This window comes from Eptesicus fuscus, chromosome 22 (genome assembly GCF_027574615.1).
Source record: "Eptesicus fuscus isolate TK198812 chromosome 22, DD_ASM_mEF_20220401, whole genome shotgun sequence".
Lineage (NCBI taxonomy): Eukaryota > Metazoa > Chordata > Mammalia > Chiroptera > Vespertilionidae > Eptesicus > Eptesicus fuscus.
Genome location: NC_072494.1, coordinates 14,534,449 through 14,748,229, shown reverse-complemented (window position 1 = coordinate 14,748,229; position 213,781 = coordinate 14,534,449). Strand labels below are relative to the sequence as shown.

Below are 213,781 nucleotides of genomic sequence, written 5' to 3'. Positions count from 1 at the left end.
TTTTTTTTTTTTTTTTTTTTTTTTAATATATTTTATTGATTTTTTACAGAGAGGAAGAGAGAGGGATAGAGAGTTAGAAACATCGATGAGAGAGGAACATCGATCAGCTGCCTCCTGCACACCCCCTACTGGGGATGTGCCCGCAACCAAGGCACATGCCCCTGACCGGAATCGAACCCGGGACCCTTGAGTCCGCAGGCCGACGCTCTATCCACTGAGCCAAACCGGTTTCGGCGACCTTCTCTTTTTTTTAACCTTTCTTTCCTTGTACTTGTCTCTGTGCCCTCCCGTCCCACTCCCCTGCAGGTTTTCAAAATAATTCCTCACCCAGTCCTGTCGCAGCGGACCCCCAAACCACTGGATAGAAACAAAGCCAATATCTCAGTCTGTTCCCTTCATTTTTGTTTTTTTCACTTTGTATTTTAGTACTTGGTAACCTATCTTTAACCCTTTCATATATGTCCTTTACCAAGAACTTTTCTTACAAAATGTGCCTCGCCCTAGCCAGTTTGGCTCAGTGGATAGAGCATCAGCCTGCGGACTGAAAGGTCCTGGGTTCGATTCCAGTCAAGGGCCATGCCCAGGTTGGGGGCTTGATCCCCAGGGGGAAGGCGTGCAGGAGGCAGCTGATCAATGATTCTCTCATTATTGATGTTTCTATTTCTCCCTCTCCTTTCCTCTCTGATTAAAAAAATATATATAGCATAACCGGTTTGGCTCAGTGGATAGAGCATCGGCCTGCGGACTCAAGGGTCCCTGGTTCGATTCTGGTCAAGGGGCATGTACCTTGGTTGCGGGCACATCCCCAGTAGGGTGTGTGCAAGAGGCAGCTGATCGATGTTTCTCTCTCATCGATGTTTCTAACTCTCTATCCCTCTCTCTTCCTCTCTGTAAAAAATCAATGAAATATATTAAAAAATATATATATATAGTAATAATAAATGTGCCAGTATTTCATTCATTCATCCATCCATCCATTCATTTATTCCTACTTGGGGCCAGACCCTCCTCGGTTTGCCTCTTTTATAAGCTCTAGTTCAGCCCTGAGCTGTCCTGAAATGTCCTGGCCTTGACCAAGGAGGCTGTGTTCTGCGTGGTCAGACTGTTCAGCGGGGTAGAACCTGGACCATATGACAACTTGTCTACCACTGGCTGAACCCCGCCTCATTCCCCGGCATTTTACTGTGAGCCCGCCCGCACACTTGTCTCACTTGATCCTCACTAAAGCCTGTGAGGCAACTGCTTTAATTTCTCCAGTTTGCAGATGAGAAAACCACGTGTCAGAGAGTTTGAGTAATGTGTCCAATGTCAGAGGGACTGGCAGAAATGGGACTCAAACCTGGGTCTTGGAGGTACTGGCCAGCTGACGGCATACCCCTCCTGCCACTGTGGGAAATCCTATCTCCCTGGTGCCTCCCATGGTAAGGCGCACCCCAGGGGAGTGCTTGAGGAGTGACTGGTCAGGGCGTTGGTCCCAGCTCCTGTCCCTGGAGAAGAGCCTGCACTGACCCCAGCTCCTTTCTCAACATTTAGGAAACCCTCGAACCCTCTGTTACTGGTTGATCCTCTGCTCCCAGCAGAGCCTGCTGCTCTTCTCACGTTCCTAAGACTCTGGCCATTCCTTCCCTGCCTCCATGGGCAGCAGGATGGAGGACCATGCCTGCCCAATACCCTGGCATTTGACCAGGAGCACTGAGTATCATGGAAGCCCCCCTGCCCCAGGTGGCTGATTGGGAATGAGAAGTGGGAGGCCATACTGGGACCCCCTCTGCTCTCAGGGAGGAGCCTCTGAGCCCCACTCTCCGCTTTCAGTTTATAAATTGGTTCCAGATTAGGCACACAACAGCTCCCTCCCTTCCCCTTTCAGTCTTCAGTCTAAGTTATACATCTTTTGGCCCTGGCTGGTGTTCCATTCCCGGTCAGGGTACATGCCCGGGTTTTGGGCTCCATCCCCAAAATGGATGGGGGCATTCCTCTCACTGTCTCTTTCTAAAATCAATAAAGACACGTTTTTAAATAAAACTGAGACAGATGTATTATTTCTGGAAGGTCTCACAGTAACTTTTTTTTAAAAAAGTTATACATCCTTTGATGAAATTTTGTCACTGCCAAGGCACTCTGGCGCTTTCCCAAGGTTCCTTGTTATTTCTACTATGGAGCCCCCTAGTGGACGGTTCAGGCACTACTCCCCTCAGCCACCTGCAGCTCCCCCTTCTGGCTGAGGGGTCCAACACACTGGCTCCTGCTTGGTACCAGCTCCTCAGAGGCTCTGCTGTGAGCCTCGCTTTGGGCATAAAACCCTCCCACCCCACGAGGCCTGTATTTGGGGTCACCCTGGGTATTTAATCTCAGTTACAAGCTATTGTTATCGGAACCCCAAGAAGGAAACATGCAAGCACACACAGGTACAAACACAGGCACACCCTCACATGTATATAACATACACAAACACACATGGAACTGCACCCAAGCATCCACTCCCAGCCAAGACACAGGCTGACTCTGAGCCTGCATCCTCTCCTCTCCCCCCAGCCCCCCGGCCCAAAATCCATCAAGGGTTCCCACTGCCTCTGGATCAAGTCCCAACTGCTTTCCACAGTGGGCCTGGCCTACATTGACTGTTACCCCAGACCGGCCACTCTCTTTTCACCCTTGTTGTGCTTTTGCACAAGGAAATGTCAGGAATGCCACCCTCTCCACCTTCCTGACCTGGCTGCTCACTCAACCTCCCTGACCTCTCCACCTTCCTCACTCTTCAACCTTCCTGACCTCTCCACCTTCCTGACCTCACCTCTCCCAACACCCAGCTTGGTAGAACTTACTCCTGAAGCCCCTGACCATCTCCAGCCCAAAGCTGGGTTAAAGGCCCCTAGCCTGGGTTCCTACAGCTCCTCCCTTGGTACCAGGACGTTCTGTCTGCCTCCTGCTGCACTCCCAACACCCAGCAGTGCCTCACAGACCATAGGTGCTCCAAATGTCTGTCTCTACGAAGGATCTGTACCACCTACAACCACATCGGCCATACCTACTCCCAGTGGTGCCAGCTCCCATGCCCTCCTCTCTGCCTGGTGCCCACTCTGATTCCCCTAGTCCTTGCTTACTACTCAGGGTCAGCTGGGCACCCTGGCCGTGCCGGGTATTGGCCACACAGCGGTAGGTGCCCACCTCAGCCTGGTGTACGCTGGTGATGTGGAGCATGCCACCAGGCAGCAGTGTGACCCTAAGGACGCAGAAGTCAGGGTCCATGGCTGTGCCCTGGCCCCCAGCCTGCCACCCCTCCACACTCCCGGCTGGTGCTCACCGGTGGTCAGCAGTACTCAGGGCTGTGCCATTATGTTCCCAGGAAATGGAAGGTTTGGACACCCCCCGGATCAGGCACTGGAAACGGGCAACTCCACCCCGCTCCACCTCAATGGACTCTGGATGTTGGTGGAAACGGGACAGACCAAGGCACAGGGGACCACCTGAATGCCACAGAGCCGGACCTGGGCTTTGCCCCCAGCAACTATGTTCCAGAGCCCTGGCCCCACCTCTGAGCCCACATCAGTCACTCCTGCTGCCCACTTCACTACGCAACCCTGCAATCTGGTGTCTGTGACTTTCATGGGCCATGAGCACTTTGCTTTCCTCCATAAAAAAAAAATTAAAAATTACAATTTACATTAGCATTGGTAAGAGACAAATATAACCCAGGCTGGGATCATTATTATGTGTTATTATTTTTTCCTTATGGTTTTAAAGAAGTTAGAATTAAGACAGTTTTATGGGCTCCTGACAGTAACCCGGGCTCTAGGCCCTGTGATTACCGTGTCTCATGGCTAAGTCGGCACTGCCCGGGCCCACTCTGGGCAACTCTGTGCCCCATGAGTTCCTCCGTGGGTGCCCTGTGCACTCACCCCACCCTAAGAAGCAGCCTGGTCACTTGCCAGCTGTACCTGGTGAAGCAGCTGGTGAAGGTTGAAGAGTGAGGAAGGTGGAGAGGTCAGGGAGGTGAGTGCCCAGCTGACCCAGGTGAAGCAGCCTGGTCACTTGCCAGCTGTACCCGGGCCCACTGGCTCACCAGCTGCCCATAGCGGTTCTGGGCCACGCAGTGTACTCATGGGCCTGGGACAGGAGGCTCCGCTGGCCAGCCAGGGCGGCCAGATGCAGGGAGCCATCCGGCATCCGGGTGGCACCGCTGTCAGCCAAGGCCAGTCCATCCAGGAAATGGACACCGGCGGCTCACCCTCCACCTGACAGGGCAGCACCGGTGGGCGCTCCCACACAGCCACCACGTCTCCGGGCTCTGCACAAAGGCCAGCTCGGAGCCTACAGCACGGCCTGTGGGGACAGCCAGTGAGGCCAGACGTGGCAGCCTCCTGTGCCCACCGCGTCCCTTCAGTTTTGATCCCTTTCCAGCCTGGGTGAGGGGTGAGACCTGGGGTCAGCCAGGGGGGAGCAGGGAGGGGCGCAGGGCGGGCACAATAGAGAGGTCAGGGGCCCAGGCATGGGCATTGTGCTCCCTAGGAGACAATGGGGTCGCCCTCTCCTTCCCCTGCCAGCCCATCTGTCTGTCTGCCCGCAGGGTCAGGTTCCCAGGACTCCTGACTCCCCCTGCACGTCCCCGCCACCAGGACCCCAGCCTCTGAATAGGGAAGGGACACTTAACTCATTGGCAGACACACATTTGGACAAAAAATCCAACCTCACAGACCACCTTCTAGACACAGTTGTATCCCAGACACATTCACAGAGGACACACAGGTGGCACACTGATGCCCTACAGGCTCCAAGTCACAAATATAAGAGCACAGGGCAACAGACACCGATGCCGCAGGCCCAGGGATGCCTGAGCTGAGCTGTGAACCCGCATGCAGCCCTGCCAACCACGCACACCACGTATGATGCCTCTGCCCGCGAGGCTGAGCCAGGCTGCCCAGCAGGTGGGGGTGATGGGTGGGCCTTGGAGGGGCCAGCACCCACAGACCCAGGGCTCATCCAGCCTCAGTCCCTCAGGGACATCTGGGGAAACCTACTGGCCCCTGCTTTTCCAAGACCCTGCCTGACAGCTGCTCCTAACCCTGAGCATGACCCCGGCTTCCTTCAGCTGGCGCAGCCTCACGCTGGAGCAGTCTTGGTTTCCCAGAGGCTGGCCCTCCACATAGTTCTTGCACGCACGCACGTGCATGCACACGCACAAGCACACGACTGTCCCCTCTCTGCATCCTGCAGGGCTTCTGCACCTCTGCTCCTACACTCCTGTCCCTCTCCCATTCTGCTCCCAACGCTCCCACCCCCAGGTCCCCTTATTCTCCCATCTACCTCTCCCATCTGGCCCCCCCTCGTTCCTCCCCCATTGTCCTTTTCTTCCTTCTCCCCTCACACCCTGCAGCCCCATCCCTTTACCCCAGTCTTGGAGCAGCAGCAGCAGCAGCCCAGCCCCATGTCCCCTCAGCCCGGGCTACTCCCCAAGAGCCTTGGTTTGCCTTCAGCCTGGGGGCCCCTGAGCTGTGGGCATTCCCCACCCCACCCTCGGGAGACACAGTGTGGGTGGGGGGCTCTGTCCTTATTTTGGGGAGCCCAGGATCAGGGAGGCGAAGGTCGTGGGTCGAGGCCAGAGGCTGCTGTCCACTCTGTCCTCCCTGGAACTCAGTCTCTCTCTACTTTCAGTCTGAGCCCCTTCCCCACCTCCATCCACTATTCTCTCCTCCCAGGACCCAGCAGACACTGAGACAATTGGGGCGGGGAAAGGGGAGAGGGTGGGGGGGCAGTGAGAGCAGGGAAAAGTTGGGGGTCAAACCCGCCCCGCTTCCAGCCTCCAGAATCCTTTCCCTGCCCATCAGACCCACCCCTTCCTCCTTCTCAAACTTTGAGAATGAAGTGTTAAGGGGAGTTGGGGCATCTGTTCCCCTAAGCTCATCTCTGGGGATTCAGCTCCTGGACAGGGGTGGCTTGGAGTCTGATTTGGGGGTCCCAGAGAGGGGCGCAGAGCCCCCAACCCTCCTAGCAGGGCTGCTGTCCCAGGTGCTGAGGCAGGGCCCAGCATGGGGGAGCTCATTCCATTAGTTTGGCGGTGGCCCTGGCAGCCCCTCACCACTCATAGTGTCACTTTACAAAGCTGTTCTCTCTGTTCTTGTTGGGACAATGGATCGGGGCCTTCAGGGGCCGGAGGCCAGCAGGCGGGAGGTGGGAACCCAGCCTCCACTGCCCCATCCTACAGAGAAGAGGCCCAGACCCCTCCCCTGGCCCCGCTGACCATCTAAAACATGCAAAAACGCCCTGGCCTGTGTGGCTCAGTTGGTTGGAACATCATCGTCCCATGCACCCAAGGATTGCAGGTTCAATTCCCTAATCAGGTCACATACCCAGGTTGTGGGTTCAATCCTGGTCAGGGGCATACAGGAGGCGACTGTTTCTTTTTCTCCCTCCCTCCCTCTCCCTTCCTCTCTTTCAAAACATCAATAAAAACGTATCCTTGGGTGATGATTAAAACATGCAAAAAAGGGGGCCTCCCTTTTGCCAAAGGAGCCTGGGGCCCAAAAAGGCCCTAACTTTGAGCCTTGCTATTCTGTAGGAACCCCTCCCCAAATGGGAGTCCTCCAACAAGGAGAGCTGCTGGGAATGTGAGAGAGGAGGTATGGGGGAGGGTGGGAGAGGAGGAGGAGAAAAGCGGGGAGGAATCTGGTCCGTGTTCTGCCCTGAGGCCACAGGCAGCCAGGCTTCTGCCCCCAGAAGTCCAGCCAGTCTGACTCCTGACCACCCCCCTCCCCCCTCCTGGAGTCCTCCCCTCACCACGTCCCTCAGCTTCTTGTGTCTGGCTTTGCCCTGCACAGCTGAGGTGTGCCCCTGCCTCGTCGGCACAAGCTCTATCCTCAGTCTTCACCCCAACACGCTCAACCTTCTCCTTCCAGACCGGCAGTCCTGGGGTGTGCCTCCTGGGCCACCCCTAAAGGAGACTGCCTTGTGGGGAGAGCTTCCAGCCTCCCCCGGGCCGTCCTGACCCAGCCCTGCATCTCTCGGGCCCACCGTGCCTGGGGCAGCCTCCTGCGTCAGCGCAGCCCGGACAGGAAAGGGACCACAGGCTCTGTGGCCAGGGAGACAGGACCAAGTCACTTGTGAGCCATGCATCCTCTGTAGGCAGTCTGACCTCTCGGAGCCCGCTTCATCTATAAAACGGGGCGGGTGTGTGGCGGAGCAACTTTGCCCCATGACTGGGAGGCCAGCATTAAGTAAGGGCTGAGGACAGAGCCTGCTCGTGCCTCCCCCCCCCCCCCCCCCCCCGCGCCCCTTTTCCCGTCTGGTTTCCCTGCAATGGTGGAACTGCCCCTCACAACACCTGCTGAGAAGATGCCTCCCTAGCTGCAGCACTTGCTTTGTCACCTCCGAATTCACACAACAGAGTGACCCCCAGGGCATAAAACCAACGCAGAAGACCTGGATTCAAGTCCAGGCTCTGTCACTAAGCAGCTATCTTGCCTCGCTCAGGCTGGTACCCCTCACCTCTGAGACTGCCCACCTGTGAAATGGGAGGAAGGAGGACCTTCTAAGGTGTGAGGATCAGGTGAAACGCATGGCCCTTGAAGGACCAAGCACCACCACGTGTCGCGCCCCCCCCCCCCCGCCTTTTGAGAATTGGACTAAGATATTAATTCATACACGATAAGTCCACCTGTTCAAACTGTACAATTCAATGGTTTTAGTGTATTTACAGAGTTGCACAACCATCACCTTAATCTACTTTGGAACATTTTCATTACCCCCAAGAAGCATCGTGCCCGTTAACATTCACTCCTGCTGCCTCCTGGCCAAGCAACCACTAATCTCTCTGTCTCGGCCTGTCTGCCTGCTCTGGGCATCTCATATAAACACGGGCTTTTGTGCCTGGCTTCTTTCAAGTAGCATAATGTGTTCAAGGTTCATTCAGGTGGTGACACGTATCAGTGCCTCATTCCTTTTTTTTAAATCTTTTTATTGATTTCAGAGAGGAAGGGAGAGGGAGAAATATCAATGATGTGAGAGAATCATCAATTGGCTGCCTCCTGCACGCCCCCCACTAAGGATCAAGCCCACAGTCCAGCCCTTGACCAGAATCGAACCTGGGACACACCAGTCCACAGGCTGATGCTCTATCCACTGAGCCAAACTGGCCAGGGCAGTGCCTCATTCCTTTTTGTGGCCTAATACTATCTCTCTCTCTCTTTCTCTCTCAAGTCAATTTAAAGGACAAAAGAACTTTCCTTCATCAACTAGGACCGCTTGATAACCCTGAAATACAATTCACACAAGGAGCAATGCTTGATTCTTTCCTTTGACTACTAATACACATAAAGTCGTTGGTGCTCTATGGAAGCAGTTTTTCTCCGTCTCCCTTTATCCTCACATCCCCTTTAGTATCACTCTGAACTGCTACATGTTGTATAGTCAGTGTTTCAAGTGCATTCATTATTCTTTTCCTTAAATATGTTTTTATTGATTTTTTTTTTTTAGAGAGAGAGGGATACAGAGATAAAAACATTGGGGACACTTTCCCCCTTCCCATGTGGAAGTCTGTACTTGTTCTTCAATAAATCTCCAACTTTGCTATACCAAAAAAAAAACAAAAAAACAACAAAACAAAAAACATCATCGATGAGCCTCCAGCACGCCCCCTACTGGGGATCAAGTTCGAAACCCAGGCATGTGCCCCATCTGGGAATCAACCAGTGAGTGACCTCTTGGTTCCTGGGTCAACCCTCAACCACTGAGCAGGCAGGGCTCATTAATCTTTTTGACATTCAGATTGCCCTATTTATTATTATTATTATTATTATTATTATTATTTTCTTTTAAAATCCTCACCTGAGGACATGCTGTTATTGATTTTTTTAAAATTTTATCTTTATTGTTGAAAGTATTACAGGGTATGTGCCCTAACTGGGAAGTGAACTCACCACTCTTTCTTGTACAGGACGACCCTCCAACCAATTGAGACCAGGGCTGGATTGCCCTATTTTAGGCAGTGGGAGTTCTGTGTCCTTTTGCTGTTATCCAGTTCTTTTGATATTTTTTGCTTTCTGGCACAAGATGCCTCAAGGATCATCCTGTTTCCTATCCCCAATCTGGAATCGGCCCTTCCTCCAGGGAGCTGGGCACCAGATCTCATTGCTGTGTGATTGTTCACTGCTTCAAGGCATTTTCAGTGAAATACAAAATTTTTACTTTACTAACTTTATTTTTAAATATTTTTATTGATTTCAGAGAGGAAGAGACAGAAACATCAATGATGAAAGAGAATCATTGATTTGGCTGCCTCCTGCACGCCCCCTTCTGGGGATTGAGCCTGCAAACCAGGCATGTGCCCTTGACCGGAATCAAACCGGGACCCTTCAGTCCTCAGGCTGACACTCTATCCACTGAGCTAAACCAGCTAGGGCTCTAATTTTATTTTATATGAAACCTTTTGTTTTCTTGCTCTGGAAACAGTGACTCCTAATGTGTGTTAATATACATAAAATAGTTTCAAATAATAACACCACTACTACTAACAAGCACATTCCCAATAAAATGTAACATATCTATTTGTCCTTAGGGAAAAACTAACTTTTGCAATATTCTCCCTGCACAAAAAAATAGATAAACTGTACTTCATAAAAATTTAAAATCTTTTGTTTTTCAAAGGATACTATCAAGTAAATGAAAACCCACAGAATGAGAGAAAATATTTGCAAACTATGTATCTGATAGGGAACTTGAGTTCAGAGTACATTAAAAACAACAACAACCCTCTCCCAACTCAACAGTAAAAAGGCAAACAGCCCAATTTAAAAAAAACAAAAAACACAACAAAACAAGGAAAGCCCTGGCTGGGGTGTCCAGTGGTTAGAGCAGTGGTCGGCAAACTGCGGCTTGCGAGCCACATGCGGCTTGCGAGCCGCGGTTTGCCACTCTGTTGACTAATAAGTTTGCCGACCACTGATCTCGATTCCATTAATTACAGGCTGTTGTTGTTCCTTGTGATTAAGCCCCTAGCATCAGACCATGCAGTGAAGGGTCTCGGGTTCAATTCCTGGTCAAGGGCAGGTCCCTGGGTTGCAGGTTTGATCCCAGCTGGGTTGGGGCATGTGAGGGAGGCCATCAATCAATGTGTTTCTCTCACATTGATGCTTACTCTCTCCCTCCTTCCCTTCCACTCTCTCTAAAAATCAATGGGGAAAAACATATCCTTGGGTAAGGATTAACAACAAACAAACAAAAAACAAGGAAATAATTACAATGGACATTTCTCCAAAGAAAATCTACAAATGGCCAGTAGGCACATGAAAAGATGTTCAACATCACTAGCCATCAGGGAAATGCGAACCAAAACCACAATGAGATACATCACACCCACTAGGATTGACAGTCAAAAGACAAGTAATAACAAGTGTTAGTGAGGAGGTAGAAAACTTGGAACTCAGACTTTGCCGGTGGGAATGTAAAGTCATGCAGCCACTGTGGGAAACAGCTTGGCAGTTCCTCACACAGTTAACAAGTCTCTATAAGACCCAGCAATTCCATGTCTAGCCGGATACCCAAGAGAACTAAAAATACGTGTCCACACAACAACTCGTACATGAACTTTCACAGCGGTGTTATTCAAATAGCCCCGTTTCCATCAACTGATAAACTGTGGCATGTACAGCCAATAGGATATTACTCGGCCGTAAGAAGGAATGAAGTACTGACATTGCCCGTGGAGGTCCCGGGTGTGTCTCTTGCTTCAACAGTGTTTGGACGGAACAGACCCAAAGACGCCCCTTCTTCCAGCCTCTGACCACCGTCTTTCCAGTCGGCACCACCTGAGACCAGCCAACACGCCTTAGCCCCTTATTACCGAACAACACACCTGTTGCTCCTATTGCTGAACAACACACCGTAACTCCCATTGCCGAACAACCATGAGCTCCCAAATTCGTCAGAAATATTCCACCGAGGTGGAGGCTGCGTCCACCGCCTGGCCAGCCTGCACCTGCGGGCGCCCACACCTACCTCTGGACCATGTGGCTCTGGAGGGCGGGGGCCGCTTCTTCCTCGAGTTGGCGGAGAAGCACGAGGGCGCTGAGCGTCTCTTAAAGATGCAAACCCAGCGCGGTGGCCGCCTCCTCCTCCAGGACGAGCAGAAGCCTCCCGAGATGAGTGGGCACAACTCAGGGCGCCATGCCAGCCGCCCTGGCCTGGGAGAGGAGCCTGACCCGGGCCCTCCTGGGCCTGCAGACCTTCAGCTCTGACTCCTGGAGAACCACTTCCGGGTGAGGGGTGAAACTCATCAAGAAGATGGGCCACACCTGCCTGCCCTCCGCAGGCCGCGGCCCCAGGCTGGGCGGGGCGAGTGTCTCTTCCAAAGGCTCCCCCTCAAGCACCACTAGGAGCCCCTGGAGCCCGGAGGCCTTTGAGGGGCCCCTCTGCACCCCCTGGTGTCTGGCTTTTGCCTGAGCCTCTCCCCGAAACCCCAGCCATTCTTTCAACCACCCTGAAGCCCACTCCCATGCATTGGACCAAATGGAACAATAAAGCTTTTTGCAGCAAAAATAAAAATAAAAAGGGATGAAGTACTGATACATGCTGCAATGGGGATTAACCTCGAAAACTGGTTAAGTGAAAGTCACTATACACAGTTCACATATTGTATGATTCCATTCGTAGGAAATACCCAGAATAAATAAATCCATAGAGACACAATATCGATTGGTGGTTGCCAGGAGTTTAGGGGGAGGGGAACTGGAGAGTGACTATGGGTAGGGGTTTCTTTTTATTTTTTAAATATATTTTTTATTTATTCAGAGAGGAGAAGAGAGGAAGAAAGAGAAACATCAATGATGAGAGAGAATCATTGATCGGCTGCCTACAGCACGCCCCACACTGGGGACCGTGCACGCAACACGAGCATGTGCCCTCACCGGGAATTCGAACCATGACCTCCTGGCTCATAGGTAGCCGCTCAACCACTGAGCCACGCAGGCTGAGCTAGAGGTTTCTTTGGGGGGTGATGAAAGTGGTCTAGCCCTAGCTGATTCGCTCGGTGGATAGGGCGTCGGCCTGCAGACTGAATTTGATTGGGTCGTGGGTTCGAGTCCAGTCAAGGGCACGTGCCCGATTGATTGCAGGTTCGATCCCCAGTAGGGGACGTGCCGGAGGCAGCCGATCAATGATTCTCACTATTGGTGTTTCTATCCCTCTCCCTTACTCTCTGAAATCAATAAAAAATATATATATATTTAAAATGTCCTAAATTAGGTAGTGGCCATGGTTGCACAAATTTATGCAGGCATTAAAACCCAAGCTTACATTTTTAAAGAGCGAATTTTATTTTGCGGAATGTGAATTCCATCTCAGATAACTGCTCCCGCAGCTGCCCCCTAGAGGCCCACAGAGAACTCCAGGGACTCGGGCCCGCCCCTCCGCTTTTCTCTTACTTTTAGCGAGAGCGTGGGCCCCCCGCCCCCCGCCCCCCCCTCCGCGCCCCAGTGCGCAGGCGCCCTTCTGGGTCGGAAGACGCGGAGGCCGATCCGGCGCCGGGAGAGGGCTCCTCCCAGCCCCCCGGGGCCGCCCCGCCTTCCTCACGCGGGGACGTGGCCGCCCAGGGCGGGCGGTACCGGGCCCCGAGCCGGGCTGCCCGCGGGGGAATGCCCTTCCCACCCTGCGGTCTCCGGGAGCTTTCCGCCTGGTCCGCCGGGGCCTTCCGCCCGGTGCGCGGGGAGCGGCAGCGGCGCCCGGACGGTGGGCAGCGTGTCTGTTTCGGCCGCGTGGTCGGCAGGTCCCGCTCTGCAGGCCGCGTCCGCCGCCGCTCCGCTCTGCCTGGCAGCACAGAAGCCGCACAGACCACACAGAAGGAATGGCCGTGGCCGGTCCCCGGAAAACTGCTTACAAACACGGAAACCGGAATTCCGTGTCATTCTTACACGCCATGAAATAGCCTTTTGAGTTCCGTAACCCTGAGAAAACATGAAGCCATTCTTAGCCCGCCGGCTGACACAGAACACAACAAACAGGAACGTTTCTCGGCCGCCAGTCCCCCTTTCCTGGCTCCTCTGGTTGTGGAGGGGGGTCCCCTGGGGCCCCGCAGGCACAGCGCTGAGGACGTGGCCATGGTCTGAGGGGCGCAGGCAAGTCCTCCGGTTCCACCGCCCTCCACACCAGCAGCCCAGACGGGATGGCCAGCTTCCCCGAAAGGGACCTGACCACCTGCGGACCAACTTACTCTCCCTTTGCAAACTATCGCATAATCCCATTTCATTTTACTTCAGCGTGCGCGGTTTGCTGTTGTGTGTTTTAGCAGGAAAAGCTAGTTTTTAAATTTTATTTTAATTTTTATTAAATTTTATTCATTATTTTTTAATATTTTTATTGATTTCAGAGAGGAAGGAAGAGGGAGAGGGATAGAAACATCGATGATGAGAGAGAGTCATTGATGGGCTGCCTCCTGCACGCCCCACACTGGGGACCGAGTGGCAGCCCAGGCATGTGGCCTGACCCGCAATCAAACCCTGACCTCTAGGTTTATAGGTCGACGCTCAACCACTGAGCCACACCAGCTGGGCTATTTATTTTTTAAAATAATTCTTTATTGTTGAAGGCATTACATATGTTCCCTTTTTCCCCCATTGGCCCCCTCCAGCCCGCCCCGCCCCCCACCCCAGGCCCTCACTGCCCCATTATCGGTGGCCATGGGCCATGTGTATTTTATTTTTAATTGTGGTAAACGAAAAACCTAATTCTTTTGGATCAAAAGTGTGCTCCCCCGCCCTGGCCGCTGTGGCTCAGTTGATTGAGTGTCGTCCTGTGCACCAAAAGGTGGCTGGTGTGATTCCCCGTCAGGATACATACCCAGGTTTTGGGTTCAATCCCAGGTTGAGGTGCTTACAGGAGGCGACTGGTCAATGTTTCTCTCTCTCTCTCTCTCTCTCTCTCTCTCTCTCCCTCCCTTCATCCCTCCCTATTCCTCTAAAAAAAAATAATAAAAAATGTGCCTTCTTGCAGCTCTCAATTTCTACCACTAACTACAGCCTCTGTGACAAAGCTGGGGCAGAGCAGCTCGGTGGTGAGGACAGAATGCCCACCCGTCACCTGGCTCCGCCCATTGGAACAGACCGCCCTCCTCCCAGCTGTCCTTGCTCCAGAGCAGGAGACATATAGGTACAAGTGACATGTTACATCCGGTATTTGTGGGTTTTGAGAGTGAGGTGCCAGGAGACCTAGGCCAGTGTTGTTCAGTAGAAATACAACATGGTTCATATGTTATTCTAAAGCAGGCGTCCTCACACTACGGCCCGCAGGCCACATGCTGGTGTTTTTGCCGTTTTGTTTTTTTACTTCAAAATAAGGTATGTGCAGTGTGCATAGGAATTTGTTCATAGTTTTTCTTTTAAACTATAGTCCGGCCCTCCAACGGTCTGAGGGACAGTGAACTGGCCCCCTGTTTAAAAAGTTTGAGGACCCCTGTTCTAAAATGTCTAGTAATCACGTTTATAAAGTAAAATAAACAAGTGAAATTCATTTTAATATATGTTATTTAACTCAATACATCCGAAACAGGATTCCAACATGTAGGCAATATAAGAGAATGATGAAAGAAATCTTTCAATTCTCTTTTTGTGGTAAGTCTGAAGCCCAGTGTGTAGTTTACACTTACAGCACGTGGCGCTCGGACCAGCCACACTGTGAGTCCCTGCCAGGAGCGCGTGGCTGGCAGCTACCATATTGGACGGTGCAGATGTAGACAGACTGAGACAGGGGTGGTGGGGAGCACTTGGTGTGCGATGCCACGAGGGAGAGGGCTGCCCGGCTGAGTCCTGGGGAACATGAGCCGAGTTAAGGTTGTGAGGGGGCAGCTGCGCCATGTGCCCTTGCCAGCCAAGTGAAGCAGCTACATCTGGGTTGGACCCCCCCGCCCCCTCCCCCAGGCAGGCCTAGCAGATGAGAGAGGAGAGCAGAACAAGCGGAAGGACTTTCACTGGTCAGTGTGGGAAGATGGCACTTACACCCCAGCGTGCGCCTCCACTAGTCGGTTGGTGACACTGGATTGGGTTTGTTGGTGGAGAGGGGGGCAGCGGATTTTGGAAGGGGGGGCGGGGGTTAGCCAGGGGGCCCCCAGCTTGGTGGTAGGCCCTTCCTCTGGACGCTCATGTTGGGGAGAGGGGCTGGAAGGGGAAAGACGACCCACGGGAAAGTAGCGGGAAATGTCAAGGACCCACAGCTGAAAACAGAGACTTCAGTTCTAGGTCCGTGGTCGGCAAACTGCAGCCCTGGAGCCACATGCGGCTCTTTGGCCCCTTGAGTGCGGCTCTTCCACAAAATACCACGGCCTGGGCAAGTCTGTTTTGAAGAAGCGGCGTTAGAAGTTTAAGTTTAAAAAATTTGGCTCTCAAAAGAAATTTCCATCGTTGTACTGTTGATATTTGGCTCTGTTGACTAATGAGTTTGCCGACCACTGTTCTAGGAGAAGCAGGAGTTTCATCATTTCAAGATTTTAAATGACTTTCTGACACCTCCTTCGGGGCCGTGGGGAGGCCTTCTTCCCTTGATTCCTCCATTCCTCCTGCTGCCACAGGCACACGCGCACTCCGCCCTGCTCCAAGCCGGGTCTTCAAACTCCCAGAGCCTGCGGGGTCCCTACCCAGCCTGCCCCTTAAGGGAACGTATGACCAAGGTTAGGTAAAACTGGGAACATCTGAGCTGGGGAGGCTGCGTGACCCTCTCTTTCCTCCTCGCTGACTGGCTGTGAGGGGAGCTGGACGCCTGGAGTACCCTTTTCCCCCAAATCAAACCTTTGTTTTGCCTGGTGGAGGCCCCGGCCCTCTGCTCTGTGGAGACAGCGAGGGGCAGTGTTTCTGACCACCTCTGCCCCGAGTCAACCCTGGGGGCCTGCAGCTCTGGGGGGGCGGACAGCGGGGCCCTGAACTCAGGGAGTGAGATTGGGACCAGACACCAGGATCACAGAGACATCCGTCACCAGGGTTCTCCAAGAACAGGATCGTCTGGGGTCCCCTGAGAGGGAAAATCCCGAGGCCGCAGGAAGTCAGGGCAGGAGGGCGGGCGCTGTGCCGGGAGCGAACACCCAGGGGAGCAGCAGTGCCACAGCCAAGAGGGAAGACGGACCGGACACGAGAAAGACAGCCGGGCTGGCTCTGGGCGCGTTTATTACAAAATAACGATTACAAACCCGGATAGAAAAGATCCCCACGGCCCCTCCAGCTGGGCCTGGAGGGCGCTCAGATTCGCAGGTCCCCCGCCAGGAGGGCTCTGTGCCGGGCGGGTGTGAGGGGCAGGTAGGCGCCCCCCGCCTGGTCCAGAACGTAGAGCGGGTCGGGCAGGGCGCTCGGGTCGAAGCCCTCCTTGGCCATCCGAACCTTCTGCTGCTTGAAGGTCTCCGTGGTGGCCAGAGACTCCTGGGAAGGGGGCGTCACAGGGGGTTGAAGGGAGGGGTGGCTGCCCAGGTGGCTCAGGTGAGTTGCCTGGATTTTATTAGGGGGCGGGTCTGGGCAAAGGGGGGAAGGAGGGTGGGGTTTGGGGAGGAGGTGACAGGGAAGGGAAGGAGCCGAGTCTAGATACGCAGGGGTGAGGAGCATTTCTGGGAGGAGCTGCTCTTTCTCTTCAGGGTGTGTTGTGGGGTGTCCCTTTGTGGGGTCTGGGAGCCACCGACTGCCGCGCATAGATGGGGTGCACATGTGGGGCGAGAGGCGCAGCAGGAGCGGCGGTTACCTGGAGCCTGAGGAACCGGGGCCAGGCGTAAGGCGGCAAGTGCTCAGACACGTGGGCGTAGAGCTGCACAAGGTCCAGCGAGTGGGGGGGACGCAGAACCAGGGCCGCCATTCCAGCCCGGCCTTCGTGCCCTGGGGGTGGGGGGGCAAGGCTTAGCCTCACGCGAGGTTCCCGGTGCCCAGGTTATACCGACGCAGGGAGGGGGGCCAGGTGCCCCCCCAACTCCCAGGCTGGGGCACCTGGCACGGTGACTCCGTAGACGTTCACCTCCTGGAGAAAATCCAGGGCCTCCAAGGCCTCCGCCACCTCCGTGGTGGCCACGTTCTCCCCCTTCCACCTGCCAGAGAGCAGATTCAAAACGAGGCGGTGGGAGTCAGGGCCTGAGGGCTGGGTGGGGAGGATGTCAGAGAGGGGGTCAGGGTGCCGGAGGCCGGAGGGGAGAGGGGAGATGCGGCGCTGGGTTGGGGTGGGGGGTTACGGCGCTGAGGCTGAGGGGGCCCGGGCCACAGAGGTCCGACGCCTGGACGGAGCCAGGAGGCGGGGACAGGTACCTGAAGGTGTCTCCGGTGCGATCATGGAAGCGAAGAAAGCCTTGGCCATCGCAGACCAACAGGTCCCCGGTGTTGAAGAAAACGTCCCCCGGCCGGAAGACATCCTTGAGCAGCTTCCCCTGGGCCAGCTCCGGCTTCCCAGCGTAGCCCAGGAACGGAGACTGCTGGCTCACGGGGGCCACCAGCAGCCCCGGCTCACCTGGCCGAGGAGCTGGGGTCAGGGGTGACTGCCGGCCTCCCACCCATTCTTCACCACCCCGCCCACCCCACCGGAGCACAAACCTGCAGATGTGGCCACACAGTGCCCCCGGGTGTCCCGAAATGGCTCCCCTGTGGTGACATCATAGCGAATCAAAGAGAAGGGGAAGACATGCTGGGGAGGGGAGCCCCAGGCACTGGGTCATTTCAGTTGCACGAACGCCCTCCCCGCCAACCCCCTGCTGCCCCACGGGGCCTCCCGCCTCCTGCCTCCCCCTCACCTTGTAAAGCCAGGAAGCTCGGCCCACAGCACCCCGCCGCCCGGTGTAGTTGAAAGTGGCCACGTTGCCCTCCGTCAGTCCGTACGTCTCCAGCACCTGCAGGGGCCCGAAGCGCCGCACAAAACGCTCCCAGGTGTCTGGGCGCAGCCCACTGCCCACGGCCAGCCGGACCTTATGTCCGCGTTCTGCCTGGTTCTGAGAAGAGCGCAAAGAGGGGCAGGAGCGTTCACACCACGATGCCAGCTCCCAAAGTGAAGTCCTGTTAGTCATTCCCCGGAAATCCTTCCCCTGGGATGCTCCGCGTCCCTCCACATCAGACGTCCCATCATGCCAGGCTTCCTCCTCTGCCCTGCCGTTTTCCTCCAACCCCCAGACACCTGTCCCGGTGTCTCCTGGCAGCTGCCCATCTCCCCGCCTTGGCGGCTCCCCCCCCCCCCACATCTGAGCCCACGCACCGGGGGCTGGTTGACAAGATATCGGCATAATTCCCCGATGTACTGGAACACCGTCACCCCGTGCTTCTGGCAGTCCTCCCAGAACTGACCAGCTGAGAACTTGGACTTCAGTACCACGGTGGCCCCTGCCAGACGTGGGGAGGAAGGGGCGGGAGGAAAGAGGTAGATTAGGGGCTGTAGGGGGAGCCCTGCCCGCTTCTTCCCAGACACGAGCTTGCAGCGTCCCAGGAGCATTCTCACTTGTGGGCCGGCCAAGCTGGCCCTCTTCCTCTCCCACCTGTGCCTCAGAGGGTATGCCCTTTGCTCTCCCCATCGGGTACCCTGCCCCAAGTCCCACCCCTCTTCTCCATTTGCCTCCTCGCGGGCTGACCCTCCCGGCCCTCCCAGCCCCTGGCCCCCGGAATGCGGAGTTCTGTGAGCACATGGCCCCCCAGACTGCTCAGCCTGCAGGTCTGTGCAGGTGACATTTCCCCGCCGCACCTGGAGCTCCGGGAGGAGGCCCTGCCTGCCTTCCCGCTCCCATCCTCTCCCTGAAGGACTCGGGGCCCCTCAGGTGAGCACCGCAGCAGGTGCTTCCACATGTGAGCTAGAGGACTGCCTGGGGCGGGGTAGGGGAGACTGACCAATGCCCAAGCAGCCCACGATGCCCAACAGGGAGCCGGACATGTGGTAGAGCGGGAGGGCCAGGTAGATCACATCCTCCTGGTGGGCACCACACAGCTGGTAGAACCCCTGGCACTGCAGGACCTTCAGGTGGCTGATCCGAGCGGCCTTGGGGAGGCCTGGGGGGAGACCAGGGGAAGGGGCTCAGCGCCAAGCCCTGCCTCCCTCGGTGCCCCGGCTGGGTTCCCACACCCAGAGGCACAGAGGCAAAACCAAAGCTGAGAAGGGGGGCCAGGCTGGCTTGGAAGTGTGGGAAGATCGGGGAGGTGGAGAAACGACCAGGAAAGAGAGGGTTGGTGAGAGAGGACATGGCCGCTGGGGTCACCCTCTCCTCTGGGGGGTTGGGAGGGGTGGCCTGGGAGGTGAGCGGCCCCAGTTCCTGTCCCCGGACCCTTGTCTTCCTCTGCCTCAGTTTCTGGGAGGTGAGCATGGTGGCCGGCTCTCACCGGTAGTACCCGAGGTGAAGATGTACAGGCACGTGTCCATCATGCTCTGGGGGGCAGATAAGTGTCCCGGCACAGGTGCGTCCCCTTCAGCGGAGGCCTCAGCCAGCAAATCGCGAATCCCAGCGGAATGGGCTCCGGGGCCTGCAGCCCACAGGTGGAGCCCCATGGCTCTCAGGGCCGGCAGGTCAGGCTCCAGGGACTCCAGGAACTCTGGATGCGGTAGGAGAGCACAGCTCCGCGCCTCTCCCCACCGCCACCCGGAAGCCTTTCCCACCCCCGAGCTTATTTGCGTCGCCACTCTCTGCCCTTCCCCCGCCCCGCACTGCTCTCGGGTGAGAGTCGAGTGTGGACGTCCATCCCGGGCTTGACCCAGCTCCATCCCTTCGCAAATCCACAGCCTAATCTCCACCCGTTGGGAACCCCGGGGAAAGTTCTTGGGTACCTTCCGAGCCCATCCCTTCTGCCCCCCCCGACACGCCCCTTTCCTGCGGGCCCCGCCCCGCGGGCGCTCCAGCCTTACCTGGCGCCAGCACCAGTGCGCTCGCGCCGCAGCTGCGGAGGCAGTGCAGCAGGGGTCCCCGGCGCAGGGCGGTGGGCACAAAGGCCGTGCGCAGGCCGGCCTTGGCCAGCCCGAACCAGAGCCACAAGAACTCCGGGCAGGCTGGGAGGAGCAGCGCCACGGTGGCCCCAGGTGCCAGAGGTGCCGCGCCATCCCCTTCCCTCGCAGCCCGCGCCTCACGGCTTCCGGCCGCCCCCTCGCCTTCCCGGGCGCCCCCCACAACGCCGCCGCCGCCGCCGCCGCCGGGGCCCTCTGCCCAGCCCCGCGCGCGCAAGAAGGCGCGCGCCGCCTGGTTGCTCTGGCGCTCGGCCTCCGCATAGCTGAAGCGCCGCGTGCCGTGGACGAGGAAGGTGTGCGCCGGCCGCTGGCGAGCCAGCTGTGCGAGGCGCCAGGCCAGGCTGCAGCCTCCCTCGGGACTCTGCGGGTCGCCTGCGGCCGCGGCCAGGGCGCGTGCTCGGAGCGCGCGTTTGCATCGTAGGGCGCGCACCGCGAAGGCCAAGTCTGCCGCCAGCCAGCGCCACTGTGGCCAGAAGCGCAGCAGCAGCGGCGGCAGCAGCAGCAGGGGCAGCAGCAGGAGAGCAGCCATCGCGCCCGCTTCCTCGGCTCGGCGCTGGCTGGCACCAGCCGCTCGCTTCTGGCTGCTGGTGCCTGGTACTTGCTTCCGAGAAACTGGGGCCTCACTTTCTGGCTCTGAGACCGCTCCTTCCCCGGAGCGCGCGTGCGCTGGCACACGCCCCTTCCCCCAGGAGGAGAGCAGGGGCGGAGGTGGGGGCCGGCCCCCGCATTCCCGGCCTCCCCACCCCTACGCTCCGCCCTGGGCTCGCTCCTTCCAGGCTACTCGCCTGCACCTCACCAGGTCCTGGGCGGTGCTCACGCCTCCCCTCAATCCCAGGGTCATCTCATTTTAGGTCCCTCCTCAAGGGCGGCTTAGGCATCTGGCTGGACTTTGGCGTCCAGGTCTGAGCACCAGGACGTTTGGATCAAAGTCCACCTCTCCCTCTTCTCTCTCATTTGCACCCGTGATGGAAGGGTGCCTCTGTTCTCTCCCAAAAGACTGAAGGACTCGGCCCCTTGCCTGTTGGGTGCTGCAAGTCCCGGCAAGGTAGCCAGACCCATGCCCTCCCTCCAGCTGCCAGCAGCGGCGGCAACCCCAGGGGATGGGTGGGAGCTGAAAGTTAAGTAGGGGAAAGGTGGAGGCCCGGCCCGCCAGATTTCCGGAGGGGCCGTGGCGGAGGCCCCGCCCTTTGGGCAAGGGTACAATAATTGGGGCCAGCCAGCGAATGCTTTCCATCCTGGTTTTAATTGGGGCAGAGAAAACTGGGGAAGGAGAGAGGAAGGAAAAGAGGCCTCTGGCGGTTCAGACTTGCAAAGGAAGGAGTAGCAGCTCTGAGGGAGGGGAGAACCTGGATTCTGAGAGGAGCTTGCAGGCTGAATAGCAACTGTCTGCAGTCAGCCTGAACTTCACTCCTCTCTAGCTGGCCACCCGACCGCCCTGACTGGAGGGGAACACACAGCCAAGGAGCTCTTCCTGCTGCGGGCACACACAGTGTGGAGGGAAGGGAGCCCCCTCCCTGGTAACTGCACTCTCCACGTGTCCGGGATCTGAGCTGGGAGCATTCCTCGTAGTTGGCATTCGGCCTTCCTAAATGGAATATGACAAACACTAGCTTCTGGAAGTCTCTACTTGAGATGGTTAAGGACAGACCTCGGCCTACTGCCTGGCCTTCACTGCCAGTGGCAGCCAGAATGATGGGGGACAAAGCCAAGTCCCCTCTGCTTCAAACAAGAAGAGGGGAGGACAGCCTGACCGGTGTGGCTCAGTGGTTGAGCGTCGACCTATGTATGATCTAGGAGGTCACGGTTCAATTCCTGGTCAGGGCACATGCCCGGGTTTCGGGCTTAATCCCCAGGAGGGGACGTGCAGGAGGCAGCCAAGCAATGATTCTCTCTCATCATTGACATTTCTATCTCCCTCTCTGAAATCAATATATTTAAAAAAAAAGGGGGGGGGGACAGGAAGGGGGAAGGGGGAAATTATGAAGTCACAAGAGGGGTGCCAATTAAACTGAGACTACCTGTACATGCACAGGGTAAATGGGGGCAGCAACTCCAGCACAAAAGAGGTTCTGGCTTGTTTTATTGTCATTTAAAAACAGCTTTTAAAACACGATTATCTCTGCCAAAGAAAACCCCACAAAAAACCCAAAGAAGACAACCAAGGAAATGGGACCTTTGACAGTTCTGGGGAACACGTCTGAGACTCCTTAGGGCTCTGGCCCAGCGTGAGGTGCCTCCAGGGCACGCCAGGTGGGGCTGTGGCCGCCCCCTCAGGTTCCTTCCTGAGCGCTTGTGGCATCTGCCCCATGGAAAGAAACAGGCAGCCGACATTGTCAGATTCAATGCCCATTTCATGCCAGTGTATGGAGAGCGACGAGGAGCTGCCTGTTCAGGGCAAATGAAGATCTGAAGGGGATCATCAGAAAGGACACTCGCACCCTTGAGTCTTTCCTCTCTTCCTCGTCTGGCCAGCTGCCCCTCTGCCATTTCTCCTCTTGATTTAAACAGCTCTTTGGGCTGGGGCGGGGCAGGGGCCTGAGGGCCTCCCCGCAGTCCAGGTTCTGAGCCTCTGGCTTCAGTGGGAACCCAGGTGCCAGTGGAGCAGCAGTGTGATGGGCGGAGGCCCCAGGGAGGGGGAGGAGGGGCGGAGGGCTGCATGGCAGCGGATCAGGCTTCCCGCCAGCTGAGTTCTGGGATGGGGAGAGAGGGTGCTTCCCCTACCATCTCCCCGGCCCCTGTTAAACCTTTGATTCACCGAGGAGGAGAGGGTCGTCCAACTAGGGGTGGGCCGGGAGCAGGGACTCAGTCACTGTCAGACCCCACGGCGGAGGACCCCTTCCGCTTCCGCTTGGTGGGCTTCGGCTTTGTGTCTTCTTCCTCCTGGAGGGGACCGAAGGGGGATCATCAGCCTGACAGCTGCTGCCCAACTCCCCTGCCCCCACGTTCCTGTCCTGCACTGGCGAGGGGTCTCACCGAGGCACTGCTAGAGCCAGACTCTTCTTCGGCATTGGGGGGCTGAGTGGCATTCTTTCGACTCCGGGGGCTGGAGAGAGCTGCTTTTCGCCGGCTCTTGGGGGGTTTGGTGGAAGAGTCCTCGTATTCCTCTGCCAGGGAGAAGAGGTCGCTGAACCTGAGGGACAGGAGAACGAGCTCTCAGAGGGGGGCCTCTGGCCTCCTTCCCATCTTCTCTGCCCCCTGCCCGGGTCTCGGCTTCTCTTCAACCCCACGGTCTTACTGGCCATTAAGTTTGTGTCCCCAGAGGACCCCCTCCCCTTGGCCTTCTCCCACTCCTTCCCAAGGAGCCTCACTTCATCTTGTGGGCTTCGTCGCAGCTCGCCTGGACATGCTGCAGCGCCTGGAGGATGGGGGTCTGGCTAAAGACTAGAGGGAGAAGGAAGGGACAGCAGGGAGGGAAGAACAGTCAGAGGCCTGGGAGCTTAACAAGCGGTACCCAGGGGTGACCTTCTCTGCCCTGCGCCCACCCGGCCCAGGGGCGGTCTGAGCCAGGGTGGCACCGGGCATGCTAGACTCAGGGAGGGCGGCAAGCATACAGTTCTGCTTGGTGTTGGTCAGGTTGAGACGCAGGTTGTCCAAGTGCTCCAGGATCTGCTCCAGAGTCAGCTGGGCCAGCTTGCTGCTGGAGCTCCTCAGGCTGCAAGGAAGTCACGGGGACCAGATCTGAGCTCCCAGTGCGGGCCCCCGGAGTGCAAGGCACTCTCCCCCCCCCCCGCCCCAGGTCCCTCCTGCAGACACACAGCCCGTACAGGGAGGGGACCGAGGGCTGGGAGGGGTGCGATGGGATCGGGGAGGTGAGCTAGAATAGGGACCAGCCACAGGGCACTAGGAAAAGAGGGGAAGGGGCCACAATGGCCCTGCGTGCCGTGTAGCTTCGGACCACTAGGTGTCACCCACAAGCCAGGCAGGGACAGCATGGGCTGCCCTGGGGGCGGCGGGTGGACAGCGGCAGCTCGGCCTGGTGTGTCCTGAAGGGCCCACTCCCACCTCTGCCTCTTGCGTGGGAGGCTGTTGTTCTTGATGAGCAGGGACTTGATGTGCTCGGCCAGCAGTTCATCGTGCTTCATGCACCAGTGTCGCAGGATGCTGGTGGTGAACTGGTCATCGGGGTGGCAGGGCCGGCTCAGCACCATCTTGACCATCTCCTCGCTGGGCCTGGGGGCGTGAGAGGGGCTGTGGGCACCCTGCTCACCCAGCTGGCCTCAGGAACCTCCAGATCTCTCCCATGTACTTATTTCCCAAACCTCAGCCCTCCCCACCCCTGCCCCACCCGAGTCCTGCTGTAGCTTCCTACTCTCACATCCCTCTCCCTCTTCTCGTTAGGCCCAGGAATGCCTGGTTTCATCCTCTGCAGAAGCCAGGAGACAAGAAGTGAGATTCTTTAGTTTTTGTGGTAGGAGAAGGTGCGTGTGGACCTGCGGGGAAGGAACCCCCCCAAGTCCCTCCCTTTCCCCCAAACATTCAGGAAATGGACCAGGGAGGCAAAGGACAACATGTGGTGCGTGAGCATTGCCCCGCCCCTCCCCCACCCTCCCGGATCTGTGAGCCACACTAGCACCCAGCCCAGGGAAGGCGCCGGGTGAGGGCTGGGAAGGCACAGTCCCCACGCAGTCCTCCTGCCTTCCCACTTCCTTTAGGACGCTTTGTTCCACTTCTAGTCTCTCAGGCAAGAGAGGAGAAAAGGGAAGACAGCAAGGTAGGAAGGAAAAGACACAGCTGTTGTGCCATGTATATGGAGCTGTTGCAGGAGTGCCTGTGATGGCCCTGGCTGGTGTTGCTCAGTTGTTAGAGTGCCAGCCTGAAGGGCCTTTGATTCCATCCCTGGCCACAATAGGGGCACACGTGGGAGGCAACCAATGGATGTGTCTGTCTCACATCAATGTTTCTTCTCTCTCTCTCTCTCTCCTCCTCCTCCTCCTCCCTTCTACTCTCTCTAAAAATCAATGGAGCCCTAACCGGTTTGGCTCAGTGGATAGAGCGTCGGCCTGTGGACTGAAAGGTTGCAGGTTCGATTCCGGTCAAGGGCATGTACCTTGGTTGCAGGCACATCCCCAGTAGGAGGTGTGCAGGAGGCAGCTGACTGATGTTTCTCATCGATGTTTCTAACTCTCTATCCCTCTCCCTTCCTCTCTGTAAAAAATCAATAAAATATATATTTTCAAAAATCAATGGAAAAAATGTCCTCGGGTGAGGATTAACAAAACAAACAAAAAGTGTCTGTGATGGGGGCGGGGCCTCTCTGCCTTCTCTCCCTCTCCACCTCACCCCACCCAGCAGGGAACCAGCAGGTTGAGGAAGCGGGTGGTGTGTGACCCCTCTGTTCTGACCCTTGCTCCTCTTGGATTAGCCAGTGGTGGCCTCAAGAGCCTGGGGGAGGGGAGAGAAGCTCCCGGGATTAGAACTGCTGTGGCAGCAGGAAACAGGGATGTCCGGTCCCCACCCCCAGGGCAGCTCCTGGTGGGCAGGGGGGAAAGTCCAGAGGAAGCCCAGATGGCCGGGAGCTGCTGATTTGTCAATCACTTTGGGGAAAGGACAGAATAAGCCCAAGTCAACAATAGGAACAAACACGCCAAAGGGGCAGGACCAAAGCCCTGCATTCAGGAGCATCTCTTGGTATGCTGGACGGGGGCTCTTCAGCTCCAGGGTGGAACTCACTTCTCTCTCCGGAGCTGAAGCAGAAGGCAGGACAGGGCCTCGGGGTGCTCTGTGGAGGAAGGGTAGAGGCCATTCAGAGGAATGCATAATTCCAGGAAGACATCCGGGTACCTCTCCCATCCTCCAACCAACAGCCACTGGGAGGAGCAAAAACAATCTTCAGGAGCCAGGAAGAAGAATCCTACCCGCTTCCTGCACAGCCTGAGCCCAGCCCGGGGCCTGGCTCAGATGGGCGTGCAGGGCTCAGCTAAGAGCAGAAATGGCTGACCTTCTGCAAGAGCTTCGGTGCGAGGGGAGCAGTGGGCCTGGGCTCATCTAGAAGGCCAGAGGCCTCAGCCTTGCCCCAGCCCGACTAGGAGAGTCCCGTCACCACGCTCCCTACCACAACCCTACTCACCCTTGTACTTGAGGTGCTGCAAGATGGGGATGATGGTTTCCAGGGGTATGTTGTGGGCCAGGAAGAGCTGCCAGGCACAGTACTGTTCAAAGGTTTCCCACTCTAGGCTCTGGACTTCGAGACAGTGAGGAGACATTTATTCTGTCTCTTTCTCTCCCTTCCTCCCTCCCTCTCCTCCCCTAACAACCAGCACTCCAATCCTAAGCCTACAGATACTTCCCCTTTCCACAAAAAGCTTATTTCCAAAGCCTTCAGATAGCTTCTGTACCCCATCAGCCCTGAGCTGGAGGGTATCTTTCCATCTTCCAGAGCAAAGAGCAGATCCAGAGACATGACCCCAGACCGCAGAGCAGGGTGGATGCTGTTCTGTCCCTTCTCAGCGCCACAACCAGCTCTCCCGTTTCCATCCACAGGCTGCCACCCCGCTTCTCCCAGGTTCCTAAGGGGTCTGCTCACTTACTGAGTATGTTGAGGACGGAGTCTTTTCGAAACATGACCAGGTTCCCCATCATCACATGGCAGACCAGCTCCTGGAGCTAAGGAGGAGGAGGAGAAGCCATAACCCCCTGGTTCTAAAAGAGGCCGGGAAGCTAGCATGGAAGGAGAACCAAGAGGGCTCAATACGGGGGAAATCAGAGGAAGTGAAAGCCTAGTTTTTAAAGGTTTAGGGAGGAAATGGCACACAATGGGTGCTGGGGTCTCTGAAGGACAAAGGGGCCTGGGAAAGAAGCAATAGGCCGGGGTGGTAACCACAGACCCATTTGGGGCAAGAATAGTTAACGAAGCCACCTCTCACAGCGAGGCAAGAGAATGGCAACTTCTCTACCATAGTCAGGGCCTCGGACCCATCCCAGCCTGCACCGCGGAGGGAAGGGCCATGGGAGACCCAGCTCTGGATTACAGGTGTGGGGAAAGCAAAGCAAAGGACGGACTCTGGAGTATTAAACTTCCTCCTTTATGGATGGAGGAGGAACAGAAATGGGGCCCCAGTTCAGGCCTGAGAATGGACGTAAGCAAAGCTAAAGCCTCTTGGGGACGTATGCATGGTGGAAAGGTCAGACAGAAACGGTGTGACATTCATCCTGAGTCAAGTACGTGGAAGGCCGGTGAGAGCAAAAACCAATCCCTTCGCTTTCCCTGTGGAACAGAAGTGCCCCAAGAATATGGAGAAGGGGAACCCCTGGGGGACTGCCAGCCCAACCTGCCTCTCTGGGGCTGCTCTCCTTCCCAGCCCCCGGCCGGGGTCAAGTGCACACAACAGCAGCCAGGAGCAGCCGGACGCTGTCTGCAGGCCGGGTGGGGAGGCAGAGCCCCGATTTCCAGTCCTGCCTCCCACACTTCTTGGGATGACAACTTGCTCACCTGTGCAGAGTCAATAACGGCCACGATCATGTTCAGTAGCTCCCCACTCCGCAAGGTCTCATCTGGAAACTGGAGCGAAAAAGAGGGGTCCTAGGGCAGGAGTCCAGGGCGCACCCCTTGGCCTTCACCTCACAGCCCATTCCCCTGCCTTAGCACGTGGTCGGGGCGGGGTGGGGGGGCTGGGTGAGCCAGACACAGGGTCCTAATAGAAAACCCTAAACAAAGACCCAACAGCTATGAAGCTGGGAACCTAACCCCTGAGAACCGGGTTGTGTTACGTGTGGGGTAGTGTGTGCGCGCGCACGAGGGAAGGAATGGGAGCTACATAGCGACAAAGCTAGAGCAGAAAGGGATTGGACACGACGGTTCGTTCTGTGTGGTGACAAAATACGCATTTGCATCTCTGGCAGCAAAGAAATCCAATCTATTCTGATCCTCAGCCAAAGAGAAGGTATAGAGAGTGTGTGGGTGTTCAGGGAGTGTTCAGGGTGTGGGGGGTGGGCAGGACCCCTTCTGGAGAAACCAGTTCACCAGTTAGGGAGCAGAGAAGGAAACTGCCATCTGCTGGGCAGCTGCACCCCTCCTCCCTCCAGCTCTGGCTGAGATCACAGTTCCTCCTGTCAGGCCCACACCCGGTGCCCTGCGTTCCCAGTTCCTGCCAACTTTCACCAAAGGAGGAAGAGCTCACACCTCCTGTGTTCCAGTTCCAGGGAAGACTACGCGTGGGCCGGGAAATGAAAGCTGAGTCTCCACCAGAGGCCCTGGTCTTTGGGAACCATTAGAAAGACTCCGAGGGTGAGCCATCTGCTGGCAAGAGGGCTGAGATCTGTGAACGTGGATCTGGATGGGGGCCCGTCCTGGGTCCAGAGGATGGGGCCAAAGCCATGAAGCCAAGTATATAGGCCCAGATCCCAACTCGCAGAGACACTTGGGAGCTTTCAGACCTTTTTAAATCTTTAACAAAGATGTGGACGGAGGGGACAGCTGCGGTGTGGGAAGAAATGGCTCACCAAGGCCAGTGGGGTGGGTAAAGGAGGGTCAGGGTTGTGTGCAATGAGACAGGGCACGCTGCTACCCACCCCCATGGATACGGGTGGAGGCACTGACCTCTGTGTAGATGGAGGGTGTGAGGTGGCACAGCAGTCGCACGTCGTCCTCCTGGCAGGCCTTCATGTCCATCATTAAGCAGGTGTGCAGGTCACCCAGCTGGGTGGCCTGGGCAAACGACTCGTACAGGTTCATCTTCCCTGCGGCGGCTTTGCTGCAAGACCAGTTGAGCCTAAGCCAGCAGCCTGGCCCCAGCACCCAACCTCAAGCATCCCTCAGGTAGGCTGCCACTAGAACCCCTCTGTACCCCAGGTGCCTGGGGCTGATCTATTTCTTGGCTCTCCCCCGCCTCCCCAAGGGTTTGATAACTTATGGGAACCAGGAGACACTGCTCCTTCTCCCCACCTTTCCCCAGGGCTCTGGACAGTAAGCTACTCAATGGGGACAGTCAACAACAGGAGAAGGAGGGCCCGGGTCAGGCTAAAGAAACCTTTCTTTCCTGCTTTCTGGGCTCTGAGCAATGAGGACAATAACTCCTACCTCACAACATATACAAAACTTAACTCAAAATGGGTTTTAGGCCTAACTGTAAAAACTAAATATATACTTCATAGAAAAATACATAAGCATAAATCTTCATGACATCAAAAGCACAAGTGACAAAAAAAAGTAAACTGGACTCATCAAAATGTAAAACTTTTGTGTTTCAAAGGATGCCATAGAGAAAGTAAAAAGATAACCCACAGAATGGGAGAAAATATATACAAACCATATATTTGATAAGGAACTTGTATTCAGAATATATAAAGAACTCTTAAAAATCAACAGTAAAGAGGACAAATAATCCAATTAAAAATAGGAATGAATCTGGACAGCTGGTGTAGCTCAGTGGTTGAGTGTCGACCCAGGAAACAAGAAATCGCCCTTAAATTCCTGGTCAGGGCACATGGCCAGGTTGCAGGCTCGATCCCCACAAGAGGGCGTGCAGGCGGCAGCCAATCAATAATGTTTCTCTCTCTTCAATGCCTTCTATCTCTCTATTCTTCTCCATTCCTCTCTCTAAAAAAATCAATAAAAAACAACCAAAGAAACAAAAAAACCACAGTGAGATACCACTTCACACCCATTACAATGGCCATATTGAAAAAGCCAAACAGTAAGCAGTGTTGGGGGAACATGTAGGAAATTCAGAACTCTCACACATTGCTGGTGGAATGTAAAATGGTTGCAGTCACTTTGGAAAAATAGTTTGGCACTTCCTCACAAACTTAGAGTTACCATCCGACCCATTCCTAGGTATATAACCAGGAAAACCGAAACCATATGCTCACCCACAAATCTGTACATGAATGTTCACAACAGACAAAGAAGTAGAGCCCTAGCCGGTTTGGCTCAGTGGATAGAGCGTTGGCCTGCAAACTGAAAGGTCCCAGGTTCGATTCCGGTCAAGGGCACATGCCCGGGTTGTGGGCTCGATCCCCAGTGAGGGACTTACAGGAGGCAGCCGATCCACCATGATTCTCTCTCATCATGGATGTTTCTATCTCTCTCTCCCTCTTCCTTTCTCTCTGAAATCAATAAAAAATATATTTAAAAAAAAAAAAGAAGTAGAAACAACTGAAATGTCCATCACTGGCCGTGATCATATAGTGGTTGGTACTCTGCGTTGTGAAATGTCCATTACTGAGCAAATGGATATTACAAAATGTGGAGTATTATTCACTCACGAAAAAGGAAGGACTGATACACGCTGGAATGGGGATAGACCTCAAAGACAGTATGCTAAGTGACAAAAGCCAGGCATGGAACGTCACACATTGTATGATCCCATTTATATGAAATACCCAGAATAAATAAATCTATAGACAGAAAACAAATCAGTGGTTGACAGGGAGACAGGGAAAGGGGCTGCCAAAGGGTACGGGTTTCTTTTTAGGGTGATAAAAATGTGCTGAACTGGACTAAAAACTACTGAATTGTACACTTTAAAGCTGTTATTTTAAAAAAAGAGAGAGAGCACACATGGAAGGCCCTGGTGACGACAGACAAGGGGGAGGGGGGATCCGCGTGTAGGAGGAGAGAGGCGCTCCAGGATGCTTCCTGACCCCTTCTTAAATGTGGGGCCCACGCCCACCTGGCCCTCAGGTAGTAGAGCAGGTGGTAGCCGATCTTGGGCTGCCTCTGGTAGAGCTCGGAGAGAAGGTCCAGAAGCAGAGAGAAGCTGCTGTTGTCTTCCTGCATCTGGCACAGGTTCCTGGAGGCGGAGGGGGAGGGAGGGGCGGGGCTTTACCGGGGCACTCCCCTAGGAGCTCCCGGGGAGGCGTGGTCTGCTTGCCCCACTGCATCCCCTTCCTTCCTGGAAAGGGGTCCCATTACCCCGGGACAGAAGCATATGAGTGCTCTAGGGGATGGAGGGCAGGGCAGTGTCTCCTACCGCTGGATGCTTACCTAAATATTAGGTAGAGGGGCTTCCCCACAGATTCCTCCAGGGACCTACGAGAGGAAGGTGATGTGTGAGAGTCCATGTAAGCGGAGAGGGTGGGCTGCAGGCAGATTTTGTGGAGGACCAGCTTGGGGCCAGATGCCAGCCTCCTCCTTTCCTAACTGAAAGTCAACGTCCTGCTGCTCCAGAGGCTTGGTCCCGGAGAACACAGGTTCCTAACACGGGACCACATCTGGGTTGTCATCGTCACTGAAAGGGAGACTCCTGCCCTTCAGGGAGGGTCCAGGCAAGGCCCGATCCCACCTGAAGAGCAAGGATGGGGGCTGCTGGGTACAGCAGCAGGGCAGGCACACAGGGTGGGAGCTAGCCCACCACCCCAGCACGCCTGGCCTTCAGCAGGGAAGAAGAAACCCTCGTTTAAATGAATCAGTACACGGGAATCAGAACAGATGGTTTTTCTCAGCCCTCAGCAAGGTGCCTCTAGGAGCACACGTCTGGCTCCTAAGTCAGAAAGATGAGCCTTACTCCTCCGTAACCTCCTCGGGCAGCACCTCCCCTCGGAAGTGGGCCTTGAAGAGCTCCTGTAGGCAGGACGCAAGGACCGACAGCTGCTCTGAGTCAAAGTCTTCCTGGGTGGTGAGACAAGGAAGGGGATGTCACCATCAGACCCAAGCCTTACTGCCCCCACTACCCAGACTCATCAGCTTCCACCTCCAGGATTAATCAGCCTCTCCCCCCAGAAAAGGGGACCCATTGGGCAAGGGAGGAGGGAGTTAGCTGCTGGGGGGCGGGGGGGGGGGGGGGTTAGGGGGGGGAGAGGGAGGCGCCTGAAGCTGGGCAGGCTGGGCTGCTTCCTCCCTAAGGCGAAGGGTTTCTTCTTACCTCCAGGACCTGGTCCACAATTTCCTGCATGACCTCACACTGGGCCTCTGTATCACTGCAGTGCAGAAGTGAGAGGAAATCTCAGGGACGTAAGTGATAGCAGAGGGCAGGACACACCCCCACAACAGCAGCACGCTCACACGCACAGAGACAAAACAAAGGAGCTCTGTGTGAATCTGCTGTGTGGGGAGGATCGGGGTAGAACTGCTGCTCTCTGGGCAGAGGCCCATACAGAAGCGAAATCCCCACAATCCTGCTTCGAAATTCAGAGCCTCAGAACACATGGGGTGAGGATATACGGAGTGAGAACCCGGGGTGCTGGGAAGTGAGGCTGCCACACCCAGTCCATACATGCCCACAGAAACTGCAGAAGGCATCCCGCATGCAGCTTCAACCACCTCTCCATACACCTACCACGTCCCCCCAACCCCACCATCCTGCCACCCAACTAAGCACCAGGTACAACCCGGGGCTGGATGCCGGGGGGGCTGAGAACAGGGTGCACCTACCTGCCTTTCTGTAGCTGGAGCACTTTGTCCCGTAAGGACTCATCCAACTGGTCAAGGTAAGGGGTGATATCAACTGGCTCCTCCACAACTGTCTCCTTGATAGGGTGGAAACGAAACTCCCTCTTCTTTCCTGAAGGGAGTGATTTGGGAAAGAAGTCACTTTGCCCAGATACCAGCAACGGAGACAGCCCCCCTGAATCATCTGTCCCTCCTCACGCGCACTCAGCACGGTGTGAGTGGCCTGAAGCATTTCCCTGCGTGTGTGCACACCCGAGCCCTGAGGAACAAACCAGGCTGGGGACCACTCCTCCTTTCCCCTCCTGCCTCAGTGCCCAGTGCAGGCTCTGCACCTGGAGTCTCAGCCAGTGCCCGCTGACAACTCACTCACGGAGGCAAAGGCGGCCGAGAAGCCGGCACAGGCTTCTCCTACCCATGGAGCTGACACACCCTGAACTACCCTAGCTTCTGGCCTCACCTTTGCTGTTGAGATCCTCCTCATCATCACTGAAGGCTGCTTCTGCATTGTCATAGCAACTCTCATCCTTGTCTGACATATGGTTGTCCATCTCCATGGAAACTGGCTCCTCAATTTTGACTTGGGAAAGAAAGACAAGGCATTTGATGGCCTCCTGTGTCCTCTAACATGCACCACGCTTGGGAAAGAGGAGACTGAAGGGCAAGTGAGAGAATAAGGAGTTCATGACCTAACTGGAATATGAACCCTGGAAGGATAAAGGTCTTATTCTCCCAACCCTCCAGGACTTGCAGGGGGATCTGCCAGGAATAAAACAGCACAGGCCACGACTCCTCTATGCTCAGCTCCGGATCAGCGAGTAGATAAGACCAAGGACAGTCTTAAGTACTCTTTAATTTAAAGCCAAATTGGGAAATTTTGCTTGGCTTAACCCCTCCCCCTAAACAAAAAGTGTTTGTGTGTCTAAAATTGGGAGCGAGACTTGAGACCCAACATGACAACCTTTCACCAAGGCCAGGGCCCTGGTCTGAAAAAAAAAAAGGTGGACCAAGTTAAAGCAAGGTAAACACAGTCATTCCATGAACATCTCTACCTACTGAAGACAGGTTAATAAGAGGAAAAACAGTTCAGAGAGCAAGCGAGATTAGCGCAAGTTAGATAAAATTAGATGGAAAGACCCTGGTCCGGCAGCTCCGCTGGTTAGAGAACTGTCCCAACACGCCAAGGTTGTGGGTTCAAACCCCAGTCAGGACACACACAAGAATCAACCAATGAATGCATATATAAGTGGAACAACAAATCAATGTCTCTCTCTCTCTAAAGATCAATGAAAAGATTTTTAAAAATTAGACGGAGAAGGAGAACCTAGGAAGACATGAAAATGAGTAAGAGGGAAGTGGGAAAGGAAAAACGAATGGACAATGACGGAGGCAGAGAGCTGCACAGGTGTGTCACCTAAACAGGGGCTCTCGTCTGAGAGCCCTGAATGTCTCCATCCCTCTTCTGAAGCAGGTGACGACATGGGAGGGTCCCCTACCTTCCACAGGAGGGCTGGGTGAACTGCAGAACTCAGGAAACTTCTCCCTCAGCATGGCCCGCAGCTCCTTATCCAATTTAGGGTTGTCAAACAGGGGAGCCAAATGCCTAACAGGGACCATGAATGAAGATCAACATCAGAGCTCCTCCCTCCCAACTCGACACGGAGGTACAGGGGTAGGTCTAAGCCCGACCAGTATACGTGGGCTACAGTCAGACCTTGGAGAGGGTCACCAGGGGACAGGGGACGCATCTGAAGCCCTTTGTAATGTGATGGCAGGAGAGACATTTCTCTGAGGGTCAAGAGAACACAGGCCTAGCCTTCTGAGGTGGAGCCAGTACTCTCTATACCTCTCAAGGTAAAGGGTCAACAGTCGTATGGTAATATCGGACGTGCCTGACCTGGTGAAAATGGGGAAATAACCTTCCCTCTCCCCAGACACAGAAAGTCCTTACGCCAAGACCCGTTTCTCCACAATGTGGTTGAGGGAGGAAAAGACACCCTGCCGCACGTGGCCCTCCAGTGGTGGGTAGAAGTTGGGAATGATCTGGAAGGGAAGAAGGGGAGAGAATGAGCACGGGAGCTAAAAGGCTGCTTAAAAAAAAATATATACATATATACATATATACATATATATATATATATATATATATATCTCTGGAGCCCAGCTGGCATGGCTCAGTGGTTGAGCATTGATCCATGAACCAGGAGGTCAAAGTTCGATTCCCAGTCAGGGCACATGCCAGGTTGCTGGCTCAATCCCCAGTGGGGAGTGTGCAGGAGGAGGCCGCTCAATGTTTTTCTCTCACAGATGTTTCGTTTCTCTCTCTCTCAAATCAATTTTTTAAAATATATTATTTTTTAAATAAATAAAAAAGGACTGTTTCGGGAATTTCCCTGTCATCCTTACACAGGACCTGCTGATCTCTGTATTGTTCCAATTGCAGTGTATGTGCTGCTGAAGAGAGCACAGGACTGGTTTTGACTGGGGCCACTGGAGAGTATGGCTGCAGAAAGGGCTGGATGTTCCTGACCGTCCCAGGCTGCTAAAGTGGGAACCTTACTGGACTGGCTGCTCCTCAAGGAGACCAGAGTCTATGTTAAGTCATCATCCCTGAGGATGAGAAACCTCATGGAAACGTGGGAAGACCCAACTGGAGACGGCGGGAATTCATTAACTTGGGGGATGGGACCTACAACCACTTCTGCTCCCACAGTCAAGGAGCTCTGGGACGACCTAGTCACTGACCTAGAAGGTGAGAGGGGACACACACTTAGCCGCTCAGCCAGGCAAGAGGAGAACAGAGGGCGGTGGCACTTACACGGCACATGAAGTCCAGGAGTGTGGCGGTGATGGCTGGGTGGGGCTTCATGGAGTGATGCATGACCAGGATGGCTGGCTCTGGAGAATGTGGAATTAAAGGGACCCCCATATCAGAGAGTCTGTTCTTGGCTCCATAAGCCGAATGATCAATATATATGAATGGTTCCAGAGAGCTATTCCTGCCCCCTATTCCCACTGAGCAGAGACAAAAGCACACAACCCCCCCAAACAGCTGGTAGACCTCATCTCCCCTCTAGTCCCCAGTACTTAGCTTGGAGGAAGGAGGTAGCAGGAAAGGAAAAGTGGGATGTGGTGTAGCCTTTTCCTCTGCAGAGACACCCCCCCGCCCCCCCTGCTGAAGTCTAAGCATCAGGCTATAGGGAAAAGAGGGTGGAGTACTGCTTGGCCTCATCAAAGCAACTTTCCTTCTAGGTCAAGGGAGCACTGATGAGGAACAACGGAACTGCTCCCAGATAAGCTGCCTCCACTCCACTCGGCCCTGAGATTGATGACTGCTATCACTGAGACCCGGGGCTAGGGGGGTGGGGTGGAGAGTGATGCTGCTTGGGTCTCATTCACGTACCTATGTTCATAATGCTATCCTTGTCTGGGCTAAAGAACAGCCAGTCGTAAAACAAAGCCAGCTTGGCATTAGAGGCAGCGACATTTGACTAGAAGAGAGAGGGGAAAAAGAGGGCTAGTTTCACCAACCAGCTCCCTTCCCTTTAGGAGCCCAAGACAGATTCCAGGGCTCACAATACTGATCCATCTATGAAAATGCAGTTCCTAGTGAGACAGAATGGAACCCCCACAGGGGTGAGGGAGACCCAAGTCTGTATATGTGTGTGAGTCCCTTACAGTCTCACCAACCCAGGGGCTGAGGCTCAGTGTGGGGTCTCACATATCCAGAAGAACACGCCTGACCCCTAAGGGAAGACACCTGGGCTGGGAGTCCCTGGTCACTCGTGAGCTGAGACAGTACGAGTCCGAGCCCTTGCTGGACGCACCAGGCACATTCCTAAAGGAAAGACCCTGGGAATAGCCTGCTGTTATATCTGAATCAGCACATTCCAAGGATACAGTCAGATGGGGGAGCAGGAGCCCTGTCAAAAGAGGTCGGAGGGCAACTAGACGCCAGGGAGCAGAGAGTTTCCCACCCTTGGCATGGGAGGGAAACGCTGGGGAGGAGATGGCTCCACTGTGAATTCACTACTTGTGGAGAAGAGAAGTATCCAAAGCTGATGCCAAAGGCGTGGAAGTAAGTGTGTGAGGATCACAGCTCTGGATCTGAGCAAGAACAGTCATCCGTGGTTTCTGGAAGAAGGAATGCCTAGAAACCCAGGCTTGGGGACTGGCACTAAAGGCCTAGGTAAACCTGTTTAACCCCAAGCCCAGATGGGAAGTAATGATGCAAGTAAATTTCTCGAGACATGAGGGGAGGGGTGCAAAGACTGAGACATTCATGAGAGTAAGAGGGCCTTTAGGGGTCAGGGGGCTCGGAGAGTGAGGAAGAAGCATGGATATATGGGGAATGTGAGGAAGGGGGGACTTTGCCACCCAACAGCCTCCATGGTCCAGCCTCTCACCGTGCATGTTGTCAGCAACCAACCAATGATGGCCCATCGGGGCAAGATATCTGAACTCAGCACTTCATTAGAAGGGTGGACAACCCCACAGATGTAGCGAATGAGGTCACAGCGCAGAGACTGACTGTCTGGGGTTGACAGATACTGGCGCTGGAACCAATCCTGGTATCGCTTTTGTTGACCAAACCGCACCTGGTGGAAGGACATTGGAAAAGAAACGTGGAAGGGGAGGTGAGGTCTCTGGGCAGAGGAAAGTGAGCACCATTCAACTCTAGGCCGGAGCCAGACCTCAATTTCTTCCCACAATTCATTAGTCAACTAACACCGTCTCTCAAGTCTCCCCTCCTTGATTAAAAAAAAAAATGCTGAAAGTCACACACCAGCGGTGCATTCCTTCTTGCCACTGACCTGATGTCACATTACCTACAACTGCATCCGCTTTTGGCTCCTCCTCCTCCTGTGCTGGTTCCTGATTCTTCAGTCATAAGCACAATCTTTTTTTTTTTTCATAAGTATAATCTTTTATTTTCCTGAGCTACTTGTGAACAGCAAGCAATGCCCCTTCAGAACAAGAGCTGAGCCTCTGCACTGCTCAGCACTGACTAAAAGCTTCCAGACACGAAATGACTTAACAGGATAATTATCCAAGGTACATACAACCTCCAAACCTTCTTGCAGGTTAAGTCCTTCCCCCAAACAGGCTATGTGGTTATGAACAGCAACACTAATTAAGAAGAAAGATCTGGTTTTCCTCTTCTATTTCCCAAATTCAACCAAAACAGAGCAGAAGGGTTAAAAGGAAAAAAAAAAAAAAAAAGAACATCTAGACCAACAGTGTCCAATAGAACTGTCTGCAATGGTGGTAGTTATTGAACACTTAAAATGTAGCTACTGCAACCAAGGTCCTGAATGTTAATTTTACTTAGTTTTAACTATTTAAATCACAGCACATGGCTAGTGGCTACCCCATAGGACGGCACAGATCAAGACAGCTCTCCTGGATGACCTGGGAAGCTGAAAGCTGGCACCCTTTCAGCTTTCAGCTTCCCAGTTGTTCCCAGTTGTTCCCTGACACCAGGCTGGCTGCAGAGGAGCGGTTGTCTGGAAATTCTGTTAGAAATACAGATTCTTCAGATTCTCTGGGAGAGTGGGTTCCAGGAAGATGTATTCTTCAGATGCTCCTCAAGCAATTCTGCCATAAGTCAGCCATGTTTGGAAACCAAAAGACCAGGGCTCCCTTCCTGAGAGCTCATGGTTCACCCAGAGGAACAGTGGGTTTTCCAGAACGAACATCCTCACTTGACCCTTTTATAGCACATTTCACACTTATCGGTTACATTATTTGTGTACAATTATTAGTTTAGTGACGCTTTAGATAGACTGGGAGCTACACAAGAGCTAGATTCTCTCTCTTATTCAGCAATGTATCCCAGTTCTTTGTGCCATGCCCAGTGCCAGCTACATCAGGGGCATCCACTTGACCACATCCCACCAGTCAGTGACAGACCGGCAGGCTGAAGAAGGAGTCTCGCTAGTGTCTGCTGCAGGAGGTGAGCTTACCCGGGAGGTCATGAAGAGAAGCTTCGTCTCCATGTCTGGGGTTAGACGGCATGCTAGGAATTTTCGGGATGTCCTTGACTGAAGAAGCTGCAGGATACCTGAACCAAGCGTAGAAGGGAGGAGAAAAAAGAGAAGCTTGAGGACTAGAATGGAAGGCAGGTGGAGAACCTGGACCAAGGACTGCTGGCCAATGGTCTTACTCACAGGGAAATTCTAAGATAAGACCAGAGCAAAGGTGCAAGTGGGGGTTCTAACCAGCATCTGTATATTCCGCTCCAATGAACCACCATCCCCACAACCCAGACATATTCATGCTCTTCTACTGGCCATCCAGAGCCCGCTACTCACATTATTCCAGTTGGCATCATGTGGGACGGTGAGGGGGGAAATATGGGAAACCCTAGCCTCTCTTCCTGCTCTTGACGGTCCCATCACGGGGCCCTGGGATCAGTGTGGTGGTGTGGCATAAGCATGAGCCCTGGAGTCAGACAGACTTGGATCCAAATCCTGCCTCTGACACTTACTAGCTGTGTGGCCTTGAGCAAATTACTTTATCTCCTTGAATCTAATTTTCTTTATCTGTAAATATGGAAAGGACATCCATCTTACAGGATGTCCTAAAGATTAAATGCGTTAATATAGGGTGTCCCCCAAAAATGTGTAAACACTTTAACAGCTGATAGCTCACTTACATTTCACTCCTTTTCAGCGTTAACTGATCTGAAATAATGGGTGAAACCAGACTAAGCTTTGAACAAAGAAAATTTATGCTAACATGCCATGCCACTACACTTTTTTTATGGGGATGCATAAAAGATAAAGTTTACGGTACAAAACCAGCAACAGTCATTGAATTAAAGGCGCACAAATATCAAATGAAATGATTCTTGATGTTTGCGATTCCATTGCTTCAAGTTATCAGCAGTGTCTAGACCAGACGGTCATCAATTTGAAAACAGGCATTGACAAAAAAATTGTTCATTTCTGTAGATTCTTTTAAATTATGAAATTGAACTGTATGTTAATAAACAATGACTTCATACTCAAAGTGTGTATATATTTTTTGAGACACCCTGCATACATGTGCCTAGCACACAGTTGGCACTTAAACAACTTAATACATGTTCAATATAAGAGCTGCACAATACAAGGGAGAACCAGGACTTCCTTCTTTCCTGACTCTCCAGGTCCTAACTGATAGTTTTCATGTTAGGTGTGCATGCATACACGCATGCGTGGTAGAGGTGGGGTGGGGAGCAAAGCCGTACAGTTCTAGTTTAGACCATCAGTAGGAACTCGGGAAAGAGAAGGGACATGGAAAGGACCTTGTCAGAGGAGGTTCTTTCCCTCCCCCAAAGAGGATTCTAACCAGCTGGATCCTTGGAATTCAGAGACAATATTGCTCCTGGGAGGCGCCTTCTCTTACAGGACTAATTCCAGCGCCTCTGCTGACTCAGTCTCACGAGCTGACCTCTGACTCCTCTGCTGGACTCAGGGAAGCTGGAAAGTGGTCATCAGCTCACCCCCTGAGCCAAACAGCTGCCGGGAGAGGGGGAGGAGCAGGGTCCCAGTTCTGTTCCACTTTTCCTAGGAGTAACGACAGCTGGGGCCTGTCGAGCAGGGCTATCTGGGAACCATATGGATTGTTCTGTAGCTCTGCCATTCCCTCATCCAGCTGCACTTGGCAGAGCCTGCTTGGTCCCAAGCTTCCTCTGACTGTCAAAGCCTCTCCCACACACGAAACTCTGCCCTCTTGATTCAAGCAGTACGTACATACTGACCTCCCACCTCTCATGGACAGCATGCCCCAGCCCTTACTTACCTGTGAACTGAGGACTCAGGGCTTGAGGGTTATGGATAATATCTTTCCAAAGAAGTTCAAATTCTGGTATCCTGGCAACATTCTGAAGTAGTCTTACGAGGTCCCGGCCAATCATCAAACATTCCATGAACTTGATGGGGGTGAGGGGTTACAGATAGGAAAAAGAACAAAAACATGGATTGTTTACCTGCTGCAGAGGGGGCAAAGGAACAACATGTTCTAGGGAGGGAATGAAGGTGGGTTGAAGGGATTATGTGATTTCTTCTGGAACGAAGGACTGGCTCCTAGATGCTCAGGGGAAGAGAGCTGGAAGTTGGAGACTGATGTCAAAGATGAGAGGTTACTAGAAACTGCTGGAACCCTTTTGGCTTTCACATTAATCTCTTGCCTTCTCCTCCCAGAATTGTTTCCATCCAGGTCAAGAGAGACTGAAATTCTAAAAGGATAGGACTGGCAATTGAGCCCCATACACCTCACCCCAAAACTCACTTTCTCCAGCAGAACAATGGAATGATCTATATCTGTGCTGCCCAAAAGGATACTCATTAGCCACAATTAGCACTTGAAATGTGGCTAATTCAACTAAGGAATTAATTTAAAATTTTTATCTAATTTTAATTTAAATTGCCACATGTGGCTAGAGGCTACTACATTAGAAAGCATAGCCCTAGAATCATTCAATCTTGGGAGATATGCTAGTGGATAATTCATAATCCCACCTGATCAGGCAATTGCCCAGCTAGGTAGGTGCGGGGGATAGCAGTGAGCACACAAGAACAGCTCATGTCTGTGGTGTACAAGTGTCCATGAAGCTGCCAGGAAAATCCCTAGGATGCCAGAGTAGCAGGCAGCATTTCTAGGAATCAGGGCCATCCCACACTGATTCCCCTACCCTTTCACCTTCATCTGTCTTAGAATGATGAAAAAAAACCCAGCAGACTTTGAACTACCTCCATCACTCCAACATGACATCTCCGGCCCAGGTCACTGTATAAAACCCACAGAGGTGTCCTGTCCTGGGTTTCACTTCCCCATACCGTCTTGTCCTCACCCGTTCCCGAAGCAGTGAGATGCAGAAGTCCACCTCCTTCTGCCGCAGGGCCTGAAGCTGGGCGGTCCCGTGGTGGTCGACAATGAGGCGGAGGTATGTGTAAACGGTCATGGCAATGAGGATGCTGCTCTTTAACACCCACTCCCTGCAGGGAGGGAAGACAATGGCACCTGCACGCTGTCTGCACCTGTCCACCCTCCCAATTCCCCCCATACTTGGCTCCAGGATCTTAGAAATGTTTGATGATTTGGTTCCTTGACTGCTCGCTCATACTGTCCTTATCTAGGACTATCAATTGGCAAAGGTGGGGACAGCTTCCTACTACTCCACCAGGTTTCCAATACAGATAAATGCTGATGAAAGCAGTTTTTCCTTACCATATGACTACCTGGATCCCAATAAAATAATTTTGTTTGTTGACGCTCCCTCCAACATTTACTGAGTGCCTCTCACGTGCCAAGCATGTGTGAGGTACTAGGGACAGAGGTAAGCCATAGCTTCTACCCAACTCAGATACGGGGAAAAACATTTGTAAGTCTCCCTGGGTCAGTGGACCTCTAGGGATTACTAAGACCCTTGGAGAACCCTGGAGGTTTCAGAACACACTGTTTGAGCCCTTCCATCATGCTCCATTAACCACCCCACCATGCCACAAACCCTTCCCTAGTTCGAGCTCCTCTCTCTCTCTCTCTCCACTGATTCCATTCCCAAACAATGAGTCACCTGCCCTAAATCACAAGCTGAAAAGAAGAACTTCATTTTGGATGGCAAAGCCCATTTTCCTAGGAGTTTTAGACTTTCTCTGGGGAAAAGACGGTAATGAAAGAATTGTGTGCTTTACTGCTTTAAAAGGGTTAGAAAAGACGCAGTGGGGAGATTCCAAAAACTCCAATGCCGTCTCAAAGTGCCAAAATTGGGGAGCTGTCTTCTCCAAGCAACTAGTTTGTAATGGCTTTGGCACCCCTGCTGGAAGGAGCGAACCAGAGGAAGACAGGGAGTTTAATTAATCCAACCAGGCAACATCCTGATTCCGGAAAAGTGCTACAGCCGCCTAATTAAGAGACTCTGGCCTTTTCCTTGCACAGAATGAAAGCAGCAGCCAAGGACACTGGGGAGGGTCCCTCTCCCCGTCTGCTACCTTTTAACTCCACAGCCCTAGAAACACTTGGGAGGGAGGGTGAGAGAGAGGGAGGGAGGGAGGGAGGGTGGGAGGGGAAGGGTGTGGAAGAGGACAGTTTTAAACTTCTAGGGACTCGCAACCAAAGGATGTGTTTTGGAGAACAGAAAAGGTAGGACACTTATCTGACACTTGTATACTGAGACTGCACTCTAATTGCCCAAATGAGGGAAACTGAGCTCTTTTTTCTTTCTTTTTTTTAATATGGGTAGTTGTTTGATAACTCTGCTGTCCTTTCTTTATTTTTTTAAATATATATTTTTATTAATTTCAGAGAGAAAGGGAAAGGAAGAGATAGAAACATCAATGATGAAAGAGAATCACTGATTGGCTGCCTCCTGCATGCCCCCTATTGGGGATCGAGCCCACAACCCAGCATGTGCCCTTGACGGAAATCGAACCTGGGACCCTTCAGTTCACAGGCTGATGCTCTATCCATTGAGCCAAACCGGCTAGGGCAGAAACTGAGCTTTAAGGTATGGGAACAGGAGGTATCTTGCATTGGGAACAAAATGAGAAAAATTACTTTTTAGGAAAGTTGCTAACAGAAGTGATGGATGTATCTGTCCAGAAAAAGAAAGAAAGAAAGAAAGAAAGAAAGAAAGAAAGAAAGAAAGAAAGAAAGAAAGAAAGAAAGAAAGGGAATCCCTCTGATCAGGACACAGACATTCTGCAAAGACACCTAAGAGAAGCAGAGGCCTGGTAAGAAACAGCTAGGATCTCCTATGCTGTGCGGTGGTACCAATGATGATGGAGAAGTGACTCCAGTCACAGCTGCGGGTGCACGTCTGTGCCCAGGGCACTAGGTGGCACTGCACAGCTGACCTGGCACAGCTCTCAAGCTTGGGCAGAGCACAGAACACAGCCTTCTCTTTCAGAAGTGTGAGTGAGGGAGGAGGTCTGTGGATACTAGGAAATAGCAGGAAATATGGATACTATGAGCCCTCTCAATTATTTGACTACTATGGTGTCCTCACCCCGAAACAGACACTGAAATCAAGGAGGACTGAGGCCACAGGACCAAGAGGAAGGCCTCAGCTCTGGAATAGCCCTCATAATATTTCTGGTCCTTTCCTTTGGTGGGGAAGGGAAAGAATCAATGAGAAAACACAATATGTCCCCCTTATGCCCGCTCTACCACTCGAGCCTCCGAGCCCTTCATGCAAACTCTAGCGGGTCTCGATGATCTCCTCACTCCCACCTCTCCCATGCTACTTCAACACAAAAAAGAGTATGGGTTGGATGGAAAGTTTTGGAAGGGAGAAAAGGGTACCTGCCAGGCCTGGGTATTTGGCTGGCCCCATTCTGCTGAGCTCATTCTCCCCCGCTCCCCACAAAGATAAACATTCCAAGGAGGTCTGGATCAAAAATAAACCCTTATCAGATGAAACTAGTTTTTCCTGGGCTCTGAGATATTTCAGCAAAGACCTCCTTTCCCACTCCTTCATCCCTTTGGGCATATCATGGCATTAATTCCTTCACTTGCCACCCACAGAATTGCTTCTCCCTCCCCTGCCTTAGTCTCTCTAACCTAAGGTGTTTGGGGTCACCTATCAGTCTTCATATACTCCTTTCACCCCATCTCCCACACTTGCAACCAACAAGGCCATCTCCGGCTCTCTCCCCACCCTTCATGGTAGACTCTACCTCTGCTCCGTCAGGATATCCAGGACACTTTCTGCCAACCAGATATTTTTTGTCGTAATGTCCCCACCTAATCAAAGGGGAAGAAAAAGGAATCAGAATGATTCTAATTAGCTACTCAGATACACAATACATTCCGTCACCCATCCCACTGGTCCATCCATCACTGATGTTCTGAGTCTTGGGAAACTGCCTTTTGTTCTGTCAGGCTTTAAAGTTTCCCCCTTTGCCTCCAGAGAGAAGGGAAGGGAAGGTTCTAGATTTTTCCAGAAACTAGAGCTGCAACTTTTCCAAAGAGTAGAGTTTGGAGTGGGAATACTTTGACCCTTGAAGAGAAATGTCTGGGAAGGAGACCGTGGTTGGAAAGAAAGGAAAACATCTCAGAGAGGGCCTGAGAGGTGCCGGGGGCTGGAACAGCAGCAGTCCAGAGTGCGTCCGTCCCAAATCCTGTGTCAGGCGCATGACAGGCCCAGGGTTTCTTGTTTCCAGGGATCAGTCCGCAGGGCTTGCTAAGGGACTTCTTGGGGCAGAATTAATATGCAGCAGCGCCAGACCAAAGTCTAAGGATGAGAGGTGAGGACTGAGAGTGCCTAACAGGGAAGAAAGTGGCAGGAGCGTGGATAAAAATACCCCGCACAACGCTGTCTTGCCCCAGGTCCCAATTTAAAAATTCCATGTTCACATAGTCACACATCACATAAATTAAGGTTTACAGACATCAAAACAGGAGCATCAGCGTTACGTAAAATCCTAAAGAAAGAAACAAAGAACCAACGGGCAATGGTGAAGGAGAGGCAGGCTCATTTTTAAACAAACACGTGCGATCTTGCAGAAGGGGCAGGAAGCAGCACAGGCAGGCCTTTGGACATTCAGTGGCTCAGACCGATGTCACCAATGCCAAGAAGATAATAAAACCTAAATGTCAGGGTCTGTTCTGTGACATGGTTTGTCCCTCAAACTGGCCCTAATCAGATGTCATGATTATTAGGAAGCAAGTACACAGAACATGGGGGTGGAGCCAAGAAAGATGTCTGTTTCTGAAAGCATAATGTGATGGGAACAAATTATTGGCCCTTACTTCTCTCCCCATTCCTTCTAGATCCTTCCAGGTACAATACACCATAAGCCCCAGTATACATTTCACTGATTATTGATGAGACTGAGCACCTTCTCATGTCTATTGACTATTGGCTTGACTGGCTAAAATAGGTCAACTACTCTATGTCAGGCCTGAGTTTGGCAGGAAGAAAAATGAGGCAAGACTTATTGATTCAAAAGGTGCCCCGTGATTTTTCAATTTCTTCTTCAACAGATGTGGCCAGAAGACGCCTTCTTCAGAAGGAGAGTCTAAATGACCCAGAAATGGAGTCCCTTAGGCACGCAATCATTCTCCACGGCCTGGCGTAGTCTCTGGGCTCCTCTCCTTTCTTCTTTATGCTCTTGCCATCAAACTCACCAGCAATCTGCTTCATGAATGTCATGCATACACCATCAGCTCCCAGAACCCCACTCTTCACTAGTTCCCGTACCAACCACACCAACTAAAGGAGAAAGGAAAAAACAGATGAAGAGAAGGGCCTATGAATTTGAGAAATGGGCTAATCCATTAACATTACAACTTAGGTGTACAAAGATGGGGGTATGTTACCCCCGATTCCTCCTCTGTTCAGTCTTTGAGCTGGATCTCTTTTCTTTCTGGCCTTACCTGAGTTCGGCAGGTGTCCTGCAACTTCAAGTACTTCTCCATAAGGATCTGGTTGATTTTGTTCAAGACAATATTCATGCCGTCACGAGACACCAGAGCCAAGTCCCGGTAACACTGAGAAGAGAGTTTTGTAAGCAGCCAGCAAGCTGAGGATCCACTCCTGACCCCACCCACAGGGGGCCCCCTGGCCTGTTCAACTTAACACCAAGATGAGCAGCAATGAAGGACTTTCCACTCTGGATGCTAACCTATCCCTTGCTCCATCACATGGAGTGGGGTGGAGGGGTGGGGGTAGACTGAGCTATTCTCTAATAAGGCAGAAAAGCCTGCTAAGAAAGGCTCCCTGTCCCCCCACTTCCCTTCGTAGGAAATGTCACACTGTTTGATGCCACAAGCTGAGCAAAACCAGGTGGAGGCCATCTGCTTTTCATCTGCCAGTAAAAGGTCACCACAGAATGGGTTTGGTTGAACAGGCCAGAAAGGATCACAAAGAAGTTTTTAAGCCTGTACTGACCCAGCCAGAAGAAGCAAAGGGATAGGAATATTAAAGGAAGAGGATCCAGGGACCTGGGCCCCAGAAAGAAAGGGCAAAACAAAAGTGAATTTCCTTAACTCAGTGTCTTTCTTTTCTCTGGGCTGCCCTTTGCTTCTGCCCAGTATTGAAAAAGGAGGGGTCCTTATGCAAACCCACCCCTGGGGGAGCTGATGGAGGGCACTCCAATTTCCTCTGAGAGTTCTTGCTTCCCTTTCCCCTAGAGCTTTTCTCACCCGGTCTCTCTGGAGACCAGACTCCTGGAGGAATACCTTAGGGGACCTCATTAGCGACCTTCTTAGCCTGCTGAGTTCTCTGCTGCCAGGGTCTGAGCACAAAGGGTAAAATTAGGTAGGCAGCATTCCACGACCTTGGAAGGCTGGCATCAACCATAATAGCAATTATAACAGCAATTATAATGCATTGGCATTATGTGCCAAGTTTGTATCATATATATATTATCGCATTTGAATTACATAACAACCCTTTGAAATAGTACTATTTATTATCTCTGTGTTTACGGATGAGGAAACAGGCATAGAGATGTTAAAATAATTTGACCCATGTAACATAAGAGATAAGAGGAAGAACCAGGATTCAAGTCTAGACAGTCCAATTGTAGAATCCATGCTCTTGACCACCCCTATACCGCTGTTAGAAATCACTAAAAGAAGAGGCTGCTGGGATGGAAAAAGAATTTACGGTGGTTCTGAGACTGCTAGATTTTTAAACTCTTTCATCCTAAGTAGTCGAAAGAGGAGTACTCAAGACCAGCTGCTCCCTGGCCTTGGAGTGACCGGGGACTCCTAAGAGATTAGCTACTGTTGCTTCCTCTTGTCTCTAGTGTCCTTAAGTCAAACTAATTAATATAATGAAAATACCAACACTTAGGGAATCCCACCATGTGCCACAAACGTTTCATACCCAAAGGAAAACTTGATTATTCTCTGACTCCATCTGAGGTGAAGGCAGGGAGATCAAAAGTATAAGCAAGGGAACAAGGAAGAGATAAAAGGATCCAGTGAACTACTGCCAACGTGAGGTCAGTAAATGTTGGTAGTTTAGCCCGCAGCCTCCCCCAGAGATGTGAGCCACAGAATGCAGAGAGGATGAGGGAGGCAGAGAAAAACCTATGTCAGACCAAAGATAAGGGACAACTAACCAGAGAAGAGCCCTCCTGCCTATTCAAACGAAAGCAGAAATGTAGAATAGACCCAGAACAGGGAAGGAAGGGTCTCTGAGGAGACACAGGGTCAGATGAAGGAAGCAGATACTGTCTACCTCATTTCATGCTCCAGCTGGGACCTTATCAACCACAACTGCTAGTCACACGTGGCAGCTGGGTACCAGGAGTATCATATTTCTGATGCTGCCAGTTTTCTCACCAACCTCTGTACCAGTTTGCTGAATGGCTTGGAAAACAAATAGAGGGGGAAGAGGGAGGACTCAGTAGGGAACAGAGAAGAGAAGGAGAGACTCAAAAGAAAGGAAAGGTGACAGGATGGTGCTGTGGTAGCATATCTGTCCTGGCTCTGTTGAGGTAGATAGTCCATCCAGCCTCGGCCCTCACAGCCCCCAACTTTCTGGAGCTGCCTGCTTAGAGAACTGTATCTAGACCAAGAACGGCCAGGGCCGGAGTCCTTGAGCCCTTGATGAAGAGAGATCTTGGCATTGATGTTAGACCCTTCTTTTTATCTACTGACTACCAGCGCCTACACGGAAGATAAGGCCTCTTGTTTAGCCTCTCTTCTCACCAGAGTCCTTCAGCCAGGCCTGCTCCCAGCTATTCAGTTCAGATATCAAATAGGAAATAAATAAAGTCAAAGAATATAAACATTCCTAAGAGTTGCCAAGAGAGCAGATGTAAATCAAGGAGGTACAACTGGAACAAAATCCACCCCATGCATATTGCACTCTCCACCAATACCTGATCTGTTTTCTCTTTAACTGAGGTCCCTGGTTCAATCCACCCACTTAGAAGTCTTAAGAGAGCTGGCCCTAACTCTTTGAACCTGCCTGCCAGCACTGACACATGCTCCTCACCCCGCGTTCCCAGAGCAAATTTCTCAGGTGTTCAAGACTTAGTTTCTACTACCACCTTCTCCATTATCCCCTGTGAAGATGCTGGGGATAATGGAGAAGGTGGTAGTAGAAACTACCACCTGGAATCCCCAATCCATCCTTAGGTTTCTGTTCCAGAGATAGAATTAACCCAAATAAACCCTTAGAAAACACTCCCCTTGTTTTAAGCTAAAGCTTGAAACAATGCATTAGGATCAGCCCTCATCAGTAATTCCCACCTAAAACTTCTGCAGGACAGAAGGATTTCACAACATAATCGCCCTTTTAGGGAGAAGGATCAAAGCACAATGGGGGATACGTCACTAACTCTTCCACCATAATCTGACCTGGCTCAAGGACTCTGAATGAGTCACTGATGGTTCCTCACTTGCCTAAAACTGTATCCTTCTATTTCCCCATCTTTACCCCCTTTGTCTGAAGAGGCCTGACCTGGGGGTCTGTCTGCCTAGGAAGCTCCCAGGTAAAGGATTTACTTAGAAACCTTTAGCATGTGAACATAATCCTGATGTAGCTGGCAACCAGCAGTGAGACCCAAGGCGAGGGCCTGGGACACCCCCAGAGGGCTATTGTAGGGCACAAAGCAGACAAGGTACTCTAGTCCCTTGCTGTGTCTGGATGGCCAAATTCATAACATAATAAGCATTCATAATGCAGAGTCCTGGGGCCTCTCACTGGCAGGTCAGGCAAAGAACTAGAAATACTCCACACACCCTGCTCTCTTGACTGAGGTTTACTAATATACCCTCACTGATTCAGATCCCATCTGAAACAAAAAAAAACAACACAGCAGGCCCAGCTGGTGTTGCTCAGTGGTTGAGTGTCGACCTATGAACTAAGAGGTCACGGTTCAATTCCTGGTCAAGGCACATGTTTGGGTTTCAGGCTCGATCCCCAGGGTGGGGTGTGCAGGAGGCAGCCAATCAATGATTCTCTGTCATCATTGATGTTTCTATCTCTCTCTCTCCCTTCCACTCTGAAATCAATAAAAATCTTTAAAAAACAAACAACAACAACAAAAAACAGTGGGCAAAATGACTTTGCATTAAGATGATTAAATGAGATTTTAATTGCATTTATGAAACCCACACAAGAAAAAAATTAAACCTCAATCCCAATCCCTACACACCCAACTTTGCCAATAATTTCTTTAAAATAGAAGGGCTGCCTGGCCGGGTTGTTCAGTTGGTTTGAGCGTCATCACTATATGCCAAGGTTGTGTGTTCAGTCCCCAGTAAGAACACACACAATAAACAACCAATGAATGCATAAATAAGTGAAACAACAAATCAATGTTTCTCTCTGTGTTTGTTTCTCTCCCTTCCTCTCTCTCTAGTATTAATCAATCAATACACAATAAAATAAAATAGAGAGGCTAGACTTGATCATATCACTGTTTAACACCACCAATTTGGCAACATTCATTTGTTTTCAAGGATCTTAATGACGAATTCAGTAGGAAAATGAAATGCCAATTTAACTCAACAAGGTCCCAGCCCAGAAATGGCCTGTGAAACCAAGGACTTGTGAATACTTGCCGCCCCACCTTCCCAACAAGCATACCAGACCCTACTCCAGCTGGCACCAGAAGAGTACAAATACACCTGGTTGCCATGCCCATAAACCCTTCTCCTGAGGTTAATTCAAGCAGCTATGCCAGGGGACCAGGGCATCCTGTCTTTGTCCCTAGGCATGATTTTCCTTTGGTTCTCCTTGAACAAACAACAATGTCTCTGACATCCAGTTAACTTATAGATAAACGGGGAGAAGTTTAGGGAGAAGGGACAAAGCCACCAACCTCATATGGCTTTTTGGAAGGATTAAATGAGAACCTGTTTGGATACAGCTTAACACAACTGGGCACAGGGCATTGTTTGCCTTTTTCCACACTCCCCTTGCTCAGGGAAGGGCCGGTGAGAATATTAAATTCTCCCACTATAATTATAGAAAGAACAGAATCCAAAGAGATCATCCTGTCCAGTCCCTCACCTCAAGGAAGGATCCCCCTTAAACCATTCCACATAAAGAAAGCTCTGTGAAAACCCCAGACTAGTTTTCATATAGTATTCCTCAGGAAGTCTAATTCTAGTTAGTCCATTACATTATTACTGTATCAATCATCTAACATTAAGCTGTCTAATTTAAATCCTACCTGCTGCAACCTTAAACCTGCTTTCTATTCACCTGCCAGTGACAGAACCTGAAAACTACAGGTTACCCGCTTCTGGGTAAGAACTCTCCTGGTTACAGTTGTCCTGCTCTCTAGATTACACCCCAAGTCTTTTAGCCTTGACTAGTAAACCTAAAAATTTGAAGCCCTTTATATGCTTTTCACTCTCACAACTGCCTTTTAACTTCAGAATCTAGAGACAGAGAAGGGACTTTAGTCAGAGAATAACAAATTCACGGAGCGTAAAAAACTGTATTTAGAGTCCGAGGTGGCCCAGCTCTGCTCAGAGTGTCTGGCACTATGCCATGAAGCCACATCCATGTTCCACCGTATTCCCAGATCGTATCTGAGAAGCGTCTGTGGATCCAGAGCAGGGTATCTTACCTTCTGGGCTTGAGTAGGTTCAGTGAGGACAAGGGTAAAGAGACCCAGGCAGATTTCCTCATGTTGTGGGGGGCCTTTGCATACCTGGGATCAGAGGAAGAAAAAAATAATAGTTTTTCTCCCAGAAAACTTGGGACTCCTAAGCAACCTGCAAAGGAGCATCATCAACTCTTAAATCTGAAGATTTCTTCTCCTAAAAGTGATGGGGCATCTGTTCTAGGGGAGAGGTGGAGGGAAAGGATACACCTTTATTGCTTTTCTCCAAGCCTTGATGCAGACCAGGGGCAGAAAATTAAGTGTTTAAAATGGAAAAAAAACAAATCCTCCTCCACTTTCTCCTCCAGACATGAACAGCCTTCAGCAGAGCAGGAGCTGCAAACAGTCATGGAGTAACAAGCACAACTACCAAGCCAAGTCCTTGGGCAAATCATTGAACCTCTGACATTTGTAAGGTGAAGACATAATGACAATTAAAAAAATAATAATAACAAAATAATAATAAGTGGGTAATACTTATAGGGCATTCACTATGTGCCATTTTTCTAAGTCCTTCATATGTGCTATTTACAATATTTTCAACACCACAGATTAGAACATGTGAAAGATCACATGGGTAAGAATGGTTTAAAAAGAAAAAAGTCACTATGGAACTCTGAGTTATTATTTAAAGCTGTTATTTAAAGATGCCTAAGGGTCCAGTGTGGCTCAGTGGTTGAGCATCGACCTATGAACCAGGAGGTCATGGTTCAGTCCACGTCAGGGCACAGAACCGGGTTGCTGGCTTGATCCCCAGTAGGGGGTGTGCAGGAGGCAGCCAATCAAGCATGCTCTGTCATCATTGATGTTTCTTTCTCTCCCTCTCCCTTCCTCTCTGAAATCAATAAAAATACATATATATTTTTTTTTTTTTTAAAGATGCCTAAGGCTCCAAGACATTAACTTCAGTTCCCTAATTCCAACCACTTAAGTCTTTCCATCTTTCTGGTCATGTCTTAGAGCTTTCAAATAAGCAAAAATGGATACGGGGAGAGGGCATTATACTCACGTAGGCATTAAGGGCATCATTGGCCTCTCTCTCTGAGACACCAGTAGTCATCGATGTCACAATGCTCATACATCTTTCCAATCTCTGTGAACAAGTGAGAAAAAATTAACAGTGAAATACTTCTGGCCCAAAAAAGTTTTAGAAATTCCAACATCATTATGTCTCTAGAGCTAACTACCATCATTATGGGTATAATCAGCAAAATCCAGAATGTGGAAAACTTGACACGTGACCTGATTTCTTTAACACGTAAACTGCAAGAAGAAAGTCCTGGCTGGGTGGCTCAGTAGGTTGGAGCAAAAAAACGTTGCAGGTTGATTCCTAGTCAGAGGGCACATACCAAGGTTGCAGGTTTGATCCCATTGAGGCGCATACGGGAGGCAACTGATCAATGTTTCTTTCTCTCTAAAAATCATTAAAAACAGGCCTAGCCAGTTTTGCTCAGTGGATAGAGCATTGGCCTGCAGACTGAAAGATTCCAGGTTCAATTCCAGTCACCAGGTTGTGGGCTCAATCCCCAGGGGGGGGGGGGGGGGGGGGGGTGGTGCAGGAGGCAACCGATCAATGATTCTCATCATTGATGTTTCTATCTCTTTCTCCCTCTCCCTTTCTCTCTGAAATCAATAAGATTATATTTTTTTTAAAAAGAAAATTAAAAATAAATAAAAATAATTAAAAACAAATCCTTGGGTGAGGATTAAAAATAGAACACTTTTTAAAAATGCAAGGAAAAAAAGCTAGAAGAGGGATATCTATACATTAAAGGAGACTTAAAATTATAACCCATTGCCCTGGCTGCTTTGGCTCAGTGGTTAGAATGTCAGCCCACAGACTGAAGGGTCGCGGGTTCAATTCCAGTTCAAGGGCATGTACTTCGGTACTTTGGATTTGGTCCACAGAGTGAGTGTAGGAGGCAACCAATTGATGTGCCTCTCTCACATAGATGTCTTTCTCCCTCTCTCTCCCTTCCACTCAGTCTGAGAATCAATGGAAAAAATATCCTCGGGTGAAGATTAAAACAATAAAAGTAAAATTATAAACCACTGAACAAAATAATAACCCAGGAGTCCATGCTGATACATACAAACATAACAAAGAAGGGAAAGCTCTTCTGTACAGTGGAATGCCAACTAATAAATGCAGAAGGAATGACGGGAGCAATAATTAATCCAGGCAAATCATCAATGGATGCTAAAAACAGAAGTACAATTTTCACAAGAAAGGATATTTACATAGGTTCAAAATGCTTATAAATTACAAAGAGAAAACAGTAACTGTAGGAAATCCTGGATGATACCACCTTAACCAAGTGACCAAAGTTAATATTGCCCATAAGGAATATGTACTATAAACTAATACCTGATACTACATGCCTCCAGTGTGATGTACTGAAAAGTTTATAACATGGCTTCTATGGTTTTCTTGCCAAAAATGAATAATCTTAGTCTAATCATGAAGAAACTTCAGACAATCCAAATTGATAAGTCTACAAAATAACGGGCCTGTCAAAGTGTTTAAGATCATGAAAGACAAAGATAGAAAAGTCTCTGTTGCAGATGAAAGAATTAAAGAGACAGCACACCAAAATGCAATGTGTGATCCTGGACTGCTATAATGGACATTACTGGTACAACTGGCAAAATGTGGATATGTACTATAAATTAGATAGGAGTAACACATCATTGTTACATGTTCAGATCGTGGTAGTAGAAGAGTGGTTATGTAACAGATCCTGTTCTTAGGAAATAAACACTGAAGTATTTAAACCCAAAATGGAAGCATGGCTGCAGTGTACTCTCAAAAGGTTAAGATAATATATATATAGAGAGAGAGATAACAACAAAACAAATGTGGCAATTGTTAATTATTGGCAAATCTTAGTGAACAATATATGAGAGTTCTATGTATTATAATTTTTCTCTAAGCTTGAAATTATTTTAAAAGTTATTAAAAAATTTAAAAGACACAGCAAGAGGATGCAAAGTGTGGTCCCTGTCTGATTACTGATATGAACAAACTAATTATAAAAAGAATTTATGAGACAAGAGAACTTTGCGCACTGAATATTTTATTATTATATTAAGGAATTACTGTTAATATTTTAGGTGTTATTGTGGCTATTTTTTCTTAAGTCCTTCCCTATAGATGAAATGATTTGCTTCAAAATAATCCAGATAGACTGGGGGAGATAAAACAAGACTGCCATATGCTAATAAGTACCGAAGCAGTGATGGCTACATGGAAATTATACTATTCTACTTTTTTGTTTGAAATGCGCCCCCCCCCAAAAAAAAAAGTTAAAAACAAAACTTTAAAATGAGTGTGAGGAAAAGAAAGGGACTAATGGAGAACAAAAGGCCAACCTAAAACCTGCTGGGCTCTAGTCAAAGGTGGGGATGGCTGCATTAAAGCCCACTCAGGAGTCACTCTGGGTTCAAAGGGCAACTCTCTTACATGACGTGTGCTCAACATTCTAAGGAGAGCTTAGTCACTGGTCCCTGTTCCAAAGAAGCAGCTAATACTAAATATTGAGAAAATATATCCATGTTAAGTCAGTGGGTCTCTTCATCATCACCACCTAAACTACTTCCTAAGTCTTTTATCTTGATTAACCCAAAAACTTTTTAAGGAAAATCACTTCCCAATCCCCAGTGATGATGATGCTGGGAAAACGGGGACAAAGACTGGCATTTCACTTCCCCGATCCTAGAGGTCATCACAAACCATCTTGCTGAGAACTGGTTGTACTGCAGCATTGTGAGGAACCAGCAAATAAGGACGATGGGAAAGAGGCCTGAAGGCAATCATGTTTCTCCTTTGACAGTCCACCCTAAGAGTGTAGGGTGGCACAGGGTAGAACGGAGTGATAAGGCAAGGAGCTCCCACAGCCACAAAACTTCAATCTAAAATAGGCCCAAAGCCACTCGGGTTTGAAGGTGTTATAACTTCACTATCCATCACCAGGCCTATCCCTCAAATTAGGTCAGATCACTGTGTTCAGCCTTAATCAACAGCACCTGTGTACTTGTGAAAAGGAGCTGTGAGATCACATGAAAGCTGAGCCGTGACTCTCACAACCCACTTCACCCACAAGCTCTGAGATTCATCATTACCTAGTCGAGCTCCTATGTAAGGGGAGGGAAGGAAAAACTTCAGGTTGGATTTTCTCTTCTTAAACCTTATCCCTCTCCACCCAAGGTAGTTATCAATGACCGCAGCATCAGTGCCTCCAGTGGCTAGGCCCAAACTATTTTTGCTGACAGCTGTGGGGGGACCTGTTCACCCAGCCTAGGTTAACCAGCAGAATCAAAGTGGAGGAAGATGAGACACAAGCAGCAGCACAGCATCCTAGAATTCTACATATCGCTTCCTCCTCAAAGGAAAAATCTGTTGAATCAACAGAGATGCAAGTCAAATAGCAGCAGCAAGCTAATGAGCAAACTGACCAGCAAAATCCCACCACCACTTGCTAGCCTTGGGCTAATCTGGGGTGAATTACTTATCCTCTCTAAACCCTGGTTTGCTCATCTGAAAATAGAAACAAAGCCTATATTGCGAAGATACTCTGAGGATTAAACGAGATAATGTACATAACGTGAAAGCACCTAGCATGCAGCCTCAGTTGAATTAGAATCTATTCCCTTTGTGAGGAAGCTCAGCAACGGCACAACTAAATCTACGAGGACCAGACTGACCCCCGCCACTATGGCTAATGGCTCATCCTTAAAGATTCCTGACAACGGAATTCTGCTGCTAGAACATGGGTTAAGTCTCTAGCGAGACTGCAAAGCTTCGTCTCCTACTTACCTTCTGTAAACTTTTGCCTTCTAGGAGAGAAGAAAAAAGCTCAGGGGAGAGGGGAGGAAGCCTACCTGATGGACCCTGCACCAAGATCCTACAGCAAAGACAGATACACAGCCCTACAGCCGTGATAGAACAGAGACCTCGGGCTGAACCAGGTTTCTCCAGGCCCCTTCTCAATATTCTAAACTCCACTCAGAGGCCTGAGGCCATTCTGTGAGTCACTGCCCAGTCCAGAAGAAAAGTGGCCTCTTGGGAAGTAAGGATGTGCGAAGTGGGAGAGTCCAGAATTTGGATGTGTAGATAAAAGCAGTGAGGAAAGAAATGTGAGGGCCAGTCCTTCCAGGCAACAGAAGTATAAAAGATGCTACTCGTTCCGAACTACAGAAATTACTTTTCCAAACACGGATGGGAGAACTAGTTACCAATCATTCAGAATGACAGAAGGACCACATTGCCTCAAAGAGGGCGACAGGAGGCCAAATCTCTATAATCCAGTAGCAGTACCCCTTTTCCAGTCTCTACAGGCCCTTAGTAAAGATGGAATCATACATGCAGTTGCCAACAGCTGGCAGAACAGCTCTGTTCGGAGCAAGCCCTCCACAATAGCAACCTCAGAGAGCTGAGTAATTATTTACCATTTCTAAGAGCTTCTGAATTAATTTTTCTAGTATTCAGAGTACCTGAACATGGATTCCATGATAGCAGCAGTAGGTGGAGTATGGGCAGAGGGGGTGGGAGGTGGCCTTTCAGTTTTCCAGTATATACCTGAAGCTGGAGACTGAAGTCAGAAGGATCCCTTTGACTTCTCAGTTTCCCCTCCCTCAGCCAGGTGAATATACAGTCTGGTAAAAAAAAAAAAGTATCTGAAATACTACCCCCTTATGGAAGTCAGTGAGAGGCCTTGAAGGACTAAATTCTACCATCTTCAGAAAAAGAGGATATGGCCCTGACCCGTTTGGCTCAGTGGACAGAGCGTCGGCCTGTGGACTGAAGGGTCCCAGGTTCAATTCCGGTCAAGGGCATGTACCTTGGCTGCGGGCACATCCCCAGTAGGAGGTATGCAGGAGGCAGCTGATCGATGTTTCTCTCTCATCGATGTTTCTAACTCTCTATCCTTCTCCCTTCCTCTCCGTAAAAAAACAATAAAATATATTTTTTAAAAAAAAGAAAAGAGCCCTGACTGGTTTGGCTCAGTGGATAGAGCGTCGGCCTTCGGACTGAAGGGTCCCAGGTTCGATTCTGGTCAAGGGCATGTACCTTGGTTGCGGGCACATCCCCAGTGGGAGGTGTGCAGGAGGCAGCTGATGGATGTTTCTCTCCCATCGATGTTTCTAACTCTCTATTCCTTCTCCCTTCCTCTCTGTAAAAAATCAATAAAATATATTTTTAAAAAAAGAAAAGAAAAAGAGGATATGATCCAACTTGCAAAATCCCAAGGACCCGCATTATTGAACAAGCTGGGGTTCCAAGTATTCCACAACCAAGAGTCACGTATCTGAGAAATGAGGATTTAAGCCGGGGGCGGGGGGGGGGGGGGGAACAGAGATGACTCAAAGCCCATTCCCTACAGATTCCTCACAGACAAGGTATGAATTATTCCTTGGAGAAAACCCGGAAGGAACATACCTCTAACCAAAGGCAACCCTGACACCTGCCCATAGCTTAAGAGGAAGTTCTGACTTGTTTTGGCCACAGCTCCTGCTTTCAGCCTGACTTCCAAGTGGACAGGGTCCTTCTCAGCAGAGAAAAGACCGGGGTGCGGGGTGCGGGGGGGGGGGCGCTGAGAAAGTTTATGAGACTAGGAGCTACGTGTTCTAAATGCTTCCAATCTGTGGCACTATTTTTATCTCATTCCCAAAAGGGGAGAGGGATCGGCAAGAATTCCCTCTTCAAAGAGAGGAACAGGGCCAAGGAGAAGAAAGGATACAACCAAGGCTCCCTTGGGCCGAAGAGTCCCAGTCCCTGCCTGGAACGCCCCTCACAGTGCTCCATACTCCAGAGCCCTAAGGGGCCCTTCCTCATCCTGCCAGCTCTCAGGACCCGTCTCTTCACTCCCATAACCAGTTTTATTGTTCTTGTTGTTAACCTTCCCATGGTAAGTTAACTCAGTCTTTAGATGATGAGTTCTGGAAAGCAGACCTTGGGTCTCCCTCATTCTATTTCCTATCAGACTCAGCACACAGTAAACATGTATGGTCAGGAAGCTAACTCTGTGTTCCCAGGCAACAGGTAAGCCTGTGTTAGAAGATAACCAAACGAGAACAAGCAGAGATCAGTCAGTCTCCATGAGGTTTTGATAACTTCTGTGTGCAGAGATCTGTGGGGAGACCCACAGGAAGAAGCCAGGAAAAGTCGCCCTGAGAGGCACTCTGATCTAATGGGAACCATACACATGGGGTTAAAAACAAGAGTAGCAAGGAAAAAAAAAAAAAAAAAAAGAGCAACACGAATTGCAAAAAATAACAACAAAACAAAAACAGAGTGGCAAGGCTTGCTGGAAAGTTCAAATGCAAAGGACAAAGGGCAAAGAAAGAAAGGGGGAGCCCAGGACATGCTGGAAACATCGACACCACGAAGGATTTCCGAAACAGAGACCCTTCCTCCCCCTTCTCCCTGGAAACAGTTGAAAGTTCACTTTCAGACAGACCGAAAAAGCAAGGACATAAACGCTTCCTCTCTGTTGTGTTCCCCTCCTGCCATCCCACTTCGTTTACTAGTCAACACGGCACTGCTCAGGACAGGATGCTGATTCTGTGGCACCAACTAGAGCAGAGGCAGGATGACTCTAACCATCATGGCCGTCAATAGATTTTCATCCCACTTTTGGGGACTTCTCCCCTCCACTCAGACTGGGGGAGGGACCAAAGGCAGGCAGTTCTTTTCCCTCTACAAGTCTAGAGCTCCAGGGCTACAACAAAGGGCTCAATAAATACTTGGTCCATGCTAGTGGCCCCTTCTGAAAAAGTGGGTAACAAACTGCCAAACAATCCTGAGGTCATTATTTGTTGGGGAATACTGTGTATGTTCCTAGTTATATCCACTTTAACTGATCGAAACAACGGGAGAAAACTTCGATTTTCCTAAAAGCACAAGGAGTTATGGGGGAGAAGCATGATAGGAAGCCTATCTGTGAGTAGACATGTGCTGGTGGATAATCCGCACAGTTGCTATCCAGCCACCTCTTGATTCACAAAACTCATGTCTGTATATATATCCCACCATCTGAACCCGAACCAACATTTCTTCAAATCTAAATTCTGAATGCCACCTGCCTGCCTGCCCACCCTCTAATAGTTGATAAAGGGCAGTGACAGTTACAAGCAGGGAAATGGCCAGTGAAGAGCCAGAGTCTAGCTTCCTCCTCCTGTCCCTGGATAACCAAGTTGAATGCATTAGATCTTATGGACAGTTCCACAATCATTTCCCAGTCCTGGGTCTCACATTCCTAAGTATGTCTCTTGGTATGTGACAGTGGAAAGAGATGCATGATCCAATCTGGGGGGGCAGGGGAAGAGGAACAAGTGGGGAAAGGGAGGAGAGGTCTACTATCCCTAATCTAAAATCCCGTTACAGTCCACTCCATCACCTCACTCCACCCACGTCCCTGGCATCTTTGTGTGTGCTATCTGGTTCTGAAGGTGCCCCTCACCTCACTGCTGCCAGAGGATGCTGACTAAACACTACCACGTTTCCTTACGTTTTCACTCACTCCAAATGCCCAGCTAAGGGAGCATTTCAGATCTTGCTCCCCGTATCTGCCATCAATTTGGCTCAAGTGAGCGATTACAAAAATTCATAAATAAGTAAATAAAGGCATGCCCCGTTAACATCAACTGGCAATTGACTGTGCCTACATGAAGTCAATACTATCTAACAGAAGGGTTCAAGATCTGCTGCAAGTTCCTATCGACCCCCAGACACGTACACACACACACACACACACACACACACACACACACATTACTTCTCAACATATGACCTAAGTCTGAAACAGGGCAAATATGAATAGCTGTGGCCTGTATGTGGAAAGTTATGTTAAAAAAAAAAATAAAAATCGGTTGATCTGGATGCTGTATCCCTTCCTCAACACCCCCCACCCATTTTCAAACTAGTGGCTTCTGTTGCTATGACAACCTGTCCAGGAAGTTGGCCCACACTTCTTCCTCCAGGAACAGGAAGCGTGGAACAGTGTGTTGCCTTAGGAAAAAAACTTGAAGGCCTCCTCCCCCACCCCCCACCCCATATCCGCTCCGGTATCCCTCCTCAACCCCATTTCTGAACTCCCTTCCCCTCCCCCCACACCTACCTCCTCTAACTCATCCTTGGCATCCAAACTGGTGGAAAGTAGCAGCCTCCCCCCGCCTGGGGCTCCTGCTCCCGCTCCTCCTCCACCTCCCGCTGCTCCTGAAGCAGCAGCTGCTGCTGCCCCCTTCCCCTTCTGTAACTCCATGGCTGCAGCCCGGAGACGGGAAAAGGCCAGGGAGTGGAGGGGTGGGGAGTCCTAGGAACGAGGACCTCGGGGCTGCCAGGGACGGGGGGCAAAAGGGACTAGGGGGGAAGGGAGGGCAAGGGTCCCTGTCCTCTCCACTCCTCCCTCCTCTGCGGAAGGCCGCTCTGGAGGAGGCCGAGGCGGGCGGCCCTCTAGGTCCTGCCGTGGGGTGGCAGCGCCGAGGAGGAGCCGTTGGCGCCCGAGTGTGCCGCAGTCAGGGGCTGCGCCCCTCTGGGGAGGGGAGGAGAGGCCTCCGGCCCTGAGGAAGTGGGAGATAAGCCCCTTCGGGCTTCTGACCCTAAGAGAAGTAGGGGGAACCCTAAGTTTCTGCCTCAGGAGGTGGGTGAAAGAGGAGTCCTGCCCCAAAGTAGGGGGCGGGAAACCTTCCTGGCTGGTGCCTCAAGGGTTAGAGAGCGAGGTTCCTTTGGATCCGTTCCCTGGGGGGGAGGGGGAGGCCATAAGCGCTACAGGAAGGCACCGAGGGCCAGCTTCTCCCTACACCACACAGAGGCGGCCATGGTGGAAGGGCGGGGGGTGGGAAGGCTGAGGGCGACAGCGGGGGAGGGGAGGAATCGTGGAGGCCCGCGCCGGAAGTGAGCCGTCGCGGTCCTCGGCCTCCGCCAATTGCGCTTTCGGCCGTGACTCACGAGTCTCGGAGCGGTAGGCGGAGGCCGGAGGCCGGCCTTTTCCCCAGCTGCCAATGATAGGAAGAAGAGCGGCCGTCCTGATGGACAACCAGGACACCCAATCGCAGTCCTCTTTCGCTCTTGGAGGGCGGGGAAGTGCAAGGTGAGCAGGAAGGAGCGCGGCTGCGCTTGCGCGCGCACGGATGCGCACGCGCAGCGCGGCCTCCGTCCTCAACTCCCTTAACCCTCCTTTCCTCTCTCGGTCCCGAGCTTGGGAAGGTACAGGAATCGGGAAACTGTGGTTGACTTTGGGAAACCCCAATTGTAGCTACGAATTGGCAGTGGGGGAGCGGAGCTGCCACCCCAAGCATTCCGGAGTAAATGCCTTCAGATGCCGTGGAGCCAGCTCCCCGAGCTGAGAATGCATCACACAAGCAAGTGTATGCGTTCACGCAAGTGCAGTTAGCCAGACGTTGCCCGTCCCCCCACCCCCCTAAAAAAGTGCATAGAGCCACTTGTGCAAATCACAGTCGTGCCAGCACTAGATCTCGCAAATTTTTACTAAATTACAGAACCATTTTCTTCAATTTATTTTAATCCTCACCCGAGGACATGCTTTTATTGATTTTAGAGATAGTGGAAGGGAGAGAGAGAAACATCCATGTGAGAGTGAAACATGGATGGATTGCCTTCTGCACGCACCCCAACCAGGGTTGAACCCTCAACCCAGGCATGTGCCCTGACAGGGAATGAAACCGAACCCGTGACCTTTCAGTTTACCAATCAACTGATTTAAAAAAAAAAAAATAGTCTTAAAAGCAAAGAAACAAAAATAGAATACAGACACACTAAGTAATAGTGTGTCATTTCATGTATATGAAGTTTAAAAATACTGAAAGTTATGGCAATAGAAGAATAATGGTTAGCTCCGAGGGGTGAGGGTTGGGGGAGGTATTGCTTGAGAAGGGACATTAAGGAGACTTATGAGGTGCTGGGAACAATCACATCTTTATTTGAGTGATGATTGCGTGGTTTATTAGGGTGACTGCATATGTTTTCGTGTTTGTTTTCCCAAAAAAATACATGGAACACTTCATGAATTTGCACATGAGCCATGCTACGCTTCTCTGTGTCATCCCAGTTTTAGTATGTGTGCTGCTGAAGCGAGCACTGCATCCTTGTGTTAAAATTTGTTGAGTTGTTCATTTTACTAATGTATGTTTTACCTCAATTTTTAAAAATGGAACAAATAAAACTAAGCTGAGCCACCACCTTTCGTCTGTCAAGTTGGCAAAAATCGCAACATTTGAAAACAGTTGTCAAAGTTTTAGGGGATTAGTTACCCTCATGCATTGCTGGTGGGTGTGCAGATTGGTAAGCCCTATAAAGGGGTACTTGAGAATGGATATAAAAACTACAAATATGTATACTCTCTGTCTGGGAAATCCCACTCCTAGGAGTTTATCTTGCAGATATTCTGCATGGGACATGACATTAGGTGTAGGTATCAGATTAAACATGATAGCATTGTATACAATAGCAAGAGTTTGAAAACAGGTAAATGTCCATTAGCTAGATTAATAGATTATGGTATCTGCACAAAATTAATACGATGCAGCTGCAAAAGGAATAAGGAACCTCTTTCTAAATAGATATGGAAAGAGTTCAAGATATTAAGTGAGCTGAGCAAGATGCTACTTTTTGTATAATAAAGGGGAAGACAATATATATTTGTATGTGCTCATATTCATACAAAGAAACCCAGGAAGGACCAAAAAGGCTAAAAAAAAAAAAAAGTGCTTACTTATATGTATGTAGCTATAGATGACAACGGGGCAGATGCAAGAGAAACTTTTCATTGAAATTTTTCATTGCAAGAGAAACTAATCATATATTCAACTGTTTAATTGCTGATTTTAAAATTAAATTAGTTTATTTAAAAAGAGAAATAGATTATCATGTGATTCAACAATTCCACGTCTGAAAACACTAACTTGAAAAGATATGGAGTGCCCCACGTGCACTGCAGCAGATTTTTAACAGAGAACAGGGTGGGGAAAGACTGGATCAGCAGCAGCAACGTGAGAAACGTGATGTGAGATTGCAGGGAGGAGTTGTATGTGCGGCCACAAGTTCCAAATAGCCCATTGTGTGACAGTCACAGGAGGTGACAGTTGCCTGCTCTTTGCACTCCTCAGTCTGCATCCGGACAGATTCTGCTCCAGATAGGGAGGCAGGCGGTTGTCAAAGGGGTAGTGACACACTAGGGTGAACCTATAGGGGCTCATCCAGAATGGATGGTAAAGAGTCTGGGGTCAGATCTTGGGGGAATCTCTAAAGAAATGAGTGATGTTATGTTGCTGAGACTCCAATATGTGGGTGAGGGGGAGGCAGCAGGAACTGTTGAAAGAGAGAGGAGACGTGTGTAGCAAGGAAGGACAGTGCTAGGACCATTGGAAGCACTGTGAAGGCAGATTGGCTTTTCAATAAATATAAAGGGAGTTTATATTAAACTAGTGGCCCAGTGCATGAAATTTGTGCACATTAAAAGGGAATTAGAGGAAATATTTTAATATTGCTATTTGCACTTTCACTATAATAGAAGTGTCAGTGATGAAAGAAAATTAGTAAAATGTATATGAAAATTTCCCTCCTGTCAGAGTCTGGGGCACGCTGTGGGACCCAGAGCCAAGTCCCCGCCCACCTGCGTGTGCCTCAAAATCACGCGAGACCCAGACCTGGCCGGCCCTACCCCCATCAAGCCCTGTCGGGTGGGGGGTGCAGTCTCAGGTCCCCTGTCAAGCCCCACCAGGCAGGCAGCACAGCCTCAGGACCCCCGTTGAGCCCTGCTGGGCAGGGGGCGCAGCCTCAGGTCCCCCGGCCTGGCGCTGGCGGGGGTATGGCCTCAGGTCTCCCAGTGCAGCCTCAGGTCCCCCAGCCCGGCACCAGGATGGGGGGGGGCACAGCCTCAGGTCCCCCGGCCTCAGGTCTCCTGGTCCCAGAGCCAGGGCAGGGGGCACAGCCTCAGGTTCCCTGGCCCCAACTTGAGGGCACGAGGGTGTGACAACCATTTGCATATTAACTCTTTATTATATAGGATACCTAATATCAAACAATTTATAATTTACATTGGAAAGATGTTCATCAAATGTTAACAATAACCTGGCTGCTGTGTCTCAGTGGTTGAGTGTTGACCTATGAACCAGGAGGTCATGGTTTGATTCCTGGTCAGGGCACATGCCTGAGTTGTGGGCTCCATCCCCAGTGTAGGGCATGCAGGAGGCAGCCAATCAATGATTCTCTCTCATTATTGATGTTTTATCTCTCTCCCTCTTTAAAAAATGTTTTTACTTATCTTAGTGAGAGAGGAAGGGACCGGAAGAGATATATAGGAACATCGATTGGCTGATTGGCTGCCTGCCACTGGGGATCGAGCCCACATCCAGGCATGTGACCTAGGTGGGGATTGAACCAGCGACCTCCTGGCAACATTAGTCTAGAGAGGGGAGAGGGCAATGGGGAAAACAAAAAGGGGGTCATATGTAATACTTTCAACCATAAATATTACAAAAAAAATAATAAAAGTCTCTATTAGATATATTTACTCCCCAAAGCCCCAGTTCAGTTACTGAAATACTTCTTACTTGCTTCTTCTCTCAACTATTGCACAAATGAATTTAGTTCATTCTGAGCCTCACAATTTCTATGAAAACTTTTCACGCGCCTTTCTTACATGGCCGTTGAAAGGGCAAGCCCTCGTGTCCATAAACAAAATGATTCCCTCAAAAGGAATTCTAGTGATTGAAATCTCTCCATCTTCTTATGTCAGGAAGAATATTCTAGTTACAGCTGTTCAAAAATAGATCGGTTTGAGTTCCAAGTCCCTGAAAGCTTTCCAGTAGAACATGGAAGAACACACAGATATTTTAAGAAAGATGTTGGGCCTGGATAGGCCGCTGGACTGCACGACTTCTACTTTTTCTCCTAAGATTTTTCGATCTTACCAGCACCTCTCACTGAGGTCTAATTGTGTGCTGCATTTCACTTCCAGCTCTTCTCTGGACAGCAGGGGCTTCTTACATGGAGCACTGTGGTTTGCATGATGTGGACTCAATAAACTAGCGAACACTTATCTAGTTCTCACCACTTGCCAGTCAGCATCCTAAGCTTGTGTTGGGGAGAATTAACTCATGGAATCTTCAAAGCGACCCTATGAGATAGGTCTTCTGATCATTCCCGTGTTACAGAGCAGAAAGCTGAGGCTTAGCAGAGTTGAGAAATTTGCCCAAGATTACATGGATTATGAGGAACAAAGCTGGGATTTGAATCCAGGCAGGCTGTCTCCATAGTTAGCCTCTTCTTAGCCAACATTATACTGCCTCTCACTTCAGAGATGTTTGAAATTGCTCCAATTCCAAACACTGAGATCTATGCGGTATTCTAGCCTGGTTCTGGCCTGCTGGGAGTTTTGTGGGCTGACCTGATCATGGGACATATCAGCAGCCAAAGTATGCCGTGTGCAGTCCACATTTGTTTTTGTTGTTTTTAAAATGTATTTTATTGATTTTTTTACATAGAGGAAGGGAGAGGGATAGAGAGCCAGAAACTTCGATGAGAAAGAAACATCGATCAGCTGCCCCTTGCACACCTCCCACTGGGGATGTGCCCACAACCAAGGCACATGCCCCTGACTGGAACGGAACCTGGGACCTCTCATCCCAGGACGCTCTATCCACTGAGCCAAACCAGTTAGGCCACATTTGTTTTTTGTTGTTTTGTTTTAAATTAGCTTTATTGTTGAAAGTATTACAGATGCCCCCTATTTCCACCCACTGACCCCCTTCACCCTGTATCTGTCTCTCCCCCGTCCCCGCACTATTGTCTGTGTCCATGGATTATGCTTATAGGCATACAAGTTCTTTGGTTAATCTCTTCCACCCCTCTCCCCGTGAAGTCTACATTTGAAAGCCAAAAGCAGAGAATAATAGTGGGATAGTTGCATCAAGTTAAGAGGGGGTGCCACAGTGATTAACAGATGTACTTGATTACGGAATCTTTGCTATGGCAAGGTTCTTAAAGGGCAACCAGCCCAGCCACTCACTCAGTGATGCAATGTATGTGATAGGGAACTGAGTGGGTGGGATTTTTCCTACCTGGACCCCCTCACTAAACCTGGGCCTTGCACTACAGTCAAACGGGTTCCTGCCCACCCCCTCTTGTCTTCCTTGGTCTCCTCCTCCTCCTCCTCCTCCTCCTCAGCATCTTTGCCTCTACTTGATGCATCACCAAATTCATCAGCATCCTAACTCCTTCATCTTGGTGGTAAACACCTCGCCTGTAACCCTGCTTGCCTTCCAACTCAATGAGATTAAGTCTTCCTGGACAGCATTAGGTATATTTTTATGGTTAATTTATTTGTTTTTATATTTTTACAGCTCCTGCAATTTAATTAAAAATGACTTTCAGGCTGCAAAACTGTCCTCCGCTGCTAATTAGATTCCACGGATCTGTCCAGAAAAGTAGAAATCATTTTTTTAATAAATATACACATGTTTTTAAAGTATTACTTGCCCTGGCTGGAGTGGCTCTTGGTTGAGCATCATCCCTTGCTTCGTAAGGTCGCCAGTTTGATTCCTGGTCAGGGCACATACCCAAGACTCGGGTTGGATGGCCAGTCTCGGTACCTACAACAGGCAACTGATCAATGTTTCCCTTTCACATCGATATTGCTCTCTCACTGTCTCCCTTCCTCTTGCTCTCAAATCAATAAAAAACATATTTTTTTTAAAGTTTAAAAATTATTACTTAATGTACTGCTATGATATATTACCCAAGCTCTTTGACATAGAGAAGGAGGAGGTGGGGAAGAGGCTATTTGTCTTGTCAACTCTACTTTTTTCCAGGCCCCAGCCTTGTGCAGAGCTGGTTGGGCTAGGGTTCCCTTTGCACACAGTCTACAGTGGGCCCTCCTACCCCCAGCTGCACGGCCTGCACCCCCCTTCCAAGGGTGTCACGTGGACTGCTGAGCTAAGGTATGTGAAAGCCTTTGTCAACTCCAAGGCACAATTGAATGCCAGTGATTGCTGTTGTTATTCTTATCGTACTCCAGGGAAACCCTGTTGCCCACTCAGCCCTCCCAGACCTGCTCTACGGGCCAGCCGGGCCAGCGGGGAAACTGCCAGGCCAGACTGCCCCTCCCCTGTGGGCGGCGGTTCCTGGCACAGATCTGCCTCCTGGGCTTGGAGGAGAGACGCTAACGTCGGACCCCCCACCTCTCGGTAATGGCTTTCCCAGTTCTTCCTGGCTTCAGGGACCTTCCTCCGGAAGGAAATCTTCTCGGTCCCAGTGAAAGTTCTCGAGCTGCAGAAATCATCCACTCCCAGGGCCTCTCCTGACGCCCACCCCCAGTGCCCTCCCCTCCAGCGTCAGCAGCAGAGCCAGGCTACCCCGGAAGGATCTGACGGGCAGTTTCCTAGAATTGTCTTACCAGAGTTCCTCAGTCATTCGACTCCCCGCTCCCCTCCCCAAAGCCCAGTCTCTAGATACCCAGCCCCCATGCCCAACTTCTCAGGCCCTAGTTCTCCTTAGCATATCCCCTCTGTTCTCCGGTTGTCTACTACCCTTGGGAGGGGGAACTGGGGCATGAGAGTGGAGATGGTCACCAGAGCCCACTAGAAAGTTGAGTATGCTGTGGTTACCAGGGCAACCATCCTTCTGTTAGGCCTTCCCCGGGCTATTCATCCCCAGCAGAGGGTGAGGACTTGACCATGCAAGCTGCCTCTCCCAATAAATCAAAGCTGACTGAGGCCCAAAAGGGTGGGTAGGGAGCACAGAACATCAAGGTCATTGGACAAGAGAACAATTTATCCTTTCTTCATCCCAGACCACCACTTGTGTATCAGGGAGCACTGCCCCGAAGGCAGGCCTCCAAGCTGCCCACCCCTACCTCCAGGTCCCACTGGGTGTGGACTCCAGGAAGAGGCTTGGGGAGGGGAGGTGGGAGGAAGGGCCTGTCTGCACTTGATGGATGGTACTGAAGAAATGTCTGGCACTTTCTTTCCCCTTGGGGGAGGTGAAGCTGTAGCCACCTCTCCCCCCGCATCTGCATTCCTGCCTGCCTGCCGCTCAGGAAGGGGGTGGGGAGAGCTGCTGGAGCTGGGACAGGAGGGCCCTTAGCCCAGCGGAGAGTCATTTTGCAAACTATCACTCACATTTGTCTACACTGGCATGGGAATGGAGGGACATGTGGACAATCCCTAAATCTCAATGGAATTAAAAAGGGGATCCATATGTCCATATGTCCCTCCTCCCCCCCACCCCCCCCCCCCCCACACCCCCGCGTCCCTTTTTCTTTTCTTTGCTCCCAGGCCTCCTGGGGCAAAAGACGGGAGAGCTCTCCATTCAGTCCTCACTCCTTTTCCTGCTTCTGATTTTCATGCTCTTCTTGGTACATGATTTGCCTTATGGACTGTGTTATTTGCACTGAGTGTGAAAAAGCAACGTGTGTGTGTGAGAGAGAGAGAGACAGAGACAGAGAGAAACTGCTGATATCTTAGCATACATCAAGGCAGTAGCACCAAACTAGTCATTGAACTCTTCATTATCACATATTGCCAGTTAAAAAACAGTTTCTCCCGCTCTCTCTTCTTTTTTGTTACTCCTCACCTGAGGATACATGCCCTTGACAAGGACCGCGACCCTTCGGTGCTTGGGCTGACGCTCTAACCACTGAGAAACACCGGCCAGGGCTACCAGTTCCTCTCAGAATGTGCTTGATAAAGCAGTAAAAAGTTACTAACATGTGATGGGTTTATTATAGTTACTTTAAACGAGTTAATAGGGCTTGTTTTCATTTATAGTACAGTATATATCAATAGATAAGCCCACATACACAAAAGCTCTTTGGGGCCCTCAGTAACTCTTAAGGGTGGAAATGGTTCCTTGGATCAAAAGTGATGCATGCACTGCTTGGGTAATTCGCAGGCTGTTCCCAGCTTGAGAAACATGTCTCATCTGACAGAGAGGGTGGAGAACATGGCTGTGTTTTCTGGCAACCCTCTCTCCCTCAAGAAGAGACACTGTCACTAGAATAAAGATTTTAATGGTCTCCACTCACAGTTGAGAAGCAAGGCATACAGGCCGTCAGCCCCTCCATACCTTGCCTCTCCCCTGCACACTGTAACCAGTGTCGGGTGGTGGGAGACAGAGGGGTGTTTGTGGCAGTTGTGGACTCCCTCCCCCCGCCCAGATTCACCTATAAAGCCTTTTCCTATTCCCCCTAAGATGGCTCTTCCCCTTCCCCATAAAAGTCACAGTGTAGCAAGATTGAGGGAGGAGGGCACAGGAGGGGCAGGAGGATCCAGGAATCCACACCCCAGCCTGGCCTGAGTCGGGGTGGATAACAGGTGTGGGTCCCACTGGGCGTGACTGTGGGCTTTGTTCTGGTTCCGAAAGCTCCAAGTTCTCTCCCCTACACCAGTCCTCTTGCAGAGGAAATACGTGGTGTCTCCACCGGAGTGAGCACACCGGCGCTGTTCAAGCCACTTCTCTTGATCCTCTGGCAATAGGGGGGCTGCTGTGGGTGAGGGCGAGGCCTGGACGCTCTCTGTCACTTCTGGCACAGGGAAGGGAGGTGTGGAAGGCCAGGGGGAAAGGCAGGTCAGCCTCGGGTGCTATTCCCCCGCTCCCCCAGGAGCCAGTAGGTCCGAACTTTGCCTTTGCCCTGGAGGGAAACAGAAGGGGAGGTTGGGATGGGGAGTGGCAAGCCCATTTGCCAAATGATGGGAGTGGAAGTGGCTGCTTGAGAAGGGGCTTGAGGGAGGGTAGCCCCCTCTGGGACCCCAAGGGATGGTGACACTAGGGGCTTCCTTCTCTACCTTCATTTCTACATCCCCTCGAAGCTCCAGCTCGAACCCACCAAACTCCTCCAGGACAGCCTTGGTCTCCGAAGACAAGTGGATCTTCAGGGCTGAGGAGGATAAGGAGAAGAAGGGAAGTGAGGGATGCAAGAGAAGGGAACGGGAAACCAGGGACTGGGGGGTAGAAAGATGCTCTCTCCTTCTTTCTGGTCCACGAAGCTTCCTAACCAGAGTCCCACCCTCTCCATGTGGTGTCTGACCATACTGGCCTCTCTGCTGGAACCTGAGAGCTGTGTGATCTATCCCTCCAGGTAGCGAAGAGTCACATGTAGCTATTTATTTTATTTATTTTTTTTAAAGATATATTTTATTGATTTTTTACAGAGAGGAAGGGAGAGGGATAGAGAGTTAGAAACATCGATGAGAGAGAAACATCAATCAGCCGCCTCCTGCACACCTCCCACTGGGGATGTGCCCGCAACCAAGGCACATGCCCCTGACCGGAATCGAACCTGGGACCCTTGAGTCCACAGGCCGAAGCTCTATCCACTGAGCCAAACCGGTTAGGGCCACATGTAGCTATTTAAATTTAAATTAATTAAAATGAAATAAATTAATTAAAAATGCAATGCCCCTGTTGCAAGACCACATTTCCCTGTGACAAAGGCCCCCATATCGGACAGCTCAGATTAGAGAACAATTTCATCACTGCAGAAAGTTCTATTGGACAGAACCCTCGCGCATCACCAGGCTCTACACAGTCAGTGTGTAGCACAGTGGTCAGGACCTCAGACTTTGGATCCTGCTCTGCCTAGTATGAAGGCCAGAGTGAATGCTTGCTTGGGGAAGACACATGAACTCTCTGGGCTTCATCTTCCTAATCCATGGAGTGCTGACAAGGGCCAGTGCCCATCATGAAGCCCTGCTGGGAGGATTAAATTTAACCTTCAAAAAGGGAACAGAATCTGGCACACGGGAAGCGCTCGATCAGCGATTGCTGTCGGGTTATTTACCTCACCAGCCTCGTTTTCCAGCTGAGGTAACTGAGGCCTAGAGGAGGAGATCTTCCCAGGCTGCTGAGGTCGGACCTAGGCCTCCTGACTCCTGGCCGGGTATCCCCACAGCCCTTCTCTATCCGCTCTCCCTCTGAACTCGCCCCCACCACCGCTGGGGTCTGCAGCACAGTGGCCTTGTTTTGTTGTGTAACCATTTCTGAGAACGTGCTCCTTGAGGACTGGCTCTCAATGAGAGGCCTTCTCCTCCCGGGACAGCCCCAAGCGCAGTGCCCAGGGAACACGAGCTGAACCAGAGCCCCACTTGGCTCCAAGGAGCCCTTCTTCCGCCATGAGGTTGGGATGGGGTCCACCTGGACTCTCCAGCCACCGGTGGGTCTGGGTCTTCCTACCCCAGCAGATTGCTCAATACATGTTCACTTGGTTAAACTGTGTTGGATGCAGCAGGAAGGCAGGAGATCAACAGGAAGCAGGACCAAAGGAAGAGGTGGGAGCAAGCATTTATTAGGTACCTACTGTGTGTCAGGGGCTGTGCTAGGTTTTCTACAACCTGAGACAGGCACCATTTTTTACAGATAAGCAGCCGAGGCTCGGAAAAGTTGAATGCCAGACAGTATGTGCTCCTCATGTTACACGGCTTTCTCCTATAACTCTAGTGAGGCAGATATTTTATTCTCATACAGATGAGGAAAACGGGGACTCAGAATGGTGTAGCAAATCGATACCCAGCTGGGTTAGTTGTAGAGCTGAGCTTCACACCCCAGCGGGCAGCTCTGAGCCTTCCTTACCACACCCAAGGGGAGCAGAGGGTTTCTAAGGGTGGGATTCCTGCTGGGAACTGGTGAACAATGGCCTGGAAAGACTTTTTCAAAAATTTGGAAAGATAGGGCAGCTAGGATCTGAGTCTCTGACTAGATGCAAGGTGATCTGCCCAGGTTTAACTCAGGAGCAGGAGGCTGGGAGGAGAGAGGGGAGGAGCGGGGACAGGGATCGGACAGGCACAAGCTGTCCAGGGCACTTTCCTGGGCTCCAGCTACCCTGCCCTCCCATCCCCTTTCGGGGGCCACCATACCTTCCCCGTTAGACTCCATTCTTGAGGCCGTGTTGACTGTGTCCCCAAAGAGACAGTAACGGGGCATCTTCAACCCTACCACGCCAGCACACACGGGTCCTGGAGGGAGCGAAGCCCATCAGCGAGGGGGCGGGCGGGTGTTGAGGGAGGGAGGGAGGGAAGGGGGGAGGGAGGGGATTGGAGGGCGGCCACAGGGCGGGGCTAGGGCGCTCCAGGAGAGGCAGGAGGTGCGATCTGAGGCCAGAGGAATGAGCATTTCCGCAGCTCAGCCTCCAGAAGCCCCCTCCCGGCGCCTGGGTGGCCTCACCTGTGTGGATGCCGATGCGCAAGCGCAGCTGCTCCTGGGGCCGGTGGCGGATGTGGAAGGAGCGCACGGCGTCCAGCAGCGCCAGGGCCATGCGGGCCACCTCGCAGGCGTGCAGCCGCCCGTTCCGCACGGGGAGCCCCGACACCACCATGTAGGCGTCGCCTATCGTCTCCACCTGCGAGGGCGGGGAGAGGGTGCAGGACACGAAGGCTGGGACTTCCTCTTCCCTGGGCCGCCCCAACCCCTCGTGTGCTATCATTCTGCATCCTCACCCGCCAGCCAGTCGTCGGCTTTCCTCATCCTCCCTCCATCCCTCCATCCCTCCATCCCCCCTCCCCTCCCTCCATCCCTCCATCCCCCCTCCCCGCGGTTTCTCTACCTGCCCCTGCCCCGGGTCTCCTTGCGGTCCTGTCTCTCCCCATGTACCTGGGTCTCCCCTCAAAGATTCTATTCCATTCTTGCCGTCACCTTTTTCTGCCTCTGCCCAGGAGCCTGTCTGTCCCGCCCCACCCACACTCACACTCTCACCTTGTACACGTCGAAGTTGTCTATGACGGCGTCGAAGCAAGTGTACAGGTCGTTGAGCAGGGTCACCACCTGGAAAGGAGGAGAGCCCCAGGGGGGCGGGGAGTAGGGGCTCCACCTGGGCTTGGGCGGGAAAGCGGGACCAGAAGGCGGGCCTATGGGACGGCGATGCCCAACCAAGCACACCTGCGTGGTCTCCGCCCGTGGCCGCTGCCTGACTCACCTGCATGGGCGTGCTCTCGGCGGACAGGGCTGTGAAGCCCACGATGTCACTGAAGTAGATAGTGACGCTGTCAAAGGCTTCGGCCTGCACGGTCTCCCCGCGCTTCAGCTGCTCAGCCACTGAGCTGAGGGGTCAGGGATCAGAGGGTGAGGTGGGGCGGGAACAGGGATGGCCGGGCACGGCACCGGACGCGGGCACTCACTGAGGCAGGATCTGGTAGAGCAGGGCCTCGGCCTTACGCTTCTCCTCCAGGTAGGCCTGGGTCCGCTCCTCCACCAGCTCCTCCAGGTTGTTGGCGTACTGCTCCATGCGGGACAGCAGGTTGTCCAGGATGTTGCTGCTGTTCTCTCTGAGGGCGGGGAGCAGCAGGCGGGGGTGAGAGGGTGCCCGCCCCAGGCCTCCACCTGACCCAGGCTATCAGCCCACCTCCCAACTGCAGGGGGGACCCTGGAGAAGGTTGGGGGTGAGGGGCACCACAGGATGGGATGGCGGTGCCGGGGGGAGGGGAGGGGAGGAGGAAAGTTCGGTTCATCTCTGAGATGCCGGGTCAAGTATGAAGCTTCAGGCACACGAGCTGTTTTGTTGGAACAGTGAGTTAGAAGGAGGCAGAGGCGGAGGCGGTGGGAGGGGACTCGGAGTGATTGAGAACGCAGCAGGAGGGCACACAGGCTCAGTGGGGCGTCTGGGGGCACTGGGCCCCAGGGTGGCGCACGGGGCAAAGGAGTTCACAGGGTGGGGCGGGAGCGCCCGTGGAGGGAGAGGCCCCGTGTACTCTGCACACCAGTGAAGACTAGGGGCCCTGGGGGCTGGGCAGGAGGGGTGTGGGGTGGGCGTGTTGTGGGAGGAGAGGGGGATGAGAGGTGGGGAACCGTGGGGACATCTGGGTCATTCAGTATTCACACAGGGGGCTGTGAGGCTGTGGTGGCTGCAGTAGCTACTGCAGGGATGAGACTTTTTTATTTTAAAGAGAGGAATGGTGGGGGGGGAGAAAGAGAATTTGTTGTGACTTTTATTTATACGTTCACTGGTCGATTCTTGTATGTGCCCTGACTGGGGATCGAACCCACAACCTTGGCATATTGGGACCATGCTGTAACCGACTGAGCCAGGCAGGGATGAGACTTAAGTGGGGGGGTATATGGTCGGGGGGGGCGGGGACAGGGGAGGCTAGGGGCGCTCCATGCCTAAGGCCAGAGACCTGTTGAACTTCCTCAGCATCATGCGGATCTGCTGGAAGGGCGGCCGCTCCTGCGGGTCTTCAGCCCAGCACCTCTGCATCAGGTGCCCCAGTTCCTCCAGGTGACTCTGCAGGTCCAGGGAGGGCCGGAAGGGGGGCTGCTCACCCCTAGTCACCCGCTCGATGATCTCTGTGTGGTGGGGAGAAAGGGGCTCAGAGGCTGGGTCAGCCAAGGGCCTGTTGAGAGATGGGGTGGGGAAGGCCAGGACCCCGGCAGGGGGCAGGGGAGCCCTGTAGGGAACTGAGCCAGTCATGCCTCAGGGTCACTGGCAACAATGGAGCAACGGGTGGTGGCTGAACTCTGCAGAAGGAAGGTGTGGTGGCATTTCCAGGCATCTCTCTCTGGGGCTGAGGTACACTGAGACCGAGGCAGGGCTAGGGGACCGCAGGGTCCTCTTACCTTTGGGGCTGAGGTCCAAACCTTCCACGTGGAACACGCCACTTCTCAGGGCAATCTCCTGAAGGATGATCCCAAAGCTGTAGATGTCACCAGCCTGGGAGCCCCGGACGGGGGGTGAAGCCATTCGCAGGAGCTCAGGGGCTGTCCACAGCTTTTCTGCGGGTCAGAGGTCAGGAGTCACAGGGTGAAGGGCCCAACGCTAAAGGGAAACAAGGATAGAGCTAGAAGATTTGTCTGGGGCTGATCTGGAGACACCAAACTGAGTGCTAGAGCTAGACGAGGCCCGGAGACCACTGCATCGGACTCCTCGTTCTACTGGTGAATGAACGGGCAAGAGTGAGGAAGGGCGTGCTCAAGCCCATCAGAGACCAGGCACAGCCTCCCTGCCGGGCTGGCCTCCAGTCAGGATTGGGGACAGAGTGGGTCTGAGCTCACTGGCATAGAGGGTGTGTCCTTGGTCTGGCTCTGGGTCCCTGAAGCTCTCCAGCCCGTAGTCGGTGATCTTGAGCACAAATCGACCGTCTACCACACAGTTGGATGACTTGAGGTTCCCGTGGGAGCAAATGGCCCCATTGTGCAGGAACAGCATACCCTAGAGAATGGGGGAGGCAGGGGTCTGGGATATGAATGGGACTTACAACCACGGGCAGAGAAGCATGCCTCCCCCACGTCCAATGGGCTCTCCTGGACCTACCTTGACGATGTCATTGGTGAGAGAGTACCGGAACATCCAGTCCAGGGTGATGCTCTCATTTTCCAGGATGTCCTACTGGGCAGTGAGAGTCAGACCTGTGCCCTGCAGACTCCCCCGGAAGAGGAGTGCAGGGGTCCTACTGCCGACAAGTGGCAGAACTTTGTATTTACTTTAGTGCCACCGCCCTCCCTCCCCCTCCCATTTTACAGATGAGGCAACTAAAGGTCAGAAAGAGAGAGGCCTGCCTGGGGTTAGAGCCAGGGCTAGACCCAGGTTTCCTGACTCCCCTTGATCCCCTCACCTGCAAGCTTCCACGGGGGCAGTACTCAGTGAGGATACAGATGTTGGGAGGATCGGTGCAGGCCCCCACAAACCTGGTCAGGTGGTCATTCTGTATATCCCGCATCTGCAGGTAGGAGCCAACATCAGGAGCCTGACAGAGACCTCACTCCTCAAGTTGTCCCCCACCCTCAAGGACCACTCACTCTTCTGAACTCTGTATTCATTCTCCAGACATTCTAGGCCCTTCCCTGGCGATTCCCACCCGTGTTCTGTAGCCCAGCATCCCTCCAAATCGGCTCCCTACCCCCTCTGCCTCCCCAGCCCTCCACCCGCCCAGGGCATCACGTATGGCCCCTCGAGGACCTCCCTCCAGGACATGTCCAGTTGTCCTTTCCCATCCATGACCCCTCCTCCCGTCACAAGATGCAAGGGCGCATCCCAGGGCGCAGATAACCCCGAGGTCCCTCCATAAGCCGTGCTGTTGGCCAACCTCCCGTGTCCCCCTGGGGTGCTTCCCCCGGCCACTGCCTCACTCCCCTACATTACATGCTTCAGTTCAAACAGGACTTTTCTTGTCAGCTCAATGCGTTTCCGGTTCACACTTTTCACAGCCACGAGGTTGCCCTGGGCAAGGAGTGGAGACCCTCACGTCACTGCGAGGAGATGGGAGTTCCCAAATGCCCTGGGAACTGCAGCTGCTCCTCACAGCCCACCCCGGCGGCCGCCCGGGCCCTCCCCGTGCTGTCCGAGAGCAGCCTGCCCCAGGCCCCAGGCCCCAGGCCCCAGGCCCACCTTATAATACACTGTCTTGGCAAAGACCTGGAACTGGCCCTCTGTGGTGAGGAGGGAGCCGTAATTGGAGCCTCTCTGAAGGGGTGGAGAGAGCAGGAGGGATGGTCAGCCCGTGGGATGTCCCCACCATGGGCCCCGCTCTCCCTACCAATGGCCTGAGCTCTGGTCTTCACTGCCGCATTCCACATCATGAAATCCTCTCCTCACGTGCTTTTTCCCTTTAACGTGTTTTCACATACACTATCTTCCGCCTTTGAGGAGCCCCGTAAGGGAGGCTCTGAGAGCCGCAGAGAGGGGCCGTGACTTGCCCAAGGCCACACAAGTGAAGACAGCTGGGATCAGAACCCTGCTCTCTCCCTTACCCATCAGGCACTGCCCTCCCCCCACCCCATACCCAGCTGTCCCCCAAGTCCCCCCCAATACCAGTGTCCTTACCCCACTCAAGGTCAGCCGGCTGCCCGCACTCCGGAGGTGCCTCTCAAGGCTACTGGGCTGCAAGTCCTCCCAACGCACCCGCCACAGCTCTGAGGCCAGCTCCTTTTCCAGCTGCATCTTCCTGAGGCATGACACGTGCATCTGAGCCCCTCAGCCCCTTCTCAGAGCCCTGGCCCCACGGCTCTGCTGAGGCAGGTTCAGGCCTGCCCCTGGGCTCAGTCAGGAGGGTGAAATTCTGCCTCCCTGGGACCTTGGGGCAGGCAGTCGCCTTATTTCTTTGAGTCTCATGTCTTCATGTCCAAATGTCCTCATTTGGAAACGGGGAACCTCCATATTTGTTTCAAAAGCATTGTTATAAGAATGAAAAGAAATATTGTGTGTGTGTGTGTGTGTGTGTGTGGTCGGGGGGGGGGGGTCTGTACATAGTACATGATCAACCAGCATCGATTTTCTCCCCTCCCTCTATCCTTAACTTCTCCCGAACTTTCGTTTCAGCTCCACTGGAAGGCAGGCACAGGGCTCCTTTCTCTCTCTGGATGCACACGGGCTGGCTCATCACCCTGCCCTGCTAACAGGGGCCCAACCCCAAAGGGTCTGAACCACTGCTTCTCCTCCCTTCAGCAAGAGTAGGGGGGACAAACCCGCCCCTGGGCCAACATCCAGGCCTTTATGATGCCACCCCCCACCCCCACCCGCGCTGCTGTCTGGGATCACCTCCCTCTCCCTGGCCACTCCTCCCCGTTTCCTCCTTTCGTCCTTGTGTCCTAAGGCTTTTTAGTCTCTTTTCTCCCCCATCTCCAGCGGCCTTCCCCTGCTGTGCCCTCACCCTTTCTCCCTTCCTCTGCCTCCTTGCCACCTCCCTGAGTCTGGTTGGTTCTCCCGGTCTCCCAGCCTCACTCACCACCCTGGTCCCAAGGCTCACCTGTATATGAAGATGGAGACGATCAGGATGCTGAGCAGAGAGAGGCTGCCTACCAACGCCAGCACCTCCAGGGTGGAAAAGTGGGCTGCAGGAGAGAGTCCCAGTTGCAGCAAGAAAGAGTTTGGTTAGACAGCGGGAGTGCCTTCAATGGTCAACCAGGGAACTAGGATGATGGATGAAGGGAGGGAAAAGGCCGGAGTCTTTCCAGAAAACTCTCAGTGTGGGAGGGGAGCACTGATTTTACTCCCCCTGGGGTGGGGTGGGGGGGCAGTGTCTCAGAATGGAGGCCTGGAAGGCAAGGGGCAGGCACCTTGGTTGCAGGCGGGGTCCTCGTTGTCAAAGCCGCATTTGGGGATGTCAGGAGGCGGGTATCCTAGGGGCCAGTGCAGTGTGCGCCCCGACACAGCCACCAGCTCCTGGGAAGTCCCATTGTAGTTCAGAACGACCTATGGGAGGGAGGGAGGGAGGGCAGGAATGGTGGGCGGGCAAGACCTCCTGTCCTGACCTCCTGTCCTGTCGGGTAGTCCTGCCTCCCACCTACCCCATCTCTGCTTCCAGGCCCTTTAACTGGGATGTCAACTATGTATCGACCCCCTCCTGTGAGTGGATACAGAGACCCCATACCCGGGCCCCATGTCATTAGAGTGGAATGACTTGAACACAGTGGGTGCTCATCTCGGCTCTGAGCTGCCTGTCTCTGTGGGAGGGGTTCTGTGACCTTAGGAGACACCGGACTTCCTGCGGGCAGGGCTGTGCTCCCTCCTCAGACAGGGGGTTCCCCGAGGGCAATGCCTGTGAGTCCCTATCATTCTGGTTGATCCCCCCCCCCCCCCGACTAGAGCAGACCGCTTTAATCCAGGGCTCTCCATAAGTGACCAAGCGTAGTAGGTAACTTCAGAGTAGACAGATGCCCTGCCAGGGCTGGGTGAGGGGGGGTCCAGGGGGGAGAAGAGGGGTGAGGTGTCTTAGTTGGCATTGTCCTCCCCGGGCACAGCCTTACCCTAAAGGCACTAGTCTCAGGATCCATATCCCAGAGGGAGAAGTCAGTCTCCCGGTCTCCATTGCTGTCCATCTTCAGATATCCTGTCACACCTGGGGGCGTGGAGGAAGATGGCTGTGTTGTGAGGGAGTGGAAGAAAGTTCAGGGACCCCCTTCCCCCCCCCCCCCCCCACACACACACCTCATCTGATCCCTTGATTGTCTCTGCCTTGCCCTCCCAACACACACACACATATGGAATGGTAATAGAAGGGACAGACACTTCAGCCACAGGACTGATTGGCGCTGGATTCTTAGAAGGACTTCTAAGGAAGGAGCTCGGGAGACAGGGCAGGAGGGCCTACAGGAAGCTGCGGAAGACTGGCATGGGCGAGTGACTGCCCAGGCAGGCCGTTCTGCCACCCCCAGGCCCTGACCTTGGAAGCTTCGGTTCCACATGCGCTGCGTGATGCCCTCCCCGTCGGTGACCGTTCCCCCACGTGCCAGAGTCTCTGTCACTGCCTGGACAAAGAGCAGGAGCCCGTCGTGGAAGGACGCCGGGATGGTGTTCACCTGCGGGGACCAGCAGAGCCTAACTGGGGTGCGATATGTGAGGGGCACGCAGTGGGTGCTGTGGGGAGGCAATGGGAGGCGCTGGGAGCTTGGAAGGGGACGGGAGGAAACATCCCCACAGGACAGAAAGGTTTTGCTATTGACAAGATGCCTCTGCATAGACCCCCGCTTCGCATCCTGCTGGGCAGGTGGGGCAGGACATATCACTTCCCTCTGACTGTGAGGACCTGAGATTCTGAGGTTGAACTGGCCAATGCCACCTCCCAACCCCCATCATCAGGAGAGATATAGAAACAAGGGGAAGGGAAAGAGGGGGAGACCTGGGGATCCTGGGATGGCTGAGAGAACAGGGTGGAGACGGGCAGAGGGCCATGGAGGGGGGGCTGGAGGTCCGCCTTGGAGGGTCCCAGGACCCCGTCCTACCAGGCCATCCTCAATGGTGAAGTTGAACTGCTCATGAGCCAAGTACTTCAGCTGCTGCAGGAACTCCAGGTACTCAGGGTTATCTGGCTCTCTGTACGTAATGATTTTGGCAGCCTGAGGAAGGGGTCAGTGGAGAGGGGTGAGCTGGGAGCTGACCCATCCTCCCAGTAGCCTGGGGCCCACCTCCCAGAGCTGCATCTCTGCTTAGCTTAAGGTCCAACTGGACCCCATATCCTGGGTGAGGTGCTGTCTGCTCCAAACCAGGGAGTCCAAAAGGGTGGCTTCTCCAAGTCCAGTTGGTCTGCAGGACTTGACATCCTTCCACCTCAAGTCTTTGCTCACATCTTTCTATCCTCCTGGCTCTGAGTGCCGTCCCTCCGTACACCTCTTGACCCAGACCCCTGCCCTTCGTCACCTAACTCCCTGTGAGCATCAAGAATTTCTTTTCTGCCCTCGCCGGTTTGGCTCAGTCCCAGGTTCGATTCCGGTCAAGGGCACATGCCCAGGTTGTGGGCCCAATCCCCAGTAGGGGGCGTGCAGGAGGCAGCTGGTCAATGATTCTCTCTCATCATTGATGTTTCTCTCTCTCTCCCTTCCTCTCTGAAATCAATAAAATATATATATATTTAAAAACTCCTTTAAAAAAAAGAACTTCTTTTTTTTTAAAGTATATTTTATTGATTTTTTACAGAGAGGAAGAGAGAGGGATAGAGAGTTAGAAACATCGATCAGCTGCCTCCTGCACACCTCCCACCGGGGATGTGCCCGCAACCAAGGTACATGCCCTTGACCTGAATCGAACCCAGGACCCTTCAGTCCGCAGGCTGACGCTCTATCCACTGAGCCAAACCAATTTTGGCGAAAAAAAAGAACTTTTCTAGAATCATTTCTGATAATGCAAGACCCAGTGCCCAGAAATTACGCCTCATCAGTTCCGAGTCCCACAAGCTGGGCACGCACCTGAAAGGCACGGTGGGCACTGACGTCCTGGCCGTCCCCTCGCTCCCAGGGCCGGCGGGAACCGAGGCCGCGGGCACCTTGCAGGCTTTGCCCAAAGAGATCCAGGTGGAAGAAGACATAGTCCTCCCCACTGAGACCGGCTTCCAGGGCCAGAAGCATCAAGGTTCTGAAGACATCCGGGGAGCTGCAGACGTAGATGACTGGGGAGGAAGGGGAGACTCTTCAGGAAGGGAAGCTGGGGCGCTCAGGGGGGGGTGGGGGGGGGAGGCGGTCAGAGACCTTGTGGTAGTTCAGTGGGACTCCTGACTCAGTACAGGCTGTGGCAGGAGAAAGATGGAGAAGGGGTGGAGGTGGGAGGGAGAAAGGAGCAGAGGCAGGGGGAGTGGGCAAAGGGGAGGTCGGGTCGGAGGTGAGGCGGGAAGGAGAGGAAGGCCAGCTGGAGAGGGGACTGGCCAGGAGCTGGTGTGTGGGGGCAACGGGGGGAGAAGATGGAGGAAGGAACAAGGCTGTTGGGAAGAGACAGAAAATGGGCGAGAAAAGAGGGACGGGAACTACGCCAGGAACCTACTCAGTGTCAGGGTGGCAGCAGGCACCCCTTCCCGCCGCTAACGCGCTGGGAGCTGGAGGGCAGGACGGAGGTGGGGGAGTGGGGTAGGCGAGAAGGGAGAGGGCCTGGAAACGGGGAGAGAAGGGGATGGACAAAGAGAAGGAGATGGAAACTCAGAGACGGAAAAGGCCGAAGAGGCTGAGACAGGAACGAGGAACCGTGAGGAGGAAGAGGAAGAGGAGAGAGACTGGCCGGAGAAAACGGGGGACGTCCAGGAGCCCCCCCAGGGAGAGAGGGGCTCTGGGCCCCGCGCGCCCTCACCTCGGCCCTGGCGCCGCACGGTGCGCAGCAGCTTGGCGTAGTGGTCGAGGTCGCCCTCGGCGAACTCCAGGTGGTCCACCGTGATGTTGAGCCGGTCGCGGAGCCGCAGGTACAGCCCCTCCACGACGAAGAAGCAGGGCTGGTCGTCCCCGGGCCGGTAGGCGTAGAGCACGAGCGCCCGGCGCGCCCAGCCCAGCCGCCGGTGCAGCGCCGCCACGAAGTCGCCCAGCTTGGCGTGGCTGGGCCCCGCGCGCGTGGTCAGCGCGTACTCGTCCTTGGCCCCGAAGCCCAGCGCCGGGGCGCCGGCCGTCAGCAGCGGCACCCGCCAGTGCGCCGTGAAGCGCCCCACCGGGGCGGCGGCGTACACGCAGCCGGGGCCCAGGAACGCGGCGGGCGCGTGCTCCCACTTGAGGTCCACGGCGGCCAGCGGGGCGGCGGTGTCGGAGCAGACGCCGCGCGCGTCCTCGCTGCTGCCCAGCACCGTGCGCACCGTCCAGCCGGGCAGCAGGTCGGGCCGCGCCTGCACCCGGGCCAGGGCCAGCTCCACGGCCGGGCCCACGCGCGCCCAGGACCACGGGTACGAGGTGTTGGCGAGCGGCAGCACCACGGCCACCGTCAAGTTGCCCGCGTGGCTGCCCCGGAGCAGCGGGAGCAGCAGCGGCGGGAGCAGCCACAGGCGCGAGCGGGCGCCGGCGGGGCACCCGGGGTGCGGCATGGCCTCAGAGGGCACCGCGGCGGGCGGGGACTCCCACCATGGCCTCCGCGGGCCCCTCGGGCTCCGGGCGCGCGCGCCCCGGGGGAAGGGAGGTGGAGCGGGCGGGGGCGCTCACCCCGGGGAACTCAGTCCCCTCCCGCGGCTACGGTCACGGTCACGGTCCGGAGCGCCAAGGGTGCGGGGCGGGTGGGAGGGCGGACCCCCGGACAGCCGCGACGGCGAGGTGCGTGGAGGGAGCTGCGGAGCAGGTGGGCGCGAGAAGGGGAGCCTGGGGCGGAGGGGCCGGAGTGAGCTAGTTGTGTGTGTGTGTGTGTGTGTGTGTGTGTGTGTGAGTGAGAGAGAGAGAGAGAGAGAGAGAGAGAGAGAGAGAGAGAGAGAGAGGGAGGAAGGAGAGAGGGAAGGAGCGCTCGCTGGGGCGCAGGAGGGAAGGTCGGGGATGGCACGGGGAGGAAGAAGGGGAGTGCGTGCTGTGTGCGTGCGGGAGCGCGGCCCCAGCGAGTCTGCCAGGAGCGGCGTCCGGCTGGCCCGAGCCTCCAGCTGTCCGGGGAGGGGGGGGGGGGACAGGGGAGGACCCGAGCCAAGCTCCTACCCCTCCCTCCCGGACTCTTCCCCTCCCAGACTTGGTATCAGCAGAGCCAATCCGGACCTTTAACTCCTTCCTCCCCGCCCCCAAGCCGCGGGCTCTCCGGCGCCCAGAGCCTGCGCGCTGTCCCCCTGGACCCTCCGCCCGCTTCTCGGCCCCGCAACGCCGGCCCGCTCAGAGAGGCGGCCGCGCGGAAGAACGGAATAGAGAAATGTGGGGGAACCCCCCCACACACCCGACCTTTGCCCTCCCCTCCTCCCGGGTTCCTCCTGGGGAGGAAAGAGGTGCTGGTTGGGGATCTCAGCAGGAAAACGTGTGAGTGTGTGATGTGCGTGTCTGGGAGTGACGGGTGTCTGGAAAAGGCGTTAACGTAGGCGGACCCCAGGGTCCTGATGACCCAGACCATCTAGGGCGCCCCTCCACCCCCATTAAAGGGGTCGGCGGAGAATAGGGTCAGGTGGAAGGGCAGAATTAACTCTTTAGTCCCTAAAGGGTTATGAAGCTGAGGAGGGAAAGCGTGCGGGTGATTGGAAAGGGAAGAGGTGTGACCTCAGGGCCGCTCCGGGAACGTAACTGTGTGTGTGTGTGTGTGTGTGTGTGTGTGTGTGTGTGTGTGTGTGTGTGTGTGTGTGTTGTGTTGAGAAGGATTGTTAAAATGGGTTTCGGGGAGGCGGTGAGAAGTAGTGTTGGGAATGACCAGCGGAGGGGAAGGTTTGGGTGTACACACTTGACGGCTGGGCGGCTGGACCGGACCTCTGTAGAACCAGTCTGCCCTCTCGTGGTCAGTAGGCGTCATTGACGGTATTGGGCCACCAAGCTCTCCAACCGTGCGCCTAGGCCAGGACCCAAGGAGTAAGGGTTAGGCACCAGCTAGATGCTAAGGGCAAAAGGAGAAGTGCGTATAGAGTCTGTACCTCAAGAGCTCTATTTGGGACATACAGTCATCACGTAATGTCGTTAAGCACTACAATACAGAGATGGATAAATTAAGAAGAGGTCCAAGATGAAAACTATTCTGCCTGCCTTGGGACCAGGAAAAACTTCAAGGAGAAATAAATCAACAAGGGTAGAAGGATGAGAAAAGTATTCTGTGCAGAGAGAGCAGAAACGGACATATGTTTTCTACATAGAGAATGTTAGGAGAATTTTGAGTATTTCTATGGGTTAGAGCAAACAGTAGCCCAATTTAGGATGGCAGGCACATTTTGTTTGGCCTGCATTTTCTCTCTCTATATCTAATAGCCCAAACTTAAAAATCAGCAGATGGGCAGATGGGCCATTGTTGGTGTGGCTCACTTGCTTGTAGGGTCTGCCCGTGCACTGAAGGGTCTCGGGTTCGATTCCTGGGTTTCAGGTTTAATCCCCGGTCGGGAGGCAACTGTTGGATGTTTCTTTCTGACATTGATGTTTCCCTCTTTCTCTCCCTGTCCCTTCCTCTTTATCTAAAATAAATTTAAAAATCAGTCAGGACCGGTTTGGCTCAGTGGATAGAGCGTCGGCCTGCGGACTCAAGGGTCCCAGGTTCGGTTCCTGTCGGGGGCATGTACCTTGGTTGCGGGCACATCCCCAGTGGGGGGTGTGCAGGGGGCAGCTGATCGATGTTTCTCTCTCATTGATGTTTCTAGCTCTCTATCCCTCTCTCTTCCTCTCTGCAAAAAATCAATAAAATATTTAAAATAAAATAAAATAAATTTAAAAATCAGTAGATGGCACATGAATGTTTGGTGTTCTGACTCGTCTTGAAATATTGGAGAGCTGATAATATATGCCCTGCATCTATCCATGATCAATCAGCTGGAACTAGTATCCATTGCCTCCTTGAGATGTTTAGTTCGTGATGGGTCTTTTCCACCCTGTTCACTCATTGGCATTACTGGCTGCAGTAGGAGTTTATGTTTTCAACCCTGATCTATGATGTAAGGTGTGTACATGTAGGAATGAATGAGGCAAAAAAGGGCAGCAGATGGCAACTTATGCAAGCTTTTGTGTGACAGGCATGTCTTGGTCCCATAAGGGGAGCTACAGAGACTATAAAGGTAGATAGGAGATTAAAATTTTTTTATATGTTTTTATTGATTTATAGATAGAGGAAGGGAGAGGGGGAGAGAGAGAGAAACATCGATTGGTTGCTTCCCGCATGCAACCCAACCACTACTGACCCCACTACCTGGGCATGTGCTGTGAAACCAGCGACCTTTCAGTGCACTGGACGAAGCTCAACCAACTGAGCCACACCAGTCAGGGTGATTTTTTAAAAATATGTTTTTATTGATTTTTAGAGAAAGAGGAAGGAAGAGGTTTAAAGAGATAGAAACATTGATGAGAGAGAAACATCATTGATCGGTTGCCTACTGCACGCCCCCTACTGGGGATCAAGCCCGCAATCTGGGCATGTGCCCTGACTGGGAATCAAACCAGTGACCTCTTGATTCCTGGGTTGATGCTCAACCAATGAACCACACCAGCCAGGCAGGGTGATTTTTTTTTTTTAATGTGTCAATTTTTTATTGATATGGAGCAAGCCACTTAAAATTTTATTTTAAAAAGTTTGGAGAATGTAGAAAGTTTCCTTGATGAAATATTAGCCTCCACATACACTATCAGGCAAACTGTCGGAGAGATCACAGACCAGAAAGTTCATAGACAATATAAAATTGCTTGAAGGACACAGCTTAACATTTCTTCAACTTTCTTACTAGGGAGATTTTTAAAAAACAGTTTTGTTGAGGTATAATTGATACACCACAAACTATATATTTAATGTACACGATTAGATTAGTTTGGACATATGTATATACTTGTGAAAATGTCGCCACAATATCTAGGTAACGAATATATCTGTCACCTCCAAAAGTTTCCTTGTGTTTTTTATGCTCACCTGAGGATTTTTTTAAATTTTATTTTACAGACAGAGAGAGAGAACCCTATTGGTTGCCTCCCCACCAGGGATCGAACCCCCAACCTGGGTATGTGCCCTAACAGACTCAAACCCGAGACCCTTCAGAGCACGGGAGAACACTCCAAACAACCGAGCCACACTGGCCGAGCGCTTGTGTCTTTTTGTGTTCGTGTATGTTAAGAACACTGACGTGAGATCTATCCTCTTAAATTTTTTTTTAGTTCCTTTCCCCTTTTTTTCTTGTTTTTGTACCCTCTTAAAATTTTAAATGCATAAATTTTTAAGTATAGGGAGATGTTTTATAAGTAGGATCAATTGAACTTCAGGAAGAGAAGACAATATACAAATAACCAAGTCTAGGTGACATCGAACCATTCTTTGAGAAGCTGAAGAAGCAGGCTTTTGGGAGATGTTAACAATTTTAGTTCGTTAGATCTGAGGTTCCTGTAGAAACCTAAATGGAGGTGTCCGTCCAATAGGTCAATGGATTAGTGGAACTGGGGTTCAGGAGAAATGACTGGGTTAGATACCTAATTTAATAATTGAGCTCCTCCAACAATAATGTTTGATTAAATAATTTGTCTAATTTCCAAGCTGAAGACAACTAAAAATGTTGGATTAAATACATTTAAAAATCAAGCCCTGGACAGTGTGGCTCAGTTGGCTGACAGCCGTCCCATGCACTGAAAGGCTGCCAGTTCAATTTCCAGTCAGGACATGCCCGGGTTGCAGGGTGGATCCCTGGGATGTGCAGGAGGCAGCATATCAATCTCTCTCTCTCTCTCTCTCTCTCTCTCTCTCTCTCTCTCTCTCTTTCTCTCTCCCCCCTCCCCGTTTTTTTCCTTTTCCCTTCTCTCTCTCAAAATCAATAAAAATATTTTTTAAAAGATCAAGAACTAGTACAAGGGTGAGGAATTATTGGTGTTAGAACGGAAAGGGCAGAAAAACAAAGTTGAGATCAGCAGTGGGACTTGCTTTTACCTTAAGGTCATTTGCTGATCGGGAACTGGTGGAAGAAAATAGGCTGTGTGGGGCAAGCGAGACAAAATTGGAATCCAAATGTCCCCAAAGGTGAGAGCCCTGGTAAACCACCATCCTGTTTTGGGTTAGGATCCTGGAAGGCTGCACTCTTAGGAAAAACCTAAGAGTAGGGTAAACTAGAATTAAAAAATCCAGACCCAAAATATTCAAAAACCAAAATTAAAAACCAATTGATGGATATAACAGCAAGTTAGACTACCCTGAGAATCGAATAAATGGTTCAAAAGAAAGAACAGAAGAAAGCCCTGGCTGGATAGTTCAGTTGATTAGAGTGACTTCCCGATGTGCCAAGATATGCCAAGGTTGTGGCAGGTTGCAGGCTCGATCCCGGTCAGGGCACATACAAGGAAGAAATCAACCAATGAATGAAACAACAAATCTATGTATTTTTCCCTCTCATAATGATAATAAAAGGGATGAAAAACCTAAGAGAATGTTAGAGACATAGAGGATACTGTGAGAAATTCTGACACACTTTTATTTGGATCGCAGAAGGAGGGAAATAATAGGATAGAAACAATATGTGAGGAGATTATGGCTGAGAATCTTAAAAGGTAGATGAAATAATTAAGCCACAAATTCAAGTGCAACAAACCTCAAATAGGATTTTTTTAAAAATACATATCTAAATCCATCAGAATGAAACTGCAGGAAATTAAATAAAAAATAAAATCTTTAAAATATAAAAAAGAGGAAAAAACCAAAACAATAAAATAAAATATAAAAAAGAGTATTAGCCCTAACCAGTTTGGCTCAGTGGATAGAGCATCAGCCTGCGGAATGAAGGGTCCCAGGTTCAATTTCGGTCAGGGGCATAAACCTTGGTTTCCAGCTCATCCCCAGTAGGAGGTGTGCAGGAGACAGCTGATCCATGTTTCTCTCTAATTGATGTTTCTAATGCTTTATTCCTCTCTGTAAAAAAAAAAAAAGTATTAATTGCCTTCAAAGGAAAAACCATTATTAGATTGACAACTTTTTTTTACAGTAAAAAAGAAAGCCATAAGAAGGAGGGAACTTCACGTGAGTCTTAAGCTCAGGAGTTGCTATAGTAACCAATCCGGCCCCTGGCTGGGTGCATGAATGGGTGGAACAACAAATCTCTCTCTCTCTTTCTCATCAATAAAAAAATTTTTAAAAAATGGTAAATTTAGTCAACAATAAAAATAAAGTTTAAAAAATGATAAATCTAAATGACCACTAATTTAATTAATAAACATTAATGCCTAGTGGGATTGAAAATATATAGATAATTAAATTGTGTGCACATATATACCTACACCTACCCAAGAGAAGTGAATGCATCTGACCACAAGAATTTTGCAAAAAAAATGTCCATAGCTTTATTTATAATGGCAACCCAAATGAGTTTGTCTGCGACTCAGTTGGTTAGACGTCCTGAATTCATCCAAAGGAGAAAGGACAGACACACACTCCTATGTGGCTCAGTGGTTGAGCATCAACCCATTCACCAAGAGCTCACCTGTTCGTGTCCAGTCAGGGCATATGCCCAGGTTGTGGGCTTGATCTACAGTGGGGGGCCTGTAGGAGGCGGTTGATCAATGTTTCTATCTCTCTATCACTCTCCCTTCCTCTCTCTCTCTAATCAATAAAAATATATTTTAAAAAAGGAGAAAGGACAAACTGTGGTATAATCATTCAGTGGAATGCTACTCATAAATAAAATGGGACAAATTGCTGATAAATGCAAAAACTGGAGCTAGGCTGAAAAAAGAGTACATACAGTGTGAGTCCATTTATTTGAAGTTCAAGAACAGACAAAACTAATCTATGATCATAGAAATCAGAAGAGAGATTGCCACTAGTGGCAGGGCAAAGGGGTATGAGCAAACTGAGGTGATAAAAAAAAAATCGTAATCTGGGTGTTGGTTCTATAGACGGAATATATTACTCAAAAATGATCGAGCTGTGGGCTTAAGATCTGTGCATTTGTTGTAATAAATCACATATCAATAAAGTATTTAAAAGAATTATGACAACAGCAATAGCATATAATTCTGGAGGGAGTGATGATTAATTATTCCTGCATTTTTTACGAGAAGAGTAAAAAAAATATTACATAAATCAAGGATGCATGTTATAATTTTTAGGGTAGCCAATATAAGAGAAGAAGAAGAGTAACTTTCAATTAACAAAGGCGGGAAGGGAATAATAAACATTAATCAATGCCAAAGGAGGCAAGCGGGGGGAAAATGTATTACAAGGAGGGGCAAAGCACGTAGTAATCTGTTTGGTTTAAACGCAAATACAGCATATTGGCATATGTAACTGGTGAAACCTCGCATAAGGGTAAAATCCGTCAGTTTGTAGAATGAGGAAAGAAAAGTGCGGGAAACTGCCACGGGGATGGGCCGGATCCTTCTCGCCTTGCTTCTTCCCTTGCTGGCTTTTTCTGGAATCTCTTTCCGAAGCTGCCTCAGTTTCCTTCTAGTCCCTCACCATCAGTGCTTTCCCCCTCTGATTCAATCAACACATGCCTCCTTTTCTCAGAGCCGCTTCTTCTGAGTTGTGTTCATTGCTGCTTGAAGTCCTTTCCTATTCCATCACTTCACTTGCTAATGGCAAAAACAGCTTCAAAAGATTGCATTTTTTGAGGGAGGAAAGAGTAGAAGGATGGCGTTTGCTTTTACTGAAAAAGTAAAAATGCTCTTTTATTCTAGTGAGGGTGAAAAGAAAAAAAAAAACTCTGCTAGCAGAGGATGGTTTCGATCCATCGACCTCTGGGTTATGGGCCCAGCACGCTTCCGCTGCGCCACTCTGCTGCCGCGAGAGCAGACGCCTCAGGATTCCTATAGAAAGTTTTCTACGTAGTCTCTGTCCTGATCACACAGGCCGTCTACTGTCTGGTAAAAAAAAAAAAAAAAAAAAAAATCGCCATTACTGTCTAGTCTATCCTTATTGGCTAGCTCCTGACACAGCAGGGATTTCTATTGGTTTACAAGCCTGCTTTCTACGGCAAACCAATAGGCATGAGCGGAGGAGTAAGGCGGGAGCCAATCGCACCGTCGTTTGTTGGAATACGCCGGCAAGCCACCTCTGCGCCGGTCGGCTTCTCGGAGGAGAGGGGCGGTTGGTGTGGCTTCCATTGTTCAGGATTTAGGGCGCCATGAGGTAAGGACACTGAGGTGGTCTGGAAAGGTGGGGGGTGTCTGGCCGGGATCTTTGGGGAGGTGGGCCGGAAGGAGTCGGAGGACCGGGAAGGACCACGTGTCTGGGGGCTGCCCTAAAACCTGAGACCTCCAGGTCTGGGCTGGTGGGGGAGAGCGGAGGCCGCGAAGGCGGGGAACCTGGGCCTGGGATGGAGGGTCCCACAACTCCACTTCCGAGGGGTTCAGGTGAGGGGGTGTCCTCAGGTCCCAGGGAGAGCAACCCTCTGGTCTCCCCATGTAGCCTGAGAAGGCTTGAACGTGGCCTCATTCATCCTCTGAGTGCTTGACCAGATATGCCCGAGACGTGTTTTACTGTCTCAGTGAAGAAATAAGCAGTCTTTAGTCTCTGACGTGTTAGAGTTGGCGTGTCCCAGGGGTTATGGGGTATATCTTGTAGGGGCTCAGTGTTGGAGCCCCGTCATTATTTGGTGTGGGTTGTGATTAAAGTATCCAGAACGAGGGGGTCATGGGTGAGGTGGGGCTTTTGAAATGGGGAGAAATGTAAGTGGGAATGGGGATTCTTAGTTTCCAAAGGAAAGTTCGGAGATGGAGGTAGGCAAACTTGAAATGATAGGCCGGTATGGTGGAGAAACACGTTAAAGTCTATCTATTTTATGCATTTCCAGGGGCGACAGAGGCCGAGGTCGTGGCGGGCGCTTTGGTTCCAGAGGAGGCCCAGGAGGAGGGTGAGTGCCAGTTTTTAGCATCTCCGCGCTGGTTAGTTCCCATTTCCGTCACCCGAGTGAGAGTTTGGAGGGGACTAATGGTTCCTGCTTTTGTGAGATCCAGCCGTGGTTTAGAAACCACATGCTGGCCTGCTAAACGAGTTTGGCCCCCAAGCTAAATCACTTTACTTTCTGTAGTTAATCATGTGAACTGTTTCTCTGGTTTTAGGTTCAGGCCCTTTGTGCCGCACATCCCATTTGATTTCTATTTGGTGAGTACCATTGCCCCGTTCCCCCATTGACAGAAACGGAGCCTGCCCACTTGTCACTTGTAGTTTCCTGGAGCCCAGCATCTCCCTGTCAAAATGGTGGATGCAGTAGGAAAAGGGATTAGTGACTAGAGTTGGGGTTTTGAATCAGCTGCATGTTGCTTTACATACAAAAACCGTATACCAGTCAGCAGGGTAGGTAAGCTAACTCCTTGGCTACTATTGGCAGTAACATGTTTGTTATGTTTGTTCTGAATAATTATTTTATCTCTGGCTTATCTGTTAATATTAAGGTGGCAAGAGCTTAAGTTATGGCTGTTTCTTCCAGTTTGTAGCCTTGTTTGGACATCTTGAGTAAAAACAAGTGTTGAAAGATTTTTTGTTTTCAATTTTTTCTGTTGTAGCAACAGAAAAATAATCTCCCCAGTATATTATTTTTTAAGAAAATATTTTTATTGAGGACTTGTATGCATGCATATGAGCATAACCGATGGACACAGATGGGGGGCAGGGGTGGGTGGGTAGTGAGGGCATGTGCTGTGGGGGGGGGTGGGGAGAGGTAAATGGGGGTAAACGGAGACTTATGTAATACTTTAAACAATAAAGAATTAAAAAATATAATTGATTTCAGAGAGAGGAAGGGAGAGGGAGAGGTAGAAACATCAATGATGAGAGAGAATCATTGATAGGCTGTCTCCTGCACACCCCTACTGGGGATGGAGCCAGCAACCTGGGCATGTGCCCTTGACTGGAATTGAACCTGGGATCCTTTAGTCTGCAGGCCAATGCTCTATCTCCTGAGCCAAACCAGCCAGGGCTGTGTATTATTTTGATAAATAATAAGTAGTTGTTTATTTCTGGTTTAGTGTGAAATGGCCTTCCCTCGGGTTAAGCCAGCACCTGATGAATCTTCCTTCAGTGAGGCACTGCTGAAAAGAAATCAGGACCTTGCTCCTAATTCTGCTGAACAGGTATATTCTTTGGGCTTTTTTCCTGTGATTTCTCTGAGAAAGCTAGAGAAGTGAGTAACTGCTGGTGAGGTTACTGTTATCAGAGCCCAAACCTCACAGGTTTGTATTAGCCTCCCTCTCCTCCCCCGTCCCAGCCTTGTACATGGGGTGTATGTTCTGAGACCCTGTTTGCCTGAAACTGCAGATAGTACTGAGCCTTGTATATACTATCTTTTTTCCTGTACATACGTACCTATGATAAAGTTTAATTTACAAATTAGACACATTAAGAGCTTAATAGCAGTAACTATAACTTCTAAAATAGAACAATTATAATAATATACTGTAATAAAAGGTATGTGAATAAGGTCTCTCAGAATCTCTTGCTGTACTGTGCTCACTCTCTTTCACGTGATAGTGTGGATGATAGATCCTCTGCCTACATGAGGAAGTGAAGGGAGGTGAATGCCAGGCACTGGCATAGCCTTGGGCGGCTTACTAGAAGGCTTACTTGAACTGAAGCACTGTGACACCTCAACAGTTGCTCTGATAACAGAGAAGGCTTTGGGCAGGCAGCATGTACAGCATGGATATACTAGGCAAAGGGGTGACTCATGTCACGAGGGGGATGGTGCACAATTTAAAACTTATGAATTGTTTATTTCTGGAATTTTCCATTTAATATTTTCCTAACACAGTTGACTGCAGGTAACTGAAACCATGGAAAACAAAACTGGCAAAATGGACTACTCTAAAATTGTTCTCATTTCTCATTGTGGGTGGAGGAGGAGTGCCAGATTACATATGCGTTCATATTTTTTTTTTTTTTTTATTTTTTTTATTAAGGTATTATATGTGTACATATCTTACCATTGTCCCCCTGCGTTCATATTTTTATTGGGGAATCTATCTTTGAGATAAAAACAAGTTTTCTTCTGGTGAATTCAAGGCCAGATGGGTGTTTTCAAAGCATTATATTGGTATTGATTCAGCTTGCATGGAAAGGACTAGGGGGAAATAATTCAAACTGAGAAGTTGCTTATAATTTTTCACCTGAGGTTGTGTTTGTTTCCTGCTGTTTTTCAGGCCTCTATCCTTTCTCTGGTGACAAAAATAAACAATGTGATTGACAATTTGATTGTGGCTCCAGGGACATTTGAAGTGGTGAGTTTTTGATGATTTAATCCTGGAAAAAGGGCAGCCTCGGTCTGTGGAAATTACATTGGCTCCTGTATTTTTAATTCTTCCATTATTATATTATTATATTATTATATTATCAAAGCCACGCCTACATGGGAAAGTACAATGGAATTCTTTTGTGGTACTGATCTTGGGGACAAGATTTGTATTATTGTTTTCAGCTCGCCATGATGTATCAGGCTTTTCTTAATGGTTTTGGGATATGATTTGACCTGTGCAACTTCCAAATCTGGGTAATAAGCAGCTGTGTTGTAACTGAGGTCTGAGGAAGTAGGCAGTCTTCTCACTTTTTTTCTCTCTCTCTGAAATTCTTTTTCCAACAGCAAATTGAAGAAGTGCGACAGGTTGGATCATATAAAAAGGGAACAATGACTACAGGACATAATGTGGCTGACCTGGTGGTAATCCTAAAGATTTTGCCAACATGTGAGTATACCTCTTTCTGGCTGCGGAAACAGAACACAGCAGTTGGATTTGAGGCATAGGGATCTTTAAAACCCAAATTTCTCTCCTTTTCTCTCATTTTAGTGGAAGCTGTTGCTGCCCTAGGGAACAAAGTCGTGGAAAGCCTAAGAGCACAGGATCCTTCTGAAGGTTTGAGTTTGTTGCTGAACGCGTATTTAGTGGACATAAGAGCCAGATCTGTAATTCTAAGCATACAGTTAAAGTCTGGCCAGAAGGAAATGTGCATGGAGAGCTTTATGTTGGGGAAGTGTGGGCAAGATCTCCATTGTTCAAAATCCTGTTGATCTCCTTTACTTTCTTTATTTTTGTTGACATGATATTTACCTTTAAAACTCTGTATTCTAAATACTCATTCTGGACTCTTGCTGCTTTTGAAAACCTATCAATTCACTCATGGAAATCTGAGAGTTAGAGCTTTTGAATTTTTTCTCTTCTTTTAGTTTTGACCATGCTGACCAATGAAACTGGCTTTGAGATCAGTTCTTCTGATGCTACAGTGAAGATTCTCATTACAACAGTGCCACCCAATCTCCGAAAACTGGATCCAGAACTCCATTGTTAGTCCTTTTTTTCCATTGCTGGGAAATTTGGAGGAAATTCAAAACATGGAATACAGTTGCTGTTGAGTTTACTTAGCTTGTTGCTGCTATTCCACATAAAACCTTCTGCAACCTAAGTTTACTCCCAAACTTTGTTACCTCCGTCTGTAATTTGGAGACAGGTTTACCAGCTTGCTAGTGAAATTGTCAAAGATAGGATGACCAGGAAAGCAGTTTGAGAGCTTAAGAACTATGGAAATACTTATGGAGTTGGGTTAGGCTTTTGGAAATCATCGTGGATCATGTATGCTTCTAGATTTGATCTAGGGCAGTGGTCGGCAAACCGTGGCTCGCGAGCCACATGCTGCTCTTTGGCCCCTTGAGTGTGGCTCTTTGGCCCCTTGAGTGTGGCTCTTCCACAAAATACCACGTGCGGAACTTCATGGCCCATGCGCAGAAGTTGGTTTTTGGCCTGGGCGAGTCTATTTTGAAGAAGTGGCATTAGAACACTCAAGGGGCCAAAGAGCCGCGGTTTGCCGACCACTGGTCTAGGGGAAAAGTAGCGAGTTTTGGACAAGTGATTTGCTGATCTTGAACAGGAACATAGAGTGGTTTATTAATTTTTTAATTTTTTTATTATTTTTAAATCCTCACCCAGGACATGTATTTTTATTGATTTTTTTTTTTTAGTGAGAGAGGAAAGGGGGAGAGAAACATTGATTGGTTGCCTTGTGTATGTACCCTGACAGGGAATTAAACCAGCAATCTAGGTATGTGCCTGGTCTGGGAATGGAACCCACAACCTTTTTAAAATATTATTTATTGATTTTAGAGAGAGAAAAACATCTATTTGTTGTTCCACTTATCTATGCATTCATTGGCTTTTTTTTTTTTTTTAGCACAGTTTTATTTTTTAATATATTTTTATTGATTTTAGAGAGGAAGGAAGAGAGAGAAACATCTGTGATGAGAGAATCATGGATCGGCTGCCTCCTGCAAGCCCCCACTGGGGATCGAGCCCACAACCTGGGCATGTGCCCTTGACCAGAATCGAACCTGGGACCTTTCAGTTTGCAGGCCGGTGCTCTATTCACTGAGCCAAACCGCTAGGGCAACTGGATGGTTTTTGTGTGGGCCCTGACCGGGGAATCAAATCCTCAACCTTGATGTACTGGGGATGACGCTCTAACCAAATGGCCAGGGCGAACCCACAACCTTTTGGTGCATGGGATGGTGCTCCAATTAACTGAGCTACCTGGCCAGGGCGAACATGGTGTGGTTTAGGAATTACGTTATCCTGTCATCCGTCCAGGTTACTGAACCGTGGTAGTGGGTTGAATTGCTTGCTTAATAATAGGAATGTTTCATCTTGGCCTGTCATGCTTCTAGTGGACATCAAGGTGTTGCAGAGTGCCTTAGCCGCCATCCGACATGCTCGCTGGTTTGAAGAAAATGCTTCTCAGTCCACGTGAGTTCCCCCCTCACTATCTGAGCTATGATAACCCTTCTAACTACAGTACAGGATACTGCTGTACTTCCTCTGACAGAACTATTTTGGCTCCAACCTTCTGTCTGGATTCTGAATTTTACATTAAAATTCTAATTGAAATCGAAAGGAGAGAGTGCGTAGTTCTGGAAATAGCTTTAGCTGTGTACCTTGGATGTGGAAGTGCATAATCATATTACTTTTACTCCCTGGGTCCCTCCTACCTTTAGAGTTAAAGTTCTCATCAGACTTCTGAAGGACCTGAGGATTCGTTTTCCTGGCTTTGAGCCCCTCACACCCTGGATCCTTGACCTACTCGTAAGTAAAGGGCAGTTGTTCCTGATCATTCCTATTTAATAATACTCTGACATCTACCAGAATCTGAAGTTTGGTGAAGCTTAAAAAATATTTCATTGCTGGACAAGTAATCCAATAAAGATTTTTTTAGAGTAGTAAAAGAGTAGTTATAAATGCCCCTTTGCCTTTTTTATTATTGCTGTCATTTCACTAATGTAATAATGGAGAGGACATACTAGATGAGCAGTCACTTCAGAATCCCTTCTGAACGTGAACATTTTGACTTGGCCTTAATAACCAGTTTTCCTCATGATAGCTTCAAGTTTCAGTTTGTTTGAAAAGAGGTTGCTTTTTTATGGCACACCTACCTGATTTGTTCTTTTCCAGGGGCACTATGCCGTGATGAACAACCCGACCAGACAGCCTTTGGCCCTAAATGTGGCATACAGGTATAGCATGCTTCTCGGGGTGGGACTGGAGGTCAACCGTCTTGTATGCTCTTTTAATACCTCCCTGTGTTTCAGGCGTTGCTTGCAGATTCTGGCTGCAGGACTGTTCTTGCCAGGGTCCATGGGTATCACAGACCCCTGTGAGAGTGGCAACTTCAGAGTACACACAGTCATGACCTTGGAACAGCAGGTATTGGGACAGCTCTGAAATGGTCTGTTGTGCGACACTCTTGAATACTCCTGGGTCTGAAGGCAGAGGGAATGTGGTCTTAAGGGGTCAAGGATATGGGGCTTGAAATTAAAAGGTTATCTTCATCTCTGTTTTCATGAGAATGTTAGTCAAACAAGGTATTTTGATTATACTTCCTTATTTATCCTCACTTTGCTCTCCTTCAGGACATGGTCTGCTACACAGCCCAGACTCTGGTCCGAATCCTCTCACATGGTGGCTTCAGGAAGATCCTTGGCCAGGAGGGTGATGCCAGCTGTGAGTGATCCTGGGCTGGAGGTTCTTTAGGGTATTCTGTGGTCTACAAAGAAACTACACTGCTTAGATGTCTTAATATTTCCACTGTGTAGATCATGACTTGTGTGCTGGGCTACTTGTCTGAAATCATACCTTTTTTCTCTTCTAGATCTTGCTTCTGAAATATCTACCTGGGATGGAGTGATAGTGACACCTTCAGAAAAGGCTTATGAGAAGCCGCCAGAGAAGAAGGAAGGAGAGGAAGAGGAGGAGAATACAGAAGAACCACCTCAAGGAGAGGAGGAGGAAAGCATGGAGACTCAGGAGTGACTGTCCCTTCTCTCCACCCTTTCTTATCCAAGGGGAAGATTGGAGCCTAAGCTAACTGCTACTGGGCTTTATGTGGTGGCATTTCTGAGGGATAGGGGAGACAGCAAATATAAACTCTACGGAAGGAAATGTTATCCCCTGGATTCTTAACTGACTTGGTAGCCAGGAGTCTCCCATCTCTAGTGAAGCAGGTTACCAACTTTTCTTCATAATATTGTAGAATCCCCAGCTCCTTGAAACCTCTCCTTAACCAGTTCTTTGTTGTTGAAACGTCAGCTGTTCATGCCTGGAATTTTTTTTTTTTCTAAGAAAAATAAAGTACTTCCTAGTAGGGCTTTTTCTTGGTCTTGTATTTCTGTGTTATTTGGCCACCTTTTTTGCTTTCTGAGCTCTTCGTTGAAAATGCTACTCGAGTATTTTCATTGTGAACGCTATATCACAATTTGAAGCTGAATTTGAATTTATTAAAGTACAAAGATTCTTGGAACCTTTCCATATACCAAAGTAAACTAGAATGTTGTTTAAGCATTTATTGAATTAAATGGTTCCAGCAAAGACTACTGTGTTCAAGCCAGTGAGATCTACAAGAGGGTGGATGGGTGACTGCCTGGCCTCTCCCAATCCTAAGCATAAACGGGAAAAGGAGAAGTCCCAGGTAGAGGATGTGCTGCCCAGGCCCCAACAACTTGACCAACTTTTCCAGCCACGGAACAAGACGACCCTCCCTGGTTAACTCGATCTGAAGAAAGTTAACTAGGAACTTGAGTATGTTCCTTTAAAAAATGTAGGGGTCTCGGCTCATTCTTGGAAGTAAGAGCTGGAATAAATCCTTTGGGATCCTGAGTCCTGCTGAAGAGATTTCTGTGGACCCCCACATAAATGGGTACGACTGTTAAGTGCTTCAAACACAATCCATAGGATTGTCTGGATGTCCCAGGGTTATAGGGTGTCCTGAAGGAAATGAGGCAGGTGGAAAATAGTACTTGAGCTATCCTGAGGCCCATCTTTTGTTACTTGCTTGGGGAGCCAGGGGGGTAAACTCCAGAATCCAGCATTGCCCTCCTTCGGGCTGTTTCCTTGGCAACGCTGTGGTTTAGGCGCCTCAGCCGCTCCTATAAGACAAATTTGTAATCTTAACTGCTCTGTGGAAGGCTTCAGAGCTCACTTGTTACCTGGGCACTATAAAATATCTGGCTCCATCTCAATGTAGGTCTTCTAAGGTATACAAGAAGGTAAGTAAGAGCCACCGAGTATTGAGAATAAACAGTTCTAGCCCAGCTGGTGTGGCTCGGTTGAGCGTCGACCTATGAGCCAGGAGGTCATGGCTCGATTCCCAGTAAGGGCAAATACTCAGGGTGTGGGCTCAATCCCCACTGGGGTGTGCAGGAGGCAGCCAATCGATTCTCATCCATGTTTCTATCCCTCTCCCTCTCTGAAATCAATCAAAATATTTAAAGAAATAAAGAATAAACAGTTCTAGTATGGCAGACACTAATTTAGTTGACAACTCCCTTTCCCCAAAGATTTGAAGAATGACTTTCATTGAGTTGGAGACGGGAGACATCTCTTGAATAGTGGAGATATACACTGAGAACTTATAAAGCAGAGCAAAGAATGACGGATGGTAGGAAATTCTTTTACCTGGGCATTCTGCAGAATGTTATTGACCAAGACAACTCGTCGCCGGGCATTAAGTAGCTTCTTTACATAGGGGTCGAGATCCAGGGCCACTTTCTGATCCTCATTGATACGGCACAGCTCTGTGGGTGTAATGTAAGGTGCAACTAATACCTACTGGCTCATTTCTTGTTTTTTGGCAAAGTAGGATGGAAAACACTCTTGCACCACAAGGACCATAGTCACGAGAAACTTAAAGGAATCTGAGGCAGCGTTGCTATGCCGCAAGGAAATGACAGAAACTCAGCCCAGAGGACGGACGGCAAAACATGAGGTTCTGAAAGTAAGCTGAGGGATTCCGAATACACAGGGATGCTTACTCACCAGTAGCTAGGTTGTCAATTTGTTCCCGCAGCTCTACCTGGCTCTCTCTGCAAAGAAATACAAGACCTACAGGGTCAATCAATGGACTCAAGAAACCTGTTCCCCTACGTGTTTCCCAAGTGCTGAGCCGCACGCCCACCCCCGCACCCGGAGGCCGTTCCGTCCAGCCTCCAGGTTCCCATATTCTTAGCCCCATCAGAACCCTGGCAGCAACCCATCTGGACTCCGCCCTTTCTTGGCCCCGCCCCATACAAAAAACTGAAATCGAGAGGCCCCGCCCAACCTCCCCTCTCGGGCACCTGACGGCGTGGACGTGAGAGTCGAGCTGCTGCACAGCGGGTCGCAGAAACTCGAGGAGCCCCTCGGCGAAGATGTCGCGGCCTGCGGGCCCCGCCACCGGCGTCCCTGCCCCGGACACAGTGGTGGAACCAGCCCCCGCCATCATGAATTATCCTTATCCCGGAACCTGCCGCGAGGGCCGCCGGGAAATGAAGCCCCGCCGAAGTGCGCCGCGCGGGGGCGCCCGAGTAATGCGGCCTTCCGCTCAGCCTCCGGGATTTCTGGGAAATGGAGTCTCTGGAGCCGGCAGGGCGGGGAGAAGGCCGGGCCATTAATGCTCCGGGAGTTGTAGTTCTTTATAGGCCTTGAAGGTGCGGATTTTTAAAATCTGCAGACTTCAATAGCTTAGGAGAAGGAATAATTTTGGGGGACGGGTACTTGTTGTTTTCTCCAAAGGTGAAAAATAAATTCTTTTTATTATTATTTATGTTCCTTAATATATTTTTTATTTATTTATTTATTTATTTATTTATTTATTATTATTTTTTTTACAGAGAGGAGGAGAGAGGGATAGAGTTAGAAACATCGATGAGAGGGAAACATCGATCAGCTGTCTCCTGCACACCCCCTACTGGGATGTGCCCGCAACCAAGGTACATGCCCTTGACTGGAATTGAACCTGGGACCTTTCAGTTCGAAGGCCGACACTCTATCCACTGAGCCAAATCGGTCAGGGCTATTTTATTTATTTTTATTGAAAAATTAATTCTTAAATCCCTAGTTGGCCATAGCCTTCCTAGCCTAATCTATGAGAAAACCAGATTACATTCATAGTACAGTTTTATTTTTCTAAATTTACGAGTACACTTAAAAAAAAAAAAAATCCTCACCCAAGGATTCATTCATTTTCGTTCACTGACTTTTAGAGGGGAAGTGGGGAGAGAGAGAAACATCAATGGGTCAGAAGCATACCAGAGGCAACAGATAGCTGTATCTCTCTCACATCGATGTTTCTCTCTACCTCTCTCTCTTCGCCTTCCTTCCTCTCTAAAATAAATTTTAAAAAGATGGTTAAAGTGCTTAATTTTGTGTAATGTGCATTTTGCCACAGTAAAAAAAATATTTTAGCCAAGGCTGGGTAGCTCAGTTGGTTAGAGCATCCTCGCAATATACCAAGGTTGAAGGATTGATTGATCCCCCATGAGGGCACATACAAGAATCAACCAATGAGTGCATAAATAAGTGGAACAACAAAATCAATGTTTCTCTGTTTCTCTTCCCCCTCCTTTCCACTCTCTCCAAAAATCAGTGGAAAAATATCCTCGGGTGAGGATTAACAACAACAAAACAAATGGATGTCTCTCTCAAATCAATTAAAAATATTTAAAAAAAGAAGCTGGTTCTCTGAGGAAAATGACTTTTGGGTTTTGTTTTCCTTTCCACTCCTTATCATCTTGACTTGCTCTTATCTTTCAGGAAGCCATTGCAATAGCCTCCTGATCTTGCCTCTATCTTTCTACTCTCCAGGTCATTCTGCATTCTAAAATACCAGTCAGATGAAAGGGAATTTTAGAATCCTTTCCTTGGTTCCTTGGATATCTCTGTGAGGAAGACTGGGCAAGGGTCTTCCAGAAACCCTGGAGTTTGATAACAGGTTGAAGGCCAGTGCTGGTTCAATTATTCATCCTCTAAACATTTATCAAATTCCAGGCATCGTGACACAAGGTATTCAGTACAAAATCCCCCTCCTCCCGGCTTGCACCCCTATCACATTGCAGTGGCTTTCATGTCCTTGGCTTTTCCATAAAGGCTGAAGGAGATCCTAAGAACTCCCCTTCTCTTCTGTCTCCCATCTCCTCACCCCCTGGGTGGTGCTTAGGTTGACCTGCCCCCTCCTTGCTGGCAATTTGAAGGTGGATAGTGGGGTAAGTCCATGAGGAAACTGTAGGAACAGCTGTTCTGGCTCAGGCAATACAGCCACACACAGTACCCTCTGTCTGACAGGTTAGCCGCACCCCTATACCTACGGTGGACCCTGAATGGGGCAGAGCGGGCGGTCGGAGGGTTATCAGAGGGTTCTTCTTGTGGTAGTGGTGGTAGTGGGCACAGAATGGTATCTGGTGATGGCTTTAACTGTCGAGGGAGACCTGAGAGTTAGACTTGTTAGGTGCAGGTAAGGGACGAGGATTTCCTAGTTCACCCTGCTTCCTGGGAGGTCAGAACTTTGTGTGGGGAGCTCTAAATGCTTCAGTGGCAGAACTGAAGGGGGCAGCAGTACTGGCGGTGCTGCCGGCAGTTAGACAGACATGAGCAGAGCAAGGACAAAGGGTCAGGTACAGAAGGTCACCAGGATGGAAAGCCCCATGTGCCCAGCAATGGATAATTGTAGGGTGGGACCTCACCTCCAGGGTGACTTTTCCTTCCCTAGCCTATCCCTGGTCCATGAGGTTAGGACTCCCTGACTTTCCTCCCTAGAGATAACATCTAGGCCTCAGTTGTATTTCAGCTCCAGGCCCAGAAAAGCAACAAAACCAGCGCCCCCCCCCCCCGCTGACTTCAGGACCAGCTGCATGGAATAATGACCCCCTGCCCCTGGTGCTGGCCAACCAATCAGTGGAGACCACAACCCTGAATGGACACACCTGGAAAACTGCTAATATTTTATGAAGATATTTCCCTGGGACCTCCCCTAAAATCTCCACTCTTAAAATCCTTAGGATGGAGGACCCAGCACGCTCTATCTCCCAGGAGAGTCCCTTTCCCTTCCCCCTCTCTCTCCACCCCTCCAGGCACATCCCCAAATCCCAAGCTCCAAGGGCCCTAACTTTACCTCTAGAACTTGTTTGCTAAGCCCATTTCTTCTAGGCATTGCTTTTTCTTCCTCTGTAATCTACCCGATAAATGTTCTCTTACAGTTTGGTCTAGCTCTGAATTCTTTCCTAGCCAGAACCCAAGTGCTGAACCAGGTTTGGCCAGACCCCACCTATCAGACACCTGGTGCCGTTCAGCCTACAACAGTGAGAGTGAGGAAGGGGTAGGATGGGCAGTCAGGAGGCCTGAGATTCCAGGTGTTTTACCAAGTGGTGCTCCTGGAGAGCTGCCATCCCGCCTCACCCATGGGTGAATTCTTTGGTCAGACCAATGTCAGGTCAGACGCTAGGACTCCTGCTTATCACAAAGGAGGCAGAAGCTGAGGGTGGGGTTCTGGCATCCGTCGCACTGGGAAGTGCGAGGTGGCTGAGGAGGTCTGTCCTCTTCTTTTATCTTCCTTGTCTAGCTCTCCCCCGTCTCCTCTCTTCTCTAATTGCTGACCTGGTTTTTCCTCTGAAATGAAATTCCTTTAAAGGATGTCAGGTGGTCTATATAATAGATGTCAGGTTGAATGGATATGTGAGTCCTTCAGGCAGATAATCAGAAAGTTACCTGGAAGTCCAAATGTATTTACAGGCATTGACACAAGACTGGAAAGTTCAAAAAGTTTAAGTCCCCAGGCTAGTTAGAATAAGAATAGAGTCCTCATGCCTTAGCCTTCATAGTGTGGATAATTTTAGCAGCTTGGTTAAAGTGATTCCATTTTTTATTTTCTATCTTCACACTTTCCTCAAAGCAAATCCTTTAAAGAAGACTCAGGAGCCCTGGCCAGTGTTGCCCAGTTGGTTGGAGTGTTGTCCTGTGCTTCAAAAGGTGGCCTGTTTAATTCCCAGTCAGGGCACATGCCTGAGTTTCGGGCTCAATCCCTGTAGTGAGCGTGCAGGAGGCAGCCAATCAATGTTTCCCCCTCACATCAATGTTTCTCTCTCAAAACTCAATGATTGGATCTTGGACCCATCAGTTTCAAGCAAAGATGGGCCAGTGACCCCTATAAATAAATAAATAAGTAAGTAATAAATAAATAAATAAATAAATAAATAAATGCATGCATGCATGCCCTGGTCGGTTTGGCTCGGTGTATAGAGCATCAGCCTGTGGACTGAAGGGTCCCAGGTTCGATTCTGGTCAAGGGCACGTGCCTGGGTTTCGGGCTCAGTCCCCAGTGGGGGGCGTGCAGGAGGCAGCCGATCTCTGACTCCCTTTCATCATTAATGTTTCTATCTCTCTCTTCCTCTCTGAAATCAATGAAAATATATATTTAAAAAAAATTAATACAAATAAAGAGGCTTCATGAAGCCTCAGCTGTCACAGGCCTTTTGGCCTGCCAGCCCGACAAGGTAAGAGGGCCATGGTGGCTGCTGCCACCATCACAGTCCCCAGAGCCTTCCTGGGCCCGTTTCCACTAACACACACTTGGCATACAACATGCTCTTTTAGGTCTGGATACCTTTGTATTTGTTGTTCCCTCTACTTGGAATATTCTCCCTTGTCTGTTCAACTTTCCTAGGACTTTCAAGATCCAGTTTGTCATTCTCTTCTCTGTGCACCCAGTGCCCTTCTAACAAATAATGCCTTGTTTGTGTCTGCATGGCAAGTCCTCTGCAGATGGTGGCTGAATGAGTAAAAGGCTGACGTAGGAGCCAGGCTGACTCCTGGTTCCACTCTATCGGGGACACTCAATAGGGACAGAGGATGGCAGAAATGGGACACAAGCCTCAGGTGCTGGAACTGCAGTGAGCAGCAGGTGGGGCTAGAGAGCCTGTGGCTGTAGGGGAATTCCTTGTACCCACTGTTGGGAATGAAGGAGGAATAGAAGAGGCAGAAAGAGAAGGGAGCTTAGGCTCCACTGGGACCCTCAAAGCCCCCACCCTCCACCCCACCAGAATGCCTCAGGGTCCCCTGAACACCAGGCCATGTCGACATTTTCATAGTAGTAAAGATTTCAGATTTTAGAAACGAGACCCGACCTGGTCTTAGCTCCCTGCACTGCCCAGGGGAGCCAGTGCCAAGGGTGTAGAGGACATGGAACAAATCCTTTTGAACAGACACCATAGGGACTAAGAACAATGAGTCAGCAGACTGTGGTGGGCTTGGAAGCACCCTGGGCAGGGGGAGCCTGAGCTAGAAGAGGCTGAGAGCGAGTGACTAAGGTACACCCAGTGCCTTGGGAGACCCTTCTCAAAGGACCCAAGCTTCCTAGCCCCAACTTCTCTTCCTTAGCCCAGGGAGTTGAGGCATCCAGGGATTCTGTCCTGAGATAACCCCCTCAAAGGAATTCCATTAGTGGATGAAGGGGGTGGTGATGGGAGGCACTTGCTGCCATCCTGTGCCCCTTTCCCCACTTCTGGACTCCTTCCATAGTTTTTATCCTGGAAATTTTGCCAAGTCTGGTGAGAGCTCCAAATAAGGGAAGATGGGCATGAGCATAGAGGTGTGTGAGCTGCATGGAGTTGAAATGCGGCACTGGAAGACTGCTGCTGAAGGGCTCCACTGTGGCCTTCACCTGTCCCCGCTGGGTTCCCCTTCTCGCCTTTCACTCTACATAGAGGAAGTATCCGGGTGTATTATTGGAGGTGGCTCAAAAGTCACCAGATGAAAGAATATATATCCTGAGGGCAAGGTCTAGGTAAAAAGTCATTTTAGGGGAATGTAGTTGTTAGCTACTTTGGGGGAGGGCTGGGGAAAAATCCTAGGTCATCCCAGGTTGTATGAAGAGGGTAAGGAACCCATTCATCTTGCAGCTCCCCCTTCCTTTCTCTTCCCAAAGGTTTCTTAGAGACCCTGGGATGTGCCTGATGCAAGGCAATCAGGGGATGTCAAGTTTGCTGCCCACTGTTGATCAGCACCTCCCTCAGGGGCCTTGGGGGCTGCCAATGGAGATATCCTTACACTTACCCATACCCACATAAAAATGCTTCTTATTCCTTCTAGTTAGATTATGAACACCTGTCTGGGTTGAAGACCTTGTCTCAGTCCATTCTTAAGAGGAATTATATACTTAGAATCCAGGTCAGACTGGTTGTCAGCATGGTTAGGTCCTGTCCCCATGTGATCTTTCCAAGCTCTCCCTTCTACAGCTAACTAAACCACGTGCTGCACAGAGGGGTTAAGTAAAGTAGCTTAGGTCATACAGACAGGATTCAAGTTCAGGATGTCCTGATCAAAATTTCCTTCCCAGCATGCAATGAACACAACCTCCCAACAGTTTAGGGCACCAGGTAGCTCAATGGTAATTGGTTTGCCTGGAGGTGGTTAGATTATTTTCTCTTCAACAGTACAGGGAAAAAGGGAAACCAGTGCTGGGTTCCAGGATACTGCTTGACCTTTGTATGGACCAAACGGGTCAGTACATTACTTGGTGTGGTTAATCTTTCTGCAAGGCTTACTCAGGGGTGGACAGATTCTTCCCTTTCTGACCCAAAGCCACAATACCCCCTTCCCAGGATTTTTAAAATTTGTCTCTTTTTATTTTTAATCCTCACCCAAGGATATTTTTCAGAAAGAGAGTGGAACAGGGAAAGACAGAGATAAATATTGGTAAGAGAAACACAAAGACTGGTTACCTCCTGCACACACCCCACCAGGGCCTGGGCCAGGGAGGAGCCTGCAACCGAGGTAAGTGTCCTTGACCGGAATTGAACCCAGGACCCTTTGGTCTGCAGTTTGACGCTCCATCCACTGAGCCAAACCGGCTAGGGCCCTCCCAAGAATTTTAACACGACTATGAAGGACTCAGCTCTACAAGGGGTATATTAAGGTAGTGTTACAGTAGCCATAGCATTTCCAAGAGCACAACAAATAAAAAGTCCTAGCTGGATTTGAGAGAACAATTTCTTGTTATAATAAACCATAAATACAAGATTCTACTGAAACTCGAACAGTTGACAGAATATGGTTGAACTTACAAACCTTCAAGGGAAATAAGAGGGTCAAACAAAGCCAATGTATGGAAAAGCCCAAGACTGGTTTGGGATGAACCTAAGAATTATATTCAACACGGGTATCTTCTGACCCCTCCCCAGCAGGTATCTGCCATAGTTCTCCCATCCCTTCTGAAGCATCTGCTTACCCAATGGCCTTTCCCTCTACTGCAGGTGTCAGCCAACCCAACAGCACCCCTTTGGATGTGATACAAAGCCAAGAGGCAGGTTTACAAATCTTATTCCATGGTAGAAATAATGCACACACCCAAACCAGCTCACATATGTGGTATCAATGCACATGGCAGCAACTTCCATCGAATCAGAGCTGCTACCACGTATAACCTGTAGTGTGACACTGTAGCTAGGCCAATGTTCCTAATTTACTATACTAAAATATCAACGTGGCAGAATGCATTTTTGAACTCCAGATTTTCTAACCACTTCTAAGTGGCTATTAAAGTGATACAGAACAGAACTGTATCAAAGACACCTAGGCATTAGGGAGGAACACTGAATGGATTCTTTCTGGGACTTTCAGAGGATAGAGAGACGAACAGAGGAAATGTTAGACAGTCAGAGCATATATGGCAGGTGAGGGGAGGCAGAAGTGGAAAGAGGGCTGACATATTCATGTTCAAAGAGAAGTCTGGGAGAAGGAAAAAACAAACAAACCCAAACAAAACCAAACCAAACCCAAGTCAGAGGAAAAAAGGGTTTCATACAATACAGTTATCAAAAAAGTAAAAGGAACACACTAAATGCACAAACTGGTGGCAAGTAAGTCCATAGTCTATTGTGATAGGTCCTTCCAGCATCAATCAGGTAGGCTCTTCTCATCTGTTATCTCAAGGTTATTTACAGACGTGGTAACTTTTTAACAAGAGTCTCTCAGAGGAGGGAAGGCAGGCTTCAATCATTGGTTTCAGGATCTGTCTGTGCCATATAGGCATCCAACTCCGCATCCAGGTGTCCTTTTGTTTTCGACATGTATGCATCCAATTGGTTGTCCAGCTGTTCCTTGGTCAGTACAGGGCGAGTAAGGGCACCTCTCCCTCGTCCACGGCCTCGTCCTCGGCCTCCAAAGCCCCCTCTTCCCCGACCTATCATACCCCGACCTGGCCCAAGGGAAAAAAAAAGACAGTTACAAGTAGGTTTAACGGGTGCTACAGTAAATGCCCCTTAGAGCAGTGGGGCCTAGCTGAGAGGCTGAAGGGCAGGGCAAAGAGGAGAAATCTGGAAAAATAGGAAACACACTGGGTAGCAAGCAACACATGGAAAGCACACATAATGAATCCCTTATTATATGCTCATCTCTAAATGCTATTTAAAATTTTATTCTAAAAATAAAGGGGAAACCGATAATTTAAAAAATCTTAATCTTTCCTAAAACAAATGATCTCAACTTTGAGACCTACTATAAGTTCATAATTAAAATACATTACAGATAAACTCATTTATTAAGATAGGGAGGAAGTAATAAGGGCACAGAGCAACAGGGGTATGAAGCCAGACAGTTTTCAAATTAAGCTTTACTGGAGATCCTTCTGGAAAATTAGCTTATCTCTCCTCAAACTTATCAAACCTACAGACCTAAAGAGCTGACCCTATGTCAGGAGACTGAGGAGTTATTTTTACATAGGAACAATGTGGGGAGATGGGAAAAAACATCCTGAGTAGTCTCAGCCACTTTATCTGCTATTCTAGATACTTATAACAATTATGGTTATCTGAGAGGTGGTTTCAATTCACCTAACAAAACATACCCAGCTAAGACTCTGACTCTCTCACCCCTTTGTCGTTGCTCAGAAACCAAGTCAAGGTAATTTGGAAACATGCGATTTCATCCTGAAACCCAAACTAGCTTGCACTTCACTCAATAAGCCAAGCAACATATAACAGGCGAGAAGAAAACAAGCCCTCAGTTAATCAAATTTCCTTTCCTAACAGTTATTATCCCTTGGCAATGTTAAGGTCATAAATTATGGACCCACCACACACTTTAAAAGGACCAAAGTCCATATATACAGGGTTAAGCTAAGAGAGTAAAAATGTTCTTTTTCTTCGACAGATGTTGGGAGTTTTCCACTAAACTTTAAGCCAGAAAATTCCCATGAGATCTGGCATTTTAACAGCCAACACCATGAAACCCTTCCAATCTGGGTCAAGAGGTCACAAGACAAGTATCACTAAGTCTCAAAGGTAAGATTGTTATCAAACATGAGTCAGTCAGTGAACTGACACAATACCATCCTTGCTTTCTACCTCCTGGGAGCAAGCCCTAACCTCTACCCCCTTCTCCTTCCCTCCACAGGCGTGCATATCCTCAACTCCCCATGAGACTTGCCACCAGGGGCACGTGTGGTCCTGGGCTAACCCCTGAACCTGTCTCCAAGGCCCCTTTTGTTGCTTCTTCTCTCCTAGGCCCTTCCTTGTTCCACGGTCCCCAGCTTTAATAAACGTACTCAAAAAGTCATCTCTGGTTTCCTACAGACACAAACTTTACCTTGAATTTACTTGGTTTTAGAGTCAATACCCAGTTCCAGATCTCATCCTTATCTTTAACTCTGCTTCATTTTTGTACACCTTCCTCTTTTAGATTTTTAGACTCAAAAGAGGGGTTTTGAGTTATGGGGTGAGTTGTGTGTGGTGGTGGGGCAGGGACAGAGAAAGGTAAAACCCAAAACTGACCACTTTGTCATTTTAACAATACAATTTAAATTCACAAGAGTCTGGAAGACTGCACACATAACGTGGCTCTATAACATGTACCTGACTAGTTCTTAGAAAACCCATGACAGACTTTTGCACTACCACCATGTGAATTTAGAAAAATAAGCCAGTTTCAAAAAACAAAACAAGACAAACAAATAAGCCTGCCTATGACTTGAAGCTGTGCAGAAAGGTGGCTCTGAGTTTTAAAGGGAGAGAAGTAAGAGGGAGCTATTCTCTGAAGTTGGTAGCTGACTAACCTCTACCACCGATTCCGCCACGACCCATAGCTCCACGCCCTAGGCCCCCTCTCCCAGGACCTCCACGACCTCGAACACCACCTCTTCTTAAGCCCATTCGGGGAGCTACGGCTCGTCCACCTCGGAGCAGGTTTTGACCTTAGAGAGGAGGCATACAATGTATATGCAGGTAAATCCAAGAGAGACAAAGTAGATTCTAACCAAAGGAAGGTGGTAAAGGTTAAATAAGTTAATTCAGGTAATTTTTAGGTTGGGTGGGACAAGCTGCATATGGAATGTGAACAGATTAAGATGCTCTTTATTCAATCAATTCAACAAGTCTGACCAAAAATCCATTTTTGGGAAGAAGCTGGGAGGAGTTAAGGTAATTAGGAAGTATGTACATTTAATAAGTATCTATTGAATAATCAGATAGGCACCTAATATTACGGTAAATTTACAAATAAAGGATATGGTTCCTGTTCTCAATACACTCTTGTAAGGGACAATAACTATACAGGGAACAGTGCCCCAAATGTATATATAGCTAAGTGCTATGGGTCAACTTGTCTTCTCTTTTTTATAGATATAACAGTATTTCACTAGCACCAGGAAAAGAGATGACTGGTTAAGATATAGGCCAACAGACCCATACATTTCTTAAGACTTGACTTATTTCTAGAATGTGCTTTGATTCAAGCAGCAGCAGGGTGTTTTAAAATGGAATGGAGATGACATGAATTACCTGTTGTTACGCAGGTCATAGCCTCTCATCATTGCACATAATCAGAAAAGGAATGGTATTGATAAAAGGACATGCAGCACTATTAAAAATATGTGATATCAAGTTATTAATTATATTAATACAAATTCAGGCTTAAAGATGTTAACAAATGTGTCCATAAGCAGCCCAAGAGAAAAGGAAAGGGGGTGGGGCTCGACAATGATCAGGTACAGAGCACTGACCTCGGAGTGACATCCCGCCCCTAAGTAGGGTTCTTGTGGCACGTCCCCCACGTAGTCCTCCTCTAGGCAAGCCTCTCTGGATTATGGGTAGGCCTCGTCCTCCGATCGCTCCCCTGGCCAGGGCCCCTATGGGTCGGCCTAACCGTGCCTGGATGTTACTCTTACCCAGGCGCTGCTTTAAGCTCTTCTGGAAGAAAAGGTGTTGAGGGATTGAGATCAAAAAAGCAATCCAGTGGGATTTTGTAACTCAAAGTGCAGAGAAAAAGAAGCAAGTGAGATGACTATGTGGAGGCAGATAAACCTGCTGTGGGTGTCATAAGGATGTTAAACTAGAAGCAAGCCTCAGAACATGACATAAAGGCAAAATTCTGATCCAGAGCTTCTAAGAAGCTTGAGAATGGTCCTATGGAATTGGCATTACAACAAATTACCTTGCTAGTTTGCCTATAAAAGTCTTGGACACCAAGACTTGAAACTTAAGATTTAGTAAGAACACTCTATATTCCAAATCCTGATTGTGTTGTTTTTAAATCACAGACAATGATATGACTTGATTAATACTTGCCCAAGGACTACCACTGTCTTCAAAGGTTTACTCAAACATCACAGGAAGTTCATCACTCAGGGCAAAATTTAAATTAAAAGTTCATCTGAATTCTTGTGACTTAAGAACAACATTTGATTTCTCAGAGGCCAATGTGTTCCATTTTTCCTGAGTACATATCCCCAGACGTTCCACTTTTTACCTTAAGATGTAAATAAACACAAAAAAAGTCAAATCACCTTTTCTTAACTTCTTAAATAGCCTTAATTCCATGTCTACCCTTGCAAATAGCTCCGTTAAACTAGTATAATGACATTTAATTCAAAATAAACATATAATTCAAGTGTATCTCCAGAGAGCGACAGGCCAAATTTGCATCGGAATAAAGACAGGTGAGCTATAATCACAAAACTCAGGCCCACACTCCAGGACAAAGACATATCAGAGACAAAGATTTTCAATAATCTGTCCCTCAAAGAAAAATTATGAAGACCACATACCAAGGAATTAAATTCCTTCAAAGAAAAATGTAACTATGTAGCTTTGAACACAACCAAGACCTTAGCAAACTTGTTTTCCTATAAAGCCATCAGTCAATATGAATGAAAATAAATTCTATGTATTCTTAGGCTTCACCCATAAACGACTACCAATGACTTTTTTTTTGCAACCATATATTCTGAGTTATTATTATTAGCTTTCTAGCACAAGATCATAAACTGCTTCTAATCAGAGGGCCAGGCTTTGAACGTTATGCACCTAGCGTGAGCAGGTGTAACCAATCATAAAAGCCCATGACATCGCTCTCCTGACTGCATACTATTTTAAGGTCAGGACTTCATCCTACATGTCATTTTGTTCAGGCATCCTGAGAATACTCTCCCAAGATCTGTGTTTTAAAGGGAGAATGTACAGCACTTAGTTCTTCTCCCTTCCCAAGCCTTACCTGCCACCAATATTGGTCTCTAACATTGACAGGAAGCTTAAGGATGTCCACTATATCACCCAGTTTCTACTCTAGAACTATGCTGTACGCTAAGGTAGCCACTAGCCACATGTGGCTATTCAAGTAAATAAAATTAAAAACACAAAACACAAAGAAACACCTGCCTACCCCCAACCAATTAAGCTCCTCAATCGCACTAAGCACCTTTTAAGTGTTCAAAAGTCCCCTGTGGCTAGCGACTACCGTACTGGAGAGCACACAGAACATTTTTACTACTGTCAGAGTTCTACTGGATAGTGCCCCTCTAGAGGCTATTTCTGCACAGCCTATATTTAAAGCTTATTGTTGAAAGATCCTTCGGAATGACCTGTCAGAGACTGGTCTTCAGCAATTTTTTATATTTACTCCTAGAAAGCGGTGGTGCCTTTTACTGCTTTCCTGAGTGAGGGACGAACGCAGTCACTCCAAGGCTTAAGGTAGCTGAAGCAGAAGGCCTTGTTTATTTTTGGTCAGTGAGCCCAATGGTTCTGGGTGGGGTGGTGTTATATTTAACTGCTGAATTTATGCACAGCCATGCAGTGCTACCAGTTAGTCCTTACAGTTGCATGGCACCGCCCTTCAGACGCCCAGCCACAGCTTGGACATATCCTTCCACAGCCACTGTCCGGACTTGCATATAAAGTCTATGAATAATAAAGAGCAGGTTTTTATTTCAGGTCTGAATAGGATTATCTCCTACTGGAAATTTGAAAGCAAACCATTGACTAGGGGAGAAAGAATAAAAGTATTTCCCTGATTTGTAAATCATTTAACAGGGAATAAAGGATTTTTCGAAGGTCATCTAAAACCAAAATTTCTTTGTAGAAAAAGCCAGTGAATTTACTTTAAGGACAAAGGATCAGAAAACAAGAGATTAGCACTCATTGATAACAGAGAAACAGGCCACATTGATGGCAAACACCCTAAAAGAGAGAAAGACAACAAAAAGTTACTTATTGGTACCTGCCAAAATGGGAATTCTCTCAACTTCTCTTTCTTGCAGAGAAGTTTCAGCTTTTGCCTGAGCCACCTTGTGTCACTCCTGATCCTGACAGTCTTAGTGGACTGCCCGACAGAAATCACCAGCTGCTTCTGGAATGTTAAGACTCATTCTCTCACCTGCTTAAGTTTTAATGCTGCCTGGACAGAGGGTCTATTTTCCATCTGCTGGGCCAGTCTTCTGTTTCTGGCACTGGCTAGCTGCTGCTGTTGCTGCATCGAAGCCCGAATATTCACTGGCATCGGCTGTTTGTTCTTCAGCATATTAGTAAAGCTTCAAGGTCGAACAGAATGGATGTTTAAATAAAAGCTTTATTATAAAACATTTATTGGCATTTTCATGGCTTGCTAGACCAGGAACTCCAGATCCCACGAACTTTTAAGTAAAGCGGTACACTTAGATCAAAGCTGATGTGGGTTAAAGACTCCTCTGCTTCCATAAACTTGCAAGAATCAGAAACTTAGAAATGCAGCTAAGTGCAGCACATTCAATCAAAAGTGATAACAAGGGCTCAAGTAACGGCTTTTAGAGAGGAGAAAGGTATGAAAAACACGCAGTAAGCAGATATGATGACAACACGAGACAAAAGATGTAGCTTCAAAGACAAACAAAGAAAGTCAAAACCCTGGGAGAACTGAGGGTGCATTTTAAGGGCAAATATAAGGAAGGACTAGAGCACCTTCAAAGCCCATGGAAATAATGCACCCATGCAAGTTATAGGAGTGCATCACATTTTCTTATGTATTTGTCCACTTAGTTATGTGACTATAAAGAATCAGTGCATCCAAGAGAAAAGCACATATGCTTCAGAAAAGGCAAAAATATACGTGTTCTAAAATCAACTTACTAAAATCACTGGTCAAAGGCTCTCAATGAACAGAGCTCTCATAGACAGAAACCGCCTTTTAGTATCTTCGCTTTTCTTAGTCTGAAATGATTACTTTTTTTAGTTCAACTATTTCTGAAAAAGTTAGATTAGTTCAACTGTTTAAGAGTTTGTGAAGACACTATTATTTCTGTAAAATAAGCTTAATGGAATGGAAGAGAAGAACACTTAACTGTAAAAGAATCCAAAACAAAAACAAACTAAAAGCAGAATGGAAAGAAAGTGAAATGGAGCAAAAGCAAGTGCCTCTTACAAGGCCCAAGAATGGCATTCAAGGGCCTTTGGACATATCCAAAGCTTGCTACCCGCCTCTTACAGGCCAGACACAACACTGCTGGCCTTGGACTGGGCAGCAAGCCTACTGCAGCCAGGGTACCGTGCTACCAAGCTGCACCATCCCGGTGTCAATGTTAAAAAAATGTGAAGAAAAGGGAGGGTGTGAGGAGTCTTTTTAAAATACATCCCACCAAATAAATATTTCAGACAGCTTAACATAAAAATCTACTGGTAAGGGGTTTTGAAACAACTGCCCAATTTGCTCTGTGTACCACATAAATAAGATGCAACTAAGAACAGAGGTCTGTAGCCTTCTGTTGGTATTTAGTTTAAAACCGGCTTTTGTGCATTGGACCCCAGGGCCAATTTAAGTAATGTTTTCTTATGAACGAGCTGAAGTTGCTGTTCGCTGCCTCACCGCTCATTTAGAGACATCTTGGTGGTGCTTTTTAGCACAACTTTCGGTGCTGACTGTGCAGCCATCTTCAAATCCCGAGGATCTACAAAGGACAATAGGCAGAATGAGCAAATCAGAAACCACCACCACCTCATTTCTACAGGGGCCAAAGGCCCAAAGCAGCAGTGAATGAATGAATGAATGAATGAAAAGGCCTGTATCGAAGACTACTTAAGACTACACTAAAACTCATTTCAGGTGCTTAAGCTTATAAGACAGTTATGTCAAACGAATACACTTCAAGGCCAAGGGCCAGAAAATATCTGCCAAAGCCTCCAAAACGGCAGACCCAGACCTAGCTAAAGGAAGGGTAAGAGTTTGGCTTTTCATCCAGCGCAGTCCTCAACGACCTTGGCTGCAAGGAGCTTTAAAAAAATGTGCAGGAACCTGGGCCCAAACCAATTAAACCACGATATCTGGCGGTGAGGTCTGGGGAGTCAGCAATTGGAGAGGGGAAGAAAGGCTCCCCAGTGCTTCTCACGTGTAGCCCAAATCGAGAACCACCGAGTCGAGAGGACACAGGCATACCGAGTTTCAAAACTGGCATGCGACTCCGAAATAAGAAGGGGCCTGAGCAAGGGGCTGGGGACCTGGGAGAAGGGTGCGGGCCAGGTTTCCTGATCGGCATTCACCTGGGAGTTAGCTCCCAGAGAGCCCTCTATGAAATTTAACCTGAAAGCTGCCATGACTTCCCAACGTCCCCCCGAACCCCGTAGTCCTCATGTCACCTCCCTTCCATCTCCAAGTCCTGGCAAGACCGCCAACTTGGCTCAACCCGCCAAACAATTCTCCTCTTTATCCCTATCAAACCCCAACCTCTCCCAGCCAGTCCCGCCGCCAGTTTCCAATTCGGGCCCGCCCCGCCCCGCGCCCCGAGGCCCCGCCCCTCCCCGGGCTCCCACGCGCCAGCACCCTATCCGCTCCCACATCCCAACGCCGTCCGGTTCGCCGGCCCTTCCGCTCCCCAAAGCTATCCTCCTCACCACAGAAACTCACCGAAGGAAAAGGACGCCAGTGCTCCTCCCGGGGCTGCCACGACGGCTGCGGAAGGCGGGCCGGGGGCCGGCCGAACCTGAGTTGATGGTGAAGGGGCTCGGGCTAACTTGTTTGGTGGGCTAGATGCGTACGTGGTAGACTGCTAGGTTAGTTCGTTGCTGGCTGGCTGGCTGCTGGGCTCAGCCGGTCCGGTCCACCTGCTCACACGGCCTGCCCTTTCCTGCCTTTCGTCTGTGCCACCACAACCGCTGCCACCAACTCCCGCTCGGTGCCCAAACAAAATGGCCGCCACGCCCAGTGCGGAGTGGGACCGGCTAAAATGGCGTCGACGCAATTACGTCATACGTCAGATCTGCGCACACCTAGGGGGCGGGAAGGTTTGTGCTACGCCTGCGCGGGAATCGGGGCGGAGCCGTAGAGAGAAGGCGGGGCCTCTTCGGAGAGCTCACAGCGCTCCGCCCACAGAGGGGCGTGGCCAAGGCCTTGCGTTTGGAAGGTTCTTCTTCCCGGCAGGGTTGTTAGTACAAAATCTGGGCCCCTCGGAGCGGATTTGGCCCCCACGGAAATCACGTTCGTATTTCCTCGCGCGTCTGCTCGTTTCCCCAAACTAAGGCAGAGCGTCTTAAAATTCTTTACGTGGGCCCGGCCGGTGTGGCTCAGTGGTTGAGGGTCAGCCCCTGAACCAGGAGGTCACTGGGTTCGATTCCTGGTCAGGACACGTGCCCGTTTGATGATGTGTCTCTCATCATTGATATTTCTATCTCTCTGTCCCTCTCCCTTCATCTCTGAAATCAATACAAATATTATTTAAAAATAAATAAACTTCTTGTGGGACTTGTGTGGGTCTCTTTTCCGGACCACCGGGCCTGGGTAATTTGCACTGGTTCTCCCCTTATCATTTGCTCTCTCCAGAGAGTTGTGGAGTGCCATGAACCCCTGGCCAAGGCTTGGGGGCTAGTGTTGGGAGCACACCTCTACTGGATCCTGTTCCAGTCACCACCACCGCCCCCTCCATATTTTCCTCTTCACTTTCTCCCCTCCCCAACTTGGCCTGAATATTGTTAAGTCCTAATTTGGGTGGGATCTTTGAGTCCCTGTTCTCCCTTCCAGGTCTTCCCTCCTCATCTGCCATTTATGTGGATTTTGATACAGACATATACGGGATTTTCAAATGTTTGATGAATGAATGAATGAACACATCTTCAACCCTCCACCCGCTTCAACCCCCATATGTGCCCATCAGGATCCTTTTGTTTTCCTTCCTAGCATTTCTGTGTATGTGTTTAATGGTCTGGCGTCCTTACTGGACTTTATCTGTGTGAGGGTAAGGATCGTGTTTGTTTTATTCACTGCTGTATCCCCAGTTCCTACACAGCGTCTAGCACATGGGAGATCCTCTAAATATTCTTTTAAGGTTGAAGGGAAATTCTTTTTCTGGCTTTTATAGCCGAGAAGCTAACGTCTCATTCACTTCCAGGTGGAACCTTGAACCCCTACCTTCCTGGGCCTTGAGAATCCCTCACGTAGGAAGAGGTAATGGTTCTGTGGCCTCTCTCTAAATAAGATCCCACCCCAAACAAGGCATGTTGGAAGTGAGCCACCTTTACTTCCCCACCCACGTCCAGAGCCCAAAGGAGACAGACAGCAGCTGTTGAGAGAGAAGCCTTTAATGAAAGACGAGTTGCAGGCCTGGCCCACTACTCTTGCGCCCTTGTTGGAGGGTGGGCAAAGGTGGGACTATGGGGAGGGGGAGGAGGGGAGGACGGAAAGCAGGGTGTAGGGGCAGGTATGGCAGTGCAGAGGGGAAGGGCGCTGCCCACTGGGGCTGTCTGCTCAACTGTTCTCCCAGAAGAAGTTGTTACAGGCCACCGTGAGGGCAGCCACCAGCACCACATACTCCTGGAAGTCCACCTCCCCATCTCCGTTCTCATCTAGCTCCTTCATCACCTTGTCCACCGCATCCGCATCCTTCTGGGCCTGCGAATCGAGGAGATAGAGAGATAATTGTAGAGAGATGTATATAGGGCTGAGTCAGAGGCAAGGGGGTGGTGGACTGGGGAGAAGGAGACGTAGATGAGCAAGAGCGGAACTACATCTAATTACGGGACTCCTCTGCTGCCCTCCTCAAAACTGCCCCTGGAGTCTCCTGTTGCCCACAGAATAAGCTCCTCAGCAAGGCAGAGTGGTAACAACGTCAGTTCCACGTCGAGTGCCTGCGGTGGGATAGGCACTACGCCTGGCGTTTAGGAGCCTTGTCTAGTGTCATCCTCACACAAATAGTGTGAAGTAGGTTTCGTTATTCTTATTCTAGAGAAGAAACAAAGTGACCGTTGGTGGTTAAACAGTGTGTCCAAAGTCACACCAGCTAGAAAGTGGCAGTGGCAGCCGAAGCCGGTTTGGCTCAGTGGATAGAGCGTCAGCCTGTGGACTGAAAGGTCCCAGGTTCGATTCCGGTCAAGGGCATGTACCTTGGTTGCGGGCACATCCCCGGTAGGGGGTGTGCAGGAGGCAGCTGGTTGATGTTTCTCTCTCATCGATGTTTCTAGCTCTCTATTCCCTCTCCCTTCTCTCTGTAAAAAATCAATAAAATATATTAAAAAAAAAAAAAGAAAGAAAGAAAGTGGCAGTGGCAGAATTTGAACCCAGGTCTAATAAAACCTCAAAGCTGTTTCACTTGTTACTTCTCCTTTAGCCTACTTTTTTTTTTTTTAAACTGATTTGAGAGAGAGAGAGAGGAAGAAGAAGAAGAAGAAGAAGAAGAAGAAGAAGAAGAAGAAGAAAAGAAGAAGAAGAAGAAGAAGAACAAGAAGAAGAAGAAGAAGAAGAAGAAAGAGAGAGAAACATTGATTTGTTGTTTCACTTACGTATGCATTTATTGGTTGCTTCCCCTACGTGCCCTGACCAAAGATCAAATCTGCAACCTTGGCATTTGGGAACGACGCTCTCACCACCTGAGCTGCCTGGTCAGAGCTAGCCCACTTTTCTGCATCCTTCGCTGCAGTCAGAACTACTGAGCATGCTGCATGTTCTTTCTGCCATGCTTTTGTTCATACTGACACCTCCCCCTAAAATGTCCACCTTCACCCTGGTAATCTTCCACTGGAAATCTACGGCTCAGGTGCCACTTCAACTAGGTTAATATCCTCCCGTAATATTTCCTGCCACTTCTGTTAAGGCTCTGTGTGCTTCTTGGTGTTCAAGGTTTACTTTCAGGATCAGTCTTTCCCTGCTAGACTGTGGGCCTTGTTTTGGATGTATTGACACAGGGCCTGGCACAGGTGATGGATGAATCAGGGCATTTTGACTTGAACCAGGAGAGGAAGGAGATGGATGAGCTGGGCTGGGCTGGGCTGGGCTGGGGTGGGGAGATGGCAGGGAGATGCCCACTCCGTCCCCCCACCCTTCCCCCATTCCGCCCGGTGCTTACGTCCAGGAAGCCAGAGAGTTCGGTCTGCAGCAGCTCTTTCAGCTCCTTCTTGTTCAGCTTGTACTTGTCCCCCTCCTTGCCCGAGTGGGCATGGAACACATTGATGAGAGTCTCCATCGCCGTCTCCAGCTCAGAACCCATTGCGCAGCTCACCTACCCACCCCCCCCACCATGGAAGTGAGCTGGGAACCATGCGCAGGCCCTCACCCTGACCCTGGTTCCACAGCCCCAATGGCCTCGAGATCGGAGCCCCGTCACAATGTACCTTTCCCTGGGATTTTATGATGCAGGGGAAGCCAAACAGATCTACGTCCAGACCGTTCTTTGTGTCCCTCAATCCAGACACCAGCCCGGGGGGAGCCAGGGTTTGGGGCCTGGAGGCAGGATGGCGGGAGCGGCTCTAGAGGCCTGCAGTGGACTTTGTAAGGTCTCCGGCTGCCTGGGCAGACACGGAGGAGGGTGTGGCAGGCAGGCAGGCAGGCAGGCAGGCAGGGGTGGTCACAGGACCCAGCCAGGCTTCCTCTGGCTCTATTTTTACCCTGGACATTGCCTGCCTAGCACAGCCAAGCTCTGCTGTTGGGGGTAGTGGGCTGGGCTCCTCTCTACAGATTCAACTCTGCTGCCCACCCCTGGCAAAGAGTCAGTCTGATGCCCCTGGACACCTGATGGAGAAGGTGCCAGCCCGAGTGGATGGCCCAGGTTCATGGGGAGAGGGTCTCATTGCCTCTGAGCTTCCTGTCAGCAGACTGGGGGCCTCTTTTGGTCTTTCTTCTCTGTTCTGACCTGAACATGGCACGTTGGCTCCCTGGGGTGAGCCTCTATCACCTCTAGTTTGGTTCCTCTTACTCCTTCCGTCGGTAGTGGTGGGAAGGGAGAGAGGAATGTCTGAGCCTTTGCCCTGGAGCCAGAGCTTCCAGGGAAGAGGAGAGGAGACCTGTGCGGGGTTTTGTCCCTGCTGCCGGCCACTCCCACCCCAAGGCCCAGGCTGGTAGATGTGGGGACAGTGGCAGCAGGCAGAGGGGACTGGTATGTATTGGGGGAGATAAAAAGCTGAGTGAGTAAGGTCCTCTGAGTTTAAGGGGCTGGGAGAGAGGAGGAGAAAAATGAAGGGGTCTGTCCGGAGAGGAGATTGCCAAGCCAGGGGTCTCTCTCCCTGGGTCTGGGGACAGTCAGCCCCTTCGCAGCCTCAGGGGGCAGCTCAGGTATCTCAGATCAGGTGTCCCCATCCTGCCCCAGGCCTGAGGGGCTGGACAATAGGCCCTGATCAAATGACACCCCCGCTCTTCAATGGGGCCCTTGTGAGTGTCACCTGAACTCTGGACATGAGAAGCGGTTGTCACAGAGACGTGGGGGAGATGGAACCCAAGCCTGGCTGATGGAGGGGATAAGGGGCGTGCGAGGGAGGAGTGCCGGAGGCTCAGTTACAGGCCCCATCCAGGAGGGGCACCTGGGGCTCTGGAGCGAGCAGAGCAGCCAGGCATTTAATGTAGGGGCCGTTCAGAGAGGACCTTGACAGGGAGGGGGCACCTGGGAAAACAAAGAGAAAAGAATCGGGGGCGGGGGGTGGGGGGAAGAGGAGTCTGGAGGTCTGGGCCAAGAAAGAGGAGGAGACAGGGGAGGTTATACGCAGGGAGAATTGGGGGTGGGTGTAGTTCCCTCGCGCCCCCTCTCCCTGGTATCTCACCGTCTATGCCCTGCCACCTCCAGACTTCCCTGGGTCACGGCTGGGCGGGGTGGCAGAGGCGGAGGCTGCAGGGGTCAGGCAGAGCAGCTGTTCCATCTGCTCTCGTTCTAACCTCACTGGAAGTGAGCCCAGGGTGGGGTCCCCTCCCCAGCAGCTGGGAGATGGAGGGAGCCTTGGGAGGGCCCTTGGGGGCTCCCTGGTCGGAAGGCCTGCTCCCCTGGAAACTCAGTGGCTGGGTTCCCCCACTGGCGGCCCCACCCGTTCACCTAGTTCCCAGATACCTCTCTGGCCTGCATTTGCCTCCTCTCACGACGCTCCAAACCCTGACTCCCCCAATTCCCAAACTGCTATCATCGGAACTCCTCCCAGGCCCTCCGTGCACCACAATGCCATGGTCCCCAAACTCTTGGAGCCCTACCGAAGTCCCTTGGCCCAAGCTGGCCAGGGTTGGATGGGGCAGGATACTCACTGTCAGCCTGGGCCTGAGGTGGGAGCAGGTACTGGACAGACAGACAAGGCTGCAACTGTGGCTGCTGGAGCTGTGTGGGGAGACCTGTCTTCAGTCCTCCTTCCCCCACTGACCCCCCTCCATCGGCTCCACCCCTTCACAGATAGACACCCAGTGGGGCAAGGGGCCAGGAGTGGACAGAGGCGCCCTCTGTCTCCTGGGCTGGAACAAGCTGCCCTATGTCTTTTCCAGGCTGGGTCGCCTCTCCCCCACGGCTGGGCCCCAAGGCAGAGCCTAGGAGGAAGGGGAGTGGGAAAGGTCCTGGGAAGGACACTGAGCGTCCCCCTCCGTCCCCCCTCCCCACCCCAGTACCTGGTTGTGGCCAGCTAGGCAGGGAAGGGGCGGAGCCCACTGAATAATTTAGTCTTGGAAGGCTCCCCCAGGGGTTTCAGCACGAGACTCCACGGAGGGATGGCAACCTGGGTCTCCTCTATGGGGTCTCAGTCTGATCCCATTGTTTATGGGGTCTCAGTCTGGGATTCTCTTGAGGGGATCTCGGGCTGCAGGGTCCTTGGAGAGACCTCATTCTGAGGTGGGTGCTTCTTAGATTGGGCCCCTCAGTGCTGAGCTCCCTCACTTGGTTCTTTCCATCTGCAGTCACCCCCTCTCCCCCCAATACACACTCCTGATTAGACGTGGGGGTGTGGTGGGACACAGGGCTCCGTATCGTATCGGGAGGGACAGGGCCATAGGCTGCAGGCTGAATGGGATCTGGCCAGGCAGTTCCAGGCAGGTCCTCTCCCCCCACCCCCCAGCCAAAAGGGGGTGTGCGCGTGGGCTGGGCTAGCGCGGGGGTGGGGGAGAAGCCAGGTTCCAGGGCCGATTGCCGGCGCGGGGAGGGAGGGGACAGGAGGGGGCAGCAGCCGTGGGCGTCTCCTTTTTCTAGAATCAACAGGAAACTTGTCGCCGCCGGGCGTGGGAGCGGCCGGCCTCCCAGCCTGCGCGCGTATAAAGCTCAGCTCCGCTGCTCCCGCGCGCTGCACCCCATCTGTGCGGCTTGCCCCGGTGAGTTGTGTCCCCCTAACTCTGGAGGGAGCCCGAGGAGGCCTTTTTCCTCCCCGGGTTCCCAGGTCCCTCCCCCGGAGCCGCTCCGATGGGATTCTGGAGGCGGCCTGGGGAAATGCAGCTCCAGGCCCCGGGAGGGAGAGGGGGCGCTGAAAGAGAGGATGAGCGGGCCTGTCCCCTCCAGCCTCCCTGCCCCTGGGCTCTGGGTGCGGGACGAAACCCCTCCTGGGTGGCGGCAGTCGGAGAGGCCCACCCAGGACCCTTGTCACCCGGAAACAGGGGCGGGAGTCTGGGAGGTCCTGTGCTCTGGCCCTGCTGGGAGGCGGGGAGGGGCGCCCGGGGCGTCTGCCGCCCGGGCTGCGCTGCTGGGAGGGGAGGGGCAGACTGCGTGCCTGCGGGCGATGACCCAGGTCCCCTCACAAGCAAGCAAGCTTTTTTTTTTTTTTTAATATATATATATTTTTATTGATTTTTTACAGAGAGGAAGGGAGAGGGATAGAGTTAGAAACATCGATCAGCTGCTTCCTGCACACCCCCCACTGGGGATGTGCCCACAACCAAGGTACATGCCCTTGACCGGAATGGAACCTGGGACCCTTCAGTCCGCAGGCCCGCGCTCTATCCACTGAGCCAACAAACAAGCTTTGGAGACAAACAGCCTCCTGACCCTTTGAGGTTGGGTGAGGTTCCAAGAAGGGCCCTGACACTGAACCCCACAGAGGGCTCAGGAGACTGACAGGGCTCCCCCTCAGCCTGGAAGCCCGGAGATGCTATGACTGCAGGCATTGGGCTGTGATCAGGGGCTTCAGGCGGAGGGACCACCACAGAGCGGTCCTTAAGGCAAAGGCACTTCAAAAGGACCCCGGGGTGGCTCAGTGGTTGAGTGTTGACCTATGAACCAGGAGGTCATGGTTCGAATATTGATCTGGGCACAAGCCCAGGTTGCAGGCCCCATCCCCAATAGAGGGCGTGTAGAAGGCAGCTGATCAATGATTCTCTGCCATTGATGTTTCTATCTCTCTCTCTCTACCTCTCCCTTTCTCTCTGAAGTCAATAAAAATATATTTAAACAAACAAACAAACAAACAAACAAACAAAACAAAAGGACCCTGGACTGAGACCTAGAGAGGAAGGGGTTTCTGGAAATGGGTACCCCTTCCCCCACCTGCACTGAGGTACTCCCCTGCCCAAGCTCCATCCCTGTCTCCTCCCTCCTTCCCCATAATGTCTTGTCCAGACAGAGGCTTGAGGTGGCCACCCAGGGCAGGGGCACTCTGGCCTATCCTGACTCTCCCTTTCCTTCCCCTCCCAGCAGGTCAGCCCCAGAGGACATCAGCTATAGCCCCCAGGGTCCGAATGGCAGCAGAGCCACTGACTGAGGTGGAGACAGCCATTGACACGTTGGTCACCGCCTTCTTCACCTTTGCAAGGCGAGAGGGCCGGAAGGGCAGCCTCAACATCAATGAATTTAAGGAAATGGCCACTCAGCAGTTCCCTCACCTGCTCAAGGTAGGTAGGGGTCTCTGGGCCTGAGGTTTTGGTAGACAGTGACGGTGGGACACTGTATATGTGACACGATATTGCTGAGCACAATGCTATGACCATAGGTGTGTTGTGGAGAAGAGTGTAGTTGACTGCTTGTGCAAGTGGTCCTGGCTGTTCTGGCCTGGTGTGTGTGTGTGTGTGTGTGTGTGTGTGTGACTAAGTAACACTGTGTCTGGGTGAGGGGACGTGGTATTGGGCTTTGTGCTCCCATCAGAAGATGCTGTAAGGTTCTTGTGTCTGCTCTGTGCCTCTCTGGCCTCGTTTCCCTCACACAGGACTGGACCCAAAGCTCCTGCCAGGAGGTCCATAGGCCATCAGAGCTGGGCGGCCAGGAGAAAACACGTCCACACTCCTCACTTAACAATGATGGAAACTGAGGCCCAGCTGTGGGGAGGGGTTTATAAAACACAACAACAACAACAACAAAAAACCCACAGCCCAATTCATGTACTCAGACTCTCAGTGACCTGTGCTTACTGCCCACCCTCCCAGGGAATCCCTCAATCATGTGCCTTACAAGATCATTCCTTCTTTCCTCGCTGGACAGACTAGGGATTTAAATGTCATCCCCACCGGGTTGGTACAGCATCCCCAGGCTGCTAACAGTTTCTTTTGCATCCTTTCTGAAAATTCACGGGCACATAAAAGTGTGTGAAGATGGGTTTAGCCCTGACTGGTTTGGCTCAGTGGATAGAGGGTCGGCCTTCGGACTGAAGGATCCCAGGTTCGATCCCAGTCAAGGGCATGTACCTTGGTTCCGGGCACATCCCCAGTGGGGGGTGTGCAGGAGGCAGCTGATCGATGTTTCTAACTCTCTATCTCTCTCCCTTCCTCTCTGTAAGAAAATCAATAAAATATATATTTTTTAAAAAAGTGTGTGACGATGTGTTTGAAAACAAGCAAACTGGTCTTTGAAACTCACGGTCTGTCATTTGCAAAATCCCCTACAGCCTTAGACTTCCCAGACTTTCCCCTTTCCTCTTCTCACAGGAAACTTTAGATTCTCTCCTGAAAGTACAGCATCTCCTGTAGCCTTGTCACACAGCGAGTGGTTTTTCTTCCAAATCCAGCTTCCTCTGGGCCTGGAAATGCAGGAGTGACCTCTTTGCTTTTCATCGCTGCTTCCGGATCTTCGTTTTTTTCTTCTTTCTAAGATGCCCAGCTCCTTGGAAGCTCATATACCACCTGCTTTTTCTTAGAGCTCTTCAGCTCCTTGCTTATTGTTTTGTTCTCACCACTGGTACTGTCATTATCCTCAGTATCCACAGAGACATCCCATCTAGCACCTGGCTCTTTCCATTTCTTGAGAATGCCTCACTTCCAAAGATTCTGTCTTCTTGCATCTCAGCATTCCACTCCTCTGTTCAGGCTTCAGATTTTGTCGTTACCCAAATAACGCACCACTTCCAAAGTCTCCATTTTAAGCCTCCCTTTCTCTGTCCTCTACCTCCTGTCATTCTGAATTTGCTCCTCTGTAGGGGAGTAAAAATGAATGTTCTTCTGGCTAGCATTCCCTCACACAGGACTGGACCCTCCCAGGAGCTTTGTCTATCTCAAATTAACATGAGATAGGTTAAGAGGAGAAACTAACCAAATACATGTGTACACATGGGGGTTCCATAAGAAAACGGGGCCCTAGAAGAGTAGAGGGTTATGTGCCATTCTGGAGCAAGGAGCAGGGGGAGAGGATTGTGATTTGGGACTTGAAAGGGCAGGAGGGCAATTCACATTGAGACAGAAGAGCAAGTGTTTGGCAAATAATGTTTGCGGGGCCATCTTTAACAATGGGACACAGAGAGGACTTTCACCAAATGGGCTTTGCTAGGTTCCTCCCTGTCTATCACACCTAATTCATATTAAACTATAGTTATCTATCATGATAGTTCCTTTATGGAGCAGGTTCTTTAACTAAATTCTTTTAGGAATTTAGGGGGAAGGTCAAAGGTTTTTCCTGAGCCTTTTTTTTTTTTAATCCTCATCCGAGGTTATGTTTATTGATTTTAGAGAGAGGGGAAGGGAGGAAGGGAGGAAGAGAAACATTGATGTGAGAGAGAAACATTGATTGGCTGTCTCCCTTATGCACCCAGGGTTATCAGTGGGGCAGAGTAGGGGGAGCGGGATATTTATGTCTCCTGTAAAGTTTAGAATAACCAGTCGAACCAGGTGTAGGCAGTCCACCGTAAAGTGGGTGAGGCGGTTTACTGGAAACTGAAATATGTGTCATGTCTAGCAAAACCTGAAATGAGAATAATAGGAAAACCGAAGGGCGGGTGAGAGCCCCAAGCAGGGGGTAATGGTAGAGAATATGCCTAACAATAACCTGTAGAGTTGGCTTTCTGTCTCTCTCTCTCTTAAATCCTTAACCAACAATATCTTATTTATTTCTTATTTTTTAAAAAAATATTTTTATTGATTTTAGAGAGGAAGGAAGAGGGAGATAGAAACACCAATGATGAGAATCCCCTACATCCTTGATTTGGCTGCCTCTTGCACGCCCTCTACTGGGGATCAAGCCCGAAAACCAGGCTTGTACCCAGACCAGAAATCGAACCCTAACGAATGTTCAACTACTGAGCCACGCAGGCTGGGCTGTTTTTTATTGATATTTTTTTAGAAAGAGAGAGAGAGAGAGAGAGAGCTGGTTTTCCCGTATTATGCAGATTTTTACTGGTGGGTCTCACATGTTTATTTTTCAATAAGAATTTTAGTAACACTTAATCATGGTAAAAAAGGACCCTGTAGCCCTGGCTGGTGTGGCTCAGTGGGTTGGAGCTTCGGCCAGTATGCCGAAAGGTTTCGGGTTCGATTCCCAGTCAGGGCACATACCTGGGTTGCAGGTTAGCTCTCCAGTCGGGTGAGTAGGAGAGGCAACCAACCCATCGATGATATTTCTCTCTCCCTTCCTCTCTCTCTGAAAAAAGTCAGTAAACATATCCTCAGGTGAGGACTTAAAAAATAAAAAAAAAAAAAAGAATCCTGTAGATTGTTAATTGGGATCATGCAGATACATTTTAGGAAACATTTACATGTTTACACCATTGAGCCTTTCTCTCTAAAGAAAGGTCTGTTTTTATATTTATTCAAGTCTTCTTTTATATTTGATGCATGTCCTGAGGTCCAGTTTACAATGTGGCTGGGCTAACCTCATTAACACAGCACAAGACACCTTGATCATTCTCTACACTTAGGAGATTCCCAAGGTTTTGGGAGTTCCGAGTCAGGAACTGTGGAGGAAGGCCACAAACTGCATATGTGAGAATTATATTTTGGTCAGTCATCTGAATGACCGAATATATATGTTTTATAAATCACCATGTTGCATATATCCTTCAGTTCAGTTTTCTTCACAAAACCCAAACAGATTTCTACATTTATGCTAAGGGCTTTATTTTGTTTTTTACTTTATTTTTTGTTGTTGTTAATCATCATCCGATGATATTTTTCTGTTGGTTTTTAGGGAGAGTGGAAGAAAGAGGGAAAGACAGAGAGAAACATTGATGTGAGAGAAACACATTGACTTGCCAGAGCCTGACCAGGGCCTGGGCGGGGAGGAGCCCGCAACCAAGGTGCATGCCCTTGACCAGAATCGAACCTGGGACCCTTTGGTCTACAGGCCGTTGCTCTATCCACTGAGCCAAACCGGCCAGGGCTATTGTGTACTATTTTTAATGTGATCTGTCTTATTATAGTTTCTAACTGGTTAACGTTTATATACCTAAAAGGTATTGGTTTTTGAGTATTACTATTATAATCAGATACTTTATCATTTCTAATAGTGTTTTTTGCGGGGGTGAGGGTAGACATACAGAATAGTGGGTAAGGACATAAGCTCTGAGTCAGACAATCTAGGTTCAAATGCAGGTTCTAGCCTGTCATCCTTGGTTAGTTATTTAATCTTTCAGAGCCTTAATTTCTCGTCTGTGAAATGGACTCATAATAGTGTTTTTGGTTGGATTGGTCTTGCATTTGTTCAGTCAGTATTCTGTCCTGTCCTGATGCTGATCTAGGCTTTGGGCTACAATGGTGAACAGGCATCTGCTTTGTGCCAGACATTCTCTAGGCATTGGCATTACAGTGGTGAACAAGATGGACAAGGTCCCTGGGCTCATGGACCCTTTCATTCCAGCAGATTACGAAGATTAAATGAAGCCAAAGAGTGTCATGTGTTAGCATAATGCTTGGAACAGTCAGCACTATTAAGTGCTTACACTTGTGGAAATGTTAGCTATTATCATTCTTTTTTTTTTTTTTCTAGGTCTACAATGATGTAATTGCTGAGATAATTAGAAGTGAATTTTCCTCTTCTTTCCCAATACTTATTATGCCTTTTATTTCTTTCTCTTGACTAATTGTATGTTTTCTCTCCCTCCCGATGTAGTGTTACACTGGGCATCTTTGCCTTCAATTGGCAATGCTTATAGTATTCTACAATTAAGCATGATTGTAGCTTTTCAAAAAGTCTTGTGTAGCTCTTATACGGATTAGCTTTGTGCCATCTATTGAACAGGCAAATCTTCTCTGTCTTCATCCAAATATTGATCCAGATATTTAGCATCGAGCTGTGCCTGAGGCACCCTTCTCTGGTTTGACATGGATGCGTTGTTAAGCAGCCCACTCTTTGGTTGTGATTGTTTATCTGGCAACAAATCCTTTGATCATGATGGACCAGCTTACAGCATCCTTTGATATCCCAGGCTTGTCATGAGAGACCTAGTCAAGGGCCCTCTAGGAAAACACCTTGGGTCTTTGCCATTCCCCCCAATCTACCAGGCTGGTGACTCAAGTGGAAAAATGGGAAGACATCAGGTTTATGCAAATGAGCAGCCACGTGCTGAATGTCTCCAGCTTTCTGTGGACGAGGAGGGTGGCCTGAGGAGGCTTTGAGGATGATCAGAGTGGGTCCATGCCTACAGGGGCTCCCCGAGCATCCTTGGACAAATCCCAGGGCTGGTGCAATGGTGTTCAGAACCCACCCACACCTGCAGGTGAGGGCCCATTGTGGGCATCTCTTCCCAGCTCCATGTGCATCGACGTGTCTGTGGTTCATAATCTGCGGTGGCGGGAGTATTTACACCCCAGCAGACACTATTGGAGTTGGGCCCCACGGCAATACTGTCTTGGGGCTGCGGCCTCCTCTCGAAGGTATGGGTCTGGTCCTCACACTCCCTGAGGGAAGGGAATGGCAACTAGCAGTTCTTCCCTCTCTCCCTGTCTCGAGAGCCCATCGTTTCTAACCTCACCCCTTCCCTTTGGTGTCTCCTTAGGATGTGGGCTCCTTGGATGAGAAGATGAAGAGCTTGGATGTGAATGGGGACTCAGAGCTCCGGTTCAATGAGTACTGGCGACTGATTGGGGAGCTGGCCAAGGAGATCAGAAAGGAGAAGGAGACTCAGAAGAAGTCCGGCTGCCTGGGATAAGATGAGCAGGACCAGGCAGAGCTCCACTCCCCCCAAATAAAGCCTTCTCCTTAACACACGGATGTTTCTTATTCGCGCCCACCCAGATTTCTTCTCTTGAGACTAGGGGGTGGGAAAGCTCTGCTGTGACCTGAGGGTGGGTCCAAAATTATGGGCTCTCTGAGGACCGGGAATGTTGCTCATCTTCAAATATTCTGCAGCATCTGGCACCTAGGTCTTGTGCTCAGGTTAGGTTGCACAACAAATAGTAAACGGTGGATGAATATATGAACGGTAGAGACAGATCTCTGGGGCAGGTGAGGTGACTCATATCCTACTGGTGCCTCCTAGGACTCGGGGGCATGGTCTTGGCCCCCATGCTTCTTATTCTGGGGTTTGTGTCATTGGATGATAATGGTAGTAGTGAATATGCTGAGGGCTTGCCATGTGCCAGGCACCGTGCTAAAGGTTTTCTTGCATTATCTTAGTTACTTCTCACAGCCCTTTGAGGTCGGTTCTATTTGTAAGTCCTGTTTTAAAGAGGAAGAACCAGATTTTAGAGAGGTGAAGCCATGAAGTCATGAACAGGTGGAACCGGATTGGAATTCCAGAGCCTCTGATGCACTGGCATCCTCTCTGGATGGGTGCTTGAAACGCTGGGCCCTCCCTCCCCTCCCTGCTCCCTCCAGAGCAGGGGTGAAGCACAAGGGTGGACACAAGGTTCTGGTTCGAGGACTGGAGGTGCTGCAGGAAGCAGAACATTAGAGCACCGTGGGGCCCCCTCTCTCTGTCCTTGGCTTGAGTGGCATGTGGCTTGCACTGCCCGCCACCAGAGGGAGCAGGGGTGGGGCAGCCCAGTGGGTGCGGACTTGCAGGGGCTGGTACTGCACTACCATCAGGTGTCCATTTGGGGCAGCTGTTTCTGCAGAGGCACATGCACATTTCCTACCTCGCACCACGAAAGGGTCCTAGATAGAGACCCAAGTGCCTCCAAACGGAGAGGGACCCCCAGACTGGGACTGCCAGGGCTCATTTGTCTGTGAGGTACCCCAGAGGGGCTCCCACACTGGAGGGCTCTCCCACAGTGAGATCCTAGGAGGGATCTCCAGAAAGTTCCTCGGAGGGACCCTGGCTGAGGCACTTTTGGAGAAGCCCTCAGATGGAGAGACGTTCAGAGGGTCTCCAGAATGATGCCTCTCGGAGGAACTTTCAGAATGAGACACTCTTGGAAGGGCCTCATTGGGGCACTGACAGATGCCTTTCACCGAGGCCACAAGCACAGCGGAGGACTAGAAGGGGCCTTAGAGGGCCATTGGAGAGGTCCCCTAAAAATAAAAGGACAGAGTGAGGCGACAGGCTCCTATTGGAGATCCAGAAGAATCATTCTTTTGGGAGCACTGATTTAGGCAGAAACCCAGATAATGTTCTGATTAAGAGGTGAGGGGTATTTATGAGAAAGGGAAGGGGGATAATTACAGGTGGAGAGAAGGAAGGATTTACTTACATACTTATTTTTATTGATTTGAAAGAGAGAGAGGAAGGGAGAGAGAAACATTGATTTGTCGTTCCATTTATTTATACATTGATTTGTCATTCCATTTATTTATTCATTCATTGGTTGATTCTTGTATGTGCCCTGAAGGGGATCGAACCCACAATGTGGTGTATTAGGAACATGCTCTAACCCAGTGGTCGGCAAACTCATTAGTCAACAGAGCCAAATATCAACAGTACAACGACTGAAATTTCTTTTGAGAGCCGAAAACCGACTTCTGCGCATGGGCCACGAAGTTTCAATCGCACTGTATGTGCGCGCCTGCACGTGGTATTTTGTGGAAGAGCCACACTCAAGGGGCCAAAGAGCCGCATGTGGCTCGCGAGCCGCAATTTGCCGACCACTGCTCTAACTAACTGAACTACCTGGCTAGAGTGATGAAGGAAATTTATTTTTAATCTTTATTGTTGGAAGTATTACATATATCCCCCCCTTTACCCCCATTGACCCCTTCTAGCCCACTCCGTTCCCCACCCCCCAGGAATTTTTAGTGGAGTTAATAAGCTAAGGAAGGAATTTCTATAGGTGCAGTAAACTAACACAGTGATGCTAATTCTGAGGAATGTGTTCAATTGTCCGTCTGCTTTCTTGTTATCTTTGCAAACAGTTGTTTGGGATAGTGCTGTTAGGCCCAGTCCAAAGGTTACTTTGTCCACTTTTAAGAGGTTTGAAGAGTAAGATAAACAAGGCAGTTCCTCTGGAACGGCACCCTGGACTCTATTAAAAAAAAGTTTTTACTGATTTCAGAGAGAGGAAGGGAGAGGGAAAGTTTTTACTGATTTCAGAGAGAGGAAGGGAGAGACAGAAACATCTCTCCACTGCCTCCTGCACACCTCCTACTGGGTATGGAGCCTGCAATCCATCTGACATGTGTCCTGACCCGGAGTCGGGCCTGCGACCTCCAGGTGCATGGGACGATGTTCAACCAACTGAGCTACACCGGCCAGGCACCCTGGACTCCATTTTAAAGTAGTTCCACTTATATAATTATTTTTACAGGAGGTTTGCTCTGATCTCAGAATTTAGGAAAGGAGCCCAGGAGCTTTGACTCTGGGCCCCACCCCATCCTTGCACTGACCACCTGCCCTTCTCCCTTCCTCCTCCCCATCAGGTGAGGACAGCCTTTGGGGTTGGGCTGAGTCCTCGGATCTGCTCCCTGGGATGCATCCTCAGTACTGGGTTGTGTGTGTGTGTGTGTGTGTGTGTGTGTGTGTGTGTGTGGTTGCTGTGGAGCCGCTGAGGTAGGAAAGGCATGAGGGACGGAGGAGCAGGCAGCCCAACCAGTTTGGAGAGGTCCTTAGCTGCCAGGTAACTCATCCGGGCCTTGCACATGTGCACGCTGGTAGAGGGGAGCTGAAGGGAAGTCAGGACAGCACCAAGGCTGCCCCTCTCTGGCTCCTCCTTCCTGATCTGGTCCTCATTCATCTCTCTGCCACCAGGACGGAGGAAGCTGGGGTCTGGGATCTGGCAGGTTTGATCCAAACTGGCCCTGGTGTGTGTGTGTGTGTGTGTGTGTGTGTGTGTGTGACATCAAAGTACAGAGAGGTCCCAGAAGACCTCTCAACCCACGTGTCTCTCATTCCCTCTGTGCTGCAAACCCTGCTTTCATCAGCCTCCACTCCTGGTTATTAGCTCAGGGCCCCTTCACTTCCCGGCCCTCCAGCCCCTCCAGGTCTTTCCTCCCAAGCTCGACCCTATAGTGTTTCCAAGCCCTCCTCCTCTCCTTTCCCTACTGCTCTTCCCCTATCTTTTCCCCGGGACCCTGCCTCCTGGTCTGGGGCCAGGGGCAAGCAGACCCAGCCCTCTGTGGCTCCCTCTTCCTGGCAGAGATGGGGGCGGGCTCTGGAGCTCTGGCCAATGGAGGGTGGAGCCCACACAGCTGGCTCATAGCCCTGGCAGCTGCAATTGCAGGGGTGGCTTAGGGATGAGGCCCAGCCCCCTGCCTCGCTTCCCTTCCCCCTGTCTCCCCTCCCTTCCCCCAGGTATAAGAGCTGAGCTCAGGTTAGCTGGCTCATCCTGTCCTGTCTCAGAGGTGTCAGCAGGTAAGGAGACCCAGGGCTTTTCACCCCAAATGGGCTGCCCCCTGTCCAGAGGGCATGCTTAGACTATTCTACTCTAATCTGCCAGGGAAAGGGCCGGGGGCCAGGCCCTGGAGGCTGGTATGTGTGCCTGGAACAGAAGTGGGTGGTTGGAGGAAGAGGAAGGAGTAAAGCTAAGATGAGGTCCAAGGGATTCTCTCTAAATGGGGGGGAGGGGAGGGCTGGGAGTTGTCCTGCAGCCTGGGTGGGGATGGGGCCGTGTGTGGAGTTGATCCTGACCCCCTAGATGAGGCCAGAATATCTGGGGTGGAGCCAAAGGGGGTAGTTGAAAAAGAAATGCTGGGGTTTCCCCTCGCCTCTAGGTAGATCAGGAGCCATCGGCTCCTCCGGGGCAGGCTGTAGACGACACAACTCTCGAGCCAAGGACCAAGCACACCAGGCACCATGGGGCAGTGTCGGTCAGCCAATGCCGAGGTGGGCCCATTCACTCCCGGCCTGTCTCTCTGCTCCCAACGCCTCTCCTTTACCCTGAGGGTCTGTGTTCCCCCACTGGCTTCTGCCCTCTCGCCTTGGCCTTGGTCTATGAGACCTGACCCCCCTTTCTGGTGCCCACGCAGGGTGATGCAGTAGGAGGCCTCCCAGGAAGAGGATGCCTGGGCCACGTGCTGAGACCTGCCTTGCCTGGGGAGGGGGGGCTGTGGGGGCTGGGGAGGAACCCTTGTCCAACCTGTGGCTCAGGGCAGGGGCCAGTGGGGGTGAGGAGGGCTGGATGCTGGGCTCGGGAGTGGGCGGGACCTGTGTGCCTTCCAGTATCTTCTGCCCTGTTGGCCTGGCTAGGTTCCTGGGGAAAGCAGGGTGTCATAGGGTGGGGTGGAGCCTCCCTGATGTGGGTGACGTCCCTTACCCTCAGGATGCCCAGGAGTTCAGTGACGTGGAGAGGGCCATTGAGACCCTCATCAAGAACTTCCACCAGTACTCGGTGGAGGGTGGGAAGGAGACGCTGACACCCTCCGAGCTACAGAACCTGGTGACCCAGCAGCTGCCTCACCTGATGCCGGTACGGGGAGGGGGGTGACCCCACACCAGGCAGGACACTGACTTCCCAAGCGAATGCTCCAAGGCCCCACCACCCAGCCACAGCCCCTGGCACTAGCAACCCCGAGCCAGTCCTGGGGAGGCTCAAGTCTTGCTTTGGCCCCTGGGCAGGGTGTGGCAGGAAGAGGGGAAGGTGCTTGCCTGCTGAGCTGTTGTGTCTTTCCTCTCCTCAGAACAACTGTGGGCTGGAAGATAGAATCGCCAACCTGGGCAGCTGTAACAACTCTAAACTGGAGTTTGGAAGTTTCTGGGAGCTGATCGGAGAAGCAGCCAAGAGCGTGAAGCTGGAGAAGCCTGTCCGGGGGAGCTGAGAACCTTCCCCTGGGATTCTTGGGGGGGGGACGCTGGGGGAAGGAGACCTTAGAGACTGTGGGCCTGGAAATAAAACTCTCTTTACCGTCACCACACTGTCCCCCAGCCTGCACCTGTCTCACCTCTGCAAGGGTCAGGTTCATAGCGGCCCCTCCTGGGGTCCCTGGGAGCTCTGTGGAGCTAATGGGTCCAGGAATCCCCACCAGAGGGAGGCTCAGGGGGGCGGGTTGGGACCAGGGATGATGTGGAGGGGTAAGATGGTGTAAGGGCCACGCCATTTGGTAGTGGGTACTGGGCAGAGAGGAGCTGGACTTTGGGAAATGATTTGAAAGGGACTGGGAATAGGGCTGGATATCTGGTGTTAAAAAAGGTCTCTAAGAACGAGCTGTCTGTCCAATGCTTTATCTTCCTGCCTCCAGCGCTGCCCCAGCCTCCTCCCATGACTGTCCTTGGACTAGGCCAGGGGAAGTGGGGGAGCAGTGGGGAGGGGGAACAGGCTAAGAAGGGTGTGACCTTGGGGAGTGAGAACCAGCTGGGTGGTTGGGCATTTAAAGAATGATGGTTGTTTTGTATCATTTGATTAATAAAAAAAAAAAATGGAAAAAGTGAAAGATGTCTTGTGTCTGCATGCCTTCTTCCCAGGGTCCATGGGTGTGAGGTGGTTGGGGTGAATGGCAGAGCCATCAGGTGGCCCGGTCCATGTGGGGCTGCAGTGGTCGTCAGCAGAGGTGAATAGGGACCCACTTTACTCCATGGATTTGGGTTGAGGATGATGCCAGGCCCAAGAGGTGGGAGACCTGGTCCTCTGTGAGGGCCGAGTCCTCTTGGCCAGGGGCTGGCACTCTGACAGGAGAGGATATGAACCCGGGTGGGCTGGATGGAGCCTGGGTGACGAGCAAGGCAAATGTGGGGCTGATGGCCTCCGTGCGAATCTCTGGAAACGTGGGCCTGCGCTCAGTATCAGTCTCCTCATCTGTACCATGGGGGTACTGACAGTCCTTCCCTCAGAGGACGGTTAGGATCGTCTGCGGCATCATGTAAAGCACTTAGCAGAGAGCCTGGCACAGCGAGTGCCCGGGGAACTGTCAGAGTTGGTGAATGGGTCCCTCTGGTCTCCGCTGCTGCCTCCTTACGGGGATGTGGAGCTGGCCAGTTTCCTTGGCTTCCGTGGGGAAGGGCTAGAGGGTGTTTCCAGAGGAGTCATCCGCTACACAAGAGCAGTCCCAGGGGTGGGGGGCAGGAGAGGTCCTGGTGGGCTGACCTGGAGGCGGTAGCCCAGGTGCCTGCCTTCTGACTTGAGCACACAAATCAGGCATTCCTCCTGAAATCCCAAGGGCAAGGAAGTTTCTGTGGCCAGCCCAGCTGGCCTGGAATGCAAACTGAGCACGTCTGTTTGGAGCCCCTGAAACGGAGCTCCAGTGACCTAGGTGAGAAGGGCAGGTGACAGTCCTTCCCTTCCTCTCTCCACCTGGTCGGTTCTGTCAGGCCCTGCGGGGCTAGGAGGGTGGGGTTGACCGAATGCCAGCTATCACCGCTCCTTCTGGGGTGGGGTGGAGGGGTGTTAAAAAAGGTGTGTATCCCTTTAACGAGGGCCCAACCCCAGGGCCAAGTCAAGAGGGAGCTCAGTCACTACCTCCCCACTGAGCCAGCTCAGCCAGGCAGGGAAGGAGGGAGTGGGACACATTCTGGGAGTGCGGCGGGGAGGAGTCCTGGCTGGGCTAAGTGAGGGTTGCTGCTTGGCGGTGCCAGAGCCCAGGCCCCAGAGCCTTGCCGGAGAGGAGTTGAACCGAAGAGGCAGGTGAGCACCCCAGGCCCGTCCTGGGAGGTCGGGGACTGTCGGAGAGGCCCCCCGGGCTTTTGAGGCCGGGAGAAGGGGCTGTAAAGGGGCCTGAGGAGGGAGGGCCCTGCCAGAGACGGGGCTGGGAGGTTTCGTTAATTGTTAATTTTCCCAAAACGCTGGTTTGCGATTGGAGAGTTCTGGTGAGATTAGGGACTGGAGAGGCCCTCAGAGGAGCGTGTGGGGTGGTGAGACCCCCTCCCCAGCCCAGCAGCGGCCCGGGCTCCTCTCCAGCGGCGGGGTCACCGGGAAGGGTGTTTGGGAGCTTTGCCCGCAGCTGCTCCGATCCTTTCCGAACAGAAAAAGGGCAAATGCGTGCAGGTGGGGGTTGGGGATGGTCAGACCCTCGCTACCGGCCTCCCTGGCCTCCGGGAGCAGTGTCCTGGGAGAGGTAATGGGGTCCAGGGAGGGTCCAGGGAGCCTGAGAGCCTGAGCGGGGAGATAGGTGGCTTCTCTCCACCTTGGGACTCAGGAAGGTCCCCGGACGGACGCAGGCCCCGTTGTGCTCTCAGAGCTCTACCTTGGGAGGGCAGATGGGACATGGAGGAGCCTGGGTGACATCCCGGGGGCGCCTGGGAGCTCTGGGATGGGGGCCAGGAGTCTGGGCAGCTTCTCCTCCACCTCAGGACCAAGGCAGGTCCTGGCTTGACTGGCTTTGTTTGGTGGAGCCACCTGCACTGTGGGAGCATTCCCCTGCCCAGCCCTGTCCGGGCGGGGGTGAGGGCAGGGGTTCTGGGGGGAGGGAGCGCTGGGGGAGGGGGCTCAGCCTTTCCCTCTCCAGCTTACTCGTCCGGAAAAGAATTCAGAGGAGCAGGCTTCTCCTTCCAGCTTCATTCTCTAAAATCACAAGTGGGTGGAAGGTAGCTAGGTTACCCAAGTAGAGGGGGTCAGGAATGTCGGAGTTCCTCACTCTGTGTGTCCATGTGTGTGAATGAGATGCAGTGAGTCCTGTGAGGGTGGGGAAGGGCGAGGCAGGGGCACTTGGGTGAGGGAGTAGTCTCTGGAATTGGGAAAAGACCGTGAGAAGGCAGAGCAGAGAATGGGGCCATGGAGGCTGACGAGATTAGCTTGAAATAAATAGCCTTGCGAATAGAGCAAAGCATCACCAGCCCACTTCGGATTGCACCTTCCCTGTATATTGACGTGAATTAAGGAAATGCATGAACGAATGAGTGAATAAATGAATGAATGAGTCAATGAATGAATAAGCAAATGAATGGTGAATAAAAGAGTGAACAAATCTGAGGTAGATGGAAGGGACACGGAGCATGCCAAATTTAGGCTTGAGAGTGGGCTAGGCTCTAGGGAGGATGGTAACTAGGAGAGCTAGGAGTCCAGGTGTCAGTGGTGGTCACGGGGGTCTCTGGCCGGAGATAACCTCTGGCCCGAGACAGTACTCTGCGCCCTCAGTTCCTACCTTGCTTGTAGGAATGGATTCAAACAAGAGACAACTTTATGGCAGCAAAAGCAGGCCAGGATTTATCTGTAGGAAAGAAATACACTCAGATAGGACCTGAATGGGCAACTCAGCTGGGTGAAACCAAACCAAGAGCCCTAAGTGGGCAGCTCAGCTGGCTGAGACCAAATACCAGTATTCGGGAGGTTAGAGGATTCATACCTCTAGGCTGGAATGACCCTAGGCGAGGAGCAAGTCATTCCCTCCCTCATGTCTCCAAAGAAATGTATCTTTAAGCTACGAGGTTCCTTCATCTAGGACCTGGGTGTTATGCCATCGCTTAGAGTTAGACCATACCTTGGAGGCTCTGAATCTTTCCTGCTCACATAGGGGCCTGGTATCTCCATTGTCTGTTTTCAGTTTGTCATGTCTCATACTTATTTCCTCCAGGCCCCAGCTGCCTCTCCCCACCTCTCCCAGCTCATATCTTCCGCTCTGCTAACTCTAACACAGGGACATATCCCGACATTTGGGAACAATTTAAGACTCAAGAAGTGTGTGCAGAAGCTGGGAGGGGGAGGTGAATTTTGAAGAGTATGGTGGATGTTCAGGGCTCCAGGTGGAAGGGGATTAGAGAGTGGAAGAGATGGGGGATGGTTAGGAGGCATCTGGAGGGGTGGGGCCCAGAATCTGGGGGTGGAAGGGTGGGGCTGGAGTGGCTGAGACACATGGCATGGTGTCAGGGCAATTTATGCTTTTGGAGAAGTCATCAAGCTGGGCTGAGGTGAGTGGGGTTGGGGGTAGGGGCTTCTGGTTGCTCAACAATGAATCAGTCAAGGACAAGACAATGAGAACATGGTGGGAGGGTTGAGGGCCCCAGGTGAGGGGGTCCTTTGGAGAACCAGTGGCCGCTCCATTCCCACTTTTTGGGAAGGCTCTAATGGACATGTCTACCTCCCCCGAACTCTCAGGCCAGGATCTACCTGTAGCAAAGTCAATACAGGACCTACCTTCTGACAGAACAACATGTGGCCTGCCCTCACTGCCCCAATCTTGTGCCTGGGACCATCCAGCCTCCTTGGTGGGAGGATGGGGCAGGCAGGGAGGAGCAGGTGGCTGTGACATGGGTGTAGTGGCAGAGCCTGTCTCCCAGCCCCTAGGGGAGGGAGGAAGGGTGGAAGAGGGTGGAGACACCTGACTATCCCACTCTGACATTCTTCCTTCAGAAAGGCACTTATCCAGATGTATCTCCAGAGATGTCCATTTGACTTAAAAGAAGGGGAAGGTGTGGATGGGTGATGGGCAGACTATTGGGAGGTCTGGGAACCGAAATCCAGAGCTGCTAAAGCTCTCTGGGGCGATCGCACACCTGACAGCAGGTGGCTGATTGTCAACCAGGTGCTCACCTGGGTCCTGCCTACTTGGCTGCCAGAGGCCCAGTAGGGACTGGGGCCTGGTATCAAGGAAGGGCAGGAGGTTCCTCTAGTCAGAGAAACAAGACTCCAAGAAGACAGGTGGTGGGAGGGGTGGGCAGGCTTTGGGGAAAAGGGCAAGACATGCCACCCCCTAAACTGGATTTCTTTCCATTTCCTCTTCCTATTTGCCACAAAATTCCTCACTCAGGGAACAAGGTCTAGGATGGTTAAGGGTGGGGTATTCTCTGAACGCTCTTGCCACTCGCAAAGCTTGGTTGGGAGTGCAGTTGGCACCACCCTTGCTGAAATGGGATTCCTGCAGTGCTGGTTCCATCCTTCATCCTTTTGGTCACAGACCAGGGGAGATAAGGGAAGGATTCCTGGTCAGAGATGCCCCCGCCTGACCTCTCTCAACTCTCCTTCCTTCCTGCATCCTGGTCCAGTCTCCTTCTACCTTCCAAAAAAGCTTTGCAAAAACCAACAGACATTAGAAGAGTGGTCAGGGGCCTTTGTACAGCTGGTATCAGGGCTGGAAGGAAGCAGGGCATTTCTAGAACATCTTCCTTGAACAAAGCACTGGGCTGAGCAATACAGGCTAGAAGAGATGCAGAGATTAAAAAGCTTTAAGCCCTGGCTGGTGTGGCTCAGTTGGTTGGGCGTAGTCCCATGCACGGAAAGGTTGCTGGTTCGATTCCGGGTCAGGGCACATGCCCGGTCTTTCAGGCTTGATCCCTCCTTGGGGCGGGGTTGGGGGGGGGGTGGAGGGGGGAGAGGGCAGGCAGGGAGGGGAGGAGGGTAAGGTATGAGGCAGCCGATAGATGTCTGGCTCTCACATCAATTTGTTTCTCTCTCTCCCTCTACCTTCCTCTCTCTCTAAGGAATCAATAAAATATTTTTTTAAAAAAATAATAAAGCAGTGAGGTTGTCTATCCAGGATTTTAAAAAAATGGCCCCAAAGCCTCGTCCTTCTGTGCAGTTCAGAATACACAATGGCTGTGTGCCAGAAACACTCTCCTTGCTTCCAGGGATGTCTGGTGTCTGGGGAGATTACAAGACCCAGGAAAAGGCTGGAGCCATACCAGTTAGTGAGCCCAGGCCAATGCCAACTGAGAGTCTATGGGAGCCAGGGGAGGAGGGCATGGAGGGCAGGGGCCAGGGCAGGCTTCCCGTGGGCGGTGCAGTTCCAGTAGGCTTTAGCTAGGCAGAGAGGGCAGGGCAGTGGGCACAGAGGAAGACGGCCTTGGAGAGCAGGTGGGAGGGGCAGGGACTTGAACTGTGGATGCCCAGGCCCTTCCCTCACCAGGATCTGATGGGCAGGGTGGCTGCAGCGCCTTCCTGGGCTTGGGGGCGTGAGTGGAGGCTCATTGCCTGGGTTCACTTGGGGGGGGGGCACTGGGCATGGGCGGCGACTCAGAGTAGATCCGCCTGTCCCTTCATATCCTGTTATTCAGAAAGCTGTATCCGCTGGGAATGTGAGTGTCTTTTGTCCTGGTGTGAGGAGGTGACTGTGTGGCCTCTGGCTGGCTGGCCCGGCTGGCTGCAGCTCTGTCTCCAGCTGGGGCAGACCCGGCCTGGCTCCTCCTGGCTCCTCTTTAGGTAATCGGGTGAAGGGTCCTCGGGTCCTGTTGCATATTTTGGGGTGGGTATGAGGGAGGCTAGGCTAGTGGGGTGTGGCTGGGAGTCTGCAGAATGTCTGACTCAATGAATCCAGACATTGTCCTTTCCCAGGAGCGGCCATGGCCTGGGAGTCTGGACTCACTTTCCTGGCGCCGGGCCCGAATGGATGGCAGAGGGCCTAGGTCCTTGCCTCTGCTTTGTTGCCTGGGGCTGGGGTCTCAGCCAATCTTGGTGTCTTGGGAGGGGACTATGGCTCCTGCCCCGGCCATCTTGGCTCATCCTAGCAGTTCCTAGCTGTGTTTGCCCCCAGGGCGGAGGGCCTGGGTGAGACAGGTGTGCAGACGGTGGAGGGATGGGCACTTACTCTCTTCCCACGGGAGCCTCTTGCTCTCACTGGGACTCTGACAAGCCCAGTGCCTGGGGCTGGGGAAGGGCCGGGAGAACCTGTTAAGGCAGTTGAGCTGGGGAACACCTGGATTAGAACAGCCACATAGTACTCATTCCAGGGCTACCCCCTGTGCCTCCCTTTCCCTGCCTCCTCCTGGAGGACCTGTCAGCTAGGAGGACCCAGGGCCCAGGGTGTGTGTGGGGGAGGAGGTTTGGCCTGTGGGGTCTCTTCTCATCTGTGATTCTCATGGTGGCCAGGCCCCTCGAGGAGTGAGGCAGTGATGGCGGACTGCTACACAGAGCTGGAGAAGGCGGTTGTAGTTCTGGTGGAAAACTTCTACAAATACGTGTCTAAGTACAGCCTGGTCAAGAACAAGATCAGCAAGAGCAGCTTCCGAAAGATGCTTCAGCACGAGCTCAACCACATGCTGACGGTAAGGCCCCCACCCAAGGCCCCTGTCTCTCCCCAGCCCCCCCGAAGCCCTGTGTTCCCCAGTGCAGCCCCTGTTCTTTCAGAGTTACCCCACAAACCAGGGTCTTGACCCCGTCCAGGCCTCTGTCCTCTTGGGGTACCCAGGCCTGAGCCAGATCCTGGGCCTCTGCCTAAGGGGGCTCTGTGGGACTGCCACTCTCAGCATTGCTGACCCAGGTTCCTCCCCAGGACACGGGGAACCGAAAGGCTGCTGACAAGCTCATCCAGAACCTGGACGCCAACCACGATGGACGCATCAGCTTTGACGAGTACTGGACCTTGATAGGAGGCATCACCAGCCCCATCGCCAACCTCATCCGCGAGCAGGAGCAGCAGAGCAGCAGCTAAAGAACCCCCACCGTCCCCTCATGGCACTGCCCCAATGCCCGGCCCCTCATGCTCTTCCCAGCCTCCTGCCCACCCAGGCCCTGCCCTCACTTCTCCCTCCAGACCTTCTGTTGATCATTGCTGAACAGGGGGAGGGGGTGATGTCAGGGCCTCTTTGTGAGCATCTCAGTCTGGGGGTGCCTACCTCAGGGTCTCAGTCCCTGGAGCCAGCAGACGCTGGGCATCCAGGCCCTCAGTGCTGTTTGGGTAACCCAAGAGTTTCCTCAGTCCATCTACCCTGCCAACATCTGATGTTCCTGCCTAATTCTGAGTCTCTCTTGACCTCTGGGGGTCAGCTCGCTGCTCCAGGTCTTCCTGCTCCTGGCATAAGCACCAGAGACATCTCCCCTTCCCCTCAGCCCCTCAGCTGGGAAAAGACTTTCAGGTACTGCCCTCCAGTTAGCTGCCTCTGGGTCTGGGAAGAGATAAGCAGGGTTGAGCCTTCTCCCTCCTCCTCAGCCCCTGAAGCATGGCAATAAAGGCTGGATTTGAAATTTGTTTCCCCCTCACCCAGTCCCTTTGTGATGCTCATTAAAATCCTTCCGCACACGTCCTGGCCGGTGATTCCTGGTCAAAGGCGCGTACCTGGGTTGCAGGTGCCATCCCTGGCCCTGGTCAGGGCGTGTGCAGGAGGCAACCAATCGATGTGTTTCTCTCTCATGGATGTTTGTCTCTCTCTCTCTCTCTCTCTCCCTCCTCCCTCCTTTCTCCCCCTACCCTCTTCTTTCCACTCTCTGAAAATCAATGGAAAAAATATCACTGGGTGAGGATTAACAACAACAACAACAGAAACACACACAACACCAAACACCTTTCCACTCTTTGGAACCTTAGAAAGAAGTAGAGGTCCTAGATCCCAGCAGGTGCTGTCAGCCCTGGACCAGCAGATCCTTCCTTCCAGCTCCATGAAGTCCAAAGGCCGCATGTCACCAACTGGGGCCCTCCTAGCTCAGACTCAGACAGTGTGTCTCATCTAGTCCTTATTGCAATTCTAAGAGAGAAAGGCCATGACCCTTAGTTGCACTGGGGACCTGAATGTTCATCAACAGATTATTTATTTATTAATTAAAAAAATATATATATTGATTTCAGAGATGAAAGGAGAGAGAGAGATATATAGAAACATCAATGATGAGAAAGAATCATTGATCGGCTGCCTCCTGCACACCCCCGAATAGAGCCCGTAACCCGGGCATGTGCTCTGACCAGGAATCAAACCCTGATTCACAGGTCGACTCTCAACTACTGAGCCATGCTGGCCGGGCGAATATTAATATATTTAAATGGATAATGGAGAGCATTACACCATTGTGATGTTTAGATTTCATCAAGCACGAATTTAAAAGACTTGTTTTATTTAAAAAGCAACAATATTTAAAGCATTCCAGAATTTATACACTCTGCAAAGATTTAAACTTGTGACAAAAAATCTTAGCTGTCAACTTAAAATATATGTGAGTCAGTATATAATCCCTTCCCCACCCCCCCGCCCCCGCCCAATTCCTTCAGGAAGCACAGAGCAAACCCCATGAAGATAGACTATTGCTTTAGAGAGCAATAGGGTTATTGGGGACATAGGGTGGGCTACCTGGGGAAGCTGTGGAGGCGGGATGAGCTGAACTAGAATGGAAGCCGGAGGTGGGCAGATCAAATAGGGGAGAGAAAAGAGCCTTGGAGAACTGGACAGAGAATAGTCAGGAGCCAAAGCCTTGGTGTGGTGGAGGAGGCAGCTTCTCAAAGCCAAGGTGTGAGGGATGCCACGGGAAATACCAGAGGCACTTCCTGCCCCCTTTCGGATGACCAGCTCCTCATGTTCCAATCCTCCCCAGTGAATGTCTTAGAAGAGGGTGGTGGTGGTGGTGGGGTGTCGGGTGGGCCAGCCCCAGCCCTGTCCCTCAGGACCCAGCTCCTGCTTCCTTGAGAGAAGGGGCAATGCTCCCTTCAGTGCCCTGGTGCATGTCTGGAGTTCAGCACTTCCATCCTTCCAAGACTTTAGAACAGCTGGCAGGAAATGAGAAGGCGTGTGACCCCAGCTAGGGGCCTGTTTCTGGAAGATTTAAGCTCAAACCTAGAGTGCTGGGAGGACACTGAATTTTAGTGGAGGTCAGAAAATCTTAACAGCCGTCTGCGCTTGGGCTTCAGGGCCTAGAGCCAGATAGGCCCCAGAGGGACAAAAGCTGTCACTGCAGAGCCAGGCACTCGGCCTGAGGCCTCCCTGGGGAGTGGTAGGGCCAGAGAAGGGCAAGCCTTCCTCTCTTACCCACAAGTTCAGGGACGAGACAGGCTGAGCAAGGCCTGAGCAGAGTAGGGGAGGGAGGGTCAGAAGCAAGTCCTGCAGTCTATTGAGCAGGGTCCCTCTGTCTGCATCTTACCCTGGCCTGGCCTGGTATTTAAACCACTCGGGTCGGAGGTGGTGGCTGCCCAATAAATTGCGCCTGCCAAAGCCCTCTGTAGTCAGATCTGCCATTCTATAGGGTGAGAACCTGGCTTGTTTTGTCACATGAGGGTAAGAAAACCCAAACTACCCGTGTCAGCTTTTGACCTTCCTGTGCATTTTGGTTTTCCTTTCCATTTAGATTTGTAGTAATTCCTTTTGAAAACTGCTTGTCCCATGTTAAAAGTTTTACAAACGCTTTCTCATTCAAGTCTCATTTGGTCCTCCTGACAGCCCTGTGAAACAAGAATCGTGACCCACCTTTTACAGGTGAAGCTATCAGAGGTGACGTGACTTGGCTTAGCTGAGGACACCCTGATGGTGACCAGATCCCGTCTTTTATGAACTCTGTGTGGACTGCCCGAAGGGCAGAGGCCCTTGTCTGTGTCTTAGCCCCAATAACTATGAAGGGCCAAGAGTGCCCTTTACTGCTCAAAGCAACCACAGCATGGTGGCTCTGATGCTTCTGCTGCCGATGCATTCATTCATTCCCCTTCCTCATAAATCCCCCTCGTCATCACCTTCTAAGCTAAACACCAATTGAGTTTCTGCCCGATTCTTGAACAGCTATTCTTTTGGATCTCGAATAAATGCTTGTTGCCTCTCACGCTGGCCTTTTATTTTTAGGTTAACAGTATCTAAGGTGATCTACTTAGTGCACAGATTTGGCTGTGTGTAACAGATACTAAAAATAGCAGTGGTTTGAATGAAGGAGTTTATTTCTTTGTCATATACTATCTGGAAGTAGGTGGCTTAGGCCTGGTTTGGTAGGTGGTTCTGCTCAGCCATCCCCAGTTTGTATAGTCCAAACGTTTCATCCATTTTCCAAGCAGCAAGGTAAAGAAGTGGCCTGTTCCCTGCCATTAAGGGCCTGAATTAGAAGTTACATACCTCATCCTTCTGCTTATTTTGGCCAGACCTTAATCATGTGGCTACACCTAGTTGCAAGAAAGGCTGGGGAGCATGGCCTTTATTTGAATTTAAAAGGAAGTTTGTTTTTACACTATACTGCTAGCAGCCTTTACTACAAATGATATTTTACACATGCCACAAAATGTAAATTGGGCAGTATTTCCTCTTTTTTAAAAAAACATTTTTATTTATTTCAGAGAGAGATAGAGAGAGAGAGAGAAACATCAATAATGAGAAAGAATCATTGATTGGCTGCCTCCTGCACGTCCCCTATTGGGGATCAAGCCCGAAACCCAGGCATGTGCCCTTGACCTGGGACCCTTCAGTCTGCAAGCCAATGCTCTATCCATTGAGCCAAACCAGCCAGGGCTATTTCCTCCTTTTTTAATTTCTGGAAATATGTATAAGATGCCCTGCATGCCCTCCCTGCCCCCCTTGATTTGGTAAACTTGCCCAAGAAGACCTTCTGGGTCTGTTTTATTTTTATTTATTTTTTATATCTTCTTTTGTGTAGATTTATACTACTGATCAGTTTTTCTTTTTTTACTAATAAAAATTGTATTACTTAGCAGCATTTAGAATGTCAACAAAATGGCTGCAACTTTTTTTTTTGTAATTAGAGAGTGGTATTCAGTTAAGAGAACAATTGTTTCATAAAAGCTGCATCAGAGACAACTGAAGATGAAAAAACTACCATCCCCACATATAACTCATTTGTGCTGTGCACCAACAAGAACCTGCTTTAAACTTCCGTGCCAATTTACAACCCCCATGCTGTACCAGGCAAGGTTAGTGGCTATTGGAAATACCACCAGGACAGGGTGATCCAGACACACATCTGGGCCCTGCCAACGTGGCTCACTTGGTTGGAGCTTTGTCCTGTGCATGGAAGGGTAGTGGGTTCAATTCCCAGTCAGGGCACAGACCTAGGTTTAGGTTCGATTCCCCGTTAGAGGCAGCCGACGGATATTTTTCTCTCTTCCTTCCTCTCTCTCTCTAAAATAAATAAAAACACATATCCTCAGTGAGGGTTATAAAACAAAAAAACATTAAAAAAAGACATTTGGGCCCTGGCTGGTTTGGCTCAGTGGATAGAGCGTCGGCCTGCAGACTGAGGGGTCCTGGGTTCGATTCCGGCCAAGGGCACATGCCCGGGTTGTGGGCTCGATCCCCAGTAGGGGGCGTGCAGGAGGCAGCCAATCAATGATTCTCTCTCATCATTGATGTTTCTATCTCTCTCTCCCTCTCCCTTCCTCTCTGAAATCAATAAAGGAATATATTTAAAAAAAAACGAACAAAACAAAAAAAAGACATATGGTAGTGTGTTAACTATACACACAGAAAAAGACACTGTATAGTTAGTTTAAAAACAAATCTTTTAAAAAAATCCTATATAATAAAAGGCTAATATGCAAATTGTCCCCTCAACCAGGAGTTCGACTGGAAGTTCGACCAGGGGGTGGAGCCAGCCAACCACCTGTGGCCCCTCCCCCCAGTCACCCAGCTCCCAATCGCCCTGATCAGGGCAGGCTTGCTGGACCCCACCCATGCACGAATTCATGCGCTGGGCCTCTAGTAAAAAAAACAAAACAAACAAATCTTACACAGCCTTTAATTTCAGTTTTTTTCTTTAAAAGGAATGAGTTGTGTACAGGGTAGGTAAATGCTTTATAGACAAGAAAAAAAGTTGCCTAGAACCAACGTATCATCATCTTTTTCTTCACCTTCATCTTCCTCCTGTTATAGGATAGTCTGAAGTTAGAAAAGTTCCAGGACACGCAGAATAGGGAACCTAAGAGAGTTAAACAGCAGTTTACAGCCACATAGTAAATCCTATCTTCCCTAAACCAATGACACTTAAGAGTAAATGGTTTGCATTTCTCCTCCCCAACCAGAGGGTAAATAGCTTAAAGCACCCTACTCAGGAAGATAGATAACAGAAATCCGATTAGTGCCATTTGCCAACCACACCCATGAAGTTAAGAGACTCAATCTCATTTTGGTACCTCCTCATAAAGCTGATGAATATTCTACTGATCCTCCCCTAAGACCTCCCCTAAATGCTAAGCCTTTAAAAACCCTGAAACCGAAGTTCCTGGTGGGGCTCTCCCCTCCAGGAGCCTGCCTGTGTCATTCCCTTTCCCTTCTCCCTCCCCCACAGGCACAGCTCTTAAACTTCAAGGGACCCCATGAGATTTGCAACCAAGGGAGCAATGGGCAGTGGCAGCTCACCTCGGGCTCCACCCCTGAACCTTCCCCCTGATTTCCCTGTGAGCCAAAGCAGCCCAGCCTGGGCTCCCCTGTTGCTGCTTCCATGCCCTTCCTTGTTTCACTGTCTTACGTGTGTTTTTGCTTCGGTCAATAAGTTCTCGCTTGCTTTTCCACACTTTGTCTCGATTGAAATCTTTCCTTTAAGAAGACAAGAACCAAGGTGTCATCATCTCGCTGGTAATACACCTGCCCCTCATCCTCTTCACCTTCCATGTCTTCCTTCTTTTTCCTGCTTTTTTCAGGCTTGATGCCTCTTTTTTTTTTTCAGCACCCCACATTTCTCCCAGCTTCTTTGCAATATCACCAATGGACAGGCTAGGATGCTCTCCTTTGATTTTTTTGGGTGATACTCAGAGCAAAACATGAAAAAGGTAGAAGGAGGCCTCTTGGATGCATTATGATTCTTGAGCTTCTTCTTCTTCTTCTTTTTCTTCTTTTTTTTTTTTTGGTGCCCTTGACCAGAAATTGAACCCGGTACCCTTCAGTCCATAGGCCGAGGCTCTATCCACTGAGCCACACCATCTAGGACTCAAGTTTCTTTTTTGCTTCCCTTTTAGGAGGGATGTAAGTTTTCATTTCTCTTTCATCACGGGCCTTGTCCAAGTTTTCCATTTTCTTCAAGTGTTCCTTTCACTTTAGCAGATACGATCTTCTACCTCTCTGAGCACTTCTTAGAAAACTCTGCGAAGTTGACTGAAGCATCTGCGTGTTTCTCTTTGAGCTCCTCCCGGCAAGTTTGCACAGAGAGCATGTGATGGCATTTTTGCCTCGGCTTCTTAGTGTGAATGACAAGCTCAGGGGAGGCCTGCGCAGCGGTGTTACGAACTCAGAGACGGAAAATAACCACACAGCATGGTCTGAAATGAAAACTTTCTAACTAAAAGCAGTTCATAGCGGGCAGTCATGCCTCTTAGGGCAATATTTTTCCCTAACAAAGATCATTCTTCACCTTAACTGGGCCTGTCTACTGTCTTTTGCATGTATGATAACATACCTGATTAATTCCACCCCCCACCCTCCTTCAGAGCACAACCACCCCACCAGAGTGGAGATCACAAATCCTGTCATTGTTATTGTTACCATAGTAACTGTTGACTGTTAACTATCCTGTACCCACTATGTAAAAGTATGTGTCTATTCATTTTACTTTTTGTCCAATCCCAGAAATGTCCCCGTTTTGCTTTCTCCTGCCTCCCTAATCTATCACCAATGAATTTCATGTAACCGCCTTACCTCTTCCCTTTTAAAAAAAATATATTTTTGTTAATTTTAGAGAGGAAGGGAAAGGGATAGAACTATAGAAACACCGACGAGAGAGAAAGATTAAAGAGTTTAATTGATGAGATAGTCAGTAGAGAAATCCAGAAGGTTTTTGAGCAAGTGATTGACAAAATGGACAGCTATGATCAGAATAGATGAGGAGGCCTGGGGTTGGGGGCGGGGGCGGGCATTAAGGGCTCAATGGGAGAAAAAAGGGGACATATGTAATACTTTCAGCAATAAAGATTAAAAAAATATATTTTATAATAAAGCCATTACCCTTTTCCTGAAAAACAAAAACAAAAAAAGAATGGATGAGGAGGGGCGAGATTGGAGTCCAGGAGACTGGTCAGGAGGTTGCTGTTAATGTGAGAAACATTCAAACCTGTAAAGAATTTTTGTGAGTTTATTTGTACCAAATTGTCGAAAATTGCTGGGAAACAGAATCTCGAGATATTGAGATAATGCTCTGGAAAATGGCAGTTTTTCACCTACTTTTATAAAATGCCATCAAAGGAAGAGACGTAAGTGGGTTGCATGAAATTCATTGGTGATAGATTGCAGAGCTGGGAGAAAGCAAAGCAGGGAAACCTCTGGGACTGGATAAAAAGTAAAATGATAGACATGCTTCTTTTACATAGGTGGGTACAGGAGAGTTAACCGTCAACAATTAACATGATAACAATAACAGTGAGGGAATCTGTGGTCTCCTCCCTGGCACCCTGGTGCATTGGTTGTGCCCTGTGTGGTCGGATAAAGGGAAGTTACAAGTTACCCTGACATTCCACAGGTTTGTTATCATAGATGCAAAAAGATAACAGGCTCAGCTCTTTGTCAGGGAACATACCGGCCTAGGATATGACTACCCACTATAAACTACTTCTTAATTTAAAAAGTTTTCATTTCAGACCATCCCTCGGGGTTACTTTAGGTCTTTGAGTTTGCAAGGCCACCAAGCAGGCCTTCCCTGAGTTAGTCAGATTAGCAGGTGGCCCTTTTCGTCCACAGAAACATTCAAGAGTTTAATTGATGAGGTAGTCAGTCGAGAGATCCAGAAGGTTTTTGAGCAAATGACAACATGGACAACTATGACCAGAATGGATGAGGAGGGGAGAGGCTGGAGTCCAGAAGGAGGCTGCTGTGTCAGGACAACTGGGATGAGGCAGTAACTACAGGCACAGGGAGAAAGGGGTGATTTGGCGAGGTGAGGTTGCAAGGAAAACTCAGCAGCACTTGGTGAGGACCTGTGGCTGGCAAGGCTGCTTGGCCACATCTGGGGTTCTGCAGAGCAAGGCAGAGACGATGTGGATTGGGGCCTGGACGACTAGGGGAGCAGTGAGGGTTTGGTGCTGGAAGGATGGGGCTGGCTGAGTACAGAGTCAACCCTTTGATCTCAGGAGTTCTTTAAACTGAGGCGATGATGATGCTGTGGGGCAGAGGGAGAGAGAGGAAGGATCCGGAGAGAGGCAATCAAGAGAGAAAAGGGTAGAAGCGAGGCAGGGTTAAGGAGAAGAGGAGGAACGAGGCAAGTGGCCAGACCAGGAGCTTTGGGTGAAGGAGTAGCTGTCAGGGTGATTGAGGAGTGGTGCTCTGTTGCCAGGCCAAACTGAGTTCAAATCCTGGCTCCGCACTTAATTCCTTGAGCTTCTGTTTCCTGATCTATTAATCATAGACGTTGCCCACATTATAAGGTGGTTGGGAGGATCAAATTCGGTAATGCATCTGCACACAGAGAGTACTTAGAACAATGTCTGTGCAGAGTAAACACTCATTTTCTTCTCACTTAACCTGTCTGCTGCCCTCTTCCCTTCTTGGAAGATGTTTATCTGGCCCAAAGCTGGGCAGGTTCAGAAAGCCATTTTTTATCACTGCTCTTAGGGATGATCTTGTTTTGAGAGACGAATTCTTGTTTGTTCTTATGACTGCATGGTAAACCCAAACTTTCCAGAAATCAGTTGTGTGTTTTTTCCCCCAGAAGGAAAGTCCCTTTGAGGATCTAAATGCGGATTGGTGAATAAAGAGCTGGGGTGACTGGAGGTGAAGGGTCATAAAGGGTTGGTTGCATAAGTAAGCTGGGATGATCACGTGTGTATCTGCACCGTGTAGGGAATTGATTTCCTTGTCTATGAAATGGGGGATGGAGAGGCATCGAGCTAGATCAAACGAAGCTGTCACCAAACTCCACTATTTTTGAAGCTGGACCTGGGTGTTTTGCCAATTACTATAGTGGGAAACATATGATCATTTCCAAGCGAGGAGGCAGGATGAAACCAATGAACAGACTTTTCTCACTTTGAAGGCTTTCTTGATTGTTTTGTTCTTAAACTGTTAACACCTGCCATGAGCAGATGACAACATGAGGGCTCCAAGGACAAACAAGCGTTGACAGGGAAACCAGAGGGGACCATCGCTGTCCTTGTGCTTTAGTGCATGCGTGAGGTTTGATCGTGGTTTCCTGTGGCCGACACGTGAGGCTGCCTCATTCAGCAAGGATGCTGGTTCTTGCTGCGTGTCATGGTTTCTCCTACTGCTGTATCTGATGACACACACGGAGTGCTCACCAGGTACTTTGCTTGTGTTATCTCATTTGATCTGTGAGGTGAGTGATAGTATCGCGTCACAGAGGAGCAAACTGATGCTTAGAAGGAGGTTAAGTGATGTTTGTAAGGTCACTTGGTTAGTGTAGTAACTGAGGTAACGTGCTTTCTTCTTTTGGTAAGAGACGCTTAATGACAGGTCTGAGCACATGACCCACACTGGTCAATCATAGCACCCTGACTTCTTAGAAACGGGAATTGGTTTATGGCTGAGTACACAAACCAAGCATGGCCAATCAAGGATCTTCCCGGGATATAGGAACACTGGGTTTATAGAGCTGGAATAGTCTGTGACCATGTTTCTCATTATATAGTGAGGTCCCGCTACAGTAAGAGTAAAGCCCACATGTAAAGAGAGACAAGCAGTGATGAGAGAAGGATGGATGGTGTTGAGTTTCCTGTTCTAGCCCCCAAGGCTGTGGTTCACTGAACCTGCACATCGTTGATGTAATAACAATACATCCCTTTTTTGCTATTTCAGTGGGCTTTCATTGAACTTTTGTCACTTATAGCTGAAAGGTCTTGATCAACAGAACCAGGACATGGGAGGGTCAAGATTCAAACTCAGGACCCAACATCTTAACTTCTCTACAACAGCTATTTCCTAGTATATTACACATTGCTCTCTTAAAATGTCACTTTCAACCACTTCCTCATGAGCAACACCCTATAATTTTTACAATCACTGCTCACTCTCCCGTCACCTTCCTTTTACTGAAGCTGGCTTTAGTCCCTTTCTGAGATTTGCACAATTCCCTGGGTTTGTCAGGACACATCAGAACATACCTCTCAAGTTGAGTGTTTCTGGGGTGATGGTTAATCACGCTGTTTTATGTTGGTTCCTGTTAGCACTGGTTTCACCAAGTGACGCATTCCATCCTTGGCCCTCCATTCTAGCAAATGGCAGAACCCAGCTTCAGACCCAAGTCTGCCTGACACCCAGGCTGTGAGGAGTCTGCAGGCCGGGGTGGAAGTGTCCCGGGGGCTCCTGACTCCGGTGTCAGACCTCAGGAACCACCTACCTCTATACACTGAGTCTCTGTGAGGAGTTGTGGGTTGGGGAGCCAAGTCCCTAAACTTGAGGTCCAGCAGTGCAGGGGATGGCCCAGAGTGGCTGGGCTCCTGTGAGCCTGATTGCGCGACCACAAATAGTGGTGAGGGTGGCCAGATGTTGGGGGCACAAGAAACAGTTTGTTCTTGACCAGATTCTCTGATTCTGCTGATGGTTCACACCACTTTCCCTTTTGAGTTCTGATAAAATCTCCAGATCTCAGCTGTGGACCAGGGAATGTAATTTGGAGCTGAAGCCAAAAAGATCTTTCTATTCTAATTTTGCTGCTTCCCGAACTGACCTACCCCCACCTCATCACGGAAAGCAGCTGCCTAACTATCCTGCCCCAGGGGGAGGTGGGGCCACCTGGGAGGTAAGGAGGGGGAGCGGCAGGCTGGTTGAGAAAGAGAAAGTCTGCAGCCCAGAAGGGCAGAGCCTCACCCCTCTCTTCCTTTAGAGGAGGGAGGGGAGGGTGTGATGGAGAGAGGGGCCCTTCTGAGGAGGGAGGTGTTGAATTGCTCCCTCCCCCAAACACTGCCATTGGCAAGAAGGAAGTTTCTGGAGCCACTGGAGAGAGCTGGGTCCATAGAGTATAGCCAATGAGCTTTTAGAAGGTTCAGCGGTGGGGGTAGAGAATTGAGGGCCACTTCGGAAATGTGGTATTGAAGGGAGGAGAGAGGATGGTGGCCATCGGGACAGCACTGGTGCGCCCCCTTCTGGTCATTCACCAAACATCCGCTCTGTGTCAGGCCAGTTTAGTGGGGGAGACACATAAATAATCCCAATTAAACTTAAAATTTTTTTGTGTTTCAGTTAAAGTTGACATTCAACATTCTTTTGTATTAGTTTCAGGGGTACAGCCCAGTGGCCAGACATCCATATAACGAAGTGATTCCCCCGTGACTCCAGCACCCACCATATACAGTGATTACAATACCATTGACTACATTTCCTAGCCGCCACTCCACATCCCCGTGACCACCCTGCAACTATCAATTTGTACCTCTCAATCCCCCCCGTCCACCCAGCGCCCCTCCCCCCAAATCTGGCAACCTTCAGTATCTATGAGTCTACAATTAACCATAAAAGGTATTGTTATAGGGTGATGGGCAAGAGGCTGCAAAAGTACATAGGAGAAACACTTACTAGTAGCTGTGTGTGTGTGTGTGTGTGTGTGTGTGTGTGTGCGTGTGCTTGTATGCATACTCCTGTGTTCTATGTTCTGGTATGTGGGAGGCTGGGGAGTAGATTCAGGGATGCTGTACAGAGGGGATGATATATGAGCTGAGTTTAAAAGGTGGTTAGGAGATTGACAGGGGGGCAAACTGAGGAAGGGCTTTCCAAGAGAATGAATGGCACAGGCAGGGCTTGCAGGCATGGAGGGCCTGGCATGTGCAATAGTGAAGTTTCGGACCTGGGAAGTGGTGCCATGTCCGGTAGTCTTCTCCTGAAAGTTATGGGGATTCACTCAGTGTTTTCACCAGGGGAATAATGTGCTTAGGTTTGAATTTTAAGATCACCTTGGTGGCAGAGCTGAGAAGGGGTCAGAGTGGGGGGCAAGGTCATGGTGGGGAGGAGAGTCCAGATGTGTTTGCAGTTTCCAGGGGCAAGGGGATGCTGCAGAATCACAGGCAGTGCGGATAGAGCGGAGCCGTAGGCAGAAGGCAGGAAGGTGGGTCTGCTGACCGGATGTCTGGATGACGATGAGGAGGAAGCAGGATGCTAGAGGGCAGCCAAGTGTCTGGTTTAGGTCACTGGGTGGATGGTGGTGTTCGTTGTGGCAAAGAGGAGGGCGAAGGGCGATGGGAGATCTGAGGAAGGTTTCTTTTAAGCTGATTTTAAACCCAGGCCAGAGTGCATTTGGAGGCAAGAGGAAAGGGGACCCTTGAAGATGACGGACCAGAGCAGGTGGAGGAGATGGGCTCCTGGGCACTAGGGGAGGTTGAGAAATGAGACTGAGTGGCTGGGTGGGGAGAGGATGGGCAGGGAGACCAAGGCTGGTCTGCGGAGGAATTGGAAAGTTAGGGATTCTCAATGATGGAGGCAATACAGGAGGTTGACCTGTGTTTAAGTCACAACTCATTCATTATGTGAACTTGGGCAAACTTCCCTGAGCCTCAATTTCCTCCTCTGTAAAGTGGGTTGAAATTGTACCAGCTTCCTGGGAGCGTTGTGTAAATTAAAGGGGAAAATATACAAAAATCACCCAGCACACATCGGTGCTCCATAATGTCACATGCACAAACCCACCACACACTGCAAATCCAGAATGACCCAGATCCACTGTTCAAACACTCTCATGCTATCAGGGGGTAGTTAGATAAGTTATTTAATGCCATTTTTAAAGAGAAAATGTTTCCAAGCATATTTCTGAGGGCAGAGGAATAATCAAAGAGACCCTTGTTTAAGCTCAGAGGTGTGGTGCAACTCACCTAAGGTGAGTCAGAGGGAACACCAGGACTTAAACCTGAGCCCCAACAGTGAGGGCATTTCCCTTTCACCTAACTGCCCTGGAGAAAGGGTGGGTGGGCAGTGTTTGGCCCCTGACTTCTTTCTTTTTAAAAAATATGTTTTATTGATTTCAGAGAGGAAGGGAAAGGGAGAGAGAGATAGAAACATCAATGATGAGAGAGAATCATTGATTGGCTGCCTCCTGTACACCTCACACTGGGGATGGAACCCACAACCCGGGCATGTGCACCAACCAGGAATCGAACCGTGACCTCCTGGTTCATAGGTCCGTTGAGACACACCGGCCGGGCTGGCCCCTGACTTCTGCCACTTAGTTCCTTCTGCCCCTGTCCTAAGGCTTTTAAAATAGCTTCCAGGCGTTTGGCTTACTTCCAGAAGTCCACCTGGGCTGCTCCGCAGGGGCTGTCCGGGGAACACCTTATATGTGAGGCAGATGTGAGGGGTGTGGGTGTGGGAAGGCTCCTTGGAGATGAATCAGCACTGCCTCCTCCAGTGTGAGTCAGGTGCAGGGCATGGCAAGGGTTGGTCTACAGGAACAAGAGGGAGAGAGCAGAGTTGTAATGACATATCTCAACCACCAGGGGGCATAAATAAGGTGGGGGAAAAAACCAGCGGCTGCTGGTGGAAAATCTCTGGTATGTGTGTGCGTGTGCGTGTGCATGTGCGTGTGCGCGTGTGTGTGTGTGTTGGACAGAATGTGAGGACCCGGCTTCTTAGGCTGGGCATGGGCAGAGAGTCATTCCTGGGAATGTGCCCACTGCCTGTCTGCCTTCATGGAGAGGTGAAAAATCAAGAGGGGGATTGGATTTTAGGGCTGGTTCTATTCAACCTTCCGGTTCTGCTGAGGGGAGGGAGTGGCTCCAGATCACACAGCAAGTTAGTGGCAAATTAATGCGATAGTCACCAGGCTCAGTCACATGGCCACTTGTTGGGCACCCTTTGGCTTCCATTTCTAGGTTAGGGACAAGTCTCTAGATGGGGCCTTAGTAATCAGTGGCTCTGCTTCTGTCTGTCAGGGTGTCTGTCTGTCTGTCTCATCTTATTTCCTTCTCCCTCACATTTTCTTTGTTTCTGTGACTATTTTTCTCTGATCTTTTCTCCCACTTTCCATCTGACTGCCTCTGTGTTTCTCCTTCCTGTCTCCATCTGTCCCTGATGGGGAGTTTGCTCATGGGTCCCTGGAGTGATATGTTTCCTGCAGTCTCTCCTCAGGGGTTTGTAGCTCTCTGAAGCTCTGGTTTCCAACCCAGTGTCCCAGTCCCACTCCTGGGAACCAGAAAAGAAGTTATGACTTGGTAGCATAACTTGAGGAGGTCAGAAGGCCTCCAGCCTCCTAAATACTGTCCCTAGTGCCCACCTCCCCCATTGTCATTCAATATCCATAAACACCGGTTGGCACCCGGTGTGGGAGAAACCCTTTGCTCATGCAGAAATGAGTAAGACCCAGTCCCCGCCCAGTGAGCTCACCATGTGGGGGTAAAGGCAAGAGAAGACAAGTGATTCAATCTAGAGAAGAATGCTCTAAGTACACAAGGACAAAAGGAGTGCTTTGTATGAGAAAGAGCAGGTAGAGATGGGATCTGGTTGGGCCTGGGGAAGGCTCTAGGAAGTAGGGGCATATTACTGGCCTTTGAAGGATAGGTGGGATTTCCACAGGATCCCTCTGTACATTCTGAGCAGAGGGATCAGAATAAGAAAGGGTTTCAGCCACACCCCGTGCAGTCTACATACGTTCAAGTCACAATGAGCAAGACAGTTAGGGTATGTGCAGAGGAGGCTAGAAAGCTGGTGAGGACGAGAGCCTGAGCACCTCCCTGCTGGGCTTCCTAGAAGGCTAGGGGGACACCACTGTAATTTCTGAGCAAGAGAGGCATCTGCTAAAGCCCTCAGTGAAAACGGGAGAACTGCTGAGAAAAACAATGCATTGCACAAAAGGGTCAGGAGGCTTGGGGGTAGAAATAAAGGACAAAGGTTTGTTCAAGGGTCTTAGGATTTGCAAATAGAAAACACAACTAGGCAACGCCCCCGAGTGGTTCTGAAGAAGAAAGAAGAGCTGAGAGTTACAATAGGAAAAAGTACACTCTTGAAAACAATCAGTCCTTCATTCTTAGCCTCTGGATTGTCCTGGGACAACAACCTTCCAGATGTTCAGTGGTCTGGATAATGGCTGTCAGGTGGGCTGGATACATGGACATTCTTTCCCACGTTTTTTATTCTTTCCTAAGTCCTTCAGAAGGCTATCTGTAGGAATGTATTTGTCTCCAGGCATTGATGCACAACTGGAAAGTTCAAACTCTTAAGTCCTCAGGCCTTTTAATCTTATCCCTCATGCTTCAGCCCATTTGGTCTGAACCAGTTTTGTCAGCTTGACTATAAACAATCGATTTTAAGTCAGCTTAGCTGTACTGACTCCATGTTGTTTTCTTTCTTTCTTTTTTTTTGTTTTGTTTTGTTAATCCTCACCTGAGGATATTTTCCCATTGATTTTTAGAGAGTGGAAGAGAGAGGGAAAGACAGAGAGAAACATCGATGTGAGAGAGACACATTGATTGGTTGCCTCCTGCACATACCCTGACCAGGTCCGGGCCGGGGAGGAGCCTGCAACCACAGTATATGCCCTTGCCCAGAATCGAACCTGGGACCCTTCCGTCTGCAGGCCAACACTCGATCCACTGAGCCAAACTGGCTAGGACTCCATGTTTTTTCTTCATTCATTCCTCACCCCATTACACTCAGGGTGAAGGATTTTTATCCCAAGCTCTATGTGACTAGGAAGGGCAGTAGCATGGGAGGTTCAAGTGTGTTGGGGGAGGAGGGGCACTAGATGTGCAAGATGTAGAAGAGGACATTTGGCTCCAAGGCATGACGATATCTGTGGTGCTCATATGGCCCCCAAGTACCAAGGTGACCCCGAGGAAGAGACAAGTCTGGCTTCACATCTGATCCTAGTCAGTTTTCAGTCTGAACTTCTCCAAACTTCTCTGTGGTGTGGTGGTAATCCAGAGTCCCGAAGGGTTGGCCACTGAAGGGTCCCTGTACCACACTCTCCTTCCTGGTATGGAGTTTCCGCCTGCTGCCCAGGCCCTGGGGGAGGGGTGTGGTGAGGGTGCTGCTGAGTCACTGCCTGGGCATCTGGGCCTGCACCACAGGGTGAGTCACCTAGGACTGGGGGGAGTACTGGGAGGAGGTTGGGAGCTGGGGGGAAGGCAAGAAGCTGCTGGACATCTGGAGGAGGGAGGGGAGCTGGGCCTGCAGGAAGGGCGGTGCCCAGACTGGATTGGGGGTAGACCAAGAGCATCAGGTGAAGTGGGCCTGGGAGGGGGCAGCTTTCTAAGGGCGATCCCAGATTGCTTCAAACTCTCTCTCTCTCTCTCTCTCTCTCACACACACACACACACACTCTCTCTCTCTCTCTCTCTCTCTCTCTCTCTCTCTCTCTCACACACACACACACACACATACACACACACTCTCTCTCTCTCTCTCTCTCTCTCTCTCTCTCTCTCTCTCTCTCACACACACACACACACACACTCTCTCTCACTCTCTCACATACACAAACACACACTTTCACATACACCAGTTGAAAGATGAGACAGAGGGCCAGAGACCAGGACTACAGGTTTTATTAGAGGAGAAGGACCCTGCCAGGCTCCCTTGCAAAGGAAGAGAGCACATGTGCAGGGGTGAACATGCCTTTTGAGGGGAGGAAAGAGAAGGGATGGGGCTTAGGGTACTCGGCACACGCTGATTGGTGGTTTCATATAAGGCACATGATTAGGCACCTAGGGACTTAGGAATCGGGGGCTTAGGGTATTTGGCAGGTGCTGATTGGTGGTTCAATGTACAGTCCATATAAGGTGCCTGGTTAGGTGCTCAGGAATATCCAGGCTGCAGGTACAGTTTACGTCATACTCCGTCCATCAATTGGGGGAAGGGAGGATCTATCACCAGGAGACTTGTGAAGTCCAGTGTGTGCCTGCAGCCCGTGACACATGAATGAGCTGTGACTCACAGGCATGTCATGAGAACAAGGCCTGATATGAGTCTCCAGGCCCCACAAACAACGGCTACCTCCCCTCACCCTGGGCGTAGGCTGCCCCTTCCCAATGACACTTCCCACCCCCACTGTGGCCTGGGTGGGCCCAGGGGCTGCCATTTGAACCTAGAGTCCTCCTCCAGCTGGGGGCAGAGCTGATAGTCCCTGAGAAGGAGGGGACCAGGTGGGAGGGGGAGGGGTTGGCTGGAGGCCAGGTTTGGCAGGATCAGGTTAAGGCAGGTTTGGTTTCCTGAAAGCCACGTCGAGGGCCAGTGAGGCTAGCATATAAATTCCCACTCTGAGCACCTTGCCCTTTGCTTTCCTTCCCAGTCTCTCTCTGCAATCTGGTCTGGTGAGTACCTCTGTCGCGCTGAGGGCTGGGTGGGGAGGACCCTACGGGTCTCTGCCTCTGTCCCTTTGTCCTGATCTTTTTCCTCTAGTTTTCTTTTTCTGGATTCCGTGGTAGATCAGCCTGAGGCCTCTCTGCATCTCTCCCATGGGATGGGGGAAGCGGGGGAGTTCTTCTGTGAAATGTCAGTTTGATTTTTACTTCCCCAGTTCCTCTGTGAGGTCTCAGTTTAGGGGTTCTTCTGAGGTCCTCTCTTGGATTTTAGTTGGGGGTCCCCTGTGGGTCTCTTAGTCTGGGTGTTTTAGTCTAGAGGTCCTTCTTGGAGGTCTAGGCCAAGGAGTATGAGGGGTGTGTATGTGGGTGCTTTAACAGGAATCCTGAGTTTTGTTTGTTTTATTTTTTGTTGTTTTTGTGTGTGTGTGTGCAAAGTTCTGGATTGTAGCCGGAGTAAGGAGCAAGAGCCAGGAATCTCAAGTGTGTGGGCCCGCTGGGGTCTGCCCTGAATAGCAGCGTAGCTCTGCCCACTACAGCTTCCTGTCTTTTCCTGCCCCGTTGCCTGCAGGCTGGCAGGATTGACCCCGGGGGTTTTCTTGCCTCTCTTCCCAGCTCCTCTGGCCTCATCCTGGGATCTGCCTAACCCTCGTGGGCTGGTCTGAGCATTTTCAGAGGCAGGGCCTTGGGAAAGATGACTTCTGAGGTCTGTCCTTGTGTCCCCAGATTCTACCCTTGTGTCTGCCCTGATCCCAGGGCAATGGACTTTAATTCCTTTAATTCCAAACCCAATAGTATCCTCCCTGATGGGGAGGATGTTTATGCCCTGTCTGCAAAGAGCCAGCACCCCAATATGAAGGAAGACATATTCCCTACCCTCTAAGAGCGCCTAGTCTGAGGGAGACACCATTTCTGCTTGAGGGAACTCCCACTTAATTTTTTTTTTTTTGCTTCCACTTATTTTAATTAAATGTTTTTTAAAAATATGTTTTTTAAAAATTATTTCGGAGAGGAAGGGAGAGGGTGAGAGAAAGAGAAACATCAATGATGAGAGAGAATCATTGATTGGCTGCCTCCTGCACACCCCCTACAGGGGATTGAGCTCACACCCAGGCATGTGCCTTTGACGGAGAATTGAACCGTGACCTCCTGGTTCATGGGAGCTGAGCCAGGATAGTTTTTTTTTTTTTTTTTTTACATTTTTTAAAGTATGTGTTTATTTAATTTATTTATCTTTTTATCTTTATTGTTGAGAGTATTACAGATGTCCCTCTCTTCCCCCTCCCATTACCTCCCTCCACCAGTTCCGCTCAGGCTCCAGGCCTTCACCAGCCTATAGTCTGTGTCCAGGGGCAATGCATACATGCATATCAATTCTTTGGTTAACTTCTTCCCGGCTTCTACCCGCCACGCTCTGCGCCCCTTCCCTCTGAGATTCGTCAGTGTGTTCTATGTTTCCATGCCTCTGGTTCTATTTTATTCACCAGTTTATTTTGTTCATTAGATTCCAGGGAGAGTGACATCCTTTGGCCTTAGGAGCCCCACCTGAGGACAGAACCAACTCCTCAGGGAACCTTGTTCCCCTAGGCTGTAGCCATGGTTACTGCCCTAGTCCAGTGAATCCCCATTAACTGGCTCATGGATACGCCTGTCACCCAGTGTTGACAGAGTCCACTGGCCTGGGAAGGAGCCAAATGGGACTCTGGTCACCCTGTCCTTTCCCTTTCCACAGACACTCAAAGCGGGGAGCCCTGCCCTCAGGGTATGTCCCAAGGGTGATCAGAGGAGACATGAGGCTCTGCCCTTGGTGACTTCCAAACACAGGGGAAGGGTTAGCATCAGCCCTCAGTGTGAGGCAGAGGTGTGGTCCCTGCCCAGGGAGCCACAGTCTGAGGGGGAGAGGCAGCCCCTGCCTGCTCATTCAGAGAGGGGTTGGGAGAGGTAGTTTGGGGCACAAGTGGGTCCTGTAGGCGGGGCTGAGGCATCTCCAACATCTGTCCCCAGATCCTTTGGCCCCAGATCCAAGATGTCCAGTCCCCTGGAGCAGGCGTTGGCTGTGATGGTCGCTACCTTCCACAAGTACTCTGGCAAGGAGGGTGACAAGTTCAAGCTGAGTAAGGGGGAGATGAAGGAACTTCTGCACAAGGAGCTGCCCAGCTTTGTAGGGGTAAGTGGGGCTGGCCGAGGGCGGGAGGCTCCTGGGGTGTGAGAGTCGGGGCACCGGTTAAATCTATTCTCCCTCCAGGGTGCCTGCTGATGCAGACACCAGGGCGGGGCCGGGCCCTTCACGATCTCACTGGAGTTCGAGTGAGGCCCACGTGTGAGAGCCCTCTTATTGGCTGTTCCCTGCAGCTTTCCAGAGAATGGATGTGATGTCAGTGCCTTCAAAGTCCATCTGTTCAGCCCCCTCATTGGAGAGTTGAACAAACCAGAGCCCAGAGAGGGAAAGTGCCTGGCCCAACACCACACAGATCTTTCTCTCTCTTATTTTTAATATTTATATGCCAAACAGAGGTGTGTTGGGGAGAAAGGTCTACTTAAGACATGCACCCTGAGACATTGGCAGAGAAATGCAGTCAACTTTCTTTTATTATTATTATTATTATTATTATTATTATTTTAATATATATTTTATTGACTATTTACAGAGAGGAAAGGAGAGGGACAGAGAGCTAGAAACATCGATGAGAGAGAAACATCGACCAGCCGCCCCCTGCACACCCCCTACCAGGGATTTGCCCGCAACCAATGCACATGCCCCTGACCGGAATCGAACCTGGGACCCTTCAGTCCGCAGACCGACGCTCTATCCACTGAGCCAAACCGGTTTCGGCAAAATGCAGTCAACTTTCAATTTGCCCCTCGCCCTCCCCATACCAGTTGCTGGATAATCCCAAAGTCAGATCTCGGGCTCTGAACCTATGAAGCAGGTCCTTCATTCCTTTAAATATTTTTTGGGGTCAAACTTTTAAAATTTGATCTCATTTTGGCTGGCATTAAAAAGAGCTTGCCTTTTCTGAATTCACCTTGCTGGTGATGGAGAGTGGCTCCAATAGTTCTAGTTTCTTCGTCAGCAAAACAGGGCTTATGATGCCCATCTTGCCTGGCTCCTGTGGGGAGTAGAGCTGATCCTGTACTTAGGGGGTGCCTGGCGTGCTCCCCATTCCCAGCAGGGAGAGCTGAAGGCTCCCACCAATGAGCATCCATCCGTCCTCCCTCATGGGCCTCTTAGCAGTTCCCAGGGACTCTCTGCCACCACTTATTGCTGCCCAGTTTGAAGGGACAGCTGGGCGCTGGCCAGTGAGTGTGTGTTTGGGGTGGAGATGGGGTGGAGAGCGGCCTGGTGATGACCCTTCTCTCTTGCTTTCAGGAGAAGGTAGATGAGGAGGGCCTGAAGAAGCTGATGGGCTCCCTGGATGAGAACAGTGACCAGGAGGTGGACTTCCAGGAGTATGCTGTTTTTCTGGCCATTGTCACTATCATGTGCAACGATTTCTTCCAGGGCTTCCCAGCCCGGCCCTGAAGCAGAGCTCTCGGCTCCCAGCCATGGTTCTCTTGGGCCCAGGAGGACTCTCTATCCTTTGTACTTTTGTACTCAATAAATCTTTGTTTGTTTGTTGATAATCGTTTAATTGCTTACTGGTGCCCTGTGACCTGCCGGGCAATGTTGGAAACCGAGGGCCTCCTAGATCTCCTTTCTGGGCCCTGACTCCCATCTAGAAGTCGCTCCAAGGCCAGAGCTGTGCCGTACGTCCCACACTTCGGGGTTTCAAATACCAGTAAAAATTTGGAAATTGAAATAGTTTGCTAACATTTAAAAAAAATTGATTTTAGAGATAAAGAAGGAGGAGGGAGGGGGAGAGAGGAGAGAGAGAGAGAGAGAGAGAGAGAGAGAGAGAGAGAGAGGGAAACATTGGTGTGAGAGAGAAACATTGATGGCTTGCTTCCAGTTTAGGAATCAAACCCACCACTTTTTTTCCCCACCAACTGAGCCATCTGGCTAGGGCCATTTGCTAACATTTCCCCTCCCCCAAATAAAGATATTAAAAAAGACAAATCCCATCTACCATCACTATCATTTCACAAAAAAATTCCAACAAAGAAGGAAAGATATAGTCATAGCCAGTTTGGCTCAGTGGCTAGAGCAGGCGTCCTCAAACTACGGCCCACGGGCCACATGCGGGTGTTTTTGCCATTTTGTTTTTTTACTTCAAAATAAGATATGTGCAGTGTGCATAGGAATTTGTTCATAGTTTTTTAAAAACTATAGTCCGGCCCTCCAACGGTCTGAGGGACAGTGAACTGGCCCCCTGTTTAAAAAGTTTGAGGACCCCTGGTCTAGAGTGTCGGCTAGCCGGTTTGATTTAAGTCAAGGGCATATACCTTGGTTGCAGGCTCCTCCCTGTCCCGGGCCCTGATTTCTCTCACATTGATGTTTCTGTCTGTCTTTCCTTCTCAATGGAAAAATATCCTTGAGTTAGGATTAACAAAAAAAAAAAACACACAAAAAAAAAAAAAAGCTGTTCTGATTACCTATTGCTGCATAACAAACCACTCCCACACTTGGTGAATTAAAAAGTAAATTCATTATCTCTCAAGATTCTGTGAGTAGACAGGTTGGTTGATGGGGTTTCTCCTTGGGATCTCTCATGCAGTTGCAGATGAAAGTTGGGGCTGGAGTCATCTGAAAGTTCAAATGAGCCTGGCCAGAGTGGCCCAGTTGGTTGAGTGTCATCCTGTGCACTGAGAGGTTGCCAGTTCGAGTTCCTGTTAGGGCACATGCCTGAGTTATAGTTTAAATCCCTAAACAAGGTGCATACAGAAGGCATTTGATATCTCTCTCTCTCTCTCTCTCTCTCTCCCTCCCTCTGTTGAAGCATGTCCTTGGGTGAGAATAAAAAAAAAAAAAAAACACATTAAAAAAACAAAAAGCAAGTTCAAAACTCAACTTCCAAGGTTGCTCACTTAATATACCTGGCAATTGATGCTGGCTGTCAGCCAGGAGCTAAGCTAGGACTGTCATCTGGAATGCCTTCCCATGACCCCTCTCCATGTGGCTTGGGCTTCTCAGAACTTGGTTCTGAGAGGGAATGTCTCCAAAGTGAGCATCCCAAGAAGCCCAAATAGGAGCTGCCAGGCTTCTTAATGTTTATCTGAGAAATCCCAGAACATCACTTCTGCTGCGTTCTATTGACCAAGAAAGTCATTAAGGCTGGCTCATATTCAAAGGGAGGAGAATTAGGCTCCATCCGTTAAGGTGAAATTGACAGCAACTCTCTTGGAGACTATATATCACAGTCTGTCTTCTAGCAACCACAGTTCACAGTTCATTCCATATGCAAAATGAACTCAACTCCTTCCTAAGACCCACAGCATCTCATCCCATTAAGGCAGCAACTTGAAGCCCAGGATCTTGTTATCTAAGTCAGGTCGAGATATGAATGAGGCTTCTCAGGGGCAGCTCCTCCAGTACAGCTTTTCAAGAATACTTCCCCTTGACCCGAGCATCTGTGAACAGCACATTCCATGTACAAAGGAGAGACAGACAGATAACTGCAATAAACACTCCTATTCCAAAGGGGGCGGTGATGGATTGGAAGCACAGAGTGTTCATTGGAGTCAAACATGTATCACCAGGTTATTGATTATGGGTCAGCTCTTCTCCCTATAAATGGTTCTTGGTTCTACCCTCTAGGCTCTTGGTTTTATTTTCTGAGCTAACTCTTCCTTTTTCATCAGAAATGTCTGTTTGCTTCTTGCCCATAGAAAGTTGAAGACTCAAAGATTCTTATTGTTTTGAGGTGTCTCTGTCTCCTTCAGTCCAAGATGATACAATTCTTTTAAAAATGTTGTAGACTTTCTATGTATTAACTTACTAGAGGCTGGGTGCACGAAATTCATGCACAGGTGGGGTCCCTAGGCCTGGCCGGAGACCAGGGTCGATCAGGTTCCCCGCCTCCCTGCCTCCTGCCTCCTCTTTCCCTCACCGCCCTCCTCCGCTGCCTGGGGGCTGAGGGGAGGAACCAGGAGGTTGGCCAGCAGGCTCCATTGGCGATCGATCGGGGCCTACAGGCTGGGAGCAGCTCCTGCATTGAGCTTCTGCCCCCTGGTGGTCAGTGCACGTCATAGTGACTGGTCTTTCCGGTTGCGTAGGCTTATATATATATATATATATATATATATATATATATATATATAGAATAGATGAGTTGCAGAAAACCTGACTAATAATAGTGGCTTTACTTGTCCTACATAGCAAGAAGTCTGGGTAGGCAGTTCAGGGCCCCGAGATACCAGAGATCCTGTCTGACACCAAGTGTCTTTTCATTTTTTGCCCTGTAATCTATAGCATATATGCTTTCCCCCTCATGCTTGCTGCGTTATGATCACAATATGGCTGCTATACCTCCAGGTCTCACCACCCATGTTCCAAGCTGGAAGACAGAGAAAAGATTAGGTGCAAAAGGTTTTCTCCGTTGCCTTTTTATTATGCAAGAAGTACTCTCCCCAGGTATTTCCACCTACATCTCTTTGGCCTTAACTATGTAATATGACTAGCCCTAGCTGCAACCAAGTATTTTTAGCTCAACATGTTCACACTTTGAAAAAATAAAAGAATTTTTAGAAATAAGGAAAGAGGGGATGAATAGAAGACATGCATAGACAATATTTTTCTGAATTGTTTTCTTACTTCCCTGGGAAACTCTGATGCTTGGGAACCACTTACAGAGGAGCTCAAACTAGCGCTCCCCAGAGATGGAGAGGAGCTGAGTGAGACAGTTCTGGGACAACTTGCTTGTCCTCACTTACTGTTCTGTCTCAACTGCATGCCCGGGGCTGGTGAGGCAAGGCCAGGCAGACTCTAGCAATAAAAAGTGAGAAGCCCACTTTCCTAATGTCCTGCAGGAAAGGGAGCCAGTGAATATAGGTCAGGGGATCATGATCATGGCAATTAACATTTTCACAGCCGTTCTCAAGCTCTGTTGGTGCACATTGTCATTTCAGCCTCATGGTAACGCCGGGAGGAACTATCATTAGGCCCTTTCACAGCTGAGGAAACCAAGAGGGAAGAGCACCTGCCACTCATGGAGCACTCCCTCTGGCCAGGCTTTGTGCTGCGCTGCTCGAACACCATCTCAGTGACTCCTCAGCCATTGGATGAGAGATGTGCCATTAGTTTCTGCACTTCAGAGCGGGGCTGGGAGAGGTTAAGTAAGGAGCAGTGCTGGAACTTGACCTGGGTCTCTAAGAAAAGGTCTAAAAAAAAAAAAAAAAACCACCCCAAAATAAAAAAACAGAAAAGGTCTCACTCCTATGTGACATGGAGGTGGCCATCTGGGCCTTCCTCCTCTCCCCCCTGCCATCTTCAAAGCCTTGGCTTTGTGTCAGGGGAAGGGGACCCTGGGTGAGCTGAGTCCAGATGCTCTGGATCAATGGAGAACTAGGCCCACTTGCTGGAGGCGGCATTATTATAGTCCAGTGGTCGGCAAACTCATTAGTCAACAGAGCCAAATATCAACAGTACAACGATTGAAATTTCTTTTGAGAGCTAAATTTTTTTATTTTATTTTTAATTTTTTTTTTTGAGAGCTAAATTTTTTAAACTTAAACTTCTTCTAATGCCACTTCTTCAAAATAGACTCGCCCAGGCCATGGTATTTTGTGGAAGAGCCACAATCAAGGGGCCAAAGAGCCACATGTGGCTCGCGAACCGCAGTTTGCCGACCACGGCTATAGTCTAATCGTTTACCATGGATCCCAGCCTCTGTTGGGGCTCAGTTCCAGGTTCTGGGGCTGTTTTGGCTGGTGGAGACTGGCCTCAGCCGGCTGCCTCCCATCGGGTCTTACTGTCACTTTGGTCTTTGGATGAACCCCTCGTAGCCTATTGGCCCTCCAAGAAAAGAGAGACAAGGCAAAGGTGGGTTCTGAGCCAGGGGGATGACTGAAATAGGGCTTTCCGTGCTTCTGTCTGTAGATCACTTATCTCCCCACCAACTCACGGCTCCTATCTGGGAAACGGGCACAATTGGGCATTGACTTGGCAGTCAAAAGGGGTAGTAGGTCTAAGCCCCACAGAACTAGACCTGACCTTCAGGGGGCAAGGCGTTTTCCTGGGGGGCCTTTATAAGGGGATGGTGGTGATAATGGGGGACAGAGACAGTGAGAAATGGGGCGAGGGTCAGTGCGTTAAGAAGCCCTGCCAGGCCAGATAGCATCTGCTCTCACCCCTCACACTCTCATGCTGCTTCTGAGGGCAGAGACCCTCCTCTGCCCCATGTGGTATATCTCTCAGTGGTCAGCCCCACATCTCACCCTGAGAGGTCTGGTGAGAAGCGAGGGGTAAGGCTCCCCCCAAGGGTAGAGAATCGAGTGGACAGTGCGGACAGCAGGGGTGGGAAAGAAGGATTGGTCCTTGTCAGGTGCTCAGAGCGGCAGTTACTGGGATGTGCATTTGGAATCACTGCAGAAAGAGGGATTCAAGGTGGACACTTGGCAGAACTTCCAGCAAGGCAAGAAGATTCCAGTCTCTGTGAGACCTTGGAAAGCAAGGGAAGAAAGGTGGCAGCTTTACCCCCTGCCTTTGTGGAGGCAGAAGGCTGGACAAAATGACCTGGCGAAGAGGGCCTGGTTATCTCCCTCCACCTCCCTTCTCCCTGCTGCCTCCATTGAGGCGACAGTGTGGGACTGTTGAGTGAGACTCAGAGGCCTCTGTCCTGACATCGTCTACGGTAACAGCAAGCAATACAAAGCACGTTCACACTGGGGTCCTGGCACAGGAGTCTTCCCTACACGTTTTGGAGAAAAGGAAATGAAGGCCCAAACGAGGTAAAGGGTGTGCTCCAAATCAGGTGACAAGAGGATGGTGGAGCTTGGAGTAAGTGTTCGACCAAGGGTTCTTTCCACGATGGTCCTCCAACCCCAACATGCCTCTGCTGAAACCCCCCTCTTCATCCCCCCACCTGCTCCTGCCTGCTCTGGAAGTCTCCGCCTCTCCCCGTGGGCAAACAGAGGTGGGACATCCAGGCTGAGAAACATGAAAGGCTGGGGGATAAGGATGTAGCTCAGGAGCCAGGCGACCCAGCTGTGCTCTGACCACACATATAAAGTTCCCCCACCCCCATCATTTTCTTTCCCTCAGCCCTTCTTATTGTTCTCCCTGGCATTTAATCTGTCTATTTACATGCATTGGTTATTGTCTGTTTTCTCCACTCCATTGTCATCACAGAGCGGGACTTTTTCTGCTTTGTTTAAGGCTATACCCTCAATGCCTTGGAAGGTGTTTCTAAAGATTTGAATGAATAACAAATGGCTCTTAGTCCTACTACTGATTAGCTATGTGACCTTGGGCAAGTTAACCACCTCTCAGTTCACATTTATGCCCTTACCACATGCTAGGCTACATATCTATGAATTTTGTGTATATTACCTCATTTAAGCCCCACAGCAATCCCATGAAATGGCTTCCATTATTATCCTCCGTCATTGACAGACGAGGAAAATGAGGCCGAGGGTGGGGCAAGGGGGTGACCTGCTTCTGGGAGGTGGCTGGTGGCAAAGCTAGGGTATCATAGGTGGGAATAAGTGCTTGACCTAGAACTGAGTTAATTGCTGGTCCACTCTGGCTTCCATGTCTATGCCCTAATCCCTATAATTTCTTGTCTATAAAACAGAGCTGCCCTGTCTGGTGTGGCTCAGTTGGTTGTTCTGGTTGTTCTGTGTACCGAAGGGCTGAGGGTTCGATTCCCTGTCAGGATACATACCCAGGTTTCGAGTTCAATTCCCAGTTGGGGCGTGTACCGGAGGCAACCTATTGATGTTTCTCACATCGAAGCTTCTCTCTCTCTTTCCCTCTCCTCTCCTCTCTCTCTAAAGTCAATAAAAACATATACGCAGGTGAGGACTAAACACACACACACACACACACACACACACACACACACACACACACAGGGCCAGTCACAGCCCACCCTTTCCTCCCTGTTGCTCACTCCCCTCACCCATAGGAGCTGAGTCTTCAAGGAAACAATAGCACAGGCAAGGTTTGGTGCTGGGGGCCTAAGGCGAGCTCGGGATACGAATGTTTCACGAGCACTAGGGCTTCTTCCGAGGCCTGGGAGATGACCTCTCCTCGCCTCCCACACTCTTCTGGGCCTCGGGTTCTCTTTCTGTGAAATGGGAAGGGGTCTCTCATGCTCAGGGATGAGGGAGGGCATGGGGAAGGGATATGAAGTGTGGGGACGAAGGAACTTTCCTCTACCTTCTAGGTTCTTCCAGCTGGTGTAATAATTCAATTGACATGAGACAGATTGAACACCACCAACAAAACTAGCCATGCATGGAAAACTCATATACATGAGCAAGTCAGAGGCCCTACATACATGAAAGGTTCAGAGACAGGAAGTTAAAACGGGGTGTGGATGACATTCTGAGCTAAGGATGAGGTCAGGAGCCTGGGGCTTCAGCGGGGAGGGTTATTGGCAGGATGATAAGAAGAGCAGGTGTTCGGTAATTAGATGTTTACCCTGCTGTACAGGTAGGTCATACAAGCCATTTCTGGAGATAGCTCTTATTTATGGACAAAGCCCCTAATTTAAATTCTTTAAGGGAGAGGTAAACGTTTCTTGTGAACCCACAGGGTCTTGATTCAAAATAATTCACACGCCCCAGGGGCACATCTTGGGGAGGCCCGTTCTGACCCTCTTCAGGAGGGATTTCCATTCCTGGTGATATGGTAACCGGTGCCTGCTCCAGCCTAAAACTACAAAAAGTGCTGCATAGAATTAAAAAAAAAATCTTTTTCAAGTATTTAAGCGCTGACAAGGCAGTAAGGAATGAAGAAATAAAAATCTAAGTGAAAACAGACTCCAGGAAGCCAGCAGGGCACCAGGGCCTCTGTGTTCCCTGAAGGCATTGGCCGAACTGTGCCAAAATAAACTTTGTTTTTGATGGTTTGTGGAGTGAAGGAGGCAGAGAAAAAGCTCAGGCTCCCTCTAGGAGGGGAGACAAGGGAGACACCTCTCCATCATGCTGGGACTCTAACGAGCCAGGGGGCTACATGTTTAAGCTAAAAGCCAGAGGAAATCCACCCCACCTCATGGGTCCGGAGGAAAGGTGGTGCTGAATGGAGCTGGGGAAGACAGGAAATAGGCTTAAGGAGCTCTAGCCACAGGCAGCCCACGCAGGAGTCTGCAGTCCACAGTCATTCACAGCGCTCTGGGTGTGTGTGTGCGTGTGTGTGTGTGCGCGCGCGCGCGGGCATGCAGGCGCGAGAACAGCCTGGACTGCTGCAAGTGCCCCTGTGAGCAGCACACCTGCCCCCTGTGCCTCAAAGACATCTGTAGGGGTTCGGAATGAGTATCCCCAGAATGCGCCTCCCTGGCATGTGGATTATTTGAGCTGAAGACAACCGAGGTTCAAAAGTCTCAGGAAGAGCCTCCACGTCCTTTTTAGTTGCCTAAAAGAATTTGGATAAAGGGCCTGGCCAGGAGGAGCATTATCAGCAGACCGATCTGCGAAGAATGTGGGCTAGGTTGGGAGAGGAGACTCAGTAGGGCTCGGAGACAGAGTCCTCTCTGTGTCCCATTCCCTCTTTCTGACCCAGCAAATATTTGTTTTTCCATCTCCATGTGTATTGTCTTTCTCGCCTTTGAAGTCCTAGAGCCTAACGCCTTGTTCTTAGTTCATAAGAGCATACACTAGTAAGTCCCACTTGCCTGACCACCTGTACAAAATTAAATTTTTTCTCCTGCTAATCTGTCTTATGTTAATTTGATTATTAGACCAGCCAAAGGGCCTAGAAGGGTAAAATAAAAAAATTTTTCCTCCCTGACACATCCTACAGATGTTCTTTCCAAACTCAAAGCAATCTGGAGATCAGGCGGGGAGGTGGGGGTTGGGGGTCCCATGCCTTCATCTTCTCACCTGTAAATGATGAAGGTGAGATGCTCCGAGATCTCTTCTGGCACAGGGGTCCTCCCTCTGGGGATACAAACTTACTCCAGGCTAGAGTGTCTTCCCACTTTGTATTCTGTGGTGCCTGTTCAGAGTGAGGTATAGGGGATGGGTGTGCTGGACTAGCCCATCCCTGTATCCTCCAACCACAGAAGGAGATGGGCTGGAGGCTGTCCCCAGTTCCCAGCTCTGGGGTAGGGCAGACGGGGGAATGAAGGTGGGTGGTGTCTGAGGCCCAGACGGGGCCTTTGATGTGTGCATGGATAGGTGGGTGGATGGGCCTGTAATAGGGGCTGCTAGGGAAGGAGGCAGGGGAGCCCCCAAGGGCACCCTCAGCTTGACCCACTTGGGCTCCCCTATAATTGCTTCCTTCCTTGGCAGACTACAAATAGGGGCATGCTGCCTATAGGCTCCTACATTGAAACGCCAACACCAGTGGTAAGTGCCAGCTGAGTCCTGCTCTGGATTGGGTGGGGGTCTGTCTTCTGGCCCAGGGTCTTGGATTGGGGCTGGCGGGATAACCAGAGCAGGGTCTTATGAGGTGAGGGAAGTCAGGTTTGGTGGACTCAGGGTTTCCCTTGTCCAGTGAAGGGCCGTTGGGATGTTTGGGTCAGGGGGTGTGCAGAGCTGAGGTCTGGCCTTGGGGTGGGGGCCTTCAGCTAAAAGCACTGGTGCTGCCCTCAGTTAGCTCCCTCCTCCTGCTTTCTTTCCTACCAATGGGTCGAGACAGGCCAGGCTGCGTGGGGAAGAGAGGATTCCCTCCAGTTTCCAGGCACCAAGCTTCTGGAAAAACAGTGGTGGCGCCAGGCAGGCTGGCAGAAGCCCAGAAGGGCAGCCGAGCACCTCTGGGGCTCCCTTTTCCCTGGGATGGTAGCCTTTTCCTCTCCTGGGAACACAGACACTCCAGTCCGGGGCTGTCTCAAAGATTTGGACGTTTGGGGGGTGCATAGCCCCATTACCCCCTTCTTCCTCCTCCCCCACAGCCCCACACATCATTTGCTGGCCATTTGCACTATAGGGCCCAGCAGAAGGGGAGTCATTGGGGGAGAGGCTTGGCTCTGGCTCTCTAGTGTTGCAAGACTCCCGTCCCCCGGGGCAACCAGGAGTGAGTCATTGGGCTCACATGAAAACAACACTTGCCTTCCTGGCTGCCTTATGGTTTAACCAGGCTGGAGGTGCACCCCAGAGGGCAGTGAAAGGGGCCAGTGGAATTGGGTGGGGGGAAATCCCAGGAAGGGCTTCCCTAAAAAAAAAATGTATATATCAGAGAAAGAAAGGGAGAGGGAGGGAGAAACATCAATGATGAGAGAATCATTGACTGGCTGCCTCCTGCATGCCCCACACTGGGGATCGAGCCCACCACCCGGGCATGTACTCTTCACCGGAATTGAACCTGGGCCCCTTCAGTCCACAGGCTGATGATGCTCTACCCACTGAGCCAAGCCAGCTAGGGCAGGGCTTCCCTTTTAAGAGAACAAGGTACCCCTATGCAGAGCCTTCTGTCTCAAGACCCCTATGAGCCAGGGGGTTGGCCTCAGATGGGGAAGATTAAAGATAGGTGATTAAAGATAGGTGAATACCTGAGCTGCTTCCTGTCTAGGCCTGCGAGTAAGATTGACCCCACTTTACAGATTTGGCACCTGAGATCCAAGCAGGTAAATGGCTCATCCAGGGTGAGAGGCGGAGAGGAGCCCAGAAGCATTGCCTTTTGGTGCAGCTCCCCTGAGTCAGGGGAGGAGGGATGGGGAGGCGATGGGCATCCCTCTCAGACTTGACCCTTCCTAAGGAGACCTGGCTTCTCCAAGGGCCGGACGACAGGGAGCATGGGCAAGGGTCCCTTTGAGCAAGTTTCTGCAGAAGCTCTGGGGTCTTGAAGGGGAGGAGGCTTCCAGGGCCAAGGGCTGTATGTCCTAGGGTGGTGCCAAGTGGGACTGAGTCCTTCCTGGGTGTCCAGGATGAGAACAGTTGAAGAGAATCAGGAAGTCCGTAGGGAGTTCCTGTGGGGTTTGCAGAGATGTTGGAGAAATGAGACCTCTGCTGGGGGCGCACAGTAGGTGGCACTGGTGTGGTCAGGAGGGCTGCTTAGAGAGGGAGGGCTTGTGGGGTGAGAAACCTGGCGGAGATTAAGACAGGTCTGGGAGCAGTCATGGGCAGGGGCCTGATGCGGTGGGGGCAAAACGTGGCGGGATCTCCCTTTTCCGCGTCCCACGTGGAAAGAGAGATGAACGAACCGGTCCTAAATGGAGGCAGCCAGGGATTGAAAAATAATAGGAATAAAGAAAACAAGACGCAGAAATAGATTCATGAAGCTGGGGCTGGGTGGGACGCCATCTTTCCTCTCTCGTGGAGAGGCAGCATGACGACGACCCTGAGCCACCCAGCAGGTTTATCTTATATCCCCAAAATCCAGGAAGTAACACCAAAATTTAGGATCAAAGGAGCTTATTTGCATTCTTAACTAGGCCCCAGCGTCACTGGATTTACATATCTAGACCCGTCCCTGCCGACACTGGGCTGCTATGAAGTCAGAACTGGTTAACATGTCCAGCCTCATTGGGGAAGCATGTTCCCAGGACGTGACTCGGCCTACGCCCTGAGTTCAGCTGATGAATAATTAAGGAAATGCCCAGGTGCTTCCCAGGTGGCCCTCTACAGTCATGGAAACGTGGAGGGCAGAGGTGCAGGGCGGTGACCTGGGCCTCTGCTTGTTCTGTGACAGTGAGGATGGCTAGGCCTCTGGAGCAGGCGGTGGCTGCGATCGTGTGCACCTTCCAGGAATATGCGGGGCGCTGTGGGGACAAGCACAAGCTCTGCCAGGCAGAGCTCAAGGAGCTGCTGCAGAAGGAGCTGCCCACCTGGATGCCGGTGAGCGCTTCGGGGAAGCACTGCTGGGACAAGCTCTGAGCATGGGACAGCAGGAGGGCGGGGAGGGGATGCTGGGGACGGGGTGCTAGGGAGGGAACTGACATGACAGGAATCTGTATCCTCGTCACACCTGCTGCTGGGAGGATGGAGTGAGCACTGTGAAGAATGCCTAACACACAGAGGCACTCAGTAGCAATAGCGGGTGCTCAGTAAATGACTGAGAAGGAGGATTTGGGAGGGGAACTGGGATGGTGAGTTATCAGGGCAGGTAGGCTGAGATTGGCTCTCAGAAGGGCTGTGGGCTGGAATGGGATCATCCAGGAGTTGGGGGAGGGAAGCAGTGTGTGTGTGAGATGTTTTGCCCTCTTCGACCTGCCCCCCTTCAACCCCACCCATTCCCCAACAGACGGAGTTGCGGGAGTGTGACTACAATAAATTCATGAGTCTTCTGGACACCAACAAGGATTGCGAGGTGGACTTTGTGGAGTACGTGCGTTCCCTTGCCTGCCTCTGCACCTACTGCCATGACTACTTCAAGGACTGTTCCCCGGAGCCCCCCTGCTCCCAGTAGCCTCTGCTCCATCTCTGCCCTGAGGTGGTCCTGGGCATGACACCCACGCACTCCTCCCCTCTCTCCTGCACCCTCTCCATCAGGAGATTCCTAGATTTGCCCCTGATATCTTAACCCGTTTTGCCCACGGTGGGGGGAGGGGTGGGCACATGAAGGGACCTGTTCCCAGGATCACAGCTGGTGATATGGAGAGCAGCCACCCGCGGCCTCCCTACAGAGGCCCCAGATGGGGGGAGGTGGGGATCTGCTTTGAGGCTGTCCAGGCCGGGCAGAGTGTGTGCATGAATGAAACCACAACAGGAACAGGCCTGCTGAACGCCTAATAAAGAACTGGTGTCATTTGGCTTGGTTTGGTTCTTCTAAGAGGACAGCGAGGGCCTTAGGGCAGAATCCATTGACGTCTTTGCTCCTCTCTGCCTTTTTCCATTGAACAGGAGGCGGAGGAGGGCAGTTTCAGACCCTGCAGAAACAAAATGGTCTCAGCCGTCCAGCAGGAGGGGGTGGGGATCTACACAAGGATGATGTTCAGGGGAGGCTGGGGTTGGGGGGTGTCTTTCTCTCCCTTGGGCTGTTGAAGAGAGAGAGAGGGGGCAGCCCGAAGTCCCAATGGATCTCAGTCCTCAGGACAGGATGTTCTGAGTGAGGGTGGAGCTGTGGGGGTGGGGCTGGTTTGTTCCCTGCCTGGGGCTGTGGGAGCCCAGAGCGCAGCACTACTAGGATTAGGGTGCCAGAGGTCCCATGAGGGTGTTGTCCAAGCCAGGGAGGGGTTCCTTGCATTGGAGGGGAAAAGGGAGACCTTGAGGCAGACCCCGTCCCTGAAGCCACAACCACCTGAGGGTCTTAACCCCCCACTTGTGACCCTCACTCAATCCCTGAATTCATACCTCACTCTGAGGGGCTAACCGTGATCCTTAACTGCATCTATTTGTCCATTTCACCTCTAATTTTCCACCCCATTCTTCATTCCTGATACCCACCCAACTCTAAACTCTCCTCCTGCGGTCCTCCCTGCCCCACCTGCTACTGGTGCCTTCAATCCATCCCTGAACTCCCAGGCCTGACTCCCACTCCCTATTCCATCAGTACCTCACCCAGGACCCTTCTCCAAGGAGAAGCTTGGGTGGTCCCAGCGCCTCCTTTGGGTGTTAGCCTGTCCCTTCTCCCAGACCTCTAGGTCCTGCCCTGGGTCTCACTCAGCATGGCAGAGAGTCCTTTGGGGAGGGGAGAAAGACAGAGTGAGCTGTCCCAAGCTCTGGGCCCAGGGTCCCCTCCATTAGTTCCTGGGCAGTCACCTTTTCAGGGCAATTTCCCAGCCATCACCCACCACACCTGCATCCCCTTTCCTAGCTGCTGGATGGGACCACTTGCTCCCTGTCCCCCATGCCCCAGGCATAGACAGACCCTTCCTCCAGCTCCCTAAAACTCAGGCTGTGTACATTGGGGGGGTACCCACCTCATTGGGGTCCCTTGCCTGTGCTCACTGGGGCTCTCCCATTGTCTATCTTTGGCTCCTCAGGGCAGGGAGTGGTATTTCCAGGCTGGGCTATTGGAGGGGGGCCCTGGCTCGCACCACATTGGCCCAGGCGGGCGGGCTGTCTCCCTCTCTCCCCCATCCTGCATGGGCAGGGCCTGGCCGGGGTATAAATAGGTCAGACCGCTGGGCTTTCCCCACTCTTCCTGTCTCCCCAACCTTCTCTCTTCAGTGCTTCCCCTCTCTTCAACTGGTGAGTTGTGGTTACCTGACTGGCATGCAAGGGGTGTCAGGCTGAGGCTCAGGGCAGGAACCAGGGAGGCTGGTGGGGGCCAGATGTGCTAAGTGGGTCCAGATGTGAGATTCCAATGTGGAGGCTCTGGGGTGGGATGCGTGTGTGCGCGCGCGCGCGCCTGTACATGGGCAAGAGACCGAAAACAAAGAGAAACGTGGCTGGGTTTAAGCTATAGTATGTTTTATTGCTGCAGTATGCTTGGTGTGCGTGTGACCTGTGGGTGTGTACATTGGCTTATGTTTGCTGGCTTGCACAAGCCTGTGTGTGCATGCTCTGGTGTGGGAAGCAAAGTGAAGGCAAAGGGCAACCGTGGGCTTTGGTCTGGCGGTGTCCCTGAGCCTCTGCCCAGCACCCAGCAGCCCAGCCCAAGGGAGCTGGGCCTCCGCTGCATCCCTGCCTCTGCCACTTCCCTCTGCCCCTCCCTATGCTAGACCGCTGGTGTTTTCCGCTACAGACTCCTGGGCAGGCCTCCAGCAGCCTCGCCCAACACGGGGAGGGAGAAGAATGAGCTGGGCGGGCTGCTGTGGGCTGAGCTGTGGGACTGAATGGACGCAGTGAGGCCCTGGGCGCTTGCTGCCTAAAGTTCAGAGTCTGCGCAGTGGGCCCTGCAAGTGATTGCTGCCCAAGCTCACATTTCCCGCTGTGCACACCCTCCCCGTGGTGGGAGCAGAATGTCACCCAGTGCTCCTTGAGTTGATGGGAGTGGGGCGGGGCATTCTAATCACATAGCTGGGGAAGGGTGGGGAAGATAAGGGTGCCTCTGTGACCCCCCCCTCCCCTAGATCTCGACCGCCACCATGACTTACCCCCTGGAAAAGGCCCTGGATGCGATGGTGTCCACCTTCCACAAGTACTCCGGCAAGGAGGGTGACAAGTACAAGCTCAACAAGTCTGAGCTAAAGGAGCTGCTGACCCGGGAGCTACCCAGCTTCTTGGGGGTGAGTGACTACTGCCTGGAAATGGTCCCCCTCTGGGGCGTTCCCCACAGGGGAGGGGTTAGGGCCTGGGAGGCTCCAGTCTTTCTGCAGAGCAGTGCTTCCCACACTGGCATCTGTCACCGGTTGGGGAAGCTTGCTCTGGCTGCCTGGGTTGGAAATAGAGTGAGCACTCACCATTCACATCCTGGCGCCCAGCAGAAAGGTGGCTGAGAACGAGCAGGTAGGTTATGGGCCAGATAATTGGCCAGGGGCTTTATACACAACTTAATGGAAGCGCGGCACCTAAAACGCTCAGAGAGGCTAAGGAACTTCCCCAGGTAGTCAGTGTGCAAAGCTGAGACCTATGGGCCAGGACGGCCCACCATCACTCCAGTAAAAAACAATTTTTGATCGCTTCTCGGCCTTTTGGCTAAGATCAAGTGTAGTATCTGTTCTTATCAGTTTAATACCTGATACCTCTATCTGAGGACAAAATATTAAATGGATTTTTGGAGCAGGGAGATGGAATAGGAGCTTGTTCCGTCCACTCCTCGCATCGACCCGATATTGCAGTAGTTCCGGGAAAGGTGCACCAAAAAAACCCAAGAAAAACAAACAAACAAACAAACAAACAAACAATTTTTGAGTTTCTATTAGGCTTTTAGATGTGAAGACACAGTTATGGAGACACTGACACACCTATTTCCCCTGATCAGGCACAGCTCCCATCAAACTTGATGCAGTTTATAGATTTCTTTCATCACCATTATCTAATTGGGTTCTTAAAAAGTCCTTAGGGGAAGATGGGTCCTCTTTTCCAGTTGCATCCTGGTGCTCAGATTTCCTCACCTGCTGGTAACCCAGTCCCCAGCCTAGCTGAGCCTTGAGGGTTGGAGTCCCAAAGCTGCGCCCCCCCAGGAGTGGTTGGGCCCTCCTAAGCCCCATCTGCAGGTGGAAACCTGGTCTAGTCATGGCTCTGTCCCCGGGACTGCTGGTGTCTACCGTAGCCTCTTCCCCCCGCAGAAAAAGACAGATGAAGCAGCATTGCAGAAGCTGATGAGCAATCTGGACAACAACAAGGACAACGAGGTGGACTTCCAGGAGTACTCTGTCTTCCTTGCCTGCATCGCCATGATGTGCAACGAGTTCTTCGAGGGCTTCCCCGATAAGCAACCCCGGAAGAAATGAGGCTCCTCAGATGTGTGTGTGTGTGGCGGGGGGCCCTGCCTGCTAGGGTCTTCCCTGTGGGCAGCGGGCACAAAGCCTCACCCTGGCTCCTCCAGACATGTGTAGGATGCTGAGCAAATTCAATAAAGATTATTGGAAACTATGAGGCTGATGTTCTGAAAGATGATGAGGGCATGGGGTAGGGGCTGAGGAATATGGGGGGACGTGGAGGGTGGGGAGCACTGGGAGTTGAGCTGCCGTTTTGTGGAGGGAAGACTAATGGAGGTGAGGGAGGGATGTGGTGTGACTGTGTGTGTGTGTGTGTGTGTGTGTGTGTGTGTGTGTGACAGAGTTGACTCTGATGGGACCAAAGGCAGATAAAGGGGCCCCCAGAGGCTTAGAATGTCTCAGCTGTGGGATCTTAGCTAGGGCACTCCCCCCTCCTGTCTCTCCAACAGTGTCTCTGTCAGGACCTCTAACTGAGGCTGGGTTGGGTTGAAGGTCACATCTGCTCCTGATTGGTGTCTGGAATGGAATCTGTGTGCTGGGGGGTGGGGAGTGAGGGGGTGTGGGGGGTTGGGGGGAGGGATGGGGGGCAGGGGGAGGTGGGAGAATGGGCTGAGGCATGGGGAGGCCAGTGGAAGAGGCTGGTGTGGGGTGTGGAGAAGGGCTGATTCCTGACAAACTTGCAGCCCAGGCCCTGTGCTGCCACCACCTTCCCGCGCATGGACTAAACCCTCAGGGATGGATGAGTCCTTCCTGGACATGGCCAGATTGGAGAGGCAATGTGGAGGCAATAAAGAAAATATTCTTTCCTAACCTCTGTCTCTGTCCCAAAGGCCCTGGGATGAGTGAGATCTGTTATTAGTTAGGAATCATGGTCCTTCAGAGAAGGACAAAGGACCTCAGAAGGGATGTGTGGAGGACAGTGGCTGGAGTGGGGGGAGTAAGGGAGGCAGGGGGAGGTGACCACAATGCTGAAGACAAAATTCCAGACATATGATCTGATAAATAAAATTGAGGCTTACAATATCAGGCGTGGTAAAGGCCGGTGGCTGCAGCCTCCAGTGGGTGGGACTGAGTTTAGCTTTCCAGGTCACACCTGGGTGGGATGGGGACCTTTAAGAAAGAGCTGAGTAGAGGGCAGGTCCAGAAGCAGGGAGGGTTTGGTCTCTTGATCTTTCAAGCTTTCCCCCTTTCTTCTCAGCACATTGTGTATTTCCTCTCAAGTTTCAGAAGAATGGGGTAGATGACTCAGATATTCCCTCCGAGTGTGACCATAGAGACTTTGGTAGAACTTTTGAGTCCACAAAAAAATTTGCCTCTTCCTCCTTCTCTCTCTGCCCTCTGCCCTGCCCAAGTCCGCCCATCATCCTGGGGGGGGGGGGGGGAGGGTGCCTGCCTTGGGAACCTCCTTCTGCTTCACTCTCCACTTCGGAAACTCCTGTTGCTAGGCAACCAGTCCCTACTGCCTGTCTAGCCCTGCCAGCTGGGGTGGCGGTGGAGTGGGGCCAGCAGGGAGGAGCCTGGCAAGTTAGGGTGGGGCTGCATCAGCCATAGGTGCTAAGCCCCTAACTTGGTTCTGTTCTCAGACTTGGACTGTTGATGGCAGAAAATTAAGGCAACTCTCCCTGACCCCCTACCCCATGCATTATTGCACCTGGAACCTGCTCCCCACAATTGAAACCTCTGCCTGATCACCAGGACCTACCCTTCCCTGGATCCCCTCCCCAATCCCTGATTCTCAGTCCTCTATTCCAAGAGTCTCTGACAATTCTTTCCCTATGAAGTTGAGTGAGGGTTAGAAGAAAACATTCATTTGAAAGCCCTTTAAAAACCTTAGTCTCCATAGTAGCTAACGACCTGGATCATGCCTTTGGCAAGAAACATCTTCCTCCACTAATTCCCTTATCCATATGCCCTTGGTGGGGGTGGGAAGGCCCAAGTGGACAGTGACCTGGGCTTGGGAGATACCCTGAGTTTAGCCCCCACCTCTTGGGTCTTCTTTCTAGGACAGCCTGGCTTCTCCTCTGCCCTGTTGACCCACTAGAATTCTGGGTTTTGGTTGGGAAAACAAAGTTTTTTGGGGCTGAAGATGTGCATGCCACAGTGTGCCCCGTCCCCTCTGTTTGGAAAAAGGAAGGTGAGATTGGCAGAGGGAATTTCTCCCAGGCCTGTCCCAGGAGGCTCTGACCTGGGTCTCCTCGTGTCCCTGGCCCCTTCTCATTGGCCCTGTCCCTCCCCTGATTTCCTGGGGACGGGAGAGAGGGAATAAAGGCAGAGAGCAGTGGGAGGGAGCCCGCTTCTGCTGTGTGGGTTCTCTGGATTGCTGCTCCTCGGTGAGTCCTTCCTTCTGATCTCCCTGGTCATCTACGTGGTGAGGCAGGCTGGGCAATGAGGCCAGAGAGTGACAAGCCGTGGTGACCTCCACCAAGGGAGGCCAGGCCCAGCGAGTGGGCATGTGTTCAGGGCAGTTGAACGGCAGCTTTCAACATTTCCTGAGAAGAGGCTCTGGGGGTGGAGGTGGGGATGGAACCAGGTAGGATGTTGCTGCCATGGCCCAGAGGCCCTTGTCTCCACTGCAGTCCTGGCTGACTCTCCTGGAGATGGGGAGAAGCTGAGGTTTTTGGGAAGTGGGAGGTGACCGACAAGAATTGCTGGGCAGTTTTTGGGCTGAAGGTGAGAGCCAGCAGCTACTTCCTGCTTGCTCTGTACTCTGCACAGATTCACCTGCAGCCTCCAAGTTCCTTGGGTGTTGCCTCTTTCCTCTTGAAAGGGGAAGTGGTTTTCAAGTCTGAGTCACAGGAACTCCGGCTGCCTCTTTCTTTGGGTGGATGCCACTGTGCGGATGGACGAGAGGGCCCCATCCAATGCAACCTCTGGATCTAGCTCTCTGAATGATCCTGGATATTTTATTTATTTATTTTTAAAATATATTTTTATTGGTTTCAGAGAGATAGGGAGAGGGAGAGATAGAAACATCAATGATGTGAGAGAATCATCGATAGGCTGCTTCCTGCACGCCCCACACTGGGGACCCAGCCCGCAACCCGGGCATGTGCCCGACCAGAATTGAACCATGACCTCCTGGTTCATAGGTTGATGCTTAGTAACTGAGCCACACCTGCTGGGCGATCCTGGAGATTTTAATAAGCCCATCCCCCTCACTGCCTTGTGGCCAGTCTGCATGTGCAGTCTCTGGGCCGGAGGTTGGAGACCAGCTGGACAAGTCCAATCACCTCTGTTCCATTTCCTGTTGAGGCCTGTCTCCCAGTTCCAGCCCTAGCCCCCTCCAACCCCTGGACTCTCACTGTCTGGTTCTCCATTCCCATAATGGGACACTTCCCAATATCAGGAGATTTAGGCACAGGCAAAGGAGGGGGACTGGGTGAGGATTATCTCTGAAAATGAATGCTCAAGCTGGATGGGGCAGGGAGAAAATCCTGGCCCCTTATCTGCTCCATCATCTCTCACCACTTCTTTTGGGGAGGTCATCTTGTCATCCCTCTGCCTCTAGAACCCCTTTCAACATCCCCCAAGCAGGTCAGTGTGCAGTCTCCTTTGGGGGCTGGTCAGTCTCCCCACTTTGGCTGTTCCAAGTGAGCTTTGGGTCTCACTAGAACCTGTCTTGACACATTTGGAACCACCTGTTGGTGGATTTTGGCCTCATCATGGATTCCAGTCTCTGGTCCTTGAGGGAGGGGTCTAGGAACTGGGCTACTGATAGGGGGCAGCAGAAGGTCTGGCTTGTGATCTGCCTCCTCTCTTCCGTCTCCAGAGTTGCACACCATCATGGAGACCCCTCTTGAGAAGGCCCTGACCACTATGGTCACCACTTTCCACAAATATTCAGGGAGAGAGGGCAGCAAACTGACCCTGAGTAGGCGGGAACTAAAGGAGCTGATCAAGAAGGAGCTGTGTCTTGGTGAGGTAGGTGGCTGTCCCCTTCCCTCCTCCCCAAAGTTCAAGTGCTCCCAGTGGCTACTATAGGAGGGGAGGGGGAAAAAGAGGAAGCACTGATATTACTATCAGGGGGTCCCACGGGAGGTGGGAGACCCACCCTGCCTCTACAGACCCAGAGTGAGGGGACACACGCCTAGGCTCAGGGTACTCTAGCCTCAGCCAGGAGCAGGATGGCCAAAAGGGACAGAGACCAAAGGCAGAGGGTGACATCCTGGGCCAACAGAACTCTAGACCTCTGTGCTGAGGGATGAGTCAGGCTTCCCTGGTAAGAAGGAAGTGAGGGTTTAGAGAACAAAATCAAGGAACCTTTGATGTTGAGGCCAGGCCCACAGAGCTGTGGCAGAGCCTATGTGGGGCATCATAAGGGATGGGGGGACCCAGGGGTCTAGGTGGGCTGTGCACAGCTCCAGGGCAGAGGCCCCACATGCAGAGCTCTCAGCTGGTGCTGACATAGGAACCAAAAGGATCATTCTCTTCGTTTGTGAGCACAGGGGTGGATCGAGACAGAACTGATTCTTACCAGACACAGATGGTGGAAGGGAGGTGACTGACGGAGGGGAAGGCCTATGGGGTAGTTATAATATTATTTGACAGTAAAAGGAATAAAAACCGAGGCTCAGGTACATTATATGACTTGTCTAGGAATACCCAGCTCGGGAGAGGCTGAGCTGGGATTCCAGGCCTGTGTGTCACTCTCCCCTTTTCCTTTAAAATCCAGCCTGGGTGCATCTCCTGTCACATCCTGAGCCCTGGTGGGCCTTCTCAGAGAGAAGCTCCCTGAGTGTGCCCCTACGGGCAGGGGCCTGAAGCAGATGTGGGTGTCACAGGCCTGCTCTCCGGCCTTCCTGCCAGTTTCTCTGCATCCTGGAGTTAACGAGGGCGGAGGGAGGGGCCCCAGGTCCAGTAGGGGCTCATTACAGGAGGACACAGGCCCTGGGGAGGGCCTGGCTATAACAGGAGCCCAGACTGGGGACAAGGATTGCGTCACAGAGAGGCTGTTTCCATCTCTGTATGTCCCAGTGTCCTGTCTCCCGTGGAGAAGCTGGGGCTGAGGGCAGAGGAGAGGGGAGGGCAGGATGTCTGTTTTCTCCCAGTGCCACTCGGAGGGCGCGGTTTCCGTTCTCTTGCTGGAGCTGGGCTGGGAGGGCAGGGGATCAGACAGAGATTATATGGGGCGCCAGGCACTCGTCTCCACACAGCTGTCCTGCACGTGGTCCTAGCAGGGGAAGGACACCGTGGCTTCTCAGCTCCAACACACAGCTGTCATGGAGAGATGCGTAGCCGGGTCCATCCTCAACTATCCCCTAGTCAGACTAGGATCGTGCTCAATGGCACACTGTCCCCAAGGGTTACTCTCGGGTGTTGTATAAAATCTAGATTATTCTTTGTTTGGACAGGGGAAAGTGGTGAGGGGAAGGGAGGCCGGCCTTGCCTTCCTGTTGTAATTTAAGTTCAGGATTCAGGTCCCCACACCCCTGCTTGGTGCCAGGCCCCTGCTGGGGGGAGACTGGGGGTTGAGTGTTGCTGACTCAGCTGGGGATCCTCCTGAGGCTGCCTTCCCAGGGGATGGGAGGCACCGTGCCATGGGGGGTGGGGGGGGGCAGGACCGAGAGGGGCGCTGACCTGTCCCTCTCCCTGGGCCCCCCAAGAAGATGCAGGAGAGCAGCATTGATGACCTGATGAAGAGCCTTGACAAAAACAGCGACCAGGAGATCGACTTTAAGGAGTACGCGGTGTTCCTGACCACACTGTGCATGGCCTATAATGACTTCTTCCTGGAGGACCGCAAATGAGCGGCTCAGCCCCCGCCCGGCCCCCGCAGCTCCTCTCACAGGCGCTCTGTCGCCCTGTGCCCCCTCTCCCTCCCCAGGCACCCGCGTCAGCTTTCCTGTCCAGCGGAGGAAATAAAGATTTTCCATTCCAGGTGCCCGCGGGCTGGTTTTGAATGTTTTGTCCCCGTGGCTGGGGGTGGGGTGGGGCAAGCAGAGCTTCTCCTTGAGTGAGCTGAGAGCCTCCGGGGTTAGGGTCCCGGGCTCCCACTCCACGCCCTGGCCTTCTTCACCGTGGATGTGACGTAGCTTACATCAGGGCTTAGCTGTGCCCTTCCGGAAAGTGGGCAGGTGGGGCCAGGCTTTTGCTTGCCTTCCACCCGATGCCGCTAAGAGGCAGAGAAAGCGAAGGGGGGAAAGTGCTCTGGGAGTGAGGCCCCGGGGTGGCTGGGGTGTGGTTCCCGAGGGCAGTGCCGGACTAGCCAGTCTGACTTGTCACCAGCTCACGGGAGGCCACCCTGATAACACTGATACGAAGGGCAAACTGGGCAGCACCCTTCTCTCTCCTCCATTTCCCCCCCGCTGTGGCAGCAAGCCCCGCCTCAATCATCGCCTTTCAGCGGAGGGTAAATCTCTAATGATGCTCCCAGCTGGGCTCATGACCCTGAGACTCCAGTGGAATTCCAGGTAGACGGGGAAGGGAGTTGGGTGGTGGTAGGAATTTATTTTTGGGGGCAGATAGGTGTTGTAGAAGTCCTTTAAATTACATCCCATAGACCACTGGCTACTCCCCCCACCCCACCCCCTCCCTTTCATCTAGGTTTGAGCCCGAACACCCTCTGGGGGCACCCTTTCCCACCCTCTTTCCCCTACACATGTACGCACACACTACTCTGGCTGTTCACCTCCTTCCCCTGTGTTACACGGCAGGAAACTGAGCAGGGGTCTCCACTGGATCCCCCATCTTCCTGCTAGCCGCCCCCACTCAGAACAGCCCTAGGATAGGAGGCATGAAAAGTTGAGTGGGCCGGGTGGGTGTTGTGCCAACTGTGGGGTGGGGTGTGGCATGTGCCTGGCCAGCCAGCTACTCAGTGCCTCCCCTCCACCGCTCCCTTCGGCTTGGCTGTGGCTACAAGGTGAGTTCCGGCCAGGTCAGCGGTCCCCCCGTGGCCCCGGGGTCCACTGTGTGGGCTCCAGAGGGGGCAGGTCAGTGCAGATGTCTGGAGCGTGGCCTGGCCCTGGGCTAAGGCTTCCGGTGGGGCGGCTCCGAGGTAAGCTCTGTGGGGTGAGAAGGGCGGGCCCTGGGCGTGTCAGCCGCAGTGTGTGGCCCTGTGAGGCTGTGCAGCCTCCACTCCCCACCCCCTACTTCTTTTGGAACCCCTAATGGGCAGTGTTCAGCTGTGGCCCCATTTGCTCCTTAGAATCATTGAACCTCCCCTCCTCTTTAGCTTTGGTCCCCCTCGGGTCACTGATCTCTTGGCCCTCCCTCCCCTTCAAGCCCTGGATTGTCCTCAAATGTCACCTGTGTGTGCCCGAGGCTGGGTGGCTCCAGTTGGGTAGTCAAGGGAGTGGAGGGTGGTGGGGACAGAGCTCTTGGGGTGTGTGGGTGAGTTAGAAGGCCCCGCTGCTCATGGCACGGACCAGCACCTCTGCTCCAACTATGAGTCCAGCCCTCAGCCATGGCCGCCTCCTTGGATCAGGCCACTCGTGTCCATCTTCCACAAGTCCTCTGGCAGAGAGGGCGACAAGGACTCCCTGAGCAAGAGGGAGCGGAAAGGTTTGATCCAGAACAAGCTGTTCATTGGTGAGGTGAATGAGTGGCCTCCCAGGCCTCCTCTTCCTACCTCTTGCCCTTCAGGAGGATTAGGAGTGGGGAGATGCCACGTCATCTGACTCTCATTTATCCACATTCTGGGGCCCTTGTTCACAAGCCTTACTGAGCTCATCCGTCTACTCCCCTGAGGGGGTGGGGGATACGCTCAGTCTGGCGTTCACTCTTCCTGAGTGAGGGCCAGGAGCAGAGGAGAGGTAAAGCCAAGTGAACCCAAGGTGGACTCATATCTTTGAAGACAAGTAAGCACCCCACCCCTCCCCGCCCCGTGAGCCACTCTATGAGCCAGGGCTGCCTAGGAGGGGTAGGGAGAGAGCCCAGGTTCTCATACCACAGAGTCTGGATTCCTCATTCTAACATGTTAGAAGCTGCAGAACCCTGACATTGGAACGCTGATGGCCGACCTGGACCAGAACAAGGACCAGGTGGTGAACTTCCAGGAATATGTCACTTTCCTGGGGCCTTGGCTATGCTCTACCATGAGGTTCTCGGTGGTTAAAAATAAATCGGGCCCGGCTGGTGTGGCTCAGTGGTTGAGCATTGACCTATGAACCAGGAGGTCATGGTTGGATTCCCGGTGGGGCATATGCCTGGGTTTTGGGCTCGATCCCTAGTGTGGGGCATGCAGGAGGCAACCAACCAATCAACCAATGATTCTCTCATCTTTGATGTTTCTATGTCTCGTTCCCTCCCCCTTCCTCTCTGAAATCAATAAAAATATATTAAAAATAAATAAATGGGGCAAGCGGAAGTACCTTCGTGTGTGTGTGTGTGTGTGTGTGTGTGTGTGTGTGTGTGAAATCTACTCCTGTGTCCTGGCTTCCCAATGATTTCTCTTTCCTCCTCTGCTTGGTGCTGTAACAGCTGGCTAAGGGTTTGTCCAGTCACTTCTGGGAGTGACTCAGTGACTCACCAGCCAGGGGACTTGGTGGGAAGGTCCATAAGATCGACCCAACTCTGCAAGGCTGCTGCTGGCTCATAAGGGGCCTTTATGTGAATTAGAAACGATGCCTGCTCTGGACGAAGCCATCTCCCCCCCCGACAACCCTCCCCAGCGTAAAGCAATATTTAATATTTTTTACAAGGTGGAATTTGTGACAAGTTCAAAAGGAAAACTTGCTTTGTTTTTATGCAGCTGTGCTCAGAAGCCTCCCAGCTTTCCTCCTCTTAAGGAAGGGCTCAAGTGGTCCCCAGTAGAGAGCGTTCTGGCATGTGCTTGGGAATGCAAATGGCGCTTGAGCCAGGCTGTGATGGGTCCAGAGTGGGGCAGGGATAGTCCTAGCAGGGTTCCTAGAGACGTGTTTTGCTCTGGGTGTGGTGAAATGGGAAGAGCCAGGAGGGCCCTGGGCTGGGGCAAGTCCAAGTCCACTTTCTCACCACAGTGAAGCGGGGGGTCGAGGGGGTACATCTGGCCTGGCCCAGAAGTGTTCTGTCTGAGACCACTGAGGAGGGCTAAATTCACTGCAGCTGCCCAGGCCCTGGTCTAAGGTGGGAGGCAGGCGTTAGGAGTCTGTCCCTGCATTCAGAGACAGGGTTCTGTGAGTTGGGGTGGTCTGAGGAGCTGGCAGCTGCACCAACACATGAATCATGGAGTACTCCCACCCCATGGTGGTCGGGGTGGGGGTCCCTAGGGTTGGGCAAACTACAGCTTCAAGCCTTTCTGTCAATATTGAGCCCCGCCCATCCCTGCAGCCTCAGCAAAAGGAACCACCCAGTTATTCCCTGGAGCCAAGACTCTCAGCCCCAGCAGGCAGGATGACTAATTGTTTGAGTCCATTGTTTGCCCCAGTGTGTTCAGGCAGGGGGTGGAGGTGGGGGGCAGAGGGGTAAACTGTGTCGTAGGGCAGTGGAGCGTTTGTCCCAGTTCTGTCCCCTCCAGGCCCCTCTTACTCACCTCCCCACTTTCCTGGGGGCCCAACTTCGTGAAAGTGGGTCTTTCTCCTCCATGGGGTGGGGGTGAGTGGACAGTCCTGAGAAGGCTGGGAGCATCACCGTTTGGAGTCCCTCCCTCTCTAGTTGTCTCTGCCCCCAGAGAGTAGAAACTTGCAGGGTTGGACAACAGGAAGGGACCCTGGGCCTGAGCGCCTGGTCTGCCCAGCCACGGCCACGCCTTGGCTCTATTCAACCGCCTTTGGAAAAGTACCTCCTGGCCCGCAGTGGCCGGTTATTTGGGGCGTGGAGCGAGCGCCCTCGTGTGGGCAGAAAGCAGGACACTGTGGGGAGAGTTGGGGTCAGTTTTCTTGAACCCCTGGGGAGAGGCCCATGCTGGTGGCACCACAACCCTGGCCATGAGGGAGACTTTCCTGTGACGAGGAGGACAGGGCTTGGGCGCCCAGGAAATGTCAGCAGGGGGTTCTTTTGGCTTCCAGCAACCAACCCCCAAATAAAGCAACTCAACTGCATCTAAGACACCCCTCCGATGAACAAGTCCACGAAGGAAGGCGGTTTGCAAAGACAAATAAAATCTGCATCCTGTCCCTCCCCATCCTGCTTTCAGAGCCAAGAAGACCTTTGTACAAAGAGGGAGGAGGGGTAGTTTCTGTGGGCAAGGACCCACAGCTGAGGGGAGGGCTCAGGGAAGGCGTCACCGCTTCATTTCCACAGATCGGGCAGGTGAGCCAGCCAAGAGGTTGAGGAGGATCAACAAACGTGCACAGCCCCCGCTGCTATAGAACCAGGCACATCCATGGTAGTGAGGGGGGACAGGAGCATGAATTTAAACAATAAAACAACCCCCGAACAAAGAGCAAATCTTTTGTTGGCTTTGAGGTTATGATATTTAAGGCTATTTTGGAGGGGGTGTGGATGGGTGAGAGGAAGCAACATTTAAAAAAATATATTTTTTTATTGATTTAAGAGAGGAAGGGAGAGGGAGAGATGGAAACATAAATGATGACAGAAAATCATCGATACCTCAGATACCTCTGCTACAGGGCATGTGCCCTGGCTGGGAATTGAACTGTGACTTCCTGGTTCACAGGTTGACTCTCAAACACTGAGCCACAATGGCCAGGCAAGAGGAAGCAATATTTACAATGGAATCTGGTGAGTGCCGCTGTCAGAGCGTGGGAGTGGGTGCGGAGAGGAGCATAGACTGGCCAATTTTATTGCATTTGCCTCCAGGCATTGTGAAGTGGTCAGTGGATGTTTTGAGCTGTGGAGCAGAATCCGGGCTTAGAGGACAGGAAAGGGTTCAGTTGAGCTGGGGCATCACCCCCTGAGGTTGGTCCAGGGAGTCCAGCTCGCCAGCTGGTGGCACCGTGGGAATTGCTGTTCCCTCTAGCTGCGGCTGCGTGTTCCCTTGCTGTGCATAACCGACAACCATCCTATCTATAACCTAGTCATCTTGGCAGCTGAAGCAGCTGCACCACAGCTCATTTCTGTAAACTGGGGTGGGCCTCAGTAAGAGCGGGAAGTTGATTGGTTATTTTGCAAAAACACCTGGTCTTTCCCAAGCAGGAGGTAATATAACCCCAGGGAACAAAGCCTCTCTCTCTCTCTCTCTCTCTCTCTCTCTCTCTCTCTCTCTCTCTCAGGCCTGCGGCAAACCGCATAGGCAACAAAGGACTAAGATTTAATACGTCCAGAAACAGAATCTCTGGACACTGGCCTTTGTCTTGGCCTCACTGAAGACAAGACTGGATTTTTTTCCATGTCAGGATGGATGGGATGGGAAATTGGAAACCCAGGCGCAGCATTCTACTTCCACCTGAGTAAATCTCGCCACACCACTGTCTCTTGTGCGTGGGTCCGTGAAATGCTTTTCTCACCATCCCATGAAGGTACACCAGCAGCAATGGTGCCATTTATTTTTTATCTTATTTTTTAAAAGAACAGTTTATTGATTTTTAAAGAGAGAGGAGAGGAAGGGAGGGAGGAAAGGAGAAGAGAGAAACATTGATGTAGGAGCATAACATCCGTGGGCTGCCTCCTGCATGCTCCCTACAGGGGATCGAGCCCACAATCCTGGCAGCGAACTAACAACGTTCTGTGCACGGGACAACGCCCAACCAACTGAGTCACACCGGCCAGGACAATGCCACCCTTTATAAACATAGTTCCCCACAAAGTGGAACATAAGGAATGTTTTTATTGCATTATTTAAAAATGGATCATGATAAATATTTCTCTCATTTTATTTTTCCTCTTTTTAGCAACAGATCATGAAAATTCCAGCCCTAGCCAAGTACTCTGTTGGTTAGAGCATTGCCCAATACACGAAGGTTGCAGATTTGATCCCTGGTCAGGGCACATACAAGAATCAACGAATGGCCCTGGCTGGGAGCTCAGTGGTTAGAGTGTCGGCTTGCAGACCGAAGGGTCGCGGGTTTGATTCCCAGTTAAGGGCACATACCTTGGTTGCAGGTTTCCCAGCCCCTGTTGGGGCACATGAGGGTGGCAACCAGTAGATGTATCTCTCTCTGTAGATGATTCTCTCTCTCTCTCTCTCCCTCTCTCTCTCCCCCTACCTTGCCTCCCTTCCTTCCACTAGCTCTAGAAATCAATGGAAAAATATCCTCGGGTGAGGATTAAAAAAAAAAAAAATCAATGAATGAATGCATAAGTAAGTGGAACAACAAATCTCTCTCTAAAAATCAATAAATAAAAAGAAAAACAAAAGAAAAAATAAAATCCCTTCAAGCTAACTGGTAGAGAACTAATTTTTTTAATGGCTGTATATTATTCCACAGCATGTAAGCACCACAATTTATCTGACCATTTCCTATATCCCTAATCGTGGCATTTCCTACTCCCATTTTTTTTTTCCACTACAAGCAATAATAATATTGCTGAATAAATATCTTTGTATACACATTCTTTTTTTTTTTCAAATTATAAGAGAAAGTTTACATAGAAAGTTACAAAGGTGGTAGAAGTGAAACAGCTGGGCTGTGTAGGCTCAGAAAACAAGTTACAGAGGCAGAAGAAGGACCCGTGGAGCTCAGGACGGAGAAGGGCAAATGTAAGGGGTCTTGGGAGAAGAAGAGAGAGAGGGGGAAGGCGCGGCGTGCTCCTGAGAGAGAGGGCACACTGTACTAGTTGTACCGGTTAATAATGCAGATACTGGTTAAAAATGCGGATTGACCCTTTACCGGTTAAAAATGCGGATTTTGTAATCAAAGAAAACACGATAATTTCAAAAGAAACATCAAAAGTAATGTCCATCGCTAGCTACACATTTCCCCCATCTTTCAGGTAATTTGTGGATACTGTGCCAATAGAACTTTTCTTGTTTTGAGGCAGACCATTCAGAGACACAATTCTTCTTCATTTTCCACTTCTTCGTACGTTTTGAAGTGCTGCTCACAAAGTGCGTGTGCCATCGATCGGAACAAGTGGTCATCTGAAGGAGCAATACAACAAAATAGCATACATGTCAAATCACATATATATCAACATATGTGCAACTCCATCTAGTGAAAAAATCCGCATTATTAACCAGTACACCTAAGTATACACATTCTTAAGGACTGATGCTTTTATTTCATTAGTACAGAATCCCAGGAGTGAAACTGCTTAATTGAAGGACATATACATATTTAATTTAAATAGCTATTGCTATATTACTTTCCACCAAGGCATTAACAATTCACACTTCCCATTAGCAGGGAAGGAGAGCAGCCTTTCCCGGCAGGGACAGCCTTAGGCAGGTCCACTCTAGAAACTTTCAGCCAGTTTGATAGGATCTAGTGGATTTTGAACTATAAAAGCTCTAGTGAAGCCCCACAGGTGGTTTAGAGATTTTCCCATAGTGGGGTGCTGGCTCAATGGGGGAGTCTGCTGGCCCTGTACCCCATTTCAGCCAGAGCTCCACATTTTTCATATATCAGCTTTATTTTAAGAAATGGTTCTAAAGGAATGTTTGAAAGCCCTGTCTCTGAGCTGTGTGTGTGGGGCGGGTATTGAAGATTTTGATTAGGGTGGTGACTTGGTGAAAGCCTGGAGCTTGGCAAGGGGGACTTGGAGAGGGGACAGGCCGCCCACCAGGAAGCTGGTGGACCATGCTGGAGGGAGGGGGGGAGGCAGGGTAGTGAAGAGATGACCTGGACTGCAGTGTGGTGTCAGGGAGAGGGCAGACACGTGTGCAAAGATGAACATACAGGATTCAATGGGTGTGAGGGAGACAGCGTGGAGGGTAGAGAGTCTAGGGTGCCCCAGGTTGGCAGTGGCTGTGATGGCACGCCTGGAGATAGCACCTCCGTCCTCCTGGCATCTTGAGACTTACCTAGGAAGCTAGTCCTGGGGGTGAGCAGGGACACACACAGAGAAGTCTAAGAGAAGCTGGGGGAGGGGCGGAAGGGTAGGGAGGGCCCTTTGCCCTGCTCCTCAGGAAGACCAGAGTCCGCATTACCCGGCCCGCCTCCTGCCTGCAGGCTCAGTTTAGGGTTTTCAGGTGGGGAAAGTCCCAGGGCAGTTGGGGATGCTCCTTCAGTGGACGTCTCTTCTCTTCCTCTCACAATTCTTTGAGCCTCCTAACTTTAAAAAAGAAATAAATTTATTGATTGATTTTAGAGAGAGAGAAATGGGGTGGGGTTGGGGGAGAGAAACATTGATGTGAGAGAGACCCATTGATTGGTTACTTCCTGCATGCATCTCGGCTGGGGCCTGGGATCGAACCTGCAACCCAGGAAAATGCCCTTGACCAGGGATCAAACCCATAACCTTTCACTGCGCAGGCCGATGCTCTAACCATTAGCAACCAGGGCCCACAACTGGACTCTTAATGTTAGCACCATCCAGCTCTGGTTGTGGTGTTCTTGTGGAAGAGGCCAGAATAAACAGAGCAGAAGTAATTATTTACAACACAAAGAAAGGAAACACTCCTGAGCTGAAAAAGATACAAGAATGTGTAGAAAAGGGGCTTACTGCAATCCAGGCAAAATTTAGAAAAACGAAGATATGCCTAGACAGGCTCTTGCAAAAGTAAGGAGAAAAATGTTATCTATAAAAGAACAATTCAAGCCTGGCCAGTGTGGCTCAGTGGTTGGTTGAACATTGACCTATGAACCAGGAGGTCACGGTTTTGCGCTCAATCCCCAGTGGGGGGTGGGGTGTGCAGGAGACTTGGACCTTTCCCTACTTGCCTCTCAGAACCTAACCACCCAAACGGTTTTGAAGTTTTTGGATCCTCTGAGCTGGATTTGGGGTGTGGGCTCAGGCTGAGGACCCTCAAAAATCCCCGGTATCTGTGTCTAAACTTGGCCTGTGTGGTTGGTCCATGATGTTGTCTGAGGAGCCCAGAGGATATATGAGGAGGTGAAGAAATGGGGTTGGGATGAAGCACAGGTTATTGGGGTAACAAAGGCCCTGCATCCTGGGGAGAGGTGAGGTCAGTGCCTGCTCTCATGGGAGGAGGGGCGGGGAAGCCATACGGCAATGAGAAGGAAGTTTACCTGCTCCGCACTTTATTTTATTTTATTTTTTAAAAATTAATTTCTTTATTGATTAAGGTATCACATATTTGTCCTCATCCCCCCATTCCCATCCTGCTCCGCACTTTAATAATGGGATTAACCTCTGGGAAAATTCAGCACACCTTGGGAGTGGATCCTCTTTGTCTCAGCAAAGTTCAGAGCAGACGTGACCCCAGACTGTCCCTGGGACCAGCCTGTCCTCCCAGCTGGGAGCTCTCCTACTATGTTCGCCCTCCCTTTGTTGCTGGACAGTTAACCTGCTCCACTAACCCCTTACTGGCCTTAGGAACCCACGAGAAGGAGAAGCTGTGGCCTTAACCTCAGAGTGACCGCGGGAAGCTCCCAGTTCAAGGGGGGAGGAGCCAGTCCTGCTCTGAGAGGGAGACAGCCCCTGCCCCACTGGAGTTGTTGGTCGAATGGTAAGATAGGGCTTCTCTCTGGGTGGGCCAGAGTGAGCCCAACATGGATCCCCCCTTGCCCTTCCCTTGGAAAAGCAGGCAGGACCCAAGGAGCTGGCTGCAAAGCAGTCCAGGGCCATTTCCACGATAGGCCAGGAGGGGGCAGCACATTCCTTTCCTAGGAGAGAGGGCAGGTGGAGGAGGGAGGGAATAAGGGGGAAGCTGGTTCAGATTTAGGAGGCTCTCAGAAAGAGGGTGGAGAATGGTTTGGAGGGAGCTAGTGGATGCAAAGGTGAGGGGAGCTAGCAAGGCTCCCCACCATTCTGCTACACATCTGGGACTGAAAGGGGGGAGTTGTGTAGTTTCCTGGGCTTGCCCACCAGAAACGTTTAGCTTCTGTTTTACTAGGTTCTGAGTGGGGGAAGTTGACTTTTCCTCCATCTCCTCCCCACTCCTAGTAACACCTGGTTTTGACGAGGAGCATACTCTTCCAGTGCATTCTGTCTTTTCTCTGATCTCAGGAGAGTCTGCTGGCTTTCTTTCTTGACTGATGAGAGTCTTCCCTGAGACTCTCCCTTCCAAATATTTAGCAACATCATGTGCATTGCCTGTTTTCACTTGTGTTTTGTTTTGGATGAAATGGAGGGAAATATTGAGTTTTGCATGTGACTCCTGGTATAGGACAGATATTTCATGCATGAAAACAGCCCCCAGAGGCAGAGATGAGCAAGAGAATGTTAAGTCTCCCAAAAGTTGTAGGCGTCTTGGGGAGAGCTTTGGACATCCGTGGATGGAATCTGCACGGGGGGACGGGGGGGGGGGCAGGTGCAGTTGCAACGGACATGAAGACCCCTGTTGACATGTAGTTAACAAATGCAATTTATAAATGTTAATGTACAGATTCTGGTTGAGAAAAAAAACACAAAAACTTAAAATATTTTGGAGGTAGGTGCTGGATAGGTTTGAAATGGCTGGGGATGGTGTTTGTGGTATTATGGATGGATGATTCTCTAACACAGTGATTTTCAACCTTCTTCATCTCATGGCACACTTAAAATAATTGCTAAAAGTCTGCAGCACACAAAAAATGTATTACATTTTTTGCTGATCTGACAAAAAAAAAAAAGGTATAATTTTGATTCATACCAGATGGCTATTGTTATGTTGGCTGTTGTCATTTTTTGTTTGACAATCTAAGGGAAAAGAGGTCAGTGCCCCTGACTAAAGAGTCAGGTATTGCACGTTTCAAAAATTCTTGGGGCACACCGGTTGAAAATCGCTGCTCTAATACCTGTGAACAGCGAATACTAGAAGCTACCCCTGGTTTGTTAAACGCACTAGTCATTATTTATGGGATGTGCTTCTTTAGATGATGGCAGATTGGCTCTGCATTGGGAACGTCCTGGAGAACATGCTGTTCACAAATAAAATTGTTGTGGCCCTGTCCTTTGAGTCAGAATTGAAACAGGCAGAGACTTGCTCTTGCACGCTGGAGAATCTGCGAGCAGGTGGTCTTTATGGCCTCTGTCCTCTGGGGCCATGACTCAGGGAGTAGGTTCCTGGTTTTTATGACAGGCAATAAATATTCGTGGCAGGTCAACGATGATGAGTGTAATTACAGACTGAACAATGTGGGAGGAAGTGAAATCTCAAGCTGTGGTGGAAGAGGTCAAGGGGGGTTGCTGTGGTGAGGGAGGCCTTGCAGAGCAAGTGGGGCTTGACCTGAGCTTTAGAAGGTGGAGGTCCTGGGTGGGCGAAAGAGGGAGGGAGGCATCCCCTCGGGGGCACAGTCTGCAGGAGGGCGTAGGGTGGGACTGTGAGACCTGTCACACCAGAGCAGCGTGAGCTGGAGTGGACTGTGTGTGCAAGGCCTTGTGTGCAAGGGCAGGAGGGGTTTAGAATTGATAAGATCGGAAGCGGCGACCTACTAAGCAGGAAGTTACAGAAGGAAGAGGTCACATTGAGAAGACAGTAGACATATATTTGTATTGTTTAGAAGAGAGTAGGAATATGACGCCAAGCTGCATCAGTGGAAAAAGCCAAACTGGATAACGTGGGCACCGTTTCTCCTGACCTTATCGCCGCAGACCTCCCTTTGGGATCTGGTGATCTGATTCAAGGCTCAGGTTTCCACGTGTTTGCTCAGTCTCTTCTTCCGTTAGTGATCTAAGCAGGAGGCAGGCGTGCAGCCCACGTGAGCCCCTTCACCGGAGAGTGGTTGGGCCTTGTGGATGATGTCTGGTTTCTGGGCTGCTGCACGGACGGCAGCTGGGAAGGAGCACTCTGTAGCAATTAGGATGCTTTTGGTTGCAAAAACACAGACTAACCCATTTAAAGTTATAAATAGAAGCTTATTATCTCATATAACAATGTCAGAGGTTCTTGCTTTGGTTAATTCTGCTGCTCAACCATGCCAGTTACTCTGCAATTCTTTCCGCTCCCCTCAAGAAAGGCGCTCCAGCGGCAAGGAGCATGGCTCCTCCAATGACAGCAGCTAAAGGAGAAGGAAGGGCAGGGGACATGGTCTTCCAACATCCTTTTCTTACCAAAGCAGGAAACCTGTCTCATAACCTCTCCAGAAGGCTCTCCTTCAGGTCACTGGCCAGCCCTGGTTCCGCTGGCCCCTTCTAGATGCCAAGGAAGCTTTGGAATGTTTTTGGCATTTCAGCTTTTGTCATGGAAGTGGGGGAGGGGACTGGTGGCCACTGAGGAAGACTGCTGCCACCCCAAGGAGGAAGGGGCCGCGGAGTTGGCACAGAGGAGAGGAAGAAAAGCAAATTCTTGGGGCTTGTAGGAGGAAGAGGAGGAGAGCTCCTGGGGTTAAAATTGGCCTATAAGTTGGGTCCCAGAGCAGAACCGAGGGTTGTGTGTTGGGTGTGAGGAAGGCCCCACCTGATTCCCCCACACGGCACCCCGTTCTGGGGTTTACTTAAATCTGAGATCAAAGCCACCTCAGTCTCTCTTTTTCCTCTTGCCAGTTTCAACCTCAAGGAGCCACCTTGAACCCACAGGGTGGAGGCTGGTTTGTATCATTGTATCCTCCTCTGCGGGGAACCCCCTCCACCCCCCACAGGCCAGACACTCCTGGACATGGGTGGAAATGGGGAACCGGGACCAGAACCCCTCTCTCTTTAATGAATTTTCAGATTCAAACATCTTGCCTTTAGCAGCTGGAGGAGAGCAGGGCAGGTGGAGCAAATAGCAGAGCTGATCAGAGGGGGAAGAAACAGCCCCGCCCTCGGGCGGTTCCCATCTTTGAGAGGACCTGGGGACCCAATGCTCTGATAAGGCCTGTGCTGGAGAGCCTTTGGGGGGAGGGGGGGAATATAAACTGGATGGGGTGCTAGATGGAGGGAGGGGATCAGGTGTACTCAGCAGGGAAAAGGCCTAACAGGAGGATTCAAGGAATGGACCCAAAAGGTGAGGGTTTAGGAGCAAAATAGCAAGTCTCCTAAAGTCAGCCCATTTTGCCACCCCAGGAGTTCCCAGAGCCCCTGGGGGGGCAGTGGGCTGAGTGGGGACCTTACCCTCCTTGGGCACCTGGAACGCCGCCCTGGGCAGGGGTGTACCCCAGGGCCTGGACTGAGCACAGAGTTGGATGGAGGTGAGGTGACTCACCTTGGGCTTAAGATGGGGTCTTTTAAACATGCGTGGGGGTGAGGGTGTGTTTTCCTCCAGAGCCCAACCTCCATACACTGGGATCTCCCACCCTACAGCCTCACCTCAGGGACCCCCTATCCAATCTTGTCTGTCAGAAAATTCCCTGCTTGTCCACTCAGTGGTCAGCAAGTTGTGTAAGTATTGCCTCTCTCAGGAATAAATAGAGCCCCCCACACTCCAAAAAAGGCATGGGTGTCGGGGTTAGGGTTCAGGACTCTGTTAAGACTTGGTTTTGCGCCTCATCAGCAGTGTAGCCTTGGGCGAGTCGATCTCTCCCAGCCTGGGTCTCACCACCTGTAAACCAGCAGCATGTCCTGGGCTGTGGGGAGACGGACTCCAGCTGGAGCCACAACTCAAGCTCTGTGTGACTTCAGAGAGATCAACCTCTTTCAATCTTTGGTTTCCTCACCCAGAAATGGGCACTGGGTACTTAGATAGTTAAAGCAGAGCCTGGCACCTAGTTGGCACTCTGGGACTGTTCACTCCCCCTTCTTGCTGAGTTTTGTCCTGAGTGTTTAGTCATTGTCCACATGCTATTGCCCTAACTTCTGACAGGTGCAGGGTTAACAGCAGGAGCAGCAGTGAAAAACCAAAACAAAATGAGTCACATCTCATTCAGTCATTAAGAGGGATTAACATTGGACTGTGGGGCTGGCTCAGAAACAGAACCAAATCGTCCTATTGTCCTGAGACTAAATGGGATCAAGAGGGCTTATAATCTATGAAGGGCTACCAGGACTGACGTAAGAATTAATCTCCAGGAAGGAAGGAAGCCTATCTGGTGGTGTTTCAGACGCCTCGGCAGTGTTTGATCTGCTTCTCTGCCTGGCTGAGATGCAGGAGGAAAGTCGAGTGGGTGAGAAATGGGGGAACAGTCTCGGTCCCTCTTTATCAGTTCTGCACCTCCTCACGTCTGGATCCAGAAGGAAAAGGACAGCTCAGCTTTTAGGATCAAGGGAGAACTTTAATGAATTTCAAGATTGGATTTTAGAGCCCTCAGGTTTTGCAGCTTCACTCTACTGGTTGAATGTCCCCTTTCATGCCCTTGAACTCTGATTATACTTACCCTCTTGCCACCTCCTCCAACTGCCACTAGCACTGCCACCCACTGCCACTTCTGCTACTGTAGAGTCATGACTCACAAAGAAGGTAGCATGAGATATAAAAACAAGCATATTTAAAATAGGTACGAAACTCTAGCAATTAAGAACATCGACTCTAGAGCTAGACTGTCTGAGTTCAAATACAGGCTCTGCTTTTACTACCTATGTGACCTTGGGCAAATTACTTAACCCCAGTGTGCCTCAGTTTCCACATCTATAAAGTGGGGTGACAATAATAGTTCCTACCTCTTCCATGTATTGTGAGGGTTAAATGAATTAAAATGCAGAAAGCCCTTAGAACAATACCTGACACCAAGTACACCCTATATAAGCGTTAACTATTTGTATCCTTGAAAGTCCTTCTAGATGTTCCATTGGCGATCGACATGCTGTTTCTCAATAAGTCTAACACAGACAAGTTTTTTTCAGTTGTTGGGAAGGATGGCTGTTTCCTCAGATGAGGCACTTGGCTTGGGGTGAGACGCCATGTTGTGTGACAGAGATGCTTCTTTATCATTAACGATATTCTCTGTTCATTGAGATGATCACCCATGGAAGCTAAGATGGTCCAAGGAGCTGGGGTTTCCCATCTCCTACTTCACACCCAGGCAGAATCTCTAACACTATTTTAATTGGCCCTTTTCCTCTGCTGCTTAGCTGTGGATGGGATTGAATGTAAGCTTTATGCCATCACATGGTCCTGCTGCTATTGTTGCTATCACCTTCACCACATGTCAGACTATTTACTAACCACTTTACAAGTATCATCGTGTTTAATCCCTAACAACTCTGTGGAGTGAGTATTGTTAGCCCCATTTGAAAGGAGAAGTGACTTGGCGAGGTCACAAGGCTAGGAAGTAAAGGAACTAGAATTCACATTGTGTTCGGCCCTCAGGCTAGTGTTGTTCACCTTGAGATTACACACATCAGCCTCCTTCGCTAGGTTGTTTCTTTAGCAGAGGGACAGTGTCTCCCACGTCTTTCCACCACACAAAACCCTTGCATCATGAGCCTGGCACTTGGTACATGTGATTTTAATATAGTGAAAACATTGGCACATCGGAGCTTCCTTCCAGGTGTGTCTTCCAGAATTTTCTAATTATAATTTCTATAATATGTTCAAGCCCTTGCATAAGGAGGCCCAACTCTGGGTTTTTTTTCTTTCCTGGTGACTCCAGGGCACTTGCAGGAGACTCAGGGGAAGAGGTTGGTGGAAGGGAGTGTCATTCTACCAACACAGATGTATAGTTGACCTCTCTGACTCCCAGTACTTTGAGAAGAGCTTCTAGCTCGGCGCTGTTGGTGTTTCGGGTGACTAGCACTTGGATGGGGTAAATATCCCATTCTTTTTTTTTTTTTTTAATATATATTTTACTGATTTTTTACAGAGAGGAAGGAAGAGGGATATAGAGTTAGAAACATCGATGAGAGAGAAACATAGATCAGCTGCCTCCTGCACAACCCCCACTGGGGATGTGCCCGCAACTAAGGTACATGCCCTTGACCAGAATCGAACCTGGGACCCTTCAGTCCGTAGGCCAACGCTCTATCCACTGAGCCAAATCGGTTCCGGCAAATATCCCATTCTTTAGGTGAGATTTGCTTCCTACTTGGTTTTACCTCAGAGACAGAGAAGAAGGCAATATCTGTAGTAAGATATACACGTGTTGATTTCTAGGTAGCAGCACCAGAGATACTGACAAGGAGAGCTTGTCTCAGATGGTCTTAGAAAAGCAGGAGGAGCAAAGGAAGACCTATGCACACACCCACCACACCATATAACAGATAACACAAGGAATGCCCGAATGGCCCACCAGCTTAAGATATAAACAATTGCCAAAGTCCTAAATGCAAGCGCTGAAACTATAAAACTCGTAAGAAAACATGGGAGGAAATCTTCATGACATTGAATTTGGCAATGGTTTTTTGGATACAACACCGAAAGCTCATGCAGCAAAAGAAATAGATAAATTGAACTACATTAAAATAAAATATTGCCATGGCTGGTGTTGTTAAGTGGTTAGAGCATCAGCCCACACAAATAGCCTCGGGTGAGCATTCACACACACACACACACACACACACACACACACACACACACACACACACTAAAACTGTGCATCAAAGGACACAATCAAGAGAGTGAAAAGGCAACCTATGAAACAGGAGACAATATTTACAAATTATATATCTGATGAGGGGTTAATATGTGCGATATATAAAGAACGCCTATAAGTTAACAACAAAATAAGCCAATTTAAAAAATGGGCAATGGACTTGAATAGACAATTCTTTAAAGAAGGTACACAAATGGTCAATAAGCACATGAAAAGATGTTCTACATCACTAATATTTAGGGAAATGCAAGTGTAAATCAAAACCACAAAGGGATATCACCTCACACTATTAGGATGGCTAATGTAAAAAAAAACAAGTGTTGATAAGGATAGGGAGAAATTGGGACTTTTGTGCTCTGTTGGCGTAAGAATGTAAAATGGTGTAGCTGCTGTGGAAAACAATACGGCAGTAACTCGAAATATTAAACATATAAAAACCATGTGATTCTATAATAGAAAATAAGTGTTGGGGAGGATGTGAAGAAACTGGAACCTTTTGCACTGCTAGTGGGAATGTAAAATGGAAACAGTATGGAGTTTCCTCAAAAAAATTAAAAACAGAATTACCATATTATCAGCAGTTCCTATTTTCAAAAATAATTGAAAGCATGGTTTCCAGAAGTTATTTGTACACCCATGTTCATAGCAGCATTATTCACAATAGTCAAAAGGTGGAAGCAACCCAACTGTCTATCACTGGAGAGATAAACAAAGCAGAGTACATACATACAATGAAATATTATTCAGCCTTAAAAAGGAAGGAAATTCTGACACATGCTACAACATGGATGAACTTTGAGGTCATTATGCTAATGAAATAAGCCAGTCACAAAGAGACAAATACTGTATAATTCCACTTATATGAGGTACTCAGTGTAGTCAAATTCACTGAGACAGAAAGCAGAATGGTGGTTGTTAGGGGCGGGAGGAAGGGAGAATGGTGAGTTAGTGTTTAATGGGCACAGAGTTTCAGTTTTGGAAGATGAAAAGAGTTCTGGAGATGGATGGTGGTGATGGTTACACAACAATGGACTTAAAACCACTGAATTCTACACATAAAAATGTTAAATTTTACATCATTTGTATTTTACCACCATTAAAAAAACATATAAACTATTACAAATACAGGTGAATCCTCTGTAGTCCCATTTTCCTCTTCTTGCTCCACATTCAAAGAAACTGACATATTGAATTTAGTGTTTATTATTTCTTTTGTATTAGTATTATTTTAAAACTTTACACTTTTGAACTTGATTTATCTTTGTTTAGTGTTATCTTTGTGAGATTCACCATGTTGATGTGTATAGTGTTAGTTCATTAATTTTCACTATTACATAGTACAGTCTTGTGTGTTGTCTTTCACTTTGTGAAATTTGCAATATATTTATCCATTCTTCTGGAATTCTCCTATTTATTCATATCTCCTGGCAGTTAGACTACTTCCTTTTTTTGCTGTTACAAACAATAATCTCCCAAATACTTTTATACATATTTCTTTGTGCATAGGATTCTCAAAGGAATAAATCTAAATGTGAAATTGCTGGGTCACAGAAAATGTGCCTTTTTTGATATTGTGCATATATTTGATATGGCTGATAATTTCCCAAAGAAGTTATGCAAATGTATACTCCACCAGCAGCGTGCAAATTTCTGTGGCTCAAAATCCTTATTGTCAGATTAAATATATTTTTTTCTACTCTGATATCTCAGTGATAGACTCAAAACTGCACTTCCATCATTCCTCTTCTGTGAACTGCTTGTTCTTATCCTTTAAACATTTTTTATATTGCATTATTTGTCTTTTTTACGTTAATTTGTAGGAGTTATTTCTATATCTTGGATATTGTACTTTTGTTAGTTATCTGTGTAATAAATACTTTCTCCTAGTCCATATATGGCTTGTATTTTTTCTTTTTTTAAAATATATTTTTATTGACTTTAGAGAGGAAGGGAGAGGGAGAGAGAGATAGAAACATCAATGATGAGAGAGAATCATTGATCAGCTGCCTCCTTCATGCCCCCTACTGGGGATCAAGCCTGCAACCTGGGCATGTGCCCTGATGGGGAATCAAACTGTGACCTCCTGGTTCATTGATTGACACTCAACTACTGAACCACATTGGCCAGGCAATGTCCTTTTTTTTTTTTTTTTTTTCTTTGCTTAAGAAAACTTCACATCTTTTCCTATATTTTCTTCTACACTTCCCTGCTGATTTGCAATGTCTCACTCAACACCCTCCTCTCTCAGGATCAGCTTTCCATTTATGTGGGGGCTCATTTGTGAGATCTCTGTTTTGTTTTGTTTCTCTCTGCATCATGACTTCAGTGTCTTAATGATCACTGGTTATAATAATCTTGCATTTCGTAGGGAAGTCTCTACTATGTTGTTCATCTTCAAAATTATCTAGGCTCTTCCATATACGTTTCAGAATTGATGTATTAGGCTGATTCCTAAATATTTAAATTGTTTGTTCTATGATGAATGGCATTATTAATTTTTCTCCAACAACTCCTAGTCTTCAGGAACACAACTGACTTTTGTATAACCTTCACCCTGCAGGGTGTGCTGCACCTGTATCTGCAGAGTGAGGGAAGCAGGTCACGGAGTCTTGAGGTGCCTCTGCTCTCCACGGGGCCTGGCAATGGCTGGAGGAACAGAAGTCCTAGAGGCCACCAGTGACCAGGAACGTGGTGGAGGACAAGGGGGTGGGGAGAGTGATGTGGCAGTGAGGGAACTGGGTGAGAGAGCTGGAGAGATCTTTGTGTTGAGACAGTGAAATTTCGGGGAGAGGAAATGGCTTCTGGTAAAAATTTCTGGAGATTTCTTTTTTTATTTTTAATATATTTTATTGATTTTTTTTACAGAGAGGAAGGGAGAGGGATAGAGAGCTAGAAACATCAATGAGAGAGAAACATCAATCAGCTGCCTCCTGCACACCCCCGACTGGGGATGTGTCCGCAACCAAGGTACATGCCCTTGACTGGAATCGAACCCGGGACCCCTCATTCCCCAGGCCGACGCTCCATCCACTGAGCCAAACCGGCCAGGGTTGGAGATTTCTTTATGATAATTTTATTAAATCCCTAGATTGAGCCCTTTAAGAAAAGCTTAGCTGCCACTGGAGTCAGATTTGTGCCTCATTTGACTGTAGCTATGTGCAAATCCAGCTAAATTGCTGAGGTGAGGTTGTGGGAAGAGTCAGTATTAATTGGATTAGACCTGGCTCTGAGTAGCTTGCCAATAATTGCCAATTGAGGGATCACACCATGTCAGCTCTTGGCAACACTTGAAAGCTGACCTGCTCATCTCCTTTCTTTGCTGGCTTGATGGGATCCTCCCCAATCTTCCATCCCTGAGGAGCTAGGATGAGGGCACCTGTCTCCCTTCCTCTGCATTCTGGGCCTAGAGGTCTGAAGCAGGGTCTAGAGATAGACAGAAGCAGGGGGGGCCCCCAGGGAGCTCCCCCTCTGAGTGGGAAGACTGAGCCCTGCCCTGAATAAGTGCCAGCTGTGGAAGTAGACAACCTCCTCCCAAGGACCACCCAGGGAGAAAGGAGAGCTCTCACCCTCAAGGGTGATATAGTCTGAGGGAGGAGGACACGGCCTCTGCTGAGAAGGCAGGAGACAAACAATCTGGGTGGCAGGGCTCTGAGATGGGGGTGGTGTGGAGGGACATCACGGGTACAGCTCCGGGGGTGTGTGTGCGTGCAGAATTTGGGGGTGGGGAAAGGCTTGAGCAAGGCCTGGGTGGAGGGAGGAAGGGGCTGAGGCTGGGCTCCACAGCGGCAGGTTGTACCAAGGCATAATTAGGCAGTAAGATCATCGGACTCACCTGCATTGGTTGGTGCCAACATCCAAGTGCTAACTGTTCGCAGGAACCCTTCCCAAGCAGGGCCGTGCCCATGGTATGGCAGGTGTAGCCAAGATCCTGGGCTGAGAACAGGGATGTGGAGGGTGAGGTTCCTGGTTCCCAGGGTGAGGAGGGGTTTTAAGAAATGCCTAAGGCTGGTAGTGGTTTCTCTGGAGTCCTTCCGACAGGGGAGCTGAGGAGGACGCAGAGTGTCTCCTAGGACCTCTCCCATCCCTCCCTTCAGGTCCTCCATCCAACTCCTCTTCACATCTCACGTGTCTTTCCCAGGGCCTTGCTCTCAGCTGGATGCTAATTAGTCACCACCAAGTGTCAGCAGGTAATCAGGGAGCATTTACATTTTAATGATTTCTTAAAATTGAATTTATTGGGGTGACATTGGTTAATGAAATTATATCGATTTCTGGGGGTACAATTCTATAATATACCATCTCTGTTTGTATTGTGTGCTCAGCATTCCAAGTCAAGTTTCCTTCCATCACCATTTATTCCCCCCTTCACCCTTTTCTACCTCCCCTCACCCTAGATCATTTAACAGAGAGCGACTTTGACCTTCCTGTGGGGTAGGCCATCTCTCAATTTTCCACTCCATCCCACCAACATCAACCCTGTGGGGTGAGTTAACTGCATGGGCATGTTTCGTCCTCCTTGCACCGTCCTGTGAGACCCTCAGCCCATGGCTTTCTGCTCCTCTGCTCTTCAGGAACACCTCGCACATGATCCTCGGGACCCTGTATCAGATGCAGGACTGTGCCTTTCTGAAGTCTTCTGCTCTAATCCCGTTCTTTGAACACCAACGCTAGCCTTTCTACTGTCCCCTCTCTTATTTTTTTATTTCGTATGTTCTTTAAATTCACCAGAACCTCCAGTGTCAAGTTCTTTTCTTTTTACCAGGATGTGATGGTTTTACGTTCTCTCTCTTTATACATTGGATCCTCCCATGGGGAGAGGAAAGGGAAGGCCTCTCAGACATTTATACATGGACATCCCCATGGGCTCCCTCGGGGATCACAGTGCCAGGCATGGCCTGAGGGGATGCTGTATCTCCTTAATTCTCTAGCCTAAGTGTGAACCTAGAATTCTTCCTGCAATTTCATAATTCCCTCAAGTACCAGGCTGGGGACAGTTAGTTAAGCCTTTACTGGAAGCTCCAGTTATCAGTTCTTGACCTTTCCTGTTCCTCCACACACTCATCCTTGTTATTTTAGTCTCATTTTAGGTCTTTCTGCAGGAAGCCTTATCTAAGTCACACTCCCATCCCACCCTGAGTTTACACACAGTATATTTCACACCATATTCTATTTTTCTGTTTACCTGTTTCCCCAAGATGATCTCCTTGAAAGCCGACAGCCTGTGCAGACTTATGGAATAATCCAGCTTTTATATCACAGTAGGAGCCAGGGAAGTTGGCATTCTGGGAGAATCACAGGGCAATGTAATTAACTGGGCAGGTGGGGCAGTGAGCTCAGCTATCACCCAGAACTCAGAACTGAAAATATAGCTGTGTTTTCATTTTCAAAGAATTCCCAGGAATTAGGTGAGGGCTCACTGTTAGATTTAGAAGTGGGGTGGTTGTACAGGGTAATGGTTAAGGTCATGCTTTCGGAGTTATACTGAGTGACATATGAATCTTGGTTCTTTTCATACTTGAATTAGATGAAGCAATGGGGGGCGGTTATTAATATTGTTAAAAATGGGAGATGCCTCTTGAATAATTGCCTATTCTGTCTCCCAAATAATGTTACAGCTGCTATGGAGGGAAATGCTGGGATTTCAAGAGATTTCACAGGACCCTGAGGTCATGAGGTAGTCCCATGTCTAGGCACTAACTCATGGCGGGGGGAATAATATTTCTTCCCCATGATGTCCACATTCTAATCCCCAGAACCTGTGAATATGTCACCTTGCACAGCAAAAAGGGTTGTGCAGATGTGATTAAGGTAAGAATTTAAAAAAAATCCTCACTCGATATTTTTCCATTGATTTTTTTTTTTTTTTTTTTATAGAGAGTGAAAGAGAGAGGGAAATACAGAGAGAAATATCGATGTGAGAGAAACACATGGATTGGTTGCCTCTTGCACAAGCCCAGACTAGGGCCTGGGCCAGGAAGGAGCCTGCAACTGAGGTACATGCCCTCGACCAGAATCGAACCAGGGACTCTTTGGTCTGCAGGCCGATGCTCTATCCACTGAGCCAAACCGGCTAGGCCAGTGGTCGGCAAACTCATTAGTCAACAGAGCCAAATATCAACAGTACAACGATTGAAATTTCTTTTGAGAGCCAAATTTTTAAAACTTAAACTTCTTCTAACGCCACTTCTTCAAAATTGACTCGCCCAGGCCGTAGTATTTTGTGGAAGAGCCACACTCAAGGGGCCAAAGGGCCGCATGTGGCTCGCGAGCCGCAGTTTGCCGACTATGGCTCTAGGGCACCTGAAAGGAACATGACCCTGCTGATATCCTGATTTTAGCTCATTGGGACGTATGGCCTCCTGAACTGTTGTGTATTTGCTTTGTTTTAAGCCATCAAGTTTGTGCCAATTTGTTACAGAAGCAACAGGAAAGAAATACAGGGAGTTACGCTGTCTCTGGTCCTGAACTCTCCTTCTCCAACTAGTGTTACATTCCTGCCCTCCATCCAGCCTTCCTTCAGTCTGTCCTGACTACCTCTTTCTTCCCCGCTCAGCAGGAGTCCATTCTTCTTGCCCCCAAGCGGTGAGACTCGAAGTTCTTCTCTGCTTATGGCATATCCCCTTTCATAAAACCACTGTCCCAGCAACTCCTCTTGTGGTTGGCCTCCTGCTCAGCTCTGAGGTTAAAGAGAGAAATGACACTCCCATACCCAGGCTGAATAAGGTATTTTGTCCCTTCTGATGAGACAAAAGAACAAACAAACAAAAAACAGAAACTCCCATGAAGCAAATAAAGACACAGGTCAGATGAATGCTATTTTTTATGGCTAGGAATTAGAGGAGGCTCACGTGATATGTGGGGCTTGATAGTGATATTAAGGGAAGGAACATTTTTTTTTATGACTGCCTGTGTCCAGGACCAGCAACCCAGGCATGGGTTGAGGCAGGGCAGGGCCAGCTCTCCCTGTCCCCTTCTGTCAGAAAAGCAGAGCCCCAGAAGCCTGGCCCAGCATCACTCAGTTTCATTGGGCAGAACTGGTGGGACACATGTTCACTCTTGTTTGCCAGGAAAAGGGAAAGCAGGGACAGGACTCTCCGAATGGCTTAGACAAGACTCCACATACATGGAGGTACTGGGCACTCCAACCCCAAGCAAAACTGGGCTCTGTTAGTTCGGAAGAGGGGTTGGTACTGGGTTGGACATAGTTGGTACCTGTCCCAAACCTCTCACTTCCAACACTCTTGGCTCTAGACTTGTTTCTGTCCTCCTGATGTCATGTCTGTGCTGCGCTGTAGTTTTGCTCACATGTCATGGTCTGGAATCTCTTTCCCTGGTTTGCTTGCTTGAACACTAGGTGTTGACATTCATTCAAATGCCACATCTAAGGTATCTCAGTCCACCTCTCCGCCCCAGAAAGTTACCCCTCTCTTCTTGGGTTTTACAGGGTGTCACTGTACATCTCCAACATCCACAAGTTTCTATTTTATTCTTTTAGTCTTCACTTCTAAAGTGTGAGCATTGAGAAGAGATACATACGTAATAAAATTTTCTTGCCATATGTTCATCCTAAAGCACAGTGAGTGGTGCTCAATGGATTTTCCTTAAATTTTGTACCTTGAACAAATGGTCCAGGTCTCAGCTCCAAACAGCCAAGGACAGCTGGGATGAATGAAAGAGAGGCTCAGGATAAACAGTAAATGCTTGCGAGATGGTTCCAAGTGATGACCTGGATGTGTAGACCATGTTGCCAAAGGACTATTGGCTCAGGGATTGGAAGATTTTTACAGCCTTTCGGTGGTGGGAGTGATAAGGGAGATGCTGGGGTGGGACTTGGCTGTTAGTCACAGAGTTGAAAACACTAATGCCTCTCACAGCAAACAGAGTTGTTTTGAAGTTGGTCCCTGGGACCTGGGCTCATCCCCCGCTCATTCATTAAACACCCAGGACTTACACAACCAGGGCCTGCCCTGGGCCCTTTCCACATACCTCACCAGACAGGGTGGCTGATCCCCAGGGGAACATGAGGTCAGAGGTCAAAATCTCTAGTCACCTGAGCTGGAAACCATCCAAAAGAAGACAAGAAAATGAAGAGCATGTGGTATCTGAAGCAGAATTATAGAAAATTATGTCACATCCACACAAAGGAATACTATACAATTAAGCCAGTGAACCAGAGAGGTCCGGTGCTGGTGCAGATGTGGACACAACTGGGGACAGAAAGGCCAGGCTGCAGTCTGGAGGCCCAATGCATTGGGAGGGCCTGACCTGGGAGCTCAGCGGTGAGCCTGGTCCCAGGGTGCCCAATGCCTGAGCAGTCCCCTCACTCATGGGAGGATGTTCTAAGGGGAGCAGAGAGCAGGAACAAGAAGTCCTCAATGAGTCAGCAGGGCCGTTCCCTAGAGGTCCCCAGGCCTCATCCTGAACTCCAAGCTCCTGTTTCCCGCACCTGAACTAGGTTTTCCACAGCAGGTTGGGACACAGCAGACCCTAGGGCATGGCCACTGACTCCTAAGCAGACTGTCTTGCATAAGGGAAAGAGGAACATCACTGAAGAATTTATAGGAAGGCATCATCATGGGAGGGGAGGCAACTTTGCCCAGTTTCCTGCTGGCTCATTTCATGGTGGTCACCATCCCTGAGTCCAGACAGTGGCTTCCTTGGTGGGCCCCGGCAACCCCCAGAGCTGCAAAGTGAAGTTCAAGAGTGTGGGGCTAACGCCAGGACTCAGAGCTCTGACCTCGTGTCTTCCCTCACCTGCAGGTGACATGCTCTGCTCTCTGTGCTACCTGGTCTGTCACTGTGGGTCATGCCACCTCTTTCCCTCCCAGCGCTCCAGTGAGGACCCCATGTGAAGAGGGGAGTGAGGTGACCCTGCCTCCCTCCCCTGGACTTTGAGTTCACAGGCCCTGCAGTGACCCCAGAGGTCTAGTAGTGGGGTTAGGAGTGAGGTTTGGAATCAGGCTTTTCTGGGACCATATCTTGAGCTTGCTGTCTATTAGCCTCATGCACATAGGAACTTTGCTTACCTCTTACTCCCTCAATTCCCCGTCCTCAACATGAGGGTAACAGCATCATCTCATAAGGTTTTGAAGGTTTAAGAGGAATATCAATACAGCAGGTAAGGTGATACCTGGCACAGGTAAGGACTTATAAACCACTGGAGAGAGTTTTGTTAGATGTCAGAACAAAACATCCTGTGGAAGGACTGGGTGATGAGCAAACACAGACCATGCTGCCTTTCAGAGTCCCATCCTCTTTAAGTTCAGAAACCCAGTTTTCTCTACCACAATTCCTGTCCCATTATGACAATATCCCACTGTGTTTTGCAACCCATCCCCAGGTTAAGTGAGGGACAGAAGAAAGCTGTAGGTGTTGTCCTTGGGGAGTTGCCTGGAATTTTACTAGGACATGCTGAACACATACTCCTAGGTGTGTCACACTCACCTGAGTGGGGCAATGGTCCAGGAAGTAGACAGAAAACATGACTCCAGGGCTCCCAGATCCTGGGATGAGCCAGACAGAGCCTTATAAAAGGACCCAGTCTTTGCTCAAATGCACAGCACACTCATCCTTCTCCTCAGTGATACCTTGTCAGCTCCGGTAAGTATGCACCCAACTCTTTGCTGGCGGTAAGAGGGGGTGCTCAGGGCCCAGTGTGTTCTGCTGTCTGCAGGAGTAAGGAAAGCGGTGATGGGAGAGGATTCAGGAGCCTGGGTCCAGATGTAATGGGGCTCTGCCTGTCATGGGGCTGTGTGACCTCCTCTATAAGATGACTGCACCGATGCTCCCATTGCCCTGTTGGCTCCTCTGTGACAACTCTTTGGAAATATCCCTGGTGGGAGCTGAGGACATGACCCTCCCTCTCCTCCTTGTCTTTTCTCTCTGGACTCACCTGACTGTCAGGCCCCGGTTTGGTGAGGACCTATTGTGCATCCCAACCTCTGGGGACAGTGGGGGTCTCTCCCAAAGTCTTGAAGTTTCTCCTAAACCCAGGCCAGCGATGCCCACTCACCTTGCCCAGGTGAGAAGACCTGCCACTACATGGATCAGAGACCCATCAACTAAGGTTTTGGACCTCGTCCCCAGCTGAGGGAATGACTGGTGACCTTCTGTGCACAGGGCTCAGCTCTGGCCTTGGCCAAGTTGACAGAAGGCCTTAGATGGTTTCACTTAGGGACATAGCAGCAAGGTTCTTTCTCCCAGATCAGGAGACAATGGTAGTTTTTGTTAGATGCCCACATGTGTGCTCCATGCACATTTCTTGGGTGCTGTGGAAAGTCTGGGATGTGAGGGCTGCACTGTCCCATTTCTCTGCTTGGGATCCAGACTATTGGTGGAGATACTGGCTTTGGGAAGTTAGACCTCTTTACTTAAGTGTGATTCCACCCAAGAGTCTAAAACGGAGGCAGGTATTTCTATTTATTTCAAATATGATGCCAATTCTGTTCTGCAGTCCCCTTTTCCCACTGGTGGGGATGGTCCAGGAAAACCTCTGCTGGAGCTCAGGACAGGGCTGTTTCTCTCTGCTCACACTCACCATCCTACTCACACTCACCGCTGGGAGCCTCCGGGGCCCATTTCATTTAGAGCTAGCTTCATGTTCACAATGGGCTCCTCTGGGATCCTGTTCCAAGAGCAGCCCAGGGCGGGTCAGACCAGACTAGTCAGGAAGTTATTTGGTCTCGGTGACCCCAACCCTGATGTTGACACTGGCAGAGATGGATTTGATGTTCTTTGAAGAGTGGAGTCATCCTTAGTTGGTTCAGGTCCCAACTAAAACGCCAGTCCTTTTCCGTGTGGCTGACCCCTACGCTCTCTGCTTCTGCCTCCTGTGGTTCTGTCCACAGTGGGCTTCTGTGTTCTCCTCCATCTCCTCTGGGCCCTGACCTGCATGGGTCTAGGTCCCAGTCTTGGTCACACTCTCCTCCTTGTGAGCTTCTCATCCCACCTCCTAGGTGATACAGTTCCTTCTGCTCCACCTGAGCCTCACTTCACTGGATGCCCAGTTCCCACCCCATTGTCCTGACTTAGGGACCCTCACCATGGGGGAAGGATAACAAAGGTCCCTGTCTTTCTCTCTGGCAGCTTCCTTGAAAGCCAAGATGAGCCAAAATCAAGTTGAGAAGTCCGTGATGGACTTGATCTCCCTGTTCCACAAATACACCAAACCTGATGACAAGATCGACAAGCGGGGCCTGCTGAAGATGCTGAAGGAGAATTTCCCTATATTCCTCAAGGCCTGTGTGAGTCTGGGTGACTTCTCAAGGTCCTGGCATGGCAGAGGACACTTTGCTGTGGGACCTTGGACAAGTTAACCCCATTCTCTCATCCTCAATATTCTTATCTGCAAAAAGGCCTAAGAGGACCCTCCTAAGTTATTATCAGGATGAAAGAGATGATACAGGTGGCCAAGAGTAGAGGCATCTGGAGATCAAGGGTGGTTATTAGGTGGTCAAATAGGAGAGTGAAGAATGGGTCCCCTCCCACTTGTCACTCTCCATCCAGGAGACTGAAGCCCATAGGCTCAGGCTCTGCCTCTAGAAGCCTCCATTAGGTTCTCTGAGAGCCAAGGGAAGGCGATAGAAATTCCATGGCTGATAAAATTTAACACCTTTCATTACAATGAAAAGCTCGTTCATAGACCTGATTTAGTCTGACAGTTAGAATGTACTGAACTGGTTACAAAAAGAGAGGCTATTAGGTGACACAGAGAGTGGGTGAGCAAAAGAGGGCACTGAGCATGGAAGATTCGGGAAGGCAGATAGGAGACAGGAGAGGAGGGTTCTGAATGAAGAGACAAGGGGTAGGGCCAATCTTTAGTTTCTGGGTAGAACTTAGGTAGATGGGGTCCTGGAAGTGGGTTGGGGGAGCAGGTCTGGGTCTAAATACCACCCACCCACCAGCTCATTGATCAGAGCCTCACCACTACTAGGTCTCTCATTCACGTTGACACTTGGGCCAAGGAATCTCCCTCAGTGACCTGCAGGGTAATGCTAACGTCCCCCTCATCCCCAGGTACCCTCCACTGGCCCACACCAGCTACACCTGTGCGGCCCCAGGTCTTCTCTCCCCCTCTCTGCCTCCTCCTCCTATTCCACCCATAACACTTTTGGGATTGAATTTGTCTTGTTTCGTGTCTTTCTCACAGGACAAAAAGGGCAACGATTTCTTGGATCATATCTTTGAGGACAAGGACAAGAATAAGGATAAGAAGATCGAGTTTTCTGAGTTCCTGTCGGTGTTGGGGGAAATTGCCACGGACTACCACGATCAGAGCCACGGATCCCCGCCCTGTTCTGGGGAAGGACAGTGAGCCCAGCCCAGCCTGAGGCCTCCAGAAACCCCAAGAAACAATAAAGTGTCTCTTGCCCAGATACAGCCTGTTTCCTGCTTTTCTTTGGCTACTTGTGCTGTCAGAACTGCGCCTTCTTGGTGAATGTAATTGTGGATTCTCCATGGGGGATTACCCAGGAATGTGCCAGGAGGGTGCCCTCCCTTTGGCCTCCAGCACAACTGACCACCTCTCTCAGCAGGGCCTCTGTTCACCTCTGCCCCTGCTCCCTAGCGCAGCCAGCGTGCCAGGTCCCGGGGGCAGCAGTGCAGAGCATTCTGCTGGCCCCAGCCATGCTTTTCCTGCTCAAGCTCGATCAGCATCTGGGGATCCAGGAACTGCAGGGAGCAGGAGCCGAGGGAGGTGTGAACACGGTGCCTCCAGCCCCCGCCCTCCTGCCCAGCACGACCCCAGGGACATAGGGGAGATGGCACCACTGAAATAGGCGTTGGGTGGAGGGCTTTGGGGGCACATGGGCACTGGTCAGTGTGCACGGGACACTCAGCAGTGCCCAGAGGACTGCATCCCTTGTCCTGTGTCCTGGGCTTCTGGGCTGTGTCCTATCCCTGTGGCGTGTGTGTGTGTGTGTGTGTGTGTGTGTGTGTGTGTGTTAGCCTGTGTGGGTGTCCCTGTGGAGGTGAGAGGCACCCTGTCTGCTGAGCTGATCCTTGCAATGGTTTGCTAAACGCGGGAGCTGGGTGTCTGGGGAGAGCACAGAGTGATGGGTGTTCCAGGCATGAGGAGTAAAGCTAGTGCTGGAGTCCAGAGTGTCTGGGCAGCAAGTGAGAAGAGAAGATTGAAGAGGAGCGGGGAGGAGAGGGCACGAGGGAGGAGTGGAGAGCTCATGCTGAGTCATCAGTGACAGCCCACTCCACTAGCTGTGGAAAGAGATGTGCCATTCCCCACAGGCTCTTTCAGTCCAGGCAAGGTGGGAGAGGCCGAGCATTTAGAAAGAAGACGCAGGGGCTGCCTGAGCAAGCACTGGCTCTCCCACAGATGGGGCCTCTCCATGGTGCCAGGAGGCCAGTCAGCACCCACCTGTACACCCAGGGCCCCCTCTGGACACGTCCCTGCTGCTTCAGTAGCTCCCCTCCTTGAGGATCCCATCATCCACTGGGTCACTCCCTGCCTCCTACTCACAGTCTCCTGCTAACCCCTCAGTCAGGCCACATTCTTCAGGGAGAAATTAGGCAACTGCCTCCAAACTCTCCTTCTGTCCCACCTGCAGGAATCTCGGTGGGTGAGTCATTTGTCCATGTGGATGACTCCTTCCTCGGCTCCCTAATACTCAGGTGTATTTCTCCCGACAGAAGGCATAACTGTGCAGACACTTGAAGGCTGAAGGTGTGTGGACAGAGAGGAGCTTAGAAAGGAGGTGGGTGTGGCTGGAGGGAGCCTGGGCGGAGATAGGGGAGCGAGGGAGGAGGACGGGTCCAGGGCCTGGTGCAGGGGCAACTGTATTAATGATCTATTGCCCTGTGACAACGTTACCCACCACTTAGCGACAATCAGGAAACACATTACCTCACAGTTTCTTAGACGGGGAATCCCCCATGGCTCAGC

The 213,781-nt window shown here is 50.5% G+C and overlaps 15 protein-coding genes, 3 non-coding genes and 2 pseudogenes across 35 annotated transcripts; 11 read left to right on the top strand and 9 right to left on the bottom strand.

The window, feature by feature from the left end:
- Positions 1-16,116: 16,116 nt before the first annotated feature.
- On the bottom strand, positions 16,117-20,590 carry SLC27A3 (solute carrier family 27 member 3). The gene is made up of 10 exons (XM_008155779.3): positions 19,810-20,590; positions 19,290-19,499; positions 18,804-18,962; positions 18,181-18,305; positions 17,726-17,920; positions 17,529-17,619; positions 17,247-17,445; positions 16,935-17,032; positions 16,696-16,826; positions 16,117-16,382 (listed from the first exon to the last, which is right to left on the bottom strand). Exons 1-10 carry the CDS (start codon positions 20,432-20,434, stop codon positions 16,206-16,208), a joined length of 2,010 nt encoding a protein of 669 aa, XP_008154001.2. The 5' UTR covers positions 20,435-20,590; the 3' UTR covers positions 16,117-16,205.
- A 1,378-nt stretch (positions 20,591-21,968) lies between these two features.
- INTS3 (integrator complex subunit 3) lies at positions 21,969-60,626 on the bottom strand. The gene is made up of 30 exons (XM_054711744.1): positions 59,916-60,626; positions 51,806-51,889; positions 50,761-50,844; positions 45,596-45,709; positions 45,347-45,431; positions 43,894-43,960; positions 41,070-41,214; positions 40,019-40,148; positions 38,197-38,294; positions 36,637-36,828; positions 35,634-35,721; positions 35,049-35,128; positions 34,182-34,273; positions 33,727-33,833; positions 32,691-32,810; positions 32,216-32,345; positions 31,707-31,761; positions 31,350-31,453; positions 30,830-30,874; positions 30,516-30,635; positions 28,442-28,595; positions 27,335-27,403; positions 26,433-26,508; positions 25,973-26,086; positions 25,576-25,624; positions 23,908-24,075; positions 23,457-23,557; positions 23,214-23,286; positions 22,879-23,035; positions 21,969-22,785 (listed from the first exon to the last, which is right to left on the bottom strand). Exons 1-30 carry the CDS (start codon positions 60,057-60,059, stop codon positions 22,708-22,710), a joined length of 3,123 nt encoding a protein of 1,040 aa, XP_054567719.1. The 5' UTR covers positions 60,060-60,626; the 3' UTR covers positions 21,969-22,707.
- On the bottom strand, positions 34,596-34,697 carry LOC114227839 (U6 spliceosomal RNA). The gene has a single exon (XR_003613939.1). It is a non-coding gene; the product is annotated as a U6 spliceosomal RNA (small nuclear RNA).
- Positions 60,627-61,801: 1,175 nt separating the features above from the next.
- On the bottom strand, positions 61,802-61,895 carry LOC129148046 (U6 spliceosomal RNA; annotated as a pseudogene).
- A 6,409-nt stretch (positions 61,896-68,304) lies between these two features.
- Positions 68,305-82,327, bottom strand: NPR1 (natriuretic peptide receptor 1). The gene is made up of 22 exons (XM_008155780.3): positions 81,288-82,327; positions 80,420-80,619; positions 79,460-79,573; positions 78,901-79,036; positions 78,485-78,576; positions 77,795-77,930; positions 77,485-77,569; positions 76,563-76,683; positions 76,128-76,202; positions 75,882-75,959; positions 75,355-75,459; positions 75,054-75,125; positions 74,795-74,951; positions 74,360-74,515; positions 73,921-74,089; positions 72,925-73,071; positions 72,723-72,846; positions 72,503-72,571; positions 71,975-72,149; positions 71,668-71,766; positions 69,601-69,692; positions 68,305-69,446 (listed from the first exon to the last, which is right to left on the bottom strand). Exons 1-22 carry the CDS (start codon positions 82,000-82,002, stop codon positions 69,384-69,386), a joined length of 3,180 nt encoding a protein of 1,059 aa, XP_008154002.2. The 5' UTR covers positions 82,003-82,327; the 3' UTR covers positions 68,305-69,383.
- A 6,906-nt stretch (positions 82,328-89,233) lies between these two features.
- Positions 89,234-89,305, bottom strand: TRNAM-CAU (transfer RNA methionine (anticodon CAU)). The gene has a single exon. It is a non-coding gene; the product is annotated as a tRNA-Met (tRNA).
- Positions 89,306-89,554: 249 nt separating this feature from the next.
- Positions 89,555-97,144, top strand: ILF2 (interleukin enhancer binding factor 2). The gene is made up of 14 exons (XM_054711727.1): positions 89,555-89,654; positions 90,319-90,378; positions 90,587-90,629; positions 91,493-91,597; positions 92,663-92,740; positions 93,100-93,202; positions 93,305-93,370; positions 93,682-93,798; positions 95,170-95,248; positions 95,497-95,584; positions 95,951-96,012; positions 96,088-96,202; positions 96,409-96,499; positions 96,648-97,144. The coding sequence occupies exons 1-14, from the start codon at positions 89,650-89,652 to the stop codon at positions 96,806-96,808; spliced, it is 1,173 nt and encodes a 390-aa protein (XP_054567702.1). The 5' UTR covers positions 89,555-89,649; the 3' UTR covers positions 96,809-97,144.
- Positions 97,145-97,247: 103 nt separating this feature from the next.
- SNAPIN (SNAP associated protein) lies at positions 97,248-99,302 on the bottom strand. The gene is made up of 4 exons (XM_008155781.3): positions 99,109-99,302; positions 98,810-98,856; positions 98,450-98,568; positions 97,248-97,920 (listed from the first exon to the last, which is right to left on the bottom strand). The coding sequence occupies exons 1-4, from the start codon at positions 99,252-99,254 to the stop codon at positions 97,819-97,821; spliced, it is 414 nt and encodes a 137-aa protein (XP_008154003.2). The 5' UTR covers positions 99,255-99,302; the 3' UTR covers positions 97,248-97,818.
- A 6,389-nt stretch (positions 99,303-105,691) lies between these two features.
- On the bottom strand, positions 105,692-115,241 carry CHTOP (chromatin target of PRMT1). Of its 8 annotated transcripts, XM_054711401.1 has the most exons (7): positions 114,941-115,241; positions 113,906-113,987; positions 112,445-112,598; positions 111,886-111,969; positions 109,797-109,983; positions 108,852-108,989; positions 105,692-106,997 (listed from the first exon to the last, which is right to left on the bottom strand). In XM_054711401.1, the coding sequence occupies exons 2-7, from the start codon at positions 113,968-113,970 to the stop codon at positions 106,792-106,794; spliced, it is 834 nt and encodes a 277-aa protein (XP_054567376.1). In that variant the 5' UTR covers positions 113,971-113,987; positions 114,941-115,241; the 3' UTR covers positions 105,692-106,791. The 8 variants fall into 8 exon arrangements, with proteins under 8 accessions (XP_054567376.1, XP_027987359.1, XP_008154004.1 ...); XM_028131558.2 differs by lacking the exon at positions 108,852-108,989; XM_008155782.3 differs by lacking the exon at positions 111,886-111,969.
- Positions 115,242-116,589: 1,348 nt separating this feature from the next.
- Positions 116,590-121,107, bottom strand: S100A1 (S100 calcium binding protein A1). 3 transcript variants are annotated; one of them, XM_054711403.1, is made up of 4 exons: positions 120,872-121,107; positions 120,521-120,590; positions 118,368-118,520; positions 116,590-116,917 (listed from the first exon to the last, which is right to left on the bottom strand). In XM_054711403.1, exons 3-4 carry the CDS (start codon positions 118,506-118,508, stop codon positions 116,774-116,776), a joined length of 285 nt encoding a protein of 94 aa, XP_054567378.1. In that variant the 5' UTR covers positions 118,509-118,520; positions 120,521-120,590; positions 120,872-121,107; the 3' UTR covers positions 116,590-116,773. The 3 variants fall into 3 exon arrangements, with proteins under 3 accessions (XP_054567378.1, XP_008154007.1, XP_054567379.1); XM_008155785.3 differs by lacking the exon at positions 120,872-121,107 and having other exon boundaries at positions 120,521-120,750; XM_054711404.1 differs by lacking the exons at positions 120,521-120,590; positions 120,872-121,107 and adding an exon at positions 118,633-118,731.
- Positions 121,108-121,445: 338 nt separating this feature from the next.
- Positions 121,446-128,584, top strand: S100A13 (S100 calcium binding protein A13). 2 transcript variants are annotated; one of them, XM_008155787.3, is made up of 3 exons: positions 121,446-121,564; positions 122,880-123,073; positions 128,374-128,584. In XM_008155787.3, the coding sequence occupies exons 2-3, from the start codon at positions 122,921-122,923 to the stop codon at positions 128,524-128,526; spliced, it is 306 nt and encodes a 101-aa protein (XP_008154009.1). In that variant the 5' UTR covers positions 121,446-121,564; positions 122,880-122,920; the 3' UTR covers positions 128,527-128,584. The 2 variants fall into 2 exon arrangements, with proteins under 2 accessions (XP_008154009.1, XP_027987370.1); XM_028131569.2 differs by having other exon boundaries at positions 122,877-123,073.
- Positions 128,585-131,460: 2,876 nt separating this feature from the next.
- Positions 131,461-134,120, top strand: S100A14 (S100 calcium binding protein A14). 4 transcript variants are annotated; one of them, XM_054711642.1, is made up of 4 exons: positions 131,461-131,531; positions 132,462-132,573; positions 133,010-133,156; positions 133,368-134,120. In XM_054711642.1, exons 2-4 carry the CDS (start codon positions 132,544-132,546, stop codon positions 133,503-133,505), a joined length of 315 nt encoding a protein of 104 aa, XP_054567617.1. In that variant the 5' UTR covers positions 131,461-131,531; positions 132,462-132,543; the 3' UTR covers positions 133,506-134,120. The 4 variants fall into 4 exon arrangements, with proteins under 4 accessions (XP_054567617.1, XP_008154010.1, XP_054567616.1 ...); XM_008155788.3 differs by lacking the exon at positions 131,461-131,531 and adding an exon at positions 132,031-132,102; XM_054711641.1 differs by lacking the exon at positions 131,461-131,531 and adding an exon at positions 132,188-132,219.
- A 1,023-nt stretch (positions 134,121-135,143) lies between these two features.
- Positions 135,144-141,526, top strand: S100A16 (S100 calcium binding protein A16). 2 transcript variants are annotated; one of them, XM_054711553.1, is made up of 4 exons: positions 135,144-135,304; positions 139,606-139,750; positions 140,417-140,592; positions 140,820-141,526. In XM_054711553.1, the coding sequence occupies exons 3-4, from the start codon at positions 140,440-140,442 to the stop codon at positions 140,976-140,978; spliced, it is 312 nt and encodes a 103-aa protein (XP_054567528.1). In that variant the 5' UTR covers positions 135,144-135,304; positions 139,606-139,750; positions 140,417-140,439; the 3' UTR covers positions 140,979-141,526. The 2 variants fall into 2 exon arrangements, with proteins under 2 accessions (XP_054567528.1, XP_008154011.1); XM_008155789.3 differs by lacking the exon at positions 139,606-139,750 and having other exon boundaries at positions 135,145-135,304.
- Positions 141,527-158,249: 16,723 nt separating this feature from the next.
- On the top strand, positions 158,250-162,017 carry S100A2 (S100 calcium binding protein A2). The gene is made up of 3 exons (XM_054712050.1): positions 158,250-158,405; positions 160,398-160,560; positions 161,764-162,017. Exons 2-3 carry the CDS (start codon positions 160,420-160,422, stop codon positions 161,914-161,916), a joined length of 294 nt encoding a protein of 97 aa, XP_054568025.1. The 5' UTR covers positions 158,250-158,405; positions 160,398-160,419; the 3' UTR covers positions 161,917-162,017.
- Positions 162,018-172,900: 10,883 nt separating this feature from the next.
- Positions 172,901-174,124, top strand: S100A3 (S100 calcium binding protein A3). The gene is made up of 2 exons (XM_028131576.2): positions 172,901-173,210; positions 173,617-174,124. The coding sequence occupies exons 1-2, from the start codon at positions 172,968-172,970 to the stop codon at positions 173,779-173,781; spliced, it is 408 nt and encodes a 135-aa protein (XP_027987377.2). The 5' UTR covers positions 172,901-172,967; the 3' UTR covers positions 173,782-174,124.
- Positions 174,125-175,418: 1,294 nt separating this feature from the next.
- LOC103298946 (protein S100-A4) lies at positions 175,419-177,794 on the top strand. The gene is made up of 3 exons (XM_008155792.3): positions 175,419-175,505; positions 176,330-176,485; positions 177,488-177,794. Exons 2-3 carry the CDS (start codon positions 176,345-176,347, stop codon positions 177,650-177,652), a joined length of 306 nt encoding a protein of 101 aa, XP_008154014.1. The 5' UTR covers positions 175,419-175,505; positions 176,330-176,344; the 3' UTR covers positions 177,653-177,794.
- LOC114227847 (U2 spliceosomal RNA) lies at positions 176,875-177,062 on the top strand. The gene has a single exon (XR_003613946.2). It is a non-coding gene; the product is annotated as a U2 spliceosomal RNA (small nuclear RNA).
- Positions 177,795-179,933: 2,139 nt separating the features above from the next.
- S100A5 (S100 calcium binding protein A5) lies at positions 179,934-183,513 on the top strand. 2 transcript variants are annotated; one of them, XM_008155793.3, is made up of 3 exons: positions 179,934-179,970; positions 181,410-181,561; positions 183,244-183,513. In XM_008155793.3, the coding sequence occupies exons 2-3, from the start codon at positions 181,424-181,426 to the stop codon at positions 183,385-183,387; spliced, it is 282 nt and encodes a 93-aa protein (XP_008154015.2). In that variant the 5' UTR covers positions 179,934-179,970; positions 181,410-181,423; the 3' UTR covers positions 183,388-183,513. The 2 variants fall into 2 exon arrangements, with proteins under 2 accessions (XP_008154015.2, XP_027987374.2); XM_028131573.2 differs by lacking the exon at positions 179,934-179,970 and adding an exon at positions 180,974-181,174.
- A 1,529-nt stretch (positions 183,514-185,042) lies between these two features.
- LOC129147912 (protein S100-A6-like) lies at positions 185,043-185,824 on the top strand (annotated as a pseudogene).
- Positions 185,825-209,402: 23,578 nt separating this feature from the next.
- On the top strand, positions 209,403-212,261 carry LOC103299028 (protein S100-A7). 3 transcript variants are annotated; one of them, XM_028131578.2, is made up of 3 exons: positions 209,403-209,487; positions 210,973-211,130; positions 212,036-212,261. In XM_028131578.2, the coding sequence occupies exons 2-3, from the start codon at positions 210,990-210,992 to the stop codon at positions 212,198-212,200; spliced, it is 306 nt and encodes a 101-aa protein (XP_027987379.2). In that variant the 5' UTR covers positions 209,403-209,487; positions 210,973-210,989; the 3' UTR covers positions 212,201-212,261. The 3 variants fall into 3 exon arrangements, with proteins under 3 accessions (XP_027987379.2, XP_054567542.1, XP_027987380.2); XM_054711567.1 differs by lacking the exon at positions 209,403-209,487 and adding an exon at positions 209,791-209,801; XM_028131579.2 differs by lacking the exon at positions 209,403-209,487 and adding an exon at positions 209,824-209,908.
- Positions 212,262-213,781: the final 1,520 nt, after the last annotated feature.

Bases quoted from the DNA above. Each gene is read 5' to 3' on its own strand.
- SLC27A3 (XM_008155779.3), bottom strand. From the start codon at position 20,434: ATGGCTGCTCTCCTGCTGCTGCCCCTGCTGCTGCTGCCGCCGCTGCTG. The intron at 18,963-19,289 runs GTGAGAGCCGGC...GTCTCCCCCCAG, and splicing joins CTTCACCTCGGGTACTACCG to GCCTCCCCAAGGCCGCTCGG. The intron at 17,620-17,725 runs GTGAGGGGGAGG...TCCCCTCCCCAG, and splicing joins GAGCTTCCTGGCTTTACAAG to CATGTCTTCCCCTTCTCTTT.
- INTS3 (XM_054711744.1), bottom strand. From the start codon at position 60,059: ATGGAGTTACAGAAGGGGAAGGGGGCAGCAGCAGCTGCTGCTTCAGGA. The intron at 45,710-50,760 runs GTAAGATACCCT...CTCTCTTCTCAG, and splicing joins AACCTACTCAAGCCCAGAAG to TGTTACCGGGACTTGGCTCT. The intron at 23,558-23,907 runs GTGGGAGTGGGC...ACTTCCTTGCAG, and splicing joins CTCCCACGCAAGAGGCAGAG to CCTGAGGAGCTCCAGCAGCA.
- NPR1 (XM_008155780.3), bottom strand. From the start codon at position 82,002: ATGCCGCACCCCGGGTGCCCCGCCGGCGCCCGCTCGCGCCTGTGGCTG. The intron at 74,952-75,053 runs GTAGGTCCAGGA...CCCATTCTCTAG, and splicing joins TCACCAATGACATCGTCAAG to GGTATGCTGTTCCTGCACAA. The intron at 69,693-71,667 runs GTATGGTGGCCC...TATCCTCCTCAG, and splicing joins AATGGAGTCTAACGGGGAAG to CCCTGAAGATCCACTTGTCT.
- ILF2 (XM_054711727.1), top strand. The intron at 92,741-93,099 runs GTGAGTTTTTGA...TTTTTCCAACAG, and splicing joins CTCCAGGGACATTTGAAGTG to CAAATTGAAGAAGTGCGACA. The intron at 93,371-93,681 runs GTTTGAGTTTGT...CTCTTCTTTTAG, and splicing joins AGCACAGGATCCTTCTGAAG to TTTTGACCATGCTGACCAAT.
- SNAPIN (XM_008155781.3), bottom strand. From the start codon at position 99,254: ATGATGGCGGGGGCTGGTTCCACCACTGTGTCCGGGGCAGGGACGCCG. The intron at 98,569-98,809 runs GTGAGTAAGCAT...TTACACCCACAG, and splicing joins AATTGACAACCTAGCTACTG to AGCTGTGCCGTATCAATGAG. The intron at 97,921-98,449 runs GTAAAAGAATTT...TTTGTCTTATAG, and splicing joins ACATTCTGCAGAATGCCCAG to GAGCGGCTGAGGCGCCTAAA.
- CHTOP (XM_054711401.1), bottom strand. From the start codon at position 113,970: ATGGCTGCACAGTCAGCACCGAAAGTTGTGCTAAAAAGCACCACCAAG. The intron at 109,984-111,885 runs GTAAGGACTAAC...CTTTTCTTCCAG, and splicing joins AAGGGCGGTGCCATGCAACT to AAGAGCTTAAAGCAGCGCCT. The intron at 108,990-109,796 runs GTCAGTGCTCTG...CTCCTCTCTAAG, and splicing joins GGGCGGGATGTCACTCCGAG to GTCAAAACCTGCTCCGAGGT.
- S100A1 (XM_054711403.1), bottom strand. From the start codon at position 118,508: ATGGGTTCTGAGCTGGAGACGGCGATGGAGACTCTCATCAATGTGTTC. The intron at 116,918-118,367 runs GTAAGCACCGGG...CTCGATTCGCAG, and splicing joins AACTCTCTGGCTTCCTGGAC to GCCCAGAAGGATGCGGATGC.
- S100A13 (XM_008155787.3), top strand. From the start codon at position 122,921: ATGGCAGCAGAGCCACTGACTGAGGTGGAGACAGCCATTGACACGTTG. The intron at 123,074-128,373 runs GTAGGTAGGGGT...GTGTCTCCTTAG, and splicing joins AGTTCCCTCACCTGCTCAAG to GATGTGGGCTCCTTGGATGA.
- S100A14 (XM_054711642.1), top strand. From the start codon at position 132,544: ATGGGGCAGTGTCGGTCAGCCAATGCCGAG. The intron at 132,574-133,009 runs GTGGGCCCATTC...CCTTACCCTCAG, and splicing joins GTCGGTCAGCCAATGCCGAG to GATGCCCAGGAGTTCAGTGA. The intron at 133,157-133,367 runs GTACGGGGAGGG...TCCTCTCCTCAG, and splicing joins AGCTGCCTCACCTGATGCCG to AACAACTGTGGGCTGGAAGA.
- S100A16 (XM_054711553.1), top strand. From the start codon at position 140,440: ATGGCGGACTGCTACACAGAGCTGGAGAAGGCGGTTGTAGTTCTGGTG. The intron at 140,593-140,819 runs GTAAGGCCCCCA...GTTCCTCCCCAG, and splicing joins AGCTCAACCACATGCTGACG to GACACGGGGAACCGAAAGGC.
- S100A2 (XM_054712050.1), top strand. From the start codon at position 160,420: ATGTCCAGTCCCCTGGAGCAGGCGTTGGCTGTGATGGTCGCTACCTTC. The intron at 160,561-161,763 runs GTAAGTGGGGCT...TCTTGCTTTCAG, and splicing joins AGCTGCCCAGCTTTGTAGGG to GAGAAGGTAGATGAGGAGGG.
- S100A3 (XM_028131576.2), top strand. From the start codon at position 172,968: ATGCCCAGGTGCTTCCCAGGTGGCCCTCTACAGTCATGGAAACGTGGA. The intron at 173,211-173,616 runs GTGAGCGCTTCG...ATTCCCCAACAG, and splicing joins AGCTGCCCACCTGGATGCCG to ACGGAGTTGCGGGAGTGTGA.
- LOC103298946 (XM_008155792.3), top strand. From the start codon at position 176,345: ATGACTTACCCCCTGGAAAAGGCCCTGGATGCGATGGTGTCCACCTTC. The intron at 176,486-177,487 runs GTGAGTGACTAC...TTCCCCCCGCAG, and splicing joins AGCTACCCAGCTTCTTGGGG to AAAAAGACAGATGAAGCAGC.
- S100A5 (XM_028131573.2), top strand. From the start codon at position 181,039: ATGAATGCTCAAGCTGGATGGGGCAGGGAGAAAATCCTGGCCCCTTAT. The intron at 181,175-181,409 runs GTCAGTGTGCAG...TTCCGTCTCCAG, and splicing joins TTTCAACATCCCCCAAGCAG to AGTTGCACACCATCATGGAG. The intron at 181,562-183,243 runs GTAGGTGGCTGT...GGGCCCCCCAAG, and splicing joins AGGAGCTGTGTCTTGGTGAG to AAGATGCAGGAGAGCAGCAT.
- LOC103299028 (XM_028131578.2), top strand. From the start codon at position 210,990: ATGAGCCAAAATCAAGTTGAGAAGTCCGTGATGGACTTGATCTCCCTG. The intron at 211,131-212,035 runs GTGAGTCTGGGT...TCTTTCTCACAG, and splicing joins CTATATTCCTCAAGGCCTGT to GACAAAAAGGGCAACGATTT.